This window comes from Thermobia domestica, chromosome 9, assembly GCF_964235325.1.
Source record: "Thermobia domestica chromosome 9, izTheDome1.hap1.1, whole genome shotgun sequence".
Classification (NCBI taxonomy): domain Eukaryota; kingdom Metazoa; phylum Arthropoda; class Insecta; order Zygentoma; family Lepismatidae; genus Thermobia; species Thermobia domestica.
This window is the reverse complement of record NC_137462.1, coordinates 14,945,422-15,195,029: the sequence shown is the minus strand read 5'-3', so window position 1 is coordinate 15,195,029 and position 249,608 is coordinate 14,945,422. Positions and strand designations below refer to the sequence as shown.

Sequence of the window (249,608 nt, the reverse complement as noted above, 5' to 3'; positions counted from 1 at the left end):
CCCCCTTCGAAACCAGAAATGAAAAAAATTAAGGAAGGATGAAACAAAATGAAATGAGAAAAAGAAGGATCAGCGTTAAAAATAAACTAGAGGAAGCTTTTGGTTACTCTTTCTTATGAGTAAATTTGTATTATTTGCAATACATGGTTACAAGGTGAGCGATATATCCTCGAAGAGTCAGGGAATTTGAGATTTCTAGAAAAGTTGCGGAATTCTCAGAATTTCTGCTACTAGTCAGGTAGATTTCAAGCTTCCGAAAGCATAGTGCCGTTGTGGACATTTTTTATCATAATTTTTCGTCGTCGCATCCTTGCAATATCAAACATGTTATTTCAAAAACAATTTTCTACTGCTCCTTTAACCTGTCATTTGAAACAGACAGTAGATGACTAGATGACGGAATAATAAAAACAAAAATATATGTGGAAAGAAAGTTCTGTTAACATTTGATTCAACAGAAAAAGGAACGCAGATACTGCAGAATATTTTACAAGACATTATTGAGTATGTACTTTTTATAATAGTGAATATGTACTTTTTATAATAGTTGATTTCATAATGAAAGGAAAATTGTTATATTTGAATAAATAGAGGAAGGATGTAAATATTGTATAATCTTTTTCAATACTTTTTTTTTTTAAATTTTACTTGAGATTTCTTCATAGTTTATTAAAATATTTACCAACATATCCTCACAAAACAATATATGTTGATAGTAAAGTAGTTTAGATTGATCAAGCTCCTTCAGAATTTCATGTCACCGCCCCCTCTCCCCCCGTTTCGAAATCCTGGCTAAACTAACCAATATATATTCCAGTAAAATTGTTTAGAATGATCGAACCCCTGGTGTGATGACCACAATATTCCATGCCACGGACCCCTCACCCCTTTACGCAATCCTGACTACGTGCCTGGGTCTTGGTCATCAATACTGCGTCTTATTCTTTGTCTTTCAGTCAATTCTTGGTCCTGCATTTCGTAGTCTCGGTGGTCTTACATGCTATACAAAAGCCAAGAATGCTCGCCTCATCGGTACAAATGAAGACCAAGTGTGATTTTGATTATGGTCTTTCATACTATACGGAAAGCAAGAAAATACGCTCATCGCTACTTGGTGATCACCAAAAGAAGGCCAAGAGCAAGATTACTATGCAATTCGTCTTGCATATCTAATCTTTATCTTGTTCTTGTATCGATGTCCTTGGGCTTGGTGAAAAAAAATTAAATATTCAGTTTAAGGTCCCTCGATTCTGCACCGAGGCTAAGGGATATGATGACCATGAGAAATGAATGCAATGCGGGAATGAAGAAAGTGGGAGGAAACAGAAGAACCCCGATAAAACCCACTACACGGCGTTTCTCCACCACAAAGCCTACTTAGCACAAGCTGGGATCGAACCATGGACACCATGCACCAGAGATGAATTATCTACCACTGAGCCACCGCAGCCCTGCTTGGCCTTGGTCGTCCATATCCAATCTTTCTTTTGACCTTGCTTAAACAACTTCTAGTTTTGTTCTAAATCCAAACTTCATATTGGCGTAGATATTAATATTACAGTCGATTGGTAAAATCAATCTTCCACATTTAAAAATTAAAATACACACAAGCACAAAAATAAGCATTTACCATAAAAACACTAGCTGTAAGTGTTCAAAATAGATTTATGGTTTCTATAAAATCAATTGAAAATTGCTATTTTTTAATTAGGCAGCTAGTGAAAAAAAGGAGTTTTCGACTCCAGCCGAGTTTAAGCTCAACCTGAACTCAGTTGACCAAAGTGAACTGACCCGACCCGACCCGTGACCCGACCCGTTTGAGAGCACTACCCACAATTAATATCGCCCCTAGTTAGCTCGGCGACTTCGCCCTTAGATACCTGCATTTAGTCGGCGTGTAGCCTCTTACCTCAAATTTGAGCCTTAGTTTATGTTCCTCGCACGGCAAGAACACATTTATTTATCATTTTTTAAAGAAAAATATTGCATTCCTTTTCCCTTTAGAATAATAAGAAAAAGTATGCCGGCCAAAGTGTTAAATGAATTCAAAACTTCATTTCAAATGGTTCATCCTATTTTTCGCTGATCATGAGACTGATGATCTTAAAATCTTGTTTATATGTTGAGAATAAACATATAAGTTTGCTCTTCTCTTGTAGAATGCGGAGCTTCCAGAAACTCTGTGGCATATGCCAACTTTTTTTTTAAATAAGCAGTTAGTTTACCAAGTTGCATATTCCTAACATTTCTCTATCTTAAAGGATTTTGAGATATAGTTATCTTATAAAAAATGATTACCGAATTATTTTATATTTGCTCGACTATCGCTTCCGTTTTGAGGAAAACATTGAATAATGTTAGACATCTTTAATTCTTTTAAATGAAACGCATAAATAACAACTTTCATGTCCCTAGCCTTAAGGAATTATAAACTACCTTTTTCTTTCCGCTTTTTTGTAAGGGATATACCAAAAACGAAAAAAATCTGAAACATATCTTTAATTATTTTAAGTATTCCATTTCATGTATTTAATCTTTAACATGTTTACACATGATCACTTTACTTTAATAATTACAATCATCATCCTTCTTTTTCTTTATTTTTTCCTTAATAGGCAAATAAAGAAAACATTAAAACACGTCCTTAATTATTTAAAATAAAATATTTCATTCCACTTTCCAAACTTAAAGAATGTCGAAATATGGTCATCCTGTAATAACAAGTGTGGCCCCTCAGTTTAACTTCTCACGTTTTTCTGCCATTATAGGGAAAATATATAAAAAGAAGAGGATAAAGCACGCATAGTCCATATGTCAAATTGTAGTTCCCTACTCGTTAAAGATTCGGACGGATATTTTTCTATACCAATTGCCACCTCTATTTCACCTCTTTTCTACCTAATTAAAAAAAAAAACCTTCCTTAGTGGTACCTCACACCACAAACAATATGCGCTTTCAAATCCAAAATTACTAGCTTAAGTGGTTTTAATTGACTATGAAGAGTCAGTCGGTGAAAACTCACCCAATCAAAACTTCCTTTCTTATATATATATATATATATATATATATATATATATATATATATATATATATATATATATATATATAATGGACATTTTAAACCTCCAAAGGGCATGTAAAAACGGCCCAATGACATTTCTAAACCGAATCATTTTGTGTTTTTTGTGCGGTTTATGGCCTAAGGATAATTGAGAATATAATTTTCCCATCCAATGTGGTACGACCTTGCCATGGTGGATGGGCTTTCTACTAATAATGCCAACACTATTGAATGAGTTGGAAGTCATTTTTTTGCCACAAAACCGAAACAATCACGCACATTGAATAGTGCAGTCGATTTAACGTGCAAAGCCCTTTTATTTCGTTTCAAAATGCCACTTGTAGCCGAATCCACTTTTGTTATGACGTTTAGAGCGGCATCTTTTAAAACATTTTGGAACGTTTTTCTTATGAAATACCATTTCTCTCTTCTTGAAGTATATTCAGTTCAAATTTGAAGTCATTCTAACCAGTGATTATTATTATTATTATTATTATTATTATTATTATTATTATTATTATTATTATTATTATTATTATTATTATTATTATTACATTTAGAAATAGACTTTAATTGTAATCATCTTGTATATCAGTTGCATATATATGCTTATGATCAGTATTTTAGAACCCTATATTTCCCAATTCTGTTTAGGTTCGTAATCCAAAACTAAAGTCACTTAACATTCGATAACTGTTCTGCAACATCTGTTCCTTTCTTTTTGTGTATAATTTCAGTTTCCGAGTTTCAAAATGCCAATAAGTGGTAACTTACCCAACTCAGGAAGATTAAAGAAATTATCTGCTGGAGGAGATCCAAAAACAATACAGCAACGACAAAGGATCCAAATGCTTAAAAATGTTATGGTAATAGTCGACGCCATTTTGGGTAACTGTTAGTTTCATCTTCAGTTAATGGCTATTTGTTTTTCTTCAAGGAGAAGCAATTGCTGTGTAGGATGACAGGGGAAATGGAAAATCAATTGTTTGCTTCTTATCTTTGTTAGGAACGACAGCAATTTACTAACTGCATCTAAATATACTTCTATTTAAGTTCCATAATGATATTGACTATTATAGAAAACGAGGTGACTTATAATGAATCTTGCTGATTATGAAATATAAACAGTTGTTCCGTATATCCCGAAACTGTTTGAAAGCAAACGTATTTTAATGTTCAGTGCTAAAAACATAAATAAGGCAGTAACGAATTATCTTCTTACGTCATTTGTTTTCTGCAGGAAATAGATTTCTTTTTCAATGATACCAGTTACTACAAACCTCCTTACTAATCAAGTTACTATAACATATGCGTTGACTACACTTTGTTCTTAGTTCCATTCCCGTTGCGAGACCATCCAACTCCATTTTAAACTATAAACATAATCCTAAATATTCTAACTGCTGACAAATACCTGAAAAAAAATCCTAAAAGACATTTTAAAATTCTTATAAATGTTCTGGAATATTAAACATGGTTCATTTTGAAAGCAGAATAACATTGAAGAAAATCGAAACTCATGTATTATATGATTTTCCTGCTTTGCACTGGGGTCCATTTAGTTCTGGTGCGATATCTTCAAATTTGAATTTGAATTAGCTCAGAACTTTGTCCAGTTTGTGTTCTTATTTGTCCACAGAAGAAAAAAAAATTGTACCATTCAAATTAACAAAGGAAGGCTATGTCAAAATTTGGGCCACTTCGATCCCTTAAAGTGCAACATCTTCAAATCCGAATTTTAACTATCTCAGATTTTTTTTCAATTTTTGTCAACTTTTGTCCTCCCAAGAAGAAGATGGTACCATTCAAATAAACGAGGTGCGGCCATTTTAAAGTTTGGCCACTTCGATCTCTTGTAGTGTCAGATCTTCAAATTCGAATTTTAACTAGCTCAGAATTTTGTTCAATATTTTTACATTTTTGTAGTACCAAGAAAACAACTTGTATCATTCAAGTTAACGAGGGAAGGTCATTTCGAAATTTGGATAGATTAATAATCTGTAGCTCGACATCTTCAAATTCGAATTTTAAGAAACTCAGATTTTTGTCCAACGTAGAAAAATTTTGTACCATTCAAATAAACGAGGAGGACCATTTCAAACTTTTGGCCACTTCGTTCTACTCTTGTGTGATATATTCAAATTCGAATTCTAACTATCCTAGAACTTTCCCATTTTTATAGATTTCTGAATCACTAATCTAGTTACAAATTGAATTTGCAGGTGCCTCACTACTGGTGACCAAAGTGGCCTAATTTTAAAATGATCGTACCTGGTGTAATTAAATGGTACAACATTTTTACTTGGTGTGGTACAAAATGAACAAAAATTGGACAAACTTTTGAGCTAATTAAAATTCGAAATTGAAGATATTGCACTAAAGGTCAACGAAGTAGCCAAATTTTGAAATGAAACCTTCCTTCTTATTTGAATGGTACAATTTTTTTGTTAGCGGTACATGAATGTACCAAATTTTTCCTACTAATTACTTAGAAATTTTGAAAATGTTGCACTAAAGATGATTGATGTTTCTAAAATTTAAATTACCCTCCCTCGTTTATTTAATTGGTACAAAAGTTTTATTGGGTGGAAAATTTGACAAGATTCTGGCCTGGTTTTAACTCGAATTAGAATATGTCATAATACAGGTGATCGGAGTGGCCAGATTTTCATATGGTCCTCCGTCGTTTATTTGAATAGTACATTTTTTTGTTGAGTGGACAATAATGTACAGTACAAGAGATGCATTGATAATGCGTCTGATGAAGGCAAAGATACTGAAACGAAACTATATTGATATTATTTATTGAATAATGTATGCTTTGGTCAGTTTTTTTTTTTTTTTTTTGGCTTTATACAAGAAGTTCCGAAGCTAGAATGAATGGTGTTCTTGTAGTTAACCTTGGGAATGAATCTGCAGATGGCAGAGAAAGCTTGTTTGGTATGTGACATTGTATCGAATTAAATTCTTTTCCAGTTTCCTTTAAAGTTAGGAAAGATAATATATCGAATGTTTTACCGAGAAGTTCAATTTAAATCTGTCTATTATTACTGTGATTCAGAAGTTTGTAACTTTTACCCGTAAGTAATCAGGTAACATTCAGCATTATTCTTTGAAACATTTCTCAATTAATCTTTTTAATATTACCTTATACTGATTGTAGGTAGCGGACGAGGCAGTGCTTTCTCCTCTCTAAGTACCAATACTATTCGCTTGCATATGTGAAATAAACCTTTGTCTTCCAGCTACTAAAAGTGGGATCTTACCAGAATAATACTGGTAGGTTATACACACTAGTATAATATACATAAAATCATTAACTTTACTCTTTACCCTTGTTAATCTACCCGTGGGATCAGAACACAGTAAACTATATTATGTGCATCGATTGAATACAAATTTTAAATTGTTAGCAGCTATTAAAATCCATAACATGAATAGTCATTATGTAGATTAATCTTCAATTAGCTAACATTCTACTCATGTTTGTTTGATCCAGTAACTCAAATCCAATCGATTAGAACTTGAGTTTATTGCTTCAAGAGCAGGGTCACGTTATCCATGCAACTATCCATGTTTAAAATATTATATGTACTGTGTGAACAATAAACTCCTAACTTCTTTCAATTTTGATAGCACCTACATTAATTGATTTACTACTTACGAACATTGTTAAATGGTTTGATTATACGTGCGTGAAGCTGGCCCATCTCAGTTCAGCAGATTTTTAAAAAGTAGTATCAAAAATTTCTGCTTCACAAAATTCAAAATTTTAAAAAACGTGCTCATAAAATTATCAAGATCCCGCCCACCCAACAATGGGCAGTTAAACCAGTGCCAAATGATCGTGCTAAAAATATGTTCCAAGAAGAGCACCAAAACAAAAATGTGCCTATGCTAGTTCAGTATTTCCTCAACTATTTGCTATAGAAACTAGGCTAGCAAGAATATGGGTCTAGAGAGAATTCTTCTAAAGGGTGGGCCCAAAGGTTTAAGACAGTTTAGTAAATTTTAAAATATACAACAGATATTAATGGAATAGCATGTTATAGACAAGGGGAAATTGTCACAGACCATATCGCGTTTCCGGCGGCCATCTTGATATCTGCCGTTTTGGATTCAACTTCAAAATTTCAGATGGGTAGGCTTATGTGTGACACATCATGTAGCCCCAGAATGTTCTCAGAAATTGAGATATGTGATTTTTTTGTCTATCTCTAACGGTTTTTCAGATATTTAATGCAAAGCACATATCACATAGCGTTACAATGCGTGTTCCACAACCTGCCTTCGCTGGTCAGTTGTAAATATTAATCAGTGCTCCCACTCTTTATGAACTCTGGCCAACACTTCAGGTTGGCTAGAGGCTATGGCTTTACGGATTCTTCTCTTCAGTTCCTCAAGATTCCATATCTTCACTGCGAAAGCCATAGAATTCAAGTGACACCATAGATAAAAGTCCTGAAGGCATAAGAATTATGCAATCGCGTGAGCCAGTCAAGAACCCTTTTGTATTTAATCCATTTTCCCGGAAATTCGTGATCCAGATAAATCCTAAAAATCATTCCATAATAATGCGAAGCTCCAACTTGAAACAATCTGAGAAAACTATTATCCTCGGATAACAGTAATGGAAACACATCCTCTTGCAGGAATAGGAAATAACTATCTAAAGTTAGAGTCGTTTCAATGAAGAAGGGTTTTATAATTCCTGTTCACCAAATTCCACTGCGTACCCTTGTCTTAAATGTTCCTATCATTCTGCTAGGATCAGTTCAATGCGGATTGCCATCATACCAGAATTACTATTTTCCATTTTCTTACCTTTCTAAACAAAAAAACAAACAACTTAATTATTTTTCTTAATAATATTCCTCATATAATTATACTAATGTCCTAAGACATTTCAAATTATTATCTAATGAATTAGTGTTAATGTTAACATATTTTCCCTTTGATTCCTGTTTCCTATATTTATTGGCGATATGCAGAATAATACACTCTAATTCTAGAAATACGTAAAACAATTCGTTCACACGGTTAACCCTCAAACTTCGAAGAAAATATTTTATTTCACATACTACAAGAGTCTTGTATGTATATCTTTTGACAATACATTATTTACACGGTATTTTAATGCCCAAACTCTTAACAAACTAAACAAATGATCAAGAAGCAGAACAAACGATTGTCTGATTCCTGAGGAAATGGTATTAGGCACGATTTCACGAAAGGTTCTTAAGTTATTTTGTTTTAATGAATATTATTTTACCATAGCAATGAGAACAGAATTATAGATAAAACATGCTGCTTCCAGTTAAGAATTATTGCTCTTTTACATTTTCTTCAAATAAATAAAATATCATATTTTCTATAGGAAATGTTGAAAATATGAGTATTAGATGCAGAAATAATCTACATTGGTAAACACAATTATAGAGAATTGTGAGAATATGCATATGTTCTTTATTGTAAAGTATTGAACAATTATCTATATCAAAACATACAGGAGTAGCATATCAATTCAATATATAATGCAGTATTATATAAATCTTAAGTGTATGTACTAACTTTATCTTGTATGCAGAATCATTTCTAAAATCAAACATTCTCATTTATTTCTAAAAATGAAACACTGGTCCTTTGGAATGCATTCACCATATTCTCTGATTCTTACAAAGCCATCTATACAAACGCATTTATACACGCCAACATACAAACAAATGTTAGGACGAGCATCTGGTAGTAGATCACTACAAGTTTGTTCACGCGGTGGATCACCAGTCCATCCGGGTTCCTCGTAAAGTGGACAATCTACAAACAACACAGAAACAATATATTGTTTTTATATCATTATATTATTATTTTTTCTAAGTTATGTAAACTAGTATAGGAAAATCAATTGCTTCCGTTTCAAACTGTGCTTAACATCCATACCAATGATCCGATATAACGAGAAGAGGAACAAATGTTTTCGTCTGTACGAGATCATAAGGACATAGAATATAAAAAATAAAGATATACAATAGAAATCGTCATAACTATTTCAAATTTATATACGAAGATTACAGGGGGAAAGGACGTAAGTCAGTTTTCCTTAAAAAATAATAATAATAATAATAATTTTACATAAATGTCCTGTTTTCCACTGACTTGTCTACTTCATCCGTGTAGGCCAAATGTTTAGCACTGAATTTCTTAGTGACTAAATTTCTTCTTACTGGGGGATTTAGTCCATGCATACTACAAGTTTCAGGTTACATTATTCTTCTGTTAACTCATTTTTGACCATTTCTTCACTTACCTCCTTTTTCCCCTGTAGTCTTTATATTATATCATCAAGTGTACGCTTTTAAAAGATTATTGAGAGAAATATAAATGTAGATATTCTCAGTGTAGAAACCCTGGTGATTTCAAAGGATTTTCCTGGAGAAAAGTTGATGAAAGCAAGTCCTGCATAAAACTTATAATCCACGATGAACAAAATTAGAGATATGACTCCAGTGGAATATATTACATTCTCTCACCCAGGGTACTCTCTCTAAATCATCACTACAAGTATATTAGAGATCTCTTTTGTTGTCTGCTGTGGTAATTGTTTGTTCTAAAATATCAACTATGTAGTAGGGGCGACAAGGAATAGAACGGTCAGCTCTAATTTCCCTTCTGGCATCGTAAGCTTCCGATGGAGAACATCGCATCCGTGGGTTTTCTAGAAGTTGTTCCGTTCCACCGATTATTTCATGATCTTTCAAGTGCATTCATTTTCATTCATCCCCCGTCTCCCTCAGCTTAATACCCCAAACGTCGGGCGTTAAAGGATTTTATTACATTTTGCTTATCTTGTAGTGACCCTGAGCAGTGCCGGATTTACGTATAAGCTAAATAAGCTATAGCTTAGGGTCCCACGCTCTTGGGGGCCCCAAAATTAAAGAAAATTATTGAATGCACATTTCCAGAATATAAGAAAAATAATAAATAAAGGACAATCTACATATAGTAACAGTACTTCGTTTGTATAGAGTTCTATAATGTAAGTAATGAGGCCCTTCTCCTAGTCTGCTTCCTAAAATATCCGTAGTTTCTTCATTTCTGTATATAGCGTCCTACGTTCATCTGGATACCCAAAGGGCCCCATTATCTTCAGTAGCTTAGGGCCCTACCAAATCTAAATCCAGCTCTGTCACTGAGCATTCTTATTTGTTTGTTTCCCTTATATGGTCGACATAACATTTTGAGATGTATTAATTACGGTTTGAGATAACCATGGTCAAACAATCTTTTTTAAAGGAGTATTGTTTGTTACCTATTATATCCAAAAGCTAACACCTCATAAAATGTTGAGCCATCTGTGCAGTTTCAAGGAGCACAATCCAATGACATTACGAACTTTAGACGTGTACTTTAGTCTCTGAGAGTTAGAAATACAAAGAGAGCAATTAACGAAAGATCTATAAATATTATATTTAAGTTATATTTTCTCCAGTGTGCTTAAGAATCTGAATATCTTGGGAACAACAAAGAATGAAACATGGACACGTTAAAGACTTTTGTAGAAGACGCAATGGACACAAAGATGATAAATCATTTCCAAAGAATTTTTAACATTCTTTGACACTATTACGTATTACAACACGTAATTACTACACGTATTACTATATTTTCATACAAAATTTTATATTTTGTATTTTCTATGTTAATAAAGACGAGATTAATGTTCAGCATAGCAAACCATGTTCCAGAGGGCACATCTAGTATTTGAAGAGCCACATATCATTTTCGCACGGTGCTATTTCATTTATTACTATATTACAGAAGCATTATTTTCTTCTCTTCCGGGGGCGCGGGTGTCATTCTCAGAGCTCCGGAGATCAGTAATTCCCAGAAACCTCTCCGGAAATCACTGCTTTCGTCCACTTTGATTGCTGCAAGGGTAATCATAGTTTCAAAATTTAAGTTTTCTTATTGTAATTCATGATTTGAAGGCATTCTGTGAATATATATTTTAGCCATACTGCTTTCTTCGTCAAAATCTCCGTTCTATACACTTTCTCACTTCTTGATATCATGTGGATGAATAACACATTGTGACGCCATGGTAATTTGTGGAACACAAGTTCTTTTCGCGTCTGATGGAAACATATATACCTGTGTGTATATATATATATAGGTAACCCAAAAAGTTATCTTTTTTCACCAAGGAATTTTAACGATTTCGTTAATTTATTGTTCAAACAATAATGAGTTTTCTTAAAATTTATAACTTTTTTTCTCGAATAGTATATCAAAACGATTTTTTCCCTTTCTAGTAGCCATGCGTCGTTACATAGACATCCATCAGGAGATAGTTTAGTCGAAGTGAGTAATATACCTTGTATATGCCATAGCGTGATCTGTGCTTGATTTTCGTGTGATTAAGTTCGTTGTGTGCGTTGAACGGGATTTCTGTAGAAACTTTAGTGTATTTATGCAGCCATTTTCTACAACTGTAGTTGAAATGCGTGGTGCATCACTGCAGCTGCGGTTGAAATCAGTCATGACTTGCTGGGAAGAGATTAGCAGGAACTCAGTTATAGAGTAGATGTGTGTCGTGTAACTCGAGGATCATAAACTGAACATTTGAGGCGCCTACTATCAAAAGCCGAAAAATCCAATTTTTACCGAAATTGATTTATATATCGCTTGTTATATGTTTGATCTAAGGAATTTCATGGAAACAGAATTTTGTTTAAAAGCTTAATATTTCATATTAAAAAACTAATTCAAATATGGAACTTTGTACGCGTGTGTATGGAGCATCACTGACGTTTTGTGAGATTACTCGAAACTAAGGAGGATGGATGTTTCGGAGTTTGATATTGGGCGCCTCATTTAAAATATGTTACAGAAACACTCTTAGATTTGATAAATCAGTATGGGTAATCTGTTTACATACGCCGTATTAAAAGCAAATTAATAATAATAATAATAACTGAATTTGGAAATGCCGTTTTGATTCACCCTATATATGGAGGTTGAGGTTGGCCATCGACAAGTTAGCGTAACAGACCGTAACCTCATTTGCTTATGTTATTCACTATTCAGTGAAGTGCCAATGCTACATTTTCATTTAACATTTGGCGCATAAATAGTGTACAGCCCAAACGGTTCGTTCCAATTTAAAAATTCCTTCACTTTAGATTGAATAAGAATCTTACCCTATGTCAGGGGACCTTGAAACACCCGGTATATACATGGTGTATTATCGAAATGGCTTTAACATATTTAAAAGTATTCACCTTTAATTTGGATAAATTTTTGTGTGTGTTCTAACCAATTTTGAAAGCTCTTTTCTCTTAATTTATTTGTGAAAGCCAAAGAAATAATCAGGTGAGTACGGACAAATAGTCATTAATTTTACCTTTTTACTAGAAAGAAGTTCATGTTTTGTGTGCTGAGCGAGAACTAGCGTTGGTTTACGCAATTTTTTGATGGATTCTGGGAAACAAATTGTTGTAAAATAGTAAGTTTTTATAGAACCACGATTTTATAAAACTTTCTTTGCCGTGTGCGAAGAAGCAAGGAATGATGTTTTGGTATTAACCTACTTTTTCCGCATTTAAAAAAAATCACTGCCCATTGTATGGTCATTTCTCACACAAAATTATTACTTCAATTTTTACTTGTATTATTATTATTATTATTATTATTATTATTATTATTATTATTATTATTATTATTATTATTATTATTATTATTATTATATACAATGCCAATACAACCAATAATACCAAACTTTCTTATACTGTTATTATCGTTAAATAAGTGTGAAAAAATAAACTAGGTTCTCGTATTTATACTTTGAAATTACAATGGTTTTTTGAATATGATGCATACATTAAACATTTTTTTTGGATGGCAATGTTCAACGCAAAAACATTTTTTTTTTTTTTTGTCAGTTAAGGTGAGCGTTACAAATCGAGAACAAACTCAAGGGCGCCAATTTCTCTGTAATTTTTTTGGGGGGGGGGTCATTCAGATGAAGAAGGCGTATATATGAGGATTTTAAAACAAATTCCATTTAAATTATGCCAAATATTGTATGTTCATAAATACAATGACGGGACCCGCATGAGCTTTGGTGGGGGCCAAGGCCACCTCGGCCCCCCAGGATCGGCGCTTTTGCACAGACTTTCCGTTTCTTTAAATCTTTCGTCAAAATTTCATGAATCATCTTTTTGGTCGTATTTAATTCCTCCGCCATTCATTCCACACACTTGTTAAACCAACTAAATGCGAGTTTTTTTTCGCTCTGCCTGGCTTTGTATTGTTCTTCAAGAACTCACGACCGTCCCGGAATGGCGTGTACCACTCGGCACACGTATACAAGATAACCATTCATCACCATACACTTGTTTTATCATTCCCAATGTTTGTGTAAATGTGTTTTGGTGACGAGGTGATACCAGATACCCTCACGTTCCTTGCTTTTAACTTGACACGCTGATAGTAGAGACCTGCACGGGCCGAATTTTTCGGCCCGAGCCCAATCCAGCCCGAACGTACCTAGGCCCGGCCCAGCCCGGGCCTGAAAAGTTTTGAAGATTTTCGGCCCGAGCCCGGCCCGGCCCGATAATTTTTTTAAAAAATTAGCTCGAGCCCGAATCTTTCTCAGAATTTAGTACTAAATTTGACCTAACCCTCGAAACATTTTCTAAACTTTGGTTCACAACCTGACGCTTGCCTTCCGAATGGTACCATTGCCTCCTAGAACTTTGCCTGTCATCGAGAGATCAAAAACTCCATTCCCTGTAACAAAAATCTAATTTAATTGATTTTTAGCATAAAGTGAAGATTGCAATATTGTTTAGCGAGAGGCAAAACTTTCCCACCCCTTATTGTCATATTTTGGGTTCAGTGAAGATCAAGGTCAGAGCTCAATTTACCGCGCAATGCCTGCTATCCTCTATAGTGAAAGTGGAGCCGATAGGCAACACAAACTGTAAATAGCTATTGCATTCTTTGCAACATTTTTCACGGACACACTTCTTCAACGTTTGGCTTTATTCCAATTATCGTTTAACGAAAGTCAATACTTATTAAAGAATTGCAATTGATCGGCCCCAGCCCGGCCCGACCTGAAGAGAAATCAGTGTCGGCCAGGTCAAGCCCGGCCCGGCCCAAAGAAATAACAGAGTCGGCCCGTGCAGGTCTCTATCTGTTAGTCGGTTCTCATGATTGAGGTTTCGTTTTGTCGAACAGATATCCAGTTTTCCGATGATCTGTTGCTTCAATCATCTGTAAAGAGGAGCTAGTGGTAATGTGTAAAGGAAAAAGTTTCATTCTTTTCTGACATACTATGTACACCTTGTACTTCAAGCTCTTTTGATGTCACTCTATCAATAATCCAGGGAATAGCTTGTGCTCACTTCAATGGCTATTGCTCAGCAACTAACCATCATAACGATCGAAAAAGTGGCAATATGTTATATAAACCTGATCAACGGCGCCGACTTCCCAAAATTTTTGTGCGTGCATATCAATGGTGGAACGTATTATGTTTTCAGGTAGTTACGATACTTTTCAATTGATTCCCTTTTACTTAAAATCTTTCTGAACACTTTCATAAAAGACTGTGCTATGATAAAGTAAAATATGTCTGACTTAAACGCAAGAGAAATGGCTTCAAACCGGAGTTAAGCATACATTACTGTAATAAATATTCTCAACATATGTAGCCTAATAGTAACATTAAGTGTATACTTAACACAACTTACATGATGGACAATGATTGCAAGAGGCAATGATATTATCAACACGTTGCTAAAAGATATTACCATATAGATACAAATTAAAATGAAACATCTCCATAAAAGCAATTCATTTTAATGGTATTGCAAAAAAAACTAAGCAAGGATTTTGTTGTGAACATAGACAACAAAATGTGTTTCATGGTTGCCTTTGAACAAGATCATTTGAAACAGACAATTATGTTTTAGAGATTAGAAATTTTAACTTCCATCTCAATATTTTAATTGCTTATTACCTTTTGATAACTGAAAGTGAGAAACATGTATTTAATTTTGTATCTTATTAAACTAAAAATCTTGACGGAGCGCCGCACCCGCAAGATTATTTGTGTGGGTGCTGGAGTCCCGCAGCACCCACGTAATCTTCGCGCATGAACCTGCTACCTTCATCTGATGTGCTTGGAGGCCGAAGCGTGCTTCGTCTATAGGTTGGCGCGCTATTTAAAAAGATCGATTTCTTTTTGAAAATATTTCTTATTTAGCAAATCTGTTGTAAGTTTATACACAGAAACGGAAGTCACTTATTCCAATAACTGATGTACTACTCCTGTTCCTTTGTTTTTGTGTTTAATTTCAATTTTAAACCTAAAAATACTAGCAAAGATACACTTACCTAAAGGATGAACTGGGAGTGGAAAATCTGGTGGAAAAGAAGATCCAAAAACAATACACCAAGAAGAAAGGATCCCAAGACCTAAAAATATGCGAATAGTCGAAGCCATTTTGGTTGACTGTGAGTTTCGTCTTCAGGAATTGACTATTTATTTGCTGTAAGGAGAAACAATAGCCTTGCTAGGATATCACGAGTAATGGAAAATTAATTGTGTCTTCTTATCTTTATCAGAAACGGAACCTATTTAGTCATTGTATGTGTATATCTTCAAGTTCCATAATGGCATTGACTATTATTGGGAACCAAAGAACTTAAAATTAATCTTCGTGATTAAAAGATATATACAATTCGTTTCGTGAATCACTGGAACTATTTTAAAACAAACCTATTATAAACGTTTATTATTATTATTAAGTATTCTGGCTTTCGGCAGATCCTGAAACTAATAAGTATTTTTTTTTACTATATTAGATTTAAGACTGGAAATGTTTCTTCAGCTTGGACATCTAACCCCGAATTTTCCTTCTGTTTCTCAAATCATCGATCAGCTGAGTTCCTCTCCTTCCTATTCACCGCTTTCCTTCCATCTTTCCTTCTATGGCTGTAACAAGAAGACATTTTCTTCACAAAATGTGTTCAATACAACTGGCCTTCCTACCAAGGATGGTGGATAGAAGTGACCTCTTCTCTCCTATCCATTTTAAAACATCTTCGTTGGTTGCTCTCTCTGTCCATTTTACCTTCTTCATCCTCCTCCTTCACCACATTTCGAAGCTTTCTGAATATTTCTTCTCGACCTTCCGTAATGTTCAAGTCTTTCAACCATACAGTCTAATGCTCCAGATATAGCACTTGACCAACTTCTTGCTAAGTCCAATACTATGGATGTTAGTTAACCCTTGTATGCATATTCAGGGCACCTCAGGCAGGCATGTAGCTAGGAAATTCGTGAAAGGGGGTGGGGTCCGTGACATGAAATACTGTGGTCATCACAAAAGAGGCTCGATCACTATAAACTATTTTACTGGAACATATATTGGTTCGTTTAGCCAGGATTTTGTAACGGTGGGGCGGGGGGGAGTGACATGAAATTCTAAAGGCCCAGGAACTCGATCAATCTAAACTACTTTATTATCAACATATATAGGTTTGTTAGGACAATAAAATGAGGATATGTTGGCAAGTATTTTAATAACAAACTATGAAGAAATTTCGAGCAAAATAATAAAAAAAGGTTCTGAGAAAGATTCAGCGATATTTACGTCCTTCTCCTGTTTATTCAAATATAACAATTTTCCTTTCGTTATCACCTCAATTATTATAAAAAGTAGATACTGAATACTGTCTTGTAAACTATCTTCTAATATAAATAAAATAAAGAGTTTGTTTGTGTGTTTGTGTGTCTGTCTGTCTGTGTGCGGCCTGGGGACCAGACGAGTGGACAAAGAGTTACCAAATTTTGGTCAGGGGTACCTTGGCCCAGGCCCCAGATCAAGACGAAGCGTTTTTTTATTTCGAAACAGTGTGGTCTCAGGGGGGCGTTTACCGGAACCGGCTAGGGAACCAGACATATTGACTGAGTGTTACCAAATTTTAGTCACGAATACCTTGGTCCAGGCTCCAGACCAGAGTTAAAGGTTTTTGTCGAAATTCAAACCAGGGGGGTCTCAGGGGGTGTACACCTGCACATGTAAAAGTAGTAGAAAATGACCGATATGTATTTATTTATTTATTTAACAATCACCAGATACAGCTCAGAGGCCATTTTACATTGAATATCCAACAACATTAACAATGGAAAGAATTTGGAAGGTATCGGCCAGGGCCTGTTTAGTAGGTGCCATCCCGGAATTTGCCTGGTAGGACTGAGGGAAACCCTGGAAAATCTCAGTCAGGATGGTAGGCAGCGGGAATTCGAAGCCACGACCTCCCGAATACGAAGCCAACGCTCTACCACTTAAGCTATTAGTGTCGAATTCATATTTTTGCGGTCGCTGAAATCAATGGTAAAACTCCAGTCACATTAACTTCCAAATTCACGCTATTCGGCTCCGGACCGGGGGTTACCGGAGGGGGGTGAGATACCAAGACATTTAAAAGTAATCCAAAATGACCGTTATTAGTGTCAACTCCATAGTTTTCGCGGTCGCTGAGATCAATGGTGATACTCCCACAGGCGTTGACTTCCAAATACAGCCCCTGTGCGAAGCATTTGTATATTCAACTAGTTTTACAATATATGTATTCCTTTCTCTATTGAATCAAATGCTAACAGAACTTTCTTTCAACATAATTTTTTGTTTTTATTATTAAGTCGGTTCCAAATGACAGGTTAAAGGAGAAACACAAAATTGTCCTAGAAATAACATGTTTGATACTGCAAGGATGCGATGACGAAAAGTTATGATTAACAATATCCACGCTGTTACACAACGGCACTTATGCTTTCGAAAGCTTGAAATGTCCCTAACTACTAGCAGGAATTCTGACAATTTCATAACTTTTCTTGAAATTTCAAATTCCCTGACTCTTCCAGAATACATCGCTTACGTCGTCATCATATTGCAAGTAATACAAATCTCCTAATAAGAAAGAGTAAGCAAAAGCTTCCTGTAGTTTTCTTTTTAATTTTTAACGCTGATCCTTCTATTTGTCATTTCATTTTGTTTTATCCGTCCTTAATTTTTTCAATTCTGGTCTCGAAGGGGGGTGCCTGCCTCAGGCCCTGTGGAGTTTTACTTAGAAAGTAATTGCATATCTATTCAATATATAAGCCTTGTACTTTGAGTATTCTTTTATGCATTCATGAGCGGCATTAAAATATTTATTGCATTATCTGTAACACAGTAATATTTGTAAATTATTCAATGTAGCTTTGGAATATTCAAGATTACTAATAAAACTCCAACTGACCAAAGCAGTATATATATTTTAAAATTATATATTTTTGTTACAGTTTCGGCTATGTAGCAGATCCTGATTGTTTCGGATATCCTGAGATAATGTGTCTGAGGAAAACTATGTTACATAGCCGAAACTGTAACACAAATATATAATTTTAAAATATATATATTGCTTTGGTCAGTTGGAGTCTTATTAGTAGTAATATTTGACTAAATTTAGTAACCAATTAAACGTATTTGCAGAACCTGGGAGAACGAAATAATAATCATGTGCAATTTATTTGTCACACTTTTGTAAATAAAATTAGTTCTAAATGAAGATGTTATTCTTATTGTGATTGAAGATGATGTTATTATTATTTTTATTACTTGTTATTAATATTATTGTCCTTATTTGCAATTAGTCTTATTTATAGTTGCTTATTTTATGCCCAGCAGATGGCGCTGCAATATATATGCAAGCTCTTATCAGTTGTTTGTATATAAGATATTTTACATAATCTGTCAGCCAATGATAACTTATTTCCTTTGTTCGAACAATAGAAGGCGCGGTGGCTCAGTGAGCCGGTGGGTGTAGCCGAGTGGTCTGAGGCGTTAGGCTGATGATCGTGAGGTGAAGCCCATTGGGGGTTCGAGTCCCTCTGTAGTAGCAAGGGTGGAATTTTAACTGTCCTCGATGTTTCTGTGTTCGTGTCCCTGTCGTGTCTAGTAGTCCTGAAAAAGTGGTTGAAGTAGAAAATAAGTCAGGAAGGTATAAAAAAAAAGTGGTAGAGCGTTCACCCCCCGCTACTTGGTGTCACTGGTTCGATCCCAGCTCGAGCCGTATGAACTTTGCGGTGGACAAACACCGTACTCGTAGATTTTCTCGGTGTTCTCCCGTTTCCTCTCACTTTCTTCATTCCATCATTTCATTCGTTTCTTATCATCACTGTCTCCTTTAGCCTAACCGGCATAACCGTGGAACGTGAAACTCAAAGATTTCATTTCATTCCATTTTCTGTTCGAACAATTACAGCAACAGAGTTGATACAATAAAGTTTTAATATATATATTTTTCACAGTTGCTTTTATATTGTGACTAGGTGCAATTTGCAATGCCCGGTTACACTGTTGTGCAATTTGTGTTAGTTCTAAGTTTCAGCAAACATTTCATCGACGTCTGGTGGAAGATCAACTACGAAGAGAGTGTGTGAAGATGATTTTGCCTATTTTGTAAATGAGTGCCTTGATGATAGTGTATTGTCGAACAGTAGTAGTGAGAAATCTGAGGATGAAGCATCCAATAATATATTTCACAAAGGAAGTGCAAGCTATGAATATTTGGATACGTCATCACGCTCTGAAAGCACCAGTGGGAATAAAGCTAATCATGATTCATCTATTAGTAATTTCCATACACTTTTACTACAAACGATACAATTTAGGAAAAGAAAACTCCACCATCAAAGACTCCAGCATATAATATAATGAAGATTTCCCCAGGTATTTCAAATAGAGGGAAAAAAATAAGTCCGAAAGATGTGTTAGACTGTTTTATTTCAAAGTAAATTTCGGACACTATAGAAAACTAGATGAAAGAAGGGTAGCCACACTGAAACGAAAAGAGTGGAGAAATGATAGCCCGGACGAAATGAATGCTTTTCGTGGGACTTTGCGACTAGCAGGAGTAGAAAAAAAGCTGAAATGTGCCAATCAGAGAACTGTTCCTCTCTATGAAGTCAAACAAATGTTCAAAGTCATTATGTCTGTCAACATATTTGAAGATATAAAGAAAACCTTACGATTGACGACAACCGTACAAGCCAAATCCATCTTGAAAATAATAAAATGGCACGTATTCGTTTTGTTTACGAAATATTTCTGTAAAACTAAAGAAGTGGTTGTTTCGTGTGAAGAACTTACTGCAGATCAACAGCTAGTGCCATTTCGAATTAGTTGTGGGGTCGTTCAATACACACCTGGAAAATCTTGGAAGTACGTAATAAAAACATATTGATTATGCGGAGCTCAATCATCATATACCGTTGATGGTTTTGTATACAGTGTACTAACTAACTAACTAACTCTATGGCCTGTGGAACCCGGAGGTTCAATGCCGCGTTTACAAAAGATCTCCACTGACTTCTATTCTTAGCCAATTGGATCCAGTTTCTACTTTGTATTCCTATCTCTGCGAGATCCATCTTAATATTGTCCTCTCACCTGCGCCTAGGTCTTCCTAATGGTCGTTTTCCGATTGGTCTTCGAGTCAAGACTTTGAAAGCGTTTCTACTTTCTTTCATTCTAGCTACATGACCTGCCCACCTAAGCTTCCTAGACTAGACGACCCTAACAATGTTGCGTAAACCGTATAAATTATGTATTTTCTCCTTATCAAGTTTCGGACATTCCCCAGTCCCGTTCCTCTTGAGTCCGAATATTCGTCTCAGGATCTTGTTCTCAAATACTTTCAGTCTATGTTCTTCCCTCAGAGTAAGTGACCATGTTTCGCAACCATACAGAACAACACAGAGGATTATTGTTTTGTATATTTTAAACTTCAAATTTCTCGACAGAATTCTAGACGACAAGAGATTTTGAACCGAATAGTAACACGAATTCCCTGCTTATAGTCGACATTTACTTTCTTCGTGAATATGATTTTCGTTTGTTAATATTGATCCTAGATATTTGAAAACATCCACTTTATCAAAAGTATTATTTAGTATTTTAACGCATTCACAAATTGCCGTATTACGGTCCCGACGCAATTCCATGTATTAGTTTTCTCTGCATTTACTTCTAAACCCATATCCCTGCAAGCGTTTAATAAGATCTCTGTATTTCTTTCTATTGTTGTCCTATCATCCCCTATTAAATTTACATAATCAGGATATGCCATAAACTGGTGAATACCATTCAACTGTAGGTCCTGGTTGCTTTCTTTGATTTTTCTTATAGCGGATTCCAGAACAAAGTTAAATAATAATGGCGACAACACATCTCCTTGTTTCAGGACATTTTCGACGCGAAAGCTAGTGGACAAAAATTTTCCTACCCGGACTTTACTTTGGGATTCATTTAAACATATCTTAATTAATCTAATTAGCTTTCTCAGTATTCCAAGTTCTGTAAGAACGATGTATAATGTTTCTCTTCTAACCGAGTCGTACGCCTTTCTAAAATCAATAAATAGTTGATGTACCTGGGTATTGTGTTCCCACTCTCTTTCGAGTATTTGGCGAATGGTAAATATTTGGTCGATAGTTGATCGATTTCGTCTAAATCCGCACTGATAATCTCCAAAAATTTCATTTGTGTATGGGGTCAATCTTGCTAATAGAATATTTGAAAGGGTTTTATAGGATGTTGACAGAAGAGAAATGCCTCGATAATTATTACAGTCAGATGTTTTTTTATACACACGAAGAAAACCAGAAGAAACCAGTTGGAAAAAAATCTGGGAATGGATGTAGTAAAAGACCTCTGCATAACCGTTTCTGGAACTTTACGAAAAATTACTATGGATAATATATTTGATAGTGTTGATCTGGCTCAGTATATGCTACAACAACAACTTACAGTAATGGAAACACTAAGGGAAAACAAACGTGACATTCCAATTGAAATAAGAGCCTCATCTCATAGAGAAGAAGGTTCATCAATGTTCGCACTCATGCAAAATGGCATTATGGTCAGCTAAGTGCCAAAGACAAAGAATGCAGTAATTTTGATAAGCACCACGCATCATGATAAGGCAGTGGATGAGAATAGCCCAAAAATAAAGCCAATGATTATAAACTATTGCAACATAACTAAATGTGGAATTGATGTTATGGGTTAAGAAGCTATAGACTATACATGCAAAAGACATACTGAAAGATATATTATGTCTGCAAGTCTTAAAATGGGAGGCTCTTTACTAGCTGCTTTTATTTCTGTGATATAAGTGACCAGTTCAAAAAAAAAAGCTCTAAGAAATAATTCTTTATCCTGATAATTATGTTGCATTTCATCTTGTTGTTGAGCCTTACGATGTGGTCGTTCTCCGTTGTAAAGCTGTGCCAGACAATGAGGACAGTATTTCAATTCTTGCGCCACAATGCCTCATTCACTTAACTTTGGGAGCAGTTTTCCGTCGTTAAGTGTCTTAGTACACTTATTGAGTCTCTGATTTAGTTTCATTGTCATCGCGCACCTTAAATAATTTTCTGAGCTTTGTTTTTCACGCAGGAAACATTCTGTTCCTTTGGGAATTCTAACGTTTTGAAGAAAAGGAAACGAAAAAAAATGAGTTTTACGTCCCGCGATTATGCCGGTTAGGTTAAAGGAGACGGTAATGATGAGTAATGAATGAAATGGTGGAATGAAGAAAGTGGGAGGAAACGGGAAAACCCCAAGGAAACCCATGCACACGATGTTTGTCCACCACAAAGTTCAATTGGCGTGGGCTGGGATCGAACCTGGGACCCCAAGCACCAAAGGTGAACGCTCTACCACTGAGCCCGCGCGGGTCCAACGTTTTGAAGAATCTTGCTAGTTGAGCTTATCTCTGTAGAAAAAGAAGAGGTTGTTCTCTTCATAGCTCTGTTTAGTTTTGTGTTATTAAACAGTAGCCTGCAACTTTCATGATACTGAGCCTTTTTTCTCCTCAGAGGTGACTCTATTCCATCACCTTCATCGAGTCTTGCAGGATGAAACTTGATTGGCATGCAATTAATTGAATCAAACTGCGAAATATTTCTCACCAAGTTCTTGTAATCATCATCGTATTTTTATTAGCATGTGAAGATTTAAGATGTTCCTCAGCAGCAGCTTGACAAAGATAACACTTATCGCAGTCAGTGTGTCACGATTTGCTGTTAGATCCTGTATCAATCTCCATTTTCAATTTTATGCTTTAACTTTTTGGAGTTTTGCTACCTACACTGCTGATTTGAGAACTGGTTAAATCAACACTTGTGACAATTAGTCATTCAATATAACTGTCATTTACTAATCGAAAATTGTGGTTCAGAATTGCTCTCCAGTAATGTCACCAGTGTGATCCATAGTCACTTACAGTCGCTTATTTAAGAAAAGGTGCATCATTCTTTATCTAACCTAGAAAAATATGTATGGTGTTCCAGCAGTATTGTTACATGTGCAAAATTGGTCCATTTTCGTCTTTGTCTTGGCATGTGCACTGTGTGTAAGATACGAATTTCTGGAGGTATTTCCCTATATTTGGAGTACGTCATATGTCCCAGAAGACGTGGGACATGATACAAGTTTGTTATTTACACGCTCTATCACAATCTGAACCATGGATGAAGAGATTTCTTTTCATATGTGTCGACTGGGGAACATTGACACAATCGTGTTCTAGTTACGTCCTACCAAAAGGTGCACCAGATGTAATAGCAGAATGTATATACAAAGTTATTTTCCTAGTTTTCGCACGTGGGACGGTGTCACAGCAGTGGTCAGACATGTTGACATTTGTCTATTAGCTACATGTTGATATCAACACACACATTGGTCACACTTCAATATCGATCATGAGATCCCACTACTGACATTCCTTTAGTTTACCCAGTTTCTTAGTGAGTACCCTTGCACAATTTCAACTTGGCCTCAGTTGTTGCATCCTTATTGGTATGCAACCGTGCAGATCATATTACATTGGATTGGTGAAATATTATTGGTGAATTGGCAATTGCTTTCATGTTCTTGATACTATTCCTTACATTTCCGACGCTTTGAACTCACGTTTACTGAGTATGAATGCATTTCTGGGCATTTTTCGTTACGTGTTTCTAGACATGTGAATCTTCCTGCTTCATCCGTTGTGCTCTACCGACACTCCAGAAGTCTTTCTAGAATATTTGAGTACAAATTCGCTACACTTAATACTCAGAACGTCACTGTTGGCCAGCACCCGTACCTGGCGATTATGCAATTACACACAACTGATAGGAAGGTATCGGCCATTTTGTATTTGTTCCAGATATCGACTTAATACAAACGAATTATTGTTACCTGGTAAAAATCCTATCAACTCATATCAATTTATACCAATTTTCATTTGGCAGATTATCCGGGACTCCCTCTGGGGAACATGTAAAATTCAATACAGCAGATACGACCTCTTCAGTGAATATTTTACCCGCCCTCTTTACATTGGATAGTTTCCGAAATACTGGAGTCCGAAAGTCATTTTCCCACGCTTTCGGCAACCTTGTAGATCCGAAACTATGTCCGATAGCCGAAAGTTTAAGAGAATTTTTTTCTTGTCTCAGTGGCAGGAGTCACCTCCCAAGAGTTGTAACACTTATTTTGCAACACCCGAATAGATAGATATATTGAGCTCCTCCGTGGCTAAGCGGTTAGCGTACGCGCTTTTGGCGTGGAAGGGCCGGGTTCGATTCCCGGCTTGAGCTCATGTGGTTCGGATTCCACGTTAATCAGTAGTTCCACGTCTCATATAGCCTCCCTGCTGCTGAACGGGACGTTAAACTCATAATCAACTCAACTCAACAAGATAGATAGATAGATAGATAGATAGATAGAGATATACAGTGGCATGTTAAGGGGGCTATCGGGCTCAAGGCCTCCAGTTTTTTTTTTTTTTTTATTTTATTTTTTTTTTTTTTATTTTTCGCACTTCACGTACAACAATAATCCTTCTTACCATTTCTAAGAATTTCGTTGACTTTCATTTTCTTTTGTTCTTTGTTCAGAAATAATATTTGTACATGTCATATTTCATTCCATGTAAGAACTACGTTCTTTTCTCTGTCGTTTTTCATTCATTCTACTCTTCTGTTTCTTTTTCTTAGTTGTTTTACGTTTTTTCTTTCTCCTATCATACTTTCAACCATTGTTAGTTGTGATTAATTCGGCCGTTGTCAGTAACACCAAAACTAAGACTAGCTGATAAGTGAAACTGATGTTCCACACCAACTTGCACGGATATCCATATAACGGGACTTTAGCTATTATTGCAAAAAAAAATACATTGTTTGGTTATAAAGAAAAATAAGTGTTTAAATTAAAGAAAATCAAGAGGGGGGCAATAAGTAGCCCCGTAAATGAGGTAGACCGAGAGGGTACTTCATTTTTCTTCTATGAATAGAAAATATGTTTCGATTCACTGTTAAATTTTTGTGTGTATCATATCACATAAGATTCATCAATCTGCAATTCTTGCCATTAAAACTTCAATCAGTATATCTCAGCTTCAACTTGTCTCAACATTTTCTTCCAGGTACAAACGTGCACTGATAAAGCTGAATATTTCATTTAAAAAAAATTAAATCAGATAAGTTGAAATGCGATTACAAATATGCAACGTATGTTGGCAGAAGCTTCATTACAGATTTGTCTGGGAGGTAAGATCCTCTACCGAAGTACTATTTTTACGTGTTTTCCTAGTAAATTAGTTACTTAAAAGAAAGCGGTTTTGCTAAACACAATAGTTTAAGTCAGTTCCTCATACACATCACAGATGCCTAAAGGCATTTTTAAAAAATAAATTTGATTCAAATGTGCTCATAGTTATTGGTGCACCACCCCTCAGAAAATCCTGGATCCGGTCCTGGTGAGAAGAGTAAACTGTCAGATATACCCAGAATTAAACGGCGTGACAAATATCTTGGCATTTGAAGGCGGCCCTCCAAGTTTCATTTAAATGCCGCTAGCAAATGAGAGGCGTGCAATATTGCCACGTTTATTTTGTACAATTCACTTCAGTCTATCTTTTGCCACGTGATTGCGCTGTAGTTCGTCTGCTTAGCCATAGCCATACCCCTTTACCACTTGGCAACGTCGCGTCAGAGCTTGCCTTTTACTCGTTTAGCTAAAATGCCAAGATGTTTGTCACAGGCTTTAATACCCCCCCAAGTCAGCTCGGCGTCTTTGCCCTTAGGTACCTGAATTTTCTTCAGCGTGTAGCCTCTTACCTCAAATTTGAGCCTTAGCTTCTGTCCCTCGCACGGCAAGAACATATTTATTTATCATTTTTAAAAGAAAAATAATTAACTACTTTTCCCTTTACAATGATAAGAATGTATGGCGGCCGACTTGTTAAATGAGTTCAAAACTTTATTTCAAATGCTTCATCCCATTTTTTGCTGATCATGAGACTGATGATCTTAAAATCATGTTTATATGTTGAGAATGAAAATAGAAGTTACGCCCTTCTCCTGTGGAACGCAGAACTTCCAGAAACTGTGGCATATGCCAACCTGTTTTGAATAAGCAGTTTGTGTACCAACTTTCATATTCCTAGTATTTCTCTATTTTAAAGGATTTTGAGATAAAAAATGGAATGAAATCTTTAAGTTTTACGTCCCACAGTTATGCCGGTGTCACAGGGATTTTTTACCCCTGGAAACTTTTACCCCCTGGAAAATTTTACCCCCTGGAAATCTTTACCCCCTTGTCGGTTTCTGGTAACTTCAAAGGAAAAGTCAAATGTCACATTAAAAATTCATATAATTGAATGTTATCTCTCAGTGTATGCACTCACTTTGGTCAAGATGGCTTTAAATCCGAAGATTTGGTAGGGGGGTAAAAATTTCCTAGGAAATTATTACCTCTCTGTCGGTTATTGGTTACTTCAAAGACAAACTCAAATGTTATATTACAAATTGATACCACTCTGTAGTATCTCTTAACAGACACAGTCACTTTAGCCAAGATGGCTTTATATCCGAAGATTTGGTAGGGGGGTAAAAATTTCCTAGGAAATTATTACCTCCCTGTCGGCTATTGATTACTTCAAAGACAAACTCAAATGTTATATTATAAATTGATACCACTCTGTAGTATCTCTTAACAAACACAGTCACTTTAGCCAAAATGGCTTTATATACGAAGATTTGGTAGGGGGGTAAAATTTTCCTAGGAAATTATTACCTCCCTGTCGGCTATTGATTACTTCAAAGACAAACTCAAATGTTATATTACAAATTGATACCACTCTCTAGTATCTCTTAACAGACACAGTCACTTTAGCCAAAATGGCTTTAAATTAGAAGATTTGGTAGGGGGGTAAAAATTTCCTAGGAAATTATTACCTCCCTGTCGGCTATTGATTACTTCAAAGACAAACTCAAATGTTATATTATAAATTGATACCACTCTGTAGTATCTCTTAACAAACACAGTCACTTTAGCCAAAATGGCTTTATATACGAAGATTTGGTAGGGGGGTAAAATTTTCCTAGGAAATTATTACCTCCCTGTCGGCTATTGATTACTTCAAAGACAAACTCAAATGTTATATTACAAATTGATACCACTCTCTAGTATCTCTTAACAGACACAGTCACTTTAGCCAAAATGGCTTTAAATTAGAAGATTTGGTAGGGGGGTAAAAATTTCCTAGGAAATTATTACCTCCCTGTCGGCTATTGATTACTTCAAAGACAAACTCAAATGTTATATTACAAATTGATACCACTCTGTAGTATCTCTTAACAAACACAGTCACTTTAGCCAAGATGGCTTTATATCCGAAGATTTGGTAGGGGGTAAAAATTTCCTAGGAAATTATTACCTCCCTGTCGGCTATTGATTACTTCAAAGACTCAAATGTTATATTACAAATTGATACCACTCTGTAGTATCTCTTAACAAACACAGTCACTTTAGCCAAGATGGCTTTAAATCCGAAGATTTGGTAGGGGGGTAAAAATTTCCTAGGAAATTATTACCTCCCTGTCGGCTATTGATTACTTCAAAGACAAACTCAAATGTTACATTATAAATTGATACCACTCTGTAGTATCTCTTAACAAACACAGTCACTTTAGCCAAAATGGCTTTAAATCCGAAGATTTGGTAGGGGGGTAAAAATTTCCTAGGAAATTATTACCTCCCTGTCGGCTATTGATTACTTCAAAGACAAACTCAAACGTTATATTACAAATTGATACCACTCTGTAGTATCTCTTAACAGACACAGTCACTTTAGCCAAAATGGCTTTAAATCCGAAGATTTGGTAGGGGGGTAAAAATTTCCTAGGAAATTATTACCTCCCTGTCGGCTATTGATTACTTCAAAGACAAACTGAAATGTTATATTACAAATTGATACCACTCTGTAGTATCTCTTAACAGACAGAGTCACTTTAGCCAAAATGGCTTTAAATCCGAAGATTTGGTAGGGGGGTAAAAATTTCCAAGGAAATTATTACCTCCCTGTCGGCTATTGATTACTTCAAAGACGAACTCAAATGTTATATTACAAATTGATACCACTCTGTAGTATCTCTTAACAGACACAGTCACTTTAGCCAAGATGGCTTTAAATGCGAAGATTTGGTAGGGGGGTAAAAATTTCCTAGGAAATTATTACTTCCCTGTCGGCTATTGATTACTTCAAAGACAAACATAAATGTTATATTATAAATTGATACCTCTCTGTAGTATCTCTTAAGAGACACAGTCACTTCAGCCAAGATGGCTTTAAATGCGAAGATTCGGTAGGGGGTAAAAATTTTCTTGGAAATTATTACGTCCCTGTCGGCTATTGGTTACTTCAAAGACAATCTCAAATGTTGCATTATAAATTGGTACCACTCCATAGAATCTATTAACAGACATACTCACTTTGGGTAAGATGGCTTTAAATTCGAAGATTTGGTAGGGGTGGTAAAAATATCCTAGGAAATTATACCCACATGTCGGTTTTTGATTACTCCAAAGTAGTGCTCTCAAACGCGTCTCGGGTCGGGTTACAGGTCTGGTCGGATCAGGTCAAATCAGGTCGGTTTGTGGGGTGGGGTCAGTCGGGTCAGCAAGGGTCGCGTTGTCGGGTTAGTCTACTCGGGTCGAGTCAGTCGGGTCAGCTCGGGTCGGGTTGGGCAATCGGTCAAGTCGGATCGGGTTATCGGGTCGGGTCAGTCGGGTCAGCTTGGGTCGGGTTGTCGGATCGGGTCAATCGGGTCAGTTCACTTTGGTCAACTGAGTTTAGGTTGAGCTTAAACTCGGCTGGAGTCGAAAACTGCTGTTTTTTACTAGCTGCCTAATTGAAAATAGCAATTTTCTATTGATTTTATAGAAACCATAAATCTATTTTGAACACTTGAAGCTAGTACTTTTATGGTAAATGCTTATTTTTGTACTTGTGTGTACTTTAATTTTTAAATGTGGAAGATTGATTTTACCAATCGACTGTAATATTAATATCTACGCCAATATGGAATCTGGATTTAGAACAAAACTAGAAGTTGTTTAAGTTAGGCCAAAAGAAAGATTGGATATGGACGACCAAGCCCAAGCAGGGCTGCGGTGGCTCAGTGGTAGAGAATTCATCTCTGGTGCATAGTGTCCATGGTTCGATCCCAGCTTGTGCTAAGTAGGCTTTGGGGTGGAGAAACGCCGTGTAGTGGGTTTTCTCGGGGTTCTCCTGTTTCCTCCCACTTTCTTCATTCCACCGTTTCATTCATTTCTCATGGTCACCATATCCCTTAGCCTCGGTGCAGAATCGAGGGACCTTAAACTGAATATTTCATTTTATTTCACCAAGCCCAAGGACATCGATACAAGATAAAGATTGGATATGCAAGACAAATTGCATAGTAATCTTGCTCTTGGCCTTCTTTTGGTGATCACCAAGTAGCGATGAGCGTATTTTCTTGCTTTCCGTATAGTATGAAAGACCATAAACAAAATCACACTTGGTCTTCATTTGTACCGATGAGGCGAGCATTCTTGGCTCTTGTATAGCATGAAAGACCACCAAGACTACGAAATGCAGGACCAATACTTGACTGCAAGACAAAGAATAAGACGCAGTATTGATGACCAAGACCCAGGGAGCGAATCGTTTGAATTTTATTTGTTGGGCTGAAAGTGATGAAATAAAATTAGTACTTTATAATTAAATATCATACTGTATTTTTAAATTTTAAATTACAAAATTCATTTTATGTATCTTCTTACGTGCAACTATATATACTGTAAAATACATTTTAATTACCGAGAAAGAAAAATCAAAGTGGCACGGGTCCCGGAATCATAAGAACCTATTTTGGAATGAAACTTGAAGGGTTGGAAAAAATCACAGGTGTTCTCCTGTTTCCTCAACCCTTATCATTGTAGTTAAACGATTTCCTTTTGTCTCCGCCAAGAGACTCTTGCTACTGCATTCCGAGAAGACCCCCTGCCGTCCGAGCAGGTGAGAACTGACCTTGAAGAAAATTTTCGTCACATAGAACTAAAGCAAGAAAAAATAATTTTTTCCCACGTCGGACGTTGTTAATAGTTATAAAAAGAAATAACCAAACCTCAAAAGTGCCAAATATTCATTAAGATGCATATACAAATCCCCCGTTCGATCTAGCTAGTGGTTAACGTGTAAGACTTCGGTACGCGTGGTCCGGGCTTAATTCCCAATGTGAGTGCATTTTGGCGTTCACCCAGTGTCGTGACCATAGTGCTCTCAAACGGATCGGGTTGACCCGACCCGACGCGTGACCCGACCCGACCCGACTCGGATCGGGTGAGCTCGGGTCGGGTTACGGGTCTGGTCGGGTCGGGTTGTCGGGTCGGATCAGCTCGGGTCGGGTTGTCGGGTCAGGTCAATCAGGTCGGATCACGGTTCGGGTCAGTCGGGTCTGGTCAGTCAATTCGGGTCACGGTTCGGGTCGGGTCGGTCTTCAACCCGACCCGACCCGACCCGTTGAGAGCACTACTCTAAAGACACCAAATGTTACATTATAAATTATTACCATTCTGTGTTGTTCGTTAACGGAGGCATTCACTTTGGTCAATATGACTTTATGTCCGAAAATTTGATAGGTGGTAATATTTTCCTGAGATATTTATACCGCCTGTCGGTTATTTGTTTACTTCAAATATAGTATCAAATGTTATATTATAAATTGATGCTACTCCGTGTTATTTCTTAACAGACGCAATCATTCTGGTCAAGATTGCTTTATGTCCGAAAATTTGGCTTCATGACCAAAAACTTGATAGTCGGTAATGTTTTCCTAGGAAATAATTGCTTTTCCAGTTTTGCACGTGAATTTCTGTCTGACGAGGGTGTCTTAAGAAAAAAATGAAATGAAATCTATTAGTTTTACGTCCTACGGCTATGCCGGTTAGGATAAAGGAGACAGTGATTATGAGAAATGAATGAAATGGTGGAACGAAGATAGTGGGATTAAACGGTAGAACCCCGAGAATGCCCACAAGTACGGTGTTTGTCCACCATAAACTCCACACGGCGCGAGCTGGGATCGAACCAGTGATCCCAAGCACCAGAGGTGAACACTCTACCACTGAGCCACCGCGCCCCCCAGGTGTCTTAAGATGGTTGCAGTGTCAAAGTGGTAATTTCTATTAATTGTTTTCTTATTATATCAATGAAATTTGTATAAGTTGCTCTTCAAGAGGAACAATTCAAATCTTACATATTAGCGGCCTAGTATAAAAGGAGGAAGAAACTTTCCTCCGAAACACTGCACTGTTAAAAAATATTTCATAGTTTCGTTCGTGAAAGCAGCTCTTGACTTGTTCTACTAGCAGTCGAGATTTAAGGATTTAGTAGCGTCGAAAGGAAAATATTGATTTTGAAACTCGATTTTACTCTTTTGACAGTGTGGAACACGTAGGAAGAAAAAATATATAGAGAATAAACAATCTTTTGAAACAAAGGTAAGTAAATCTAACTTTAAATTTTGTTATTTGCAACTGAGAAAGCAGACTTTGATTCCAAAATATAACCTAGTTTGCAGTGTAAAATATTAGATATTAGTTGCCTTATAATCTTGATAACTACTATTACACAGTTTATAACATAAATGATTGTAAACATAAAACACATCTTTCAATTAAAAACAACGTTGTTGCAATTTATTCCTCTCTCTGTCCCTATATACACATGGTAGACAATTTATCGTGATCATCCGCTATAACGGGTTTAGACAGAAATTCACAAGTGTTGCCAACCAAATATAAATTTATATTTTTTCAAATGGCACTACGTCAGTTTATTACACATTTCTAACCATGTTAAATGTAAACTTAAAATACTACTTTTATTAATCAGTGTTACAAGCTAAAGATATTATGGTATCACAAACATCCGAAGTTTGGAAGCCTCTAACGCGGATACAGCACAACAGAGATGCACAGGATAATATAATTCGAAAGAACTTTAGCGCTGAATATCATGGTCATGGTATGACGTTTTTCGAATGAATAGAAACGAAGTTACAGGGGTTGAAAATTTGAATTTTTTGAAAGTCTTTATTTACAAAAATCTTAGGTAAATATTATATCTTGTTACATGTGGGGTTTGCAAGAAACGTTCAAATTATTTTACCGTTTACAACACTTCGATTTCTCTAACCGTACCGGAGATATAATAAACATTGATAAAGTTGTCAACACTGTTGAAAATGGCGTAGCTAGCTAGTGCGAGCTAGCCACCAGAACAACGTACAAGGCTTGTAAACAGAAGATTCTCAAGTCGTATGTACAACCGCTGAACTTAGAAACTTAAAGCTTGGTCAGTACATGGGATCTGAGACGTGATATATCACAGAGAATCGATTTTTGGAATTTCAAAGCGGAAGCGAAGAATACGTATGAAAATTATCTTATAAAAACGTGTACATTTTCGGGCTCTATTAAACCCCAGTCATCAAATTTGGTATTTCAACATCTCCTTTAAAATAAAAATAAGTTTTAGCTTTCTTTATATATTACCTCCCTATGAACTTTCGAAAATAAAACCATCCTTCATCGTCTCCAAAGTGAGTGCGTCTGTTAAGACATAAATCGGTATAACATCAATTTATAATGTAAAAATTTGACCTTATCCTTGAAGTAGCACAGACCCAATACAAGAGTATAAGCACCCCTATAAAATTTCTGATATAAAGACATCATACCGACAATCAGTACGTCTGTTAAGAGATAACGGTATAATATCAATTCATAAAATCATATCTTGGCTAAAGTGAATGTGTCTATTAAGAGATACTACAGAGTGGTATCAATTTGTAATATAACATTTGAGTTTGTCTTTGAAGTAATCAATAGCCGACAGGGAGGTAATAATTTCCTAGGAAGTTTTTACCCCCCTACCAAATCTTCGAATTTAAAGCCATCTTGGCTAATGTGACTGTGTCTGTTAAGAGATACTACAGAGTGGTATCAATTTGTAATATAACATTTGAGTTTGTCTTTCAAGTAATCAATAGCCGACAGGGAGGTAATAATTTCCTAGGAAATTTTTACCCCCCTACCAAATCTTCGAATTTAAAGCCATCTTGGCTAATGTGACTGTGTCTGTTAAGAGATACTACAGAGTGGTATCAATTTGTAATATAACATTTGAGTTTGCCTTTGAAGTAATCAATAGCCGACAGGGAGGTAATAATTTCCTAGGAAATTTTTACCCCCCTACCAAATCTTCGCATTTAAAGCCATCTTGGCTAAAGTGACTGTGTTTGTGAAGAGATACTAGAGAGTGGTATCAATTTGTAATATAACATTTGAGTTTGTCTTTGAAGTAATCAATAGCCGACAGGGAGGTAATAATTTCCTAGGAAATTTTTACCCCCCTACCAAATCTTCGGATTTAAAGCCATCTTGGCTAATGTGACTGTGTCTGTTAAGAGATACTACAGGGTGGTATCAATTTGTAATATAACATTTGAGTTTGTCTTTGAAGTAATCAATAGCCGACAGGGAGGTAATAATTTCCTAGGAAATTTTTACCCCCCTACCAAATCTTCGGATTTAAAGCCATCTTGGCTAAAGTGACTGTGTTTGTTAAGAGATACTACAGAGTGGTATCAATTTGTAATATAACATTTGAGTTTGCCTTTGAAGTAATCAATAGCCGACAGGGAGGTAATAATTACCTAGGAAATTTTTACCCCCCTACCAAATCTTCGGATATAAAGCCATCTTGGCTAAAGTGACTGTGTTTGTTAAGAGATACTAGAGAGTGGTATCAATTTGTAATATAACATTTGAGTTTGTCTTTGAAGTAATCAATAGCCGACAGGGAGGTAATAATTTCCTAGGAAATTTTTACCCCCCTACCAAATCTTCGGATATAAAGCCATCTTGGCTAAAGTAACTGTGTTTGTGAAGAGATACTAGAGAGTGGTATCAATTTGTAATATAACATTTGACTTTGTCTTTGAAGTAATCAATAGCCGACAGGGAGGTAATAATTTCCTAGGAAATTTTTACCCCCCTACCAAATCTTCGGATTTAAAGCCATCTTGGCTAATGTGACTGTGTCTGTTAAGAGATACTACAGGGTGGTATCAATTTGTAATATAACATTTGAGTTTGTCTTTGAAGTAATCAATAGCCGACAGGGAGGTAATAATTTCCTAGGAAATTTTTACCCCCCTACCAAATCTTCGGATTTAAAGCCATCTTGGCTAAAGTGACTGTGTTTGTTAAGAGATACTACAGAGTTGTATCAATTTGTAATATAACATTTGAGTTTGTCTTTGAAGTAATCAATAGCCGACAGGGAGGTAATAATTACCTAGGAAATTTTTACCCCCCTACCAAATCTTCGAATTTAAAGCCATCTTGGCTAATGTGACTGTGTCTGTTAAGAGATACTACAGAGTGGTATCAATTTGTAATATAACATTTGAGTTTGTCTTTGAAGTAATCAATAGCCGACAGGGAGGTAATAATTTCCTAGGAAATTTTTACCCCCCTACCAAATCTTCGCATTTAAAGCCATCTTGGCTAAAGTGACTGTGTTTGTGAAGAGATACTAGAGAGTGGTATCAATTTGTAATATAACATTTGAGTTTGTCTTTGAAGTAATCAATAGCCGACAGGGAGGTAATAATTTCCTAGGAAATTTTTACCCCCTTACCAAATCTTCGGATTTAAAGCCATCTTGGCTAAAGTGACTGTGTTTGTTAAGAGATACTACAGAGTGGTATCAATTTGTAATATAACATTTGAGTTTGTCTTTGAAATAATCAATAGCCGACAGGGAGGTAATAATTACCTAGGAAATTTTTACCCCCCTACCAAATCTTCGGATATAAAGCCATCTTGGCTAAAGTGACTGTGTTTGTTAAGAGATACTAGAGAGTGGTATCAATTTGTAATATAACATTTGAGTTTGTCTTTCAAGTAATCAATAGCCGACAGGGAGGTAATAATTTCCTAGGAAATTTTTACCCCCCTACCAAATCTTCGGATATAAAGCCATCTTGGCTAAAGTAACTGTGTTTGTGAAGAGATACTAGAGAGTGGTATCAATTTGTAATATAACATTTGAGTTTGTCTTTGAAGTAATCAATAGCCGACAGGGAGGTAATAATTTCCTAGGAAATTTTTACCCCCCTACCAAATCTTCGGATTTAAAGCCATCTTGGCTAATGTGACTGTGTCTGTTAAGAGATACTACAGGGTGGTATCAATTTGTAATATAACATTTGAGTTTGTCTTTGAAGTAATCAATAGCCGACAGGGAGGTAATAATTTCCTAGGAAATTTTTACCCCCCTACCAAATCTTCGGATTTAAAGCCATCTTGGCTAAAGTGACTGTGTTTGTTAAGAGATACTACAGAGTGGTATCAATTTGTAATATAACATTTGAGTTTGTCTTTGAAGTAATCAATAGCCGACAGGGAGGTAATAATTACCTAGGAAATTTTTACCCCCCTGCCAAATCTTCGGATATAAAGCCATCTTGGCTAAAGTTTCTGTGTTTGTTAAGAGATACTAGAGAGTGGTATCAATTTGTAATATAACATTTGAGTTTGTCTTTGAAGTAATCAATAGCCGACAGGGAAGTAATAATTTAGTAGGAAATTTTTACCCCCCTACCAAATCTTCGGATTTAAAGCCATTTTGGCTAAAGTGACTATGTTTGTTAAGAGATACTACAGAGTGGTATCAATTTGTAATGTAACATTTCAGTTTGTCTTTGAAGTAATCAATAGCCGACAGGGAGGTAATAATTTCCTAGGAAATTTTTACCCCCCTACCAAATCTTCGGATTTAAAGCCATTTTCGCTAAAGTGACTATGTTTGTTAAGAGATACTACAGAGTGGTATCAATTTGTAATATAACATTTCAGTTTGTCTTTGAAGTAATCAATAGCCGACAGGGAGGTAATAATTTCCTAGGAAATTTTTACCCCCCTACCAAATCTTCGGATTTAAAGCCATCTTGGCTAATGTGACTGTGTCTGTTAAGAGATACTACAGGGTGGTATCAATTTATAATATAACATTTAGGTTTGTTTTTGAAGTAACCAATAGCCCACAGGGAGGTAATAATTTCCTAGGAAATTTTTACCCCCCTACCAAATCTTCGGATTTAAAGCCATCTTGGCCAAAGTGGCTGTGTCTGTTAAGAGATACTACAGAGTGGTATCAATTTATGATGTAACATTTGAGTTTGTCTTTCAAGAAACCAATAACCGACAGGGAGGTAATAATTTCCTAGGGAATTTTTACCCCCCTACCAAATCTTCGGATTTAAAGCCATTTTGGCTAAAGTGACTATGTTTGTTAAGAGATACTACAGAGTGGTATCAATTTGTAATATAACATTTGAGTTTGTCTTTGAAGTAATCAATAGCCGACAGGGAGGTAATAATTTCCTAGGAAATTTTTACCCCCCTGCCAAATCTTCGGATTTAAAGCCATCTTGGCTAATTTGACTGTGTCTGTTAAGAGATACTACAGGGTGGTATCAATTTATAATATAGCATTTGAGTTTGTCTTTGAAGTAACCAATAACCGACAGGGAGGTAATAATTTCCTAGGAAATTTTTACCCCCCTACCAAATCTTCGGATTTAAAGCCATCATGGCCAAAGTGACTGTGTCTGTTAAGAGATACTACAGAGTGGTATCAATTTATGATATAACATTTGAGTTTGTCTTTGAAGTAATCAATAGCCGACAGGGAGGTAATAATTTCCTAGGAAATTTTTACCCCCCTACCAAATCTTCGGATTTAAAGCCATCTTGGCCAAAGTGACTGTGTCTGTTAGGAGATACTACAGAGTGGTATCAATTTATAATATAACATTTGAGTTTGTCTTTGAAGTAACCAATAACCGACAGGGAGGTAATAATTTCCTAGGAAATTTTTACCCCCCTACCAAATCTTCGGATTTAAAGCCATCTTGGCTAAAGTGACTGTGTCTGTTAAGAGATACTACAGAGTGGTATCAATTTGTAATATAACATTTGAGTTTGTCTTTGAAGTAATCAATAGCCGACAGGGAGGTAATAATTTCCTAGGAAATTTTTACCCCCCTACCAAATCTTCGGATATAAAGCCATCTTGGCTAAAGTGACTGTGTTTGTTAAGAGATACTAGAGAGTGGTATCAATTTGTAATATAACATTTGAGTTTGTCTTTGAAGTAATCAATAGCCGACAGGGAGGTAATAATTTCGTAGGAAATTTTTACCCCCCTACCAAATCTTCGGATTTAAAGCCATCTTGGCTAAAGTGACTGTGTTTGTTAAGAGATACTACAGAGTGGTATCAATTTGTAATATAACATTTGAGTTTGTCTTTGAAGTAATCAATAGCCGACAGGGAGGTAATAATTTCCTAGGAAATTTTTACCCCCCTACCAAATCTTCGGACTTAAAGCCATCTTGGCCAAAGTGACTGTGTCTGTTAGGAGATACTACAGAGTGGTATCAATTTATAATGTAACATTTGAGTTTGTCTTTGAAGTAACCAATAACCAACAGGGAGGTAATAATTTCCTAGGAAATTTTTACCCCCCTACCAAATCTTCGGATTTAAAGCCATCTTGACCAAAGTGAGTGCATACACTGAGAGATCACATTCATATATATGAATTTTTAATGTGACTTTTGACTTTTCCTTTGAAGTTACCAGAAACCGACAAGGGGGTAAAGATTTCCAGGGGGTAAAATTTTCCAGGGGGTAAAAGTTTCCAGGGGTAAAAAATCCCTGTGACACCGGTTAGGCTAAAGGAGACGGTGATGATGAGAGATGAGTGAAATGGTGGAATGAAGAAGGTGGGAGGAAACGGAAGAACCCCGAGAAAACCCACGAGCACGGTGTTTGTCCACCATAAAGTCCACACGGCGCGAGCTGCGATCGAACCAGGGACCCCAGGCACCAGAGGTGGACGCTCTACCACTGAGCCACCGCGCTGCCCGCTTTTGAGATACAGACATCTTATAAAAAATGATTATCCAATTCTTTTATATTTGCGCGACTATTCCTTCCCTTTGGAGCAAAACATTGGGTAATGTTAAAGACATCTTGAATTATTTTGAATGAAACGTATAAATACGCACTTTCATGTCCCTACCTTAAGGAAATATCAACCACCTTTTTCCTTCCGCTTTTTTGTAAGAGACATACCAGAAACGAAAAAAAAAAATCTGAAACATATCTTTAATTATTTTAACTTCAAATTTTAAATATTCCATTTCATGTATTTAATCCTAGAAATGTTTACACATGATCACCTTCCTTTAACAATTACAATCATCATCCTTTCTTTTTCTTTATTTTTTCCTTAATAGGGAAATAACAGAAACATTAAAACATGTCTTTGATTATTTTAAATAAAATATCTAATTTTACATTCCACATTTCCAAACTTAAAGAATTTCGAGATATGGTCATCCTTTAATAACAAGTGTGGCCCCATATTTTAACTTTTCACATTTTTCTGCCCTTATAAAGAAAATATAAAAAAGCGGGGTAAAACACGCATAGTCCATATATCAAATTGTAGTTCCCTTCTCTTTAAAGATTCGGAGATACGGATATTTTTTCTATACAAATTGCCACCTCTATTTCCCCTCTTTTCTACCTAATTCAAAAAATAAAAAAAAAAATATTTCTTAGTAGTACCTCACGCCACAAACGATATCCACTTTCCAATCTCAAATTTCTAGCTTTAGTGGTTTTCCTTGACTATGAAGAGTCAGTCGGTCACAAACTCACCCAATCGAAACTTCGTTTGTTATATGTATAACGGATATTTAAAATCCCCAAAGGGTATTTAAAAACGGTCAAACAACATTTCTAAACCAAATCATTTTGTGCTTTCTATGCGGTTCATGGCCTAAGGATAATTGAAAACCTATTTTTCCCATCCAATGTGGTACGGCCTCCACTTGGGGGATGGGCTTTCCACTAACAATGTCACAACTGTTGAATAACTTGGAAGTCGTTTTTTGCCACAAAACCGAAACAATCATGCACATTGAAAAGTGCAGTCGATTTAATGTGCAACCCATGCCAAAGCTACTGTATTTCGATTCAAAATGTCACTTGTAGCCGAATCCACTTTCGTTATGACGATTAGAGCGATATCTTTTGATACACTTTGGAACGGTTTCTTTATGACATACCATTTCTCCCTTCTTCAAGTATATTCAGTTCCAATTTGGTCATTCTGACCAGTAATTGTTATTATTATTATTATTATTATTATTTTACATTTTGAAACTGGGTCTTTAATTGTAATCACCTTCTATATCAGTTGTATATATATGCTTACGATCAGCATGTTAGAACCCTATATTTCCCAATTCTGTTTAAGTTCATAATCTGAAACTAATGTCACTTAATATTCGAAAACAGTTCTGCAACATCTGTTCCTTTCTTTTGGTGTATAATTTCAGTTTTCGAGTTCAAAAATGCCAATAAGTGGTAACTTACCCAACTCAGGAAGATTAAAGAAATTATCTGTTGAAGGAGATCCAAAAACAATACAGCAACGACAAAGGATCCAAATGCTTAAAAATGTTATGCTAGTAGTCGAAGACATTTTGGGTAACTGTTAGTTTCATCTTCAATTAATGGCTATTTATTTTCATCAACGAGAAGCAATTGCTGTGTAGGATGACAGGGGAAATGGAAAATCAATTGTTTGCTTCTTATCTTTGTTAGGAACGACAGCAATTTACTAACTGCATCTAAATATACTCTTATTTAAGTTCCATAATGATATTGACCATTATCGAAAACGAGGTGACTTAGAATGAATCTTGTTGATTATAAAATGTAAACAGTTTTTCCGTGTATCCCGAAACTGTTTGAAAGGAAAGGTATTTTAATGTTCAGTGCTAAAAACATAAATAAGGCAATAACGAAAATCATTTGTTTTCTGCAGGAAATAGATTTATCTTTCAATGATACCAGTTACTAAAAATCTCCTTGCTAATCAAGTGGCTAGAACATATGCGTTGACTACACTTTGTTCTTGGTTTCATTCCCGTTGTGAGATCATCCAACTCCATTTTAATCTATAAACATAATCGTAAACATTCGAACTGCTGACAAAAGACGTGAGAAATTTCCTAAAAGACATTTTAAAATTCTTATAAATGTACTGGAATATTAAACATGGTTCATTTCGAAAGCAGAATAACATTGAAGAAAATTGAAACTCATGTTTTATAGGATTTTCCTGCTTTGCACTGGGGTCCATTTAGTTCTGGTGCGACATCTTCAAATTTGAATTTTAATAAGCTCAGAACTTTGTTCACAGAAGAAAAATTTGTACCATTCAAATTAACAAAGGAAGGCTATGTCAAAATTTGGACCACTTCGATCCCTTGAAGTGCAACATCCTCAAATCCGAATTTTAACTATCTCAGATTTTTTCCAATTTTTGTCCATTTTTGTCCTCCCAAGAAGAAGTTCGTACAGTTGAAATAAACGAGGCACGGCCATTTTAAAATTTGGCCACTTCAATCTCTTGTAGTGCGAGATCTTCAAATTCGAATTTTAACTAGCTCAGAATTTTGTTCAATATTTTTACATTTTTGTACTACCAAGAAAACAATTTGTAACATTCAAGTAAACGAGGGAAGGTCATTCCGAAGTTTGGATACATTGATAATCTGTAGCTCGACATCTTGAGATTCGAATTTTAAGAAACATAAATTTTTGTCCAATTTTTGTACATTTTTGTCCAACGAAGGAAAAATTTGTACCATTTAAATAAACGAGGAAGGTCCATTTCAAACTTTTGGCCACTTCGATCACCTGTTGTGTGACATCTTCAAATTCTAATTCTAACTATAAAAAATAAAGATATGCAATAGAAATCGTCATAACTATTTCAAATTTATATACGAAGATTACAGGAGGAAAGTATGTAAGTCAGTTTTTCTAAAAAAAATAATTTTACACTATTGTCCTGTTTTCCACTGACTTGCCTACTTCTTCCATGTAGGCCAAATGTTTAGCACTGAATTTCTTAGTGGCTAAATTTCTTCTTACTGGGGGATTTAGTCCATGCATACTACACGTTTCAGGCTACATTATTCTGCTGTTAACTCATTTTGGCCATTTCTTCACTTACCTCCTTTTCCCCCTGTAGTCTTTATATTATATCATCAAATGCACGCTATTAAAAGATTATTCAGAAAAAATATAAATATAGATATTCTCAGTGTACAATCACTGGTGATTTCAAAGGATTTCGCTGGAGAAAATTTGATTAAGGCAAGTACTGCATAAAACTTAGGATCCAAGTTGAACAGAATTAGAGATATAACTCCAGTGGAATATATTATATTCTCTCACCAAGGGTTCTCTCTCTAAATCGTCACTACAGGTATATTAGAGATCTCTTTTATTATCTGCTATGGTAATTGTTTGTTCTAAAATAGCAACTATGTAGTAGTGGTGACAACGTATAGAACGGTCAGCTCTAGTTTGCTTTCTGACATCGTAAGCTTCCGATAGAGAACATCGTGTGCGTGGGTTTTCTAGAAGTTGTTCCATTCCACCGATTATTTCATGATCTTTTAAATCCATTCATTTTCATTCATCCCCCGTTTCCCTCAGCTTAATGCCAAAAAAACAAGGATGTGATAAAATAGAGGATCTGTCCATACAACAAAATCGTGAAGCCATACGTCACAGCGTCGCCACACCTACTCTGCCCACTCCAAGCCACTAAGATCCCAATGTTTCGAGCCAACAATCATGGAAACGAAGTATCCAATCAGACGTGCCGGCTCAGACGATGCTCGGTTGTTTTTTGGCTTCATTGAGTTCATATGACGAAGATACCTATCGGCAGATCCTCTATTTTATAACATCTTTGGCCCCAAATGTCGGGCGTTAAAGCATTTTATTACATTTTCATTATCTTGTAGTGACACTGAGCATTCTTATTTATTTGTTTCCCTTATATGCTCCACATCATACTTTGTGATGTGTTAATTACGGTTTGAGATAACCATGGGAAAAGAATCTTTCTTAATGGAGTTTTGTTTGTTACTTATGATATCCAAAAGTTAACACCTCATAAAATGTTGAGCCATCTGTGCAGTTTCAAGGTGCCTAATCCAATGACATTACGAAGTTTAAACGTGTAATTCTGTCTCTGAGAGTTAGAAATACAGATAACAATTGACAAAAGATCTGTAAACATTATGTTTAAGTTATATTTTCTCAAGTGTGCTTAAGAATCTGAATATCTTGGAAAGAACAAAGAATGAAACACGGAAACTTAAAGGCGTTTGTAGAATCGGATGTAATGGAGACAAAGATGATAAATCATTTCCATAGAATTTTTTAACATTACACTCTACAACACGTTTTACTATATTTTCATGCAAAAGTTTCTATTTTGTGTTTTCTATGTTAATAAAGACGAGATTAATATTCAGCATAGTATACCATGTTCCAGAGGGCACACATAGTATGTGAAGAGCCACATATCATTTTCGCACGGTACACAGCCACATAACATTTTCGCACGGTACACAGCCACATATCATTTCATTTCATTTATTACTTTATTATAGACGTACTATTTTCTTCTCCTCCGGGGGCGCGGGTGTCATTCTCAGAGCTCCGGAGATCAGCGCTCCCCAGAAACCTCTCTGGAAAACAATGCTTTCTTCCACTGTGATTGCAGCAGGGGTAGAGTTTCAATAATTTTTCTTTTTAAATTGCAATTCATGATTTGAAGGCATTCTGTGAATATATATTTAGCCGTACTGATTTCTTCGTCAAAATCTCCGCTCTATACACTTTCTCACTTCTTGATCTCATGTGGATGAATAACACTCGTTAACTTATTTATCAAAACTTTTTTCTCTTTCTAGTAGAGATGCGTAGAAAGGAGACAGTTTAGTCGAAGTGAGTAATATGCCTTCTATATGCCATAGCGTGATTTCTGTGCTTGGTTTTCGTGTGACTAAGTTCGTTGTGTACGTTGAAGGGCACTTCTGTAGAAACTTAAGTGCATTTGAGGAGTCTAGTATCAAGAGCCCTCAAATCCAATTTTTACCGAAATTGAGTTATATATGGGTTGTTATATGTTTGATCTAAGGAATTCAATGGAAACAGAATTTTGCTTAAAAGCTTAATATTTTATACTAAAAATGTAGTTCAAAACTGGGACTTTGTACGCGTGTATATGGAGCATCACTGATGTTTTGTGAGATTACCCTAAACTAAGCAAAATGGATGTGACGGATTTTGATACTTGGCGGTTCATTTCAAATATGTTAGAAAAACACATTTAGAGTTGATCAACCAGTTTGTGTAATCTCTGTTTACATAGGCCTTATTAAAAGCAAAATAATAGTAATGCTAATACTAATACTAATACTAATACTAATACTGCTGCTGCTACTACTACTACTACTACTACTACTACTACTGCTACTACTACTACTACTACTACTACTACTAATAATAATAATAATAATAATAATAATAATAATAATAATAATAATAATAATTGAATTTGGGAATGCCGTTTTGACTATCCCTATATGTATATATACGGTGTCTCAAAGTCCCCTGACATAAACTCTGTTATTATCAGAGTTATAACAAAATGTAAGAGAAGAAACTATCTCTAAATGAGATGAGTTCAATCTAAAGTGAAGGAATTTTTAAGTTGGAACGATCCATTTTGACTGTACACTCTTTATTCAACGAATGTTAGATGAAAATGCAACGTTGCCGTTGACTTCGACCCACAACATAAGTGATTGAAATTACTGTTTCAAATGGGGGTTGGCCATCGACAAGTTAGCGTAAAAGACAGTAACTTCATTCACTTACGTTATTTACTATTCAGAAAAAAAAATGAAATCTTTGAGTTTTACGTCCCACGGTTATGCTAGTTAGGCTAAAGGAGACGGTGATGATGAGTAATGAATGAAATGGTGGAATGAAGAAAGTGAGAGGAAACGGGAGAACCCCGAGAAAACCCACGCACACTGTGTTTGTCCACCACAAAGTTCACTTGGCGGGGCTGGGATCGAACCCGGGACCGCCAGCACCAGAGGTTAGCGCTCTACCACTGAGCCACCGCGGCCCCGCACTATTCAGAAAAGTGGCAACGCTACATTTTCATTTAACATTTGGCGCATAAATAGTGTACAGCCCAAACGGCTTGTTCCAATTTAAAAATTCCTTCACTTTAAATTGAAAACATTACATTTAGAGACAGTTTCTCCACTTACATTTTGTTGTAACTCTGATAATAAGAATCTTACCCTATGTCAAGGGACTTTTGAGACACACGGTGTATATATACATGATGTATTATGGAAATGACTTTAATATTTTTCAAAAGTATTCACCTTTAATTTGGATACATTTTTCCATGAGTTCTCACCAATTTTGAAAGCTCTTTTTTTCTTTAATGTATGTGTTGAGTACGGACAATTAGTCATTAATTTTACCTTTTTACTAGAAAAAAGTCCATGTTTTGTGTGCTGAGAGAGAACTATCATTGGTTCACGCAATGCATTGATAGATTCTAGGAAACAAATTGTTGTATAATAGCTAGTGAGTGTTTATAGAACCCCGATTTTATAAAATTTTCTTTCACGTATGTCCGAAGAAGCAAGGAATGAGGTTTTGGTATTAAACTGCTTTTTACACATTTAAAAAAATCATTGCACATTGCATGGTCATTTCTTACACAAAATTATTACTTCTATTATTATTATTATTATTATTATTATTATTATTATTATTATTATTATTATTATTATTATTATTATTATTATTATTATATACAATGCCAATACAACCAACAATAGCAAACTTTCTTATCTACTGTTATTATCATTAAATAAGTGTGAAAAATTATACTAGGTTCTCGTATTTATACTTGGATATTACAACGGTTTTTTGAATATGATGCATACATTAAACATTATTTCTTGGATGGCAATGTTAACGCAAGCATTTTTTTTTTGTCCGTTAAGGTGAGCGTTACAAATCGAGCACAGACTCAAGGGCACCGATTTCTCTGTAAATTGGGGGGTGGGGTCATTCAGATGAAGAAGGCATATATATGAGGATTTTAAAACAAATTCCATTTAAATTATGCCAAATATTGTATGTTCATAAATACAATGCAGGGGCCCGCATGAGCTTTGGTGTGGGCCAAGGCCACCTTGGCCCCCCAGGATCGTCGCCCTTGAACAGACTTTTTGCTTATTTAAATCTTTCGTCAAAATTTGATGAATCATCTTTTTGGTCGTATTTAATTCCTCCGCCATCCATTCCACACACTTGTTAAACCAACTAAATGCGAGTTTTTTTTCGCTCTACCTGCCTTTGTATTGTCCTTCAAGGACTCACGACGGTTCCGGAATGGCGTATTCCACTCGCCACACGTATACAGGATAACCATTCATCAGCATACACTCGTTTTATCATTCCCAATGTTTGTGTAAAAGTTTTACCTTGCTTGAAACAAAATTTAGTATTGGCTGTTTATTTCATCGTGTTTTTGTGACGAGGTGATACCAGATACCCTCACGTTCCTTGCTTATAACTTGATACTCTGTTAGTCGGTTCTCATGATTGAGGTTTCGTTTTGTCGACCAGATATCCAGTTTTCCGATGATCTGTTGCTTCAATCATCTGTAAAGAGGAGCTAGTGGTAATGTGTAAAGGAAAAAGTTTCATTCTTTTCTGAAATACTATGTACACCTTGTACTTCAATCTCTTTTGATGTCACTCTATCAATAATCCAGTGAATAGCTTGTGCTCACTTGAATGGCTGTTGATCAACAACTAACCATCATAACGATCGAAAAAAGTGGCAATATGTTATATAAACCTCCTCAACGACGCCAACTTCCCAAAATTTTTGTGGGTGCATATCAATGGTGGAACGTATTATGTTTTCAAGTAGTTACGATACTTTTCAATTGATTCCCTTTTACTTAACATCATTCTGAACAGTTTCATAAAAGACTGTGCTGTGATAAAGTAAAATATGGCTGACTTAATCGCAAGAGAAATGGGTTCAAACCGGAGTTAAGGATAAATTACTGTAATCAATATTCTCAACATTTGTAATAGTAACACTAAGTGTATGCTTTACACTACTTACATTATGGACAATGATTGCAAGAGGCAATGATATTATCAACACGTTGCTAAAAGATATTACCATATAGATACAAATTAAAATGAAACATCTCCATAAAAGCAATTCATTTTAATGGTATTGCAAAAAAAAAAAAACTAAGCAAGGATTTTGTTGTGAACATAGATTACAAAATGTGTTTCATGGTTGCCTTTGCACAAGCTCATTTGAAGCAGACAATTATGTTTCAGAGCTTAGAAATTTTAACTTCCATCTTAATATTTTAATTCCTTATTATCTTTTGATAATGGGAAGTGAGAAATATGAATTTTATTTTGTTTCTTATGAAACTAGAAGTCTTGTAGGTGCCTCGCACCCACATGATTGTTTGTATGAGTGCTGGAGCCCCGCAGCACTCACGTAGTCTTCGCGCATAAACCTGCTACCCTCATCTGATGTGCTTGGTGGCTGAAGCTTGCTCCCTCTATAAGTTAGCGCGCTATTTCAAAACATCAATTTCTATTTGAAAATATTTCTTATTTAGCAAATCTGTTGTAAGTTTATACACAGAAACGGAAGTCACTTATTTCGATAACTGATCTACTACGCCTGTTCCTTTATTTTGTGTTTAATTTCAATTTCAAACCTAAAAATATTAGCAAAGAGACACTTACCTAAAGGATGAACTGGGGATGGAAAATCTGATGGAAAAGAAGATCCAAAAATAATACACCAAGAAGAAAGGATCCCAAGACCTAAAAATATGCGAATAGTCGAAGCCATTTTGGTTGACTGTGAGTTTCGTCTTCAGGAATTGACTATTTATTTGCTGTAAGGAGAAACAATAATCTTGCTAGGATATCACGAGTAATGGAAAATTAATTGTGTCTTCTTATCTTTATCGAAAACGGAACCTATTTAGTCATTGTATCTGTATATCTTCAAGTTCCATAATGGCATTGACTATTATTGGGAACCAAACAACTTAAAATTAATCTTCGTGATTAAAAGATATATACAATTCGTTTCGTGAATCACTGGAACTATTTCAAAACAAACCTATTATAAACGTTTATTATTATTATTATTAAGAATTCTGCCTTTCGGCACATCCTGAAACTAATAAGTATTTTTTTTACTATATTAGATTTAAGATTGGAAATGTTTCTTCAGCTTGAACATCTAACCCCGAATTTTCCTTCTGTTTCTCAAATCATCGAACAGCTGTGTTCCTCTCCTTCCTATTCACCGCTTTCCTTCCATTTTTCCTTCTATGGCTGTAACAAGAAGACAATTTCTTCACAAGATGTGTTCAATACAACTAGCCTTCCTACCAAAGATGGTGGATAGAAGTGACCTCTTCTCTCCTATCCATTTTAAAACATCTTCGTTGGTTGCTCTCTCTGTCCATTTTACCTTCTTCATCCTCCTCCTACACCACATTCCGAAGCTTTCTAAATATTTCTTCTCGACCTTCCGTAATGTTCAAGTCTTTCAACCATACAGTCTAATGCTCCAGATATAGCACTTGACCAACTTCTTCCTAAGTCCAATATTATGGATGTTAGTTAACCCTTGTATGCATATTCAGGGCACCTCAGGCAGGCATGTAGCCAGGAAATTCGTGAAAGGGGGTGGGGTCCGTGACATGAAATTCTGTGGTCATCACAAAAGGGGCTCGATCACTCTAAACTATTTTACTGGAACATATATTGGTTCGTTTAGCCAGGATTTTGTAACGGTGGGGCGGGGGGGAGTGACATGAAATTCTAAAGGCCCAGGAACTCGATCAATCTAAACTACTTTACTATCAAAATATATTGGTTTGTTAGGACAATAAAATGAGGATATGGTTGGCAAGTATTTTAATAAGAAATTATGAAAAAATTTCGAGCGAAATAATAAAAAAAGGTATTCAAAAAGATTCTGCAATATTTACGTCCTTCTCCTGTTTATTCAAATATAACAATTTTCCTTTCGTTATGACCTCAATTATTATAAAAAGTACATACTGAACACTGTCTTGTAAACTATCTTCTAATATAAATAAAAGAAAGAGTTTGTTTGTGTTTGTCTGTCTTTGTGCGGCCTGGGGACCAGACGAGTGGACTAAGAGTTAACAAATTTTGGTCAGGGGTACCATGGCCCAGGCCCCAGATCAAGACGAAGCGTTTTTTTTATTTTGAAACAGTGTGGTCTCAGGGGAGCGTTTACCGGAACCGGCTTGGGAACCAGACATATTGACTGAGTGTTACCAAATTTTAGTCACGAATACCTTGGTCCAGGCTCCAGACCAGAGTTAAAGGTTTTTGTCGAAATTCAAACCAGAGGGGTCTCAGGGGGCGTACACCTGCACATGTAAAAGTAGTAGAAAATGACCGATATGTATTTATTTATTTAACAATCACCAGATACAGCTCAGAGGCCATTTTACGTTGAATATCCAACAACATTAACAATGGAAAGAATTTGGGAAGGTATCGGCCAGGGCCTGTTTAGTAGGTGCCATCCCGGAATTTCCCTGGTAGGTCTGAGGGAAACCCTGGAAAATCTCAGTCAGGATGATAGGCAGCGGGATTCGAAGCCACGACCTCCCGAATACGAAGCCAACGCTCTACCACTTGAGCTATTAGTGTCGAATTCATATTTTTGCGGTCGCTGAAATCAATGGTAAAACTCCAGTCACATTAACTTCCAAATTCACGCTATTCGGCTCCGGACCGGGGGTCACCGGAGGGGGGTGAGATACCAAGACATATAAAAGTAATCCAAAATGACCGTTATTAGTGTCAACTCCGTAGTTTTCGCGGTCGCTGAGATCAATGGTGATACTCACACAGGCGTTGACTTCCAAATACAGCCCCTGTGCGAAGCATTTGTATATTCAACTAGTTTTACAATATATGTGTTCCTTTCTCTGTTGAATCAAATGGCTCTTAGGAATATCCTCTTTTGGATTTTCTTCCTACAATTTTGCTGAGACTCAACGAATAAAGCAATCCCTTAGTATTTTACAAGACCACGATGATTATTTGAAATCGGAACTTCAGAACATTAAGAAAGCATTTAATAATGAAGTGAAAATAGTACGTGGCGTGGTTCTGGCTGTTAAGCACGCCGTACTCCAAATTCAAAACGAGACTTCGAACCTTCTTTGCGATGTGATTACCCATGAAAGACGATTGTGGATTATGCAAAATTATTATGAATCCCGACGTAAGGTTGCCGAGATGCTAACTGATATTCTACAAAATCAACTAACCTATCGTATTTTAAATTCTGTTCAGATACTTTCTCTAGTTAAGAGCCATGCTATTCTAAATGATACTCTTTTCCCACACGATATTGGTCTATTCTATACGGTATCTTCAGTTTTTCTTATAAACTTCAATTTTGATTCCTGGAACATTGATCTAATGTTAAAGACACCTGTAGTTACTCCTGATAAAATTTCCCAGCGTTTTATGATTCACAACCTAGGTATTTTAATGACAAACAAGATTGTCAGGTATTCGTTGCCTAAAGAGGCCTACTTGTCAGATAATCATTTTGTAGAAATTGACAATCAACAGTGTGTTTGGAAGAAATTTTTATACTTTTGCGAAACCTCAGGTTTAAGCGCCAATAATCGATCAAAATGTCTTACGGACATATATTTTAATCAGAATTTAACCTTTTGCAACCTAGAAATTGTTCCTTCTGATGCAAAATTTGTTCATTTATATACGCCAGCTGGCTTACTTTTTTCTTCGTTAGTACCAGGTCATATAACTTCTAGAACTTCCCATAATATTTTACATACTACCCCTATTAAATATGGAATTAACCTGACTCAATTTATAGTATATGACAATTTTGAAACAGTGCTTATTCAAAATATGGTTTTACCCACTCGGAAAACGATAAATATGGAACATGAATATATGAACATTGATTTAAATTTTTCTCTCCCTCATCTAAATTTTTCTGCGTCTATCAAAACCCTTACTGAGTTAGATATGGAATTACAGAAGTTGAAAATTAACCATACTGAGTTTGTTGTTAAGCGATTTAATAACTTACATACTACTTATTTTATTGTGATCCCAATATTAGTCGTAATTTTGAGTTTGGCAACGCTCATTCAGTGTTTCTTAATATGTAATTTGAGACGTCAAGTCCGTTCTGCACAACCCAGGGAATCTTAAGTTTTTTTTCCCCTTTTTTTTTGTATAAGCAGAATCGTTATATGCATTATTTTGTGTCTATGTTTGTTTGGATCTATGACTCATGGTTGTTGGAATCGGAATTTGCTTCTGTTGTTTGGTTCCTGTTTTATCATAGTGTTCCCGGGATGATTTTGTTTTACAGGACCATACAGTGTTGTTTGTGTCGTGACAGATTGATTTGTCAGGTTATTGACGTTTTAGTTTACCTGTCCTTGGTGTCTGAAGTCAAATTCCACCCTATGTTAAATGAGTCAAGTTATTGTTTTTTTTTTCAACACAAAAAGGGAAGAAGGGAGTTTTGTGAAGTTTATTTTCCGTGATGTGTCCATTTTTCGGACAAGAGAAATATTTGAGTTTTGTTGAGTAATTCTCCTTTGTGTTGAAGTGTTGCAATACCCTTTTTTTACGATACCTTATTTGAGTGGGCACGTTTTGCCCAGCTATTTTTGGATAATAGCAGTCTTGAAAGATGCATATTTTACCCTAGAATTTCTGCTTTTGATTTAGCCCTGAAGATTTAGGAGGTACTAGATTTAGCCATTAAGCGATACAAAATATCAGTTTTCATGCTTATTTAGACATTTGTTTTTTTTAGATACTTCTGGCTTTTTGCTAACAGAACTTTCTTTCAACATAATTTTTTGTTTTTATTATTAAGTCGGTTCCAAATGACAGGTTAAACGAGAAACAGAAAATTGTCCTTGAAATAACATGTTTGATACTGCAAGGATGCGATGACGAAAAGTTATGATTAACAATATCCACGCTGTTACACAACGGCACTTATGCTTTCGAAAGCTTGAAATGTCCCTAACTACTAGCAGGAATTCTGAGAATTTCATAACTTTTCTTGAAATTTCAAAATCCCTGACTCTTCCAGAATACATCGCTTACGTCGCCACCATATTGCAAGTAATACAAATCTCCTAATAAGAAAGAGTAAGCAAAAGCTTCCTGTAGTTTTCTTTTTAATTTTTAACGCTGATCCTTCTATTTGTCATTTCATTTTGTTTTATCCGTCCTTAATTTTTTCAATTCTGGTCTCGAAGCTGGGTGCCTGCCTCAGGCCCTGTGGAGTTTTACTTAGAAAGTAATTGCATATCTATTCAATATATAAGCCTTGTACTTAGAGTATTCTTTTATGCATTCATGAGAGGCATTAAAAATATTTATTGCATTATCTGTAACACAGTAATATTTGTAAATTATTCAATGTAGCTTTGGAATATTCAAGATTACTAATAAAACTCCAACTGACCAAAGCAGTATATATATTTTAAAATTATATATTTTTGTTACAGTTTCGGCTATGTAATAGATCCTGATTGTTTCGGATATCCTGAGATAATGTGTCTGAGGAAAGCTATGTTACATAGCCGATACTGTAACACAAATATATAATTTTAAAATATATATATTGCTTTGGTCAGTTGGAGTCTTATTAGTAGTAATATTTGACTAAATTTAGTAACCCCTTAAACGTATATGCAGAGCCTGGGAGAACAAAATAATAATGATGTGCAATTTATTTGACACACTTTTGTAAATAAAATTAGTTCTAAATGAAGATGTTATTCTTATTGTGATTGAAGATGATGTTATTAATAATTTTATTACTTGTTTTGTTATTATGGTGCTTATTTGCAATTAGTCTTATTTGTAGTTGCTTATTTTATGCCCAGCACATGGCGCTGCAATATATATGCAAGCTCTTATCAGTCGTTTGTATATAAGATATTTTATACAACAATCTATCAGCCAATGATAACTTATTTCCTTTGTTCGAACAATAGGAGGCGCGGTGGCTGTGTGGTAGAGCGTTCACCTCCGCTGCTTGGGGTCATTGGTTCGATCAAAGCTCGAGCCGTATGGACTTTGCGGTGGACAAAAACCGTACTCGTAGATTTTCTCGGTGTTCTCCCGTTTCCTCTAACCTTCTTCATTCCATCATTTCATTCATTTCTCATCATCATTGTCTCCTTTAGCCTAACCGGCATGACCATGGAACGTGAAACTCAAAGATTTCATTTCATTTCATTTTCTGTTCGAACAATTACAGCAACAGAGTTGATACAATAAAGTTTTAATATATTTCCCACAGTTGCTTTTATATTGTGACTAGGTGCAATTTGCAATGCCCGGTTGCACTGTTGTGCAATTTGTGTTAGTTCTAAGTTTCAGCAAAAATTTCATCGACGTCAGGTGAAAGACCAACTACAAAGAGAGTGTGTGAAGATGATTTTGCCCATTTTGTAAACGAGTGCCTTGATGATAATGTACTTTCGAACAGTAGTAATGAGAAAACTGAGGATGAAGAATCCAATAATATATTTCACCAAGCAAGTGCAAGCTATGAATATTTGGATACGTCATCACGCTCTGAAAGCACCAGTGGGAATAAAGCTAATAATCATTCATCTATTAGTAATTCCGATACACTTTTTAGTACAAACGATACAATTTAGGAAAAGAAAGTTCTTCCATCATTAACTCCAGCATATAATATAATGAAGTTTTCCGCAGGTATTTCAAAGAGAGTGAAAACATAAGTCCGAAAGATGCGTTTGGCTGTTTTATTTCAAAGTAAATTTCAGACACTATAGAAAACTAGAGGGAAGAAGGGTAGCCACATTGAAACGAAAAGAGTGGGAAAATGTTCAAAGAAATGTTCAAAGCCATTATGTGTGTCAACAGGTTTGAAAACGTAAACCTTCGATTTGACGACAAACGTACAAATCCATCTTGAAAATGATAAAGTGACACGTATTCGTTTTGTGTAGAAAATATTTCTGTGAAACTAGATAAGTTATTGTTTCGTGTGCAGAATTTACTGCAGATCAACAGCTAGTGCCATTTCGAGATAGGTGTGGGTTCATTCAATACACACCTCGGAAACCTTGAAATTACGTAATAAAAATACAAAATAATCGTATATTGATTATGCGGAGCTCAATCATCATATGTCGTTGATGGTCTTGTATACACAGGAAGAAAACCAAAAGAAACCAGTTTTTTTTTAAAAAAAAAACTGGGAATGAATGTAGTAAAAGACCTTTGCTAAACCGTTTCTGGAACTTCACGAAATATTACTATGGATAATTTCTTTCATAGTGTTGATCTGGCTGAGTATATGCTAGAACAATGACTTACGGTTATGGAAACACTAAGGCAAAACGAACGCGACATTTCAATTGAAATAAGAACCTCATCTCATAGAGGAGAAGGTTCATAAATGTTTGCATTCAAGCAAAATGTCACTATGCTCAGCTAAGTGCCAAAGAAAAAGAAGGCAGTAATTTTGATAAGCACTATGCATCATGATAAAGCAGTGGATGAGAATAGCCCAAAAAGAAAGCCAGTGATTATAAACTATTACAACATAACTAAATGTGGAGTTGATGTTGTGGGTAAAGAAGCTAGAGACTATACATGCAAAAGACAAACCAGAAAGATATATTATGTCTGCAAGTTTTAAAATGGGCACTGTCCCATGCACTTAACTTTGGGAGCAGTTTCCCGTCATTAAGTATCTTAGTACAAATATTGAGTCTCTGATTTAGTTTCATTGTCATCGCGCACCTTAAATAATTTTGTGAGCTTTGTTTTTCACACAGGAATCATTCTGTAGCTTTGGGAATTCTAGCGTTTTGAGGAATCTTGCTAGTTGAACTTATCTCTGTAGTAACAGAAGAAGTTGATCTCTTCATAGCTCTGTTTAGTTTTGTGTTATTAAACAGTAGCCTGCAACTTTCATGACACTGAGCCTTATTTATCCTCAGAGGTGACCCTATTCCATCACCTTCATCGAGTCTTGCAGGATCAAACTTGATTGGCATGCAATTAATTGAATAAACCTGCTGAATATTTCTCACCAAGTTCTTGTAATAATCATCGTATTTTTATTAGCATGTAAACATTTCAGATGATCCTCAGCCGCAGCTTGACAAAGATAACACTTATCGCAGTCCAGTGGCGTATTTACGATTTTGTTTCGGTGGGGGCTTGGCTAACTTTGGGGGGGGGGCTTTGCCTGAAAATGTGAAAATTCTGCAAGATATTTCATATACTTTACTATAGTAAGTAAGATTTCGGGCGGGGCTTAAGCCCGGAAGCCCCCCCCCCCTAAATACGCCACTGTCGCAGTCAGTGTGCCACGATTTTCTGGTAGATCCTGTATCAATTTCCATTCTGAATTTTACACTTTAACTTTTTGGAGTTTTGCTACCTTCATGGCTGATTTGAGAAGTGGTTAAAGCAACACTTGTGACAATTAGTCATGCAATAAAACTATCATTTACTAATCTGAAATTCTGGCTCAGAATTGCTCTCCAGTAATGTCACCAGTGTGATCCGTAGTCACTGACAATCGCTTATTTAAGGAAAGGTGCATCATCACTCTAACCTCTAAAAAAAAAAAAGTAAAATAAGCGCTCAAATGCAAGATATACATCCATTAGTAAATAAAAACAGAGAAAAATTAACTTCTCATGCTTAAAAACTTATAAATCAGCAGCAAGATCATTCGAATCGGCAAATAACTTTACAACTTTTTAAAACTAAAATCAACTTAAACAAACCAGTTTGGCAGTCGCCTTGAAAAATGGCCGCCATCTTGGAATTTCAAGTGGTGAATCTGGCAGATTCGATAAGAGACCTTTGGAAAATCACCATGCCAAATGTTGCTGCTTGTATCATCATTTGCACGGTTCTTTAGTTATCTGCCCCACTATTAAGAATCAATATACGTAACTGAGTTCGAACTCGAAATTCAGGTAAATTATCAAATAGATGTTACTGGTACACTTGGTTTCTAACGTAATCCCGCAAATAAAGTCGAATAGAGTGATACCTGACTACCAGGCAGACTAATGAGGAAGGTCCATAAACCGTGAGAGTTGAATTTTGATGAAAATTTGCGACAAGATTCAGTTCGAGTCGCTATGTAACGTAGTAATAGTCACTCGATGCGCAAATGCTTCGTTGACCTGCTACACCAACGCCATCTTGAAATCCAGTAGGCAATGTCTAAAAATACCCTTTTGGCATAAAAATAAAAAAGCTTTTGATAGATCTGACTTCAGTATTGTAAACCAAGGTAGAGCATCTATATGTGGGAGTACTTCCAGTGCATGACCGCCATTTTGAAAGGCGCCAAATTGAATCGCGGTCAAATATGATAAATGAAAAAAGGGACATGTGAGTAGTAGGCCCCGACGTATGGCCAGCCGAGTCAGCAAAATTTTTCGTGACGTCATAGGTCAAAGGTCAATGACCTTGGCCCAGGGTCAATGACCTAGGGGTACCTAGGACCACCCCCTCTAAATTTTGGCAGGGGTACCTTGGCCCACCCCCTAAAATTTGGCAGGGGTACATAGGACCACCCCCCTTAAATTTTGGAAATTGCCAAATCTAAAAATTTGGTATGGTAGCCTAGGACCACAGTATGTACCTCTATCCGTATTGGGGGTCTATGTCGTTCCCTTTCATGGGTAAAAAATTGCCAAAAAGTCAATTTTCGGAGGTTTTTGACCTAATTTATCCCCTTGGATGAGGTGTTATTACCCTATATGGTTATATGGGCGTATACAGGGGTCCATTCCCTTTCATAAGACATGGGTATATTAATGCACCCCTTGAAAAATTTGGGAGGGGTACCTTGGCCCACCCCTTAAATTTTGGAAATTGCCCAATTTAAACATTGGGTATTATAGTACAGGACCCTAATATGTAGCATGATAAATTTGGGTGGTCCACCTCGTCCCCTTTTAGGGGTACAAAATTGCCAAAAATATAAACGTAAGCAATACGTTATACCACGTGTTTGGTTTTCGGCCTAATTTATCTCCTTGGATGAGGTCCTATTACCTTATATAGTTATATGGGCGTATACAGGGGTCCATTCCCTTTCATAAGACATAGGTATATTAATGCACCCCTTGAAAAAATTTGGGAGGGGTACCTTGGACCACCCCTTAAATTTTGGAAATTGCCAAATCTAAAAATTGGGTGTGGTAGCCTAGGGCCATAGTATGTACCTCTATCAGTATTGGGGGTCTATGTCGTTCCCTTTCATGTGTAAAAAAATTGCCAAAAATTCAAATTTCGGGGGTTTTTGACCTAATTTATCTCCTTGGATGAGGTCCTATTACCTTATATAGTTATATGGGCGTATACAGGGGTCATTCCCTTTCATAACATATGGGTATATTAATGCACCCCTTGAAAAATTTGGGAGGGGTACCTTGGCCCACCCCTTAAATTTTGGAAATTGCCCATTTTCAACATTGGGTATTATAGTACAGGACTCTAATATGTATCATGATAAATTTGGGTGCTCCACCTCGTTTCCTTCTAGGGGTACAAAATTGCCAAAATATAAAGGTAAGCAATACGTTATACCACGTGTTTGGTTTTTGGTCGATTTTATCCCCTTTGATGAGGTGTTATTATTCTATATAGTTATATGGTCATGTATAGGGGTCCATTACCTTTCATAAGATATGGGTATATTTGTGCACTCCTTTAAAAATTTGGGAGGGGTACTTTGGCCCACCCCTTAAATTTTGGAAATTGCCCAATTTAAAACATTTGGTATTATAGTACCGGACCCTAACATGTATTATGATAAATTTGGGTAGTCCACCTCGTTCCCTTTTAGGGGTACAAAATTGTCAAAATATAAACGTAAGCAATACGTTGTACCACGTGTTTGGTCTTTTGGCCCAATTTATCCTCTTGGATGAGGTTCTATTACCTTATATCTTTATATGGTTATGTATAGGGGTATATTCCCTATCATAAGACATAGGTACATTTGTGCACTCCTTTAAAAATTTGGGAGGGGGTACTTTGGCCCACCCTTAAATTTTAGAAATTGCTCATTTTATATATTTGGTATTATAGTACTGGACCCTAACATGTATTATGATAAATTTGGGTGGTCCACCTCGTTCCCTTTTAGGGTACAAAATTGCCAAAATATAAACGTAAGCAATACGTTGTACCACGTGTTTGGTTTTGACCTTAGTTATCCCCTTGGATGAGGTCCTATTACCTTATATGGTTATATGGTTATGTATAGGGGTTTATTCCCTATCATAAGACATAGGTACATTTGTGCACCCCGGGAGGGGTACCTTGGCCCACCCCTTAAATTTTAGAAATTGCTCATTTTATATATTTGGTATTATAGTACTGGACCCTAACATGTATTATGATAAATTTGGGTGGTTCACCTCGTTCCTTTTAGGGCTACGAAATTGCCAAATTTTAGTACAACCACGTGTTTGTTTTTGGCTCAATTTATCCCATTGGATGAGGTCCTATTACCTTATATGATTATATGGTTATGTATATTGGCCCATTCCCTATTATAAGACATGGGTATATTGATGCACCCCGGGAGGGGTACCTTGGCCCACCTCTTTATTTTGGAAATTGCCCAATTTAAACATTTGGTATAATAGTATAAGACCCTAATATATATATATATATATATATATATATATATATATATTACTAGAAATTTGGGTGGTCCACCTTGTTCCCTTTCATGAGTAAAAAAAATGCCAAAATATAAAGATAAGCAATATGTTGTATCACGTGTTTGGTTTTTGGCCCAATTTATCCCGTTTGATGCGGTCTTATTACCGTATATGTTTATATGGTCATGCATATAGGTTCATTTCATATCATAAGACATGAGTACATTGATGCACCCTTTAAAAATTTGGGAGGGGTATCTTGACTCATCCACTCAGTTTTAGAAATTGTTTAATATAAGCATTTGATATTTTCGTACAGGTCTTCAATATGTACCACTATAAATTTGGATGGTCCACATCGTGCCCTTTCATGGATAAAGAACTACCAAAAATCAAATTTCGGAGGTTATTGACTCCTATTTAATACGTTATATGGTTTATTATCTCTATATGTTTATGTTCTCTTTTAAATTTGGGAATTATAAAATAACATAATTTGGTAAACGTTTTCTAGGACCCATTGGTGTTCCTCTTATGGCCAAATATTCAAAATTTAAAGGTTATTAACCGGCTTTATTATTAAATGAGTACAGGATTTATTACTTTTTCATAAGACACAGGTGTATTTGTGTACCAATCTTAAATTTTGGGAGGGGTACATTTCTTATTGTCATATCAATAATTGGTAATTGTTTTTTGGGTAAATCATTGTGAAATATTAGTCTGATCACGTGATCAGTTATTGACCTATGATGGGATTAGGAGTCCAGGACATTGGTACATTTAAACTTTGTAGGATAATTTGAGAATGCGTCATTGGTATTGATTATTACAGCCAAATATAAACGTAAGCAATACGATGTACCACGTGATTGATCTTGACGAGGTAGTGTACAGGGATACATAGCTAACCTTATTGAATCTTATGACTCATAGTCTTAAGGGAATACATGCTACAACACTGGCAAAGTTATTGTTGATACAATTTGATTGGTTGATCACTATCTTTCGTGCAATCTGATTGGCTGATCACTATCTTTCGTGCAATCTGATTGGTTGCTGATTTTCAAATCTTTGCTGCATTCAGTTTTATTTTAACATTTAAAAAGTTTGAAACTTTGGTTTGACATTTTTTCGTTTGAAATTTTTCGTTTAAAAATTTTTGTTTCGAAATTTTTTGTTTCAAAATTTTGTTTGAATTTTTGTTTCAAAATTTTGTTTGAAAATATTTTGTTTAAAATTTTTTGTCTGTAAATTTTTGTTTCAATTTTTTTGTTTAAAATTTTTCGTTTGAAATTTTTCGTTTCCAAAATTTTTTTCTGTTTCAAGATTTTTGTTTGAAAAAATTTTTCGTTTCCAAATTTTGTTTCAAATTTTTTTGTTTGAAAATTTTTGTTTGAAATTTTTTTTGTTTGAAATTTTTTTGTTGCAAAATTTTGTTTGAAAATTTTTTGTTTAAAATTTTTTGTTCGAAATTCTTGTTTTGAAATTTTTTGTTTCCAAATTTGTTTTGTTTAAATTTTTTGTTTCGAAAGTTTTGTTTGAAATTTTTTGTTTCAAAGTTTGGTTTGACATTTTTTAAAAGTTTGTGCACTCATTAGTAAAGAACCGGAACTGTTAGAACTAAAACCTCTGGCAACATTGTGGTGTAATAGTACACGTCAGAACATAGGGTTGTACTTGAAATGAAAAAACACAATTCATTGAAATGGATCATTTTATTACACTCCACATACATCCATACCAGATAGTGGTTCTGGATATTGTCGATACAATGTATTTTGAACTTCTTGCACTAGTTTGTCTTTAGCATATAATTTTAATTCCAATTGAAGTCTTTTAAGGTCTATTGCAATATCAATTGGTGGAAACTCAATGTCCATTTGATCACAAATAAACTGTTTATCAATACAGGTATGCACCCACGAACGATGTTGACAACCATCACAATATCTAGATACATGTTGTACAATATGCATAACACATTTTTCAAAATAGTACTTTTTCAGGAATATACTTGTTTTGTTGCACACTTCCACTGCATGTTTCACACACTGAAATACGCTGATGAATTTGTTCCATTCTGTTTCCGTTAGATACACCATGTTGCGATTGACATGGAATGTACTCTTTTTACGTAACAGCACCATCTTCTCTTCGAGGACTGTACGCAGCACCACTTCATGATTTGAGCCTAATGATTTGACTATGGTCACATTTAGCTCATCATGAAAATAATCATTCATTTGGTCGATTCGTGCCATTATTCACAGGTCAGTTGTACACCAAATTGTTCTGCTTTGCCCAATCGAATTACTGGTTCAAATGTTCTAGCACTGATACCAATCATCACAAGTTTTGTTTGAAATATATTTATTGGATAATAGCTTGCGAAGATGAACTCTTTATCGTTAGAAGTACACATCTTTCCTCCTGAAAAGCACTTGCTCAAATGATTTCGTGGGATGACAGTGTATTGGTTGATTTATAGTTATTGCTGACGTCATGTGCTGACATTTGAATACATGGTTTCATCACAGTTGCTGACGTCATGCTGACCAACCAAATTCATACAACTATGTCTGATGTGCTGTCGTTTGAATTCATGATTTCATCACAATTGCTGACGAATCTGGCTGTGTACTAAATTCAAATTGATGACTTCGATCCAAGAATCCTTTGTAACATAAAGATACAGATCCAGTATTTAAGAAACGCAGCAGTTCTTCTTGTTTTGATGCTTCCATGGGTAAATATCTTGCTGGTAAAATTATATTCTTATCATTTTCAAGCTTCACTACGATTCTTAATCCAAACTTTGTAGGTATCATTTGGCTAGCTAAGATTCTATGAGGTACATTCTGTTGTAAATCAGTAATCTTGGTAAATGATTTCATCACATCACGTGTGTTTAGAAACTGCAGACAAGTAGCCATGATGACGTTATTATGAATACTAAGTCGAACGATGATGCAAAACTGATGACGTTGCATTATCGTGTTCTGACGTGTTCTATTGCACCACAATGTTGCCAGAGGTTTTAGTTCTAACAGTTCCGGTTCTTTACTAATGAGTGCACAAACTTTTAAAAAATGTCAAACCAAACTTTGAAACAAAAAATTTCAAACAAAACTTTCGAAACAAAAAAATTTAAACAAAACAAATTTGGAAACAAAAAATTTCAAAACAAAAATTTCGAACAAAAAATTTTAAACAAAAAATTTTCAAACAAAATTTTGCAACAAAAAAATTTCAAACAAAAAAATTTTCAAACAAAAATTTTCAAACAAAAAAATTTGAAACAAAATTTGGAAACGAAAAATTTTTTCAAACAAAAACCTTGAAACAAAAAAAATTTTGGAAACGAAAAATTTCAAACGAAAAATTTTAAACCAAAAAATTGAAACAAAAATTTACAGACAAAAAATTTTAAACAAAATATTTTCAAACAAAATTTTGAAACAAAAAAATTCAAACAAAATTTTGAAACAAAAAATTTCGAAACAAAAATTTTTAAACGAAAAATTTCAAACGAAAAAATGTCAAACCAAAGTTTCAAACTTTTTAAATGTTAAAATAAAACTGAATGCAGCAAAGATTTGAAAATCAGCAACCAATCAGATTGCACGAAAGATAGTGATCAGCCAATCAGATTGCACGAAAGATAGTGATCAACCAATCAAATTGCATCAACAATAACTTTGCCAGTGTTGTAGCATGTATTCCCTTAAGACTATGAGTCATAAGATTCAATAAGGTTAGCTATGTATCCCTGTACACTACCTCGTCAAGATCAATCACGTGGTACATCGTATTGCTTACGTTTATATTTGGCTGTAATAATCAATACCAATGACGCATTCTCAAATTATCCTACAAAGTTTAAATGTACCAATGTCCTGGACTCCTAATCCCATCATAGGTCAATAACTGATCACGTGATCAGACTAATATTTCACAATGATTTACCCAAAAAACAATTACCAATTATTGATATGACAATAAGAAATGTACCCCTCCCAAAATTTAAGATTGGTACACAAATACACCTGTGTCTTATGAAAAAGTAATAAATCCTGTACTCATTTAATAATAAAGCCGGTTAATAACCTTTAAATTTTGAATATTTGGCCATAAGAGGAACACCAATGGGTCCTAGAAAACGTTTACCAAATTATGTTATTTTATAATTCCCAAATTTAAAAGAGAACATAAACATATAGAGATAATAAACCATATAACGTATTAAATAGGAGTCAATAACCTCCGAAATTTGATTTTTGGTAGTTCTTTATCCATGAAAGGGCACGATGTGGACCATCCAAATTTATAGTGGTACATATTGAAGACCTGTACGAAAATATCAAATGCTTATATTAAACAATTTCTAAAACTGAGTGGATGAGTCAAGATACCCCTCCCAAATTTTTAAAGGGTGCATCAATGTACTCATGTCTTATGATATGAAATGAACCTATATACATGACCATATAAACATATACGGTAATAAGACCGCATCAAACGGGATAAATTGGGCCAAAAACGAAACACGTGATACAACATATTGCTTATCTTTATATTTTGGCATTTTTTTTTACTCATGAAAGGGAACAAGGTGGACCACCCAAATTTCTAGTAATATATATATATATATATATATATATATATATATATATATATTAGGGTCTTATACTATTATACCAAATGTTTAAATTGGGCAATTTCCAAAATAAAGAGGTGGGCCAAGGTACCCCTCCCGGGGTGCATCAATATACCCATGTCTTATAATAGGGAATGAGCCAATATACATAACCATAAAATCATATAAGGTAATAGGACCTCATCCAATGGGATAAATTGAGCCAAAAACAAACACGTGGTTGTACTAAAATTTGGCAATTTCGTAGCCCTAAAAGGAACGAGGTGAACCACCCAAATTTATCATAATACATGTTAGGGTCCAGTACTATAATACCAAATATATAAAATGAGCAATTTCTAAAATTTAAGGGGTGGGCCAAGGTACCCCTCCCGGGGTGCATAAATGTACCTATGTCTTATGATAGGGAATAAACCCCTATACATAACCATATAACCATATAAGGTAATAGGACCTCATCCAAGGGGATAACTAAGGTCAAAACCAAACACGTGGTACAACGTATTGCTTACGTTTATATTTTGGCAATTTTGTACCCTAAAAGGGAACGAGGTGGACCACCCAAATTTATCATAATACATGTTAGGGTCCAGTACTATAATACCAAATATATAAAATGAGCAATTTCTAAAATTTAAGGGTGGGCCAAAGTACCCCCTCCCAAATTTTTAAAGGAGTGCACAAATGTACCTATGTCTTATGATAGGGAATATACCCCTATACATAACCATATAAAGATATAAGGTAATAGAACCTCATCCAAGAGGATAAATTGGGCCAAAAGACCAAACACGTGGTACAACGTATTGCTTACGTTTATATTTTGACAATTTTGTACCCCTAAAAGGGAACGAGGTGGACCACCCAAATTTATCATAATACATGTTAGGGTCCGGTACTATAATACCAAATGTTTTAAATTGGGCAATTTCCAAAATTTAAGGGGTGGGCCAAAGTACCCCTCCCAAATTTTTAAAGGAGTGCACAAATATACCCATATCTTATGAAAGGTAATGGACCCCTATACATGACCATATAACTATATAGAATAATAACACCTCATCAAAGGGGATAAAATCGACCAAAAACCAAACACGTGGTATAACGTATTGCTTACCTTTATATTTTGGCAATTTTGTACCCCTAGAAGGAAACGAGGTGGAGCACCCAAATTTATCATGATACATATTAGAGTCCTGTACTATAATACCCAATGTTGAAAATGGGCAATTTCCAAAATTTAAGGGGTGGGCCAAGGTACCCGTCCCAAATTTTTCAAGGGGTGCATTAATATACCCATATGTTATGAAAGGGAATGGACCCCTGTATACGCCCATATAACCATATAAGGTAATAACACCTCATCAAAGGGGATAAATTAGGTCAAAAACCCCCGAAATTTGAATTTTTGGCAATTTTTTTACACATGAAAGGGAACGACATAGACCCCCAATACTGATAGAGGTACATACTATGGTCCTAGGCTACCACACCCAATTTTTAGATTTGGCAATTTCCAAAATTTAAGGGGTGGTCCAAGGTACCCCTCCCAAATTTTTTTAAGGGGTGCATTAATATACCTATGTCTTATGAAAGGGAATGGACCCCTGTATACGCCCATATAACTATATAAGGTAATAGGACCTCATCCAAGGAGATAAATTAGGCCGAAAACCAAACACGTGGTATAACGTATTGCTTACGTTTATATTTTTGGCAATTTTGTACCCCTAAAAGGGGACGAGGTGAACCACCCAAATTTATCATGCTACATATTAGGGTCCTGTACTATAATACCCAATGTTTAAATTGGGCAATTTCCAAAATTTAAGGGGTGGGCCAAGGTACCCCTCCCAAATTTTTCAAGGGGTGCATTAATATACCCATGTCTTATGAAAGGGAATGGACCCCTGTATACGCCCATATAACCATATAGGGTAATAACACCTCATCCAAGGGGATAAATTAGGTCAAAAACCTCCGAAAATTGACTTTTTGGCAATTTTTTACCCATGAAAGGGAACGACATAGACCCCCAATACGGATAGAGGTACATACTGTGGTCCTAGGCTACCATACCAAATTTTTAGATTTGGCAATTTCCAAAATTTAAGGGGGGTGGTCCTATGTACCCCTGCCAAATTTTAGGGGGTGGGCCAAGGTACCCCTGCCAAAATTTAGAGGGGGTGGTCCTAGGTACCCCTAGGTCATTGACCCTGGGCCAAGGTCATTGACCTTTGACCTATGACGTCACGAAAAATTTTGCTGACTCGGCTGGCCATACGTCGGGACCTACTACTATGTGGGGTATCAAATAGCACTGGAATTTGCTCCTGAATCCATTTCCGTAACCAAAGTTTACATATCTGTTTTCACTTCAGAGTTAAGAGCTCTCTCGCTCACAGGAACATATAAGAACTGTGCAAGTAAAATTACTGTTATGAAATGTAGTCTTGCGAGCACTTGCAGAATTTTAACTAATGCAGTAGTAGTCACTTGAGAAATCGTTAATTAAATTGAAATTCCTGTAGTGAAAAATTGAATAGCAACTTTAACAAATTATACCTACTTCAGAGTGTACTATATATATGAGTCTATGTGTGTTGCGATTATGCATAGCATTTAAATGCTGTAATATAAGTTAAGTGCAACGGCATATATGACTTTACAAGAATATGTCTTGAAGTTATTAGAAAATTAATAGAAAAATAGAAAAATAATATAAACTGATGCACATAAGGAAATATTAATCTACTAACCTTTCGCTCTTCAGTTGTGATGATGGAAATCAAAAACTAAGTCATTGGCACACAGTATCGTGGAGCAGTACAAACACTTAACAAATGCACTTTCGTCACAATCTTCATGACCACAGACACTATTTTCTACTAGTCTCCAGAACAGAGCTGGATTTAGGTTTGGTGGGGCCCTAAGCTACTGAAGATAATGGGGCCCTTTATGCGTCCAGATGAAAGTAGGACCCTATATACAGAAATGAAGAAACCAGTGATATTTTACGAAGCAGACTAGCAGGAGGGGCCCCATTACTTATATCATAGCGGCCTACACAAACGAAGCACTGTTGCTATATGTAGATGTTACTTTATTTATTGTTTTTCTTATATTTTGAAAATGTACATTCAATTTTTTCATTGAATTTTTTGGGCCTCCAAGAGTATGGGACCATAGATATAGCTTGTTTAGCTTATACGTAAATCCTGCACTGCTCCAGAACATTTGTAAATGAAGCAACTGTGACATGTCCACATTTCTGCCATGCATATGCAAGCATGTCCTTTAGGACTGGCGCACAAAATTGATGGTACACAACAGAATGCATTTTCATTATGAAAATTCTACCACATAACTTCTAAGTTTCCAGGTATATCTTCTAAGAATTGGCTGTGAACTGAAAATTTAAATCCCCTTAATTGTTCAATGCGTCAGCGATAAATCGATTTTATTTAGACAAACTGGCAATAAATACATTAAAGTATTTTAACTTCGTAATATGCACGGTAAATTATAGGTTGTCATTTTTCTTTTTTCGGAAACGGGTACCCTTCAATGACTGTGTATGAGACCTAGTAACAATTCTGTAAAATATTTCATTTTTACGACGTCATCTTGAGTCTGCGCATTTGGCTTAAAGTTTGAAAATTTTTGCATTTTTTTATATTTTTACAATTTTTTTAAGAACTTGAAACAAAAAAAATCCCTGACGGGTAGTCACTAAATAGTAGAACAAGGCCTTAAATATAGACAGGATTTCTAAAAAACATTTTAAGGTGGTGGTTTAAGTCTGCACATTAGGCCTAAAAATCGCCAAGTTGTCCGAAATTTCCGATATTTTTAACGTTTCATAACTTCTGATATCCTCTTATAATGTTATCAAAACTTGTTTATATAGCTTTCATTAATCGACTTTGCATTGTGCAACTCTTCGCTAGTTCATATTAAACTACCCAGGACTCACCACGGGGTGGTGGTTGCACTTCGAGTCCCACCCATGCCCTCCCAACTACGCAACTATGAGAGCATGTCTTTACATCTGTAAGAAAAGTCTTCAACATGTAAATTGTTTCTTTGTGTCATATATTGAACGGATATTTCTATGAAACATTCTAGTTTTGATTAAGATTTCTCTCTTCTTTTTATTACAAACCAATTTTGAGAAAGCAGTGACTTCTTTGACCGCTTGCGTGTGTGATGGGAGTTCAAAATGATTGCACTCTGAAGCTATGTTTACACTCTCGGTTTCCAGTAACCTTCGCAAATCCTGATTTTTCAAATGCATTGTGAGAGGTGATTCTGTCACTTCCACATCATTCCAATCAATCATATCAACATACTCTGATGCTTCAAAATTTATTTTCGGGATTTCAAACCGTCTTAGTGGTTTACTGGCTTGCTCTCTAGCTCGAGCCTTGATGATACGTCTTAAAGCGTTTCTTTATATGATCTCTCTTATCAACCAACATAGCTAAGAGCATGTTTTCATGGTGAGCAAAGTATCCATTCTCTTGGATACATTTGTGTACAATTTTCGGATTTTCCTCAGATAGATAAGTGGAACTCATTATGTTTTCCCACAAGTTTTTAGCTCCATTATAAACTTTTGGATTACACTTGATCCTGAACCAGCTAGGTGCATAAACTTTCACGATGAAGGTTGCCAACTCGTTTAGTGTTTGCGATGGAGTTTTTGTAGCTACGTATAATCTTAAAATTCTATTAGCTGTAGTCAATAATCTCACATGGGAAAGCTTTCCTGGATTTCTGTTTTCTAATTCTTGAGATATTTATCCACTCGAAACAGCTTTAAAAATGTCATAAAAGTATTGCTGGTCAGCAGTAAAACGTTTTCATCACGATCGATGTCAGTAATAAACTCTATGGGCTCAAACTGAACTATTTCCAATGCATAACACGTTGCCAAACTTTCACCGACAGGTCCAACAAATCCTTTTGGTCCGCTAGTAGGTTCATCCAGCTTTTCCACTAAATGCCGTAATGGAAGTTCATTTGTATGCAATTGGCAAATAACCCATTACAGAGGTCTACCAAGTTTCTCTTCTAGCGAGCGAATTACACCATTATATTTTCCTATGTTTGTAGGGCATCCATCACAACCAATGCAAACTATTTCCGACATTGTAAGATTGTGCTCAGAAAAGTAATCGACGGTAGAATTAGCAATGTCAATGGCTTTCCCAGATAATAGAACTGTATAACCGATGAATCTCGATTTAGGCTCCTCTATGAGTGAAATGTGATCTTCTTTATCAGTTGTTCTGTGCATTTTCCCATCGTCTGTCTTGTGAATACGAAGGGTGTCGTCACTTCTACCGTCAAAGTATAAGGCCTGTATTTCTACCTTTGTTTCCTTATTTAGAACTTCATGCCGAAATTTGAATCGCTCGCGTCTTACTTTGCTCCTGTCTACCACAACGTCATTTCTAACATTATCGAAATAATGAGTGGACTGTACATCATGTAAAAGAGCAGAGGCTAAAGCTTCTGCTGCGCTATCAGGTACGACATACCTATCACACACTCGGGAAAACGATGGTATTTTTAGCCTAGTTTGAGTATTTATGCTAGTAGCTGAGGAACGGCCGGGAACTGGTTCCTCTAAAACAACCTCCACATCTTCTGGAACACAACCTACTTTTTTAAGTGGGACAGTTAAGTCCATAGCGTCCTCATTGTTGCTATACAAGCCAATTTCATATCCTTCACAACGTTTCTTACACAATCTTTCTTCTATCATTTTCCTTGCTATTTTCTTTTTATTTGCTGATGTCACATTAATACCAACATGTCCAATCGCCATTTTCCGAACAGTTCTTTGATCAGTCAAGAATTTGTGTTCAAGTATTGGAACCTTCTTAGTGGGATCACATTTACAAAGTTGAAAATCTTTACATTTACATGCACTAACATCGAACAATGCCTCAACTCTGTTGTTTAAGTCGGTTTGATTTTTTTTTGAAACTGTCCTTATCTTTGTCACGTTTGTAAGTTTTGTTGAGTGCTTGAACTAAATCAACTTCTTTTTTTAATAAATCTCTAATAGCTTTAGAGGTTATGCATGGGATCGAAGCTTTTTCCCACAAGAAGTTTAACTCGTCAACACCAATCTTGGACACTTCTAAAAAACTAGTTTTTTTGAATATTTTTTTCATTACTCCAAACATAAATATAGTATTTTAACACATCTCTACGGGTAGGAAGCAAAGACTCGCCCATATCTTGACCATTACCTATGATAGGATGAGGTAAATCCTTGCCATGAGTCCTAGGAAACGCCATAACGCAGTGATAAACACAGAAAGCACAGTAACACACAATACTAGAACATTGAACTAGAACAGGAACGTATAATTCAACGACTAGATATAATACACCACCTATCACTCTCGCTGTGAAAGCACGACTAATGCAGTCAGAGAGGAGAGAAGGAGGGAGTCTCAAGTCGCCACTTGTATGTCTTGCTAAGGTCAACGTTCCCTTATGAAGCGCTGCAAGCTGATTCACACCAAGTTAGCGTTATTACACCTACACAACACAGTTAGCATGTCTTTGTAGTTTTGTGAAAAACCTTATTACAACCTTGGATACTGATTATAAGAACGTGACCTGATGATACATATATGCTATTTTAAAATATTACTGATTATATAAATAATAGTTAATATCTGAAAATTTCGGACAATTTGGCGATTTTTAGGCCTAATGTGCAGACTTAAACCACCACCTTAAAATGTTTTTAAAAATCCTGTCTATATTTAAGGCCTTGTCCTACTATTTAGTGACTACCCGTCAGGGATTTTTTTGTTTCAAGTTCTTAAAAAAAATGTAAAAATATTTTAAAAAATCAAAAATTTTCAAACTTTAAGCCAAATGCGCAGACTCAAGATGACGTCGTAAAAATGAAATATTTTACAGAATTGTTACTAGGTCTCATACACAGTCATTGAAGGGTATCCGTTTCCGAAAAAGGAATAATGACTTTATTCACTCCACCCTAGTTGTCAAGTATGAGTATTGGAAAAGAACGCAATATTCTGCAACAATGATGGTCTCTGCCTAAGGTTTCAAGATTGGAGAAGAAAACTTAACACACTATAGCGGACCACGTAAAATTGCCTACAATAGATTTTTGGTTTGATTCATTCCAACGTCCCACACTTATGCCTGATACGCTAAAGGAGACGTGGACCTACTGATTATAATGAGATTCGAACCATTTTGGTCGTTCAACTAATATTTACCACTTTATGTCATTTTTCTAAGATATATCCGAAAAATCCCTTTGGTATTCTATGCTCGTAAGTACTATTAGGCATGTGTTTCATCGACGAGCAGTCTATTCCATCGCACTTTGAAATAGATACAACTTGTAGCATGCTGCTATTCCATTTTTCACTACAGATATTTCAATTTAATTAACGATTTCTCATACTAGTCTGAAGATCTGATTGGAGTAGTGGCTATTGTACTGCATTAACTACTGCATTAGTTAAAACCCTGCAACTGCTCGCACAACTACATTTCATAACACAAGTCTAACTCATACAGTTTTAATATGTTACAGTGGGTAAGAGAGTTCTGAATTCTGAAGTGAAAACAGATATGTAAACTTTGGTTGCGGAAATGGATTCAGGAATAAATTGCAGTGCTATTTGATACCCCACATGTCCCCCTTTCCATTTATCATATTTGACCGCGATTCAATATGGCGCCTTTCAAAATGGCGATCATGCACTGGAAGTACTCCCACATATAGATGCTCAACCTTGGTTTACAATACTGAAGTCAGATTTATCAAAAGCTTTTTCATTTTTGTGCCAAAGGGGTATTCTTGGACATTGCCTACTGGATTTCAAGATGGCGTCGGTGTAGCAGCTCAACGAAGCATTTGCGCATCGAGTGACTATTACTACGTTACTTCACAACTCGAACTAAATCTTGTCACAAATTTTCATCAAAATTCAACTCTGACGGTTTATGGACCTTCCTCGTAAGACAACACTTTTGCTGTCTCAGTTGGTTTGTGTATTTGAAAAAACACTAAAATCAGCGTAAACGAAACGCTTGCACACTCACCAGCAATGCTAATTCAAGTAGTCAAAGAAAACACTCTCCTAACAATAATACTAAGGTCTGCATAGTAAAACAAAACACTATCGGTACAGAAGTACCAACATTGAACGACTACCTGCAAGAGTCAGGAAAAGAAATCTTCTTTTCGAATTATTATATACTAAAAACACAGTGTTTTATGAACTACTACATTGTATACACAGATGATAGTGTTCAGATGATAGTGCACGGAAACGGCCAATTCTTGTCACTGAAAGAAACAAAGGCATTATTATTATTATTATTATTATTATTATTATTATTATTATTATTATTATTATTATTATTATTATTATTATTATTATATAGCAATTCACATAGTGTTGGAGGTGGACGTGTCAGAAGCGTGGGGGCATGAATTTGAGAGGTTTATATTTCAGCACTGTTTATCGTGAAGAGTGTCGCTGTAGTTCCTATCCTCGTGCATTATTTTTCCAACAGCTCCCGCTGCGTTCATGTGTTTTTGAAAATGTAAACCTCTGAGGTTCTCTTTCAAGCACTTTCGGCTTCGAATCTGCGAGTGAATGTTTGGAGAATGAGTGTGTCTGTGTATACAGAACATCATTTTTGAAATTCAGGCAAAGAAAACACGACAACAAAAATTGGATATTTGAAAATAAAATGGATATTTGCTTCGTAAACGGTAACGTGAATTCAGGGCCACCCTGTACAACCAATTTACTGTAAAACTATCCCTAATCGGAATTTTTAATGTCGGATTCGGATTTAGAGTGTTAATTTTGTATTTTTATCACAGTAATCAAAATTTTGCTTTTAAAACAGTGTAATTGCTTTTAATGATTCTAAAGTAATAAAAATAATTATCACTATTAGGAGTAATTTATAAAGCAATACTAAAATCAGTCCCGTAAAAAAATTGTAGAACAGTTTAACCACATTGACGGAAGGAATTATCTTTAGACCCAATTAGTTAATTCTGCTTAACACGTTGGATTTGTACAAAATGTCGGCACTCTTATCTTATCTCAAACGTTTCAGGTATTTTTTGATCTTATTCGCCGATGTAGATAACACATCAAGAGTCATGACCTATATATAGCAGAGAGTAAACGTCAAATGCTGCCCGACCTCGTAGCCGAGAGTGTTAGCGCAACAATTACTAATTGAAAATCGTTTTTGGAGTGGCTTCAAACCCGGCCCAAGGAAAGTTTTTTATATTTTCATAACACTTTTTATTGAAATAAACTTGCAGTCTTTATACTGTTACATAATAAAATTAGTAGTAGTAGTGAAAGAAATAGTAGTATTATTATTATTAGTAGTAATCGTAGTAGGCAGTACTAGTAACAATAATAAAAATACTATTTCTAGTGTTATTATTATTATTAATATTAATAATAATAATAATAATAATAATAATAATAATAATAATAAAAATAGTAGTAGTAGGAATGGGTTAGAAGCCCCGCAGGACTTGATTGGGTTCTGTTCTCGACATCAAATGGGCAAATTAAAGACTTGCCCAAATTTTTCTCTACACTTTACATGATCAACTTAAAACAACTTTTTAGGGTAGCGCGCGAAAATAATACAGGGTAGCGCGCGAATATTGAAACCTTTGAAATCGGCACAAATGCGAGCAGTTTGAAATGTAGTAACATAAATATTTTTCTTACTTTAGAAAATAACAAAAGAAATACACTATGTGATCAAAAGTATCCGGACACCCCCAAACACATACATCTTTCATATTAGGTGCATTGTGCTGCCATGTACTCATTATCAACGACCTCAGTAGTCATTAGACATCGTGTGAAAGCAGACTGGGGCGCTCCGCATAACTCACGGACTCGGAACGTGGTCACATGATTGGGAGTCACTTGTGTCAGAAGTCTCTACGCGATGTTTCCACACTCCTAGACATTCCTAGGTCCGTCTGATGTGATGGTGAAGTGGACACGTGAAGGGACACGTACAGCACAAAAGCGTGCAGGCCGATCTCGTCTGTTCACTGACAGACAGCCGACAGTTGAAGATGGTCGTAAAGTGTAATAGGCAGACATCTATCCAGACCATCACACAGGAATTCCAAACTGCATCAGGATACACTCCAAGTACTATGACAGTTAGATGTGAGGTGAAAAAATATGGATTTCATGATCGAGCGGCTGCTCATAAGCCACACATCACGCAGGTAAATGCCAAACGACGCCTTCTTGAATTAAAAAGCGTAAACATTGGATGATTGAACAGTGGAAAAACGTTGTATGGAGTGATGAATCACGGTACACAATGTGGCGATCCGATGGCAGGGTGTGGATATGGCGAATGCCCAGTGAACGTCAACTGTCAGCATGTGTAGTGTCAACAGTAAAATTCGGAAGTGGTAGCGTAATGGTGTGGTCGTGGTTTTCTTGGAGGGGGCTTGCACGCCTTGTAGTTTTGCGTGGCACTCTCACAGCACAGGCCTACATTGATGTTTCAAGCACCTTCTTGCTTCCCGCTGTTGAAGAGCAATTCGGGGATGGCGATTGTGTCTTTCAACACGATCGAGCACCTGTTCATACTGCACGACCTGTGGCGGAGTGGTTACACGACCATAACACATATGTAATGGACTGGCATGCACAGAGCCCTGACTTGATTCCTATAGAACACATTTGGGATGTTTTGAAACGCCGACTTCGTGCGAGGCCTCACCGACCTACATCGATACCTCTCCTCAGTTGAGCACTCCGTGAAGATTGGGCTGCCATTCCCCAAGAAACCTTCCAGCACCTAATTGAAAGTATGCCTGCGAGTGTAGAAGCTGTCATCAAGGTTAAGGGTGTGTCAACATCATATTGAATTCTAACAGTATCGATGGAGGTCGCCACGAACTTGTAAGTCATTTTCAGCCAGGTGTCCGGATACCTTTGATCACATAGTGTATCTTCTTTATAAAACACAAACACCGCGTGCGTGGGTTTTCTCGGGGTTCTCCAGTTTCCTCCTACTTTCTTCATTCCAGCATTTCATTCATTACTCATCATCACCGTCTCCTTTAGCCTAACCGGCATAAACGTGGGAAGTAAAACTCAAAGATTTCATTTCATTTCATTTCTTTATAAAACATAAAATCAACTGAGTTATTTTTATAGACTAATAAAAGTTACGTATAGTCTTACCAGTCGACATACTTATAAAATTTGCTGAATAAATTTGTAATAATATTTCAATACACCACTGCATAAATTATTGAAATATAACGTGTCCTTATCTGTGAGACGGGTATCTGCATACAAATAAATTAATGAAAGTCTACTGTTAATCAATTACTCTTCAGGAAGATACGAATTAATCATAGTATAGAGTGAAACAAAGTGTAGTAAGTATCTAAAGATAGTGTGCAATCATATACAAGTGTTTGAGAGTTTAGGGTTTCACCTATTTGTAAAATTTATCGAAGTAATGTGTCATGATATTTTACAACAGCAATCTGAAAGCAAGTGTGGACCACGGTGGCTCAGTGGTAGAGCGTTCACCTCTCGTGTATGAGGTCTTTGGTTCGATCCAAGCATGTGTCAAGTGAACTTTATCGTGATCAAACACCGTGTGAGTGAGTTTTCTCGGGGTTCTTTTCCGTTTCCTTCCATTTTCTGCATTCCACAGTTTCTTTCGTTTCCTACTATCACCCCCTCCTTTAACCTAGCCGGCATAACTGTTCACGTAAAACTTAAAGTTTTGATTTCATTTTCATTTCTGGAAGCAATGGAGACGTATCCGTATGTTACTTCTAACGTTGATAATAAAGTACAAATACATAATTCAACATGAAATGTAAGTTTATTCATGCCACATGCAATAATCAGTGGTTTACCTCTATGCTTGTCGATGCGAATACTAATCGTTGCTGACGCACCTGCTCCCTACGGACGCTTCCTGCTGCGATCCTGCCTTGACTCTGTTAAATAACATTCTTCGTTTTCAATGCCAGCTTAGCACAATTTGGTTATTCTTTACTGTACAATAGCTTTAACCCCGCCGTGGCCAGTCCCAAGCCCGTGCTGAGAAAGGGGGAGGGACCACCAAGGGCCCACGTCCTGTGGCATGCATTGTGGCCACAGTGTGCCCTGGGGGAGATTGGTTCGGGTCGGAGTTTGGAGACAGACTTTCCATTCGAGTGTCCTGTTTGAGCTTCAACTTCTCCTTGTGAGGTTGAATGTATTGCGGGCAAGATGAAATGAATTATACAGGGTGATTCTTTATATGGTTTACAACTTCAATTAGTTAAAATTCTTTATTGGAACCACATACAGACTTGGTTTATATGTCTTTATACTGCAAAATACTTCAAGTTTTTTTTTTATGACAAATCCATTATGGCTGAATGTATGCACCTGTGTCATACTAGACATATCCTAACGAAAACCGATGCCCTGCCAAACAGTAGCCGGCCTTTCGTTGGTAACATCCGCGATGACTGTTGCGATGTGATGTTTCAGTATATCAGATAGGAGAGAGGTGAACACTTTATCTTTCACAAACCCCCACAGAAAGAAGTCAAATAGCGTGTAATCTGGAGACCGTGGCGGCCAGGTAATTGGTCTACCATGACCTATCCACTAATCTGGGAAACGGTGACAGGTGGTGCCGCGTGTGGTCAACTTTGCAACTACTCACTAAGCGAGTCAAACTTGAAGTGTTTTGCTGTATAACAACATATAAACCAAGTCTCTATGTGCTTCTACTAAAGAAAAAATGAATGAAATGAAATCTTTGAGTTTTACGTCCCACGGTTATGCCGGTTAGGCTAAAGAAGACGGTGATTATGAGAAATGAATGAAATGGTGGAATGAACAAAGTGGGAGGAAACGGAAGAACCCCGAGAAAACCCACGCTCACGGTGTTTGTCCACCACAAAGTTCACTTGGCGGGGGCTGGGATCGAACCCGGGACCCCACGCACCAGAGGTGAACGCTCTACCAGTAATAAAGAATTATAACTGATTGAAGTTGTAAACCCTGTAAAGAATCACCTTGTAAAGGAGAAACTGACGGAAGTGAAAAACTATTTTATCAGTATAATATTTACATAGTGTGATTTGGAATAAAAAATAAGTAAACCTAATACATACAAATACTTCTGTATTATAAACGTTTTGTTTTATGCAGTGTTAGTTATCTACATGACTTGTAGGAAGATATCATGCCACCTTCAGGAGAATTATGTAATAGTTAGGAGCATGATTGTGCGAGTTATGAGAACATAAACAACTACTTAATAGTGCATTCGTTTTGGTTAAGATTGCATAAAAAAGCAATAACGTATATTCCTTCTCTCTAGTGCGTCTTACACTTTTCGTTCTATAGTTCTTATTGTCAACTTTTTGTATAGGGTAACCCACTCAGTAAAAAGTAGTTAGCGTATGTAAAAACGTAGGTCACATGCGTAAATCATATATTTTTTTTTAATTTAACGTATGGCTGTATGTAATATTCTGCAGAAATATTAAAGTGCAAACCTGTTTTTTCCTAAGATTTTCCCTATGAGTGTTTCATCTAAACATACTTTCCGTGTGAAAGAAAGAATTGTATATAGGCGATGCAACATATAGCTGACTATGTAACATATGTATACGTATGTAATATACGGAAGTCTATTAGTTGTCAGACACCCTGCAGCAGCGTGATTAAGCATCTAAGCGGGGGATAAGGCAGTACATATGTAGCATATGGATAACGTATGCTCCGTTCAGATTTCCGTAGTAAGCATAAGGATTCCGTATATGTGTACAATATACCGCTGTCTGCATAACCGATTTATCTCAGTGCATGTTCTGTGAAAAGAAACACAAATTTGGAAATGTATACTAGAATAAGAACACTAGTGGTAACGCTTCACATATTGCAGCTGTTTGGAAAACTAACGGTATCTAATTTGCAATGCGGTAAACTTGTAACAGATTACATGTATTGCGAAATATTGACCATTCTTACTTTATTGGTCTTATTAAATCCCTTTACAGCTGTTTCCAGAAAGTAAACCAAGCAATACATCTATTTTTCTGTTTCTCATTGCGGAACTGTTTACTATTTTGTAAGTCTATTAGGATTAGAATACACCGTGCTTTGTCTCGTTTAGGTTTAACATCTTTAGCAAACAAACAAAAGAAATCAAGACTGAACACTTTGTAAGTATTGTTTTGTTGTTAATGGTCCTGATACCAGTTTCTATCCTGGACATTCCTCGATAATCAACATTCATCATATTCTGCCTCACATAAATTTAACAATTGAATATGCCAAACTGTATAGGTCTCTCTCAATTTACCTGCATTTTCCTCAGAAACTATCCCCAAAAACCTATAAACAATACTCATCGACATGATAACATTCTTTACAACCTGGTAAATGAAGACAAGAACAAAAATTATACTTTCTTTAGTTTCTGTTCTGTTATGTTTTGTTATTGCCACATTAGCTGGTCCTTCAGGTAAGGTAAATTTAATTCTAAGAAGTTACTTCTCTTTTGGAGGGTGACGATAGGATAGACGGAACTATGATGGTAACGAAAAACAAATTTGAATTGATATTTCAACGAATTTAGTTGTCTCATTTCCCCTATATGCCAAGGTAGTAATTTTTTGGAAAACACTTGTTTGTCAGTTCTTATATAGCCTCACTTAAAGTCAATTCCGTTCAATTTATCGGTACCAAATTTTATATTTAACGTTTTGTGAATCTTGCATAAACTTTTCGAAATTAATTTCTACCGCTCAAAATAAGAATAGTTTACCGTAAGGTGAATAAATGAGATTTTCCGAAACCGACTCTATTTTCTTTTTGTTTCATAACTCACTATTTTACTGACATCATTAAAAGTTTGGTATGAGTAAACTGTATGGGAAAAATCCATACTCTTAAATGTGTTACTCTTGGCAATTTTTTTTAAAAAAAAGTGGCTTTGGATTTTCTTCATATTTTTATGAATGAATGAACGACTATAATATTATATCAAAAACAAATGAAACAATGAGTTTATATTTCACAAATAACAATTTTATTATTAGAGCATGGCATAATATTTCTGCCCCATATACTTAAGCACAAGAATACGAATACCCCGTTCTGATTTTTCCGGATGCTTTTAAGTTTAATTCATATTTTTTATTACATTACTCTTAAATAAATAGTTCATTATAGGACCAGTAACATGCAGTACATTATTACTATGGAAAAAGAAACAATGAGTCGGGTGATTTTCGTTAGGATCAAAAAATCCAATATGCTTCAATCAAAAAATTTTAGTAGGACTTATATCTGGAGAACTACATATAGTGTAGTCAAACCCAAATATCACTTAACTCAGTATGTACTTATTCCGTAGAAAGTACGAAAACTCAATTTACGGACGGTTCATAAATCTTTTCGCCCCTGATCCAAAAATGCAACAAAAGATCCAATATATATCAATCATTTTCCTGTAGGCCATGTATCTGGAGAACTATATATAGTATAGAAACACCCAAACTATCACTTAATTCGTATGATATGCTTATTCGGTAGAAAATAGAAAAAGCTCGAGTTAGGGAACTTTCAAAAAATTTGTGGTCCGTGATTCAAAAACCTTTTCACGCAATGGTTTGATCCATCTTTTTGGATCATTCCTAAAATTCTTGTTCGGAAATTCTGTTAAAAAACACTCAAGCAATTTTGTTATTATGTCAAAGAAATATATATGTATTTCTTTAATAACCTCTAATGTGAGGTAAGTCAGTTCTCTTTAAAAATCTATAATGAACAGAATCTTTTATTTTTGTTTACATTTTGAATCGTTAAACCCTTATTAGCCATAAAACATAATCATGGCAGTATATGACATGCGCATATAAAACATGTCAGAATAATGTTAGAAAACCGTCATCTGTTTGAGGTCTGTTAATATAATTATTAATTATGAAGTTTATTTATTTTAATATTTCCTAATTTGTTCTTATTATTAACCATATTATTCAATTGACCTTTAGTTCTATTGCTTCAAATAATTACTAAATTTTAGATCTCCAGAAATTATTTAGAAATTATTATGAAATTTACTCTTTGGTGGTTACTTCAATAATTAATTTATTTAGTTCCTAGTCTTCAAAAGTTAATAGGCCTCTGCCAACATTTCTTTTTTTCATATTTTCGATTAAATCACAGGTTCTTTTCTTGAAAATTATTAGTGGTTGAATGAAAGAAAGGTTTTCCTTGTTAATCAGTGAAACTATAATAGAAATGGCGGTTAAAACAGTAACATATTAAAATAATCAAAATAAGAAAATAGAATAATGTTAAAATGGAATAAACTCAGACAAAAGAATTAGTAGAATACTTTCAGGAGTGATCAAAGAATGGACCAAAAGATTACTATGTTGCCAAACATAAGAGTGTTAGGAATGATCCAAAAACATGCATCAAAGTATTACCATCTTGGCCAATAGTTAGTTTCTGCATCAGGAGTCACAGTTTTTTAACGACCCGTAAATCGAGTTTTAGTACTTTCTACGGAATGAGCATATCACACTGACGAGGAAGGTCCATAAACCGTGAGAGTTGAATTTTGATGGAAATTTGTGACAAGATTCAATTCGAGTTGCTAAGTAACGTAGTAATAGTCACTCGATGCGCAAATGCTTCGTTGAGCTACTACACCGACGCCATCTTGAAATCCAGTAGGCAATGTCCAAGAATATGCTTTTGGCACAAAAGTGAAAAAGCTTTTGATAGATCTGACTTCAGTATTGTAAGCCAAGATAGAGCATCTATATGTGGGAGTGCTCCCAGTGCATGATCGCCATTTTGAAAACTGCCATATTGAATCGCGGTCAAATATGATAAATAGCAAGGGGTCATGTGGGGTATCAAATAGCACTGGAATTTACTCCTGAATCCATTTCCGTAATCAAAGTTTACATATCTGTTTTCACTTCAGAGTTAAGAGCTATCTCGCTCACATGAACATATAAAAACTGTGCAAGTAAAATTTGTGTTATGAAATGCAGTCGTGCGAGCTCTTGCAGGGTTTTAACTAATGCAGTAGTAGACACTTGATATACAATAAACGCTATACCAATCAGATCTTGAGACTAGTGAGAGAAATCGTTAATTAAATTGAAATTCCTGTCGTGAAAAATGGAATAGCAGCACTGTAACAAATTATACCTATTTCAAACTGTGCTATATATAAGTCTATGTGTGTTCCAATTATGCATAGCACTTAAATTCTGTAATATAAGTTAAGTGCAACGGCACATATGACTACAAGAATATGTCTTGAAGTTATTAGAAAATTAATAGAAGAAAAATATTAGAAAAATAATATAAACTTATGTACATAAGCAAATATTAACCAACTAACCTTTTGCTCTTCAGTTCTGATAATGGAGATCCAAAACGAAGGGGTTTGCACACAGTATCGTGGAACAGTACAAACACATAACAAATGCACTTTCGTCACAATCTTCATGGCCCTAGACAGTATTTTCTATTAGTCTCCAGAACAGAGCTGGATTTAGGTTTGGTGGGGCCATAAGCTACTGAAGATAATGGGGCCGTTTATTTGTCCAGACGAACGTTGGACCCTATATACAGAAATGAAACCAGTGATATTTTACGAAGCAGACTAGCAGAAGGGGCCCCATTACTTACATCATAGTGGTCTACACAAACGAAGCACTATTGCTATATGTAGATGTTACTTTATTTATTGTTTTTCATATATTTTGAAAATGTACATTCAATTTTTTCATTGAATTTTTTGGGCCCCCGAGAGTATGGGGCCATAAGCTATAGATTGTTTAGCTTATACGTAAATCCTGCACTGCTCCAGAACATTTGTAAATGAAGCAACTGTGACATATCCACATTTCTGCCATGCATATGCAAGCATGTCCTTTAGGACTGGCGCACAAAATTGATGGTACACAACAGAATGCATTTTCATTATGAACATTCTACCACATAACTTCTACATCGAACAAGTGAACACCTGCTACAATTAGTTATTTATTACAGTTTTTATATGAAAACTATTCTTGCCCTTACTATAAGCAAGTGTTTTATCGTTAAAGGTGGAAAGTTGCAGATATTTAATTATTTAATATTGAAGGAAAAAGCAAGAAAGAGGCTTGTTTTATGGATTGCAGCTTGGTATTGAATCTTGTAATAATTTTTACTGCCACATATTCTTAACAGATGTGCATTGTCTTATCACTAATAGCAGAACAAATAAAAGAAAAGTGAATTCTAAGTTTTCAGGTATATCTTCTAAGAATTGGCAGTGAACTGAAAATTTAAATCCCCTTAATTGTTCAATGCGTCAGCGATAAATCGATTGTATTTAGACAAACTGGCAATAAATACATTAAAGTATTCTAACTTCGTAATATGCACGGTAAATTATAGGTTGTCAAGTATGAGTATTGGTAAAGAACGCAATATTCTGCAACAATGATGGTCTCTGCCTAAGGTTTCAAGATTGGAGAAGAAAACTTAACACACTATAGCGGACCACGTAAAATTACCTAAAATAGATTTTTTGTTTGATTCATTCCAACGTCCCACACTTATGCCTGATACGCTAAAGGAGACGTGGACCTACTGATTATAATGAAATTCGAACCATTTTGGCCGTTCAACTAATATTCACCAGTTTATATCATTTTTCTAAGATATATCCGAACAATCCCTTTGGTATTCTATGCTCGTCAGTACTATTAGGCATGTGTTTCATCGAAGAGCAGTCTATTCCATCGCACTTTGAAATAGGTATAACTTGTAGCATGCTGCTATTCCATTTTTCACTACAGGTATTTCAATTTAATTAACGATTTCTCATACTAGTCTGAAGATCTGATTGGAGTAGTGGCTATTGTACTGCATTAACTACTGCATTAGTTAAAACCCTGCAACTGCTCGCACAACTACATTTCATAAGACAAGTCTAACTCATACAGTTTTAATATGTTACTGTGGGTAAGAGAGTTCTGAACTCTGAAGTGAAAACAGATATGTAAACTTTGATTGCGGAAATGGATTCAGGAGTAAATGTTAGTGCTATTTGATACCCCACATGACACCCTTGCTATTTATCATATTTGACCGCGATTCAATATGGCGCCTTTCAAAATGGCGATCATGCACTAGAAGTACTCCCACATATAGATGCTCTACCTTGGTTTAAAATACTGAAGTCAGATTTATCAATAGCTTTTTCATTTTTGTGCCAAAGGGGTATTCTTGGACATTGCCTACTGGATTTCAAGATGGCGTCGGTGTAGCAGCTCAACGAAGCATTTGCGCATCGAGTGACTATTACTACGTTACTTAGCAACTCCAACTAAATCTTGTCACAAATTTTCATCAAAATTTAACTCTCACGGTTTATGGACCTTCCTCGTGAGACAACATTTTTGCTGTCTCAGTTGGTTTGTGTATTTGAAAAACACTAAAATCAGCGTAAACGAAACGCTTGCACATATCAGCAATGCTAATTCAAGTAGTCAAAGAAAACACTCTCCTAACAATAATACTAAGGTCTGCATAGTAAAACAAAACACTATCGGTACAGAAGTACCAACATTGAACGACTACCTGCAAGAGTCAGGAAAAGAAACCTTCTTTTCGAATTATTATATACTAGAAACACAGTATTTTATGAGCTACTACATTGTATACACAGATGATAGTGTTCAGATGATAGTGCACGGAAACGGCCAATCCTTGTCACTGAAAGAAACAAAGGCATTATTATTATTATTATTATTATTATTATTATTATTATTATTATTATTATTATTATTATTATTATTATTATTATTATATAGCAACGCACATAGTGTTGGAGGTGGACGTGTCAGAAGCGTGGGGGCATGAATTTGAGAGGTTTATATTCCAGCACTGTTTATCGTGAAGAGTGTCGCTGGAGTTCCTATCCTCGTGTGCTATTTTTCCAACAGCTCCCTCTGCGTTCAATTGTTTTTGAAAATGTAAACCTCTGAGGTTCTCTTTCAAGCACTTTCGGCTTCGAATCTGCGAGTGAATGTTTGGAGAATGAGTGTGTCTGTGTATACAGAACATCATTTTTGAAATTCAGGCAAAGAAAACACGACAACAAAAATTGGATATTTGAAAATAAAATGGATATTTGCTTCATAAACGGTAACGTGAATTCAGGGCCATCCTGTACAACCAATTTACTGTAAAACTATCCCTAATCGGAATTTTTAATGTCGGATTCGGATTTAGAGTGTTAATTTTGTATTTTTATCACAGTAATCAAAATTTTGCTTTTAAAACAGTGTAATTGCTTTTAATGATTCTAAAGTAATAAAAATAATTATCACTATTAGGAGTAATTTATAAAGCAATACTAAAATCAGTCCCGTAAAAAAATTGTAGAACAGTTTAACCACATTGACGGAAGGAATTATCTTTAGACCCAATTAGTTAATTCTGCTTAACACGTTGGATTTGTACAAAATGTCGGCACTCTTATCTTATCTCAAACGTTTAAGGTATTCTTTGATCTTATTCGCCGATCTAGATAAGACATCAAGAGTCATGACCTATATATAGCAGAGAGTAAACGTCAAATGCTGCCCGACCTCGTAGGCGAGAGTGCTATAGCACGACAGACAAGAGATGGTCTCTGACGTTTCTTATCACATACTGTGAGACATTGCAACCCCTACTTTGATACCAGTGTTACCAACCACGATCACTCCGTCTTATACCACTAATTAAATTGCCACTACAGTTGCACCGAAAGAAAACTTGACACGCGAGTAGTGGCAATGTCACTGCGAGCTGTCAGAGACGTTCTCTTACTGGACGCACTATAGCGCAACAATTACTAATTGAAAATCGTTTTTGGAGTGGCTTCAAACCCGGCCCAAGGAAAGTTTTTTATATTTTCATAACACTTTTTTGATTGAAATAAGCTTGCAGTCTTTATATTGTTACATAATAAAATTAGTAGTAGTAGTGAAAGAAATAGTAGTATTATTAGTAGTAGTAGTAATCGTAGTAGGCAGTACTAGTAACAATAATAATAATACTATTTCTAGTATTATTATTATTATTATTATTAATAATAATAATAATAATAATAATAATAATAATAATAATAGAAATAGTAGTAGTAGGAATGGGTTAGAAGCCCCGCAGGACTTGATTGGGTTCTGTTCTTGACATCAAATGTTCAAATTAAAGACTTGCCCAAATTTTTCTCTACACTTTACATGACCAACTTAAAACAACTTGTTAGGGTAGCGCGCGAAAATAATACAGGGTAGCGCGCGAATATTGAAACCTTTGGGATCGGCACAAATGCGAGCAGTTTGAAATGCAGTAACATAAATATTTTTTCTTACTTTAGAAAAGAACAAAAGAAATACACTATGTGTTCAAAAGTATCCGGACACCCCCAAACACATACGTCTTTCATATTAGGTGCATTGTGCTGCCATGTACTCATTATCAGCGACCTCAGTAGTCATTAGAAATCGTGTGAAAGCAGACTGGGGCGCACCGCATAACTCACGGACTCGGAACGTGGTCACGTGATTGGGAGTCACTTGTGTCAGAAGTCTGTACGCGATGTTTCCACACTCCTAAATATCCCAAGGTCCACTGTGCCTGATGTAATAGTGAAGTGGAAACGTGAAGGGACACGTACAGCACAAAAGCGTACAGGCCGACCTCGTCTGTTCACTGACAGAGACCGCCGACAGTTGAAGAGGGTCGTAAAGTGTAATAGGCAGACATCTATCCAGACCATCACACAGGAATTCCAAACTGCATCAGGATCCACTCCAAGTACTATGACAGTTAGATGTGAGGTGAAAAAACTTGGATTTCATGATCGAGCGGCTGCTCATAAGCCACACATCACGCAGGTAAATGCCAAACGACGCCTTCTTGAATTAAAAAGCGTAAACATTGGATGATTGAACAGTGGAAAAACGTTGTATGGAGTGATGAATCACGGTACACAATGTGGGGATCCGATGGAAGGGTGTGGATATGGCGAATGCCCAGTGAACGTCAACTGTCAGCATGTGTAGTGCCAACAGTAAAATTCGGAGGTGGTAGCGTTATGGTGTGGTTTTTCTTGGAGGGGGCTTGCACGCCTTGTAGTTTTGCGTGGCACTCTCACAGCGCAGGCCTAAATTGAAGTTTCAAGCACCTTCTTGCTTCCCGCTGTTGAAGAGCAATTCGGGGATGGCGATTGTGTCTTTCAACACGATCGAGCACCTGTTCATACTTTACGACCTGTGGCGGAGTGGTTACACGACCATAACACATCTGTAATGGACTGGCCTGCACAGAGTCCTGACTTGATTCCCATAGAACACATTTGGGATGTTTTGGAACGCCGACTTCGTGCGAGGCCTCACCGACCTACATCGATACCTCTCCTCAGTTGAGCACTCCGTGAAGAATGGGCTGCCATTCCCCAAGAAACCTTCCAGCACCTAATTGAAAGTATGCCTGCGAGAGTGGAAGCTGTCATCAAGGCTAAGGGTGTGCCAACACCATATTGAATTCTAACAGTATCGATGGAGGTCGCCACGAACTTGTAAGTCATTTTCAGCCAGGTGTCCGGATACCTTTGATCACATAGTGTATCTTCTTTATAAAACACAAACACCGCGTGCGTGGGTTTTCTCGGAGTTTTCCCATTTCCTCCCACTTTCTTCATTCCACCATTTCATTCATTATTCATCATCACCGTCTCCTTTAGCCAAACCGGCATAATCGTGGGACGTAAAACTCAAAGATTTCATTTCATTTCATTTCTTTATAAAATATAATATGAACTGAGTTATTTTTGTAGACTAATAAAAGTTACGTATAGTCTTACAAGTCGACATACTTATAAAATTTGCTGAATAAATTTGTAATAATATTTCAATACACCACTGCATAAATTATTGAAATATAACGTGTCCTTATCTGTAAGATCCGTATCTGTATACATATAAATTAATGAAAGTCTACCGGTTAACCAATTACTCTTCCAGAAGATAGTAATTAATCATAGTATAGAGTGAATCAAAGTGTAGAAAGTATCTAAAGATAGTGCGGAATCATATACAAGTGTCTGAGAGTTTAGGGTTTCACGTATTTGTAAAATTTATCGAAGTAATATGTCATGAGATTTTACAACAGCAATGTGAAAGCAATGGTGGACCACGGTGGCTCAGTTGTAGAGCGTTCACCTCTCGTGTATGGGGTCTTTGGTACAATCCAAGCACGCGCCAAGCAAACTTTTTGGTGATCAAACACCGTGTGCGTGGATTTTCTCAGGATTCTCTCCCATTTCCTCCCAGTTTCTGCATTCCACAATTTCTTTCATTTCTCACCATCACCCTCTTCTTTAACCTAGCCGACATAGCCGTCGACGTAAAACTTAAAGATTTCATTTCATTTTCATTTGTGAAAGCAATGGAAACGTATCCATATGTTACTTCTAACGTTGATAATAAAGTACAAATACCTACATAATTCAACATGAAAGGTAAGTGTTCTATGCCATAATCAGTGGTTTACCTCTATGTTCGTCGATGCGAATACTAATCGTTTCTGACGTACCTGCTCCCTACGGACGCTTCCTGCTGCGATCCTGCCTTGACTCTGTTAAATAACATTCTTGGTTTTCAGTACCAGCTTAGCGCGATTTGGTTACTCTTTACTGTACAATAGTTTTATGTTATAAGAAAACTAAAGCCTTCCTAATATGAATCAGCTAGGAAAAATGCAAGGAGACACCTTAGAAATTAGTGTCTATTGCAGAGAGAATGAACTTACTGAAAAAGAAGTATAGTTGCAACGGACGTATGTACGGATATGGATTCTCATTCTGCACCGTTGTAAAAAAAGCGTCTTCAATCCATCACACATTAATGCTTCACATGTTTCGATGCCGATTACAATATTATTACAAATTTCATCCACAAGGGATAACTTCGCTCCAACTCGTACAATACTGTCGTTGTTAACGATTTTTCCGGGCAAGATGAAATGAATTATACAGGGTGATTTTTTGTATGGTTTACAACTTCAATCATTTATAATTCTTTATTGGAACCACATACAGACTTGGTTTATATGTCATTATATTGCAAAATACATCAAGATTTTTTATGATAAATCCATTATGGCTCAATGTATGCATCCGTGGTCATCCTAGACACATTCTAACGAAAACCGATGTCCTGCCAAACAGTAGCCAGCGATTCGTTGGTAACATGCGCGATGACTGTTGTGATGAGATGTTTCAGTTCGTTAACATTATCAGACAGGAGAGAGGTGTACACTTTATCTTTCACAAACCCTTACAGAAAGAAGTTAGGTGTCGTGTAATCTGGAGACCGTGGCGGCCAGGTAATTGGTCCAAAATGACCTATCCACTTATCTGGGAAACGGTGACAGGTGGCGCCTCGTGTGGTCAACTTTGCAACTATTCAGTAAGCGAGTCAAACTTGAAGTTTTTTGCTGTATAACGACATATAAACAAGGTCTCTATGTGGTTCTAATAAGAAATTATAACTGATTGAAGTTGTAAACCTTATAAAGAATCATCCTGTAAAAACAGAAATTGACGGAAGTGAAAAACTATTTTCTTAGTATAATATTTACATAGTGTGATTTGGAATACAAAATGAGATATTATAGTGAACCTAATACATACAAATACTTCTGTATTATAAACGTTTTGTTTTATGCAGTGTTAGTTATCTACATGACTTGTAGGAAGATATTCACCTTCAGGAGAATTACGTAATAGTTAGGAGCATGATTGTATGAGTTATCAGAACATAAACAACTACTTAATAGTGTATTCGTTTTGATTAAGATTGCATAAACAAGCAATAACGTATATTCCTTCTCTCCAGTGCATGTTACACTTTTCGTTCTATAGTTCTTATTATCAACTTTTTTGCATAGGGTAACCCACTCAGTAAAAAGTACTTAGCGTATGTACAAACGTAGGTCACATGCGTAAATCATGTAGTTTTTTTTAAATTTAACGTATGGCTGTATGTAATATCCTGCAGAAATATTAAAGTGCAAACGTGTTTTTTTCTAAGATTTTCCCTATGAGTGTTTCATCTATACATACTTTCCGTATGAAAGAAAGAATTGTATATAGGCGATGCAACATATAGCTGACGTGTGTAACATATGTATACGTATGTAATATACGGAAGTATATTAGTTGTCAGACAGCGTGATTAAGCATCTAAGCGGAGGAATAGGCAGTACATATGTAGCATATTAATAGCGTATGCTCCGTTCAGATTCCCGTAGTAAGCATAAGGATTCCGTACATGTGTACAATATACCGCTGTCCGCATAACGGATTTTTCTCAGTGCATGTTCTGTGAAAAGAAACACAAATTTGGAAATGTATACTAGAATAATAACACTAGTGGTAACGCTTCATATATTACAGCTGTTTGGAATAGTAACGGTATTTAATTTGCAATGCGGTAAACTTGTAACAGACTACATTTATTGCGAAATATTGACCATTCTTACTTTAATAGCCTTATTAAATCCCTTTACAGTTGTTTCCAGAAAGTAAACCAAGCAATACATCTATTTTTTCTGTTTCTCATTGCGGAACTGTTTACTATTTTGTAAGTCTATTAGGATTAGAATACACCGTGCTTTGTCTCGTTTAGATTTAACATCTTTAGCAAACAAACCAAAGAAATCAAGACTGAACACTTTGTACGTATTGTTTTAGTGTTAATGGTCCTGATACCAGTTTCTATCTTGGACATTCCTCGATAATCAACATTCATCATATTCTGCCTCACATAAATTTAACAATTGAATATGCCAAACTGTATAGTTCTCTCTCGATTTACCTGCATTTTTCTCAGAAACTATCCACAAAAACCTATAAACAATACTCATCGACATGATAACATTCTTTACAACCTGGTAAATGAAGACAAGAACAAAAATTATACTTTGTTTTGTTTCTGTTCTGTTATGTTTCGTTATTGCCACATTTACTGGTACTTCAGGTAACGTAAATTTAATTCTAATACGTTACTTCTCTTTTGGAGGATGACGATAGGATAGACAGAACTATGATGGTAATGAATAAAAAATTTGAATTGATATTTCAACGAATTTAGTTGTCTCATTTCCCCTATATGCCAAGGTAGTAATTTTTTGGAAAACACTTGTTTGTCAGTTCTTATATAGCCTCACTTAAAGTCAATTCCGTTCAATTTATCGGTACCAAATTTTATATTTAACGTTTTGTGAATCTTCCATAAACTTTTCGAAATTAATTTCTACCGCTGAAAATAAGAATAGTTTACCGTAGGGTGAATAAATAAGATTTTCCGAAACCGACTCTATTTTCTTTTTGTTTCATAAATCACTATTTTACTGACATCATTAAAAGTTTGGTATGAGTACACTCTCTGGGAAAACTCCATACTCTTAAATGTGTTACTTTTGGCCATTTTTTTTTAAAAAAAAAAAGCGGCTTTGGATTTTCTTCATATTTTTATGAATGAATGAACGACTATAATATTATCTCAAAAACAAATGAAACAATCAGTTTATATTTCACAAATAAACATTTTATTATTAGAGTATGGCATAATGTTTCTGTCCCATATACTTAAGCACAAGAATACGAATACCCCGTTCTGATTTTTCCGGATGTTTTTAAGTTTAACTCATATTGTTTTGTACCTTACTCTTAAATATATAGTTCATTATAGGACCAGTAACATGCAGTACATTATTACTATGGAAAAAGAATGAGTCGGGTGATTTTCGTTAGGATCAAAAAATCCAATATGCTTCAATCAAAAAGTTTTAGTAGGACTTATATCTGGAGAACTACATATAGTGTAGTCAAACCCAAATATCACTTAACTCAGTATGATATGCTTATTCGGTAGAAAATAGAAAATCTCGAGTTAGGGATCTTTCAAAAAACTTGTGGTACGTGATTCAAAAACTTTATTACGCAATGGTTTGATCCATCTTTTTGAATCATTCCTAAAATTCTTGTTCGGAAATTCTGTTAAAAAAAAAACACTCAAGCAATTTTGTTATTATGTCAAAGAAATATATATGTATTTCTTTAATAACCTTTAATGTGAGGTAAGTCAGTTCTCTTTAAAAATCTATAATGAACAGAATCTTTTATTTTTGTTTACATTTTGAATCGTTAAACCCTTATTAGCCATAAAACATAATCATGGCAGTATATGACATGCGTATATAAAACATGCCAGGATAATGTTAGAAAACCGTCACCTGTTTGAGGTCTGTTAATATAATTATTAATTATGAACTTTATTTATTTTAATATTTCTTAATTTGTTCTTATTATTAACCATATTATTAAATTGACCTTTAGTTCTATTGCTTCAAATAATTACTAAATTTTAGATCTCCAGAAATTATTTAGAAATTATTATGAAATTTACTTTCTGGTGGTTACTTCAATAATTAATTTATTTAGTTCCTAGTCTTCAAAAGTTAATAGGCCTTTAACGATGGAATGTTTCTTTACTTCCTCTGCCAACATTTCTTTTTTTCATATTTTCGATTAAATCATAGGTTCTTTTCTTGAAAATTATTAGTGGTTGAATGAAAGAAAGGTTTTCCTTGTTAATCAGTGAAATTACAATAGAAATGGCGGTTAAAACAGTAACATATTAAAATAATCAAAATAAGAAAGTAATGTTAGAATAATGTTAAAATGGAATAAACTCAGCCAAAAGAATTAGTAGAATACTTTCAGGAGTGATCAAAGAATGGACCAAAAGATTACTATGTTGCCAAACATAAGAGTGTTAGGAATGATACAAAAACATGCACCAAAATATTAGCATCTTGACCAATAATTAGTTTGTGAATCAGGAGTCACTTTTTTTTTTAAAGCGTAAATCAAATTTTGGTACTTTCTACGGAATGAGCATATCACACTGAGTTAACTGATAGTTTAGGTTTGGCTACACTATATGTACTTCTCCAGATATAAGGCGTACAAGAATACTTTTGGTTGAAATATATTGGATCTTTTGATCCAAAAGGCTGAACAAAATGCCAAACAACATGAAATTCATTAAACGAAATGATTTAAAGCAAATATTACTTGAAAATTCAATGTATTCATAATATTAAATAAAATTGCTTAAAATATTTAATGAATGTCGATACATCCTCATCCATAGTTTTCGGGTTATTTTAAGAGCTATTTTTATTATGCAAAAATCTAAGAAGTTTGTAGCCAATAATAGTTGTTGCTTCAACGTATTCTTTACTTATTTAGGTACTGTTTATGTAACAAATATGCAGTGTTAACTATCAGGTTATATCTTTTGTTCCCTCCTTCCTTGTAACGGGACCACCCATACTTGTAATATTAGCGTATATTAGTCTATTCCTAACAGTAAGCCACATACTAGTTATTATATTATTTGTTAATTTAGTTTTTTTTAAATATTTTCTCATTCGCAGTGTTTATTATTGGTATGGCTTTCCTTGCAGTTTTTGTAGCTAATCTTTGTTGTTTGAGAAACAACGAAGGACATAACGATCAATGCTGTGACCTTTGTCCTTTAATGAGTATTCGTCGACATACTGGTTGCAGATGTAAAGGATGCTATAAACTTGGTATACGGTTTAGAGTCAACAGATGTCAATCCAAAAATAATTGTGGTAAGTAAAAAAAAACTCTGGTAAATGATACATCGTACTTCTTCCCTCGAAGGAAATGTAGCAAAGAAATCTGCATTTTACACGTGACGTCATCCAAATGTTCATAATGAAGAGTCATTTACAAGAATTTATTTAGTTTAATATTTAAATGCTCTTACAACAAGTATTGAAAAGACTCTGTAGCATACATGTAGCAAATTCTGCTGAAGAATTGGGGCTAATGACAATTCATGAAAACTGTACCAACAATATAATTTTAGGCAAAGTTTGAAATGTGTAAGTTGTCTCCTTATTTGTTCCTCGCATTATATTGTTTGGTGAATAAGTTGATCAGTTGCGAGTTGATTTTAAAATGAAATAATACATTACTTTTAACATTTAACACGTTCGCTACTGAGAACGCCCATCGGCGTCCAGTACTGAATTTGGCATATGCGCCGAGAGGCGTCCGGCGCATATGCCAAATTCAGTACTGGACGCCGATGGGCGTCCTCAGCAGCGAACGTGTTAAAATTCTCTCTATTTTATCAATGTAGATTGCTATAAATTCCAGTTCCATGTGTTTGTTCTGACATGGCAATCAATGTCTTCCTAAACTTAATTAATTAATTGTATTTTGGGCATGTTTCTTCACAATTCTTAGCACCTCAAATGTCTACACTTTCTGTCTTGGGTTATGAGGAAAACATGTTGTTTATCGGCATTCAGTTCCAAATTTTATCCCTGACATTAGAAAAGTTTTCGTTATAACTTACGAAATTAAGTTAATTGTTTTCAAACTTGCCTTTGCACTCTGGGGAATCCACTGAAGGCGGAGTTAGCAACTGCTCGTCCAAAGATATATTTCCCGTAAAGTCACTTGGTCTTGTGATCCAAAGACGTGCTTTTACTCTTTGTACATACAAGGACCATTCGTCTAGAGGGTCCTTCTTAATCCACTATGTCTTTGTGTGGTAGACGAAACAGTAAAAAAAAACTTCAGTATTTATTTTGCTCATTGAGAAGTCGTAGTAACATGACTAGTTTCACGTTAAGGTCAGAGTAAACGAAGCCACATGAAACTTGCATGATGGATATTTGATTTTCGTAAATTATTTATATCTAGTGTTCAGCTTAGCGATTATAAGTATACAGTATTGAATAACCAGTTCATTCGTTTCTAGCTTTTAATTAAAAATAAACATTTACATAATAACTTGTGCCCATTTACATAGTTCTCTCAAAGACATAAAATACGTTACATTTCTCAAACATTTAAACCTTACTGAATCTATTCCTTCAGGAAAGAAAATAAAAAAATAACATTCAGGATGTCTACTTAATATTTTTTCACCATCGTATATGGTTCAGTTGATAACACTTGGTATTGTTTGTGTCTCATTCAAATTACACTGCTTTGACATTCATTTCCTCGAGGTGTGCAATAATGTACTCCCGCCATAAGCCGCCAATTGCATTCCTGGTGGAATGCACCGTGGTAAGTTCACTTTTCCTTATATTTAACATAATGAAGCTCTATAGCAACTGTCACTTCATTTCGTACATTGCAAAGATAGCTTAAAATGCAGTTAGAGGAGGAGTTTTGAATTGGTGGCTAGAAACAGTACTTGATGAATAACACTAGTTAACAAATTTAAACTTTTTGTTTGTTACATGAGAAAAATCACCTGATCTTAAAGGAACTTTTTGCGCTGAATTCGAACATGCACTCGGTTTCTCTCCATCACGTACAGTTTTCCCGTAACAGAGGGATTTTCGGGAAATTCCCTCAAAAATTTCCCTTTTTCAGATATTTTATTCCCCTAGCTCCTGTCCCCTTACATATAGTAACATAGAAATTATACCTAAGTATACCTTGATTTATATTTAATAAACCCTAAAAGTTTCGTAAAAATCGCTTTGTTCTTTCTAGAGAAATAAATGTATTTGTATGTATACTGTGTGCACTGTTTATTGCACCTGATAGTAATGCTTTCAGATCTCCTGAGTTGGGGTAAAAACGATTTGCTTTATTACTACAAACACAGACATAAAAATGAATATTTACAATAGTCAAGAACACACTTGTATTGCTCTCTGTAAATTAGAAACGTGTATAAAAATAGAATGTACTTCCAACGTATATTTTTTTTAAACGTACAGTATATGTATATCTTAATACATATATATACAATTCTCCAAGTTTTTTCGTTTTGTTCATGAAATGGTTATCAATATTTGTTATCAAATGTAACAGAATGCAAAAGAAAGAAAGAATGGAATACAGACTCATTGTTGACAACAATGAACTAATGCAGTCTGAATTTTCCACTACGGTATCGTTTCCCCCCTCCCCCCGCGCATTTCTTTCTTTCTTGTGTTCTTGACACCTGGTGAGGGAGTTTTGTACATTTTTATATTGACGTGTGGTTTAACACTACTTCACTTTCAAAGTTGTCTTTGCTGTTAAGAGTGCTTTTATGTTTGATCTTAACGGCATTATACCCAACTAAGACCAGAAGTTTAGTTTGTGATCAGTACAATGGCGTCAAGAGGACGGCATTCGTGTGTCAACTCACCAAATAGTTTTTGTTATGTGTGTGGCCAGTTTGTAGTTAAAGGACAGTGTAGATCCATTACGTCATCGGTGAAACTAGCATATTATATATATTTCGGATGTCGTGTGGGAGATCAGGACAAAACTTGGGCACCCAACATAATTTGTGCGTCGTGCTACGTCACTTTACTTGCATGGGCCAAAGGGAAACGGAGGTTCATGAAATTTGCTGTACCAATGGTGTGGAGAGAACCCACCAACCATCTAGATTATTGTTATTTTTGTCTCACAGTAGTTAAGGGACATTCTAAAAAAAAGCAAATACTCAATAAGTTATCCCAACGTTAAATCCGCAATTAGACCTATTCCGCACGGGGATGAACTTCCACTTCCCGAGCCCCCTACCAACTGGGAAGATATATGGCCAAAAGACTCTGATGATGATCATGACCTTGATGAACCATCGACATCAACATGTACATCCAAGGATCCAACGTTCATCCCTGACTGTGTTCGCGAGCCACATTTCATCCGGCAATGTGAACTTAATGACCTAGTCCGTGATTTGCACCTGACAAAACAAGAGGCGGAACTTCTGGGATCAAGGCTCCAGCAGTGGAACTTATTGGATGCAGAAACGAACATATCAGTGTACAGGAAAAGGCATGTTCAATTTTCAAGCTATTTCTCAATGCAAAATAATGTGTGCGTATGTACGGATATAAATGGGTTGATGGCGGAGCTAGGAATTCTTTACGTTCCAGAAGAATGGAGGTTATTTATCGACGCGTCAAAGGTCAGCCTTAAAGCTGTCCTTTTACATAATGGAAATAAAAAACCTTCTATACCACTTGCGCACTCAGTGAAGATTAAGGAATCCTATGACACCATGTCAACTTTGCTAAATCTTATAAATTACAAGGACCATTGTTGGCAAATATGTTGTGATTTCAAGGTAGTTGGTATTTTATTAGGACTGCCTGCGGTTACACGAAGTACCAATGTTTTTTATGTTTATGGGATAGCCGAGCTGATGACAAACATTATGAAGTGAAGGAATGGGAACCTAGAGTGAATTACGTACCTGGAGAATGCAACGTCAAATACGCTCCTTTGGTAGATCCTAATAAGATATTACTACCGCCACTTCATATCAAGTTAGGACTTATGAAAACCTTTGTCAAAGCCATGGACACATCTGGTGAAGGTTTCAAGTATTTGCGACATAAGTTCCCTAACCTGAGTGATGCTAAGATTTCAGCGGGAGTGTTTATTGGTCCCCAAATTAGGAAATTAATACTTGATGATAGCTTTGACAGCAAGCTAAACAGTGCTGAGCTAGCTGCCTGGACAGCATTTAAGTGTGTTGTGCGCAACTTTCTGGACAATAACAAAGCTGAGAGTTAAACAGAAATCGTACAGGACATGATACAGAAATACAAAGAGTTGGGTTGTAGGATGTCTTTAAAAATCCACTTTTTGCACTCCCACCTCAGCTTCTTTTCTGCTAACCTAGGTGCTCTCAGCGACGAACAGGGGGAAAGATTCCACCAAGATATAATGGCAATGGAGAAAAGGTACCAGGGACGATGGGATCCTTCAATGATGGGGGACTATTGTTGGGGTCTTGTTAGAGAATGCAACATTTCTTACAAAAGAAGGAAGTAGTATACGTTTTTGTAACCCAATGGAAGTTTCATATATTGTGATAGTTTTGGTTGTCTTTTCATGACCTTTTGGTACATTTGTATTATTGTTTATTGTAAATTGTCACACTTGTAAATTATATTGTATTATATTTTATATATGTGTTTGTGGTAATAAAGCAAAACGTTTTACCTCAACTTAAGAGATCTGAAAGCATTACTATAAGGTGCAATAAACAGTACACACAGTATACATACAAACATATTTATTTCTCTAGAAAGAATAAAGCGATTATTACGAAATTTGGAGGGTTTGTTAAATATGAATCAAAGTATACTTAGGTATAATTTCTATGTTAGTATATGCAAGGGGACAAGATCTTGGGGTGTAAAATAAACGAAAAGGGAAATTTTTGAGGGATTTTCCCGAAAATCCCTCTGTTACGGGAAAATCGTACGTGATGGAGAAAAACCGAGTGCATATTCGAATTCAGCGCAAAAAGTTCCTTTAAGAACAGGTATTTCCTTTTATGTAACAAAACCTTTGTTAACTAGTGTAATTAGCGTAAGAAAAATATGATTCATCCTTTAAATTGATACTTGTGCGTTTCATGTAGAAAGTATAGATATACTAAACTAAAAGTTAACTTAGTATAAGTTAGGTAATCACCCATTTACCGTAAGTATCAAACTTCCCTCCTGAATGCTGACTCGACAAAGATACAAAGAAAATAGATAATATCCGAATGGCGATTTGTATAGTAAGTACTTCTAAATTTCACTGTTGGTTCGAATACTATTTCCATAGATGACTTTTTGCAACAGTCCCAGAAATTTCTGAAGAGTAATCTTCAGTCTTACCAAAGCAATCGATGCCACTAAAATCCCTTTGCGTTTTCATTGTCTGTTTCACTAACAAACCCTATGTTTAGTACACAATTCTTAGAGGATACTTTTGTAATAGACGATTTACCGTAAACTCAGACAAATACAAATGCAATTTATTTGCCATGCTAAGATCTGTGATGGTTTTCGTCCCTCAATTTCGCGCCTAGTTTCTCATTATTTCTTCTTCTACCCATCATTATAAATGTGCTATATAACATGAGGATAAAATCCAACTTTATTAGCTCATAAAACTAGCTACTAAGTATAGTAAATGCCGCAAATGTCCGCTGTAAAGGTATTACGTCAGCCTGATGTAAGTAAAAGTATGTCGTTAAACGTTTATGAGATCGTTTTTAAAAGTTAACACCGGTACATATACCAAGAAGATATGTCTTAAGTATTAAACTGAAAAATATAACTTAAGTATTGCGTTTCCCATTAAATTATTGAATATCCATTCGCAATATATATATATATATATATATATATATATATATATATATATATATATATACAGATGATGATCAGAAAAATGGAAACACCTGTAGTTGGCAACACATGTATGGGTTGGCAGTGGTGTCGTGGCGCCCGCAGCGCCGGACCGCTGGTGGTGGTGTGTTAGGTCGGTCTCCATACTACGTCAGGCGCAGTGGAACAGCAGTGTCCAGTGGCTGCAGAAGACGGAGGTAGTGTAAAATGGGAGACCTCTCAGATTTTCAAAGAGGGCAAATTGTTGGTGCGCGGTTATATGGAGTGAGTGTGACGGCAGTGGCTACTGTGTTAGGTGTGTCGCGTGGGACAGTGTCGAAGGTGATGACGGCCTACACAGCACACGGGAAAACCACATCGGGGAAGCGGAACAGTGGGAGGAAGAAAATCATGAGTGACAGGTCACGCCGGGTATTAAAGCGCATTGTCAATCAGAACCTTAGTAGTGCCACTGCGGAGCAAGTGACGGAGGAACTCAATCAGCACCTCCACCACCCTGTTTCGATAATCACAGTCCGCCGCGAATTACATGACATGAACTTACGGGGTCGTGTTGCACGGGCCAAACCGCTCATCAGGGACCATAACGCTTTCGCACGCCGCAAATGGTGCCGCAACCCTGCAATTTGGACCGTTGAGGACTGGAAACGTGTGATATGGTCGGATGAGTCATCCTTCACCCTATTCCCAACCATGGCCCGTGTTTATGTGTGGAGAACGCCCAAAGAAGCTTATGATCTGCAGTGTCTCCGCCCAACTGTGAAACATGGCGGCGGCTCGGTGATGCTGTGGGCTGCAATATCATGGTTTTCATTGGGTGCTGTCTCCACTCTTAGCGGACGAATCACTGCCAACGATTATGTCGCAATTTTAGGAGACCACTTGCAACCTATGGTCCGGATGTTGTTCCCGGACAATGACGCCAACTTCCAGGATGATAATGCACCCATTCACAAAGCTGGCGTTGTTGCAGCGTGGTTTGAGGAACATCTGGATGAAGTTCAACACCTTCCCTGGCCCGCCCAATCCCCAGATCTCAACATAATTGAACATCTGTGGTCCGTCTTGGAAACACGACTCCGGCGACGATTTCCACCTCCATCCTCTCTCACAGAACTGACCGATGCTCTGCACGAGGAATGGTGCAAAATTTCACTTTCTACCATTCACGACCTCTATGCCTCCATCCCACATCGCATTAAGGCTGTTCTGAAGGCGAAAGGTGGTCCGACACCATATTAAAATAGTAAGATGCAATTTTGTTCAGGTGTTTCCATTTTTCTGACCACCATCTGTATATATATATATATATATATATATATATATATATATATATATATATATATATATATATATATATATCCGTTTAGACTTAGAATTCTCCAATCAGACTTAATATTGATGTGGTAATGTTCATATCAACACTCCTCTACTATCCCTACCCGAAACGTGATTTTATTTCCGGTACCTGTTTCATAATTAATAGAGAAGGTAAAAATTGTATTGTCGAAAGTAAATATTAAAACACATATGGTCTGTAGATTTGAAGGAAAAGTTTACGTTTGAAGTAGGTATTCAAAGTTTACAGTAGGTATTCAAAGTATTATAGTTCGAAGAGGCTATTTCTGTTGGAATGGAAAGCATTCAGTTCGAAAGATGGAGTGTTGAAGTTCCGATTGATGCCAAGTAATGTCACCAATATGAAGGAACAGCATACACACTAGTTACATCTCATGCCAACCAAGAGTCACAAAGATGTGCCAGTGTTTAAGGCATGGGAAGAGTTTGATTATCGACTTGTATAGCGTGCAGCCAGAGAATGCCATACATATCATTGTCAACTAAAACTTGATGTAAATAATGTTCTTTTGAATTTGAAATGAAATGAAATGAAATCTTTAAGTTTTACGTCCCACGGTTATGCCGGTTAGGCTAAAGGAGACGGTGATGATGAGTAATGAATGAAATGGTGGAATGAAGAAGGTGGGAGGAAACGGGAGAACCCCGAGAACGGAAACGGGAGAACACGGTGTTTGTCCACCACAAAGTTCACTTGGCGGGGGCTGGGATCGAACCCGGGACCCCAAGCACCAGAGGTGAACGCTCTACCACTGAGCCACCGCGGCCCCTCTTTTGAATTTTTGACTAATGCTTATTAATTCTTTAAATCCAATAGAGAGCTCGGAAATGAGATTATATATTTATTTGCGTGCTTACTTGAATAATTCCTGTATGGAACGTTGTCTTCCTTTCAAAAACATTAAACTGTTTCTAAGCTACAACACTTTGGAATTGGATAACGACTTTAGAAACACTGGGAGCTATTCAGCCCATTAAATTGAACTGAAATTGTTTGCTTGTTATTAGATAAGTAAAGAAAGCCTTTTCCGCTGGTCAACTGACTAGTAATTGACCCGCCTTTACTACACCGGGTTTCCAGTACGATTACCATAAGAAGAGTCTGGAAAATTGAGTGTTTTCGTGGTGGATTGATTTCGGCCTTAAACTCTCTCATATAACATATAACATGTGTGCTGAATTAACTAAAACATCCAACTGAACAAGAAACATACAATTATTTGACTTTCCATAAAACTTTTTAGAATTAAATTTACGTCTTTTCTTTACACAGAAAACTGAAATAAACGTATACGAGGTATTAAGAGAAACACAATAAAAATGTACTTTAGATATTAACTCAAGTATGCTGAACCAATATATTTGATTTCAAATAATATCGCAATGTTATTATTTTTTTCCTTTTAGATAAAGCAACGAAAATCTGAAGAGAAATATGGCATTGTTTAAAATGAGGAGGACGTTGAAATTTACTTGGACTAGGAAATGGTTCTCTTGTAAAATGCATATTTTGTTAAGACTTTTTCAGGTAAGTGATTTGTTTCTTTTTATACAATTATCTTTATACTTTGAAACTATGTTATTTATAAGGCTGCCTTCACACTAGGATCTTGTGTGCCGCTCGCGCTAGTCGCTCATGTGAACCTCTAGTGCGAATGCATTGAATACTTCTGAGCCGCTCAAAAGAAATCGATATTAAAATGGCAGCCATGGTAGTGCCAGAAGTAGCACCAGGTTTAATCTTGGCGATACATTGCAAGGAAAAAGGAAAAGAAGATATAGAACAATGTGGATTCATAATATAAATCCAGCCAGCTAATGACGGTATGATATGTATAGTAACTTAAGCCGCGGCTCACTTGCATCGGAGGACATGTGTGAAGGCGTATATTTAAGACTATATAAAGCAAGCAACTGCAGCTTGTTCCAGCGGCTCACAGGATCCTAGTGTGAAGGCTGCTTAAGTATCAGAAATATTATAAAGCTGCTATGTTCGTCCGTCTGTCTGTTTCAGTTGATAAATATCAAAGCAAAAAACGGTAAGAAATATTAAGAAGCGGTTTTTAGCAATGGATTATGCGTCCAGAGAATATGTTTCAGATCCTTCATTAACCTACTATTCGAATCGGAAGTGATTGAAATTATCCAATTCTAGTTTCAATGCTTTTCTCTGTGTAATTTAAAGGTTCCATTTCCTAGACAATTAAAACATGAAGTGATAGAAATCAACCATTTCTGGTTTCTATGTTTATTGCCATAAACCAAATAAGGTAACGGATAGCGACAAGCAGTTTGAATCGGCTCACCATCTCAAGGGAGCACACCATCACCACCTCGAACAACCTACTGTTGGGTGATGTGAATTAGTCGGACAAGGTATTACTAGTAAATAATCGGACAAGGTCTTAGAAAATTCTAAGAACAATGAAGAGCATAACTATGTAAATTACACAGTGTGTAATTGTATTGATGTTGGAATGTAGCTATAAGTGGCAGAAGTACTTTCTAAAGTGGATATGAGCCAAAAGTGGCTAAGTGCATTGTAAAGTTGTTGAAGTGTAGTATCTCTGAACCTTGATGGTTGTAATGGAGTAGGTTATTATATATATATATATATATATATATATATATATATATATATATATATATATATATATATATATATATTGTCAACCCAGCTCACTTCGTGCCTAATTTGGGGATGCAAATTGAGTGAAGCTGAGCGCCTTCCACTCACCATCTAGAATGAGTGGGCAAGTTCTCAAATACATATGCGAGAGGTTTATTAATTTTACACATACCAATTGGGGATTGAGTTCGAGTAATAAAACATTGACTTCAATGACTAGATAACAGTTGTATTTCAATTAAGTAAAATGTGATGAATGTAAATGTTGTGAATTAGATTACGGACATTCGGAAACTTTGTCAGTCGAGTATTGCCTATCGAGCATTGAGCATTTGAATCCTGAATAAGAGAAACACATACCTTTTCTCTTCCAGTTGACGTTCGCTGATGACCTCGGTGTTGAATCCAGTATCGCCAAGTTGATACTTCTTATGGACAGGTGCTGTTGATAAACATTGAGTCTGGCTCACTCCCAAGTGCTCTAGATGAATCGTGAAACTTCGTTGATAGAATATTGGAGCTTCTCAAAAAGTTGAAGCTTCCATTCGGATCGCAATGACTTCTCCTTCAATAGAACTCTCTTTCAATAGACCTCACGGTTCTCTCTCGATCACTCTATCATTCCATCCATCCTGAAGACCTCCTGTCTCTTGGTTTTGTTCAGTTTCTTGTCGTCTCCTGTTCGGCACGTGTGACCTCCTTTCACTTGGAAAAACAAATTCTTTCCTTGTGTCAAGACTCAAAAACTGCAACACTCGACACACTCCGATTTCTCGATTCTAAGCAATTTCCTCATATCCGTGAATGTGTGAAATGTTCACAAAAGCTTACAATTTCTTTTCATGATTTACAGAATTTCGTTTATGTAGGAATTAACGCATTACATGCATTGTCTTCCTGCATTCGCAGACTCTCAATAGAGCATTTTATTTACATAATCTTGCCGACCATTAAATAATACATTTGCCTCAGCTTGCGTTAATCTCAACTCTTAACTGTTATTTACCTTCACCTCATTATTTTATAAAAAACCCGATATTCGTAAAATAAAATAAATGAACATTGATCAATAAAATAAAATTATTATACATGAAATTTTGATTAAAAACGGGTACTGCCACAAAATATATATGTATATATATATATATATATATATATCTGGAGTAAGAGGTTGATGTAGTCTGGAACATTTTAGTAGACACTCGTTCGAGAACAATAATAAGATTATTGGAAAGTTCATTAAAAGTAAATACCTTTGCACTAATTATTTACTACATAACAGCTACGGAGACCGGAAGTAGTTGAAATTTACAAACACCTCCGGTTTCGATATGGATTTTGTAACGATGCGTTTGTAAATAAAAAGAAAAAAAGAAAGAAAGTTAATCTTTAAAGAGCTTCACCTCTCATAACAGCACCAATAGCGGGGTTAGAGCAAATCAGATATCTAATTTAGTTTTTGTCTGAAGGCAACAGCACCTCAGCTGTTGAATACGAAGGTAGGAGCAAGAGAGACCTTGAGTAGTGATAATAGTTTGAGAGGCCAATTCTATAAGTAGATCAATAAGTCGTTATATTGTACTTTGAAATTAATTTCTGGAAATTGAAGTCATAGTCCGTTGAAATTAGTATATTCAAGTAATACGAGTGAATGTTCGAAATATTAGTGGAAGGCATTTCAGCGTGTACAACGTTTGAATTTTGAATGGCCGTGAATCTAATCGAGCATTTAGTGCACGTTAGTTGGATGTATTCCTTAGCTATGAAATAGCAAGAAGAAATATTATGTTGTTAAAATTGATGAGTTACTTATCATCCTAATTAATTAATGTATAAAGATTGATATTTGTAGTTCAGAATTGTAATATGTTGTATTTTTTTAAGTTGGTATTTTACTATCAGGTAGAAGCCATGACAAAATTTACTGAAGTTATATGCTAAATGAAATATTCCATTTGAGAAGAATTATTTCCAGTTTGTTATTAAATGTATCACTCTCATAAAATTAAGGGCTGAAACGTAGATAATTATTTTCCCCGCAAATTCATTCATTTTAGATATATTAATATGACGTTACTACTTTCGTTCTGAATATTTAGCTGAGCGTTCCTTAAATCTCAAGATCTGCATATATATATATATATATATATATATATATATATATTGTCACGGTATGCGTGTCACGGCACTCCAAAATTATGGAAAAGGTTAAGATCTAAATTTATTCATATCATTAATTGGTTTCAGAAGGAAATACTAAAATGTTTGTTTACTATTTTAAATTGTTGTAATTAGGTTGCAGACATATTATATCATCGTATTACGCATTGCTGATGCTTGTTGTTTCTTCATGGAATAGACACGAGTCTGCAGTGTCATAAGAATAACAAAAACAAATACGCAACAGATAAATGTAAAACGTTGTAGAATTTATGTCAACACATACACATAATCAAAATTAGGTAAAAGTGTGAATTTCGCAGACATAAGCTGTCTGGAGAATTCGGTCAATGAAAGAAAACGCAGAAATTGTGAATAAGCACAATTTCGGCTCAGAGATGTAAAACTTCAGAATTTGTAATCAAGAACAACAAAATTCGTCATCGTGAGGACGATGATAAAAAGCTAATGTTGGACTGAATTGGGATCAGTCGTTAGGATCAGTCACCGGAGAGACATTCGAGGATCAGTCTCCATGAGCAGTCTTGGAATAGTCTCCAAGTATTATTATTCTCGATAGAGCCACTATTGAGATCAGCTGGTTAACTACGTTCCAGTGGACATCCATCCACTGTGAGGAAGTCAGAAGACGAACTTCGCAGCCAGAGGTTCGAACTCAGATCATCAAGGTATGCTTTAATACATCTCTGATATTCTAACGTTGACCAATTCACAAACAGTTCTATGAAATGCGAGTTAACATTTTTACTTAATATCGTACATCACAACATCATCATAAACTCTACTATTTAAAAGCTAAATTAATAAATGAGTATCATAAAGATAAACAGTCTTAGTTATAATTGTATCACCTTTCGCATGTTGTCATATAAAAATCCTACGCTGTAGGTTGGTGGGGAAAAGAGAGAAGTTGTTAATATATATATATATATATATATATATATATATATATATATATATATATATATATATATATATATATATATATATAGGTTGGCCCAAAGGTAGGTATACACCCCTTCATTGACCAAGTATAACATACTAGCATATGGGTTTATTTACTTTCCGAGCTTAAAGTATAAGTATAAAGACTTTAAGAACAAATAAGAAAGAAACTGATCAATAACAATAAGAAATTTTACGAATAGGGTGTCTCACCTAGCTTTGCGACCTGAAATATTTCGGAAATGACAAAAAAAAAATCTGACAAATCTAGTTACGCATCAATGTACCTATTCCAGGGGTCTATAAAATTCTCTAAACAACAAGTATCCCCAGGGGTTCCGACATAGGGACCCAGAAGCCAACTTGAAAATTTCAAATAGAAATCCCCTATTTTATTACAGATTCTGATTCTGCGATTGAAAATAAGCAACTTTTACGTAAATAATTCTTTCGTTATTCTGCTAGATGGCTTTATAATCGCAGAAAGTGAATATCTTTACGACCTGAAATACTTCCGAAATGACAAAAAAAAAATATGACAAGTGTAGTTACACAACAACGTAACCATGTCGCCTATAAAATTCTGTGAACAAGAAGTTCCCACAGGGGTCTCATCATAGGGCTCCAGGGGACAACTTTGAAATTTCAAACGGAAACCTCCTATTTTTATTGCAATTCTGATTCTGCGGTTGAAAATAAGCAACTTCTATTTGAAACACTTTTTCGTTATTCTATTGGATGTCTCTCTAATCTTAAAAACATGAATATTATCGTAGGCACGTACGTCAACTGAGGCTAATAATACCTCGAGAAATATCTTGCTATTTTAATACTTATCCAGTAATTTTTAAAAGATCTGTTCAACTAACATAAAATCTTAGATTTCATCTTCCCAAAATTTCAAGTAGAAACCCTCTACCTTAAGGCTGATTCGGATTCTGTGGCATGAAGTTTCAATTAATAATCGGACATAGTGTCAAAAGACAATTAAGTTATTCATTTTTGTCATGTTTATGTAGATATGTATAATGACAATTTGATTTGATTATAGATAATGTGATTTTATTTGAGAGGTAAAAGTGAAAATGAACACATAACGTTTATCGATGGTTTTAGTAACGTTTAGAAAGAAATTATCATTTAGTTGTTATGAGTATGTAGAAGTGCATAATTATGATTTGATTTGAAACTGCATGTAATTCCATCTGAGAAGTGAAAGTAAATGTGAACATATAAAGTTGATCGTTAGATCAATTAGTCGTTAGAAAAGCGAGCAAATGTGCTGTAATAAAATTAGTGGGACAAATAACATTTCACCAGAAGACATACGTATGTGTCAACCCTATGGCATGTTCTGCAAATACTTATCGCTGATTGTAAATTACAGTCCAGTAACGTAGAAACCAATAGATATTGGTAGCAGTAATCACTGTTACAGAAAACCTATGAACACTCAAGATGTACTTCCACTGTAAATCAACTGGTTTGTATTAGAGCTGTCAAAATAAAGTTCTAACGCTCTCGATGATACGAAAATGAGGCAATCGCGGAAGGTCATATGCTGAAATAAGGGTAATATTCAACGTAAAGAATTCGCGTTCCGCACAGTCCCATTTTGAGACCTGCTGTTGAGTGCATCGTAAGACGCGTCAAGAAAATGGTAACTATAAAAGAGTATAACATTCCTGGTCGACCGAAGTCGGCGACAAACAGCTTCATGTTGGTCATTTGTTGAAACTAGTCAACTTAGCATTCATAAAGCTGCTGAACAACATTAGCACATGCCTGCAAAAAGAGTGTTGAAGAAAATAAAGTTCCACCATACAAAACGTATCTGATATACCAGCTAAATGATGATATTTCTGATCGCCGTGTAGAATTTTGTGAAGATATTATGAAACCAATCAACGATGATCCTACTTTTCTTACCAGCATTGTGTTCCGTGATGGAGCCTTATTCCACCTAACGTGTTACATTAACAGACATAGTTACAGTTTTGATTTGACAGAAATCTCATTGGTCTTTCCATACCCACACTACATACTGAAAAGTGAATATCTGAGCGGAAGTCCTAAATAATACAATAACTGGTCCTTTTTTATTAATGACAATTTGATTTCTGAACTGTGTGAGATGCTTCAAAATTAATTAGAGTCAGCAATGAGAGATACTTTAGAAGACAATTTTAACCAAAGGTGATTTCACAGGATAGTGCAAGACCGCACTGCAGTGTAATTATGCGGAATTTCTTAACATGGAATTTCCTAAACAACGGATTGGCAGCAGAGGCGAGATTGAGTGGCCGCTCGTTCTCTGTTCACCTGATTTTATCGCCACTAGACTACTTCTCTAGGTTTATCTAAAAATCCGAGTAAACCAAATAATGCCAACCACTTTTCTAATCTTCGTCAAAGGGTTATTGATGAAGTTGCACTTATTGGATTAGACGTCATCAGAAATGCAGTATTTGTGTTTTACCATCGAATTATTCACTGCTAGGCCAAGAAAGGTATGCAGTTGGAGCATACGTTATAAAACATCAGTTACACTTAGTTCATCTCCCAATTTTAGACGATGAAGTCGTAAGAGGGAAATGTACTCACGATAATCAAGTTCTTCGAGAAAAACGGGAAGTCAGTACGTGGCTGTTAAAGCTCATGTGTAGTTACGAATTCCGCAGCTGAGATAACAGTAAATCAAGATGGCATGAAACGAAGATAGGACAACGTTCTTTATTTTGGAATCTCATGTGGAACGGAATGTAGTTAGTATTCAAAAACCAGGTGGATCTACTGACTCTGGGATGTAGAAAAGACTGATGTATGTTGAATTACAAATTTCACACATCTTAAGCATTTTTGACAAGGAACATAACACACATGTGTTTATAAACAAAACAAACTTTTTCAGTTTTCTCTCATTGAACATAAGTTGCATGTCATTGTGATTAAATAAACGTGAGATATTAACCTCTGAAATCGAGAAGATCATTTGCAATAGCCCTTCATATCAATTAGATCCCTAAGTTTCTCCCTGCTTCATCCACGTTTTGTAAATTGGTTCTCCTGTGAAATCTCCATCATTTGTACTTGATCGTACTAGTGTGAAATAATGATTTCACTTAATCTATCCGTGCCACGTGTTTAACGAACATATTGGTCTACCTGACCTTTACAATTCAAGGGAAGACGGTTTTTGTTGTAAAGCACGACAACTTTATTTTCCATATCGTAATGGTTTACCACAGTCGCATTGAAATGTAAATTAATGTAATCTTCTTTTATGCTAAGCCCTCATGCTTCCTAAATGGAATTATATTTCTCGAGATATTTAATTTATTATCAACCTCAGGTAACGTACGTGATATATCTTTTTTTATTTTGATTACAACCATCTATATTGATAGCTACAAGTACTCCAAATAAAATTTCAGTATTTTCGGTCTTAGAATCAGAATTGCAATAAAAATAGGGGGTTTACATTTTGTTTTCCAAGTTTGCCGCTGGAGTAGTATGATAGGATCCCTGAAGGCACTTTTTTTTTTTACAGAATTTTATAGGCCCTCGACATTAGTACATTGTTGCGTAACTAGATTTGTCACATTTTTTCTCATTTCGAAAATATTTCAGGTCGCAAGGTTAGTGGACGTACGTAGGATGATATTCATTTTTTGTGATTACAGAGACATCTAGTAAAATAACGGAAAAGTGTTTCAAATAAAAGTTGTTCATTTTCAATCGCAGAATCTCAATCTGTAATAAAAATAGGGGTTTCAGTTTGAAATTTTCAAGTTGGTCCCTGGGGCCGCATGATGGGACCCTGTGTGCACTTGCTGTTCACAGAGTTTTATAGGCCCCTGACATGGGTACATTCTTGCGTAACTAGATTTGTCACATTTATTTGTCATTTCGGAATTTATTTCAGGTCGTAAAATTAGAAGACGTCGGTACGATGATATTCACTTTTTGGCAATTACAGCGCTATCTAGTTGAATAACGAAAAAGTGCTTCAAGTAAAAGTTCTTTCCTTTTGATTGCCGAATCAGAATATGCAATAAAAATAGGGGCCTCCAATGAAAATTTTCAAGTTTTCCCCTGAGGCCCTATGAGGAAACTTCTGGGGGCAATTGTTGTTCACATAATTGTATAGGCCCCTGACGTGTGTACATTGTCGCGTAACTGGATTTGTTACATTTTTTGTTATTTCGGAAATATTTAAGGACGCAAAGTAAGGGGACATACGTAGGATATTCATTTTTGCGATTACAGAGCCATCTAGTAGAATAATAAAAATTGCTTCAAGTAAAAGTTGCTTATCTTTGGTCGCAAAATAAGAATCTTCATTAAAAATAGGGGATCTCCACTGAAAATGTTTAAGTTGGTTCTTGGTGCCCTATGATGGGACCCCTGGGGGCACTTGCTTTTTGCAGAATGTTATAGGCCTCTAACATACGTACATCGTTGCGTAACTAGATTTGTCACACTCTTTCTCATTTCGGAAATGTTTCAGGTCGGAAAGTTATGAGACGTCGGTGCGATGTTATTCATTTGTTCGCGATTACAGCGCCATCTAATAGAATAACGAAAAAGTGCTTCTAATAAAAGTTGTTTGTTTTTAAATGCAGTATCAGAATCTGCAACAAAATTAGGCTGTTTCCATTTGAAATTTTCAGGTTGGGACCTGGGGCCCTACGATGGGACTCCTTGGGATACTTGTTGTTCATAGAATTTTATAGGCCCTTGACATGGGTACATTGTTGTGTAACTAGATTTGAAACATTTTTAGTAATTTCCGAAATATTTTAGGTCGCAAAGTAAGGGAACATACGTAGGGGACAGCGTTTGAATAATATATTTGAACCCTCCGTTAAACCACTATTGAAATAGGAACTGGTAGAAGTCAACCATTACTGGCTTCAACGTTCATCGCTATAGAACACAAATGGCAATAAACAGTGACTTTTTTCCAGTCGATTCAGTGCCTTAAGACAACATACAATCTTCATCTGCAACAGTCCATTTAAATTGAAAACAGTTGGAATTTACTATTGCTTCCAATTTCAATATTAACTGTAACAGAACAAAATCTGGAAGAGACATCGGCGAAAAGCTGTTTCTTGCAGTCAATTTACCCTTACAAAAATAGAATAGGTAACACTTCTTTACAGGACAAAGGCTACATGAGAAGTGAACCTACAATCGAATACAAAAATGTTGAACACATGGAGAAGTTTTACATATGTGGTAAAATGTAGATTTATACGATGAAACTATGTATTTGTTAACATTGATATCTTAAGTTCATTTACATTATCCTTCTTTCATGGGTATCTTATGGATTCTATCTCTTGCATTGATATATTTCAAACCTCTCCAAGAAATTTGATAATCATTTGTGGAAATTACAACGCGAAAGTCTTCAGCTTTTTATCTAAAATGCCATAATAATAATAATAATAATAATAATAATAATAATAATAATAATAATAATAATAATAATAATAATAATAATAATAATAATAATAATAATAATAATAATATTGGAATAAGTTCATAAATGTGACAAACTTAACGGTACCAGGGGGTTAACTTTTGAGTACTGTGCTGAAAGATCTAGATATGTGTGATGAATCCAATCATTTTCTTCATTTAGTATGTTCTTCTTATTTTCTTTCTCTATATGTACTTGATATGAATCATTGAAATGAATTTTCTATGGATCTGAAACGTGTTTTAAGGATCCAAACCATGACCTTTTCCTCCATGTTGCCCGCTGATACGAAATTTAATGGCCGTCATGGGAGGATACATTGATCAAATTAGGACATAAAAGACATATATTTGTAATTAGTACTCTATATTTTTTTCTTAAATATTCTTAAAAATTGAAAAAAATAAATTTTATAAACGTAATTAATAAAGACATTATTCCCGGTACCTCAAAGAGTTCCTGACAACCATACTACAAACTTATAGTTTAGAGAGAGCTGCAATGTAACATTATAGGATCGTCTTAACGGCAATGGGACGCTCTCTTGGATTCAGTTCATCTTGTAAATCGGAAGGGAAAATCTGACGCATCACTTTCGGCATCATAACCAAATAATTTATTATAATTGATTCAATACATCTTTATCCAATGAGAGTGTAAAAACTGATTTCAGCATTACTTTTTTTTTTGTAAAATTTAAGAGAATAACAAAAAATTGTATGCCCCCTTCCCATTTAAAAACTAGATCTGAAACGAAGATGGCCACTCCTAAGCAAACCTACACTACCAACAATTGTCGTTCCCAGACATTCTTTGACCTACATGGGTGTAGCACCATTGTCACGGGACGGTTTGGACACCCTGCGTTTTCCTTCATAATAAATGTAATAGTATCCCTAAAAATGAAATAGTAATAAGATGTAGATTTTGGAGTGAATTCTTTAAACCGAAAGTTTCTAATAAACTTTCTCTTTCATTCTTTCAGGATTGCTACTTATAGGCTTGAGTCGAGTGAAACGTATCTTATTTATTTATGAAATGAAGATTTAATCATATATACACTTTCTGTACAGATGAATTATTATACATTATCTATAGTAATAAAAAAATGAAGAATAATATGACTGGAGTTTCAATTAGTTATCAGTGTCTTTTATACTTAGATCAGGGATGTGAATAAGCAACAAAATTTTACAAGTCCAAGGAAAAAGCTACTAGCTCACATCCCACAACAGAAATCATTTACTTACCTTTGAAATAATAATAGTGATATTAATAATTTCTCCGCACCGATAAACCACTTGCCCCTTGTGAGTGAGCGAGCTGTTATTTGCATCCCAGACTTTGATATTTTTCTTTTAATTTGTGCATTCAGGCAGAAGCGTGACTTCATATCTTGCTTGAGGGAGGGGCGAGACTCCTTGATATAAGTAAAATTTCGCGCTTTTTACTCATTTAATACTATTCTATTGATACAATCTATGTTAATTTCACTCAGGGGGGCCTTTCCTGACCCCTAAATGACGTCCCTGGTTTCAGGAACTTAAAAATTGAATTTTTCTACAAAAATAAATTTTAAATTTAAAATAATATGCTTTCAGCTATTACCAGTGCAAATAGCACCATTAAGTATGCAGAAGTCGCTCACTTTAACACCACAGATATTTGGACCAACACTGGGAAACTCTAGGCAAGACAGCTGTGAACGTTAATCTAAGTTGATTAACCACTTTGCTGAGCATTTTATAACCAACTCAATTACCAAGGTAGTTCTATACGTTATAATTGGCTGCTTTCCCACAGATTAACACAATTACCATGGTAGCCCCTATTGATGTAATACGAACCTTTGACGAACATTTGTCAAAAAGTCAATTGGCAAGGTAGTTCCTACGATATAAATGGATACTTTGGCAAGCATTCGGTAATCAATACAATTGCCAAGGCGGTCTTCTACGTTGTAATTGTCTGGTTTTCCGAGAATCAACTCAATTGCAAAGGCAGCTCTTACGCTGTAATTGGCAGCTTTTATCCATTCCATTATGTAGTAATTCAACTAAATAACATTAACCGCTAGATCAGTGACCAACCCTCTTCTTTAAAGAAAATCGCTTGTGCCATTTGTTAATTGGGTACTTAGTTGGATTCCCACTGGAAAAACATTGAATAAAAATTGAGTTCAATTCATTTTCAAAACACCTTCCAAAGAGTATGTCTCGTCCTGTACAGGCTTACTGTTGGCTAAGGGAGTAAATTCAAATCGAACACTAAAGCAAAGAAATTACGTAAGAAACTAAAAAAATTCTTAATTTTCCATACTGACGTGTCAAGGAAGGTTTATTTATATTTACATCCCACTATAAGTTAGTACTTCCGTCAATCCTATTGGCTGGATAAGTATAAAAAAAAATATATAAAGCTTCTTATAATATATATTTCTTCAGCGAGTTGATAGTGTGAGCCCCTGTTAATTGTCATAGTAAGAAAGAGACGAAAAGAAATCATTTGGAATCAATGGCCATCTCTGATAGGATAAGAGAAACCAAATGTCAGATGTCCGTGAACCTGGCCCCACCCACATCAGCACTAATTTTAAAACATATGCCAAAAATTAGTGCCCAATTAGTGCTGACGACCTGTAATGTTAAAAAAATTTGTGCCGTTACACAGACTTTAAAAAACAAAAAAATATTCTGGGTGGGGCTAGGTTCACGCTAGCCCTACCCACTCAACCGATTGAGATGAAACCTATGCACAATGTTAGTGTTAAATTAGTGCTGTCGATACCGCATAAAAAGAAAATTAGTGCCATTATCAGTAGGCCAAATATATTCGAAAATCTAATATGGCGGCATTATCAAAGAAAACAATCGATCCTCATTTTTATCATACTATAATAGCACTAACTTTCTTTCTATGCGGTATCGTCAGCACTAATTTAGCACTAATATTTGGCATAGTTTTCAAAATTAGTGCAGTTCACAAACGTCAAAAAACCAAGAATATGTGGGTTGGGCTAGCGTGAACCTGGCCCCACCCAGTCAACCGATTGAGATGAAACCTATGCACAATGTTAGTGTTAAATTAGTGCTGTCGATACCGCATAAAAAGAACATTAGTGCCATTATCAGTATTCCAAATATATTCGAAAATCTAATATGGCGGCATCATCAAAGAAAACAATCGATCCTCATTTTTATCATACTATACATAGCACTAATTTCCTTTCTATGCGGTATCGTCAGCACTAATTTAGCACTAAGTTTTGGCATAGTTTTCAAAATTAGTGCTGTTACACAAACGTCAGAAAACCAAGAATATATGAGTGGGGCTAGCGTGAACCTAGCCCCACCCACTCAACCGATTGAGATGAAACCTATGCACAATGTTAGTGTTAAATTAGTGCTGTCGATACCGTATAAAAAGAAAATTAGTGCCATTATCAGTAGGCCAAATATATTCGAAAATCTAATATGGTGGCATCATCAAAGAAAACAATCGATCCTCATTTTTATCATACTATACATAGCACTAATTTTCTTTCTATGCGGTATCGTCAGCACTAATTCAGCACTAATTTTTGGCATAGTTTTAAAAAACTAGTGCTGTTACACAAACGACAAAAACGGCACTAATATTTTCGTTATTTCTGCCAAGTTAACGCTGTTTTCAAAGATTGTGTATTTACTTGTAGCACCTACATTAATAAATCAGGAACGGTAGGTTGTTTTGCATTAAGAAGCACTAGCGATGCACTAACAATTGCGCTAGAAGGGATCATCAGTGTTTTTTTTTTTTATTTTGGTGGCAATTTAACGCAATGAAAACTTCCCCATGAATTTCCTATGGAGTTTCGTTACATGTAATTAGCCATATGAACATTAATAGTTAAGCATTTACGAAACTATGTGTGTTTTCTACAAGCACAAACGATGCATGAACGAATGAAACTTACTTTCCGTTAGCGCTTAAAATGGGAGCCGAATTCACGCTGGTCCCAAATGTTTTTCTACTTGTAGGGCCTACACTAATGGAGCGCTAACGTTAGTTGTCGGTGCACTAGGAAGCACTAACGAATGATACTAAGTTTTTCATTAGTACATGAAATTTCAGGTGCAGCGTCATCTTGGCGGAACAAAAGGTTTTATTTGTAGCTCCTATAGTAATAAAGCATTAACGAAGGCGTTAATGCACTAAGAATCATTAACGATGCACTAGCGATTGACACTAAATTTATCGTTAGTGCGTAATGTGGAGGCTATGTTCAGGGACGTCGTTAGTTCTTCTTAATGAAGGTGTTAGAAGGAAAACCCTTTCGTGGGACAATTTCTCGCTGCTACAGATACTTCAACCACTAACGAAAAAATTAGAGCCATTCGTTAGCGCATCGTTAGTGTTTCCTAATGCACCAACACGTAACGTTAGTGCTTCATTAGTATAGGTGCAACAAGTAAAATACTTTGGGAAATAGTATGAACTTAGGCCCTACTATAAGCACTTAGGAAAAAGTTAGTGCGATTCGTTAGTGTATCGTTAGTGCTTCTAGAAAATTTTCGTTAGTGTTTGTAAGAAATTTATGAGGAATTTCTCAGTATATCAAAGTTCCACCACATTCAAAAGTACTCATGACCTCTTCTAGTGCAATCGTTAGTGCAGTGTTAGTGCTTGTTAGTGTACAAACCCCTAACGTTAGTGCTTCATTAGTGTAGGTGCTAAAAGTAAAATATATTTGGAAGTTGGCTTGAACTTTCACCACTTCAAGCACTAACGAGAAAGTTAGTGTCATTCATTAGTTCTAGAAGACACTAACAGCTTGTATACAATTTGATATTTCTGTAGTTTGTCCCCACCGAAAGCCTTGAAGAAATACCAAAATATGGTAGCAATGACGTTAGTGCTTAGTGCGTTTAAGTATTCTAACAATGCACTAACGATTTGTCATTAAGCCCATGCTTCTACGTCAACTTGTATAGATTTGGATATTTCTGAAGTTGCCCTCACTAAAAATCTTGAATAAATCCCAATATATGGTAGCACTAACGTTATTGCTTAGTGCGTTTAAGGGCACAACGATACACTAGTGATTACCGTTGACCCTATGTTTCTACGTCAATTTATATGGAATTTGATATTTCTGAAGTTGCCTCCCCCAAAAATCTTGAATAAATCCCAAAATATGATAGCACTAACGTTAGTGTTTAGTGCGTTTAAGTGATCTACTATCGATGCACTAACGATTGCCGTTAACTCCACGTTTCTACGTCAATTTGTATAGATTTGGATATTTCTGAAGTTGCAACCACCAAAAATCTCCAGTAACTCGTAAAGGCTGATAGCACTGTTAGTGCTTAGTGCGTTTAAGTGCACTTTCCATGCGCTAACGATGTGCGACGTTTGGTATAACTTGGGAGAGGTGGGGGTCAACTTCAAGCACGTGTATACATAGTAATATTTTTATTTCTATGCGACGTGTTTGAAGTTGCCCTGTGCAGATCAAAGATGGATTAGTGATTGCCGTTAACCCCATGTTTCTACGTCCATTTGTATGGATTTTGATATTTCTGAAGCAGCCCAACCACCAAAAGTATTCAATAAATCACAAAATATGATGGCATTAACGTTAGTGATTAGTGCGTTTAAGTGCACTAACGATGCACTAACGACTGCCGTTAGTTCCATGTTTCTACATCAATTTGTATGGAATCTGATATTTCTGAAGTTCGCCCCTCACCAAAAATCTTCAATTACTCGTAAACTCAGATAGCACTACCCTTTGTGCTTAGTGCGTTTAAGTGCACTAACAATGCACTAACGATGTGTGTCGTTTGGTGTAATTTGGAAGAGATGGGAGCCAACTACAAGCACGTTTATACATAATATTCTTTCTATGCGACGTGTCTGAAGTTTGGCTCCCACCTTCCAAATTACAACAAACGTCGCAATTGTTAGTGCATCATTAGTGTACTAAATGCATTAAGCACTAATGTTAGTGATATCAGAGTTTGCGAGTTATTGAAGATTTTTGGTGGGGGCCAACTTCAAAAATATCAAATTCCATATAAATTGACGTAGAAATTTGGGGTTAACGGCAATCCTTAGTGCATCGTTAGTGCGCGTAAACGCATTAAGCACTAACATTAGTGGTATCTGAGTTTACAAGTAATTGGAGATTTTTGGTTGGGGGATAACTCCAGAAATATTCATATCTATACAAATTTATGTAGAAACATGGGGTTAACGTCAATCGTTATAGCATTGTTAGTGCATTTAAACGTACTAAGTATTAACGTTAGTGCTACCATATATTGTGATTTATTGAAGATTTTTATTGAAGGGCCAACTTCAGAAACATCAAATTCCATACAAGCTGTTAGTGTTTAATGGAAGCACTATCGATATACTAATGAATATCACTAATTTTTTCGGGGGGAGTTCAAACAAACCTCGCAAGATATTTTACTTTTAGCACCTACACGAATGAAGCACTAGCGTTAGTGGTAGCTGCACTAAGAAGTACATTTCTTATCTGTGTTTTCTGACATGTAATTGGACATAATTACACTAACAGTAAAGCACTAACGAAATTGTTAGTGTTTCATACAACCACTAAAGATGCAGTAAGGAATGGTACTAATATTTTCGTTAGTACTTGAAGTGGGGGCGCCAAGTTCACGCACGGCCTATACTAACGAAACACTAACATTAGGTGTTGGTGCACAAAGAAGAACTAAAAAAGCATTAACGATTTCCTTAGAAGAGATTATTAGTGCATATGAATTTGGCGGGAATCAATGCAATGAAAAATTCCCCATACAATTCTTATGTCAATTTCGTGACATGTAATTGGCCATAACTAAACTAATAGTCCAACATTATTGCAACTATTAGTTTTTTGAAGCACTAACGATGTACTAACGAATGCCACTCATTTTTTAGTTAGTACTTGAAGTGGGACAACTAACTTCACCCTAACGTTCAAACCTATTTTATTTGTAGCACCTATACTAATAAAGCATTAACTTCAGTTGTTGGTGCACTACGAAGCACTTACGAATCACTAACAATTGCACTATTAGAGGTAATTTTTGCTTTTGAATGTGATAGGATTTGGAACAATAAAATATCCCCATGTATTTTATATGGGAGATTCATGACATATAACTCAGCACCTCCAGATAAGCAATAAAGGAAACGTTACTGCGGTTTCAGCAGTTTGTGTAATAGCACTGATTTTGTAAACTATGCCAAAAATTAGTGCTAAATTAGTGTTGAAGATACCGCATAGAAAGAAAATTACTGCTATGTATAGTATGATAAAAATGACGATCGATTGTTTTCTTTGATGATGCCGCCATACTAGATTTTCTAATATATTTGGCCTACTCATAATGGCACTAATTTTCTTTTTATGCGGTATTGACAGCACTAATTTAACACTAACATTGTGCATAGGTTTAATCTCAATCGGTTGACTGGGTGGGGCTAGGTTCACGCTAGCCCCACCCACATATTCTTGGTTTTTTGACGTTTCTGTAACTGCACTAATTTTGAAAACTATGCCAAAAATTAGTGCTAAGTTAGTGCTGACGATACCGCATAGAAAGAAAGTTAGTGCTATGTATAGTATGATAAAAATGAGGATCGATTGTTTTCTTTGATGATGCCGCAATATTAGATTTTCGAATATATTTGGAATACTGATAATGGCACTAATTTTCTTTTTATGCGGTATCGACAGCACTAATTTAACACTAACATTGTGCATAGGTTTCATCTCAATCGGTTGAGTGGGTGGGGCTCGGTTCACGCTAGCCCCACCCACATATTCTTGGTTTTTTGACGTTTGTGAACTGCACTAATTTTGAAAACTATGCCAAATATTAGTGCTAAATTAGTGCTGACGATACCGCATAGAAAGAAAGTTAGTGCTATGTATAGTATGATAAAAATGAGGATCGATTGTTTTCTTTGATGATGCCGCCATATTAGATTTTCGAATATATTTGGAATACTGATAATGGCACTAATTTTCTTTTTATGCGGTATCGACAGCACTAATTTAACACTTACATTGTGCATAGGTTTCATCTCAATCGGTTGAGTGGGTGGGGCTAGCGTGAACCTAGCCCCACCCACATATTCTTGGTTTTTTGACGTTTGTGTAAGAGCACTAATTTTGAAAACTATGTCAAAAATTAGTGCTGACGATACTGCATAGAAAGAAGATTAGTACTGTATATCTTACCATAAAAATGAGGGATCTTTTGTTTTCTTTGATGATGCCGACATTGAACATTTTCGAATAAATTTTGGCCTTCTGATAATAGCACTAAATTTCTTTTCATGCGGTATCAACAGCACTAATTTAACACTAACTTTGGGTATAGGGTTCATCTCGTTCGGTTGAGTGGGTGGGGCTAGCGTGAACCTAGCAGCACCCAGAATCTTTTTTTGTTTTTTGAAGTCTCTGTAACGGCACAAATTTTTTTAACGTTACAGGTCGTGAGCACTAATTGGGCACTAATTTTTGGCATATGTTTTAAAATTAGTGGCGATGTGGGTGTGGCCAAGTTCACGGACATAAATGTCAGTTGTAATGCTAATTAGTTCTCAAGTCGAAGGTTCAATAGTCAATGAGGGACACTAAAAGTGACGATTAACCAATTCAAAAATACTCACAAAATAACTGCCGTAATATTACTCTACAATTTTCGTTTACCCTTTATTAAGTTAGGGCAGATATATGACGTGAACAAGCACTGTTAAAAGAACATATGAGGCATACGTAAAAACGTTGGTTACATGTATAAATTCTGTAGATTTTGGACTTAACGCACAGCACACGAATAACTGAAGAAGTATAGTTTACGTATATTTTCTTATAAGTGTTCCGAATAAACGTACGAACGAAAGAACTGTATACAGGCGGTTAGGATCTCACATACAGATGGACGTATGTGACATATAGCTGGCGTATGTAACATTCGTTTATGTTTGTATTATACGGAAGACTGTTACATGTCGTACATCCTGCAATGGCATGATGTAACATCTAAGCGGAAAACTATGTGGTACATGAATAATGCATGCTTCGTACTGATTTCCGAAATAAACATAAGAAATCCGTATATTTGTTCAATTTACTGCTGTCCGGATAACGTATTTCTCTCAGTGTACTCCATTAAAATTATGTAAAAAAAACATGGAGAAACTCGAGAGCAAAAAAAGGAGAAGAGCAATTATGTGGGATAATGCAATAAAACAAATATTGACAGTATACGTGTACAATAGGTAGATTACGTGAGAAACCATAAACAATGGTTTCATGTTTGTATATCACCTTTGCGTTTCATTAGCGCAAGTTCTCTGTTTCCTACCCATGTCATTTGGTAAGAACGGGAGCAGTAAACCGCTACGCCAAAAAGCAATGAGTTTGAGATGACTGAAATAGTAAGTATTATTTAATACCATTAATATATGGAAACTTTCTCCTCCAAAACTTCGTGAAATAAGAATTTCATCAATACTATATGCAAAATATCTATTACATATGGCAAATATAGTTTAAAAAAAACTCTGGTAAAAAGGATAAAGAGGATCACCCGAAAATATTGAAAAGTTAAGAAATGTATTGCAGTAAAGAAAACTACCATATAATGTTATCATTAGTAAGCAAGAATGTTTTGCTGCTGTGCAGTCAGCAAGAGTTACGAAATACCATTTATTTTAAAAGATACAGTACGATAAAGAATAAATACAGAAATATGAAATACTTAGAAGTTGTCTGGGATTATAATACTGCAAATTATGGATGCGTCAAAGTATCAAATAATACTTTCGATAAAATCGATACATTCAAATATGTAGGATCAATATTAACAAACTAGAATCATATACAAGTAGAAAATAAATGATGACTAAGAGCAGGAAATTCGTTCTGCTACTAGTCAGTTCATGTTATCGTTGCGAATTTTGTCGAGGAATTTGAAGGTTTAAAACAATATAACTCTATACTTGGTCCTGTTGTGTTGTATGATTGAGAAACTTGGTCACTCAGTTTGAGGGAAGAACGGAGACTAAAGGTATTTGAGAAAACCTGAGACGAATCTATTCAGTCGCAAGAGGAACTGCATAGTTTATAAGATTCTACAAATACTTTTAGGGTCATCAAGTCTAGTATGCTCAGAATGGCAGGTCTTGTAGCCAGAGTAGAAGAAATTAGGGACGCTTTTAAAGTTTCGACGACCAGCAATCTAATAGGATAAGGTCCATTAGGATCACCTAGGCGTCGATTAGAGAACAATATTAAGATGGATCTCGCAGAAATAGAAATACAATGTAGAAATTCGATTCAGCTGCTAAGAACAGAAGTCAGTTCAGAGCTTTTATGATTTCGGTATTGAACCTTCTGGTTCCATAAGACATAGAGAGAGACAGACGGACAGAGGCTGTACGATCAAGTCGCCATTACGCCTGAACAAGTTACAGGCGTAACTTGATACAACTGATCAAGCTGCGTTTTGCACGAAAAATAGGTTTAAAAATTATTGTTCTTGAGATCCATGTCAAGCATCGGACATACTATTCAACTTCTACCATTACAGTGTTGTACATCTCACTCTGTAATACCAATATGGATCACAAAATGACAAAAGAATTTTAAGTATTGCAGCGACTGGAAGTTTGTATTATCTTTTTCCTTCGGAATTCAAAGGACACATTAGTAGTCTGTTATTATTGGTGTGTGACAACCACGAAAGGAAGATGATAAATAAGTATCACAGGTAATAGATGTTAGCACACTCAAAACTATAAACAAACATCTCCGTGTGAGATTTCAATTTTAAGAAGGTAGATATGAGCAAAATACTGCCATGCCATTACTCTTATCATGTGCTCGGGGAATATTTTTAAATACACGAAAATATTAAGGACTGATATTTGTTGTCAATACCATTAAATCCTTGGTTTTATCATTAAAGTATTACTACACTGTTAAGGATGAAGAAGAAGAAGAAATTATGTTTCTATGGCATTTTAATGGTGTTCTTATTTGAATTTAGTTGTCTTCAAAGAATATAAATATTCTACATCTGATGACTCATCTATTGAACCGAGATGGCGTTCACTGCTAAGATCACAATTTTGACTCTCTTGATCGCTTCTTCCAGCTTGATTGTGCTTGGAAATCCTCGACCATCTGACTTATTACCTGCAGAAAAAGGTAGATTTATTTCTTATTATAAGTTCATACTTCGTTCGTATATATTAAACGAGGTCTGAAAATGGGATCCACAGACAAGAAAGCACTATTCTATAGGTAAAAAATAAGTGAATATGTTATATAATGATTTACTCCCTGGAAATACTTTAGCCAAACTGAGAAATAAAAAAAAAAAATCACTATGTCGTAACATTCCATATTAAGTTGGAAACATTAGAACTACTCTAGGAATTAAACAAGAAGTTACATCGATTGTTTAACTAATACCTGGTGCTAGTGTCATTGTCTATCGATTTTAACTGCCATTTACGAAATGTTGATCTACTATTGAATGCATTGGCAACATTTTTAGAACACCAGAGGGACACAAATTTGCAAATTGGCTTAAGGTTGGCATTTCTAAAGAAGAGTTAATGAAGTTTATATTATGGTTTCCTTACCTCCAACAGAATTCAGCTGCAAATATTAGATACTAGTTGTAAACACCAGTACCATAGAGTGCTGCGAGACATTGAGATGCTCTCTGCCCTTACAAAGTAAAAGAACATAGTAATAGAATTTCCTTATTAATAAGATGTTGTAGAAAATATAGTAATAAGTGAGTCGCTGATACATTGATTAATAGAAATAGTAGTAGAATAGAATTTGTAAACAATTTAAGTTTTGAAAATTGTGGAAAAAAGTTCGGTCTATGTGAAAAAGAAACTAACAAAAATACATCACGAAATATGTCTCAAAGCAACTAAAACAAATCGGTGGAGGCTGCACTTGAAAGTGACTAGCAGATTTGGCTATGTGGGCTTCACTCACAGAACAATCAGGCAAAGAGACGTTTGAAAAAAAAAAATATTTCAGCAGCATTGAGTGATACCATCCTCAGTGCAACGATACTATATTAAATCCAGTATACTGTCCACTCTACCTTCTAGAAATTCAATCATATTTCTAGAAAACATATTAAGAAATAGGAGGAATCAAAAATCTAAATTAGTAACTACATCAGGAATGGCAGGTAGTTTTATGCAGACCAGTAATTCATATAAATCTACCACGATCTAGGTTCGGCTTCTGTTCAGCCGCAATAATAGTGTGTCAACACTGTGAAACGAAAAGTGATCACACGGGATTTTATGGTGTACAATTTTATTGTTGTTTTTAAACGTTAGCTAAATCATGTTAATTATGTATTACATGCAACCAAATGATTAGAAATAGATTTATTGTGCCAGTTCTGATTAAATGACATCTCTAACGGGGAAACTCATTTAAGTGTGACACGAATTTATGCGCAATCGAAGTGTTTTTGTGAGCAATGAATTCTATTAGAGTGAATAACCATCGAACTCAACCCATCCAGAGATATGGAGAAAAAAGGGGAGAGCGTGTGCTCTGATATTTTGTGGATTTTCGGTTATCTTTAGACTGAATCAAGGTGACCAGGCGTCCCATTTTAGCCGGGACAGTCCCTTATTTTCAACCGTTGTCCTGTTTTTTATGATTCTCAAACGGGACGCTTAAATGTCCCATTTTTAAGCAAACATGACTCAGGTGTCCCGTAATTATTATTCAAAATATAAATGGTCAATGTCAATTCTACACTCTTCCGTACTAGCACTCATTGGGAAGGTTCAGCCGTGCCTAGAACTTCTGAATATTCAAATGAGAATTGAGTGTTCTGTGGTTCAAGTGGGAATTGAGTGGGAATTCTGAAGTACTTAAAGTAGTTAAAAATATTTTTGGGTAGTACTTAAGTTAGAAACGCTGTGTTATCATTCATACTTGTGTATTTTTTAAATGGAAAACCCTGCTGAGTCTCAAAATGCAATGTGGAATACCCCCCCTTCCCCCGACGGCGATTCGTATGCGTCCCGTTTTTAAAAGTAAAAGTTCTGGTCACCTTGGAGTGAATATGTTTGAAAAGTGCACTTAAACGTTATGAAAGATGCACCAGAGCGAACAAAAGTGGTATTGAATGTTGAGGTGACTGGCTAGCTTTTACTCGGGGCCGGAAAAAGAAGGGGCTATGAGTAACAACATTCGTCATTGACACGAAGAAAAAAACTTGTTTCATATTACTTGTTCATATATCATGTCTTTAGTTCGTAGAAAATGAGAAAAGTGATATGAAAATGTATTAATTTTATTGCTAAAAGACTATGTGAACAAAAATACAAGGTCATATTCTGTACAAAAACGCTTTAGAAAAACAAATCAAATAATATGAAACATAAACACTATTGTTGGGAACGTAAGTATGACAGTATGTAGTTGTGTGACATATATTAAAACGAAGAGTATAAACCAATAAACAAAAATAGTATCTTCCAGTTAAAAAATGGAAACCTGTACGCGTGATATACTGTAAATCACATAAAGTTGTTATATATAAACAACACTGATGTCACACAGTAAAGTAGTTCCTCATACCGTCATACGTAATAACATACCTTGTGAAACGAAACGAAGTTTTAAACGCTAGATCAATGGAAAGCTCGAACGGACACCATTTTTCACATTTTTAATTTTATTTGATCTGATGATTCACTTATTCGATTAACCGTACCCAAAAACCTATACATAGACACCTTACACGCCTACATGGCTCAGATGAAAGGGTTTTCGAGCAGCAGGTGGTCTCTTGCCCTTTCCACGGCCTTCTCCCTGGTCTGATCTTATTGTTTTCAGAAGTGAAAACTTGTTCTTGTGTTGTCCTCGCGAATCGTTGCTGAGGTTTGCTGGTAGACTCACCAGAAATCATCATTCCAATCTAGTTTCAGTCTTTCCATACAAGATACGATTTCGGCTAAACTAATATTTCCTATTGCACAAAACGAGACATTATTTCCTAATTAAAATTCATAATTAATTTTGAGTGCACAGAGAAAAAAGATTTAAATCCAATACTTCCTAATCTGAATTCGCAAATTATGAGAGCTCTTCCGTGGCTATATAGTCAGCGTACGCGTCCTCTGTGCGGGGCGCCCTGTTCGATTCTAGGCGGAAGCTCATGCGGTTCGAGTTCTACTTCTCATATAGGCTCGCTAAACTTATCGAACCTGATGCCTTTCGACTAGGAATTTAAGATTTAATTTAATATTTGGACATTAGTTTTTTTCTTCCACACAGGTAAAGGCGCATATAAAAATGAAGTCACACCTTCAGAGTTACCTATGTTGTGATACTGAAATGAAATCTTTGAGTTTAACTTCCCACGATTATGCCCTTTAGACTAAAAAATACAATGATGATGATGATGAGAGTGAATGATGATGAGAGAAATGGTGGAATGAAATGTGGGAGGAAACGAGAGTACCCTGAGAAAACCCACTGACATGATGTTGTCCACACAAACTTATTTGCACGGGGATTGAACCAGGGACCCCACGCACCAGAGATAAGTGCTGTAGCACTGAGCCGCTGTGGCCCTCTGTTGTGATATTTTTTTTAAAAAAAAGTATGACTGTCAATAGCATTTGACCAATTCTTGCCGAATTGAAAATTATCTATAAATCATATGTTGCTCCTAATATTGAGTATTGTTCTCCTATCTGGTCTATGGCCTGCCCTACTCATTTAAAAAATTAAATTCCGTAATTAATTTCTTTTTAGCCATTGTATCCTACCGAGTATCTCACCTCCGAACACTTCCAAAAAATAACCTTTTAAAATCCCTCAATATCAAACCTTTCCTAGTGAGAAACAAAATTTCTGACCTAATATTTTTGCAAAAAAATTGTAAATGGCCACAGTACCTATAATCAGTTACCAGAAACTGTAGACGTTTTTTCAAGTGAGTATACTTTCAGATCATCTATAAATAAGCTATTTTTGTAATGTCGCTGTTGTCTTGTACCATCTTGACTTCAAATTGTTATTAAATTGTTATCAAATTGTTAAAATGTTTCAGAGTAAAATGGCCTAGTGCTGTATCTGAAACCTGTTATAAATAAATAAATAAATGATGTCACGCTATTTACAAAAACGAAGAAAGAAAAAGAAAGAAAAGAGAAGAAAAGAAAAGTGAAAGATAAGGTTACCGCAACCATTAACAATGTTTCTTCCAGGTATACTCTCAGGAACTTGGTTCCCTCCGGCCGAACACAAATAAACCTGATCCCAATAACAAAGATAAATTACATTTCACTCTTGTGCAGGACACTCCTTCACCAAATAATGCAAATATATATATATATATATATATATTATATCCGACGCTTCCCTGAAAAAATTGTTCGAAGAAAGCATCACCAGCATTAAAGCTATAGCTACCTACGAAGTAAGTTTAAATAGTAGTAATCCTGACCTTGAACAAAATACTATCCGATATTTCCCTGATAACACGGAGCAAATAATTGAATTTGAATATCGAAATTCGATGACGATTCTTGCCATTTTGACAATGTACTGCTTGTTATTTTAAGTACTTTCTCAACTTTACAAGAATTTATAGCGAAATAGGTTCAGAAAATAACTATTTTTTCACGCGATCTTGACATTACTCGTAAAAAAGAATTAATAAACCACGAGATATAATGTTTCTTTGTATATTATTCCAAACCTCAGTTTGTGCAAATATTTAAATCTAATAATAATCCTATTTCACCATTAATGCTTACATACTAAGTCAAATAGCAAATCGTTATACAGCTTTTTTTTTTGTGTGTGTGGTTGCTTCCCAGCATCATGATGGAGATATGTTTACGAACACTTACCTGAAAAGTAAAATAGATGTAAGCCCAAAAGAGATCATAACTAAGACCAGAATTGAAAATTACACCCATTTACAGGAAATACACTCATAAATTTATATTAACTTATTAAAGCATTTCTTAATCTCAGTGTTGGGAGTACTATCAAACCTTCCTAGATAAATGTCAACTTAAGGTATATCGCCATAAAATATTATGTAACACTCAATAGTTGTCATTAAAATAATTTATTTCACGAACAACTGAATCGTTTTACTATGTTTGTAAGTAGTATATGCATCATTATTAGGAGAATTGACATAATTGACGCGATCTGCTATTTAATAGTGTATATTTTTCATAGACATTACATATTGAACATAGTAGAAACTCATCTTCAAGACACTTTGTGGTGGACAAACACCGTGTACATGGGTTTTCTCGGGGTTCTCCCGTTTCCTCCCACTTTCTTCATTCCATTTCATTCATTACTCATCATCACCGTCTCTTTTAGCCTAACCGGCATAAGCGTGGGATGTAAAACTCAAAGATTTCATTTCATTTTCATCTTCAAGACTAGGGGGCGCGGTGGCTCAGTGGTAGAGCGTTCACCTCCGGTGCTTGGGGTCCCTGGTTCGATCCCAGCTCGCGCCGTGTGGACTTTGTGGTGGACAAACACCGTGCTCGTGGATTTTCTCGGGGTTTTCCTGTTTCCTCCCACTTTCTTCATTCCACCCTTTCATTCATTACTCATTATTACCGTCTCCTTTAGCGTAACCGGCATAATTGTGGGACGTAAAACTCAAAGATTTCATTTCATCTTCAAGACTGCTTCGTGTGGATGTTTCCATATTGCTGGCTATTAATTAAAGATTTATTTATGAAATATGAACTATCACCTAAGGCGTTTTTCAGAAATTCGAAAAAAAATCTCCCTCAAGAGTAAACTACCCGTTGTGGATCTTTTCAGGAAAAATTAGTTATGTCATATTGTCCGGTTATTAATAAACCATTTATTTATGAATTACGAACAAAATTAACTGACACGTGTTTGAGAAAATATCTCGAAAGAACTCACAGGCAAGAGTAAACTAACCTTTTTGTATTTTTACCACAGAAATAACTTATGCCAGATAATAAAAGTGGTAATGAAATATTGATGTACGAGCAGAATCGTTAGAGTCATTTTTGATAAAATTGCATTTGTCTTTTTATTTTCATCTATCAGTGAACTTCCTTTATTTTGGGGGATATGAAGAAAATTCGAAAACCTTCCCTTGGAAATCTGATAAAAGTATTAAGTTTAGAAACTTATCACTTGAATTTAAAGAAAATTATCCGATGTTGAGTTCGCCCTTACTACTCCTCAATTGATTTGTATGTATATGTGGAAACCCTCAAGTTCGGGTGGATTTTACCCCCTTGTCACATACCCGACAGCAAGAACGAAGAAAAAGTCATTAAGTGTTTAAAACATTTTTTTTAATACAGTAAATTACTAAAGCCTACATTTAAAGAAAACATGAAAATAAAGAGTGATAAACTGGCAATAAACGAAAACCAGAGTAGAACTGAATTTAACCTGACCCCGCATGCTAACACCGGGCTGCGGTAATTTTGTCACCGGAAAATTCGTCACGGTAATTTCGTCACCGGCAATTTTGTCACCAAAATATTACCATATAGGTAATTTCGTCACCGAAAATAATGTCACGATAATTTCATCACCAGTGTCTTTTAGAACATAATACAAGTACAATGAATGAACTCGAAAAAGTTTTTGAAATTGTTTTCTTTAATCTTCAACTGAAGCAAAACTATGCAGCATAATCAAAATAGATTATTAATATTAAATATAGAGTTACATATTTTAGATATCGTATTTGAGACAAGAGATAAAAGTTTCCAGTAATTCTATCACAGAAATATTGTCATATAGAAAATTTTGTCAGGGTTATTTCTTCACCTTTGTTGAATTAAATAAGAGACAAAGCAAACGATCAAACAGCTTACGTTATTTTAATAAAACTTAGAAAACAATTTAGTTGGTGTTGAACTCTGCAAAATTGAAGTTTCTGGTACTCGACGCAAGAACAAGCACCAGTAGAAGAAAATAATGTCTGCTTGAGCAAATGTTAAAAGCACAGGCAACATGGGGCACTAATGGGTTCATTATTCACTATTTACAAATATTAAATTTCGCGAATATCAAAATTTCAGAACAGAAAATAGCAAACAAATTTGGGAAGATACGCCAATCTGTTAATTTTCCCGCAGAATAGACGAAAATTTTCATCGTTCTAGTACCGTTCTCTGAGCCGAAACTCTTGGACTTCCCAAGTTAACAGAGTCTTTTGAAAAGAGTGGGCTTATTTAGGAGCTATTAAAAGAATTATATTATATTTCAACTCTGAGTGAACATTGGCAAATTGTTATTGGATATATGTGAAGAGAACAAATTTCTATAAAGGAAGAAAAACGTATAAATATTTCTGGATGTTTCCTTTAAATATAGCCTTATGAAGCTATTAAAAAGTGAAACATGGATGGTGAACGCCAACTTTTCAATAGCTCAAAAAAAAAAAAAAAAAAAGAAGTGTATGTTATTTGAGGTGAGACTTCCTTTACTAGGTATACGCCCTAACAAGACACAAAATTCATATGAAGAACTGTTTCGTGCGGTGGTGCATCAGTGCAGTGAATTTAGTGAATATAAGGACCTGTAACTATGGTAATGGATTTTGATATAGCGTAAATGCTGGCTGCAAATGCAACTTTTGGAGATTCAACTCGTTTATAGCGTTACTTTTTCCACCTGACTCAGTCAACATGGAGGAAGGTCCAAGAGCTTGGACTCTTAGAACGGTACAAAAGCAATGACATTTCTCGTCTGTTTTGCGAGAAAATAAACAGATTTGCATTTCTTCCAATAGCAGATGTGCATCGATTAATACAAGTGACTTCGGAGGAAGAGCTGGAACTTCTGAACTATTTTGATAGCACTTACGTGTTAAACACGTATCGCCGTGTTAAAGCTCGGTTTGGGAATATTTGTTTGCGTAATGTGCCCCGTTTATATCTCCCAGACAATTGGAATGTTCACCAAGCTACCTTTAACAGCAATTCTAGGATAAATAATATTTGTGATTTGTGGAACTAGAAGTTTCATCATCTAGTAGGAATGTCCCACGCAACTATTTGGAAGCTTATTCATGAAAATTCAACAAGCTGAAGCAACGGTTTCAGCTGTGCTTCATCAAGATGCTGTGAGGCAACCACCCAAATAGCAAACTAGAAGAGTGTTTCAGATTTTTCAGAAATGTTTTTTTTTTCTTTGTGCTTAACGTATAACACTGGAACTAAATGTTTGAAAAAAAATGCTTGTTGTTTCCTATAATGTTATGAATAGTAGAAAATGAACATGTAAACCATTTATTGCATTAATACAAGTTATATTTTGCTTGCTAATTTTCTGTTCTGAAATTTTAATATTGCCAAAACTTAATATTTGTAAATAGTGATATATAAATTCATTACTGGCCCATTTTGCCTGTGCTTTTAACATTTGCTGAAACTGACATTATGTTATTTTACTGCTGTTTGTTCTTGCTTTGAGTATCCGAAACTTTGATTTTCCAGAGTCGAACACCAACTGAATTGTTTTCCAACTTTGATTAAGATAAGGTCAGCTATTTCAGTCATTTACTTTGTCTCTACTTAGTTCAACAAAGGTGAAAAAATGACCATGACGAAATTTCCTGCATGCTAATATTTTGGTGACAAAATTACAAAAGACGAAATTACTATGCCGAAAATTCCGGTGACGAAATAACCTACATGCTAATATTTTGGTGACAAAATTACCGGTGCCGAAAATTTCGGTGATGAAATTACCTAAGTCCGCTAACACCCAACCTTTCAATAAATAAATATTTAAATGATTTTTAACAATTAGATAAAAACTAAATGGCAAGATAAACTTCGAAATAAAAAAAAAATAGGTGGAAGCAGCGGGGAGGATCCCTTCAACTTACAAAAGCCGAGGTAACAAGGATCAAACTATTTCTAAAGGATGGGGCTGGAGGTAGTTGTATAAGTCTTGTTTTTCCTTTCTGGACTATTTTTGAGATGTGGATAAGGTAGTAAAAATTGGTATCCCGTGAGGGGATAATTTATTCTATTTGTTACTACTATATTCTTCGTTAATTTTGTAAGAAAGAAAAAAAAATGAAAGCTGCAACCATTAATAAATCATATTTTCTTTAAATTGAATTTATCATTCAGTAGCCCACTTTTTAACGACCAAAGTCAACAGTCTAAAACATTGTATAACAAAAAATCAATCAATTATTCAACTATCGGAACACTCCTTTACTCCCTTATTCTTTGTAAACTGCAGTTTCAAACAATAGGCTTATTTCGGAAGGTAAAAAAGAGGAAACCACATATCAAGCTCGTTCAGATTGTATTAAATCATCATTGTGTCTGTTTAGAAATGTAAATGTTTGCAATCTACATCGTAAAAAATTGAATATAACTTTTTCCCTGTCCTGTGTCCTCCTCCTTCGAAGTACGATTTATATAAATATTTAGTGATCTCAGATCACTAAGTACAATGATCTAAGATTGTACCAAAAATAGGCCAAATAGATTGAGCTGCTTGGACGTAATATAGATAAATGTGAATTTTTAATCCTCTACCGCGTGGCTCCCAGTCTGTTTCTTCTATGCTTTATTTTTATTCTTTTACTTAAGAACACAATGTTTATAGCAACTGCACTTAAAACCATGGCCTCAGATAGATCCATCTTGTTCAAGCAACTTGAGTAAACTGGAAAACGACCATGTGCTCAAACAACAAGCAAGAGAAAGAGCGAAAAATGACCGCTTCTTTTTCTTCTTTTACGCGCCTATTTTTACGCTAGGTGTATGGGCCAACTTACGGACCGAAATTTACGACATCATTTTACGGACCGAAAATACGCGCTGAAAATACGCTAGTGTATGTTGGCCTTTACATTCAGCAATGGAACTCCGTTAATTTCGCCTTCCCCCTCCAAAACTTTCTTTCCCTAGAATTTTATGGACTCTTCGATTCTATAACCCTCATGTCTAAAATTTCATGGATAAAGGAATACTTCATTTCTAAAAGTCTCTTTTGCTTCTACATATTCAAAAATTCGCAAAATAATGGGACAGCAGCCTTCCACTTATTCCTCTATATCTCCGGATAGAGAGAGATAGAGAGTATATCCCTGGTTGAGATAGAGAGTATATCCCACAGTGGGTTTAATTGTACACAAAAGCACTTCGTTTGAGCATAAACTCGTCCATAATTTCCTGTCACACTTCGATCGGTTTTCTCGTAAGCGTAGCACTATTTTTTAAATAGACAATTTCTGAGTTTACCTCTTTTTTGTTTTCTTTTTAATCTGGTATCATGCAATTGATCGTGCAGAAAAACAAAATATCCGCATTTATTTTGTACAGGCGAAGCAAGTAGGAAGATTCAATTTAATATATTCATTGTATATATCAAGATCATCAGAATGAATTAGCATCGATATATCGGTTTAGTATAATCGTTAAGGACTTCGATGATCAAAATTAAGTCTTGATATATATTTTATACGGTACCGAAATCTAGTTTCTAAGTTTCGAAGCAAAAATCTGTTTCTAATGAAATTTTGTTAATCAGGTGTTTCACATTCCTTTCTAACACAGAGACTGTCTGAGACATGCACTAGAACTAGAAGCATTCACACTGGTATTAAACAATGATCTGCTGAATTAAGTTTGTTTTAAACAATCTGTGTTTGGTATCTCATTCAGCAACGAGGCTATATGAGACCTGTTCCTATAACTTTACGTGGGATCCGAACCACATGAAATCCTACCGGAAATCGAACCCGGGTCTCCCAAAGTACACTATCTACATAAGAATAAAAGAGCTCTGCAATGCTGCTGTACCGAAAGCGAAATGCTAACCATAGTTATTGAATTATTATATCGGGAAGGAAACTCATTATAACGAAATTGTTAGTTATAATTCATGTCAGCTATTAATGAAACTATCAATAACGTACATTTATTGAAAAAGGCCATCGACTATTTCATCAAGTGTAACATTTAAAAATGTTGAGTTGCCATTTTCGACATTAAAGATTGCTTTTCACAAAAATGAAAAAGCTTTTGATAGATCTGACTTCAGTATTGTAAACCAAGGTAGAGCATCTATATGTAGGAGTACTTCCAGTGCATCATCGCCATTTTGAAAGGCGCCATATTGAATCGCGGTCAAATATAATAAATGGCAAGGGTGTCATATGGGGTATCAAGGAGCACTGCAATTTACTCCTGAATCCATTTCCGCAACCAAGAGTTACATATCTGTTTTCACTTCAGAGGTAAGAGCTATCTTACCCACAGGAACATATAAAACCTGTGTAAGTTAGACTTGTGTTATGAAACACGGTCGTGTAAGCACTTGCAGGGTTTAACTAATGCAGTAGTTAATGCAGTACAATAGCCACTATACCAATCAGATCTTGAGACTAGAGAGAGAAATCGTTAATTAAATTGAAATGCCCGTAGGAAAAATGGAATAGCAGCAAGCTACAAGTTATACATATTTCAAAGTGCTATGGAATAGACTGCTCGTCGATGAAACGCATGCCTAATAGTACTGAAGAGCAGAAAATACCAAAGGAATTGTTCGGATATATATTAGAAAAAGATATAAACTGGTGAATATTAGTTGAACGGCCAATGCCAAAATGGTTCCGATTCCACTATAACCAGTTGGTCCATGTCTCCTTTAGCGTAGCAGGCATAAATGTGGGACGTTGGACGGAATCAAACCAAAAATCTATTTTAGGTAAAAATCTATTTTACATGGTCCGTTATAGTGTGTTAAGTTTTCTTCTCCAATCTTGAAACCTTAGGCAAAGACCTTCATTGTTGCAGAATATTGCGTTCTTTTCCAATACTTTTCCAATATGTATACATTTTTACAATGCTGCTATTCCATTTTTCATACAGGATTTTCAATTTAATTAACGATTTCTCTCTCTAGTCTCAAGATCTGATTGGTATAGTGGCTCTTGTACTGCATTACCTACTGCATTAGTTAAAACCCTGCAGGTGCTCACACGACCGTGTTTCATAACACAAGTCTAACTCACACAAGTTGTATATGTTCCTGTGGGTAAGAGAGCTATTAACTCTGAAGTAAAAACATGCGGAAATGGATTCAGGAGTAAATTGTAGTGCTATTTGATACCCCACATGACACATTTGCCATTTATCATATTTGACCGCGATTCAATATGGCGCTTTTCAAAATGGCGATTATGCACTGGAAGTACTCCTACATATAGATGCTCTACCTTGGTTTACAATACTGAAGTCAGATCTATCAGCAGCTCAACGAAGCATTTGCGCATCGAATGACTATTACTACGTTACTTAGCAACTCGAACTGAATCTTGTCACAAATTTTCGTCAAAATTCAACTCTCACGGTTTATGGACCTTCCTCGTTAGTGTGCTCCGAGCATTCGGAGAGTGAGGACGGGCAGTGAGGTTTGCTTTTTGATATCCTGTAAGTGAAAATGCAGCGCTCGTTTGAACAAAGATTTGCGATCATGTTTTGTGAGATACTTGGCATATAGTATCAAGATCTGAACATGTTCCGTCCAGAAATGTTGATTAATACAGAGTTCCTGAGAAATCAGAAATTTTCATCAGAAAGTAAAATGAAATGAAGTGATTTTTTTCAGTTTACCAATGAACGAATATATCCCTCAAGCTAAGGGAAAGGCATGATTTAGCCAAGTGATATATGATATAAGAATTGGTACAATGGTAATGTAGGAGGAAACCTGAGCACCCCGAGGAACCCGCGGACCGATGTTGTACACCACAAAGTTACTTAGCTGTGGTTCGAAGCAGGAACTCCATGCAGCAAAGGTTAGCACTCTACCACTGAACCAGCATTCCACTATCAGCAATGGTAATCTCAAACTTAGACATTGATTAAGTTCTCGATAAGATGCGATATTTTGCACTATCTACTCCTTCCAATAATGAGGTAGTAAATTGACGTATTTCCTATTCCTATTTCTGCGACAAACATCCTAATCAAATCATCTTATCTGCAGCTATGTCTTGCTAATGTCCATTTTCCGAGTGCATTTCCATTTAAAATTTTGAAAGCGATCCTACATTCTTTTATCCTGGTTACATGCCTTGCCCACTTGTGCCTCCTAGACTTGTGCCTCCTAGCAAACGGTTAACGACTAGCATACCGCATTTAACTTCGTAGTCGAACTCACTCAGTGTTGTAAAACAGGTTTGCACTTTTAAGCACCCCACCACAAATGTGAATAAAGCAATGTCTACTAAAACGTATTAAAAGCCAAAGGAAATACGGTAAGAAATTGCAATGAAGGAAACGGAAACCTAATAGCTCCTGTGTAACTTATTATTTGTTTCGGTCGGTTGTCGGCCATAATAAATACTTACTGAGAGCCAAGTGTTGAAGAAATACTATTCACCTGATATCCTGGGAAGAGTAAACGAACTCTTGCAGGTTGATTGTTGTGATCAACTTTCTGGTACGAGGCTCATGCGAAGAGTAACTTTCCCATTTGTCCCAGAGCTAGGAAACCGTATGTGGCGCGCAGCGACTGCGTTGACATGCAAAAGTAAGGCCCTATCTTTGCACATGCCCCAGCAGAAGTTTCCTAGTGCTCTCAGAAGCGTCATGGCAACGGTTGAAGATGGAAGTGGTTTCCTATTCTAGCTCCCGCAGGGGTCAGTTATAAAGTTTTTGAATGCAAAGGGCATAGCGCCGATTGAAGTCCATCGTTAGTTGTGCCAGGTCTATAAACGTAACGTCATGAACAAGGAGCTGATGTCTTGCTGGTGTAGACAATTTGCAGCAGGACGCTAAAATGTGCATGGTAAGAAGCGCAGTGGGAAGTCAATTGTTCAAGAAAGCATTATTCAGAATCATCGCTTCTCAATAACGGACCTTAGCGGCCCGTTCCCGCAAATCTCCAGCTCCTTATTACACACCATTATCACTGCTCGCACTTCACACGCAGCGGGAATATTAGTTTTCAATTGCAAAATAATAATAATAAAATAATTTAGTTTGCTCAAATGCGCCTCGAAGAACCGCTATGTGACATTTTTGTCGAAAATGAGTTTTGCCGTGCAAAGAAACCTGAAAGCTGGCAGACAGTGTCCCTTATAATGTGACAAGTGAATATTCAATTGTTTCGCCACAACAATGTAAAATTATAGACTGAAATTATTGCTTAAGATTTTCATCACGTACGTATTGATTAATGTATAGAAGTCCTCTATATGCTTATAAAGGCGCAAAAGGTGCTACGTAAACACAGAAATAATAATATAATATTGTTGAAGCAAGCTACAACAATGTTCATTTCATGATATATGCAGAACCAATTTTATTGCACTTTTCAAATGTTTCCGTGTATATTTAAATAAATTTTAAGTTCGGAATGTTTTTTTGCTTCTTCTGAAAAGTTGCGGTTTTAGCACATAGCGATTCTTCGAGGCGCAGCGACGATATTCGAAACAGCATTGTAGCGAACTACCCCTTCTTACATCACCAAATTATATATTCATAACGAAATCTAAAATCCAAAATCTTGTTTGCAATGTTGTTAGTGCGTCAATTATTATTTAGCAATGTGTTATAATGTAAAAATAAAACGCCTAAAAACTCCCGCACATTGGAATAAACAAGGTCAGATTAGCCCAGAATCGAAAATGTTAAAATGGCCATAAACTGATAGAATGACTTTGATTGAGGTTTCTGTTCGCCAGAAATACTAATAATAAGCAGCAGTTCAATCTGTGTTAACTTGAGAATTGTGGTGATTGGGAAGTTGTAGCGTGAAGTTATAATTTGCCAAATAGTTAATTCTGAGACTGAAGTACGTATCAGCAACATCTCCTTGTTGGAATCAGAGCCCTGCAAACCCAGGCCCGAAGACAGCCCGGCCCGACCCGAATGGATCTGAATTCTGTGCCCGGCTCGACCGGGCCGGGCTCTAACCGGGCAGAGCCGAAACGGGCCGGGCACAAACGGGCCGGGAACACTATGAAAGACGGATCGGAAACTAATGTTGGCAGCCTGTGTTAATCGTAATGTGTTTGGGAAATTAACTCTTTATTCAAGACTGTAAAGTACTGTACTTCTACTACTCTTATTATTACTACTACTGCTACTGGTATTATTATTATTATTATTATTATTATTATTATTATTATTATTATTATTTTTACTTCTACTACTACAACTTCTACGACTTCGCGTCAGAGTTGACATGTCTGGTGGTACATACTTTACAATCTAAGTACAGAAAAAATCGAAGAAATACTAGTTATTATGGCCAGTCTGCGTAGAATGCGAACAGATGCTTGACGAGGGGCAATGGTGGCTCAGTAGGTAAAGCATTCACATCTGGTGCTAGAGGTCGTCGGATCGATCCCTCCTCGTGTTATGTGAGCTTTGTGGTGGACAAACATCGTGAGCATGGGAGTTTTTGGATTAGCCCGATTTCGTCCACTGCCTTCATTCCACCAATTCATCCATCATCATCCATACGTCTTGAGCCGTAATTGCCTAAAGAACATATGAGAAAGTCAAGTCTTTGACCTACTAATTAGAATTTGTTCCACTACCATTAGACCACGGATGCCGAAACCACGAACTGGCGTGATCATAAGATTAGCGCAATTTCTAGTAATGTTCAATTAGCACGGCAGGTTCCAAATCATATTACATGTTATTGTATTCTTTATAATTCGATGCTACAATAATAATAACAAAAAACAATGATCAAATAAATCACCCAGATCCCAGGATCGATGAAGTGTTCCTGGAACGGTTCGTAACAAGTAAATAACAGAGCTATATGACGGAATGCGAGGCAGTAAATCAAAACAAAATCCACACATATCATTGTTGAACGAAAAATACTTCAAAAGTCCCCTGAATGAAAAATGTATAGATATCAGCTATCAAAAATGCATCTTAACATCACATATAATAGAAGGGATAGTTGATATTAAGAAAATGAAAATATAAGGTTTCCTAAGAAACCAATAGTGCAAAATGAACATCGCTTTACTGTATGTCCTTGAACGCATCGAATAGCACGGAAACAGAGTCAGCAGTTTCAGGCTTTAGAGCATTTCTCCGTTCCTGAGTACTAAAATCTCTTTCAGTAGACTCACTAGAAGCAGGGATGACGAGGTACTTACGCGCTAATTTACACAATTTAGGTAATGTTTGTTCTTGTTGCTTCCACCACTGCAGTATATCTAGTTCTCTTACACATGATGACATGTTGAGGTAGATGTCTACTTCGTCATCAAATTCATCAGAGACTTAATGTCTATCTTCCCAATCCATTAGTTTATTCTTCTCGGTAGGTGGTTCCAAGTTATGCCAACTAGCCTAAAGGAGACGATGGTGATGAGAAATAAATGAAATAGTGAAATAAATAAAGTGGAAGGAAACAGGAGAACGCCGCGAACCCCCCCTCCCCATGGTGTTTGTCCATCACAAAGTTCACTTGGCGAGAGCTCGGATCAAACCAGGGACCCCATACACCAGAGGTGAACGCTCAACCACTGAGCCACCGTTCCAGGAACACCTAATCGACCCTGGCGATTTGGTGATTTATTTGATCATTATATTTTGTTATATTTGTAGCATCATACTATAAACAATACATGAACATGTAACACCATTCGATATTTGCCTTGCTAATTGAACATTACTGCAAATTGCACTGATCTTATGAGCACGCCAGTTCATGGTTTTGCCCTCTGTGGTCCAATGATAGCGCACCAAATTCTACTTACTAGGTCAAGTACTTGACTTTATCATGCTTTCTTTAGGTAACTACGGCTCAGGCTGTATGGATGATGATAGGATGAATTGGTGGAAAGAAAACAGTGGGAGGAAGCGGGACCACCCCAGAAGCTCCCACGCACACGATGTTTGTCCACAACAAAGCTCACATAGCATGAGCAGGGATTCATCCGACGACCTCTAGCACCAGATGTGAGTGTTTTTCTACTGAGCCATTGTTCTCCCTCGTAGATCAAGCATTGGCTCATATTCTACGCAGACCGGCCATAATAACTAGCATTTCTCCATTTTATTCTGTACTTAGAAGGTAAATTCGGTACCACCAGACATGTCAACTCTGACGCGATGTCGTAGCACTTGTAGTAGTATTAGCAGTGGTCGTAGTAGTAATAGTTGAAGTAGTAATAGTAGAAGTAGTAATAGTAGTAGTAGAAGTAGTAATAGTAATAGTATTACCAGTACATCGCAGTCTTGAATAAAGAGTCAGTTTCCCAAACACATTACGATTAACATAGGCTGACAGTAAGACCGTACAAACACGGCAAAAATAGAGGTAGTGGAGGACATTTAAAAAAATAGGCTGACAACATTAGTTTCAGAACCGTTTTTCAGAGTATGCAGGGCTCTGGTTGGAATCCAAGTGGAAGATTTACAGGGAAACTCTTTTAATTTATGATAAAATTCTGTATATTAAACAATACTATGTATATCCGGGTATGCAGACAACTTTTATATTTAATTGAATTACGTATGCAACTTATTCTGGTATTGAAATGCAATAAGTAACTCTTGTTATTCAGTGAATAAGACTTTTGTAGTTCTATTTTTTTTTCTATTTATTGGTTAACGATTTCGTACCTTGAACAACAATTTTCCACACTTACACTTTCAGGACTTCATGGTCCTCATGCAGGGTTGTTCTAACACGTGATTAGTGTCATACTAAAGAGTTCGACTAACATGTTTCCTGCGGTAGTCAGACCTTTAGTATGACGCTAATCACACGTCAAAACGATTCTGCATGAAGCTCTATAAAATATTGGTACTTAATACAAAATAAAATAAAATTCAGTCTCACTCATATGTTTATATATTTAATTATTTGTATGAGTATTCTTACTGGACACGGGTCGTGTTTAACCTTTAGGAAGACGTGTTACAACATTTCAGAGATTCAGTATAAAAATAATTTTGCATGTATCCTTTGTTTACACAATAAATCTTATTCACCATTTCAATGGAAAAAGTAAATTTCAAAATATTGGCACATAAATATGTATAAAAGTAAATATCCAACCATATCACCCTTTTGTTAAATATTATACTAAATTTTTTGAAAATGACCTGAAAATAATGGCAGCATAACTACGGTGAAGGTGTTTGTACTTTGTCAGAATAATATATAATTCCTTACAAAATTGAAAATATTATAAATTAAGCAATAGTAAAGAAATAGTGTTATTGACTTTAGGAAATTGATTCAAATGTATTGAGTTTACTTATTATTTTTTACAGATAAGTGTGGCGAAAATGAACATCCCACTGCCCCTGACTTTGACTTCGAAGTTAGTTGTCATGATTTGTTCTGGGAGGACAAAAATGTAGAGCGATTTGTGCATGTTAAGAGGCCATGCACGTGCAACGAAGGTTATGTTTTGAACGAGAAGACTGGGAAATGCATTCCAACAATACAATGTGGTAAGACAATGTCTTTTAGTAGCATTCACAAATATTGGCGGGTAAGGCAACTCTTCAGACAAGGTGGGAACTAGGATTAGAGTACCTGATGTCCAACCTTTATCACCGGCCGATTGATCAAACAGACACTATTGTAGCGATAATAGATATATATATATATATATTTCTGGAAATAATTATATGAAGTCTAGCTTCACCCGCCAACATTTCTGAATCGGGCCCTAGAGTCATACATACCACCCTCTGGTTTCCGGATTTCAGTACTAATATAATAGCATATTATTCGTACCCTCTGCACCAAGAAACTCTACTTCTCGGTTTCTAAGAGAATATATTGATTAAACTTTGATACAACACGATAGATAGATAGATACACAAGCATATCATTGTATCTTATGTCCATGATAACGTTATTAGCCCAATAAATTTCAACCGAACAACATTGTTAAAACATTAAAATACATTCATTACGTCTTCTAATCAAAACCAATGATTCCTCTATTAGTCGTTTGGTTGGTATCGATTTACAATTCCTCTTAGCAGTAAAACTGTATGAAACACGAACTTCAGTATGAGATCCGATTCACATAAGTTTCTGTTGGAAATCGAGACCGTCTCTCTCGCCACAACGAAATATTAACTAACCACATCAGAACGACAGAGCTCTTCTGTAGTAATGTTTCGCAGTGTAATCTGTAGTTGAATTGTGTTTTTAAATACCTTTTTCATATAAATAAACACTCTCTAGAAAGCGTTGAATGTGCCTTAATTTCGAATTAATTGTTGTGTTACCTGAAACAGCAGTTACTGTCCTCCTAAGTAATCCCTGTTAACGGTAATGTACTTGAGGGAACGGCAATGCAAGTTACCGAATCTCTTAGCAGAGTAAGTTTTTAAAATGGCCTTCAGCTGGGCCGTAATGGTACGTAATTCTCCTATATGTCTGAAACCCTCTGGCCGTTCAAACCTGATTTGTTTTAGCAACAAAAATACCCAGTGGAGAATAGTCTGCGAGTAGATTGAGAGATTAAATGGCAACAAATCTCCTTTTGGTCAAGAACTGCTGCACTAGAAAAGGCGTTGTGTGCCCGGGCATTGTTGTGAAGCAGTGTGCAGTCGCCTCGCTTGGTATACTGAGAAGTAACCGCTTGATCCGTTGCAGCAGCCTTTCAGTATTTCTAGTACCTATCGCCATTTAACGTGGTACCCTCTGGACCCTCAGATTCGAAAAAAAGACGAATGTTGTCTTCCTACGGGATATCTCACTTCGCCCCTTCTTGTTTTGGGGATTCTGACAGAAGTTATCGAATTTCGTAGAAGACTTATCCTTAGAAATGCCCTTCAGCTGTACTGTAACATTATGCTTGATGTCCTATGTGTCTGAAAGCCTCTGGCTCTTCAGACCTCAATTCAGTTTTAAGAAAAGAGGAGACCAGTTAAAACTAGTCTGGGAGTAGTGTGGGATATTGGGTGGCACAAATATCCTGTTGTCCAAGAACTGTTGCACCAGAAAAACAGGGAGTGGCTGGGTATTGTCGTGGAACGAGGTACACTCGCCTTGCTTGGCGTACTGGAGAGTATCTGCATGAACAGGTGCAGCAGAACTTTTAGTATTTCTAGTACATATTGTGAAGCCCTTGGGAAGGAATTCTTTATGGATGGCACCCTCAGAGTCGAAGAACACCAAGATAATCTCTTTATCTCTCACTCTGCATTTTCTTGTTTTCGACGATTCTGAACCATGCCACTCTATACTTTGAAGCTTGAAAACGAAGTAGTACTTCAGGCAGCAGGTATTGTTGCGTGTGAAGATTGTTTCAGAAAAGTTTGTTCTCGATTCCTGATGTCCGTGAGAAGTTGCATTTATTCCGGTGTCAAATGTGTGTGAGGAGTTGGGAGCTTTTACCCAAATCCTGTGTCTCTATCACGGGGGCTCTCCCAAGACTAGTTCCATTCTTCTACTCTATCATTCTCACTGTCACACTATGATTCTAGCCGAAAATGTTCCTTCACTATCTGTGCGTTGTTCGGGGTGCGTGCAGTTGAAGGTCCATTCAAATATTGTAAAAGATCTCATCACAGATCATGAATCCATACATCGTTAAGTAATTCCATGAGAGTTAAATTTAGCGATATATCCTTTATTCAGAGAATAAACATTATTCACTATTTCGAATTAGAAAAGATTGAAATATTGATATTTAAACATATATAAAATAATATGCCATGAAAATAAACAGTTAGATTAATAATTAATATTAATTGTTATTATATTCCGAACTGTTAGTCCTATTGTCTTAATATTTCTTTGTTATATGCTATACAATTTTCCAGAATGGCCTGGCAGTAATGACAGAATAACTATGGAGAAAGTGATTGTGACCCTACATTCTTCGCTAGGATAATATGAAATTCCCATAGACCAATTAAAATTATTATAAAATGTACGATACTAATACTATAACGTTATCGTCTGTAGGAAGTTGATTCAAAATATATTGATTTTACTTTTTTTCCTACAGTTCAGTGTGGCGAAAACGAACATCCCGAATATAATAATTACCTCTTCGAAACTACATGTGAATCCTTACACAACCAATTCCAGTTTGGATTGGGTATTATTCGTGATAGTCCATGTAGGTGTAATGAGGGCTATGTTTTCAGCCAGAAGACTGGAAAATGCATCCCGTTATCAGAATGTGGTAAGACAAAGTATTACTTATCTCTATTAGATATACTGCTATACAATATTCTCTGACTTCCGAATTCCAGTCATAAAGGCATGTTTATTCGTATGCTAATCTCTGTACCACAATAAAACATTTATCTATTTCTAAAATGATCATGTTGATTGACATTTCGATACAACATTATATATATATGTATCATTACGCATTTGTCCATGACAACGTTATGAGGTATAATCAAAAAATAGAGTAAATAATTTTAAGGGATACAAAGTAATGAGTTTACATGAAATTTGACCCTAGGAACACCTAGGAACCCAATGGCGTCTATTAAAAACTAATGGTTGTGGGCTCAAAGCCCGTCCTCCGTTGGTTATCCTAGGGTTAATTTTCTTCTAAGTACTGTCCTTGGCTAGTAATGCACTTGTCTAAACGTTCAGTTTATGTCTGGAAGAATTTTGGTTAGTCTTGTTTCGGAAGGGCACTCAGATGCTATGTCGCTGCTCTCTTAATGCAACAGACTCTTCTCAATTGCAAATCGACTTTTGAAATGCTTTGCAGGACCCGAATGAGATGCTAAGTTTTTCCGTAAGCTCAAGAATAGCCATTCTTCTGTTTAAACGAACAATGTCAGCTACTATTTGCATGTCTTTTTCTGTTAGTGAGGTTAATGAACATCCAGAGTTTTGCTCGTGTTCTACCGACTTATTACCTCTTTTTAAAACGATCATACCATTTGTAAACATACTGCAGAGTTACACCATTATAGCCACACTGGAATTTCAATATTTCATAAGATTTTTCGGCACTTGTTTGAAGCAGAACTTAATGTGTACGTGTTGTTCCAAATCTATGATACGCGAGTTACGGTCTAACAAAACTCACTTAAGAGCTTGAATTATTAAAAGTAATACAAAATTTACTATCTTCTTTTGCTTGTTTTACATAAGAGAAAGAAGGTAATGAAATGAAACTTACCACAATCATAGATACTGTTAATCTACAGCAGAAAATATGAACCTGAAGAATTTTCAGTGCTGCCATCCATAGAAATGTCAATGTTGCCAGAACAACATTCCCACCAAAATCTAGGGTAAGGCAGCTACTAGAGGAACGTACTAAACTGCATTTGATTAATTATCATAATGTTTTGGTATCCTGAGAACTACTTTTAAATAATAGTTGTATTTAGTTTGTAATAAATAAAATCGTTTTAACATACACTTATTAAAATTGAATAATAATATTATTTAAACAGTAGTTCACAAGATACCTAAACTACATGACGCGTAATCAAATGAGGTTAAGTGTGTTTTTCTAGTAGCTGCCGTAGTCTAGATTTTGGAGAAGTAGTTAGTTTGGTACCAAAGTAATTTCTATGGATGGCAACACTGAAAATTCTTCAGGTTCATATTTTCTGTTGTAGAATAACATTATCTATGATTGTGGTAAGTTGTATTTCATTATCTTCTTTCACTTATGAGAAACAAGCAGAAGAAAAATGGTAATTTTTTTTATTACTTTTAGTCTTAAAGCCCCCCCCCTCTCTTCAGGATGACCTCCCGAGAGCAAAATCCGTACTGAAAAGAAAAATAATACAAGTATTAATTTCAACCACAGACCCGATCTATGGGAAAATAATACATATAAGGTAGGTGTAGATTTGATCAGTACTGTATGAAAAGATCGCTAAGCACATCCAGAAAAGGATAACGTCTCATTTTCACTCTTAATTTAGTTAAGTCCACTCAAAAAACTTCCAGTTGTTCTTGGAAAATTCGTAACATTGAGAACTCTGATAATTTTAATTACAAGTATAAAATATTTATTAATAATAGAAAGTAGAAAAATTAAGAGTACAAATAAATCGTCGAATGAGAACGAGAGGAACGAAACTCCATTTTCGTAGGTTTACAAGCGACAGGACCAAAATATTATTTTCTTATAAAGATCTGTTTCTAATGAGATAATAATTATTCTACATTACAACAGATGATCGACAAGGAGAACAGTTGGCATTACATTCCATTTACACGAAGTGGGCTTTGAAAATTACGTCCGAACATGAAGAAAACGACAATCGCATTTTGGCAGTTACGTCTGATTCTAGCGACGAAATTACAATAGGATATGAAATCAATACTACAGTTGCGAAAAGGAACTACTTTGAAAACATGTTTCAACACGCCATTTCAACATGGCCTATAACTGAAAATCTAACTTCTTCTGTCATTTTTTGGCAAATTTTATTTCATAAACAAAAAGTGATACTTAGTCGTTATTAAAAATCTATATCCTTGAAAATTATTTTAATACGTTGTTTGAGCATGCTCACGGTTAACCACAGGACAAATTTAAACCATGTTTACACAGAAGCAAAAAACATTTGAAGTTAACAAATGTAAAACATACAGAATACGCACCTTGATATCCGCGATTGTCCTCGATATGACGACAATCACTATAACCTATAGCCCGACGCCGAAGTTTCCATTGCAGTAGGTTTCTGTTCACAGAAGTCTGATCAATTTTGGACTACTAGAAGTTGCAAACTTTCCACAAGCCAGTCAATGTGAATGGAGGACGAAAGGAAATCGCTCGCTTCAAACACTCGAAAGTACAAAAGTCCATTGGTGCAGTGTCGGGAAATAGGAATGAGATGTCTGAATATGGGATAGCATGGATTCCAGTTTCACGCACTTTGCGGTGCATGTATACCACAGTTGTTTGAGCCGTGAAGCTGGCTGCTTTGTCTTGATGAATGAAGACTTTCGACACCTCAGCATCATACAACGACGGAATATTGCTGTCGGTATAATTGCCCCAGAATGTTTTTTTTTTTTTGGTAATATTCTGCGTTAACTTTCACATTCCGTGCACCTCTATGCAGGGGAAGTTTTCCTTTATGGCAAAAACCTGCAACCACAATGAAGTGACAGGGAAAACTTTGGTGGCACGTGCGAACTCAATTGGCATGGTTCTTTGCATCCTTGGGATGATAGTAAATGGGGCAAACCCGCTTGGAGTGTGACAAATAGATTCAAGCCTCGTCTAACACGACCACATATTTCTATTTATCACCCGCTAAATACCGTTCATAGAACCGTTTGCAATAGACTCTACGTTCCCGGATATGCTTGTCTGTGAGTATGTGAACACGTGGCTTATGCTTCACTTGCAGGCGTAAACCCTGGCTGATTATCCTCTGCACAGTTGATTTAGATCTTCTAACACTCCTGGCAATGTCTTTTTGTCGCGTCGGATTCTCCTAGGTCACCAACGTCTTCAATTGACGAACCACATCCATTGTACATTTGGGACGTCGGTGTTGTTTTCGTGCCACTGTGTGCACACCTGTTTTCTCTCGGTTTTCTTTTTTGTTGCGTTTGAGTACATTGGCAATACCCTTCTTGGAAATGGTGAAATCCTTGAACGAACACTCTTTCACAATTGCACTGTAGCTGTATCCGGTGTCGGAGAGAGAGGTGATGTACTCCTCCCAGAATGAGGTAACATTTGCAGGCATTATACACTCGAAGTACTTCACTTCTTACTACCGAATTCTCCACACAACTGGTTTCTCATTCCTCTGCTGTGCTTACTCTCTGTGCCATTCTAGTGCCCCTACTTCGTTTCCATAAATGCGGACCGACCTTCTGAGACTTAGGTGTACGGCCCCAATTTAAGCCTCATGCAATTCCTTTAATTACATAGTTCGGAAGTGTGTAAAATGTTCACACCATTTTTTAGTCCTTAGTAGCGAACTAGTTAATATATGAAGAGATACAGTTAATGAAATTATTACCGACTATATCGATCTTTATGAATTAGCTCGAATCTAAATGGCATTTTATATAAAATAAATACTACCTTATGCCAATATTTCTTTTTATTTATCTGAGCGTTCCGAACATTGTCAACTTTCAATCATAAACACTAATATTCCGGTTGATTGCTGAAGTAAACCAACGAGAAGTCGAAGGTTTACCAAAATAAAATTAGGACAATTTCCAGTTTCGGGCATGCAGAAAGTGCTAGTGCTAAGTTGCGGACAAAATATTTTATACAAATTAAACTCGGAAATATATTCTGTTGGAGTAATGTACGAGGGCTATTTTTCAACCTCCAATGGAGCATAACACAAAAAAATGTGAATCACAAAATCATTTTATTACCAAACATCAAGCACAATTACAGTTACTTCCCCACATAGTGGCCATAAAGATTAAGGTATTTTTCATATGGCTGAACAAGCTTTCCAATACCCTCTTCATAAACAGCTGCCTCCAGCTTATGGAAATAGGCTTCAAAACATTTTGAAGTTCTCCATTGGTGCGAAAGTGCTGTCCTATCAGACCTTGTTTCAACAGCCGAAAAAGATGAAAGTGACTTTAACATTTTCAACTGAAACTGAGCAAGCAGCTGCTTGGTTACAGCAGCAGTGTGCGGTTTCGCGTTCTCATGGATCAAAAGAATTCCAAATGACAGCATGCTTCTCCTTTCGTTTTGAAGGTGCGCAGATCCGCATCCTTATGCTTGTCTGGCCACGTATAAGACCAACCAGAGGTTGAAAGAAAAATGTTCTGAAGACTTATCTCCATACGCTGGCGGCAACCGTTTACGAAGAGGGTGTAAGAGCTAGTTCATCCATATGACAATATAAATATGTACTTTGGTCTAGTCCTTTTGTACTTACGTGCTCAGCTTGCGTTGAATAAGGTAAGTAACTTCGTTTAATAACATTGAAGCTTTCGCGATTTTCACTAGTGAACTGGAATTATAACATTGGGGATAAAGGGAGAAATATCTCCTTTCCGACGGTCTTTATCAGATGAATTATCGAAGTTCTCGAAGAAGCCTAAATCCACTGAATGTGTATCGCAGATACTAGTGTCACTTCACTTCTACGTGTGATCTCTTACTTGATTGTCCAGTGGGATAGGCCCAATTTTGCTACTGCTTTGTAAACTGGCATATGTAAGGAATTTCATATATGTGCACTTCAAATGGAAAAATGTTTTCGCAAATTTTAGAAAACGACTGTGACAAGAAACTAGACCGTTGACAACTATTAGTTGATGTGCTTATCCGCCGTTTGTGTCAGGTCAGTGTACAGAGTTTACGTGTATACGGCTGAAATTATAACTTGAATTCATGATGGCCGTAAGTATAAGGCTAGCGCACAGTATTTGTACAGTTAAAACTGTATTACCTCTAAGTAATAAATCCCATAGGTACTTGCCTTGGGTACAAGACCACCGTACAGAATTCGGGCGAATCAAGATGAAAACGTTTCGATGTTTGTACTTAGCAAGACAAAGATTGACTTATGAACTCACGCCTCGGTACAAAGCCATAATGAAGCGTGATCTATCATGATTAACTAAATTACACACATCGTTGACTGGCTCCTTGAGATATAAAAGTGACCAATGATCGAAATTGGTTCCCAGGGCGAAACAAAGTTAGAACGTGGACTTTGTTGAAACAAAGAATAAATCAAATATTGTTTTAAGTACAAATGCATATTGCTTTATCTAGCTTTAAGCTAGGTAGATTTATTCATTCGCAGAAACCAACTTTTCGTATTGAAAAACCGAAATGAATATTTCACCCATAAAAAATATATCTTTGAAAGAAATTTTTATAACTTTACTGCTGTTGAAAATTTTGGGCTTATGAGCTGTATTAAAACAGAAGAGTATATATAAATTTCTACTTGTTATTTCAAATTATACATAATTTAGAGGAACGTGGTTTAATCTCTATTTTCAAGATCATTTTCGTCAGTTTTTAAATAATATTGTTATGTTACAAAACGAGAATTCAAAAGAAGGACAGTGACATAAGTGTATATTAAAACTAGGTTTGGATCTGAAGATACGAAACATCAAAGTAAGGTAGAAAAAACAACTATATAAATTAGTTAGCGTTTATATTTCAGCTTTATTATCCAAATCGTCCTCGCAATTTAATGGATTTTATTACAGAATATTAAGTTAGACAATAATATAAAACTAATAATAATTATTAGCATACATTATTATTATTATTATTAATGTCGTTATCCATCATGGGACTATACTGATAAAAACTGGCAATTAGTCAAGAAAATCCAGAGAAGTTAAATTTAAAAGAATTTATATTACATAAACGATTTCTGTATCAGGAGCCGTACGATCAACCATGTTTCTTCCGGCTCTCATGTTTCTCCATGTTGGCCTCAGCCGCTATAAATTTGCATACGTACATAGTTTCACACCCTCTTTTATATCTGATACATGTCGTTCAGCAACTCGAGTACCCCATTCGGATCCTTCCTGGTTAGAGATTTATTGCTGTACAGTCTCAAATTAACTTTAATAATGCATGTCTTGTCTTAGAACATAGCATAGAGAATCATGAAAAACGTTCTGTGGTTGTTTACGGAAACTACGAATTCCTATTACTGTGTACGATTTAGATTATAAGTGTGGCCAAATATAAACATACGGAGGTGTACATAGTAGCACCTGGAAAAAGCTGTAGGAAACATACGTACAGAGTTGAGAAGTACGTATATTCCATTTGAACTAGACTCCAATCCTTCCAACTCAGTACTCAAAATCTTATCCATAACATAGATCGGAGTTGTACGGACGTGATAGTAGCCTAAATCGTCGCCTGTACACGTTCTTCAAGAAATCCGCTGTAGCCGGAATCTAAAGATTTTCCTTCTTAAATTTCTCGAGTTTTCTCTTCGTGTAGACCTAAGGTTTCTCTGATGAGTTCGTTATCGTTATTATTCATATTACTTTTAACTTTTAAAATTTTATGTACCTATTTTGTAAAATAATATTAGCGGATATGTTATCTTAATGCATTTTTATCTTTCTCGTATGCAAAGGATGTAACGTAAATGAAGAAATTGGACATGGAGGATTACCTGATGCAACATGTGTGCCCATACCTTTTGACGTACCGCAACCTCCGTTAGCAAATAAAATATTATATTGCAGATGCAAAGAGGGCTTTGTTAGGATGGCACCCTATGGAAGATGTATAAGAAAGGAACAATGCTTAAGCCGTAAGTAGTTTACTATTTCTATTTGTATTTTTTGTTTAATAGGAAATTAATATATGTTTTTTTCATCATCCATACTGCAAGTTTGTTTCGCAACAATCGACTTTTTACGCTGTTTTCAAATCTGTTAGAAGCAATGACACCCTTCATACTGCAAAGAAGTATGGTGGACATACATATTAAAGAAAGAAAGGATCCACGAGGAAGACTGTTCGTTATTTTAGCCATGATTCTGGTCACAATGTTATGAGTGAAATTCGGAAGATCGGGAAAATCGGCTGACCATATACAAGCCATAGTTAGCTAAGGTAATCTCCTGTGGTGTTTCTGATCTCGTCGATGCACGATCCGTGTTGATCGTTGCTCTGTAGACCACCTCTGAACATAAGTTGGGTGTGCTGTTCTTTGCTGATCCGCATGCTGGTGTGAGTGAGAGCCGGACTTGTAAAGCCCGCGCAAATACAAGCTTTATTTAATATTTTTGGTGAAGTGAACAAAGTATTGAAGTCAATTTTTTACGTTATATTTCGTGGATTATGTTAAGATGTGTGCATTCCCAAATGAACAATGTGTCAGCATCATTCTTGAGTATAGTCGGAAGATTTAACCTCCTCCAGGGCCGTCATCGAGCGAATGAACTGGTAGACTGCGCCGTCGCCTTCATCCATATTGCCGAGGACAATTCCATATTTCGTGGATCAACTTGAGGTAACTATAAAAATACGTAGTAATCGTACATATGGCCACCTTCAATAATTGCAAACAGTTTGAAACTCATATAGTATATCCCGAGTAGTGACCTCGACCCGTGCATGCACGCAAAAGTTCAAAGATTGTAGTTTTATGTATATGTAATATTTGTATTTGTGTGTAGTATCCTTTTGCTTAGTTTTAATTAAAAACAAAAATAAATAATTAATATTTTTTCTTCTGTGTTACACATTCATCAACACAAGCTTACGGTGCTCACGTCTAGATATCTGTCGTTTCCCAGCTGTGGTAGATGCTAGGCTGAGCGTGTTGGGGAACGGGTTATTGTGACTAGCTGGGACGAAGGGATAGAGCAAAATCGAGAGAGAGGGAGAGAGAGAGAGAGAAAAGAAACAAATATCATTCCAATATTTTCTTTTAATATAAGAAGTCACAACTAACCACGGCCACAACCCATGGCGACCGTGCCATAGACGAAATCATCAATTTTCGAATGTAATTGTGCCCCAACATATTATTGTTTCAGTTGTTAATACTTAATAACATTAAGAATACCTATAGTAGTCTTTGTGCACAAAAGCTAGAATTTGAGTCACGTAGTTACATGTAGCAGATGATTTCAGATTAATTCCCTTGTAAGTTGTTTAAAGATGCGAAAATGGAAAGAGAGAGTAAACAGTAAGTAGGCTTTAATTACGATAGGAATATCACGAGTGTAAGTTTATCCTTACAAGTTAAAAAAGATTTTTATCTTTGTTCGCGTAAAACTTTTCTTGTAAAGTTGAGTATCAGCTGATCGAGCACACATAAACACACACGTACACTTCAACTGGTGTGCACTTTTATATAAATTCACGAATATGGGAAAAATTGTGTTCTTCATGTTGTTGGTTTATAAAATATTTGGGCTAATTTTAATTTAGTTACAGTTGTTATATTTTAAATTGGAGTATTTGGTAGAGGAAAACCCGAGTTTTGAAAAAAAATGTTCTAAGCACTTGAAATAGTGATATAGGGTCATGATCTCAAAAGTTGCGTGGTTCCGGTTCATTATTGAATTTAAGTGCTTATATTTTGTATTTTGAATTAGTTGTTTGTAATTTATATCAAAATGGAGATCAGCGTTTTAGAACAATTTCAAACCATATTGACAGAGCAATTAGAGAAACAGTCCACTAAATTAGAGCAGAAACTCGAAAACACTAGCGAACGGTTAGAACAAAAATTGGTAAAGTTAGCGAATAATTGCACGCACAATCGTCTTCAATTAGAAAGTAGATTTGATAGTAGATTTGATAATCTGAATAGTGATATTACATCGACCAACAACTCCTTAACTTAAGTGCGTTTTGAATTAGTTAACGCGGCCAATCATGTTCATTTAGGAACCTCTGAATTCAAAAATAGTGTTGCGGAATGTAAGAAAAGCTTCATTGAGTTTTGTGAATGCATGCAAACAGCACAGGTTGAGCGCAGCTAATCGATTAAACACAACAGCGCGAGGAAGTGCAAGGCGAAAGAGAAAATGTAAACACTTTTGAATTTGCGCCGGCCCACGTTGCGGAAGATATGTCTTCAATAAACAAGGAAGTCGGTTACAGTCATGAAAAGGAAATATGCAGTGTAGAAACAGCGGAAAACAAAGAATCGTTACCTTTACCTGTAGACAATTATGTTTCTAGTGTAATTGTTTTGCCGGCAAGAGATGCCGATGTTTTACATATGATGAGCGGTAGCCTTGAGGTTGTGCATACCCGTCCTCTCGAAGAAGCTATAACGTTTACTCCATAGGATGGTGATCCAGATAGAGCAAACATTATATTATATAGTCGTAAATAGGACGTTTGCTCGAGCGTTGACGATGAAACAAGTTATACTAAGAAAACTCCTTTCAACGCCAACTACACCTAAGCAAAAATTCTACGTACAACTTTTCATAAAGGTAAAAAATTCAGCATCATATATTTCAAAAGACAATAAATTCCGCAAACGATAAGTGAAAATAATTTTCGCACCATGTACTCAAACGAAATGCCACGAGGCGTGAGACAATGACATGCATAATCGCAGCAAACACTCAAAAATGGATTCAAAAATTTTAATGGTTATAATATACTTACAATGTCTTACATCATGGAAAGGTAAATAGGATAATACTAACTATAGATGTGTCCCTTTTTGTAAGATATATGTGGATACAGTTATCACAATAACATGTCTCTATAATGAATTTCGCAGCAGCGTAAAAAAAAAGGTTTCTCTTGTCTTTGGATGTCCGGCGCCTAGTAATTTGTCTCCCGCTCAATCTCTTCAGTTCTCGCTGTACGTGTGGGTTTCACGCGTTGGTGACGTAAGAGCGAACAGAGCTGTGGTTGGCTGTAGAGGAACTGATCAAGGTCAAGACACCTACACGCATCTTCTGAGTGAGAGGACACACACACATACACACATAGAAACGTCGTCTGCTAGTATATGCTAGTCCTTTTAAATTAAAAAGAGAATTAAACGGCTTGAGCTGCATACAGTCAAAATGATGAATAAATGAGTTTATGACAAATGGCACCCGAACAGCTGATAGGTAAAGTTCTGACGAGATACGTTTATCCTAAGAACCCTGTCAACACTTATAGTTTGTGTCTGCGTATGACGAGGACACACTGTATAAAGTTTTGACGTACACATGGGTTGAGTTACAGTTCACACAAACACTTCACTTCACTTACTGCTGCAATTACAACCATATAGAATGTTTATTCAGTCCATAAATATGTAATATATCGATAAATGTATAGAAATATATTTATTATAGTCCTATTAGTTCAAATGTAAATTCACTCAATACTTAAAAAAAAATTGGATATTTAACACACATACACTAAATTATAGCAAATAATGTGAATAAAATGAGAAAACACTTCAAACAATGAATTAATTTCAACTTTTAGAAACACTTTCACCTTTGCAATTAATTGAACATAAAAAGAAAAATGAATATTAAAATAAATATAGATATATTTTCCAGTTCGAATAACAACACTTCACTGTTCATTTTAACACACTGTTTATACTTTTGTTATCTACACACGTCACACTGTCCAAATTGTCCACTATTCACAATCTACACCATGCTCCAGAACAATGTTCAGTCCATAGGCCGTCCTCTTCGTTCATTTTCTTCCATTGAATGAACACTCGATGATTAAATCTTCTGCTCCTATCCTCTTCCCATTGGATAGGGCTAGGTCCATCGGTGGAAGTTCTAGAAGGTCTCTGCAGGCTATAGTCCTAGTTATTATGCCGGACTATCTTCCAAAATTCGGCGCCGATGTGAAGATGCATGGAATATTATAACTTATTACGTGTAAACTTATTCAACGTATAATTTGCATCTTCCTTCCTTCTCTCTCCTTTTTTTTTTTTTTTTTGTAATGACTTAAAATGCGCTGCATTTGCTACTGCTGCATTCGTGTTAAGTGGAAGTGAATAGGATGTGTGTTCTTCTTATTGTTTAGACTTACGTGTGTTCTTCCTTGTGTTGTATTCTTCGTGTGTGTATATCAAATGTATGTTTCTTACATGTTATATGTAATTATTATAATAAGGTTAAAATAACATGATTATGGTTAAAAGGAAGTTGACTTGGGATGGGTTAACAAAGAAAATGTAAGTATTTTTTTTTCAAATCCCTTCATGAGTATCAACTACGACAAGCACGTCTCAATCCTCAACGCCTTCGTGCAACTTCATCGAATAAGTACATGGTACACGATAAATTAATATTGAAATATACTAATATAGGACATCATGCTGAATAAAATATATAGATATAGGTAATATAGTAAGCCTATAGATATAACCTTACTGATGACTGTTACATGAATACTATAATGAAGAAAGAAATAAACCAATATAAACTCGAATGATGGAGAATTATATTGAGGCAATGTCAGATGTCTACAGATGCCAACCTGTATCCATCTAAGGGATGGTCTGACGACTAAATGAAGAAGGGCCAACCCACAAAAACCATATAAACCTACCCACTATAAGTACGACCACGAAGACACACAGAGGTGTGGTTACAAACAAGTTATACTAAGGAAACCCCATAGAGTTTTATAGAAGACAAAAATAAAACAATGCACATGAAATTCATGGCGAAATGTGGTCGTAGGTCTCAAGGTAAAAGTTCAATGTTGTTCCAATAACAACAAAAGGAATACTCTAATAAACGTGTATCTTACTCTAATATCTCCTAACATATCTCTAAATTCAAACTGACTTCCTCGAAGTGCTAATGGTAATATTTCTCTAATAAATTCAACAACTTTCGCTCATCTAAATAACCATGTCGTATATACCACAATACATTTTCGTCAACGAAACTAGAATGTACTCTCACTTCTCGATCTTCATTATTGATGCTACACAATTGATCTTCTTTACTTTCCTCTTCTTCTTCGTTCATGTAATCTCCGTTGGCTTCCTTTTCGGCTCTCTCTAAAATGTCACTGAACTGCTCTTCATCCACATGCTTCTTCAGAATTTCTAGCCACTTTTTCCTAGTAGCTGGTGTTGGTCTCCACAGCTTCATTCTAGAAACATTCTGAAATCCGATATATTTGCCACTTTGCGGATCCAATACTTCAAACACATTTTCACCAACTTGTTTCCACAGTAAGTAAGGTCCACGGTACACTTCACACAATTTGGATATACGTTTGTCTACCAAGCTACTAATATTATACTGACGTAAGAAAACTAAATCACCTTCACATAATGTTCTTCGAGCTTTCTGGTGGACGTTCAACTTTTCGTTTCGTTGCTGAATGATGTTCTTTCGCCGTAAGTCAGCCATTATTAATTTTCCATTCCAATCTATACCTTCTTGCTCATCAACTGTTTCGTTGTTTTTCACAATTCCAAAATATGACAATGTAAATTCTTCTGGCTTGATGTTAAGATGTAACTCTGCGGGCGCTGTTCCCAAACTGGCGCTAATAGTATAATTCAACAACAAACAAGCTTGCACAATATATTCTGGCCATGAAGAATGAGAATCGCGGCACAACACACGCAAAATTCTCTCTAAATCAGCATGGAATCTTTCGATGACATTTCCTTGTGCGTGATAAGGCGTAGTATAATGTATTTTGATGTTATATGCTTCCATAGCTTGTACAAATTCCTTACCAATAAACTGTGGTCCATTATCTACTAAGATGTTCATGAAAATACCAAGATGAAGCATGTATGACTCAGTAAGACATTTTGCTACACTTGCACTTGTTGCACGACGAAGTGGATATGCTACTAAATAACGTGAGTATACATCACACACTGTTAACAGGTAAGTTTCGCCATGTTTACCTCGAGGTAGAGGACCAACTAAATCTGCTGAGACCAAATAACGTATGTTTTTCGCTGGCACTGATTGCATTAAACACTTCACTGGGTGATGGTCTACCTTCGTCCTCATGCAGACCTCACAATCAAGAATGTACGATTTAATGTCACTACGCATGGTTTTCCAATAAAACATACGGGAAATGATATTAAACAATTTCATAAATCCAAAGTGACCGTAATGATCATGGTAGCCAATTAAAATATTTTTCACTAAACATGGAGGTACACACAATTTTAATCTGTCTGGGAAGTGAAAATCTCTCACCATCAGCATACCATTTTCCAAAATGTAATTTTGTTTCCAATTTCGAGCACTACTACGAAAAGAATTCTTATTTGCACTGCTTTCACTTTCACTTATATTACCTTGTAAGTAACTAATAATAGGACGGTACTCGTCACATTCCCATTGTAATTTGGCAATTGTAGACGGATCTAAATCGAACACTTCTGATTGAACAGCCTGTATAGGATTCACATTCACCATTAGATCTTCCTGTGTTGGTAACATACGAGATAAACAATCACTTAGTGTGTTAGTCTTGCCTTTGATGAATTCTATTTCATAATCGTAAGATTGAAGTTCTAAAGACCACCTCATAAGTCTTGCATTCCAATTACGCATACGTTTTAACTGCACTAAGCCTTTATGATCTGTTCGTATGTATATTTTCGCTCCTTTAAGCCAAACATGCCATTTACGAATACACCACACAAATGCGAGACACTCAAGCTCAATTATGGCATAGTTCTGTTAGTGTTTATTAAGAGTACGGCTTGCATATTCTAATACACACTTCTCACCGTCAATAATTTGATAACACACACAAGCCAACCCGAGTTTGCTTGCATCACTTTCGAGATAAAACGGCTTATCGAACTGTGGATGGTGTAACTTCACATCTTTCACTAATTCAGCTTTTAATGATTCAAATGCCTTTTGGTGTTCTTCTTCCCACTTCCATTTCTTTTCCTTCCCTAAAAGTTCATAAAGGGGTTTAGCGATAACAGCATGACCTTTGATTGTTCGCGAATGCCACTGAACAGCACCAAGAAATGAGCGTAACATTTTTAAATTTTTGGGCACTGGTAATTTCTCGATTGCTTCAGCTGATTTCGGATCCTTTCGTATGCCTTCTGAAGATACGTAATAGCCTAAATAGTTAATTTCACTTACACCAAAAATGCACTTCGATAAATTTAGCGTCATGTTCGCATCACTTAACAAACTAAGCCCTTCATCTAACTGCTGTAAGAATTCTGATACGCTTGTACAACCAAGAGCTACATCGTCCATATACCTGATTAATTTCTCTTGTAGCGGTAAAGGGAACACTTTATTCAAACACAATTGCAGTACAGACGATCTATTTTTCACACCGAACACCATGCGTGTGTACTCATATAACGTTCCTTCAAACAAGAAGGCTAAGTATGGCATAGAATCTTCCGTAATTCCACATTGTTGATACGAACTAGTAAAATCAAGAGTACCTAGCACACATTTTCCACTAAATTTAGCAAAGAGGTCGGACAACTTTTCTACACGCAGAGCTGGATTCTTAATGTGCACATTCAATGCTCTACAATCTGTTACTATTCTCAACGCTCCACTCTTTTTCAATACTACGTGCAACGGTAATAGATGACATGATGAACTAGGTCTAATTACACCCCACTTTAACAATTTTCGGATCTCTTCACGCACTCCTTCCTTATATTTGTGCGGGATATCATAAGGACGAGCAACAATGGGTTCATTTGTATCCACTTCTAATCGGTACTGAAATTTGTTACACAGGCCAGGAAAACGGGCGAACACTCTTCTATGTTTCATTAACAACTGAAATAATTCTTCTTTCTCGTTTTCACTAAACAGCGTAGCGCGTGTAACTGCATCCCTTATTTCATCTACTGTGAAATATAGATCCGGTGGGAAGTCCTCCACTAAGTCACTAGCTTCAATTTTCTCTAAAGGCTCGGCGCACCCACTGCGGAACACATTCATCGTTCTCGCATAAAAATCATTAAGGTCCCTTATCTCGGACAACACAACAATAGGGGCTACCTTGCACTTAATTTCACTTACATTAGCTACAATGACATTTTCACTATTTCTCTGTATTAAAGGCACTTCACCACTAATTCCTTGAAATTCAACACGCAAGTTACTTCGCTTAAAATCAATGACACTGTTTAATTTCTCAAGAAGATTTGCACCGAGTATTACATCTTCGTGCAATTCTGGTAACACAAGAAACTCAACTGGCACTTCCACGTTTTCAATTCGTACCGGTAAAATAACCTTTCCTTTCACGTTCTTTTTCTTTCTTCCTAGAAAATCGCACAAAACGATATGCTCTCCTTTTTGCAAATGCACGTTTGCTACACACTTTGTTACTTCTCGAAAAATATTGTACCTTAATAGGCACAATTCTGATCCACTATCTAACAAACAGATTTTGGGTTGATCGTTTAACAAAATTTTTACTCTCATTGTATTATGACCTAATTCACATTTGATCACTTCTTCTTCATTATTATTGCTTATATCATCTTCTGCTTGTAAATCTTCCTCGTTGCACATATGTGGAAAAGTAATCCGGTTCACACTACTGAAATCCCTCCCCTTTGCAGCGACCAAGTGGGAGGGCGCTACTAGTTTAAAGGCACAGCACTTTGCGGGTAAAATCCACTTTGTTGGTATGGAAATTGACGTTGCTGATTGTTACCGTTATTTACACCAGGACCTCTATTAAATGTTGGAAACCAATTACTATTTTGATTCGGACTACCTTGAGAAATCGACGCACTACTTTGATTTTCGTTTGCCCTTGCACCTTGCGTTTCGCTTCGATTTTCATTTGCACTTGTGTTTTGTCAGCCATTGCCTTGCGACTGATTACCACCGTTCGGGTTATTATTATTTCTATTAAAATTACCTCGCCGTCCACGTCTATGAAATTTCCTTTTCCATCCCTGTTTGAAATTCGAGCGCGTACTATTATCACTGTTCACTTCGCTACCGTGTTCCACTTTCACATTATTCACGCTAACACCGGCACCACCTTGCTGTTTTTGTTTATTACGCTGATTGTCGTACATGTTAGTAATTCCTGACAATCCTTCGATGGACTGCATACTCGCAAGGAACTGATTTATGTTATCAGGCATAGAGCCCATCATAGCTAATTGGTACCGCTTGGGCAGGAGAGTGATGATGTGTGACAACGTAATGGTTGGATTTTCATACTCTTCCAGAGCTTGAATTTGACTAAAGCGCTCTGTTACAAAATCAACAACACTACTATAACGTTTTGGGTCAAACGGAATAGAACGCAAGTTACGCAGACGTGTGGCTTTCACTAAAGGACTCTCAAATGCATTCTGAAACTCTATCACAAATTCTTGAAAAGTTTGACACTTCTTACCGTGTAAATCGTACCACTTAAGTGCACTGTCCTTAAGAATCAACGGCATGATCATCAGATATTCGCTTTGAGGCACTCCGGCGAACGACATTTCTCTACCAAAATTTTCTAAAAATGCACTTGCACTTTCCTTCATCATATCACCTGAAAATGTAGAGAGTTGCTTAATGTCTGATAATCGCAATGAACAACGCCTTGCGTTCACTTCACTATTTCTTGCACGCTTAATACGCGGACTTTCTCTTTCGGTTTTGATTCTGGACACGGTTCTCTTTATTACGTCACTTTCCACCTCTGTATCGGACGCCGTTTGAGACTCACTGCTCGATTTTCTCTCTCGCTTCACACTATGCACGGAACCTGTGTTTCTTTGTGACATATTACTTCCCGTATCATGGTGCTCATTTGCTAATTCTATACGCTGCACACGCTCTGATAACCGTTCCACATCTTGCTTAGTTTGTTCACTTAATTCACTGGCGCGGAGACACGTTTCAAAACACTGCTGGTTAAATTTACTTTGCTCGTGGCACACTTGAATACACTCTTGCACTGCTATACCGTATTCACTTTGTTTAGTCTCGCACTTCTGAATTCTACTTTCGCGGTACTTGTCGAGACTTTCGACCAAACGCAATCTTTTCTCGTAATCATCCACTCTATTGTGACATTCATTTAATTGACGTTGTTGGTCGTTTGCTTGGCGCGTATTTTCTTCAACTGTGTCTCGTATATCGTACACTGCATATGCTAATTCACGTACGCTTCTACGTATGTCTTCACTCGTATTAAAACACTTTAATTCCACTGCTTCAATTCGTTCTATCAATTCATGCCGCACTGCACTAATAGACTCATTCAAACTTTTAATTTCACTCTGCATGGTAACATTCACATTATTAATTTCACCTGACAAATCATCTTTACATTGGGATATGTTTTCACGACACTCGCTACGTAATTCATTAATATCATCTTGCATTTTCTGTTGATTTACACTTATCGCCTCAACGCTTTCACTCACACGCTTTTGATTATCACTCAATTCAATTTGGCTTTCATTCAACTTATTCTGATTTCCCTTAATTTCGTTAATTGATGCACTCAGTTCTCTTTGCATTGCTAGGAGAACTGTTCTAAGATCACCCTCAGCCATGATGTTGCAAATATAACAAACTCGCTAACACAAATAATTGACTAATTTCTACAAAAATCTAAGAATGCAAATAATAAAAATATTCTAATTTAGACAGGATTTAGGCTTCAATATGCAAGGATGAATGCACTGGACAAGGATACAACGACACGAATTTCATGTATTAGGTGATCTGAGATGGCGGCAAAAATTACGCAGCAAGTTTTGGATCATCAAGAATACGTAGGCCTATGTTCATAAACACAAAAACTGAACATTTATACAAAAAGAAAGGTTTCTGCTTCGACACATTTATCCCGGCACCATTTTATAACGTTTACTCCATAGGATGGTGATCCAGATAGAGCAAACATTATATTATATAGTCGTAAATAGGACGTTTGCTCGAGCGTTGACGATGAAACAAGTTATACTAAGAAAACTCCTTTCAACGCCAACTACACCTAAGCAAAAATTCTACGTACAACTTTTCATAAAGGTAAAAAATTCAGCATCATATATTTCAAAAGACAATAAATTCCGCAAACGATAAGTGAAAATAATTTTCGCACCATGTACTCAAACGAAATGCCACGAGGCGTGAGACAATGACATGCATAATCGCAGCAAACACTCAAAAATGGATTCAAAAATTTTAATGGTTATAATATACTTACAATGTCTTACATCATGGAAAGGTAAATAGGATAATACTAACTATAGATGTGTCCCTTTTTGTAAGATATATGTGGATACAGTTATCACAATAACATGTCTCTATAATGAATTTCGCAGCAGCGTAAAAAAAAAGGTTTCTCTTGTCTTTGGATGTCCGGCGCCTAGTAATTTGTCTCCCGCTCAATCTCTTCAGTTCTCGCTGTACGTGTGGGTTTCACGCGTTGGTGACGTAAGAGCGAACAGAGCTGTGGTTGGCTGTAGAGGTACTGATCAAGGTCAAGACACCTACACGCATCTTCTGAGTGAGAGGACACACACACATACACACATAGAAACGTCGTCTGCTAGTATATGCTAGTCCTTTTAAATTAAAAAGAGAATTAAACGGCTTGAGCTGCATACAGTCAAAATGATGAATAAATGAGTTTATGACAAAGCCAGGGAAGGCTTGAGAGTCGAATTGTTGTTTTTGTGTGATAATAAGTTTTCAGTGTTGTCGTTCTTGTGTCGCATGGTTTTGCGCGACTTAAGAAAGTCGTATTCGTCTTTGATACCTTGTAGTCCAAAATGAATTGTATTTTTGTGCCGCAAATCCAGTCTGACTTTATCAACTTTGAGTATGGTAGAAAGAAACGATTTCAGATTAATAGTATAGAGTATAGGCCCGCGAAGCATACTGTGTTTTATGTAGTGAATGCCTCGTACGTAATTACTTGGTCGGAAATGTTCACCGTAACCGAGCTTAAATGTAACGCCTCCAATAAAGTACATGCAAACGAAAAGGATGTGTCTTTAGTCAGATAGTTGAACTGTAGTACCACGGTCAAGAAGGAAGATGAGATAGTTCAAAACAACCAGTTGAGTTTTAATGACACCGTAGTTCGAGTGAACTTGATTTCAAGACGTACAAGTATTAAACTCGAAATGAGCAGATGTGAGCGTAGTATCACACATCGGGTCTAACATGCAGTCAGTCTGAATTGCCAAAACGTGTGAATTGTAAGGCTAGTCCCCCACGAATGCAAAATCGCAAGAAGAAAAAAATTAAGGGTATGACTATTCGGAATGCAAAACAGCTGATCGCTCGCAGTACTCATATTGGCTGTCGATTTCAACTCACAGTAAATTCACCTCGCACACAACTGTACATTAAGCGTGTACTAGAAAGTAGGGCAAGAATAAAAGAAAAGCGACATCGAAAACGTAAGTTGGGACAAATTAATCGTAGTGGGAAGCGATCCAGACGAAAACCAAAATCATAGCATCAGCAAGTTGGCGTAAAATCTAAGATGCGAGAAAATTGCACATCGACTCCGAAGAATACTAAAAGGTACAACCGAAAACACGTACAATTATTTTGTATTAAATTGTACGGTAAACATAATTGTAGCAAACGCAAATGCGAGAAAAAATCAGTAAAATGCACTCACAGGCATCGTAAATCCAATCGTCGTAAATGAAGACGCGCAGTTGCATGGAAGTTTCGTAAATGCGCTGTAGAAAGGAGAAAAGTCTCGCGAATTAGAAGAAACAATTGGTAAAGTACACATAAACGCGTCAAATTGCAAGCGTACAAGTGTAACCGGCACAAATGGAAAATTAAAATTTTAGCGCAACCAAAGTGTAATCTTTGCCCGAACTTGGACTAACTCCGGGAAGAGACGAGAACCTAAAAATTCCGAATTAGACTTTTTTAGGCTTCTAGAGAAAATAAAAAAGGATTATTGTTTATTTATTTGATACTTCCCCTCGAATTCCGAAAGTAGGGAATTTACTTTTCAGCTTCAAAGCATGTACCCATCGCCATCTACGCGCCAGCTCGAGGGAGCATCAATATTCATTCATAAATCAGGTAAATCAATTTAATGTCATGTTTTATGATTTCTTTACAGTTTTTAGAGATATTGGATTGAACTTCAAAAGCAGTGGAGAAACACCATCGAAAATTTTAAACTGGTAATTGACTTAGAACGTCAATTCGGACTTTGAAATTTTAAAAATATGCAACCACTTTTGAAAAGTATGACCATCCCGTTTTGGATATGGATTTCCTGTATCGAATCCTTGTTTGGATGTTTGTGTTTTGTTTGATTTATTCTTTTTACAGGTGTTTCCAGCTCTGGGGCTAGACTTCATAATGAAATTTTATTATTTAATCTCATTTTGAGTTTCATTCATTGATGTATGTATGAACATTTAGTTGTCCACCATACAATTATATATATTTAGAGAAACATTAGGCAATTAGAGATATTCATAAACCTAATTAGAGAAATATTAATAACTATTATAATTAATTACGAAATTTGAATTTTCGGTAATTAAAAAATGTTCGTTGGCTAATAAATGTTTTTGTTTGGTGTTGTTACTGAAAAATTATAGAAAATATGCTAAATTCGTAATTTCGTAATTTCGTAAATTCGTAATGAGATATTGTAAATTAAACATAGTTGGAAGCCATATTGAATAGTTTGAATAGCCAAACATAGATTGAAGGTAAATTATAATTAGTACTGGATTTGATAAATCTGATTATGAATTTGTTTACATGTGGTGTCCACCATGATTAGTTAATACGTATTCGTTGTGTGCTCATAATGAGACTTGAAATTTAATTGAATCAAGAAAAAAACGTTATTATAAGTCAAGAAGTGTTAAGACCTAACTCTGAACAGTGACTCATGCAGCGGGCAACGCGACTGGCATTGGCGATTGTGTATTAGCCATTGCTTTCGGATTTGGTTGGTACGATATTGCATTTGGTTATAAATAAAGGAATAAGTAAATAAGTAAATGAATAGACAAACCTTATTTTGAATGTTTTTAATGACAAATCTTCTTATACGAAAAAATGGTACACTAGATTTGTTAAAAGTGGAGTTAATTAAGCAACGTATTTGTCGCACCATGATTATGACAAATATTCTTGAATGTGACTTTATACCGATTGTGATAAGTGCATTTGCCAGTTAGGCCGCACTTCTATATCGGCTAGTGCTTTTTTAAAGATTACATTTGTGAACCTACTAATTTTGTAGGTATGAGCATGCCCTGAGTAATACTAATGGTTAAATGATTGATGAAATTCAGATGCAGGGCTGTAACATTAAAATTTCTCCCCAGGGTATATTTCTCATCGTCCTCTTCATTATATTTATTTTCTTAAAATGCCTCTTAAAGGCCTGAATGTTAAGAGCCCAATTGGGATTGGGAAATTTACACGAACATGTCATAGCTGGAATGCGTAAAGCATTCATCTGAGTGGCATATAATGGTTTTAGTGTAGAAACGATTTATTTGAATCTTCAGGGAATTTAGTAACCCTGCACTCTTCAGCTGTAGGAAATTATAAGTCAGCGCCTTTGGTTTTTGGGACCAATTCACTAACCTATTTTTTTATGAATGACTTACAACCTGTGTTGTCAACCAGTGATACACAGGGTGGTGCCTCGCAAGGCTTAGGTGTGCGGATCCTGCAACCAGTCGGAAAATAGAAGAACTGGGTCGAAGAATTCTTCACCTGCCTCTCTTACTCTTGACGTACGAGTGTGCGTCCGGAATATTCCATTCCGGAGAAAAGAACACACACAAAACGCGCTATTATGGATGTACCTACATTATCCTCCCGGTAGGGTGCTTCATACGAGCTATTGTGCACATCAACTACCCTGTTTCATACAGTTTGGGCTATTTCGTAATCTTTTGTCCCGAACACAAGGGCATAACTAGTTGAACATTTTGGAAAATATCCGAAGCCTCATCTCCGCTGGTAGAGGCGCACTTGCACTACATATCTCTATGAAGACGTGACAAGCTGGCACTTCTCTTCCAGATCCAATGGCACGAGTTAAAAGCCCCTTTCGAAAGATAGCCGCAGCCATATCTCCACCGGTATATTGTTATCCTGATATGCAATGGCACCTAGGATGTCAGCTCCTGACACAGGATATACGAGAATAACGTGTTCCTACGAATACCCAAATAACCTATCTGCTCTCTGTACGACCCGAACACCACAAACTGTGTGAACCAGGAAGAAAACAAGGAGGGTATTCTCCTTCTTTCTCACCATAGGCTTGGATTCAACTTTGATACATAGGGTACGTAAGAATGAGGTTTATTTTTCATTCTTTGTTTCTAACTTTCCTTTCCAATCAAGAATCGTATAGCCATTAAAAAAGAAGTTGAAACAGACCATTAGCCAATGATGATAACATGCTCAAAATGTGTCATTTTTCATTGTTCAACTTACTCCCACCGACATAGAGTGATATGAGGTATCGGTAAAACGGAACCTTTGTTTAGTAAACACGCGACAAATACTTTATTTTCATTTAGGTAGCCCTTATTCATAGTGTTTGAAGAGATTGATATATTATAAACATTATGTTGAGAAATATCTTATTCAACGCTCCTTCTGTAGTCTTCGTGCATATTATACTCGTATAAGAAGATGGATGATCATTAAAAGTGATTAATTACAAAAGAATTGGTAAAATGAGAATGTGGGGTGAAACTGCACGATACTGAGGAAATCCACTAACAATGATATACATCACAAATCTAGATGGTCTAGGATCGAACTACTTGTATGAACCAATCACAAAGGAGAAGCGATCTACTACTAATAGCCAGGCGTAATTTATATGTTCTCTCATTTATTTAAAAATATATTATTAGCATCTTTTTTAATGTATTACTTCCAGTATGTGGCCCAGACGAGACACCATACGATGATTGTGTCATCCCCTACAATGACAAATGCAACCAGATAAATAACGGAACCTATTCCTGCATTAAGATTCCTAAACACCCTTCGCTCACAACATAACATTTTCGAACTGATCAGGTAAGTCTGTTCATTAATATAGGCTATACTGTTAAGAGTACTACGATGAATACTTCTGAATATAATAGCAGTGAAACTTTCAAATTGTGAAAGTCAAAATGTGGGAATCAAACTGTTGTGTAGAGACTCCGTCAGATATTGTATGCAAGCTTTAACATAAAAGGAACAACTCATAATACAGTAAAAGGTATTGTGTGTTGTGCTACAGGGATGTCCGGAATGCGACTGATGTATTTTAAAAGTTTATAGTTTCAAAATGGTCAGAGATACAGAATAAAAAGAACATTCATATTGAAGGAAAGCTCAAAAATTTTTGTTCAGCAAATTATCATACTTGACCAACAACCTTGACCAAACAACCTAGTATCGGCAATAAATAGAAATGCCATCGGCAGTCGAAAAGGCTCAATATATGTGGTGATTTGCAGAGACAAAAAGTGTTGTCAATTTCAACGAAACTTTCCACCTTGTCAGGGTGCGAATTACCGGGGGGGATGAGGGGGATTTCCCCCCTCAATCACATTTTGTTCCCCCCCAAAGAAGTCAGCTGAAGTATCCCCACCGGGGATGCTCGCTTTCCCCCTCAAACTATGCTTAGTATAACTCCAAATTTCACTGATTTTTGTTATTTCTTGTAAATTTAATCTTCTAGCTGTATTTCGAAATGATTGATGTAAACTGTTCAGTTTTGGTCATTTCTACTTATCACCTAATTACCCGCTATTTTCAACGTTGTTTAGTAGAACTATATTATTATGACTACGGTTGTTACTTGCAACTGTACCTTCGTACCCTTCAGTTCGTCATCGTATGTGAATTTGAATGTACTAATTGCGTATAACAGAGCCACATATAGATTTATAAATGTTCTTAGCGGTTGGCCAAGAAGAAGTAAACAAATAGCTTCTTCTACCATACTTGGCGAAGTTCGGATATGCCATATTCATCCTCTATATTTGTATCGATTATCATCTTATTTTAATTTTTGTTATAACATGTTATTTCATTTTCCAGTGTACTCTTTGTTAGCACATGGTCTTCATTCCTTAGTAGGTTGTGTGTATGCAACTCAAAAGTTGCATTTAATTTGTGATAATTAGCATAGTAATCTCTGCTTTTACAGTTTACGGAAATTAACTTTTGAAACTGTACTCAAAATCTGAGATATAGGTATTCTCTCGTAAGTATATGTTAACGTACACGCTGGGGGATACGCTCCTAGTGAGCAGACATGTTAATGAAGGTGATTTTTAGGCGAATAAGCGAATAATTCGCTGTACAGTTTGCTGTCCACGCAATTAATGTTGTCTGAAAAACTTCAGTGTAATGTTTTACTTTATTTGAATAACGTAGCCCATAGTGAATCAACTCATCTTCAACCTGTTGACTTTCCGTGCCCATCACGGAATCGATATTTGGAGAAAAAAAAGTCGTGATGAACACAGCTTTAGCGGGAAGTAGAAGCACAAGCTCGAAATTTGAATTGAGAGATTTTAAGCATTTGGCCTTCGATTTGACCTTTATGTCAGAAATCGGGACCAGCAACAATCCATTTCTTATTTGATAGGCTAATATCTAGATTTTCTTTAAAAAAAAATGTCCGGTTTAACTGATAATTTTAGTGGTTTTCACAAGACTGAAGTAGGTTTCTTTCCGCAACCTGTATGTATTAATGCAAAGTGGAAGCTTTCAATATGAGTGGAAAAATTAACATATGCTTGTGACCATGGCTATCGCTCAAGCCGAATTATTAACTAAATAAACCTTAGAGAGCTACGGGGACAAGAGTGAGTACAACATTAAAACACGTTCAGAAAGGTTTAGTGGGGTGTGTGTATGTCAGACAATATATATGTCCATAGTTATTGTCGGTAGATTTATTAAATTAATAAATCTCTTATTTATTACAGTTGTCACACATACACACACACACACACACACATATATATATATATATATATATATATATATATATATAGATATATGGGGGGGGGTAAGGCATTTATTGTCTCATTTTGAAATTTGAACCTTCACACTATGTCCTTTGGACTAATTTTATCCCCCCCAATATAGATTATCTAATTCGCACACTGCACCTTGTGTATTCTGGTGAAAAGGTGCGTAACCCTGATGAAGTGAAGATCTGCATTAGGAATGCACTTGCTACAGTAACAAATCAGATGTTAAAGAATACGTGGAGAGAGATTGAGTTCTGGCTAAATGTTGTAAAAGTTACAAATAGAGCTCACGTGGAGTTACATTGAGTTAGAATGACTTGTAAGTAAGACCAAATAAACTTTTTGAGTTCTTTAAAATGCCTGCTTTTTTACTTCTGTATCTCTGACCATATTAAAACTATACATTTTTAAAAGCCGTCAGTTACATTCCGGACACCCTGAATTATGTATCACATGTCCAATTCAGATTCGTTTTAGCATCTTATTAACAGCTTGACTACAGTATGATTAATATTTTCGTACTGAGAAACACGCTAGCGATGCCATTCCCGTCTTATCAAACCAGATCGGCTACAACGTTCCTCTACAGTAGTCAAAAGCCGTAAGAATAATCAAGGTAAATTAGAATTTTAGTTACATACAAGGCTAAAAATTTATTTTTCAACGAAAATCAAGTAAAACACCTGTCATAAGGGAAAAATACAAGTATGTACGGTACATTAAGGGTATGTTTATCTTCATACTGAAACTTTTATCTAAATTTCAATCTAGATTGCAAATCAATCAATTTCCATTTACGTCTTTTATATTAATTGCTATTAAAACTATTGCTTTGTTTTATGCTCACTGAAATGTTAATTTCTAGCATATTTATTTAATAATACGTCTTAACGTGTCTTCTCCTCATATGTTTGTATAACCTTGCAACAAAGTCGTGGCTGACATTTTTACGGTCTCAACCAACTATAATATACACAGTTGGAGTATAATAAAGAAGTTAGCATCAAAGGTTACTGAAAATCGCGACGCTAATCTTACGTAAAAACGTATTTGAATAACTATACACAAGTTCAATTCATATTTCAAAAAGAACACAATATTCATGTGCGACATTATAAATGTTTCTAAAAGTACAGCAGAGGAAGCACAACTCGTAGTTGTTTTAATGTATCGGATCTTCCCTTCTACTCGCATCACAAATGATGCTATCTGTCTCAAACATGTCACAAAATCGTGTAATTGTGAAGCGATTGAGATCTCTGCTTTAAACACAAGCGTTCACTATTATTGAATTTAGCTACGTTTTGTAACTTCAAATACTATTATAACTTGGACTTCCGTTCCTCAAATATCAAGCATATATGACACTTTTTCTTTCGGTTTCACTATCATACCATACGCTACATTTATAGTCATAAAGAGTTCTCACATTCGTAAGTTCAAAATTCTAATAATAATTAAACCCTGAAAAGAATGGGACAATACTATATATTTAATTGTTCAAATTCTGGATAAATAGATTGATGTAAAAAAAAATACTCATTTCAATAGGATTATATTCACATTATATTGTTAGCACTTCTGTGCTACGTTTAGTCTAAAAACACGCAAACATAATTATTAAACTTTTGTAAATGACAGCGAAAGAATTAAGTGTAAGGAATTGAAGAAAGCGTAAGTGGAGGGAAGAACCCAGAGAAAACCCACACATATGGTGTTGTCCACCACAAAGCCCAATTAGCACGAGCTGGAATGGAGCCAGTGACCCCACTCCTCTTTAACGTTATGTTATTAAAAGATTACAACAACGTTCTATAGTAAAAGTCATCGAGTTTATTTAAGTAACGGAACATAAACAGAGCCCTAGTAATAAAATTGGAAGACATATGATTGTAATTAAAAGTCATTATAGAATATTTGTGGAATGGTTGTTAAATGAAATGTTACTTAAGAGCAAGTCCTACTCTAAGTGTGATGTTCGTTGAAGCTACAGGTCTGTTTATACAATAGGAACTTTCAATCTGTTTTTTTTGATACATTTCTCAAAAAGTATATATCAATAGTAGTTATCTTTTTCTTTTTCTTTTTTCTTTCTTTCTTTTTCTTTTTTCTTTTTTTCTTTTTCTTCTTTTTTTGTTTGAAGACAATTTGGAAGTATTTACCAGAACTTCATACTTGACTGTTGAAATTAGAGGTACTTGGTGAGTCGAAAGTCTCTTTCCACCCCTTATAAAATGAAATCCCAAATTTATAATTGTAGGGACTCGTTTGCCTGAAGAGGAAATTTCATGGTGCGTGTCACCTGCCTTGATGTCTGCAAAACTTTAAATGAGACCTGCCAGAAGTGTCGAACTGAGATTATATGTTAGACAACTTATTTTAGATTATGTGTCGGCCTGAGATTATGTGTTGGGCTAAGTTAGGTTAGATTACAACGATGTTTTAGGTTAGAGTTTGTGTGTTGTATTTACAAGTACCTTAATGTAGGTTGATACAAGTTCGTATAGCACTTGTAATGGTTTCACAGTAGTAACACTATACTTTAAAAATAAAACCCATATTTCGGATACTGTATAATTATACTATTCCGCCAGAAAAGAATATTCAATAATTCCCTTTTTTAAAATGTAATTAGATATTTTAACTGTCATATACTACTTGTAACTATTATTTTACACTTGTACCCCTACATTTGTAAACATCAAATTTAAATGTTACTATTTAAGTCAGTTGTCTCTGAAATTTGTTCCTTATAAACAAGTTTCCCTTAGCAGTGTGTTAACTTGTATCCGCCAATTTTCCAAACGTCGTGTACTTAAACTTAACCAGCACCAGCATAGGTACAAACATGTTTCCGCGAATGCGTAGTTTGCTTAGAGGAATAAATAACGTGCATGTCTTACTTTAGGTTCGCATACTTACATTTATTTTATGATTTCTTCTTTTGTGTAGTACTGTTATATTCAAGTTATTTATCTGAAATTTTTATTCTAAATATTAACAACAGTTTATTACTTTCTAGCAAGAAATACCTTCGATACTATAAGTGGTGGAACTACAAAAAACTGAACGTCACGTTAAAGGCGCATTTTTAAAATTTTCTTGTATGGTTAAGTAAAAAAATCTTTCTGTGAGATGTTATATATCCAAGAAATAAATAATAAAACATAATAGCGGTATATATTTTTTAAATAGATACCTGTGAACCTTTTTATTACAATATACTATCAGATGCACCCGTATTAAAAAAAAGAAAATAATTTGTACCATAGTTCATTTCTTTACCTTTGAAATTTAGCAATGACTTTTAAGCTTCGACTCAACATGACACATGAGCCAATAATTTAAAGCGGAGTACTTACCATAGAAGGCGTTCAAATATTTGTAATACTCTCCCACTGGAAATAGAACCCAGGATTAGCATATCAAAGACGCACTAATCTTGAGCTGAAGGACCAACAAAAGAGTATATACAGAGTGGACAATTTATCTGGAGATGTCTTCGTAACTTTCAAACCAATAGAAGAGGTAGACATTTTGCAGGAAGTGACATAGTCTACAACGTCATCATACGGTAGTATAACTATTGCCAACCAATTATGTAACTTACGACCCTGTCAACACCGCACAATGCGTCCTCAGATTGCGAATCAAGAAGATGCCTCTAGATGTACTACGAGTGGATTGAAAAAGCAGTCGCAGATAGACGACAAGGTATGGTCTTCAAGCTTCGGGGGTGGGCGCGACGCTAACAACTTATCCTGTAAAAAAGACAATTGTTCACAAATATACTCAGAAGTCTCGGACCAACACTTATAACTTCGCACGATGTCAGCAAAGTAAAATGGACGTGAGATTCAAAACATGAATTATAAGAAGTCTTTGTCACGAGTTGATAGTGTGTATCCCTCTGAATTGTTGTAGGAAGGAAGAGGCTAAAAGAAATCTGTATTTACTTGAATAGGTGGCAACCTCTGACCGAATAAGGCGAAACAAATATCAATTGTATAATTAAATGACAATAAGCAACAGAGAAAGAAACTATTAACCAATACACAGATACTAATAAAATGGCTGCTGTGTCAATACTCATATAATTTTCATTTACTCTGGAATAAGTTAGTAACTTCCAACTATCCGCTCAATGGCATATAAACATATAAACACTCTATTAAAATCACATAAAAAGCGTAGCTAAACTCTAGAGTAGAAGAAGGGAAGACTAATTATGTAGGAGACTGTAGTAAAACAAATATTAGGAATGTACGTGTTGTCATGTGAATACATGTAGAATGAAAAAGAAAACAATACCATATGTATTTATGTTTGTATATCACCATTGATTTTCCTCAACACCAGTTCTCGGTTTGCTCCGTATCCTATCTATCTCATTTAGAAAGAATGGGAGCACTTAACTGCACGTCCGACAGGTTTCAGTAAGAAATGACAGTAATAAACAGTACTTTTGTACCAATAATATATGCATAGTTTCTCTCCGCAAATATTGTGAAAGAATTATTTCATCAACACTGTTTACCAAACTTTTATTACATGTAATCATCATCACTAACGTCATAGATATGATGTCATTATTGGCAGATTCCTTACCTCAACTGAGAAGATTCGATGTTCCACGATCTTCGGCTAGCCACGTAGTCTTCACATACGATCTTTCTGTTTTAATATCGTTCATTAATTGTAGTCTTTTACGCCCTTTCCCTTTCTTTCCAGCCACAATACCCTTCACGACATCCCTCGTGATATAATTCCTTCTTAGGAAAAGTCCCAACTAGTTCCTCTTCCTAATTATATCTAAAATTTATGTTTCCTCCCTCACCATTTCTAACACCTCCTTGGTTTTCCGCTCAAGCCAGCAAATTCTCTCCATTCTTCTCCACATCATCATTTCGAATGTTTCCACTCGTTTTCCATCACTTTTCATGTTTCAGTCCTATATACAATAATACCTCACACGAACATATTTTAATTTTATCTCTAACCTCTTTATTGAAGGTCCCACAAAATAACAAATGATGTTAAATTATAGACTCTTGTCAAAGGAACAAGGAGAATTACCCGAAAATGACGAAATTCTAATAAACAAATTGAACTAAGAAAATTACATATAATTTTACTATTGGCAAACAAAAATGATTTACTGATGTACAGTTTGCGTAGGAGCTATACAATATTCTCTATTTTAAAATATACAGAACGTTAAAGTTTTGGTTACCAATGAACATGTTAAAGGGTTGGCTCAATTAACCAACTTGGCTGAGAGAACTCCTCTACCTATTTTTTTCAAAAAAATAGAATTAACAATTATCTTAGGTTCTTGAGAGAAGAAAAAAATTATATGAAATCTTTTAGTTTTACGTCCCACTGTTTTGCCGGTTAGGCTAAAGGAGACGGTGATGATGAGTAGGGAATGAAATGGTGGAATGAAGAAAGTGATAGGAAACGGAAGAACCACGAGGAAAGCCCACACACACTGTGTTTGTCCACCACAAACTTCACGTGGCGGGGGCTCTTGAGAGAAGAGTGGAATAATGGACGTTCGGGTACTAGCAGTGTAGTTTAATAAATCTCACTCTGTAATCTTAATAAGGCTGACAAAATGACTAAAGATTTTCGGTAATTGCAGTAACTGAAATTTCACATTGACGCTTTTCTTTGGAATTCAACAGACATATTAGTGATATGTTTTAAGTGTGCGGCAATCACGAGAGGAAGATGATAAAGACGTATCTTCGCTACGACGTCTTATGACATTCAAAACTGTAAACAATGATATATTTGAGAGATTTCAATTTTAAGTACACAGATATGAGCAAATTACCACGAAGCTTCTACTCTTATCATGTGCCCATGGGTTATTTTAAAATAGACGAAAATATTATTAATATGGGACAGTTGTTTCCAATGTCATTAGACAGATTTATATCAATTCCTCCGAGCACCGTTATTAAACATAAACTGTTACAATAGTATTAAGGAATACGAAGAAGAAGTTATGTTAATGGTCTTATGATGGGAGTTTAGTTTCCTACAAGCAATATAAATGTTCTATAACTGAAGTTGATTCTTCTATTCGCCCAACATGACAGTCGCTTTTAAGAGCACAGTTCTGAACATCTTGATCGCTTCTTCCACTTTGATTGTGGTTGGTAAACCTGGAACACTGGTCTTTTTTCCTCCAGTAAAGGGTGGGATTGTCTTTCATTTTAAAGTGACTTGCATTCATTTACTGGTAATACTTTATATATATATATATATATATATATATATATATATATATATATATATATATATATATATATATATATATATATATGCCATATGTGTGTATTATTTTAAAACGCTCATCTAACTGCTGGATTTTTTACTATTCATTTGTTGATGTATTGCGAAACAGGTCACATATTTTTTTGAGAAGGAGCTCATCACGTTGGTAAGGATCATAACGTCATATATTTCGCCCCTCAAGAATAAGCCTCAAAAGGCTTATTTTGTTTTATTTTCGTTTTTCTTAGAGGAAATATTTCCCCACTGCTTAACTTTCAAGATGTCAGATTGATATTTTGCACATACGTTGCCTGCACCACTTTGAATTTTCCAACTGATTTTGACATCTGTTTGTTAAAATCAGCGATCCAGCGGGCACTAAATTTTTGGAAAAGGGATTTTTCAGAAAAAAAATCCGATTTCTCTCGAATTCACCTTTTCAGTTATATGATACGGAATTGTACCGTTACGAATTTTGCTTATTCTTTGGAAAATGAGGTATGAACGAACATCCCAGCATAAATAGTGAAGATGCAGTAGTTGCCTGACTGAACGTCTAAAATTTATCTTAATAATCCCAAAATTCCCAAAACATTAAAGAATTCAAACTTCAATTTGCACGTTGCGTATACCGTAACAAAAACAGCATTAGATGTGTAGAGTGTAAGGCTGCTAGTTAGACATGGTCCTTTTGCACATTCGTTCTGTAAGTTACAGGCTCAATTGTAGAAAAACTATGAGACGGAAAGCAAAAAATACCAGTAGGCTCGCCTTGAGAACAAAGCAAGCAGTGTTGTTAATTTTAGAAAGAAGCTTTAGCTTGTACAGGGTGACCACAGAGTCACGTTTCCTCTTGATAAATGCTAATATAAGTTTTTCCGTTACAGTTTGATAAATGCTAATGTAAATTTTCCCGTTAACCCTTTATAAATGCTAATGTAAGTATTTCCAGTGTTTCAGATTGTGTGAAAGATGGCCGGTCGTGGTAGTTCAGATCTGCCCGCACCACTTGTCTGGCCACCAAGAAGCCCAGACCCCACCAAGTGTGATAATGCGCTATGGAGAATCATAAAGAGCATCGTTGCACTAAACCGTTACGATACCACTGCCAAACTGACGGAAGCTTTCAAACAATCTTTCACTTAAGATATACCTGCAATACTCCGCAAAGTGTCGCACAGAACCTGGCGGTGTATAATGTTTTGTCATTTGAATGACGGTCGACAGACTGATCCTTTGGACATTTAATGTTTCCAATCTGAATAAAACTTCTCGAAAGTATTGTTGTTCATGTCATTCAGTTCCTTCCGTGTAGTTACTTACGTACTTTTAGTGGTTTATAATACTTATTTTCAGATGTAACGGAACTTTGTGGCATATGTGAAATATAAATTCCTCTAAATTATCCTAGTGCATGAAACTCTTCTTCTTGGTAATTGACACAACACGCCATCAGTTGGATATCATAATACTAAAAGAACATCAAGGATTTAAGAAAACGAAACGTTCATATACAAAATTTGATAAAGTTATTATTAATTTTCAGTAATTACATCGTTTTATATAGAATAAAATTTATTCAATATTGAATATAGTGATCTTCTCTAAGAACTGTTTTCTTTCTTTCACTTCTTTTTATTTTACTTCGGTCAACGACAGTCTGTATTAGCACATCCTTCTCCGATCTCCATGATCCATCTACTCCGGTTAACTGTCACCTAAAAAATACAAAGAACTAATCATATATTCTTTTCAATTTGATTGAAAACCGTTATATATTAAAAATTAAAAGCAAGAAAAACTACTTAGAATTATGAATCAACACGGACAAATGTTTCGTCACATCACATAGCAGTTCCAATTAAAAGAAAAGTAAAACATTGGAAGTCTCTCAAACTCAGTGTATACGGGTTTCAGAGATTGTTGATGATGTTGAATTTCATATTACGTTCCCGAATGAAAACCAAAAAGACGAACTCAAAATGATCGACCTATAATGGAAAATGATTTGCTTTCAGTACAACTAATTATTGGCCCGTTTCCATGATCCCTAATTTCGAATTTCATGTTACTTTTTGTAAACATAGATTGGTTAACTAGTGATGTGAGGTGGAAAATTTCCGGAAAATTTTCCGCTATATTTTTCCGGAAAATTTTCCGTTCTAAAAAAAACATCAGTAATCAAGTAACAATTCCTCAGCAACCATAAAATTGGTTGAATTCATGTATAGAAATGTAAAAAAGCGAATGATCGTTTAAAGAATCTGAAAATTTCCATGGCTCACACAATTTTCAAAAATTAAAAAAAATGAAATCTTTGAGTTTTACGTCCCACGGTTATGCCGGTTAGGCTAAAGGAGACGGTGATGATGAGTAATGAATGAAATGGTGGAATGAAGAAAGTGGGAGGAAACGGAAGAACCCCGAGAAAACCCACACACACGGTGTTTGTCCACCACGAAGTTCACTTGGTGGGGGCTGGGATCGAACCCGGGACCCCAAACACCAGAGGTGAACGCTCTACCACTGAGCCACCGACACAATTTTCAGTACTATGTAGGAACAAGTAAAAAAAAAAAAAAAACTTTTCATGAATCGAAATATTTTCTGTCGTATATTGAAAAATTCAAGAACTTTTATGAGTTGGAAAATTTTCATCATTTTGAAGCAAAAAGTAAAACGACTTTTTGTGAATCGGAAAGTTTTATTGCTCTGTAGAAACAAGTGAAAGGAATTTTCATGTATCGGAAAATTTTCATCACGATGCAGAAGCAAGTGGAAAAAACGTTCCATAAGCCGGACAATTTTGGATATTATGTATAGTGATGTTAGTTGGAAAATTTTCCACTATATTTAGCTGCACATTCAGCTACAAAATTGAATTTCTGTAGAGGAAAGTTAGTCACCAACAAATTATAATTTTCCAATTGGCTTTCGGGAACCGGAAAATTTTCTAATATTTCAAGTTGGGAAGTAAACTCTTACACAGTGTTTCTCTCTCTCTCTTCATCTGCGAGCTCCTTCGTTGCTAAGCGGTTAGCATACGCGCCTTTGTCATGAAAGTCCTGGCTTCGATTCCCAGCGAGAGCTCATGTAGTTCGGATTTCACGTTAATCAGTTGGTTCCGTCTTATATAGTCTCGCTGCTGAAAGGGATGTTAAACTCAAAATCAACTCAATTCAACTCCTCTCTCTCTCTCTCTCTTTGTGTGTGTGTGTGTGTGTGTATGCAAAATGCAGAGAACATGAGTTCGTAGAGTACAAATATCCCATTCTATTATTTAAAATTTCAACTTATTAAAAGTCATAAATGTTTTCCGATTCATAAAAACATACTCCACTTATTCCTACATTGTTGTTTAGCCGTAAAATTTATTGGTAATAACTATTGTTTTAAAAAGTTTCATGAAGTGAAAATCTAACGATTCTTCATTCCAAGAATGTTCCAAAAACTTCAATGCGTTCTTCCCTCAGAATCCACCTTTGATCTTACAATATTAGATTTTGTCAGTTTAATACGCATAAGACGGTTTTCTCATAGCTATACTACTTTTATAGATTTATATTCTGTAACATTTATAAATAAGTAGACATAATGAGAGAGAAAGAGAGAGAGAGAGAGAGACTATCTAAATTTTTACTTTCCAACTTGAAATATTAAAAAATTTTCTGGTTCCCGAAATCTAATTGAAAAATTCTAATTTGTTGCTGTCTAATTTTCCTCTACACGAATTGTATATGTCAATGTGCAGTTAAATATAGTGAAAAATTTTCCAACTAACATCACTATACATAATATCCAAAACTGTCCGGATTATGAAAAGTGTTTTCACTTGTTTCTACATCATGATGAAAATTTTCCGATTCATGAAAATTCCTTACATTTGTTTCTACAGAGCAATAACACTTTCCGATTCACAAAAAGTTGTTTTATTTTTTGCTTCAAAATGATCAAAATTTTCCGACTCATAAAAAGTTCTTCAATTTTTCCACACAAGACACAAAATATTTCGATTTATGAAACATTGTTTAACTTGTTCCTACATAGTACTGAAAATTGTGTGAGCCATGAAAATAATTGTAAATACAATTCAAATGTTAATATTTGTTCATCAATTATACACGGCGATTCAAGGTCTTTAGATAGGTTACACAATGACACGGCATAGAAGTAAACCTCCTAAAAGTGTAACAATCACAATTTATCATTTGTTATATACAGTATTTAAAATTACATACTTCTACTAGCGTAATTTACGCGTTTACTTGGGGGAGGGTGATACAATATTTTATAGGACATTATATTTTCTTTATAGTTTTTTTTTAAATGAAATGAAATCTTTCAGCTTAACGTCCACGATTATGACATATAGGCTAAGGGAGACAATGATTACAGCAATTAATGGTGGTGAAGGAATTGGTGGAATGATAAAGTGGGAGAAATCGGCCGTACCACGAGAAACCCCAAGGGCACGTTGGTGTTCACCACAAACTTACTTGGCCTGGGATCGAACCAGGGACCCCACGGACCAAATGTAAGCTATCTCTACCACTGAGCCACCACGTCTTCTTTTTGCTGTTTTTAACAGCACCTATGTTAGCACATAATTGTTTGTAAGTACTTTTTTCCATTTAATGGTCAATTCTCCACTGTTCTTCCCAATGACGTTCCTGTATACATCCAAGTAGCTTTGCCCACGAGACAAGACATTTCTGTTCTTCTTCTCCAAAACGAGATGAAACGTGCATTCACTAATTCAAGACGAGATGAAGTACCTATAGTTTCGTAGACAACACTAGTTCACACAAGTCTTAGGAAGCCTTCACACTAGGATCCTGGTAAGCCGCTCGCGTGAATTGCAGCTGTTAGCTTTGCATTGTCTTAAATGTTCACCTTCACACACGTGGTCGGTGCAAGTGAGCCGCGGCTCGGAGCTGCTATGAAGATTACCCCGTCCATAGCTGGCTTAAGCAGGCCGTTGGCATGGAAGAAAATAACACACTGTGTTATGAGAGCGCTTCCACACGTGAGTGTGAACTCAGTTGGAATGAAGAAAATCCTTCCTTTTTCCTTGCAATTTATCGCCAATGTTAAAGTTGCAGCTTCTTCTGGCTTTAGCATGGCTGACATTTTGGTAACACGATCTTTTGAGCTGCTCAGAAGTATTCAATGCCTTCACACTACAGCTTCACATGAGCGGCTCACAAGATCTTAGTGTGAATGCAGCCTTAGATCTCTAACACTGCTTTAATGTTACATAATTCGTACTATAGGAACTACAAATTGACAAAATGATTATATGATAACAACAAAGAGTATGATCGTCATTACACAGTATACTTCTATAATAAATATCGTATAAATGTTATCATATTACTACCTTCGAATACTTCTCGTGACGTGGAAGGATACTTATAAATTCTAGATGAAATGAAAACAAATAAGGGCATGAATCTCATACATAAATTTACAAAATGGTGCAAAAAAAAATTCGAGAAAAAATAATAAAGAATTCTTCTATAATTCAGTACAAAACGAGATATCTACAAAATGTCTTTTTCTTGTCTCTCCTCGTGTCATGAGCAACTCTACATCAACAGGGTCTTCATGTAAACAGAGAAACTGAATTATTTAATGATTGGTATTCATATCACGACCTTTGTACATGAAAAACATGATAATAAGGCTTTGAAGTAAAATAGTAAAATTCAACATATTTACGTATAAATAATCAACGGAGAATTCTTACCTGGACAATCTGACTTGAGGACACACTTCTTTTTATCAAAGTCATATTTATAGGTATCCTTGCAAACACATCCTTTTCTTGGACCAACACAATTTTTTCGACAGCCTGTTGTACAGCACAGTTTCTCACAGTAATTAGGTGGAAGTGTTTCAAGACGGTATTCTTCAGGTTGGCAATCTACTCAAATATAAATGTAATCTCTAAAGATAATGTAGTAAAACTTCATTTATATGTATTCAGACAACACATAATTGATTCTTATCCTTGTATGTACTTTCGAAACGTTTTGCATAATGTGTCATATATATATATATAGGGTAACTGTCTCAGTAATTGACAGTATAAGAGCAGTATTTGACAAATCGCATGTTTTTTTACCCTTCAAATGAGTCTAACTTACTTAACTTTTGTGTAGGTACGAAGGCATCCTTCCTTCATCTATACACACCACCGGAAAAAATATAGACTGATAATTATTATTTTTAATAATATATATACGAAAAGATGTTTATTATACCAGAAATTGACACTATGATTTGAGAGAATCACCAGTAATTGACACATCGTGACCCAGTAATTGACATCTCTTAATATCTTACTTTGAATGAACTACATAATTTTCTATCACCTTACCAAGCTGATTTATAACAGTTTTGAGATATTATTTTTGCATACAACGGATGTTAATACTAAAATAGGGTGCACGGTGGCTCAGTGGTAGAGCGTTCGCCTCCGGTGCTTGGAGTCCCTGGTTCGATCCTAGCTCGCGCCATGTGGACTTTGTGGTGGACAAACACCGTGCTCGTGGGTTTTCTCGGGGTTCTCCAGTTTCCTCCCACTTTCTTCAGTTCACCATTTCACTCATCTCTCATCATCACCATCTCCTTTAGCCTAACCGGCATAACCGTGGGACGTAAAACTTAAAGATTTCATTTAAAGAAGAGTTAGTGTTTTCACCACCTAACGGAATCTAAAGGGACGAATTTGATGGCACGGACGGTATTTCTAACACTTGTGCCACTTCTGTTTTCTCGTTTTCCTCTGGGCTATCACCAATATCTAGGAAAGACTGTGCCCTCTTGCTTGTAGGTATGGCCAGTTTGCAGCTGCGTTGCATTCATATGATCACTAGCTAAACATGCACTCTGAGTTGACATTAGACCTATTAGATGTTGCTTTGCTCCATAGATGTGATTTCACTTGTAAAGAAACAAAGCCGAATCTTTCCTTAGCTTCATCAGTGTAAAGCATTCACACTGTCCATAAATATATGTTATTTCCTTTTTTTTTTCAACTAATCGGCTACTGTAGGCTACTCTACCAGTGGCAACGTGGCAAGTAAGAGTACTGTAGATTAAGGGAAGACACTTGCTTAAAGTCATATTGAGCGCTCAGAAAGATAAAGAAAAATGAGGGAAAAGGCCTAGGTCTACTTAACTCCGTACCAAGGGGATATTTACCACTTCAAGATTTTTTTTTTTTTTTTTTTTTTTTTTTGAAAAGCAAGATCAGTTCTCTGTTAATCACAAAGGTGTCAACCCAGGACCTTTCGAATAATAACAAATCACAATAATAACAAAGGCGTGTAAATTGTACAATTTTTCAGCAGTAGCCTAGTAATTGATACCCCTGGATCTAGTAATTGACACCCCCTATCAACTACTGGGATTTTTATAAGAAATAATGTTTTTAACTCTACCAGCTAACTTAACTTCACTGAAATACACGGTATACAAATTTCTGCTGATATTCATTGAGCTTAGGCAAATCACCAGTAATTGACAGGGGTGTCAATTACTGGTGATTGCAGCTAACCTGTGACCAATAATTGACATCCCCCCCTGAAAACTTGGTTTAACTTTCAAGAAGCTAAAATTTTTGGCTTAGTCTGATCTATTAGTCCTTCAGTTACATCAAAAGATCTTTAACTCGTCAGTAATTATTATGGTTTATTTGATATGCGCCGGAAACAAAAACAACTTTGCTTAAGCGTAACCGTTACTAGAAGGCTGAAAAAACAGTTGACTTCTCACTGTCCATCGATGTTCTGCTTCCTTTGGAGTATTACCACATAGTGACAAATATTAACAGTAGTGTAGGACTGACAACACCACAAAGGAATAACAGGTGGCAGCATTTGCTGGTATCTAGTCCCGCAGTCTTGTTGAGGCGAAAAAAAGAAGAAAGTGTCAATTACTGGTACACTGTCAATTATTGGGACAGTTACCCTATATATATATATATATAGATGGTGAGTAGCAGCGATCTTCGACCGTCATTTTACATTTCATCCCCATGCTATATAGGCACGACGGTGGAAGGTTGTTAATATATATATATATATATATATATATATATATATATATATATATATATATATATTTCTTTTTAGTAGCAACAGAACAACGAAATTTTGGTGCATGTACTTGTGTCCTTTGTGTACATAAGTATGTTACTCAATGTATCTTCGATCCGCTGTGGCACATTTACTGCACTGTTCATTCGATGCCGTGAATGCACTTTGATATATCTCAGACGCTGATAATTATAGCACTGTATCACACATACACAATGAGTTCTTGGTCACTGGTGAACTTCCTACTGTACTACGAAAGTGAGGCCCTTCGGAAGACGGAACAGAAAAAAAAAAAAAAAACGGACGGAACCAAGTCCAGACTATAAGGGTATTGAGGAACCAGTTCCAATTCCTTAACTCTGGATTTTGTTGTATGCGATTGGCAGAGTGGATTTGTTTCTGTTCGTTTGTGAGCAAGTGTGAGACCTAACGGACACAAAGTTTTGTGTAATATAAAATCTCTATTAGTGTTAGAATACTACCACGCATAACACAGACATTTCGATAAATGGTCATGTAGTTACACATTATTGTCAATGTGGTATTCTTTAATGTTGTTCACTGCAGTTAATGGTCTGCGGTACCGTCACCACTGAAACCTTAGTATCCATTGCTGGATATTGTTGGATCTCAATGTCTCATCCTCATGTACACGAAACAATTTATATCGAGTGGATGTGTCTGAGTAACTGCCCCTCTTGTACAGGAATTCAATGGTCAAACTTTGGTGGGTGCGCAAATCTACGTACTTCCATTATAGACGTATGTGTAAATAAAAGGATATTTGCTACACTACTTTAGCATAAAGAACATATGTGCTACACTACGCACATAAAATTTCATAGTTCTATTGGAAATATAATGTAAGTTATGGCCCATTATTCAATTTTTCACACCATTTCTATATACATAAAAACATATTGTTTACCTAATGACTTAGTGTATTTATTTTCTAGAATCACTGCAGTTGTATTTCCGTGGAACTAGGCTTGAACTAGATGGATGCTGTTATTGGACGTTACTTATTCGAATATTTACATGAACGCTAAATACGTAGCGTGCGTCGCATTTTAATAGATTAAAATAGCTCCCTTTTTAATTTTATGTTTTCTCATTCATATGAGTCACTTTTGTACCACTATACTAAACTTTGTACCGGGAGGGCACTACTTATTGCTTTCGAGCTTCGAAAAGTACACTTGTCTCTAACAATTGTGATGCGAACTGCGTAAATACCATTTTCACGACATTACTTTTTCATCCCTCTTCTACTATTTTATGGGACTTCTCATAATTGCTGACTCTTGACTATGGTACTGAATATTTCTAAATTTTCTCTACTTCTTAATACTATCAACGCCGCATTATACGTAGGCATTACATGATCAAATTTCCATTAATGGGAAAGATATGAGCTATTTTCTTAGTTTTAGCACTAATAAATAAATAAAATAAATACGAAAGAAACAAATTAAAGGAGACTCGAGAAACCACACAACTTACTCAACGCTCAAACACCGCAGGACTTATACTTACAAGCTTCAGGAATTGAAAGTACATGAAATATTGAGTATTCTTCTACTTCCCGAAAAAATACATTACACAACGTGTTCCCAATAAATAGTGTTAGTGGTAATTCCAAACATCTCCACGATTATATTCTGTGTTCAAAATTTCTGGTATTGACTGTTGAAAAGTTACTTTTATTCAATGAAAAATTTCGCCTCAGTGAAAAAAGAGATTGATGTAAGATTACGGACAGATGAACTTTTTTTTTTAAAAAAAAAAAAAAAGTATCAATTTGAAATGACAAGAGTAAATGTTAGTGGACTTTTATATCCAAAACCTGAGACGTCACTTTAGTTGAGCTTTCAAATTTATCTTACATGCTGGTAACCTTGTTAGCAGCACTACAGATCAAAGGAAAACCGTGTGCATCCTGTACAAACTGGGCTCAACAAAAGATTTGCCCTAACTGGATTTTAAACAATATCTGGATTCCACTTGTTTGGCATTCATTCTAATCTTCCTAAGCCATTGTTTCTATTATGTTCTACAAACTGTTATTCAATATCCAGCAAGAGGTTAAGCCAAAATCTGCATTCTGATGAGACTCGACCTTAGACGAGAACTTCGACTCCCACATCAGCACTCAGTTACGGCGACCATGAGATATCGATCTTCCAGTAATTTCCTTAGCTGCTAATCAGAACGAGCACTACCCTTGAGATACACTAGTTGCCTGGAGTTTAATCAGCTATACCCTTTCTTTACAGTTGTCATTTACTGCAACATAAAAGGTTTTGAAAGACTAACATGATCTCAGCATGGACACGAACTAAGGACAATTAAACGAAGAAGATATAGTGAAAACTTTACTAAGAGCACGTCACAGTTTCGTATACAACAAATTAGAGGTACCTACTCAGAAATGCTGTCAACGATGGAAAGGACTTGCGGAATCATATAAGTAAGATGTATGTTTTTTCATTAATCCATTATGTCATACTTCGAAAACACACTAAGTCATACTTCGAGCCTATGTCCTCCCTATGGGTAGCATAGTTCATAGCGGGTAGACGCTTAGTTCAATAATGCTACCCTATTGTAACTTCAGTTGTCTAACAGGCTCCCCAATGAAACTCTACTATCCATCATTTCCTGGTCTTAAACCACTTTATCATTCTTGTTCATTGACGGTTAATAAATATTCAAATCCTACTTTCTTTGTTATATTTGATTTAACATTTCATATCAAAAGAGTGAAATTAGTAATTCCTACTTTAAACTACAAGAATTGAAAAAAAAAAAAAACAGTTTCAAATATTTGTCCTTAATGACGAACGAATAGGACTTGAAATATTTTAAATGTGAATCATAAAAGTGTTGATTTCAGATTATCAAGAATGACATACAGTATATTTCAAATTAATACACTAAAATTTTAGATTTTTCTTGCTTAAGCACTAATTTATGTAAACTATTTTCTATTCAATTTTAGTAATTTTTAGCAAGATTTCGAGCAACATATAGCAACGTTCTGGAGCCACCTGTCGCCAACAGTAGATCTAAACAGGAGACTAACTTAAGCACAGTATGATTTTTTATTTTATTATTATTATTATACCTAAGTAACGTATTTAGACTAGGCTGCATATTTGAATTACTAGAAGGAAGGAGAAAAGTATTTGCCTGTATAAAATCGTTCTGTGAAATAAAATTACCCGCGAATGGGTATTTACGTATGCTACACAGGAAGGTGCTACGAGATATAAGTATTCCAATATATCCACTAACGTGAGAGATATTTGACTTTATATTTCAATTTCAAGACAAGTATGTTTGAAGCACTTCGCTTAGTAGTTGAAGTACTCAAATTTTTAGATGTTGGGTTTCAGTTAAGGTGATAAATAATGAATGTGTCATACATTAAGTTCCATGAGAATTGATGGATTTTATTATCGCGCACTTGTTGCAACTCCGAGAGCCTAACTCAGTTAGTCACTTACTTCAGAGAGATGCCAATGATAAGACCTCGGAATTTGACTAGTCCCTCTTATACTTGGAGCAACCGATATGACCTTCCCTCGGCTTAACAACATACGTAATATTTTGATTAATTTTCACTTCTCTTACCTTACTATTGACGGTTAACATATAGGAAGTTGAGTAGAATTTGGATGAACATTGCGGCACATATTTACAATGTTTACATTAAACAGCTATCCTTATCAACAACTTAATGATACTACTACTACTACTACTACTACTACTACTACTACTACTACTACTACTACTACTAATAATAATAATAATAATAATAATAATAATAATAATAACGATATATCACTAACATAGAAAATCTGTTACTAGAAATACAGAAATAGAAAAACTCTGTATGTGAGAGCATCACGAGCCATATTCAGAACAGACATTGGTAGTGATTAGCGTCAGACTTAGAGTTCGAATAATGCTTGAATCATGTAGTAGTTAAACCCTTAGTATGACGCTTATTGTAAGCAAAACCGACTGTGAATACAACTGTATGTTTCATTGTGTGTTTGTTGTTTCAATAACTCAAATATGTGTAATTAAAAAGAAAAAAGCTAACGTTAACAACGACCTACGGTCGATCAAATACAGTACTCTATAGTAGGCTACGACCAGGCAGACCTAACGATAACATCTACTTATAATCGGACAGTTGTAAACGAAGTCGGTCACAAGTCAAGGGCCACTGGAATAATGTAAATCATGAAGTCATCTAAATGGAAACTGTAAGTTAATCAAATGATTAAAGATTGTATGGATAGTGTGTATAATGATTTGACTTAATGGTGTTAACGGTTTCAGTTAGTTTGTCCACTACGCTCTCGTATTGAATAGTGGTGTAATAACTAAAACGACAAACGCTTGTTTAAGTTGAAATGAAATGGAATGAAATCTTTGAATTTTACGTCCTACTTGTATGCCGGCTAGGCTAGAGAAGAAGTTGATAATGAGTGATGTATGAAATGGTGGATGAAGAAAGTGGGAGGAAACGGGAGAGCCCCGAGTAAACCCACGTATACGGTGTTTGTCCACCACAAAGTTCCCATGGGGCGTGCTGGGATCGAACCAGGGACCCCATGCATCAGAGGTGCACTGAGCCACCGCGGCTTGTTTACGTTGGTGGTCAGCAGTGGCGTATTTAAGGGGGCTTCCGGACTTAACCCACCCGAAACTTTATTTATTATTTTAAAGGAAATAAAATATCTTGTAGAATTTGCACATTTCCAGGAATGAAGTTAGCCAAGTCCCCGGAAAAACATCGTAAATGTGGTACTGGTGGTCGGTGTACTAGTACTTTTGAAAATACTTACCGTCTTCTCCAAAAGCAGCTTTCATAAAATATAAAATTAACAGAAGAAGAAAGGTCAGATTTAGAAACTTAGCCATGGTCGCAGACAGCAGTGTGGCGTTTTAACGTGGTAAGTCTATATATATGCTGATTATTTACCCTTCTAGCTACTCTACACTTCAAAAATAGAAAGAAATCGTGCAAAACTTCACATAAAACTACAGATAAGACCATCATATTAAGTTTTTTTTTACGAAGCCAATAAACCTATTTCAGTGTTCTTTATTGTTTATCGTGACTTTACTTGATTAGGAAAATAACTTGTGCTAAGTTAAATAAAGAATATCACCATTATCATCAACATCCGTCCTTTGTTTCTTACTGAGCGTCGTGACCCAATTGGTTTCCTTAGTCACATGCCTAATGTATTGTCGCCATTTTGTATTATGTTCAGCTTTCCTTAAGCAACTCAGAAAAGGCAATGAAGTTGTGTTGTGTTCGTTCTATTCACCTGTAAGGGGTTCTTCGCCGCATTTCTCTGCCCTCAATTTTGCTTCCCGTGATGGTTTTATGGATATTATATCCATCTCATCATACCATATGCCGAAGAGTAGCAAAATTTTCTTGTTGACTCGAAAAGAGAGATTATCAGAAATCTTGAGTTCTTCAGTGATATACTCTATGAACTAGCTATTCTGGCTGTCCGAAATATGTGTACTATTCTATGACATCACTGCTTTCCATATGTATCAACTGAATTTTATCAAATGCTTGTCGCTGTCATGGTCCAAGTTTCACATCCGTACCATAAGACGTAGAACATTAGCATCTCGACGAAACCACCTAAGGTGTAACGGAACTGTATTACGTAAGAAAACAAGTGAACTTCTTTTCACACAATATGAAACTATGGAAGACTTACTAACCTTAGGGTTCCATTATTCTAATCAGAAGAAATATATCTTGGAGATGTCCAATCTTTAGGAGTCCAATATTATTACCAGAAGTTATATATTTGAGATTTCCAACCTTCAGAAGTTCATTATTCTTACCAGAAATGATACATTTGGTACTTCCAATCTTTAGAAGTCCAATATAAAAGCCAGAAGTGATTTATCTTGGAGACTTCCAATCATTCGGAGTCCAATATTCTTACCAGAAGTGATATATTTGAGACTTCCAATCTTCTGAAGTCCAATATTTTTACCAGAAGTGATACATTTGGTACTTCCAATCTTTAGAAGTCCAATATAGTAACCAGAAATGATACATCTTGGAAACTTCCAATCATTAGGAGTCCAATATTCTTAACCTCTGGTGCTTGGGGTCCCGGGTTCGATCCCCCCAAGTGAACTTTATGGTGCACAAACACCGTGTGTGGGTTTTTCTCGGGGTTCTTCCGTTTCCTTGCACTTCCCTCATCCCACCATTTCATTCATTACTCATCATCACCGTCTTCTTTAGCCTAACCAGCATAATCGTGGGATGTAAAACTCAAAGATTTCATTTCAGTTTTCCAATATTCTTCCCAGAAGTGATATATTTAAGACTTCCAATCTTCAGAAGTCCAATATTCTTACCAGAAGTGATACATTTGAGACTTACAAGCTTTAGAAGTCCAATATATTAACCAGAAGTGATGAGGCTTCCAAATTTTAGGGGTCCAATATTCTAGGCAGAAGTGATATAGAATATTGTAGATTTCTACACTTTAGAGTCCAATATTCTAGACAGAAGAGATATACTCGTATTTCAGACTTCCGAACTATAAGAGTCCAATATTCTAACTAGAACTGATATATATAAATATATATAACAATTTTATGACAACTCCGAATGATTTCGTCGTACGAAAACCGATATTCAAACAGGAAGCGTCTGGTTTCAATAGGGGCATTATAACCGAGATTGAACACATTTACAAACAGTAGCGCTGTCACTTGTTCAACCGAAGTAGTTTGATTATATTATTAAAGGTAACTGAACGATATTCTATCAATGTAACGTTTAGTCACAGTTGGCCTGCATACTACCTCTGTGGCAATTCTATAATAACAATAAGAGAATCCATGAAGAATCTGGTTTCGGATCATCTGTATGGATTTCCTCGACTTCTAAACGAACTCAATTCCCAACTTCTGACCTTTTACATCCCAATCTAAATTAATTGTAACACATCAAGCAATCGTTGAATATTTTTGTCCCAGGACACATGGGCGATACGGGTAAATATATAAAAGATTGTTCGTTAATAAACAGAAGTCCTTAAAAACCGTGCAATACTGTTTCAAAAGATATAAAATATTAAATAACTAAAGATCAAAACAAGTTATATCAAATCAATAACTAAAAATTGATCAAATAATGAATTAGTAAGTCAAATTAAAGACTGGTCGTTACGATCTCTTATTGTCATGATTATGATCCAAATGGTTTACAGAGAAATTGGTATATATAGAATGGTAGTACGGTAGAGCGTGTCTATTTCAAGTGTGCCCTTGGGAAATATGTGAAACACACTTCGGCCCCACCCCCGCCGCCCTCTGACGGAGGAAACTCTCCCTTTGCTTAGGGAAAAGAAGTGAATGACGTCAGCTGTGTTGCCAATTTGTCATTCAGTCGTTTGGTCTTGACGAGTGAAGATTGTAGGCGACTTAGAATGGCTACCAAGACACGAAGATCGTGAAATAATCCATTGTGGCAACGCTCCGGCATCCAACAGTTGAATGATCTCGGTCGCAGCAACTTGTCCCTCCTCTTTTGAGGTAGGTACTGAAAAACACACATCGACAGCAGCGCCAGGCGGGTTACAGTTGAAATCGAAAGTCTCTAGTATAGTAAATATTCTGTTTATGACAATGTAATCATTTAACTGTAAACATTTAATAGTATTCAGTTCAATACCTGGCATAGTATGTAAATTTAAGTGCATAACAGATAATTTATAAACTCATTCAATACTAGCCCAATTATAACAGAAACAAGCTGAATATTTAAGTATTCAAATTTGCTTCTCACTTTAAAGACTTCCGAAAATCCTGTTATATGTAAATAGACAACTTAAGCTTCCTGTTGTCATAGTTTATATATTCCAGATTCTGCTTAACTTTGACCAGGCAGTGGTCTCTCTTTCTGTATTTGAATATTTTGTATTCGTGGTAACTTTTTGGAGATTTCTCCATTGTGACTCAATGTTTGAAGATTAGATGTAGGATGACCTTTCGGTTTTAAACATGTATTAAGTTATCGTCTTTGTTTGTTAAACCATTTTTCTTTTCTAATTTCCTAAAGGCCATTATATAGTATTTTAAAGTTTACCAAATCTTAGGAAAGTCCAAATGACATTTTCTGAAAAATATTGTTATTATCCTAACGATGGAAAAGTAGTAACAATATTTTGAAGTCAAATTTACCAGAAGGTATTTACTTTCACTTTTTCATGATTTTATCTGAAATGTTAATTTATTTTATCTATTGGCAAATACAATGCTTTATCACCACACGTTATTTTTACTATACTCATACACTTTTCTTCTACTTCCAACAATTTTAGAAATATTAGAAGTTCTGTCCTTGTTATTTAAAAATAATGTTATACATGTACACTAAAATTAAGATATTACACAGAGCTTACTTTAGTTTCACCCACCTAATTGACATTTTGATTTTCTTGAATAAAATTAATGATTTTTTTCATCCATAGTTCGTGGTTTCAATACAATATTATCTATTACACATTTTGCTCTATGAATTTGCATTTGAAAAACCTGATGTTACCTCTCCCTTAGTAGTTAGTGAGTGTGCCTTTGATATACGTTGTCTCGGGTTTCGATTCCCGGTTGAAGAACAAGCTACAGGCAAGCTAAAAGGCTTGAGTTAGGTTGCTATATCTTAAGTCTCTAGGTAAGCTAGGAGAGGCGAATTGACTAGCTAATACTAGCTGATATTGATTGTCGCAATGCTTGGAATGTTGTACACTCATGTCCAAACTTATTGTCGCATATCTATAATTGTCTTCTTGTAATAATATAATTTGATAATGATTTTGCAGGGTGCTTTTACCACTGATACTATCTGTATAATCGGAAAATGTATATTCTTGGTAAATTTCATAGGAAAATAATTATAAATACGAAATCCACAATAAATAAAATAAAATGTTACTAAATGAACAGGAAAGTTTTATTTTCATTTTATTTACTGCTCTTTTAAGATGAAATTTACCACATACATGTCTTTGCCGATTATACACATATTAACATTATAAGAAATACCGGACGAATTCGTTATTAAATTATATTCCTAGAACAACATATTTATAGACATGCGACAACAATTTTGGACATTAGTGTACCTTTCTGAGTATCAATGACACTACTGTTCCTCTTCCATCACATGACTAAGTGTTAACGATAATTTCTGTCGTTTGCTTTATGTAGTAACTTTTAGCAGAAGAACATGTTGACTTGTATATAAATAAAAAAGTGCAGTCATGTCCAAAATGATTGTCGCATATCTATAAGTGTCTTCTTGTAAGAATATAATTTGATAATGATATTGTAGGCTACTTGTAATATTGTTACTATGTGTATAATCGGGAAATGTATATTTGTGGGACATGAAATTTTGCCACATACATGTCTTTGCCGATTATACACATACTAACATTATAAGAAATACTGGGCGAATTCGTTATCAAATTATATTTCTACAACAACATATTTATAGACATGCGACAATAATTTTGGACATGAGTGTATATGTTAATGTTCATAAATATAACGACTTGCAGGATATTACAATGTAGTGATCAAACTAGGAAAATATATTCTTGGAGTCACCATATTACTTGTAGATACTCGTAATATTTGCTAATTTGATATTGAAATATATATTAGAATATGTTTATTTCATTGATTTCTGTCAACACTTTGTATACTGAGTTTGTATATGGTTGTTAAGCATTATTTTTCTGCCTTCGAACGTTCTCCATCCATTTATTGTTCTGCACAAGTAAATAGATTAAAAAAGCATATAGGACCGAAAGCAAGTGCTAGAAGAGGAAGACATAAGTTGAAAATAATCATTCTTTCTAATAGCATTTTTTATAGCTTGTGTCTTTCAAAATCAGAAACTTTCTAAATACAAATTGATTTACAAGACAAGTCTCCACAATAATGGATATACGTTAAGTGCTATGTGGAGTATTCAGAAAGTAATGCATCCAAGCCCACTGCTTGGCCAATAGTACTACAAATATTATGAACTTTACTGTGCTAATGTCTAAACTATGGAATGTCACTTGTTTCACATTTCTATATCTTCCCATTCCAGAGTAATGGGGAAATCCATGTCACCCAGTGGTGACGTACCGTTGAAACAGTGGGCTGTCATTGATTTTCTGACTGCAGAAGATTGTGGGCCCAGGAACGTTCATCGCCGTATGACTGCAGGTTATGGGAATGTCTGTGTTGACGTCAGCACTGTGTAGAGGTGGGGAAAGCCTGTGAAGGACCAAAATCTAGCTGCATCAATTCTCTATGGTCAGCACCGAAGCGGACTTCCCGCAACGACTTCTGATAACGATCATCAACAGGTGGTCGAATTGATTTGAGGCAATAGCAGAATCAAACAACACGAGATTGCAACCTACTCGCGAAGATAAACTGGCAATTTTGTACCACGACAATGCTCATCCCCATACAACCACAAAACTTAGCAAGCACTCCAGTGCCTGAGGTTCACGAATATTCTGCCCCATCTTGCGTATAGTTCGGATCTTGCCCCCTGCGACTTCTGGCTCTTCCCCAAAGTTAAGGATCACCTAAAGGGACAGTGCTACAGTTGTGTCGGGGAAATAGAAGCAACAGTTTGGCAATTGTTGTCGCCAGCAGCCATCACAATTCTTCGCCGACGGTATGAAAAAAAAAACTTGCTTCACGTTGGCGCAAATATTTTGCTGTAATGGGGATTGTCTTCAAAAATGATGGCCACCATTTGTAACTGACATTGCAAGCTTCCCACTGATACCTGTATCGGTGCTATCTGTTAAACACAAATAAAGGTATCACCTTTGAGGCATTACTTTCTGAATCGCCCTCGTATTAATATGGTTCGAATATGCCTAATGGATATTCTGGAATTTTAGAAAATAAATCACGTGCACAGTGGTAAAAATGTTATTATTTTTCACAAAATGCATTTTACATATTATTGAACATATTTGCTTTCAATAAAAAATTATTTTCACCTTATTTTACTTTAGTCAGTGACAATATCTACCACCAAGTTCAACTATATTGTCCATGTTCCATCATATCTCGTGAAACTGAAAAATAAACGAACAAAACCTATTAATACCTTAACATTTTTATTTGGTTGGAAAGGGTTACATTCTAGAAAGGAATTACTTAAAATTGGAAAGTGTTGTGCCATTCAATTCTTTTAAATATAGTCAACTGTAACTTAAACAAAGAAATAATCAATTGTAATACGAGCAATACAGTTGCTAAAATATTTTTTTAAAAAAATATTGAACTTTAAAAACATTTAATTATCAGGTATTGTGCTTAATTTTAATGCAGCAGTAACGAATTTTTACAAAAGAAATATCAAGAAAATACTTTTGGGTTATTTCATTGTGTCTTCCAATTTTTACATTTCAGAAAAAATCTAGAGTTTATTATAAATAGTGTAAGACACCTAATATCCTGAACACCTCAGATCTTTTTCTATTTTCTAAAATTTGCACTAGACTTTTGCTAATCCGGCCCTCAGTAGTCCGTCCTCTCAGTAATCGGGTCCTAACATCGCGTTAGCGTCTGCTATTATACATAACGGTAGAACAATCCGTCAACGATTTTATTGGTTTATGCTGTATTAGCGGGAAAATACATAAAGTATTATTGCGGCTTCCGTTTATTGTTGCTTCGAAAGTGGTTGCACGATAATGCATGACGCCTTCGAGCATCTTCATTGCTCCAACTGAAAATTTCGGATATGTTTCATAACAGGGCCGGATCCAGGGGCAATCGCCCTACCCCAGAATAGAATACTTCCTATTTTAAAAATAAAGCCTTTCCTAAGAATTTTCACCCTTGTATTTATTATAAATGTAAAATAAAACCTATTGACTTCGAACGACCGCCCTCCCCCAAACATTCAGCCTGGATCTGTCCCTGTTTCATGGTGAGTGATAAACTAGGTACAATCTTAAGTATTAAGTTTCTCTATTTTTCTGTGATAATATGTGTAACCTTATATTTAGTAAAGTATTGTATTCTATGTGTTAAGTTCAATTTCATTCACTCTCTATAATTCGGAACTTTCACTAATCGACCACCCATCTTTGCAAGAATTGGCTGGATTAGCCGAAATCCACTGTATTACTTTTTCGTAATTTATTAATGTTCACATAATAGAAAATAGATAATTAGTTAAAGTTGTTTTTAATTATTGAATATTATTTTGTAAATTAAATGTTACTGAAGATAAATAGAATTATTTATAACAAGCTATAGTAAATTAACCATATTTCAACTTCTACATACTAAATAACCAAAGAATTAACAATAATATTATAATGAGAAAAGTCATTATCCAAAAAATAAAATAGACATAATTAAAGATAATCGATGTCTATTAAAGGTAATCGACAAATATAGAAAAGCTTTGAAAATAATTATCACAAAGAATGATATAGAAGAATGTATTGAAAAGAACTGCAGAACTCAACCTGAACCAGAAACTAATTATTGGGACAACCATAGCCGGATGCTACTTGGGTAACCTGATATTCGATGTCGGAATGGAATTTCCAAACCGTTGGTGGCCGCTAACAAAGCTTTAGCGCCAACCAAATGGTGCCAATAAGATGACATGAACTGGCCATGACCGCAAATGTATTATACTGTATACTCCTATGAGTCTTCGCATCTTGTTTGAAGCAACCTGTGTTTGCAGCACAAGCAAAGAACCGCACACAGCCCGAATTATCTCTTCCTTATCGTCAAAGAACTGCAGCTCTGTGATGATGTGAGCAGCATTTTGCCTGGAATCACGTGGATAATGTGATTATTCTTACGGGCCCCATTGTGGGATATATAACCCTTTATATAATTGTAAAAATTTTCTTGATTGCTTCCGTAATATTCTTAATTACTTAGTTTAGGCCGTACATAGCTTTAGATGGTATATTATCACAAAAAGGCTTGTATCAATAAATTATCTTCATCCCCCACATTGCTGTTCAAAATGCATGATGAGAGAGCAGTCGACAACTTTTTTTAGCAGACGTTTCCTGCGGAAGAGAGGGCGGCTGGAACAATATTTTCAGTTATTTCTCAATTAATTTTAGTTGACAGCACTGCATAAGCAGTACAAAGATTCAATATTATATCTGGTTTGTGTCTCATATGTGATTTAACCCAATGTATGTTTCAATATAGTTAAATTATACAAAAACTTTCATGAAAAGCCAACCCCATCCCTTTGTCATACAGGTGGAAACATTGCGAATTCTGACGCTAGGGGTCTCCACCGGATGGACACTGTAACCACGGGTGAGAGAGAGGAACAAGGTAACAGTAACTTTTGTTTGTGCAGTGATTTCTTAATTAACTTACTACATTATAATTAGTGTTGATCATCTACGGAAAGCTACATCTTTGTACGAGTTTTGACCGAATTTAGATCAGGGGTTGGTGTGTACACCTGTGGTTAACTTCCCGCACCGCACTCGCCCCCTTCATATGAAAATCCCGTAGGTGGAGTACGAGTCTAAAGTTTTGAAAAAAAGAAAGGATCTCGATAAAAACTATTCGGGAGAGATAGTCTTGGTTAGTTACCTTTTAGATTCCTTCGGAACGGGAAGTCTGCGGCCAGTTTCGTCGTAGGGTAGTTACCCTTTTGAAACGTTGTTTCGTTTTACTCCTGTTTGTTGGAGTCGCGCTACAAACTGCGTGAATTTTAGTTAAACCATGTAAAATCAAGTTATAAACTTTAAACTTTCGTAGCTTGAATAAAGTGAACAGTGTCGAGTTCCTCTTTTAATGTTATAAGTACTGCTGCTTACCGGGACGGTCTTATTGGTAAAATGAAAGACGTGCATTGAACTGTGTCTGTTCTTTGGCTCAACACACGCGGCGTGTATTGAACTGAACTTAACACTACTTCGCGCCAATTTGTGCCAAAAATTGACGTATCATGACGCCTACGCGAAGTGCCGCAATTGTACATACTCGTATATAATTGTACCTAGACGTTTAAGTGATTTTAGTGTGAAATTTACATTTACTTATGTGTAACAGAAGAAATGTCAAAGTGCTAATAGTAATTATTCGCCAGGGATGAGTGTGTACTACTATCTTCAACATTAAGTTCAACAGCGCGGCCGTATCAGACCGGTTCCTAGCCGCCACACACTACAGATGATGCCTACGAACGCTTGACCTCTCTGCATCAACAAACACCTCCAAGAGCTAGATTCACCAGGCACAGAGAACAGCTAGAGTTGCTGGAAATCCTACAGAAATCTCTTCCATCAGCAGGAATGTATCACCAGGTCAGAAGTGGTGAGACCAACGGGGAACGTTAGGAGCAGCACCATCCAGGACTTCCAGAAGAAGAGGACGACGGAAGGAAATATAAAATTAACGTGCACGAACTCTGAACAGTTCGGTCTAACAAAATTTCAAAGCCCTTTTTTTTCTCGTCTCGATCAATTAAATGAAATTGAGTGTATAAAGTGCCGTTGTATTGGTGAGAAATGTGCTTCTTCAACATTAAAAGCATCCTAACAACGTATTCGGGTCGTCTTCTTCCAACTTCTCAAGGAAACGTAAGGTATGTGCCAAACATTAACATGTGTCATGTCTTTTGTTTCAGCTGCTGGGAGTGTGCGGAATTCTGAGCCATGAATTACAATAACATAACGTTGTTGTTTTAGTAATCTCCTCACTATCTGAAGTTAAAACTACAAAAATAACTTGTAAGAAAGAGTCTCTAGTTTATCTAAATTCACTTGTTTATCAAAATTTAATTATACTTTAATTCATTTTGTCTAATTAATCCCTTTATCGTTCTTAATTAGCTCTACCGCCTTGTCTACATTTTTATTAGCAAATCCCTTTGTACTTTCAGCCAGATAATTTTATGCAAAGAATCTTCCTCACTCTCCTTCATCATTCACTCGCAAGCTCCCCCCCCCCATTTTACAAGTTCTGCATTCTGATTGGCTAGTAGGTCTTCTGTGCTATGTAACAAGTGAAAGAGCCCATTACTTGTCCTCTGCAGCGGTATGTGAAACATATCTCTTATAAATTGTGTAAAACAAAATACTTTTATTAGGGTTGTTATCACTCGTTATTCTGTACGTAAGTATTTAATGTAGAATATTTAGCCATTCAATATATTGAAGAATTTTGTTAGCTAAATAGGAGTGAGATAGTAAAAAAAATAGTATTTTTGGAATATTATCTTACGTTGTTCCTCTGAATTATCATTGAAGGCAGTAGCAATATTGAGACCGATTCAAGTTAAAGCATGTGGTATACCATGATGTTATGGAATAAGTAAGTGTATGTATGAAATCGATAATCGAAGATAATTCAAGATTCATATTGGTTTTATTCTACGTGCCAGTTATAGAAAGTTTATTCTTGTTATATTTTGAATCTTTTTATTTATTTTCTGTTTTGGTAATAAAGTTTTGTTAATAAAATTTTGTTAATAATATGTTCTGTTTTGTTTAACATGCAAATTGTAAAATTATGTTGAATTTATTCCAAAGTGTTGTTGGTCAAGATAAATATCTACTTAATCCTGTACCAATGAAGGCTGAATGTTCAAATGTGCTTAATAATTATCTCTTTTTCAGCTATTTTCTCATGTATACGTGCGCTAAGCGACGTTGTAAAGTTCATGCCTGTTGAAGTTGTTTTTCAGGAAATACAACTTCCTTGTTGTTCCTTTTTTCTTTGCGATTTTTTAAAATTTAGTCTTCGTGAAAGTTGAACTTTCTGGGAGGGGGGCTGGTAATGGCGACATTACCCACCCACAACAACGGTACACCATTATGATATCGACGATGTTAAGGCAAAAGGTCGTAACCCTAAAAAAATTGAAAACGTTGTTTTTCATCTTATTCAGCTCATTATAGGTCACGCCATAGGTGAGAAAAATATTGTAAGCTTGTGTGTCCTATTAAGGCAAATAAACCACTTTTTATACTTGTGTCTTGCAAGGATGTAAATGGAAGTTAGTTTTTTTTTTTTTTGGCTCTTCTCAAAAAAGGCGGAAATGAGGCTTACGACTTTTTGCCTTAACAACGTCGATATTATATATATTTTTAAATGACTACGGTCATTCTGTAGTCCAGAGTATTGTTTGAAGAACATCAGGATAAATAACTTCCTACACCGAGAATAAAAGTTGAATTTTAGTCTTGAAATTCCGGAGATGGGGAAACTTTCAGAATTCTCTATCACAAGATTTTCTGTACCAGCTTACATACAGGTTTCTTGCTTTGTCAGCATCAATCTATACAGTCCCAAATAGACGGCAATCATTGATGTTTTCCTACGATGCGTGAAGGATACGGAAAATCATGGTTATGTACTTTGATAGACGTTATCTGGTTGTGTACGGACACTACACAGTGCCTATTCTCTGTACTATCTATATTTTTCTTCTTTAATTGGAAATAAACATACAGAAAAGAACTGAGTGCGTAGTATGATGCAAAGGTAAGGAATACGTAGCAGCTACTAGAAAATCTGTACGGAACAAATGTACAAAAATAAGAAGTATGTTGCAGCATCTAGAAAATCTGTACGGAACAAATGTACAAAGATAAGAAGTATGTAGCAGCATCTAGAAAATCTGTACGGAACAAATGTACAAAGATAAGAAGTATGTAGCAGCATCTAGAAAATCTGTACGGAACAAATGTACAAAGATAAGAAGTATGTAGCAGCATCTAGAAAATCTGTACGGAACATACATACAAAGATAGCGAGTACACATGCACCATCTAGACTGGTCAAATCCAAACGCGGTTCAAAAAATCTGCTCCATAATAGAAATTACACTTCTTCTACAATGGCAGGAGCAGCGCAAGAAAAACGTGCCTGCCTGTAACATAAATCTGCGAATTTTCCTTCTAAATACGCTTGATCTTTTTTCTCCATGTTTGATATATTTATCCTCAAACCTCAACGTTATTAAAAATCTGTGGTCAGTTTTGAAGCTCAGACTACGTAGGGGGTACCATATGCCATCCTCGCTGACCGACGTGAATGCTGTACTTTATGAGAAATGACAAAAGATTCACCTAAAGGCCGACAAACACCGTGCTCGTGGGTTTTCTCGGGGTACTCCCGTTTCCTCCCACTTTCTTCATTCCACCATTTCACTCATCTCTCATTATCACCGTCTCCTTTAGCCTAGCCGGCATAACCGTGGGACGTAAAACTCAAAGATTTCATTTCATTTCATTTTTTCACCTAAAGGCCACTCATGAATTATCTACCTTCATTGGATGATGGATCAGAGCTCTTTTACACTGTCCCACATCATATGAAAAAGAAAACTGTATTTTCTTTAGATATTTATATTTTCATAACCATTTTTATACTCATCATTAAATATTGACGAAATATTTTCTTTATATTAATCACTTTAAATTCTACTATTGCAATTCTAATTGAAATGCGGTTTATTTTGACTAAAGATCATATATAGCAGAAGTTTTAGTCTCTCTCTCTCTCTCTATATATATATATATATATATAAATGAAAATGACTTAATGACTCTTGAGCCACCTGACGGATCTCGATCATTTTTTCATATAGATGAGGTTCGGTCCTGGAAAGGCTTTCATCATTTCACTTTGACGGTGCAACTTAGGAGAGGAAAAAGGGTATATATATATATATATATATATATATATATATATATATATATATATATATATATATATATATATATATATAATCAAAAATTACCGATATTAGTGTCGAATCCATAGTTTTTGGGGTCGCTGACACTCCCGATACCTTTTTAAATCCAAATTCAGAACCCGTTAGTACTGTATGTCCCAAATGAATCTTATTCTCTCCGTGTGAAGACCAGGTACTGTGCAAGTTACTTATAATAATACAGCAACATCGAAACATATCTGCATTAGTGCTCACATATTATAGTATATATCGGTTAATGATGGCATTTATCGGTCAATAACGTTGTTCCGTTCAATTTTCTTTCCTATTGCACTAATGCATAATAACTTACACGATAATCCAAGATATCCGACAAAATATTTACGGTAATATTTAAGATTTTCTTTTATGTGGAATTCATTCAACATATACCATTGCAAATTAGTTTGAGTGTATGGGTGTTTAATGTTACACAGAAGCTAAATGATTTAATGAATTGTATTCTGATTACCACCTTGTAGACCTGAAACACAGTAGTAGCAACATTGAGATATAAAATAATATAATAAAATACAATTTTGTGTAAGATATCTTGAGTATCCTCACCTGTACACTCCCACTCAGGTACACACTTCTTTATTTGAAAGTCATACATATAGTCATCTCTGCAACGGCACCCGTTTCTCGGTGTAACACAAACTCTTGGACAACCTGTATCACAGCACAGTTTTTCACAGTAGCGAGTACCTGCGAAAGACCATTCCATACGTTGTTCTTCAGGTGGGCACCCTATACAAATGTGAATTTAATATATTGATTTAGTGTGATAAAAGATTTTATCTTTATGCACTTCTGAGCGAAAATGAATACCATCTTCACTTTGTTTCCACACAAGAAGAAATGGGCAATGCCTTTTTATGTGCTACATCTCTAATTGACTTATGATTCCTACTATCTATTTTGCGATTAAGATGGATCACCACCCGGAAGTCAGTACATATTTCAGCTCCTTTCCTTAACTACCGCAGAATGAAACGTTACATATTTTAAATATTGTGCTATAAGATAGAGTTATATTTCAGCTAGAGCGCAAGATACTGATTCATTTTGTTGTGTCTTCTGATATCGAAAAAGATAACAAATAAAAGAAAAATGTTTGATTCGTTTTACAATGAGTACACAAGATGGCACTTGATGTTAGATCTTACAAGAAGTGCTCAATTTTATGAAATATTTATTTGAATGTGTGAAGTACTTTAAAGTAACGATCTTATTACACACTAGATATATTGCTTGACCGTTTTTCATGTTATGTTTCACATTTTATGTATATATTAATTTACATTTAAAGAAATAGATTTTGAGAAGAAACTTGCGCAGAACGCCATAATGCGTTGTTGCCAAATTTGTACTTTTAATTCCTGGATTCTAGCGTTGCAGTTCGAGAAGCGGAACTTAGCTGTGAATTGCGGTAAGGGTCAAAAACTAATTTCTCCACTAAGTATCCACGCAGAACCCCATGATTACTTTTCTTATTATCTGGCACCAGTAAACACTCGACACTACCTGGCAACGCCGCACTATTTAAGTAGTTTTTATCATAGTACCGAGGACACCTAGTGATCCACCTTACAGAAAATTGGCGTCTAACAGTTGGACAGAACACATGATGGCTAGGAGACGATGTTACCTAGACTGAAATAATACAAGTAGTATATCTAGTGACAAACTGAGAACAACGTTTAACCCCTTAGCCCGCAGCTTTCTAACGGAAAGGTGTTTCTATTTTAATGTATGTTTGTTACTCAATTGAAATAATCACTTAGGAACATTATGCATGGTGATGATAATATTGATTGTTGACAACTCAACAATGAGATACATGAATCTAAAAAATCATTAAACTAATATCCCGAGTATACTCGTGCTCGCAATGAGACCAATATTTCCTATGGAACTTGTGTAAATACCAAGAAAAATGCATTTGAAAAATCAAATTAAACACAATATACGTAGCACTGAAATGCCAATACTTAAATCAGGGATGCAAATAAGCAACAACAAAAAAAAGCTACTAGCCTACATCCCACAATAGAAATATTTTACTTACTTACCTTCGATATGATATTAAAAACTCGCCTGTACCGATGAACTACTCGCCCCGGGCGAGTGAGCGAGTAGTTATTTTGAATTGAATTGAATTGAATTGAATTGAAAAAGGCTTTATTCAAGTGGGCGAGGTTCAGCATATTGCTGCTCTACCACCTAACCCTTGTCAAGGAAGTACATTGAGTTATACAAAAAACATACATACAATTGAGTCGAAAGATACGGTAACATACAATAAAAATTGAGGTATACAGTAAGATGATAAAAAAGAAAAGAGAAAAGTGGTACTTTTAACAAAACACACACACAAGTGAAGAAAAAAGGCATACAAATACAAACATGAAAACAAACACATACCAATCAATAACATAGAGGACCCTGACTTAAATATTATTTGCATCCCTGACTTAAATATTGCGTAAATATTTAGACAATTGTTTAAGATCTAACTGCAGACGAAAAGAATTGGAATGCTAAATAGAGATTACAGTGACATCTACCGGATAAAACCTTTACAACAAATTCAACACGACTATCTGCCGGTAACGTACAAAGATATGGGAAAACGAGTATAGTTGTCCTTTTAACAGATGTATGGGTGAACAGAAGTAAACCCGGGATTTTGTGTTTTCGATAAAATTAAACACAAATATTCTCGAATTTTTAACTTAAGAGTTAACAAGTTAGAATTCTACAATCCTAATAATATGACAGGATGCTTCGTAGCGTATGATTTACAAGTGACAACAATAGTAGTGCTTGAAATATTTGACAGAATAGCTGACACTGAACTAATAATTACAACGAGCATGGTTCACAAATAGCGTGAAAGACTACAGCATGATTGGTGAACAACTTTCGTTTTGTATTAACGCCTGCTGCTATGTATTAGAAACTAGCTTTCCTTAACTCCTTAGTAACTGCCATCTTTTTCGAGAAAACCGAAAAAGCATTATCAAAAGCTTTCATTAAATTCTGAAATTACATCGAAATAATATATCACATTACTTTTATACACACACCCCTTTCCTGCATCACACGTTCTTAGAGACTCTGGAATGCCCAACGAAAGTTGTTTACTAAAATATTGGTTAGCAAAGCGTCACATTCTCTTGAACCGATGCAGCATCTTCAACCCCTTCCTTCTTGAGGACAGATTTGAGCTTAGGGGTGGGCATGAAGTGCGCTGGGGAAATATCAGATTAATATGGGGGAGCTCAAGAACTGTGGTCCATCTTTCGGCCGAAAACTGACCCACAAGCCAGCCCATATCAGTGCAGATTATATATATTCAGGACAACCCCGGCTGAACCGGGACGTTTCGAAGCCCTAGGTTAATGATTTACTTAGTTCCCCAACTAAGCTGTCATTGAATAATGTAATATTTCCTAAATAAAATGGTACGCACTCGTATAAATTTCAAGCTATACACTGTGTGTTAGAGAAAGTAATAAAACTGAGAACAATGTTCACGAACCAACAATACTACTGCCTTCGCCTCTTTGCTCAAAAATCATTTGAAAGAGTGTTGTTGTGGAACTATGTATATTATTCATAAGAGCATAACTGACAAAAGATATTCCAAAAGAAACCTCCCAAGAAATGCTACCAAGAATGGAAACAACCCCTTCTACGCTGTGCAGCTGGTCAAGAGTATTAGTTTGAAGAGGATAACCTAGATTTGTAAAAATAATAACATTAATCGTTAAAGAAAAAGTAGCATTGTTACTTTTTCTAACACACCTCGTACGTGATGGTCGATGTCTTAGTATATTTCAAAGGACTTACCATTATACTGAAAAGTAGCATTCGTAACATATAACATTAGCAGAAGAAGAAGGGCCAAATTTAGAAATTTAGCCATTGTCTCATGACAAAGAAGTACGATATATTGACCGTAAGTATACGTCCTGACTCTTCTCCTTTGCAGTTATTCTACATTTTGAAAAACAAGAAATAAATTGTGCAAAACTTCACATAAAACCGCAGATTACACTTGAACCACAAGTTTCTGCACGTAGATAACAAAACAATTGTGTATTGTTTTATTATTAATCGTGACTTTACTTGATTAAGTGTATATTATTTTACTGTTGTGTTCTGCTAGCTAAACGAAAAACATCGCCAGTAAAGATGCAACAAAATTACGTATTACATAAGAAAGAAAACGTGAGTTTCATCAGAATGTGACACTACGGTAAACTTGGTGTAAGAGTGAAATATTCTACCCAGAAGATTAGCTAGTTCTGATTTCAATAGACGGAAAGCAGTAGACCGAAACTATTGTTGGGATTCTGATTCAGTGTTTCTTCCAGACATGATTTGGGGGGGTGGGCACTGCCCCCCCCCCGGAAGTCTGAGAGTGCCCCCGGAGAAGACCAAAATAATACGTCTATAATATAATAATAAATAGAATAGTATCAGCAGTGTACGCCCGGAATAGTAGTGTGAAACCCCCGGAACATTTTTCCTGAAAGAACGACTGTTCTGAATCACCATTCGACAGAAGGAACAGTAAAACCACCCGCTACTTCTTAAGCAAAGCCGTTGGGTTGACGTGAAGCACAGCAGAATCAGTCACCAGACGGTGTCAGCGATCTCACTCAACCAGGTATATATGACGTTGACACTTCCTCCCGTGTCAAACAATTCGGTAGTTAGGTCACAATTTATTCACTTTGTCCCATAACTTGTTCAACGTTTAAGGAAAAGAGGCTTAGTGGAAGAGGACCAACTTCATTCACTCGTATACTCAATATCTGACAATCAATCCAAATCACCATCAATAATGAAGTCATAATTTCTTACAATTTTTTTAACATATATTAAACTTTGTCCACGCTTTTTAGTAGAGGCAGCGTACCACTCAAACTTGGGGCTAAGTTTACATTTCAATACTCAACATCGCGTAAACAATGAAAATTCTGTCGTCCTAAAGTATTCGTTATGTTCCATTATAACGATGAACAACTTATATTGGAATAATAAAGGTACTAGTTTAGGTTGATTCCGTGATAATTTAGTATTCACATGTACTGCATGTATCTATCTTCTGTGGGCCGCTCTCTCCACAAGTAACTCTGAACAAAGTATTGGACATCGCAAACAAATTGGATCAAATCACTATTTTGTGAGGATTCATGTCTCATGGATTTCCAGCATAAAATTCTCTCTTTTATCCAAATTTACTCTCCGTTGTACTACAACAAGCGTGAACAAATTAAATGATATTGTGAATATATTGTGCTCTAACTACAATCTTCCGTTGTAATGTGAATTTCCACCACAAATTATGTTCTTCTACAAAATTTACCATTAATTATATGCTATACTTTATTACAAGTATAAACAAATTATGGGATATATATTTAATTAATTAGAACGATATATTCAGGGACTTTTGGTAGTAGTTTCTGATTAATTCGCTGTCATTAAATATAGAAATGTGAAGTTGTCTCCCCAAACTTCGTTGTTCGCTCTTACATGGATAAGCGTAAAGGAATACTGTGACATATTTAACCAATTTGAACAAATTGTGACTTAATTATTGGTAGTCGTTTCGATTGATTCTGTAGCATTGAGTGATTTCAGCTAATTTCTTCCTCTTATATTTTCAGTAAAAATTTAAATAAGTTGATGGTATCTGCTCCTGCAAGGCTGAATTCCTGTACAAAATCGATTCTTGGTATCACTTTCCTCCTACTATGCCCATCAATATTACAACCAGAAATGATATGTTCCTGACAGTTTCCGGTTATAATTAGTTTCGTTTGCGAGAGGAAGAGCTGAGAATGTTCTCGTCTCGAAAAGTTGTCGTGGAAGTGCAGTTCTTGAAAAGGTGTATTGTTTCCGATAGAAATGCTCAGTCGCGTCTCATCTCGTCTCTTTACACGAAAAGTGTGTCTCATGCCGTTACAATAGAGATATAAAGAGTTTTAATTGAAATTATTTTGAGAACGAAACGCTTTTTGCTTTTGATTACAACTTTTGCTTCAAGAAGATAAATATTGAAACCCGAACAAAGTAGCAATAATTTTAACCAGTACCAGTTTTAGTATAGTAAAAGGACAAGAAAAGAAACTATGACAGTCAGTAAAGGGAATCACGTAGAAAATACATTTTTGAATGAATAAACTTGCGTTTATAATAAAGTTTAAGAAAATCTCAATAGTTTTGCCTAGATGTGTATGCAACCGCCATATCTTCAATGTTTTGAGGTTTGCATATTAGTGTTGCGCGAAAGTTATATAAATGAAGGAATGTGATCCACAATTGGACGGACTCAGGGTAAAAGGTAACAAGTCATTTTTATTCATTTTTCAGAAGAGTCATCTTATTCCCTTTTTACTCATTGTGGATTCCATTGCAGCTTAATTATTCCCTTTTGCACGTCCCTTGTACTTGTTTTTGGTCACGTTTTTTTCATAGGGCTTTTCATACAAAAAAAAGTGCCATTTAAAATACTACAACTCTGTGTTAAAAACCGAAAATTGAAAAAAAGTGACTTGTTACCTTTTACCCTGAGTCCGTCCAATTAAAGTCACCGCTACTGATGGAAGTGTTGCCTGATTGACTCCATTAATTATATTAACCGAAGTAATGGCCCTAATTGTCTACTGCAAGAAAAATGAGTTCAGAAAATCGTTGTCGTTTAAGAGGTCTATTGTGGAATAATGGGCATACTAATTCTAAAATGTTATAAAGCCGCCAGTGTGATTTTAATAAGGTAAGGGAATCATGGTCATTCACCAACTCATACCAGCTTCGTGGTAAACTGCTATTTGTCCAGAAAAGGCATTGCAACGCTTCCGTAGCCTCTCTATAGTTTCCATCTGGCCCCACTGGACTCTTTCCTATTCCTCGAGTGAAGACAGCTCTCACACTACACCGCCATGGGGTCGTAATAGAGCCCAACGCTGTTTTGACGTGCTGCTTGAACGATACTGTAGCAAAGAACTCCCAGGGCGCCTTCCAAGCGTGGAAAATTTGTTGGCAGAAGTGCAACGTACAAGTTTCCTATTTTCAAGCATTTTTAATATCTGCAATATATTGACCCTCTCACGCCTAATTTGTTCTCATTATTTTTTATACGAACTCTGTACGTACAATTGTAGATTCCGTACTGTTATGCTATCAACATCATCATCATAGGTATTCTGCCTTTATTGACAGGTCACTTGCCGCAGCTGAGAAGCTTCCATGCTCCACGGTCCTCCGCTAGCTTCTTCGTCTTCGCGTATGATCTTTCTGTTTTTATATCATCCATTAATTGTAGTCTCCTTCGCCCCCTCTCTCTCTTTCCCGCCACCATACCCTCTAGGACGTCCCTCATGATACAATCTCTTCTTACGCAATGTCCCAACCAGTTTCTCTTCCTCTTCTTAATAATATCTAAAAGTGTTCTTTTCTCACCCACCATTCCTAACACTCTCTCATTCGTTTTGCGCTCGACCCAACTAATTCTTTCCATTCTTCTCCACACCCACATTTCGAAGGCTTCCATTCGATTTTCATCACCTTTACGTAATGTCCACGTTTCCGCCCCATACAGTACAACACTCCACACAAAGCATTTTATGAGTCTTTTTCTCAACTCTTTCTTCAAGGTCCCACAAAACAGACTTTTCTTCTTCCTAAAGGCTTATTTCGCCATTCCTATCCTTGCTTTTATTTCACGTTCGCACTTCATGTTATTACTAAGAATACTACCCAGATATCGGAAACTATTCACTTGTTCTATTTTCTCCCCTCCTACTTTTATATTTGACACAGACCCCTTCGTTCCAATGTTATGTTATGATATAGCTACTTGTAAATGCACCCAAACCTTGTATGGAGGTTATTTGATGAACAAACTCACATAAAACACACATATTAATATACTTTATTTTTTAAAAAAAAAATTACAACTGAATTACAAGTAGAGAATATAATATTTAACGTCAATAAGGAATTAATTTGATTTTTTTAATATTTGGAAGAATATTAAGTATTCCAAAACTGTGATCATATCCACTGCGATCATTGTTAAGAGCCCTGGAAAATAATAAACAAGTGTATTTTAAATAAGTTTTGTATAATTTGAGTAATGTAAATAAATCTATCACTCTATTATTAAACCTGCTCTAGTACTGAAAGAACTTTGATTGTAAATACTAATCATTAAGACTAAGTTCTCATAACAATTAGACTAGTGTGTAAAGGGTCTGAAAAAGCACGATATTTTGGGAAAAACAGTATTTAAATCAAAGTTCTTTCACTACTAGTCTAATTGTTATGAGAAAAACAGGGATATATGCTTTGTATTTTGGGAAAAACAGGGATATATGCTTTGTAGGCCAAAGAAAGCAGAAAATTTGGCTAGAAACTAAAATGTAACCTTTTATTTTTATTCAGCAGTTCATTGTTACACAGAATAAAAGACGTCTGTGTGACTCGAGCCAGCCCGCAAGCTGGACTCGGGCCTACAAAGCATATATCCCTTTGGACCCAGGCAGAACTCGGGCAGTAAATTTTTAAATATAAAACCATAACTCTTGGGCCTTTTGTTGCCTAATTTGTAAATATACTGAACAACGATACTTATTGAACTGTTCTTTCAGAAGAACTACAAAATTAAAGCACAACTGCAAAATTAAGCCTCTAATTGATGTAAATTTAAAATAAATTTCAGGCCCAAATGCTAAAACATATTTCAGACTCGGGTCATTATAAATTCACGGGCCGTGGCAGGCCAGGGCTAAAAATTCCGGTCAGTGCAGACCTCTAGAGAGTAACAAATTAGAGTAGAAAATCTTATAAAATACCCTGTTCTTGTTTCATGATATTGCATATTTACGTTTTTGCTATCAGAGACCACTCTGAGCTCCATGTCTCTTCGAACATATAGACGAACAAATTCAATAATAGTTCATTTTAATATGAAAGCCTACATATCTTGGTTTTAAATTAGCTAGGACTCATATTTCCAGATAAATTGGCAGTCTGGTGTCTGGAATATCTTAAGATTTGAAGTATATATTGTCCTCGAAATTGTCTTCTTATAAAGAGAAATCAAAAAGATTAGAAAGATTACTACTATAATTCAGAAAGTTCTACATTGCTGAGTTTTGTCATATAGAGTGTGCTACTAAAAGTACATTTTTCTGTGGTTGGTCATGTTCTAATAATATTATTAAGAGCAAATTACCTATATCATTTCTAAAGCATCACACTCTGCTTCAGGAATGCACATCCCACCTTCCCTCTCCCTGATGTAGCCTTCCACACAGACACAAGCGTATCTTCTAGGTTCACAAGATAAGTTGATAACTTGGTCAGCACATGTTGGCTCACAGCCGTATACAACGGGAAGTCTTTCTTCATTTTCTCCACAAGCTGTTTTTAGGAAAAATATATCAGTGATTTATTAGTCTTGTATTGGAAACTTACCTTTCATTTATTCTCGGTTTGTTAACAACAAACTTTGATACTGAATAAAGCCTATTTATCGAATTGCTCGGGGACTGTTGTCTTAAATATGGACTTCCATTGAATACAATTTGATAGAAAGGAAGTGAGTATCATTTTTAAAAAATAATAAGTTTCACTAAGAACTGAAGATGCAAAAATACCTTTTTTTGTGATGTAGCTGTATATATAAGGTGTTTCAAAACAACACCGACAACGTTTGGGAGGTGATTCCTGACAGCAAGATAAGACACAAAGTAAAGAACATCCTGGGTGCACAAATGCTTCTTTTCTTCTGAGTTATAGGCTGCCGAAAACAAAATAAAAAATAATTTTAAAGGCCCATAGGTCCAAAACTACGAGACCTATTGTAGTCAGGTCATGACTTCACTTAGGAACTAACATGTGCGCTATCCAAAAATACATGCTTCAGAATCCTAAGGTACTCACGCAACAATTTTTAGAGAGGGAGTTTGGCTTTGGTCATCTAATTTGAAGTACTCACAAACTACTTCTATAAAAATAGTTGGGAAAGTACATTAGTGTTCTGAAACATGATTATTTGGATAGGGCACATACTAGTTCCTAAGTGAAGTCTTGACCAGGCTACGGTAGGTCTCATAGTTTTGGAGCTATGGACCTTTAAAGTTCATTTTTTCATGTTTTCAGTAACCTATGACTTCGATAGGAAGCATTTGTGCACCCAGGTTGGTCTATACTTTTTTTTTGTCTCACCTTATTGTCAGGAATCACCTCCCAAAAGTTGTCGGTGTTGTTTTAAAACACTCTGTGTATTTTTGGTAAACATTTGATCTGGGAAGGTCACGTTGAGTATGTTTGCGGAAAAAACTTTTGCGTCTCTGCATTCTCTTAGTAGACTGGAAAAGTCTACTGTTCGCAAAAAAAAAAAAAAAAAAAAAAAAAAAAAAAAAAAAAAAAAGAAGAAAGAAAAAAAAGAAAACAAAAGAAACTAGTGGAAAGCTTAGTGCTTTAAAGAACATAATACTGCAAGGCGGTTTATTTAGATTTGAGCAAACATCTATCGAATAGACAGCAAAGGGTTCAAAATGCCAGCGTCCGTCATACATTTAACTTGGAATATTTTGATCATTGAACCAGCTACTTTTAAAAGTTGAATTGGACGAAATTGAAGGTAGGACGAAGATAGTACATATTTACAATTTTATTTAAGATATTAATAAGCAAAAACCCAGAGTTCATAATGTCACGTTTTTAGTACCAGCATGAATCCCATCAACGCAACACCAGAAATAATGAAAAGACACTACTTTCTCTGCCAAGGCCTAAAATTTGTACTGTGTCAAATTCACTCACTGTCAAAGCCTCGAAATTGAATGACCTCCCGGAGAATATTTGAAAGTCGTCCTCGATAGCCATGTTTTTAAAAATCAACTCAAAAATTACATCCTATTTCAGACTTACCAACACAATTAACTAAACCAATACGTACTTTAGTCTAACACATTGTCATTACTCTTCTTATTATATTTTTTGTTCTGTATTTCTAAATATTTTATTTTAAATGTGTTGTCTTTTCAATGTTCTTGCCATACTCGGTACTTTTTTTTCTACTTCATTTTTTTTGTCATTGTTGACAATGTAACTGTGTACGTGTATCAGACCGAACAGAAGATAAGGCTCAAACCTTAACTCAGTCTTTAATAAATTGAATTTGAAATTTTATATACATACACACACACACACACACACACATACATATATATATGGGTCGTACACCATTTATAATGTCTAACCCTGATAACGGAGAAACGAAAAGAGGGAGAAAATCGAAACTTTGCACGCTAAAGTAGGAGACCATCTTTCTATGTGTGTCGGAAAAAGTGCTTAGGATAAGTACCATATTTGGTTACTTATATGGTTTGCAATAGATATGTAAATTATTTTGCCGTTTACAGAACTTCAATATGTCAAACCATTCCGGAGATATGATACACGTTTCTGAAGTTTGCAACACTGCTTAAATCATGTAACTGGTAGAACTTGTTGTAATTACAGCTACTAAAAGCTATTGCTGTAATGTTATAAAAGAGAAAGAAAACAATAATCATTTTAAATATTTTCCACAAATGCTCCATTTTTAGCAGTATTGCGAACTTTAACAATATTTATCATATTTCTGGAACGATTTGAGACATCGAAGTGCTGTAAACAGCAAAATAATTTGTACGCCGATTGCAAACCATACAAGTAATTAGATATGATACTTATCTCAGCATATTTTTGAAATAAAATACTTTTTAAAAGAAATCAAATTTCCAAGCCCTAAAACTTTGATCTTATTCATTTGAAATAAGTCATACCATGAACATAATATCCAATGCTAAGGTACTTTCGATGTGTATTACCTTGTGCATATGTGTTGTGCTATTTGTGTATTAAAGGCTTCAAATATTTGGATGTTTGTGATATTGTAAGATCCTTAGTTTGCAGCATTGAATAATAAATGTGGTATTTTATGTTTTTGTTTGACATAGTGAGTTAAAATATGTAATAATCTGACGTAATGGTATTTGGAAAAATAAAACTTTATACTGGGTTGGCAACACTGTTTGTTGCGTGTTTCTGTTTAATACATGCATAGATGTCCCCCTCCTTATATTTGCTCCGTGCAAAGTTTCGCTTTTCACTCTCTTTTTTTTTCTTCGTTATCACGGTTAGACAATTATATATGGTGCACCCCATATATATATTTACAGTTATAATGAAGTAATAATTTTGATTGCCTTAATTTATTATACAGGGTGACCCAAAGTAGGTATACACTCCTGCATTGATCAAGTATAACATTCTAGTTTATGGGTTATTTTGCTTCGGTTCTTCCGAGCTTAAGATATAAGTACAAATATATTTTGAACAAATAATAAAGAAATTAAGTCTACCTGATGGATAACAATAAGAAATTATATAAAATGCAATGAGCTGATCAGTATGGTACTGTATACCTACTTTTGGGCCACTCTGTATTTCAGATTAGTTCGTGCTAGTATTCAACGTTTTACTAAAATGTTTTGTAATGGAACATTACTTTAACACCTCTATAAACAGTTAATTGGATCTAGGAAACCCGCTGCATGGATCGATTTGAAGTTGTTTTGTGTGTGTGTATGTGTGTGTGTGTGGAATGACCGACTTTCTTTGATTCGATTCTTAATACTTTTATTCCGAATGCAGTAAATAAATGTGATATTTTTCGTGCTAAGCTGGAAGATGGAAGGCGGAACGGATTGATGTCTCTTCACTAAAATCAAAGTTTTTTTTTTTAAATCTAAGAAGTTAACAGATAAAAAACATAAGAAATTGATTTTTTTATTTAAAAAAAGAAAAGAAGTGAAAAAGCAACAGTTAAGATATGTATATCTCTATATAATTTTGATTTGTAATTTTAATGTAATAAGTGTAGAAAAAGATTTGGTTCAACCTGGCTATTAAGTGAGAAAAGCACTGAATCAAACTTACAGTGTTTATAAATACGTATAATCAGTATAGTCAGTATTTTCATCTTCCCAAGACTGAAATATATTATACTGAAATCCAGAGCAAAACCGTTGACAAAAATCTAAGTAAACAATTTGTATCATTAACAATTTTTAGTTCCGAAATATTGAGACTATTTTTTTGTCGACATTTATCGAAATACCTAAGTAGAAACGATTTACCGATTTTGATGTACAGGGTTATTCAAAAACAAGGAACATATTTCAAACGTTTATTTCTTCCAAACTACAAAAGATAGAAACATGATTCGAACGTTACTTGATTAAGAAAAGTTTACAATTTAAACAGCCCGGATAGAAGTTCCAATCACGGCCGCATTGGCGCTGTTGTTTGTTGTTGTTTGTAGTGAAATAGCGGCGTCACCACAGGAGAAGACTTTTTGGGTGCTACAATTGGCAAAACTTGAGTCCATTGTTGCAATTCAGCGAGCATTTCGCCGTCAATTTAATAAACAACCGCCGCATCATAAGGAAATTTACGAGTAGCATCGAAAATTCTTGAATGACACCATTCCAGGACGTTGGATTGGAAGAGGAGAAACAGAAGATCAACTCTATCGCCGGTGGCCTCCCAGGTCTACAGATCGCACTCCGTGTGATTTTTATCTACGCGGTTACGTAAAAGACCGTGTTTTATCCCTCCTATGCCTGATGGTCTTGAAGGTCTACGACATCGAATTGTTGAAGCTGTGAATTCGATAACTAGAGACCAGCTGATTCGTGTGTGGCAAGAAATGAGCCACCGTTTTGACATTTGTTGTGTAACACACGGTGCTCATATTGAAAGCACACCATAATTACTAACAATAAATTGTAAACTTTTCTTAATCAAGTAACGTTCGAATCATGTTTCTATCTTTTGTAGTTTGGAAGAAATAAATGTTTGAAATCTGTTCTTTCTTTTTGAATAACCCTTTATATTAATTCTTTCTATTTAATAATGATGTTTGATCTGAATTCTTTTGTTATATGTGGAAATTTTACAAATATGGTTTCCTTTAAGAATTCCTGCTGGTGGCTAAGCTGTTAGTGTACTTGCTTTTGACGTGGGAAACCTGTCTCATATAGCTTCACTACTGAACGGGACGCTAAACTCAAAATCAAATCAAATGGTTTTCCTTAAATGCAAAAATTGATATACCTTCTATAGAGTGTTATTTTAAGGAATCAAACGAATCCTTTCATTAAATGCGGAAACATCGAATCAGAATTATATTGCATTTAATACAATAGATGAAAGTACTACAAAACTACTTACAAATATAAAAAGATAAAACATTTATGTATTGCATTATTTAATGTTTTTAGAAAAAAACGGCTGCTAACATATAAAATTTTGGGTTTGCTTTTAAAGTCTGGTTCACAATTATATTATGTAAAGCAGTGGGCATTGGCACACATGCAAGCTTTCTCTTTTTACGATAGCAGGTTTCTTCAAGATTATAGCTTTTGTGTGATCACTATTCAATGTTTCTTTCAATATTTTTTTCAAACCTATCGTTTTATTATGTTATTTAGCTTGCTTCTCTTTCCTTCTATCTGTGACAGAAGTAATGATTTTCTTGTTGTTGTTTTTTTTTTCAACATGATTAGTTTTATTTCCATTCCTTTTATGAGCAGCACTATCAAACATGACGTGAAAAACGAAACTATATAAGGAGGAATTGATAAAGCGGATGTACTAATACATGTAAAGTAACACATGTAATACATATAGAACAATCTGGAGCTAAAGAACTATTAAAATTTTATTACTCTAATAACCACAACACTTTCGAGGTATTGTTCGCTTACCTTCTTCCGGAATATCAGGATGAGGGTCAATGCTTGGGTCGTTTACTGCAAAGAAAATAAGTAAGAGAAAATATATTGAGATATTTGATGATATGCCTGTCCATTGGATAAAAACAACAATATAGTACTTCTGTAAAACTAAATGTAAAGGGTGAGCCGAAAATCTCATTATCTAATACGTAGATGAGGTATAAATCCTCGCTTTGATCGTGTTTCATTACAGAGACTGACGTAACTGTTGTCTATTTCTTTCCAGGTATCTCTCATTATGGTAATGTATTGTTTTTTTCTGTTTAGTGCATTCTATTATTTCATTACAGATAGTGAAGAGTGTGAAAGATGATTCATCGTATAATACGAAGATAATGATTATAATAAGGTCCAGTGTTTATTAGCGAGTTTTCACAGGCTAAATCAATGATCGATATCCAAAGTGATCTAGCTGCGAAGTTTAACAAGCTTCCCCAACAAAACAAATGATATTGCGATTGTACAGTAGAGAGAGCTTTCTGAAACAGGCGGGATCAAAGATAGACAATTCTGAGGGCGACCAACAACGAGGAAACAACGTTATCCTGGTACTACCTTATTTGCTAAACGGTCACGCAAAATAATAATAATAATAATAATAATAATAATAATAATAATAATAATAATAATAATAATAATAATAATAATAATAATAATAATAATAATAATAATAAGTCCAGAAGCGATAGGAGAAAAGAACAATACCATACACAACATTACGAATTTGATACAATATTTCGGTTTGAACTCATTCGGGCCACCATTTGTAAATAAATTAACGAATAAAAGCGTAAGTAATAAAGGTTTAACAGATACTTCCGTCTCCTCGATTTTTTTAATTTTGTGACTGTAATCTACCGCAGTGCCAAAGCAAGTAAGATTTACTTGTAGAGTTTCTTTGAAGGTTTGAAGACAAGCGCTCTTAAGTTTTTTATTTGGGTTTCCATCTCCGCAACACTCTTATTTACCCCAAATTTCTTTGACGATGTTGCTAACAACGTAACCTATAACTTACGATATTACAGAACTGGTTTGTTCCTCGATTGTAAGGTCGAGAACATTAATTGTGTATGGTTTTAACAAGATGTAGTGGGCATATATTTCATTGCCGTGACAGAATCCGTAAATGATTTCTTTCCAAACAGATGGATTGATCGGGGTTTTCCACAGTTGCCAATATCTCTGTACTGTTCTCACACAATCTGTGCTTTGGGTATATCCAACACAAAACTACCAGCACTCGTTACCATGGAACAGGTGAACTTAAATAAATCGGTTCGCTGAAATTTCTGTGGATGATTTTACACCGTACTTGAAGACGAATAGATTCTCTGTTATGAAAATGATTGTGTGCACACAGAGACCGAAATCTGTTTTTCGTTTAGCCTGCTGTCATTCCTGATACATCAATATTCGAGAAAAATATATAGGGGATATCGAGACTTTCGTTTACTTTAGTATAGTACTGTTGATGATTTGAAAATTGAAGACTTCATAGTAATAATTAAAATAATAACAATATTTACTACTTAATAGCATCGTTCTGTTTTATTTCTTGCCTTATAAATTCCAAGTCAATGTTTGCTGTATCCTTAAGTTAAAACAGACATTAGTTAATATATAGTTATATATCTTGCTTTTAACTTACAATTTCTGTGCATATCATATGACATGGATTCCTACTACTGCATTCCTATGTAGTATACTGTTCACACCCGCTAATTATTTTTGAACAGAAAATAGTGAAGATTCAGCAACAGGCAAGATAGCGCGATATCTTTCTTTACATTTTAATTTCAATGAAAGTGAATCACTTTCTTCGGAATCTTTCTGCTATACCCCAAAATCACATAATGAAGTTAACAAAAAAGGACCTTAATTCGAGTCTAGAAATGTAAGGAGTGTGACAGATAAATCCTATGGAGATATACAAATGCTTTAATAAAAAATCAGTAGGGCGTTATAAATGATAGAAGGAAATAGATAGATAAATTTTTATTAAATAATTTCTAAGCTAAGATTTAATAAAAGAAAAAAATATATAGATAGAGGGAAGCGATTTTGGTTTTAAACTTTTAAAGAGATCATTTGGGAAAGTACTACAAGGGATGAAGGAAAAGCAAGCTCGAGGTACGTAATATATCCTAATTCAACTAATAAAAGATAGTAGAATTTAAATTATGTATATGTACTATTCTTCTTAGTTTAATTACCCATAATTATTCACAGAGGCCAAAAAGACTGTGATAATGCGGTGAATTGCATTGACTGAGTATAGAAAATTGAAAGAGACTGAACCATCCCAAGCAAAATGTCACGAACACGGTGTTTTCCCACGACAAAGCCCACTTGGGGTGCAGGGGTTTAACCAGAGACTCAACGCACCGAAAATCAGCGCCATATCACTAACTCAAAGTGGACTCATGTAACCTACAACATGAAACTTTCATAGCAGGAATAAAGCAATAGATTTTGATATTTTTTTTAAATAAGATCATGTTAAAATGTGAACATTATACAAAAAATTCCAACTTCATTATCCGAACACCTATGATTAACATTATAGTTCATGAGTCATCGGCGAAGGTAGGAAATGGCATATCTCGAAAAATCATAATTTTAAGTTATGATCTCTATCCATTTTATTTAACTTGCTCTATCAGCCATTTAAAAATCATACCTGAATTCGTTATGTTAACGATGATATGAACTTCTTGAAAATAACATATCATTTAATTGATTACTTAAAAGAGTTTTGAAGATGAGTAACTAAGTTAGAGCTATTTGTCTTTTTATTATTTCTTTTATATTTTTTTTTTAATTTATTAATGACCAATCTAGTGTAAGTTACTCTCTAGAAATGAAAAGAAAGAAAACTGAACAATTAACATTTTTTGCAATGCCTGTCGGAAAAGACAAAAAGCACTTATAAAAGCACATGATCCAAAGTTGAAAGTCCGGACAGGGTAGACCCCGCGTGAGTGTACTGCTAATGAAGATAGAACATAAATATTACTTTAATATTACTAAAGCATTTTGGGGACTTAAAACTAGGAGATTGTGTAAGTACCCAACCTAAAACAGGAGCCAGGCCTGAATGACGCATTTTCCACCAGAAACAACTCGTAGTTCCCTGTTATACAGAGTCTTCCAAAAGTCCTGCAAAAAAGTAAAAAGCTGTAAGTTTGAAAGTACTACTTACAATTTTGTATTTTGTTTGTGATGTTTACTGGAAATGTTAAAAGTTTTGCTGGCAACAATGAGCGGATGTAATCGTTGACGTCATAACCACAAATCACGTGACAAAGATGGCGTCTACTCAAGAGAAAGGGCGGCAGTGTGTGGAGTGGTTTTGTGAATTAAAATCTAGTGTTTTGGTGAGAAGAAAATTTCGACAAAAATATGAGAAACAACCACCTGCAGGTTCGAGCATCAAGAGATGGTACGATAAGTTCCTAGCTACCGGAAGTATCTTGGATTTGCCTCGTAGCGGAAGGCCAACAACCAGTGTTGATGTGATTCAGTCCGTGCAGAAAAGCGTGTTGCGAAGTCCGTAGAGATCGTTGAAATGCACGCCTTGTGACTACTGGCTTTGGGGACATGTGAAGACAGAAGTTTACAAGCAAAAACCGAAAGATGTTCAGGACCTCCTGAGGAAGATACGTGATACGATTGGGAGTATTACAGATGAAGCACGTCGAAATGCCATTCTTGGATTCCCGAAAAGACTTCAGCAATGTTTGGACGTAAATGGTGCTCAGCTGGAGGTTTGGCGTTGAAAAAATGCTTGAAAACAAAATTTCAGACTTTCTTACAAGTCCACTAAGAGTTTTGTACAAATGCAATAAATGGTTACAAACTTACAGCTTTTTACATTTTTGCAGGACTTTTGGAAGACCCTGTATGCCACTAATCTAAAGTAAAGATATATCACCAAGAGCGAATGCAGTCTACAAACTAATAGAAATAAGTGGGAAAGATTACAGATTTTCTTAATTTCGCAGTCTTTCTTCGTAATGCACGTTCCATTAATCGTCTCCCTTATATAACCCTTGGCACATTCACAGGTGGTAGCAGGCTTCTTCTTAGGACACGGCTTATCATTGTCCAGACACCTTTTTTCACAACCCTTCTCTCTACGTTTCCTCTTCTCGTTCTTCCCGCACACTGTTAAGAAAAAATACGTATCTTTACTTCTTTATGTCCTAAGATACACATTAACTATTGACACAAATATTTCAAAAGTTTTATACTTTTAGAATTAATCTTTACATTTATTATTTGCCTAATGATTTGTTGACAAAATTATAAATTTAAAGAAAAAGGTAAATAATTTACTATAATGTTTCAGTTATTGCAATATGCCTGTGCATCTTCTACTAAGCTATTATTATTGCGACATGACTCTTAACATGAATTACACTAAATTCGATTCATAACTTAATTCGCAAAAGTGGTACGAATTTTCAAATCAGTTCCAAAATTTGTTTTATCTATAAATACTAAACCCGACAATAACAATAGTAAAAGTAGGTTAGGTTATTGTTATAATTGAAGCCACGCGTTCCATAACAGCACAAGTCAAGTTTCTGGCACTATATGAGCTATATATATCGTTGTAATTGTCTAACGGAGCTCTATCCTTTGATATTCACAATAACACAGGTTTCCATATCTTCCGCATGTTACTGACGTGTTGAATTGAATTAGCACACAAGTCTATGAACCTGTGTTGTTCTGGAAAGCAAACATCCAAAACTGCTAAGGCCAAGGATATTGAAGAATACCTGTCCTCAATTTTACCTACAGAGCAAGCTTCTTTCAGAGACTTCTCGTCCACTATGGCAAAGATCAGACTCTCAGTACTGAGAAGCCAAGATGTGAAGTCTGGGATTTTGATTAAGTGAAGGAAAAATATGAGTAAACTAAATGTGTTGTTTGTTGAGTTGAATTCATTTTGAGCTTAACGCCTCGTTCAGCAACGAGACTATACGAGACGTAAACCTACTAATTAAGTGAAATCCAAACCAAATGAGCTCTAGCTGGGGATCAAACACGGATCTTCCACGCCAAAGGCGCATACGCTAACCGCTTAGCCACGAAGGAGCTAGTGTTCTTTGTTGTAATACATTATTGTGAAGAAATAGACTGGGTTTATGCACATTGACCGTTTGTTGATTCATTTTCAGACATTATTGCTTAAACATAACTATATTCCTTTTACAAATCAGAGTCATAATATCTAAAACCAGTAACATACGAATGAGTTCTATAATAACACAAGTCCAAGATTTTCATTATTTTATTATAGAACAAATACTTGTAATACCCGTTATTTTAATACTTAGTAACATTTCTTATTAAGTAAAGTGTAAGTATGAAAAATCTTAATTTCCAAGTTCACATTTTCATGAAATCTTCAGTTTTTAGAGGCTTTCTCAATATCTAGTCAGTTGGACTTGTGTGGTTATGGAAGTCACTGCTTCAATTTAGTTTTAAGACTCTTTGAACTAAAGACAAACGATTTTGTCCGTGGGAAGCGAATTTATCATTCATTGATACGAATTCAATAGCTTATGATTAGCACAGAGGAATAGTGAGACTTTGCTTGAAACCGTTTTGTCTAAAGCAATGAAATGTTATTGGGGATATTTCCTTATTTTCTTCTAGATAAGGAAGTGAAACATTACTATTAACTGTTTCTCTACAAGCGTTAGACATAATGTTCGAAGTTAGATGTAAGGGAGATTTTTACTTTACGGAATAATTTATTCACTTGATGGAATTCAAATATGTAGTAGGAAAATGCAAATGAAAAATAAAGTCCGCAGTAACATGTAAAGAGATTTTTTAATATAATAAATATTTTAGGGAAGTTACCGGTGACATCTAACTCCATCACCGCAGTCATCGAGACACCGTGACACCATAACCGTCCCTTATCTATCTACTAAAACCGTAAGTGATAAAAACGTATTACTAGTCCCGGTTTCAATATTGTTCCTTACAGAGCAAAGCGGTAATTGAAAGTGGAAAACAGTTTTGGATATGGATTCTGAATCCCAAGTATATTTCTTTCTCAGCTGTCTTATTCTTTTACTGAGCGTATAAGTGGTAGACATAGTAAGGTTTCTGGTTTCAACAATAGATTATGCCTTAGAGCAAAACAGTAATAGATGATGGCGATAGTTTCTTTGAAATGCATTTGGTAGTCCAAGAATGAATTTCATCTACACCGACGGGGATCGATTCACAACGGGATAACATGTGTTTTGAATCTCAGGTTAAGTTGAATCTCAAGTTCACATCTCATATAGCCTCGACGCTGAACGGGAATCGCCAAGCTAGAAATCAACCAATCATCCATCTACAATGTTATTTCTCAATTTAAAACTGAAATGGTAGATATATATACAACTTCTCATGTACATATTGATCTCCATAGAAAAAACATGGCAATATGTGGAAAGAAACTGTTTGTATACGGATTAAATTGGCAGCATCCCAGTTATATATTTTAGTACGTCTTTATTCTTAAATTCAATTCATTAACTACTTCCGGTTTTAATATTGATCATCATAGTAATAGGTAATAGATACTAAGATATGGTTCGGTATATGAATTCAGTGTTTCAAGAACAGAATTCACTTTGCTGCTACTTTTCTATTGAAACCGGAAATGGTAGAAATTTACTGGCAGTTCTGCTTGTATATTAATTCTCTGTAATTTGGAAGTCTACTGTAACTCCACAATGTAAAATGATCTGGTTTCATATCAATTCTCTGTAATTTGTAAGTCTGCTATAGCTTCACAATGTGAAATGATCTGCTTCTATATTAATTATCTGTAATTTGGAACTCTACTGTAGCTTCACATTGTGAAAGTATCAGCATTTATATTAATTCTCTGTACTTTGGAAGTTTATTTTAGCTTCAAAATATGAAATGATCTGCTTTTATGTTAACTCTGTAATTTGTAAGTCTGCTGTAGCTTCACAATGTAAAATGATCTGCTGTCATATAAATTCTCTGTAATTTGTAAGTCTGCTATAGCTTCACAATATGAAATGATCTGCTTTTATGTTAACTCTGTAATTTGGAAGTCTACTGTAGCTTCACAATTTGGAATGAATCTAACTTATTTTAAGTTCAATAAATAAACGTTAATCAAATTTACAACTTACAACAGTACATTGGAATTCCTCATGAACGAAATAAGTAAACGATAAAACAAAATCTTCTGATGAAATAAATGCTTATTCAGTACTCAGTGGTGTCAATACTGTAATATTCGGTAGGGTAAGGGTACATGGGTTTTTCTCTCACCTTTTTTTTTTTAAAGCAAAACATGTTTATACAGTGTGTACACAAGATTATAAATAAGTAAGTCTCTAAAAGTTATTTCCTCTATAATTAGACCTCCTGCCCGTTGCAGCTGAGAGGTTTTGAGGTTTGCTGGTTAAGAGTAATCCTGCCGGTTACAGCTGGGTCTAAAGGAACCTCATGCCCGTTGCAACTCAGAGATAGGATTAGAGAAGTCTCTCATGCTCGTTGCACGTTGGAGAGAAGGAATTATCTGTAGCCCATTGCAGCTCAGAGATAGGTATAAGATGACCAGTTGACAACTGATATCTTCTGCTTTGAGGTGTTCGTTTTTATAGCCAATCTTCGGAGGCTAAGCTTATGGAGGGGTCGAAGGGGTGTTCATCGAATCTCTTCGTATTCTCTTCGTGTTCCATCGGTGAAGATAGCATCCGTCGTCTGCTTGTTGGTGCTTGTGCCGAAGCACATGGTTTCGTTTACTCATATGAGGGAATATTACAATACAGTACAACAGTATTAATCTATTATTCAACAAAGTTTAAAAGAGAATTTTTAAAAAAACGAAATCACTCGAACATATTGAATAACATCTATTTTCATGTTCCACCTTACTATCGATACAAAAATGTGGTAATATAGTATAATAAAAAGCATATTAGTTCATACATAATAAAAATATATTACAAAATACTAATATATAATATAATCATAGAATATCCTTACCTATACAATCTTCCTTCGGTACGCATTTCTTCTTTTTCAGGTCGTATCTATATTCGTCTTTGCAGAGGCAACCGTTTCGTGGTCGTTTACAAGTGTTTGGGCAACCTGTTCTACAGCATAGCTTCTCACAATAATCATACGGATCTCCAACAGAAAACCATTCCACTTTGTATTCTTCGGGGGCACAGCCTGTGCAAACATAAAGTTAATTTCTGAATTTAATGTAAGTAAAACAGTGTACTTATATCCTCGTAGAATACATAAAACATTGTTTAAAACTAGAAAACTACAATTTATTTTTCTAAATAAGTTTCTATAAAATGTAGCGCATTATCATTGAGTGTACCTGATTTCTGTGTAAATTTGGGAGTTATTCACGTACACTGAGATAAGAAAATGTCTGGGGCGTATGTAAAAACGTAGGTTGCATCTGTAAATCCTGTAGTTTTTAGACTTAACGTACAGCAAGCGTATAACTGAAAAAGTATGTTTTATACGTACTATCCGTATAAGTGTTCCGAATAAACTTACATTACGTACGAACAAAAGAACTGTATATAGGTGGTCAGGATCTTACACACAAGTGGACGTACCGTATGTAACATATACATGACGTATGTAACATACGTATATATATGTAATATAAAGAAGACTTTTAGATGTCATACATCTTGCAACGGTACGATGTAACATCTAAGCGGGAAAACTATGTAGCATATAGATAACGTATGCTCCGTACTGATTTCTGTACTAAGCAAGAGGATTCCGTATATTTGTGCAATATACTGCGGTCCGAATAATGGATTTTTCTGTGTATATATGTGTTTTCTCGTTAGATATGCAAGCAAAAGCTCTGTAGCCCAAGGAAGTTTTTGAATGATCGTACATCCTTTGTTTTACATCTTCTTCCCTTTATACCTCCGTTTACTAATTGATGAGTGGATGAAAGTGTTTAGCAAAATCCCTTTCCGTGTAGAGTAGCGTTTCTGTGGGTATTTAATTTCAATGTGGTTCTTGAAAATACAAATTTATTATCGAAAATTGCGAGCATAGATAATATACGTAATGTGACAATCAAATGATTTTCAGCAATAACTTTCGTTCTTTCCGTAAAGCATTTTTTTGACAGGATTTAAAAAATAGTTTATTTTCTTGGGAAATAAAGATAAGAACTATCTCTCTACTGGCTTGATCCTTATCATTTAAAACCAGTTTTACAAGGTAGTAGATGTCTAGGATAAACCTAATGAGGTAAGGTTCGTGTTCCGGTTAAAGTGTAATGGTAAGTCAAAAGAAATTGTTATAAATGTTGTTGGACACATATTGATAGGGGTTTAGATATTGAAACTATTTTATGCGTTACTAAAACGAGTCCTATACAATTAGTCTTTGCCCGCAGGTAAGTCTAAATATATAACAAGTATTTATGGAGCCAAAAATAGACTTTTATGTCTACCATTATCCCTGTGCTGAAACCGCTGTCCTATTCGTAGCTTCAAGTTTTTCTTATGATTTACGTCACAGCCTCATCTTGACCTGATAGTGATAGCTTCTTTGTTTATTTTCAGTGGCGAACACAAAGGAGATTTTCTCGTTGTTGTAATTTCCCTCAGTAAGATATTACGTAAAATATGAATTATTTATACTCACATGCCTGTTTCATAACGTTAATAGACAGTGATGAAAATGTAGAACCAACATAAGTAATTTTCTTCTGCCATTTGTTGTGAACTTTCTAGAACTACCATTCAGTGGTAAGTAACAAACGTTTACCTTTTTCCGTGCAAAATGGATTTTCGTTTTGATAATTTTTACTACGCTTTAATCATTATGAACTACTATTTGAGTGTTATAATTTCCGTATGTTTCTAGAAAGTGTTAAAAATCAACAACCAACTTAATTATTCTTCTTCTTCCGCCATTTGTTGTCAACTACAATACATACCTTTCACTGATAAATATTTTTGTTTTGATTTTCGTTTACATAGTGTAATTTGTAAAAAAAAAAAAGAAAAAAAATCACGTATGAAGAACATGTGATGAGGTTTAAGTAATATATATCAGTATGCAAGGGCGCCCATCAGGGAAGCAAGGTGGGGCGCTTGCCCCCCCAGGGGAAATTGTACTTCAGAATATCAAAAATCCAATGGAATTTTTACATTAGTTGCAGCAAAATTTGAAACTATTTTTGAAACGTCGCTTAAACTTGCCCCCCTTGGAAACCACAACATGGGCGCCCTTGTCAGCATGGGTTCCCAGATATAAAGAGCAATCGATTATCATTTTCGAATGATGAGATGAGAGAAGAAAATACACGTTTATCGTGAAAAGAAAATCAAATTGGAGATTTCAACGGATTTACACATTCCATGGACACTACACTCCCTCTCCAGCAAAAAAATATTTTTGGCTTTGTAATTATCTTTTCGTCTGATCATCCCTTATATCCTACACTGTCCTACCGAGAGCAAATTTAAATTGAATGTTTTTATCAGATTTTCTAGAGCTGTCTTCGAATTTTCTACCTACTCCGGAAAATATAAGATCTGTCCGGGAAGTAATGTCACCAATTCTACAAATACGAAACAATGATTTATTTACATAATAATACCTGAACATTAAAATTCTTCAAAATAGTGTCCTCTTGCGTCGATACATCTTTACCAGCAAGATTTAAAATCTGAAATTTCATTCTTGAAGACTTGTTCAGATAGTAGTTTCAACCCATTTTACAAGCTGTTTCCATGTCGTCTATTGTTTTGTAACGATGTTCCTTCAGGAAGAATCGTTTCTGAAATATACAACGTTTCGGCCAGTAAACGAACACTCATTTAACGATCTATTGGCGAAAGTTCTTTCGCACGAGTTATATTTTTGTCGTTCGAGGAGGTTGACGGGTGTCCAGCGCAGACTTCGTCGTTGACCTCTTCACGGCCTTCCAAAGATGCTTTCTCTCATCTCTAGACTTGGCTTTGTAATAAACGAATCCCTGATGGGGTAGTGAACTAATGGAAAAGTTTCAACTGTTGATTTACCGACTTTCGCCAAAATTTGATCCCATATATATGTTCCAGTGTAGGCTGCATCGCGGTTTATACAAGTGACGAAACAGACGTTTACGAAATCGCTCGTCCTTCACCTCCGAGAGCTCAGAGACAAATGTTAAAGCACTCGCTAGGCAATTCAGTTATGTCAACATCGATCCCGGAGGATAGAGTGCGCGGCAATGTACAGTCACTTTACAATAACAGGTATGACATTACTTTCCGAACAGGCATTGTAACGTAGTTAACTGAAGGGTGAACATCAACATTTATTACTTCCCCGAAAATAGCTGAACGATTTTGGTCATATTTCATAATTCAATTTTTCATTAACAGCATGTATAAATTGTGTTTCTACTAAAGTACGGGTACAATATGACCAGGTTCGTGAGGAAAAACTTAGTTATCACATTGGAAAAACTGGAACCAATACGTGTTGATATACCAAGTTATAAATTGAAATAAATTGGGCCGCTTAAAGTAATATAAGGATTTCGTAGTTAAAATGTATGTGAAATATATTTATTTCATGTAAAAGGTAACTATTTATTATATGAAGTTTGTATTCATCAATAAATAGTTTCAAAAACTAAAATTGGAAGTTCGGAGCATTGAAAGTCACACTACATATGCTCGGAGAGTTTTACAGAGCTCTTTAGTTGACTGTGTGGATGAGAGGTTACATTCTTTTCAGTGAGACTATATGAAATCTGGATCTGTAGATTGACAAAGAGATCATCCAGGCGCCCTCTGATGGCTTACAAGCGATGTACAGAACAAGGCACGATCAGATCCGACTCAAACTTCGCCCAGAGAACACATAATTGAAAAGAAGAAAAAATGCCAAATTGGAGCTGCCCCCATTCAGAAACACCGGGGGATATGCTCCACAACATAACGCATCAAGCGACAATATGATATAAGGTAAACATCCCAAGATACCAGTTTATGTTGGAAACAGAAAGGATAGGCAGCACCAGGATATCTAAATATTTGATATGCTATAACAGTGACTTGGCGGCCATCTTGAAAGCCGCCATCTTGGATATAGCGTAAGGTATTGAAATGAGAAGCGGGGTGTATGATATATCAATGTAAGGTAAAATGCAAAAGGAAAACCAATGATGTAACAACGAAAAACATATGTGTAATGGTATGGACGGGACGAAGTGTAGAAGACTCGGGCAAAACAAACGTGTATTCGAAGGGCAGAATAATAGGGCAAGACTCCACGATAAATGGTACGCGACAAGTAACTGCTACAGTGTCTGTGCATGGAAGTGCATCCGCCTTGACAGATTATGACTTCCGAGGATATTGGTGCCTTTCTCTGATATTGTGACTGTTTGGGACCGTCATGAAACAGTGTAGCAAACCGTGCAAAGGAAAAGATACATTCGTAAAGAAATGTAAGCTAGAACAAGACTGGCCTTTCCCATCCGTACGTACTTTGTTTGAGATAGTGTTCTTTAAACAAACGTGGGCCGAAGTGTCTCTTGTCCACACGAAACAACAAGAAAATTGAACAAGAAACGTACAAAACGGTGTTCAGGAGTGGACTTCAGTCACAAGTAGGTCGCGTTTTTGATCACCAATCCAAGATGATATGTCCTACACTCCGGAGTGAGGTGCCGAATTGCTGTTCCATAAGAGGTAGTCCTTTGTAGATTATGTAGTCTCCAAACAAGTGATCGTATCGCGGGTTGTAATTGTGGTTTTCATTGTTCCAAACGGAATCCCAATATCCTCGGAAGGCATAATCTGTCAAGGCGGATGCACTTCCATGCACAGACACTGTTGTAGTTACTTGTCGCGTACCATTTATCGTGGAGTCTTGCCCTATTATTCTGCCCTTCGAATACACGTTTGTTTTGCCCGAGTCTTCTACACTTCGTCCCGTCCATACCATCATACATATGTTTTTCGCGGTTACATCATTGGTTTTCCTTTTGCATTTTACCTTAAATTGATATATCATACACCCCGCTTCTCATTTCAATACCTTACGCTATATCCAAGATGGCGGCTTTCAAGATGGCCGCCAAGTCACTGTTATAGCATATCAAATATCTTGATATCCTGGTGCTGCCCATCCTTTCCGTTTCCGACATAAACGGGTATCTTGCGACGTTTACCTTATATTGTCGCTTGGTGCGTTATGTTGTGGAGCATATCTCCGGTGTTTCTGGATGGGGGCAGCTCTATTTTGACATTTTTTCTTCTTTTCAATTATGTGGTCTCTGGGCGAAGTTTGAGTCGGATCTGATCGTGCCTTGTTCTGTACGTGGCTTGTTAGCGGTTACGATACGCACCTTTGACGTAGGAGACCAGGGTTCGATTGCCGACAGGAGATCATGTGCTTGACATTCCACATTAAGCTGTAGGTCCACGTTTGATATAGTCTTGCTGCTGAAAGGGACGCTAAAATCAAATCAAATCAATCAATCAATAAGCAAAACAAAATGAGCCTCCACTGGGAACTGAACCCGATCTCTCGTTCTGAATATGTGAGCAATAGCAATATGACTACGAGAAACCGTACAGCGCTCTCTTCGTTCTAATCGTAAGTTGTATTTTGTACGGAAGATCGAGTTGGACCATACTAGTATGTAGAGTAATTTATACTGCCATGTATGATTGAGACCAGGGACGTACGGAAGGGGGGGGACACGGGGGTCCGGACCCCCCCCCCCCCGAAATTTCGACTTTTTAAAAATTTAGCCTAATTTTAGGGGCAATTTTAGCAATTTTAATATAAAATAGCTTCATATTTAGTTTGAACCCCCCCCCCGAAATAAATTCCTGGGTACGCTACTGATTGAGACTAAGACACGGTACATTTCTAATCGCTAAAATTCAGCTGAATGGTCCATTTCAGAGTTAATATCGAAAATAAATTGTATGAAGAGGCATTAACTTTGTCAAGATTGTGCAGATATGCTCACAGCACTAGTAGTGTTTCTGTCTTCTCCGGAAAACCTTTATTTAACTCATTGAGGGGCAGAAAAAGGAGACTAACCTTTTGAGTGAGACATACGTAATATTTTATTTGTCATGTTTTTCAAAAGACAAATATTCTCCTATTCACAGTTAATGCTCATACCATTTATTGAAAAATATATTTTTTAAGAAAACTTAAGTGGTTTGGGTTTCTAACCATCAGCATCAAAGCGTACAAGAGATATGAGAAAAGGTGGGTAGTGTAAGTGATCACCGCCGTTCAAAAATGGCGTTAGAATCATCTGCAATCAACTAAGTTACGATTATTTATTAGTCTGTTTAATAAAGACAAAAGATACTTTGTACACATCGTTCTCTTACCTTCATCTGAAGTATCAGGAGGTGCAACAGTGGTCGTTGGTTTCTTTTCTGCAAAGAGAATAAATAAGTAAGAAAAACTATATTAAGATATCTGATATTATACCTCCGCATGTAAAATAGAAATATATATATATATATATATATATATATACTGTTTGTCGAAAATACAACTTAATTTGATTCAATAGATCTGATGTTAAGGTTGCAGATGGCATAACATCGATTCAAATAATAATAATTTTGCAAGCTAATAATAACATTGTGTTTTTATTTCTCAATTTCTAAATTACAAAGCAATATTTTGTACATTACTAAATGGAAAAAGACCATTTCTTGTCTATTACTCACATTCATAATCCACATCATATGATAATGTACAATTACTAATATCATACAGTATATTACATGTTTCGCTAAACTAGGTGTTGTCTTGAAAAGAATTGCGATATGTGTGGAAACGTTGAATTTTAATCAAACTGAATGGCTATGTTCTAAAGCCTTCCGATAACTCTAAATTTTTTTTTAACAAAGAGTAAAACATTAATTCGAGTCTAGAACTCCAAGAAGAAAAAGAAAAGAAATTCTAATTGGAGATAAGAAAGCTGTTTAACGGGAGAAAGTGCAGTGGATTGTTTAAAACCATGGGAATAGTAACGTATTTGTAAAAGGTGTATTTTGAACAAATCACTCAGTGGTGAAAGAAGTTAATGGAAAGTCTTATACAAACATCTAAACTAAAAATTAATAAAAGAAAACCTACATATTAAGCAAACTGATTTTTGTTCTAAGAGTTTAAAAAAAAATTGGAAAACTTTACAAGAGATTAAATTTAATTACAGAATATCCATACCTTCACATTGTTCCTTCGGTACGCATTTCTTCTTTTTCAGGTCGTACCTATATTCGTCTTTGCAGAGGCAACCGTCTCGTGGTCGTATACAAGTTTTTGGACACTTCTTTTTACAGCATAGGTTTTCACAATAATCGTACGGATCTCCCACAGAAAACCATTCCACTTTATATTCTTCGGGGGCACAACCTGGGCAAACACAAAAGAAATTTCTCAATTTAATCTCAGAGAAAAAAAAACATTACATCTTTGTAGAATTCTTCTTATAACCAAAAAAGAAAGAAAGAAAGAGAAGCCACACTAGTTCCTAATAGTAAACAGTCACGCTAATATATTTTGGAGCCTGTCGTATCGCTTGCCTGTCCAACAGTAATTACTTTCCAAATTTTGCTGTCGCTTGCGTGTTGAACGATAATGAATGTTGGAACCTGTGTTACGGTTTGTCTGTTGAACGCTAATGGATATCGAAACCTCTGCTATCGCTTACCTGCTTGATACTAAGAAATATCTCGAGTAGTGTGATGCTCAATTGTAAATTGGTTCAATTTAATTATCTCAAACTAGAGGAAGTTCTATAATCATATTTAGATTTCAACATATTTTGTATTCCAATAATAAAACTTGGTACGACTTAATTTGAACTTAAACTGTCTTGCTTCAATGTAATTTTTTTTTCAGAATGTATAAAAAAGCAAAACAGCTCTGCCACTTTTTCGCCCACTACCTTCGAACATCGATATGTCACCTGAGACGTATCTGGAAGATCAAAAATTGTCCCCATCAGCATCGGCGATCTTCTGCCAACCTTCCTGAAGGCCACGGATTCCATCGCGGTAGAACTTGGTGGGCTGTGAAGCGAAGAAACTATCAAGTGCATTTTGCATCTTTACAAGGGATTTTAACTTGCGTCCTCTAAGGTGATTGTCCAAATAATCGGACAGTGCAATGTCCGGGGAGTATGGCGGATGCAATAGTGTTTCGCATCCAAATCGTAGAATGGTGACAGTAACAAGAGGACCCAGAAGTGCTCCAGAGTTTTGAGGTTTTCTTGAACACGGCTCAACTGCTGACAGTACACAATTATATTGATGCTCTGACCAGCTCGTAGAAGTTTTCGACGCACGATGCCGCGAGCAGTCCAGCAAATACACAGGAGGACTTTCTTCTGCTGGAGTGCTGTTTTGGAACCAGTTCGTGAGACGCTAACTAATGATGACGGCACCATAGAGCTACGTACAGGGCCAACTTTCCATCACATATAACCACACTTTTAGGAAATGACTCCGTCAGAAGAGGTAGCAAAGAAATGCAGGTGTTTCCTCGCCTTGCCTTCTGGTCCGGAATCAAATCATGTGAACCCATCAATCCAACTTGTAGTGCTTCCCAAGTTGATGGAAGTGCTGCCAAATGGTTTCCCCAGTCACACTGAATTATAGTCTCAGTTCCTCACATCTCTGGCCACTGTTCACCTCAATTGCTGCCTGAAGATCTTCATTTTGTGAATGTGTTGGCTTCCGGCTAGTGGTGCGTGTTCGAGTGTTTCGTCACCGTCCTTAAACTTGTTAAACCACCACTGCACTGTCCATGTCTTCACGACGCCCTCACTAAAGTCCTGGCATATCTTCCGCCCCGCTGCAGCGATGTTTGACCTCAATTTGAACTCATACAACATATACACCCTTATAACTCTCTCTGGAGGCTCCATGTTCACTCTGTCCTTACGCAAGTTCACGATGTAACTGAAGTGCCACAACCAGGTGTTGGATATAGCCACACCAACAACCAACCTTTGCCTTATCTCCATTCGCACTCAACTCATGGTGCAAGGGCCAATTAAACACAGGCATCCAGAAAAGCGACAGATCTTTTTTTGGTTACCTTTATAGGGATTGAACTGAAGGAAAAAATCTACATTTCGAGTATGTTTTTTGTAGTTGTATAAAAATAATAAATTCATGTTTTACTCCCATTAGTTATTCATCTGCATTAACTGAACTCATTACATGGAATGTTTTACAACTCGATTTCGCTTCTCTAAATCCCAATCTGTTTTTGCTCATCAGAGAAAGATGCTCAATCAGTATTTGAGATTGAATTTAGCATCCCTTTCAACAGCGAGGGTACATTAGACGAGAACTTACAGCTTAACATGAGATTCTAAACACATTAGCTTGCACATGGAATCTTAGCCTGGTTGCCCATATGAAAGACGCAAAGCTACCTGCTTAGCACGAGGGAGATCCTCAGTCTGAAGGAGATTGGAATCATAAAATTGACTCTTAGATCAGAACAAAACACTAATCTGTCTATTCATAGGTATCAGGTATCTGAGATGGTAGAGGGACGCATGACGTTCCCCGAACAACTGGTCTATCTTTGCCGTTGCAATTTTTCAGAAAGGGGGGGGGACAATATAGATACTATATGGGGCTGGGGAAAAAGCGTCACCCGGCGTTCCTCCTCGCTTTTATCACAGCAATTACGTGAAAGTATTAGCATCATTTTGAGCTGATGAAGTGATAGCTTCTTTATTATTACCAGTAGCGCACGCTAATGGGATTTTCCTGGTTTTAATTACGCTTCGAATAAAATATTTTGTAATATTATGTAATTAAGGATTAGCCGCACTATGATATGTATAATAACATTGTAACTATAACATTGAAAGATTGAATCACGTTTAACCAGTTGAGATCCTTAGTAGGTAAGTTGTTAGTGAACGCGTCTTTGGTGTCGGAGACCCAGATTCGATTCCTGGTGGGGGTTTATGTGGTTCGGATGCCACGTTAATCAATATGTCCACGTCCCATATAGCCTCGCTGCTGAAACTTAAACCCAACTCAACAAATCATCTCTAAAGAAGTCCTGAATGTTCCACTGTCATTGAGTGATTGTCTCCCAAAGAGCTATTTCAAAAGAGCCTATTTTAGTATTAAAGTCTCGCTGTTTTAATAACAATTTGACTTAATTTTGAGTGATATTGTTGTTGTCATTGCTTTACAAGTCTGGTCCCAAATGAATTGGATAATTGAAGCGCTTGAAAGATAAAGGTGTCATGTTACATTTTTTCGAAATGTTGCATTCTGGCTGTTCATGCACGTGTTATATGCTACTTATGCTACCTAACACATTATTTGGTGAGCCCTAGTCCTAGTGCAAATATTTAGAAACGATGAAGATGGTATATTAACGGACAAAGTTGTGAAAGTCAATTTTCCCATCATATTCAATTTGTTACATAACACCTTTATCCTCCAAGCGCTTCAATTATTTACAAGTTCGTTATTCATTTTATTTGAAAATGAATCGGGAAATGTGTATTTGTGGTAAATTTCATAGCAAAAGAATTATAAATACGGAAATTAGAATTAGTAACACAAAATGTTGCTGAATGGACAAGAAAGTTTTATTTTTGTTTTATTGTTCTTATTTACTTCTTTTTTGACAAGAAATGTTCCACATATATGTCTTTGCTGATTATACACATACTAACATTATAAGAAATACTGGGCTTATTCGTTATCGATTTATATTACTACAACAACATATTTATATACATGCGACAATAATTTTGAACGTGAGTGTACCTTACCTGCCAAAAAGAAATGGATTTTTGGTTTTATATTCTTTTAGTCCGTCTACCCGTTCATCCTCATGCAAACGTGTTCACTTGAATACTATGGCCTCTATTCATGGTATGGGAAGCAAATTTAAATCGAAGGTTTTTATAAGATTTTCTAGAGCGTGCTTCGAAATTTCTTCCTACACTAAGTAAATACAAGGTTTCTCCAAAAAGTAATGTTACCTAACACTATAAATATGAAAAGAAAATAATTTATTTACAAACTAATAAGAATAATAAAACCTATACATTAAAGTTCTTCAAACTGTTGTCCTCTTGATTCAATATATTTTTCAAAGCTGAATTTCCAATGTGCAAAGGGGGGCCGTGGTGGCTCAGTGGTAGAGCGTTCACCTCTGGTGTTTAGGGTCCCGGGTTCGATCCCACCACCAGTGGTCTTTGTGGTGGACAAACACCGTGTGCGTGGGTTTCCTCGGGGTTCTCCAGTTTCCTCCCGCTTTCTTCATTCCACCACTTCATTCATTTCTCATAATCAGCGTCTCCTTTAGCCTAACCGGCATAACCATGGGACGTAAAACTCAAAGATTTCATTTCATTTCATTTTTCCAATGTGCAAAGGCATCCTGGAAAGCCAGTTCAGGAAGTGAGTTTAAACCTATTTCACAAGCTACGTTCACGTCGTTTATTGTTCTGTAACGATGTCCTTTCAGGGCACATTGTTTATGAAATATTTAACATTTCGACCGTTAAACGAACACTCATTCGACGGTCCGTTGCAGTTGTTCCCTCATACGAGTTACATTTTTTCTGCTTTGAGGAGGTTGACAGGTGTCCTCGACCATTTTGCTTCGTCGCCCACCTTTTTAATGCCTTCCAGAAACGCCTTATGCCATCTGTAGACTTGACTTTTGTCATCCCTGAAGGATCGTTGAACTACTGGAAAAGTTTCCAGCTGTAGACTGCCAACTTTTACACAAAATTTGATCACGTATCTTTGTTCCAGTGAGCGCTCCATCGCGGCTTGTACAATCCGCGGCAAAAAACCTGCAACATGAGCATATAAGTTTATTGTGAAATGACGAAGTCTTTTGCTCCAAAATAAGTGTGCACGGGAGGAGGCCGAGGTTTATCTTGGCGTGATTCGTTTCACTTAGACGTTATGTTCATTCCCTGTGCTGTTATACGTAGTTTCACAATAAACTTATATCCTCATGTTGCAGGTTGTTTGCCGCGGGTTGTACAAGAGACAAAACAGAGGTTTACAAAATCGCCTGTCCTTCACTTCCCAGATCTCGAACACAACTAAGCAGAATGGCCATAGGGATTTTGATCATATTTCATAATTCAATGTTTCATTAATAGCACTACAACATGTAAGTTGTTTTTCCTACGAACAATACGTGTACAATATAAACAGATTCGTGAGCAACAACTTAGTAAACAAAATGGGAAAATATGGAACCAATACATGTTGGTATGTCGATTTATAGATTGACGTAAATGGAGGTTATTTAAATTAATATAAAATTCTCGTATTTAAAATGTAAGTGAAGTATATTTATTTCCTGTTACATGTAAGACTGTATGAAGATTATGTTATGCATCACTAAATCATTTCAGCAATAAAATTGGGAGTTCGGGGCATTGAAAATCGCACTATATATGCTCAGAATGTTTATAAAGATCTTTTGTTGACTGGGTGGATGGGAGTTTAGCCGTATTTTCAGTACTGATACTATATAAGACCTGGATCTACAGATTGACAAGGGATAATTCGGGAGCTCCTTCATGGCTAAGCTGTTACTGAACGCGCCTTGGCATCTGAGACCGGGTTCGATTCCCGGCAGGATCTCATGTGGCTCGGATTCCACGTTAAGCTGTAGTTCCAAGTTTCATATAGCCTTGCTGCTGAAAGGGACGCTAAATTCAAATCAATCAATCAATCAATGGTATCTTTCGAACTAAATGAGTTCCTACTGGGAACTGAACCTGCTCTCCCATTCTGGAGCTTAAGACAATAATCATATGACTACGGGAAACCATTCAGCACTCCCTTGTCCCTATTGTCTTAAGTTGAACCCATGGCAACATCTGAGTAATTTATACTGTCATTTATGATAGACCCTAAGATACGATACATTTCTAACCAACAAAAAGCCAAATAAGTGATCCATTTGAGAGTTAGTATCCAAAATAGCTATATGAAGAGGTATAAAGAGGACTTTCTATAGCGATTGTGCAGATGTGCTCATAGCTGTAGTAGCATTTCACTGTTCTCCCGGAATCATTTATTTAAATATTGTAAGAACTATCTGCGACCAAATGAGTTACGATTATTTATTACTCTGTTTAATAAACACAAAAGATACTTTCTAGACATCATTCACTTACCTTCATCTGAAGTATCAGGAGGTGCAACAGTGGTTGTTGGTTTCTTCTCTACAAAGAGAAACTATATTAACACATCTGATATTATACCTGCACATTTAAAACAGAAATGTAATACTGTTCCCAACGATAATGTATATTTAGTTGTACTTTATATATATATTTAGTCATAGGGCAACAAAAACAATCTTCTGGTACCTTATGATAACAAATCTTGTAACCAGATTTGTTTAAACTTGTTTTATTTATGCTGTTAAAGATATAATAAGTGAGGAAGTCATAAGTGATTGAAGTATATTTCCAATTTCTGTGAAATGAACGATTAGTATTAAGGACATACAAAGTTTAGAAGTAACAAAAATAGTTTAATTTATTGAAATAATTATCGTGATAAAGTTTGGTAATTATTAAAGTAATTTTAATCGGACTGGGAAAGTAATATATAATTATATATATGTGTGTTGCATGTTCGCCAGCAAAATTAAATGCAAATTAATTTTCTTCAGTACATTTGATGCCAAAGAATTCTAGATGACATAACATCAATTCAGATAATAATAATTTTGCAACCTAATAGCAACATTGTATTTTATTTGCCAATATGTAAATTACAAGACAATAGTTTGTGCATTAGTAAATTAAAACGGACCATTTCTTGACTTTTACTTACAATTTTAGTCCATAAAATATGATAATGCATAATTAAAAAGGGATATTGTGTATTACATTTTTCGCATTATTTGTTGTCTTAATAAACAAATAACAAAATAACATAAGAAAATAAAAAAAAATAACAAAAATCTACCGAAAGACAAGACATTGCGGTATCTATGTTAACGTTAAATTTTAGTGTAATTGAATGACTCTATCCTAAACCCTTCCGATATTTCTAAAAATAACATAAGAGGCTGACTTACTAAAAATAATACAAAATTCACCATTTGTCTATTGGTTGTTTTTCGTAAATGAAAGGAGATAATGAACTGCAACTTACCACAATCATAGATAATGTTATTCTTTAACAAAACATATGTACCTGAAGAATTTTCAATGTTGCATGCATAGAAATTACAATGTTGCCAAAATAACATTTCCACCAAAATCTAAGTTAAGGCAGCGACTACTGGAACGAATTCAATTGCATTTGATTATATATCATGTTGTTTTGGTGTCCTGTGAACTACTTTCTAAATAGCATTATAATTAATTTTAATAATTGTACGTTAAAACTATTTTCTTTATGAAACTAAATACAACTATTATTTAAAATGTAGTTCAAAGGATTCCAAGACAATATGATACGTAACTAAATGCAGTTCAGTTCGTTCCTCTAGTTGCTGCCTTAACTTAGATTTTGGGGGAGTTGTTATTCTGGCAATACTGTAACTTCTATGGATAGCAACACTGAAAATTCTTCAGGTTCATATTTTCTATTGTAGAATGACATTATCTATGATTGTGGTAAGTTGCATTTCATTATCTCCTTTCACTTACGACAAACAACCAATAGACAAATAGTGAATTTTGTATTATTTTTAATAAGCCAGGCTCTTAAGAAGGAGAGAAAACATTAATTCGACTCTAGAAATCTAAGAAGAAAAACAAAGAAATTCTATGTGGAGATAAGGTAGCTGTTTAATGGGATAAAGTGCAGTTGAATGTGTTAATTCATATGAATGGAAATGTATTTGTAGAATGTGGATTTTTGAACAATTTATTCAATGATGAAAGAAACTAATAGAGAATCTTGTAGTAACATAACATCTAAGTTAAAAATTAATAAAAGAAAACCTATAGATCGGGTAAAGCGACTTTGGTTTTAAAAGTTCAAAAAGAAAATTTGGAAAACTTTAAAGTCATTGCATTTAATTACAGAATATTCATACCTTCACATTGTTCCTTCGGTACGCATTTCTTCTTTTTCAGGTCGTACCTATATTCGTCTTTGCAGAGGCAACCGTCTCGTGGTCGTATACAAGTTTTTGGACACTTCTTTTTACAGCACAGCTTTTCACAATAATCGTACGGATCTCCAACAGAAAACCATTCCACTTTATCTTCTTCGGGGGCACAGCCTGTGCAAAGAAAAAATGAATTTCTCAATGTAACTGAGAATTGAAAATCTGAGACCTTTGTAGAACTCTACTTACCCAACCAGCAAACGCCAAGTTACATCTTAACAGTCTTACTAAAAATGTTGTTGTCTCTTGCATACTTGACGCTAATAGATATCGCCAGCAAGCAAGGCAATTTATCGTCTTAAAACTGATGGGATGATTAATTGAAAATTGTTTCAAATTAATTATTTGAAAGTAGAACAAACTTTAACGCCATATTTAGATTTCAGCATATTTTTGTATTCCGATAATAATATTTTGAGACTACTTAAATTGTTGATAAACTCTGTTCCTTCGATCTATTTTTCTCAGAGTCTATAATGATGATACTCAACATAAGCATACTTCGGTGTCTATTATTAAATAAACTACAGAATTGTATATTTAAGCACTTTTTTGTAGTCCTATAATATGGGTACGAAATGTCCAGTTATAACATAATTAAATCCGGGAGAAGCATTCGAGATAACACATTGATAGAATAAATGGACAACATATGTCGATTCATCACTATACAATAAGTTGATCTCAAAGAACAAAAGTTTTAACATTTTTTAAAATAGTAACATAAGGGTTTTCAATTTAAAATGAGGACGAAATATTGTTGTTTCATGCACAATGTAAGCATTTACTATATGAAATTTATATTTTGAATATGTTATGCGATCCATATGAGCTCCTGTCGGAAATCGAACTAGTACCTCCCACGCCAAAGGTGCGTACGATAACCGTATACCCACGAGTGAGTTTTAATTCGGAGTTAGAAGCGTAAAGAAAGTGTATAAGGTCGTATCAATTTCCACAATGATCATGCAAATATTTGTAAAGCACTAGAATAATCTATTTCTGCATTTGTTGAAGATCATTTATCCAAATGGCGTAAGAACAAACGGAAAACAAATAATTACAATTATCTTCTACGCTGTTTAATAATAAAAATATTTTTAAAGTCTTATTTTGCTTACCTTCCTCTGAAGAATCAGGAGGTGGTGTAGTAGTTGGTTTCTTTTCTACAAAGACAAAGAATATTGAACACATCTGTTATCGTATCTGTCTTGTTAATGTTGTTCGTTAGCAAAACTAAACAGATTTTATCATCCTTTACTATACCTCATAATAAACAGATGGATATGACATAACATCAATTCAAATAATAATAATAATAATAATAATAATAATAATAATAATAATAATAATAATAATAATAATAATAATAATAATAATAATAATAATAATAATTTTCTAACCAACGTACAGCAACATTATATTTATTTGTTAATTTCTAAATGTTTAGTCAATAATTTGTGTATTATTGAATTAAAAGGTACCTTAGATACGTAGCAATCTCTTGGCTTCAATTTGCAGTTTTTGTTCAGATTGCATGAAAATGCATAATTATTAATAACAGAATATGTATTTCATTCTTCACTAAACTAGACCATATCTTATAAAGATTTACCAAGAGTTAAGATAGTGCGGTAAATAGGATTACATTTGGATTTTAATGTAGGTGAATGACTTTGTTCGAGATCTTCCTGATATTCCCAAAATCAAATAACTGGAAATGAGCAAGATCCTTAACTTGAGGTTACAAATTTAACAAGAAAGATAGGTTAATCTTTTAGGGAGATGAGAGAGTTGTTTAATGGGGGAAAAAACATCAATAGGACGTTATAAATGATAGAAATAATAATGTATTTGTATGAGTTAGCTTTGAAATATGTAAATCACTCTGTAATGAAAGGCATAACTATAACTAAACCTCTATTAAATTAATATTTTAAAATACTTTAAAATTATCCTAAAAAAAATTATGAAGTCTTAACATTTCAAATTTTGGAAGGCTTATCGAAGAGTGGAGATGAAACAAAGTAACAATGCAGTTCTACAGATAAATCAAAATGGCTCATTTCGAGACTTTCAAATTGAAGATACTGATTTTAAGACTTCAACTACGTAGCACCAAATGCTATTTCAGATAGAATTAAACAGATTTACAGATACTCAATTATGTCGAAGCGTCTTTACAAGAAGCAATCTCTCTCGCCAAAATAATATATTAATAGTGACGTCATCCTAGTCCGGAAAATCATGGAAATTACTACGTACCAATTGGCATAATAAAATATAATTATTACGAATAAAAGATACAGAATACACTTACCTTCACATTGTTCTTTCGGTACGCATTTTTTCTTTTTCACGTCATATCTGTATTCCTCTTTGCAGAGACATCCATTACGTGGTCGTATACAAGTCTTTGGACACTTCTTTTTACAGCACAGATTTTCACAATAATCGTACGGATCTCCCACAGAAAACCATTCTACTTTATATTCTTCAGGAGCACAGCCTGTGCAAATATAAAATTAATGTCTAAATTTAACTGAGTAAATATATTCTTACATCTTCGTAGAATTCTTCTTATAATCAAAAATGAAATAAAGAGAAGCCACACTAATTCCTAATAGCAAACAGCCACGCTATTGGATGTCGAAACCTGTGTTATCGCTTGCTTGATAAACGGTAATGTATGTCGAAACCATTTCTATTGCTTGCCTACTGAACGCTAATGGATATCGAAACCTGTGCTATCGTTCGCCTACTGAACGCTAATGGATATCGAAACCTGTGTTATCGCTTGCCTACTGAACGGTAATGGATGTAGAAACCTGTGCTATCGTTCGCCTACTGAATGCTAATGGATATCAAAACCTGTGCTATCGCTTGCCTACTGAACGCTAATGGATGTCGAAGCCTGTGCTATCGTTTGCTTGCTGAGCGCTAATAGATGCCATTAACATGCATTAAATCGACTGTAACGATGTAATTGCAAATTGTTTCATATTAATTTTTTTCAAAGTAGAGCAAGTTCTGTAACCATATTTAGGTTTGAGCATAAGTATGTTGAGCTTTGTGTAATCGCATGTTGATTGTTAAAAAAAAAAAACTCAAAATAAATAAACAAATACATTTCTAAAATTAAACAATTTCCTCTTTTAACTAAACTCGATTTTAATATACAACCGTTCTACAATACGTCCGTCACTTGTGCACAGCATAGTTGAAAAGTGTAAGAACTTGTCTTTGGTTTCATAAATATTATGAACAATAACACGCCAGAAAAATTTCTGTGTATATGTCAAAAAAATTAGCCATGATATTGTGCTAGATTCGAAACCAGTTTTGATATGCCCGCTTTAACATTATATGTAATATAAGAGTTGTGGGTGTTCAATTTAAACCAATATAAATTTTAACAAATATACTTCTTATTTTTCTCCGAGATAAAAATGTATAAGCCTTTTCTAAAACGTCACGGAGGTAAGGAAACTTATTACCACAGCTGCTGACACGCTATGAGCCTCTAAATACGCGATTTGACAGGGTGTTTACTTCCAGAAAGCTGATGCCCCTTGCACTGACAGTGAATAAATGGCTTAGTTGGGTGGCAAACACTCGCAGTAACTTTCAGTGACAAGAAAAAAGCAACACATTGCTGTGTAAAGAACGTGCTATGGCGTTGTTCTATCCTTTGTGCAAACCTGATTTTACCTAACCATCGATAACCCATAGTCCTTAAAAGTAAGAAATAAATTACTAATATTATTTAACACTTGAGAACAGACAAAAATGTATTTTGAAAGAAAGAAACGGAAGTGTAAACATACATAATCGAACCTGACTTTACCTGACCTACCCTAACCCATAGACAATAATTGAAGATAATGCACGAAAAGTGCAAGGAAGCAATTACTAATAATATATGTGAACATATAGAAATATATTTTAAAAGAAAATAGTTGCTCCCTCAGTGTCTCGAACCCATTGCCTTGTATTTCAAACACCAACACCACCAGGCAAACAAGTCAAACTTGCACATATTGGTCCGTTCATTGTATTCGAAATTGGAAGAAGATGGCGTCAGAATCGGACAATTAGTTCGTAAAATAATAGGCGTGTTATACACAAGCATAATCCCTTGAAGAACACATCGCGGTCGGGGAATAATCCACATTATCAAAAGAAAGAAACAAAAATGTAAAAAGTACATGACCACACCAAGCCTCCACAATGTATTTAGAAAGAAATAATAACTTGAATCTCGTATGAGCCGAGATTTGAAGCTGGGTTGTTTCATTCAATAAGCTTACAATTTACTGATTTCTCCACGCCAGAGCTTGCAAGCTGTATTTATACTGCAACGCTACGAGATGTCATTAATGCGTGGATTACTGATGCGGCCACCTTCAAGAACTAGGACTCGTTTTGTAGATTTAGGAAACTATTCGTTTAATCTCCGATTAATCCGATATATATATATATATATATAAAAGGTTGAAGGGACCAAGACCGAAAAACTTAGGGGGGTGATTCTACAGCTAAAAGCACGGGAAAAGTTCCAATAAACATAGGTCCAACGCGGCGGTGTTTTCAAGTAGAAGCTGTGCGACGTTTCGCCGGCCACCTTTTAAGTGCAATTTCTGCCTGACAAATAGAGATATTGACATCGGGTGAGAAGAATGTAAAAAAAAAGTCATATCCCACCAAAATGATGGCGCAAACAGAAAGGAGCAGATTCTGCAAAGAAACTCCCAAGGGGGCTCACAGACTGCACAAGGGGCCTCCCCAAAGGAAGAAGGGTCACCAAATGAGATGCAGTAGGGGACGTTAAAATGAGCAATACATACAAACGTAAAATGACCTGATTATGTTTAGCGTACCTACTGAATGACCGATTGGTACGTGCAAATTGGGATTCCCTGGGGTTGACCATACCCTTTACATTTTAGCAAGGTAATGTGTAGTGGTACTTTCGAATTCTGAAGATGCTTTTTTTGCCATGATCTTTACATTTTCACTTCCCTTCTCGTCACTTTTTATCTTACTGGTAGCGCAATAATCAACATCGTCCCCCAATTCCTACACTTTTCTGGTTCGGACTCTGTTGGACACAATAGTTGCGAGTGGTACCATCGTTCCAATAAACCGCCTTGTTCATGGTGTATTCTGTCGTATACAATGCTCCCCGACGCTGCAGTGGGGAATCCCCATTTGCACATTCCAATCGGTCTTTCAGTACGTACGCTAAACATTTGACGTCGTTTGACGTTGTACGTTTTATTCATTATCACGTCGCCTATTGCATCTCATTTTATGAATCCCCTCCTCCCGATTCATAGGAGAAAGTTTGCCGGGAGTTGAGACGAGACGAGACGAGAAATAATTCTTCGAAAACTGCAACGAGACCAGATTTATACATAAGTTACTAGACGAGACAACATATTCAAATTTCGTTTCTCATACGGTCTCGTTGGCATTACCAACGTAAAGAATGTGTAGCACACTATGATCGTTGTGTAAATGAAACTGTCGACTCTGTGGAAATATGATCCTTACACTTGTATATGTCCTCATAAATATAGTTTTATTAACTAAGTCATGCGCGCCGAGTACGTGGGTGCTCTGGGACTCCATCACCCACAAGATGTTTAGTTTGATAGGAACAAAGTAATAATAAGCAATTAAATTATGTGAGATGGAAGTTAAAACTTCTAACGTCTAAAACATAATTGTTTGTTTTAAATATGTTTGTGCAAACGCAACCAAGCAACACACTTTACTTCACTTTGTAGTTTATGTTCACAAGAAAATCCTTGTAAGTTGTTTGTGCAATACCATTAAAATTATTTGCTTTAATGAAGATTTTTCTGATTTAATTTGTATGAATGTGGTATTTTCTTTTAGACGTAGGGTGCCTCTTGCAATTATTATCCATGATGTAAGTTGTTTAAAGTATAGACTTAACCTACGCATGACTGTTACGATTCCATATGTTGAGCATATTCATTACAGTAACTTATCCTTAACCTTGGACCCGGGTTTGAACCTGTTTTTCTTGCTTTTAAGTCAGCCGCGTTACCGACTGAGCTAGAGCAACTCCAACTTATCCTTATAGTAACGGTATATTTTACTTTATCACAGCACTGCCATTTATGACAGTGTTCATAAAAGATTTTGACTAAAAGGAAATCAATTTAAAAATATCGAGATTCCTCTAAGGAAATCTATCAAAAGACTATCAAGACTCCCCTGAAAACATATAACACATATTGCTATTGATATGCACCCAGGGCGTAACTTGTGGGGGCAGGGGGCAACTGCCGCAAAGGGAAGCTCCCGCCGGTCGAGTGGGGCCCATTTAAATACAAAACCTTCTTACTCTATGTACGATACGAACATGAAATTTAAAATGAAGCATCAAACAGGTTTAGTACATTACATAAACAAAACAGCACACAAAAGATAAATAAACAAAAATTGAGTGGTCGACAGACTTCAGTTTAAAATATTTATATCAGAGGCACTAGAAAAAAATATTTATTCGTATGGCTTTGAAATTTGCTAATTTTGTAGCCTTCATTAATTTGTTATATATGGAACGGGCCCAGAGACATAATTAACGGCCCTGCAGACCTTGCCATGAGGGAGAGCCCACAGGCTCCGGGGACCAAAAAAAAGTAAGAGAAAGATGGAAAGAGGAAGCACAAGAATTAGAAAAACAACTTTTCTAGGGGGCTCAAATATGCGTATTAATGCTTGTCCCTCCAGAAAAAAATTCTAAGTTACGGCGCTCTTTTCACCCACATAAATTTTGAAAAGTCGGTGCCATAGAATTAAGTAATACTATTGTGTGCATTTATAGGATATTTCAAGAACTTACCGTCATCTTCGTCTCCTAAAGTAGTGTGCCATATGTATAAACTGATTACGAAAAACAGAGCAACTTTAGGAAATTCAATCATTGCCACTTATCATGAATCTCTACGTAATCGTCCTATATGGTGATCATTTTACTCTGTGGTGATAAATATACTGTTCGGAAGTTACGTTAATGAACCGAACGTCACATAAAATCGCATCATTAGAAGTATCCAGTTGTAAACAGGAGCATAAAAAAGTGTAATGTCTTTTTCATTGTTAACCGCTACTTTACATGATTACATTGACTTTAATTATTGTGTTTTGGGAAATAACATTACCAAATGAATAATTGAATACCATTACGTAACTTGACCTCTCTGTAATCGTGAACAATTAAAATTGTATTTGTTCAATTGAAGATATAGTCTGGGTCATCACATTTGTACAAACTAATTCTTGTGCTGGAGGAAGATTACTCTGCCGGATGCTTTGTTGTTAGTCCATAAAATAGGAGAAAACATGTGGTTTGTAATGCTTCATTTGTTGTGTACATGTAATGATTGTATAATCGATATTAATTTCCTTTTATATAATGGTTGAAAAGTCCTATTATGCACTCTCAGAAATTCGGAACGAGTTCACAAGAAACATATTCAAATTATTCATTAATTGAATAGTTATTGTTGACTTATCACAGCACTTATCTAATTTCCTAAAACATGGTCATTACAGAAAAAAAAGTTCGTGAAATTATAAAGGTAACCAAGAAACTTATGTCCCATTTTGTGGAAGTTTGTGTTCAATTGGCCCTCACATCGTAAGTTGAATGCGAATGGAGATAAGATGAAGATCAGTTGTTGGTGTGGGTATATCCAATATGCTATCTGCTTGTGGCAGTTCAGTTACTCCGTGAACTTGCGTAAGGACAGAGTGAACATGGAATCTCCGCAAAGCGTCATAAGGGCGTGTATGCTGCACAAGTTCAAACTGGGGTGAAACGGCGCTGCAGCGGGGCGAAAGATATGCCAGGACTTTGGTGAGGGTGTCCTGACTACGCGGACAGTGCAACGGACGCTGCATATAACAAGTTTAAGGACGGTGAGAAAACACTCGAAGACGCACCACGTACCAGAAGACCAACACATCTACAAAATGAATATCCACTGCTCCAGAAGAAGGTCCTCCTGTGTGTTAGGTGGACTACTCGCGGTCATGTGCATCAGGAACTGCTACCAGCTGGTCAGAGCATCAATGCAACTGTGTACTGTCAGCAGTTGGGCCGTGTTTAAGAAAAACTAAAAACTCTGGAGCCAGCACTTCTGAATCTCAAAGCGGTTCTCCTGCTACAGGACAACGCTAAGCCCCAAGTGGTTAGGATGACCCGGGACAACATTCTACGCCTTGAATTGAAAACACTATTGTATCCGCCATAATCCCCGGACATTGCACCGTACGATTGTCACCTATTCCATTTTCGAACAATCACCTTACAGGACGCCAATTCAAATTCTTTGTAGAGGTTTAAAATGGACTTGATACCTTCTTCGCTTCACGGTGCATCAAGTTTTACCACGATGGAATCCATGACCTTCCACAACGTTGGTAGAAGGTCGTCAATACAGATGGGGACAATATTTGACCTTCTAGGTACTCCCATGCGCAAAAAGAATTGCGCGTATACTGTAACTCAAGATTTTTCGCATTTATTCCATTTTCCTTACGTTTATGGGTAAAATTCAGTTATTAGTATGTGGAGATAATAGAAAGCAATCCATCTAAGGAGATATTTCCAAAAAATATAATAAAATAATAAAAATATAAGCAAAAAACAAAATTATGCTCGGTTTTGTGTATACTGGCAACGATGATTTCTAGGGATTTTTTCAGTAGCAGATCACAATTGCGGAGGGAATTCAGTAGGGGAATCGAGCAGTTGGATCAAGGAACTGGATATTGGAGTAAAATGTTGCATTTATTGGTTAAAACCTAGTGTGTAGATTGCCTGCCAAATATAAATTAGCTTCTGCAACTAAGATGTCGTACGAAAATATAGACTTAAACAGAAAAACTCTTATCTTAAGGTTCGAAGCGATACGCACCATGGTTATGAAGATTATTTCTTTAAAAAAAAGAGCCAACACAACGTAGCCTCCGTGGTTAGGTGGATAGAGTGGTGGAGTCGTAGTTATTTTATTATTTTGACACCACATCGAATCCCATCCAATCCTTTTTTTTTTTACAAAACATTATAGAAAGTGTATAATTTTGATGTTAATAAGAACCGAAACAATATAATAAGGAAATAATTTATTGGTAGTATCCTTTAATCGACGTATTTATTCAGTATTAGAATACGTGTACTATTGGAAGCAGTTATTGTTTTCAGTTTATAGTCTTGTATGTTACTTCCCGTTCTTGAACAGCAGACAACTCACTTCGGGTTTGTGTGTCAGGAAGAACATACGCGACCTTGAAAATCTGTGCAGTCTTACCCCTTGTTACATCGACCTGATGTTAAATGATCGTTTATATGTGTGTGTGTGTGTGTGTGTGCTTGTTTTTTCCTTTTTAGAGTATTGACTTTCTCTCTCTTTTTTTTTTCATATCCACAAGTGCAAGAATGCTTTCGTTGAACGTAACTAAATTATACAGATCTATGTATACGGAACACGAATATTTCCAAATATAGAATGAATATGAACGATAATCATACCATATTTCTACATTATATAGTAGCGTGAAAAACTGATATTAAAATGATATAACAAACAGGCGTAAGCTTTTTTTCTAGCATGGCAACACATTAAACGTAACTCATTAAATTTTGGGAATTACAAATTATCACCTTACGTGTCGTTGTATTCCTATTCTTTTTCACGTTCAAGCGACCAAAGAAGAAATTGTAGTAATAGTGATAAAAATCGAATTCGAGATTTCAATGAATTCAAGTTTCACGCCCCCACATATCGAAAAAGTGATTTTGATGTCTGTCCATCTGTTCGTTTGTTGGTTCGTCACGCTTTTACATGCATTCAAATAGAGGCCATACTGTTCGACGTATCTGGACCTAAGTCTAGACATGAAGATTTTATAACACTTTATCGTTTCGAATTCTATATTCTCCGACACCTAAAAATAAGGGTAGTTTACTGAAGGATGAAAATTTAAAATAATTAAATTGTTTCAAAAATAGCTGTAAAGATTTTGCTTATTTTTTTTACAAATATAGTTTGAATCATTGCTCTGAAAAAAATACATAAGGTGTAATTTACTGTATGGGATGCGTTTTTTCAAGCAATTTCCTCAATCACATTTCATAAATAATTGTATCATTAATAACCTAACAATATGACACAACTCGTTCGTCCTGTAAACATTCAGAAGAGGTAGTTTACTCTTCTCCGACGATTTTCCCATTAACGCCTGACGCAATTTTGTTCATATTTCATAAACGAATGTCACATAAATAACCTAACGATATGGTATAATTCCATCATCCTAAAAAGCTAGAAGTGGTATATTACTTTTCGGGGCAATTTTTACCCTACGATTTTGTCGAGAATGACTCTGGCAATTTTGTTCGTATTTCATAAATAGCCTAACTCATTTGTCCTGAAAAGATACACAAGGGATGTTTTATTCTTGGGGATGACTTTTTTGACGATTTCTCAGAAAGTACTCAGACGCTTTTGCTCATAGTTCACATACAATTATTTCTTTAATAATTCTAATATATGGCATAAGTTATTTCTAACAGAAATATGACCAATGGGTACTTTACTTTTGGACATAAGTTGCTTCGAACAAAGTTTTCCAAAAAAGCATTATTTTATTCGCATTTCCCAAATAAATGTTTCAGTAATAGCTGCAGCCTAACACGAGTCAGTTTAAGAAATTCGAGCGAGAAAATTCAGTGCGTTTCATCCGTACCCATTCTTAAATATATTTTTAAATGTTACACCTAATCAAATTTTCCTAACAAAATCGAAACTTCTATTTAAATGTGCCTTGTTGTTGCCAAATGGTTCAAGTCCATTGGTTCTGGATTTGATTCCCGGTGAGAGCTAGTGTATTTTTATCCAACGTTAAGGTATAGGTAATAAGTAGGTGCAAAGAGAAAAGTGTTGAAACAAGCCTAACCAACCTAATAAATAATACAAAGAAATAATACAATATTACGAAATTATAGAAGAAATGTTGTTAATATTAGATATTTGCGTGTGAGATTGTCCAATCGATGACTGTCAACTCCAAAGGTAAGAAAGTGAAACGTCCAATACCAGGTTAATCAGTGGTCTCTAGGTAAAGCTATCGTACTTGGAAGTGATTGAGATACCAAAAAATGTTGTAATCGCTGGGAGACATGTTAGGAGAATACATTGGGTGAGAGACTTTAATTCATGAATAGTCTGCACCTTCGTTGGTGTATTGAAGTTCGTAGGTGGTGTGTGTTTAGCACATCGGGTTGCTTTGTTGTTAGTCCCAGCTTTCTAGACCGGATGCAGTTATTCCCGGTAGAAAATACAAAATATATATACATATACATATATATATATATATATATATATATATATATATATATATATATATATATATATATATATATATATATATACATTTCTATTACTATTAAAGTAAATAATTACACTCATTCCCTTAATGTGATACTTGTTTGTTTAATTGTATACAGAGAGCTGATCCGTGGAAGAATCGTTCATAATAATAAATAAAATAAACTCGACAAATATTCTTGTAAATAATAGGTAAAATTTTGGGTCACACTGTTCATTTTTCTGGGCATGCCAGTGTGCCACGTTATCCGGTTGTGGCACACTGGAATATAGGGTATGGCTTTCTAATTTTTCCCAACTATTTTAACTGCTTCAATTGAAATGAATTTATAATAATAAGAGAGTGAATTTAGTCTTCTTAGCCTTCGATTTAGAAATAAGGTCCGCTAGAATTGTATATATAAAAA

At 35.6% G+C, this 249,608-nt stretch overlaps 3 protein-coding genes and 1 long non-coding RNA gene across 7 annotated transcripts; 1 reads left to right on the top strand and 3 right to left on the bottom strand.

Annotated features, from left to right (window-relative positions):
- Positions 1–8,505: 8,505 nt before the first annotated feature.
- Positions 8,506–47,507, bottom strand: LOC145694439 (chymotrypsin inhibitor Ani s 6-like). Of its 2 annotated transcripts, XM_081770663.1 has the most exons (3): positions 47,351–47,507; positions 15,465–15,619; positions 8,506–8,876 (listed from the first exon to the last, which is right to left on the bottom strand). In XM_081770663.1, exons 2-3 carry the CDS (start codon positions 15,571–15,573, stop codon positions 8,674–8,676), a joined length of 312 nt encoding a protein of 103 aa, XP_081626789.1. In that variant the 5' UTR covers positions 15,574–15,619; positions 47,351–47,507; the 3' UTR covers positions 8,506–8,673. The 2 variants fall into 2 exon arrangements, with proteins under 2 accessions (XP_081626789.1, XP_081626790.1); XM_081770664.1 differs by lacking the exon at positions 15,465–15,619 and having other exon boundaries at positions 47,351–47,488.
- A 73,593-nt stretch (positions 47,508–121,100) lies between these two features.
- LOC145694438 (uncharacterized) lies at positions 121,101–175,055 on the top strand. Of its 2 annotated transcripts, none has more exons than XM_081770662.1 (6): positions 121,101–121,260; positions 139,386–139,568; positions 142,091–142,270; positions 149,142–149,321; positions 165,389–165,531; positions 174,727–175,055. In XM_081770662.1, the coding sequence occupies exons 1-5, from the start codon at positions 121,155–121,157 to the stop codon at positions 165,511–165,513; spliced, it is 774 nt and encodes a 257-aa protein (XP_081626788.1). In that variant the 5' UTR covers positions 121,101–121,154; the 3' UTR covers positions 165,514–165,531; positions 174,727–175,055. The 2 variants fall into 2 exon arrangements, with proteins under 2 accessions (XP_081626788.1, XP_081626787.1); XM_081770661.1 differs by lacking the exon at positions 174,727–175,055 and adding an exon at positions 170,512–170,660.
- Positions 175,056–175,392: 337 nt separating this feature from the next.
- LOC145693899 (uncharacterized) lies at positions 175,393–186,816 on the bottom strand. The gene is made up of 3 exons (XR_014132843.1): positions 186,742–186,816; positions 179,524–179,700; positions 175,393–175,492 (listed from the first exon to the last, which is right to left on the bottom strand). It is a non-coding gene; the product is annotated as an uncharacterized LOC145693899 (long non-coding RNA).
- A 20,892-nt stretch (positions 186,817–207,708) lies between these two features.
- Positions 207,709–244,781, bottom strand: LOC145693898 (uncharacterized). 2 transcript variants are annotated; one of them, XM_081770065.1, is made up of 12 exons: positions 244,650–244,781; positions 240,090–240,278; positions 238,891–238,935; positions 237,695–237,883; positions 235,812–235,859; positions 229,838–230,026; positions 228,988–229,035; positions 222,623–222,811; positions 218,561–218,743; positions 214,547–214,591; positions 208,957–209,144; positions 207,709–207,803 (listed from the first exon to the last, which is right to left on the bottom strand). In XM_081770065.1, exons 1-11 carry the CDS (start codon positions 244,729–244,731, stop codon positions 208,957–208,959), a joined length of 1,395 nt encoding a protein of 464 aa, XP_081626191.1. In that variant the 5' UTR covers positions 244,732–244,781; the 3' UTR covers positions 207,709–207,803. The 2 variants fall into 2 exon arrangements, with proteins under 2 accessions (XP_081626191.1, XP_081626192.1); XM_081770066.1 differs by lacking the exons at positions 235,812–235,859; positions 237,695–237,883.
- Between the last annotated feature and the right edge of the window lie 4,827 nt (positions 244,782–249,608).

Coding starts and splice junctions, on each gene's coding strand:
- LOC145693898 (XM_081770065.1), bottom strand. CDS start 244,731: ATGATTGAATTTCCTAAAGTTGCTCTGTTTTTCGTAATCAGTTTATAC. Junction 240,279..244,649: donor TTTAGGAGACGAAGATGACG/GTAAGTTCTTGA, acceptor ATATTTGCACAG/GCTGTGCTCCTGAAGAATAT. Junction 222,812..228,987: donor TCCTGATACTTCAGATGAAG/GTAAGAGAACGA, acceptor ATGTTTGCACAG/GCTGTGCCCCCGAAGAATAC.
- LOC145694439 (XM_081770663.1), bottom strand. CDS start 15,573: ATGGCTTCGACTATTCGCATATTTTTAGGTCTTGGGATCCTTTCTTCT. Junction 8,877..15,464: donor ACTCCCAGTTCATCCTTTAG/GTAAGTGTATCT, acceptor TGTTGTTTGTAG/ATTGTCCACTTTACGAGGAA.
- LOC145694438 (XM_081770662.1), top strand. CDS start 121,155: ATGGCGTTCACTGCTAAGATCACAATTTTGACTCTCTTGATCGCTTCT. Junction 139,569..142,090: donor CATTCCAACAATACAATGTG/GTAAGACAATGT, acceptor TTTTTCCTACAG/TTCAGTGTGGCGAAAACGAA. Junction 149,322..165,388: donor AAAGGAACAATGCTTAAGCC/GTAAGTAGTTTA, acceptor TATTACTTCCAG/TATGTGGCCCAGACGAGACA.